General features: G+C 42.3%; 1 protein-coding gene and 1 non-coding gene across 2 annotated transcripts; both read right to left on the bottom strand.

Annotated features, from left to right (window-relative positions):
* Positions 1-44,178: 44,178 nt before the first annotated feature.
* Positions 44,179-277,208, bottom strand: LOC124722881 (protein zyg-11 homolog B-like). Its single transcript, XM_047248018.1, has 14 exons — positions 277,020-277,208; positions 190,208-190,519; positions 181,143-181,337; positions 163,952-164,162; positions 156,138-156,312; positions 123,627-123,772; positions 122,187-122,327; positions 111,660-111,836; positions 86,068-86,224; positions 77,836-77,985; positions 70,654-70,840; positions 56,584-56,713; positions 48,157-48,307; positions 44,179-44,366 (listed from the first exon to the last, which is right to left on the bottom strand). Exons 2-14 carry the CDS (start codon positions 190,471-190,473, stop codon positions 44,212-44,214), a joined length of 2,241 nt encoding a protein of 746 aa, XP_047103974.1. The 5' UTR covers positions 190,474-190,519; positions 277,020-277,208; the 3' UTR covers positions 44,179-44,211.
* Positions 49,068-49,142, bottom strand: Trnat-ugu. The gene has a single exon. It is a non-coding gene; the product is annotated as a tRNA-Thr (tRNA).
* Positions 277,209-282,284: the final 5,076 nt, after the last annotated feature.

The raw sequence follows: 282,284 nt of genomic DNA, 5'->3' as shown, positions 1-282,284 counted from the left end.
TTAGACTTCTGTTCACAGTGGTTTTTACATATATTTTCAGTTTTGAATTAGATATCGTGAGATATTGTTCATATTTCACCTTAATTACTCTTCATATACCTCATTTTCATCAATACAGTGAGTTAACACCATTACAATGCATGTTTATAGCTTTACATAACTTCGTGTAAAGTTCATAATGCAGCATCAGATATTTAGAGAGAGTCGAAATCGCAGTTTTCGTTAAGTGTCTTCCCATTCTGCAACCTTAATTCGAAAGTACACACCAGCACAGAATTGTCATCGTTCGCGGTAGTGTATGGTAAAAACATGTCGTCACTATTCACCATTTTTAAGCATAAAGGGAGAATTAATGGAGAATCAGTCCAAAAATTTGCTAGATCTGTGAAAGAAGTTTGGCAGAGGGTCCAAAAAGCAAAAACAGAACATTGGAGAGGCAAGAGGAGGCAGTGACGTATCAGGGAACTGTTCCTCAATACACGTTGGGCCAGTGCGTGATGTCCAGGCCATATACTCCGAAAGGGAAAACAAAATTTGTGACATGATACCAGGGCCCATATTAAGTGACTGAAAGCACGTCACCTGTAAATGTGAAACTACAATTCCCAACAAGGTCAATGATCATACGTGTCAATTGCTTACAGCCGTTCAGAATAGATCCCATGGCGAATATGAGTAGAATCGAAAAAGGGACCAAAAAATAAAGAACATAAGAGTGAGAAACAGGAGGAAGAGCACCTTGCATACCGTATACCTTACATACCGTATTCTTTAAGGCCAAAGAGGTAATGAATGTGTTGTATGTTTTGTTATTCTCGTGATTTTTTGGGCACATTGTTAAAGTAGTTTTTGATAGGCTCATATATATATATATATATGTTAAAGTAAGGATTATATCTAATTAATGTGTAAAGAGATGCTGATCAGAGACAGAATGCCTCTAGAGGGAGGGAGATGAAAAGGGTCCCTGTCCTCAGGTTGCTATTCGGAGAGTGCAAGGAAGGAAGGGTGCTAGTTTTGGTGGTGCTGTACCTCTTTGGTGGGATGGTGTAGGACGCTGCAACATCGTCACCTGGACAGAGGAGTTTTGTTTTCCAGGCAGCAGGATGTGATATTGTCTAGTCAAAGGTGGATGTTAAGTTTGATGTTTAATGTATAGGAACTATGGAATGAAATAAAGAGACTGGAAGACGTATTCTCAGGAATGCAACAGTTAGTTCAAAATGTTCAAATGTGTGTGAAATCTTATGGGACTTAACTGCTAAGGTCATCAGTCCCTAAGCTTACACACTACTTAACCTAAATTATCCTAAGGACAAACACACAGACCCATGCCCGAGGGAGGACTCGAACCTCCGCCGGGACCAGCCGCACTGCAACAGTTAGTGAGCATTAATGGAGTACTCATAGAGGTGCCACAGGAGAACACAAAGTTCCTTGTGGCACATATGCAACTAAAGGAGCAAATGCAGAAAGTAGTATGAATGGTACCACATGAATTGCGGAGGGGAAGGGATGGATAGATGCGGGAGGAAGGATACGCAAGACAATATTTGGGACAGCAGATGCAAACGACGGAAGTGAGCTAGACAGAACAGTGTAAGACACAGAGTGTTGGCAGACGGAAATAGGACAACTGTAGAGTGTCATTCCAAGTGGATTGTGTGTTTAGAGAGCGGCGTGCTGAACAACACATTCATGCTTCGACAACTAACTAGAAAGGTAATGGATTATGCTAGACCGAGCGGTTCTAGGCGCTACAGTCTGGAACCGTGCGACCGCTACGGTCGCAGGTTCGAATCCTGCCTCGGGCATGGATGTGTGTGATGTCGTTAGGTTTAAGTAGTTCTAAGTTCTAGGGGACTGATGACCTCAGACGTTAAGTCCCATAGTGCTCAGAGCCATTTGAACCATTTGATTATGCAAGAGCATCAGCTATCACTCCAAACCCAGATTTAGAGACAGTTCAAGCACGAATTAAAATACTGCATGTGAGAATAACGCTAACAAGATTTTTGCAATCATTAGGAGATAGTATCTGGGATGCAAGAGTGGAGTTAATGAACTTACACGAAGCCGTTCATCAAGCTCTATGTGGGCAACTGAGTCTGGAACTACTGTCAGCTACGCACCTACCCCGTAATGGGAGTGGTCGCCGTATAAGTCCTGCTAGCGAGAATCAGACGGGAGGGAACGCATGTCCCATGCTGTTGTTCAGGGGCAAGGCACAGGGTCAGCCATGCCGAAAAGAAGTGATGGAATTGAGGAAGGTACAGAGAGAAATGCCATCAGAACTACAATTAACAGCAGAGCCCAACAGTCAAAACCTGCCTTTCCACTGTCATGAAGCAACAATGAAGTAAGAATGGGTAGAACACGGTTTTTAAGTGTCAGTGAAGGTACCAGTGGACAAGTTTAGGTGTTTGACAGTACACACCTATCCAGCAATGGGAGTGGTCGCCGTATAAGTCCTGCTAGCGGGAATCAGACGGGAGGGAACGCATGTCCCATGCTGTTGTTCAGGGCCAAGGCACAGGGTCAGCCATGCCAAAAAGAAGTGATGGAACCGAAGCCATACTTCCGGCGAGCGGGTCTGCATTCGGTATACTCAATGTATGGCGATGTAATGGTACTAGCAAGTTGTTATCAACAAGGAAAACTCATGGGAGTGAGACGCTTAGAGCTAAGAGGCAATGGGTTCTTAACGGGACCATGTGTTACATTACGGGAGCAACTTTTCATTCACCAGTTACAATGAAGGGCGTTTTTTTTTTTTTTAAGCATAACACAACGACAGTTTTATTTTGACCTGATGAACCGTTGGAGATGTTTCCTAAACAGATCCTCACCTTCCTAAATGATGCCTGGGAACCTAGTCCAGTTCATTTGCTGCGTCAGAAGATAGCCGCAGAGGAGGGGCAGATCATTGCAAAGCAACTAATGCCACATGTTGAGCAGTATCGGGATGATAGATGATGGGTAACCTTGAGTGTCGCACTTCGTAAAGAGATAGAGAGTATTTTTATATATAAAAAAAGAATTTGTTATAGCTTAAGAAAGATGGGAAACATGGGGAAAGCCATGCATGAGCAAAGATGTGCAGTGGACGCAGATACAATAGATGAACAGGCTGTAGGAAATGCAAGGAAGCCACCATACGGTTTAGTGTAATGTAAGAGGTGTATAGTTAATCTAGTATAACCTTTGGAGTATGTCACTTACTTTGTAAATCTATCGTGGAAGTAATCACGCTGGGGGTCGGGTCCTGCACAGGACCGGAGGAGCCCGATCTTCCCTGTGGAAGAAGGAGGCAAGCAATATAGCGTTGCTTCCTTGTTTTAAGTGAAACCTGTGGGAATTTGTAATGAAACTGTCATGGACCATTGTGTTAGCTACCACTGGCCGGTAAGCAAGGTGTGGCGACATGTAGATTATAGAAATATGTACACTAATAATATGTGAGATGGGCTAGCCGTGCTCTCCAAAACCTGCACTAATAGCTGGAGTCGGCAGGACCGTGTTATCACACCAGGGCAAGAATTATGTTATGCTCTAGGTGAACAGGTGCCAGATAATAGTGCAACAAATGCACCCCAGAACGGTATAAGTAACTGTGAATTTTGAGACAGATGTTCACGGAGCCCAGAAGCACTACCATGACGCCAAGGCTAAGCTAGACTAGCCATCCTGAAATAGTGGTGGGTGCCTGGAGGGGAGGGGGCCAGAGAGTGATAGTACAGGGGGGGGGGGGGGGGTGTCGAGGAATGACAGACTGGGGCGCTGGCTTTAATTGAAATATTTGCATTTCATGTTATGTAAGAAAAAGACTTCCAGTGAACAAATACTGCCAGCGCCAGATTCTCATTTCCATGGACCAAGTTCGGAAGCGCCCCAATCGTTAATTTGCTGTCTGATATCACAAGAATTGACCAGTAGATCCTGTCAGCAGGAAATACGAGAAACTGTCACTGATCACCCTCAGGTGTAGCTACTTACTAAGCATTTAACAACCGATAATGACAATAAGCAGCTTGTCAATGTGACCGCCACTTCCTTGTAACGCTGACTACAATAACAGACTGTTAACGACAGCCATTGTGACTGTCCACTCGATTTCAGCCAGGCTTCTGAAGTCAGTTAAAAGTTAGTAAGTTAGCTAGAAGTTGAATTCTAGTGTGTGTTCACTGGAAGTAGTTAATCAGATTTAAAAGAAAGTGATACTGTTCCGCCATTAACTCGGATACGTGACAGATTTAGTCTGGTACAACAGATCCCATGGCAGTGATTCATCGAGTGTCTCTTATCCTTCGAAAGTAAGCAGTTCAAATGAGGAAAAAGATTGGAATTTCATTGAAGCAAATTCTTCTTGCGTGTCTTCCTCTGCTCTTACACGAACGTTAGTTCCAACTGCAAAATCAAACGGCATAAATATCAAGTTCAATACCTGACATTAGGCTTTAGCAGCATTCTTTCAACTTAAGCCAACGGTAGCTTGAAGAGTATAAAGCTAAAGAGACACTTGCAGTCAAAACATCCAGACCATGTAAATAAACCCATCGACTCTTTTCTAGTGTCAGGAGCAACAACTAAAAGGAAACGTCAGATTCCTCAAGAAACAGGTATTTGATCATAAAAAAGCTCTATGAGCATTCACGATGTATTCTACTTAATAGTAAAATCCAAATCAGCGTGCATTTATTGGCGAGAAATTAATTCTTCCTTATGCTGTGAAAATGCATCGAGAAAGGTACGACGAGAGTCTGAAGTCGATACCACTGTGGTAGTCGTATTGATGCAATAGCCGCAGACATAAAAAAATCAGCTGTTATCACGTCTTCATGATAGCCCAAAATTCACCCCCGAACTTAATAAGAGTACTGATATGGGATATCTTTCCTAGCTTCCTGTTTTTATACCCTACTGTTATGATAATGAAAGGCAAGAGGACTTTTTATACTGAAAAGCTCTGGCTGGGAGGACAACACGCGAAGATATTTTCTTACTTGTGAATTCCTTTTTTGCCGGCCGGAGTGGCCGAGCGGTTAAAGGCGCGCCGGCCGAAGTGGCCGTGCGGTTAAAGGCGCTGCAGTCTGGAACCGCAAGACCGCTACGGTCGCAGGTTCGAATCCTGCCTCGGGCATGGATGTTTGTGATGTCCTTAGGTTAGTTAGGTTTAACTAGTTCTAAGTTCTAGGGGACTAATAACCTCAGCAGTTGAGTCCCATAGTGCTCAGAGCCATTTTGGTTAAAGGCGCTACAGTCTGGAACCGCACGACCGCTACGGTCGCAGGTTCGAATCCTGCCTCGGGCATGGATGTGTGTGATATCCGTAGGTTAGTTAGGTTTAAGTAGTTCTAAGTTCTAGGGGACTTTGAATTCCTTTTTTGTTGACAACACTTTGTCATGGACGAACTGTGCTGGTGTATGTACCAATGTGGCGGTAAAATTTTTTGGAACTAAAAAGGAGTTCAAGGGTGTGTTTCTTGTTTCTCCTTCTGAAAAGCTCCGACATTGCGTGATGCACAGTGAGGCGTTGGCTTATAAAGCAGTCTAATCGGAATTCAATAAAGTGCTGAATGATGCAGTCAGTCTATATTTTTTGCGAAAACACGAACTTTAAACAGTACGCTATTTTACGTTCTCCCTGAGGAGATAGGTTCTACTCATGATTCGCTTCTATTACATACGAAGGTACGTTGGTTGTCTCGAAGTTAAGTTCTTCGTTACGTTGTGGATCTAAAGAATGAACTCCATCTTTTCCTTTTGAACGCCAGTCCTACACTCGCTGCTCTGTTTCTGGGTGAAAAAGGGTTTCTAATATTGTGCTCCTTGGCCGACGTTTTTGAGAATCTGAATAATCTCAACGTATCACTTCAACGCCTAAAGTGTAATACCATCTTTCTAAGCGAGAAAGTGCTTGCGTTTAAGAGAAGACCTGCACTTTGAAATATACAGATGGAGAGATGTAATTGGGTGATGTTATTTTGTCCGAGAGATTTCTTGAAGGAAAATGAGTTGGATGTAGGCAAATTTTGTAGAATTGGCTACAGAGCATAGTTATGTTTCTCCAGCGATAATGAATATGAGGATTTTGGAGAGGCTCGAAAGAAGAAAAAGGATAGTACCTGAGTGGGTGTAGAATGTAGTAACGTTGTAGAAATTAAGGGGAGTAACATAAAGTTATCAGCTCCAATACCTCGTGAAAATGTGGAATTTGAATGGCTCAAATGGCTCTGAGCACTATGGGACTTAACATCTATGGTCATCAGTCCCCTAGAACTACTTAAACCTAACTAACCTAAGGACATCACACAACACCCAGCCATCACGAGGCAGAGAAAATCCCTGACCTCGCCGGGAATCGAACCCGGGAACCCGGGCATGGGAAGCGAGAACGCTACCGCACGACCACGAGACGCGGGCAATTTGAATGGTCTTTAGATCTAGATGATGTGAGTGTGTGCTGTACTGATGTAAATAAACATATTGATAGTAACATGGGTGACTTAAGTATAGTATTATCTATCCCATATAGTGATACTGACGTATTTACTTCAGATTTTGTACACCTTTAGGATGCCATTAAAACAACATAATGTGGAAGTATAAGGTGCTCTATTCTGTCAGATCATAGAAAATAGCAAGAGAAGTTTTATACGTCCGTTATTTAACTGACATATCTGTGCGTAGGTGCGTGCCGTAAGGAGTAATTGTGGAGAAGTGGTTAGTGTTCGTGCTCTGCCAGAGGGTCATGGACGAGGTGACGGTTCGAATCTCGTTAACTTATTTTTTAATCTATATATTTTTAATCGCTGGTCACATTAATTTATACGACATTTGAGAGGTAATGTAAAGAAAAAAACGCGTTTTCATCAAGTTGTGGTGAATTTCGTATGTTATTTGACTATTTACTATTTATAGTAAAATTTCAAGGACGAGGAACAGGCTTGGAAAGTCCAAGTCAAACCTCGATAAATAATGATGCGAATGACGTTATTCACAATCAGTAGCCAGACCACAAGAGTAATGTACAATTACTCATCGGATGTGCTCTCAACATCACACGTTGCAGGATGTTATTTTTCATAGACATGGAAAACATAATTTGAAACTTCGTGCAAATAGAAGTGGTTTTTTTCATTATATTACTTCTCAAATACATAAATTCGATAATATGAGCAGTGTTAAATTTAAAGGTTATTAATGAAGTTTGAGCAGGAGTCGAACCGTTGCTTCATACACGTTCATCTGACGAATCACGAACGCTAACCAGTTGAGCCGGCGGGGTGGCCGAGCGGTTCTAGGCGCTTCAGTCTGGAACCGCGCGACCGCTACGGTCGCAGGTTCGAATCCTGCCTCGGGCATGGATGTGTGTGATGTCCTTAGGTTAGTTAGGTTTAATTAGTTCTAAGTTCTAGGGGACTGATGACCTTAGAAGTTAAGTCCCATAGTGCTCAAAGCCATTTGAACCATTAACCTGTTGACCACTATGAACTCTAACTTCTGGTGCCTACTCACAGATACATAATCCACATAGACACGTAAAACCTCTTGCGATTTTCTCGGGATTGGCAGGCTAGTGCACCCTACTACTAGCAGATTATGTTGTTTCAATGACAAATTAAAGGTGTACGTACAGGGAAGTACATGAGCTGATTATTTTCATGACGTGTAGAGTGGAAATTCAAACAGTAAATTTGCTGTACATACTGCGGGGGACGCACAGTGACCTGTCGATAATGTGGACAGTGTTCCAGAAGTTGTAGGTAATGAAGTGGCACAGACGCTTTTACACTACTGACCATTAAAATTGATACACCACGAAGATTACGTGCTACAGACGCGAAATTTAACCGACAGGAAGTAGATGCTGTGATATGCAAATGATTAGCTTTGCAGAGCATTCACACAAGGTTGGCGCCGGTGGCGACACCTACAACGTGCTGACATGAGGAAAGTTTCCAACAGATTTCTCATACACAGACAGTAGTTGACCGGCGTTGCCTGGTGAAACGTTATTGTGATGCCTCGTGTAAGGAGGAGAAATGCGTACCATCACGTTTCCGACTTTGATAAAGGTCGGATTGTAGCCTATCGCGATTGCGGTTTATCGTATCGCGACATTGCTGCTCGCGTTGGTCAAGATCCAATGACTGTTAACAGAATATGGAATCGGTGGTTTCAGGAGGGTAATACGGAACGCCGTGCTCGATCCCAACGGCCTCGTATCACTAGCAGTCGAGATGACAGGCATCTTATCTGCATGGCTGTAACGGATCGTGCAGCCACGTCTCGATCCCTGAGTCAACAGATGGGAGCCGGCCTAAGTGGCCGTGCGGTTAAAGGCGCTGCAGTCTGGAACCGCAAGACCGCTACGGTCGCAGGTTCGAATCCTGCCTCGGGCATGGATGTTTGTGATGTCCTTAGGTTAGTTAGGTTTAACTAGTTCTAAGTTCTAGGGGACTAATGACCACAGCAGTTGAGTCCCATAGTGCTCAGAGCCATTTTTGAACCAACAGATGGGGACGTTTGCCAGACAACAACCATCTGCACGAACAGTTCGACGACGTTTGCAGCAGCATGGACTATCAGCTCGGAGACCTTTGCTGCGGTTACCCTTGACGCTGCATCACAGACAGGAGCACCTGCGATGGTGTACTCAACGACGAACCTGGGTGCACGAGTGGCAAAACGTCATTTTGGCGGATGAATCCAGGTTCTGTTTACAGCATAATGATGGTTTCATCTGTGTTTGTCGACATCGCGGTGAACGCACATTGGAAGCTTGTATTCGTCATCGCCATGCTGGTGTATCACCCCGCGTGATGGTATGGGGTGCCATTGGTTACACGTCTCGGTCACCTCTTGTTCGCATTGACGGCACTTTGAACTGTGGACGTTACATTTCAGATGTGTTACGACCCGTGGCTCTACCCTTCATTCGATCCCTGCAAAACCCTACATTTCATCAGGATAATGCACGACCGCATGTTGCAGGTCCTGTACGGGCCTTTCTGGATACAGAAAATGTTCGACTGCTGCCCTGGCCAGTACATTCTCCAGATCTCTCACCAACTGAAAACGTCTGGTGAATGGTGGCCGAGTAACTGGCTCGTCACAATACGCCAGTCACTACTCTTGATGAACTGTGGTATCGTGTTGAAGCTGCTGATAGTCCAAGCTCTGTGTGACTCAATGCCCAGGCGTATCAAAGCCGTTATTACGGCCAGAGGTGGTTGTTCTGGGTACTGATTTCTCAGGATCTATGCACCCAAATTGCGTGAAAATGTAATCTCTGGTCAGTTTTAGTATAATAATGGTTCAAATGGCTCTGAGCACTATGGGACTTAACATCTGTGGTCATCAGTCCCCTAGAACTTAGAACTGCTTAAACCTAACTAACCTAAGGACATCACACACATCCATGCCCGAGGCAGGATTCGAACCTGCGACCGTTGCGGTCACGCGGTTCCAGACTGAAGCGCCTAAACCGCACGGCCACACCGGCCGGCTCTAGTATAATACATTTGTCCAAAGAATACCCGTTTATCATCTGCTTTCTTCTTGGTGTAGCAATTTTAATGGCCAGAAGTGTATTTCGAAACACGCAGATTAATCGCCGCTGGTGATGTTGACGCCACTTCAGAACTGGAGACGGGATTGGACACAAAAGACGAAACGTGTTTTTATCGTTAATGATCTGGTCGAGAGGACTGAATCCCTTCAGGAGTGGATACTTGTGGATCGGAAGGTTCACGAAAGTGATAACATTTGCAGTGTAGTATATTCTGGAAGTAAGAGGGAGTGTAATGCAAAAATTGATGTTTGGCAATGCACAGTGGAACTTGGGGCAACATTGTTCCAGCTAGGGAAAACTGTGGCCAGTGATAAACAGCGGCAATGTTCGTCTGTCATGAAGGACACACCAATTCAACTTCATGCAAAATTGCTAAGGTTCAGTGCCTATGATGCAGTATCGCAAGGAAACATAACATTGCAAAAAGAATTCAATCTGCAATTAACGTTATGGGGAGGGAAATAACGGAACCTACCCACCAAGATATTATGTATGGATTTTGACGAAACATAGTTTCAGGGTGTGTTTTCTAACGAACCGAAAGTGTAACGTGTTACTGTAGTGTCTTGTACCAAAAGGGTCTGAAAAGAGAAATTTGATTAGTTCTATGGTTCCCCTCCTGGAAGACATGCAAGAACACTAGAAAAAAATTAGTAATTAGAAACACTTGAAAATGATCACTCCTGCAAACTATAACACAAGAGAAGAAAGGAAAATCTTTGGCCAAGTTGATTATCTTCGATCGCCACTGAATTACCCTCATCGCCACTGTAGTATCCTCGTTGCCACTGTAGAGACCTCGTTGCCACTTTACGGTCTTGAAACGCAAGGAAGCAGAGTAGAGTATGTCGTTATGGGTGGCCGGTATCCTCTTTCTACAACGCAAATGCATATGTGGATTAATACGGTTCTTTATTTACATGAACAGGATACTTAACTTGAATAGAGTCCATGTGTCATGGTACAGGCTCATCAGTAACAGTCCTCTTGCAGACAACATCGGCAATTTTGCTATTACAAACTTTAGCCTCACTGCTAGTCCTGCTGCAGGCACTAATCCGGTCGCTATGTACTGTCATAGCCTGTGACGTGGGCTATATCCGCTCTGCGAGTGGACTGACAGACGCCAAACTGGAAGAGTGAGTCAGTGAGCCCTTCCGGTCAGCAGCGGCGGTCTAAATACATACTGTCGAGAGGGGGTTGGCGTGTTGCTTGCGGGTGCGTCTCTTGCCTGTCTCGTGATAGGCGTGCTTGATCCTGCTCCTACTATCGATCTTAACGCTACATCTTTGCCGACCAGTGGGCTGGCGACAGCTTACGCCAGCACAGTTACAGCACAAAATTCCAGATGACATACCAAAACAGTGGATTAAGAAACCACAGGATAGATGAAGAGAGTTGCCAGGCATTAGAGATCAACAGAGTCTGATTATATACAGTCAATTTAAGATTCGTTAACGTTAATTTGTTAGGAAAGAAAGAGTCTTCAAGTGCTATTTTTAACTTGTTCTATATTTGGTGGCGATGGTTTAAGAGGGTTCCTTATTTGTTGTGAATGTTTGTTGTGATTAATGGTAGAAATATCTTTGTAGGGATACCGCCACAAATGGTGAAATAGTGGAATGTCTGCAACAGTTCGCTGGAGAACATGTTACGAGGTGTATGCATTGTATTGTATTGTATGCAGATAAAAGCTTTAGATCCATATATCGTGTCCACTGTATTACTGGTGCATTTCCTTATCATATACGAGAAAAAATATCCACATTGTTGACCCTAACTATCGTGAACGCCGCAATAACCGCGGAATTTCGACCTGAGTCGTCTTATTGGGCATTAACAATGCACCCACTGGACGTGAAACCTGTTTCATCAGCCATCCCATGCGGCTCTACTGCTCTGATTTCATCAGGACCTGCCGCCGGTTAATGTTCTCACTGTGTTCAACAGCAGACAGTGATGAAAACCGACCAAGAAGCTAGTGCAAATGTTGCTTTCCAAGACACAGTGAGTGTGACACAACAATGAGTGTCAACAGAGCCATTATTAATGAACTTGCAATCTGAACCTACTCCAGCAAGTTTCAGTGATACCTTCCATTTGGTGTCCATTAGAATGGATATTTCGCCAACTGTGTCTTCCATGGCTACCACTCCATGATCACTGCCATTCAACACAACTGCTTTGCACGCACAACTGAGTACAATGTCGATGCCAAGTTTGGTGTTACAATCACATCACTGATTCACGTTGGTAGCCCCAGTTGTACCTTATTATTTGGCTTCCGTGGTACATCCAACTCTACACTGTGGATAACATCGATCGTTAAAATTGAACCTCAGCTACAGTTAGTCATGATTGGGCAAGAGGTGGAACTCTTGGAGAAGAAATGTGTCCTAGTGCACAGATTTTTTACGATTATGCAGCACAGGCAGCACATCAATGTGGGTGGCCTGACCACTTCTGCCCTGTCATCTGGCACACACTCCAAACTAACCTGAAGCAACCCAACTTCGCATGAAGCTGATTTCATGCCTCCTCTCCTGAATGTCAGATGTCGGAATGCATACGACACCACACCCCTAGCAGACAAAGTGGCATCAGCTGATTTTGCCGCCTTGTGGTCACCATGCTGTTGGTACCACTTGTACTTAGGTGCCACTGCCCTTTACCAAATGACAAATACAGGCTGCAGTATGTGCACCAGATCACAGCACAACATCAAATCACCTCTCTTCTGCATCGTCAACATACGCTGAAAGATGTCTGTATATTCATGATCAGTCTACAAACATGCACTTCGTTATTGACAAGGGATCAGACGTAGGCATGGTGCTATGTCACATGTTCGAATCACACTCTGTAGCCCTTGGGTTGCAGCTCCACACAGCAATGATGCTAGCATCTGTGTGCACAACACTGAAGATCACATCATACAACTCACTGATGAGCTACAGTGCCCTTGGACTTTCTACATCGCTGATGCTGAACCTGTGTTGGGGATCGATTTTCTCACCAATTTCGCTTATCCGCTGATCTCGAGCATGCTACCTTTTTCCATCATATGACACATGAGTTTGTCCTGTGACTTTTTTCCCCAGCTCCAGCATGAGCCACAAACCAATGCCCACTACTTATACTTCTGCCCATATCTACTGTTTTTCAAATCTTCACGAGTGCATTGCAACATTGGAAGCTGTCACCACAATCCAAGAATGTTTCCTCACAACCCACAATGACCCATGACTGATAAGCTCCACCAACAGCGACCTGCATCAACAGATTCAAGAAAAGTCTCCTGCATTCATGGATACAATTGGGCAAGCTAGACATCTATGAAATGCTGCAGTTACCTCGGACAACGTGACTATATCCCCAACATCCAGACACGCCCCCTCGCCTTGGTCTGATGAAACTGCCCTGCAGGACCCACCACAATGTCACCTACCACCGGTCAGTACATTGCTTTCTGCATCGTCCCTCCTGGTTCAGCAAACACGTTCCAATCTCCCACACAACACACTGTGTGCTATCAGGAATGGTATGACACACTGCACCAATGTGACGCCAGGTTGCCCATTTGTCACAAAACACAAGCGTCTTCCACCTGCTCTTCCTGAAGCAGTTAAGACGGTGGTGGATGACCTGTTACACTCGGGTGTCGTTCTTCCTTTGGACAGTGCTTAGGCCTCTCCCATAAAGTCAGGTCCCAACAAAAACTGTTCTGTCCAGCTATGTTGCATCTGCAGAAGTCTTAACTAATGCATGATTCACTAACCATGTTGAAAATCCAAGACTTCCCACATTTTCTCATGGGAGCTACTATTTTTGGTGTTAGAGCTTGCTGCAAGGCCTAAAATCAAATCTCCGTGCATCTAGTCGAAGTCCCCAAAACGGCTATTATTATGTCCTGTGGGCTCCTCAAGTTCCTTGTCATACCCTATGGAGTGAAGAATGCAGCTCAAACACGGCAACAATTTATTGATAGGGTGCTTTTCAAGTTTGATTGCCATTATGTGGTCCTAGATGATATCTTAATTTTCTCTGCCAACTCCCAAAGACATGAATGCCACACCCAAATGATTCTCACTGTCCACCATGATGCAGGAGTGGTCATCAATGAGGAAGAACACTACTATACAAGCCGGTGGTAGCATTTCTCGAACACATCCTGAATACTAATGGGATAAAAGCAACACTATACTGTGCCAAATTGTGTGCCAGCTGCCATCGTTTAGAACTTATCATGAATTTTGCTGGTTCTTGGGCATCCTCAGTTTCTAACCACAGACCCTTGCCACATGCTGCTGAGGTTCAAGAACCCTAACCGACACCCTTGCAGGCCCACACACAAAGGGGAAATGGAAACTTATCTGACTACAGAGATACAAACACCATTCGATCATTCCAAAAAAGTCTTACGATGGCTATTTCCCTAACATACTTTATACTGGATGCCCAGCTTACCATCATCAGAGACGTAAGTAATTTGGCCATCAGGGCAGTCCTCCAGCGAGAGTTGGCAAGTGACACACAACTCCCTCTGTTACTTCTCCAAGAAAGTCACGGCTTCTCAAATGAAATGATGTGCATTCAACTACGAGTTGCTCGCCATATATGAGGCTGTGTGCACCTTTCTGAAATACACTGAAGGTCGTCACGTCGTCATCTCCACTGACCACAAACCACTCATGGACGTCATACATCAGTAGAAGGACAAAGTCAGCCTCACACTACCCTACTCTGTTGCCAAATTTATTCAAGATGGCAGAACCCAGATGGCAGCAATAAATATAGCAACATCACACTGATGTCATGGTGGGAAGTTCAAAGTTTTCAGGAAAATAAGTCAGTTGGGCTGCCTCCACTGACCTAACTCCACTCAGCCCGCCTCCCCTGGAAATGGCGGTAAATTAAAAAAAAAAGCTTGAAATTCAAATTTATTGGTGAGAATATCAAATTTTGTGTTTTCATTTTGAGATCTGGAGGCCAACTGAGCTAGTTCAAAACACCACTACCAGATGGCGCTGCTGGCCCTCCTCCCCCTCCTCGCTCCCCTCCCCAGCACTCCCCTACACTCCCCTCCCCAGCACTCCCCTCTCCTCCCCCATCCGGATATTGGCAGGAAATTCGTTCAGTCTGCGTCGAGTTGCTGGACTAGGGGAGACCTCACAACGGTAGGCTAATGTAGCATACATAATACATTGTTTAAACCATTTATTTGAGAATATTGTTTATTTCTGAAATGACAGAACCCCTCGAAATTGATGCTGGTGTTTAAACAATTTAGATGATGTTAACTAGTTGTGGTAGTTATTTTTATTCCGATAGCGAAAGGAATCCCATAATTACACTGTTACAGATAGTGTTAAACATGTCTGAAAAACTTTCTCACGCGCGAACCATGCTCCAGAGACGCGACTGCTGGGTGAAAACATGTGCCGGGTGCTCAACACGCAACCACAGGGCGGCCGTACTAAGCACTTCCTGTCATGTTGGAAATATGCACAGCCTCGCTCCTCCACTTCCTTTGTGGCACACGGATACCCCTTGTCGTTGAACACGAACTACTTCAGGAGTTATTAAATCAGTTTTTTAAGCAATGTGCGGAACTTTTACACATACATATCCTGAAGGTGACACAGGAACTAAATGTACTACGACACAAAGATTGAGAGAGAGAGAGAGGGACCTTTCCAGATGATGCAAGGATATTTAATCAAATAGTGATGTAATTACATGTTTTATTACGAGGGCTGTCGCCACACTTGAACACAGACTCTAAAAACATCGCGGCGGGTTCTGGCATACTTGTGAAACCTGCCAGTCTTCATCCAGTCTTCCTCTCTGAGGCACTTCGCGCATTTTTGTGGGAAATAGATCCCAAAACCGATATCAGCTGATATCCGATTTTACACGCCAAAACGGCGATATCTGGAAGTCGAAAGAAATATATCTGTAACTCTAAACAGGACCCTAACCACTTTTCGAGTTTTGGCTACTTGTTTGAAGCCACTACCAGAGAGAGAAAAATTTCTGAGTCCTTCAGCTGCTGCGGTGTTCATCACTTTCCTGAAACGCTGAGTCGGCTTAGTTTATATTTGCTGCTCGAGTCAGTGATGTTAAAGCTCTTATTTTTTATTTTTCCTCACTTTTCGAAGCACACTAGTGTCTGAGCTCAGATGGGAAAATCATAACAATTACATATCTAAAAGTTCATGACATATTTCGAATCCCACAACAAATCATGAAAAAAAGACAAACAGAATTCGGAGCACTGCAGTACAGACGAGAAAAATGACTGGAATATTCGGTAAATTTTCGACGTCCTACAACTATTGGTCTGGAGATGCTCTAAAGCCACAACAGCAGGTGGGGGGAAAATATCCCACCTGTCTGAACCAGAGGAGGCTGGTCTGCTTGGACTTGTCTGTGAACACTCGAACAAAGAAGACATCACGTGACTCTCAGACGTAACAGAACTTCCCGTAGATACCTTTCCCCTGTCTTGTTCGAACCAGCCAATGTCTGGAACGAATTGACATTTCCGGCTTACGTCAGGAGCGGCCTTTGAGGCGCGAACTGGAGATGCGGGGTACAAGAATACAGCTGACCTAACATTGTTGCCCTCTATGTGGGTATATAGCGAACTAATACTCAGTACAGGTTCTGCAGCTTTCGTAGTTGCTTGTGTTGCGAGTGTTCGCCGCGGAAATTTGAGAAAATTGAATATGGGCGAGTGTTAGCGTTGGAAAATTATTCTCTCCCATGTAAATTGACCGTTCGACTGCTTATACTGCCATTCTACACATTTCTCGTCTTTATTTGGTTGGGAGAACATAGATTGTGATTTGTGTTGTGTGCATCTAGGTGTGAAAAACAGTTGGAAGAGACGTTTGTTGGGTCTCTAGACATAAGAAACGCACGCAATTATAGGTATTAAAACCCTACTTGCCTTTGTAAACTGCAAGAATGATCTGGAATCTGTTATATCATTGGCATGAAATACGAGAGGAACTCCAACTTTCCTGTATTTTCGAGTTTTCACCTAATGATCTTCGCAGACAAGCCAAGTTTCTAGTTACTCAGTGGTCTGCAGCACATCTCACATAATGATCTCTTTAAAGTTTCGGGTTTCTACAGATATAATTTCCACTCTTTACCTTGGAATTATACAGTGCAAGCGATCGGTAGCGTACTGCAATGTGCTTGATATCGAGAACTATCGCCTAAACGGTATAATATTCTGGCAAACCATGTGAAAATATATATGTTTTTGTAATCCCTGAGTCTGGAGATTATCACAACTCGCTGCAGAAACCACGGCAGCAAGCAGGTTAGATTGTAAACAGTATCATCAGTTGACGCCTTTGTGCCAGAGGAACCAGCCCAGCCTTTGTACACCAATCTGGAGAGTGACCACTGTCTGGAGGGGGCGCTCTGATTGCACATCAGGCCACTGTGTGTGGGGACGGTTGCCTCGTGTCCACTGACCGCAGAAGCAGAGCAGTGTAATTAAGGAAGTGTCTTTGGGGATATTTTCCGTATTTCATGATCTTTAGACCAATTTTTCAGGGTTTAACTGTCAGTTCAAAATGACTGCTGTACGTTTTTCGATCTGTACAAAATAGTTTGCCACTGAAAGTCTCGTAATCTGTCCACCTGCAGAAAGTGGTGGTCAATGCTTCCACACTGGCAGCAGCAATTTGGCAGGTACATTCAGTGAGAACCAATCAGAATGCTTCATTCACAGGAAGTTCCATGACTTCAGAGAGTCACAAGACATCTTCTGTGTGGGGTGTAGGAGTCTTTACAGACTGATTCAAACAAGACAGGGGAAAGGTATCTACGGGAAGTTCTGTCACGTCTGAGAGTCACGTGATGTCTTCTTTGTTCGAGTGTTCACAGACAAGTCCAAGCAGACCAGCCTCCTCTGGTTCAGACAGGTGGGATATTTTCCTCCCACCTGCTGTTGTGGCTTTAGAGCATCTCCAGACCAATAGTTGTAGGACGTCGAAAATTTACCGAATATTCCAGTCATTTTTCTCGTCTGTACTGCAGTGCTCTGAATTCTGTTTGTCTTTTTTTCATGATTTGTTGTGGGATTCGAAATATGTCATGAACTTTTAGATATGCAATTGTTATGATTTTTCCATCTGAGCTTAGACACTAGTGTGCTTCGAAAAGTGAGGGAAAATAAAAAATAAGAGCTTTACATCACTGAATCGAGCAGCAAATATAAACTAAGCCCACTCAGCGTTTCAGAAAAGTGATGAACACCGCAGCAGCTGAAGGACCCAGAAATTTTTCTCTCTCTTCAAGCAAGTAGCTAAAACTCGAAAAGTGGTTAGGGTCCTGTTTAGAGTTACAGAGATATTTCTTTCGACTTCCAGATATCGTCGTTTTGGCGTGTAAAATCGGATATCAGCTGATATGGGTTTTGGGATCTATTTCCCACAAAAATGCGCGAAGTGCCTCTGAGAGGAGGGCTGGATGAAGACTGGCAGGTTTCACAAGTATGACAGAACCCACCGTGACATTTTTAGAGTCTGTGTTCAAGTGTGGCGGCAGTCCTCGTAATAAAATGTGTAAATTACATCACTATTTGACTAAATATCCTTGCGTCACCTGCAAAGGTCCCTCTCTCTCTCTTTCTGCAGTAGTACATTTAGTTCCTGTGTCATCTTCGGGATATGTATGTGACAATATTCCGCACATTGCTTAAAAAACTGATTTAATAATCCCTGAAGCAGTTCGTGTTCAACGAGAAGGGGTATCCGTGTGCCACAAAGGAAGTGGAGGAGCGAGGCTGCGCATATTTCCAGCATGACAGGAAGTGGTTAGCGGGGCTGCCCTGTGATTGCGTGTTGAGCGACCCGGCACATGGCTTCACCCAGTGGTCGAGCCTCTGGTGCGTGGATCGCGCGGGGGAAATTTCTCAAACATGTTTAGCACGATCTGTGACAGTGTAATTACGTGATTCCTTTCACTTTCGGAATAAAAAAAAAACTACCACAATTGATTAACATCATCTAAATTGTTTAATTACCAGCATCAATTTCGAGGTGTACTGCGATTTCAGAAATAAACCATATTCTCAAATAAATTGTTTAAACAATGCCTTACGTACGCCGGCCGAAGTGGCCATGCGGTTAAAGGCGCTGCAGTCTGGAACCGCAAGACCGCTATGGTCGCAGGTTCAAATCCTGCCTCGGGCATGGATGTTTGTGATGTCCTTAGGTTAGTTAGGTTTAACTAGTTCTAAGTTCTAGGGGACTAATGACCTCAGCAGTTGAGTCCCATAGTGCTCAGAGCCATTTGAACCTTATGTGTGCTACATTAGCCTACCGTTGTGAGGTCCTCCCAGTCCAAAAGCTCGATACAGACTGAAAAAATTTCCTGCCAATTTCCAGATGGGGGAGAAGAGGGGAGGAGAGCGGAGTGTAGTGGAGGGGAGGGTGGGGTGGGGTAGGGAGGGGATGGGAGGAGAGGGGAGTTGTGGAGGAGGGCAGCCCACTCTCTGGTAGTGGTGTTGTGAACTAGGTCAGTTGGTCTCCACATTTCAAGGTGAACACACAAAATTTTATATTCCCACCAATAAATTTGAATTTCAAGCCTTTTTTTTTTTCATTTTCCGCCGTTTGCAGAGGTGGAGTTACGTTAGTGGAGGTAGCCCAATTGATCTATTTTTCCAACAAAATTTGAACTCCCCCCCTATGAGGTCAGTGTGACATTGCCATATCTATGGCCGCTATCGTGGTTCCGCTATCTTGAGTAAATTTGGCAACTGTACAGGGTGGCGTGACACTTGCTTTGCCTACTACTTATGTCACCCATAGATGCCGCTTGACCTTTGACTATTTCACCATCTCATCTCATTGCTCAGTATTCCACCAAAGTCTGTCGTCTAAACTGAGTGGACAACATTGACACTGATTACCTTTCACGTGTGCACAGGATCTTACTCACTCTCTGTTGCAGTTGAATGGCTGGGGAACAAGAGCAGGACCTAACAATTTCTGCCTTACTCGATGATAATTCCTCCAGTCTCAAAATTGAATGCTGATCAATTCCCAGTTTGGATGCCAGTGTCCTCTTAGACGTGTCGCAGCTCTGGCTTCCCAATTGCTCTGCCCCACATTGATGCAACGGCCAATCTTGAGTCCCCTCTATAATCTTGCTCATCTGGTAGTTCAATCGATGATCCATCTTGTCACCAAGCACTTCATTTGCCCAGCATCAGGCACAACTATCGTGCATGGATGCGGGGATGCCTCAAGTGCCAATGCAGTAAAGTGGGCCACCACATGTATACAGCCATTGGCAGCTTATACATACAACGTGGGCCATTCTGTCATGTACAGTTGGACCTTGTTGGAACCCTTCTGGAGTCGGATTGGTATACACACCTGTTCTCCATGATTGATCATGATTTGAACTGCGTGGAAGCTGTGCCAGTCACAAATATCACAGCAGAATCCACAGCCAGAGCCTTTGTGGAAGCTTGGATATTTGGATTTCCCGATTCAGTTGCCTCGATACCATGACCCTCAATCAGTGTCAGCAGTTTGAATCATCGCTCTTCAGCACACAATATAAATTCTGCAGCATATTCTGCCATCGTACCATAGTATACCATCCCCAGAGCAATTTTCTTGTGGAACGATGGAATGAGACGATGAAGGCGGCACTCATGTGCCACTGGGGAGCATGGGATGAGTTCCTTCTGTGAGTGCTCCTCGGCTTCAGTACAGTGTTCAGTGATGACTTACATGCCTTGTTTGTGGAAGTACTATATGGGGAGACCCTCATGCTGATGGCAGTGTTTGCTGTTCTGTTCTTACATATGACTAATCGGAACTCCTCGCATTGGTACAGTGTTCAAATGGCTCTGAGCACTATGGGACTTAACATCTGAGGCCATCAGTCCCCTAGAACTTAGAACTACTTAAACCTAACTAAGCTAAGGACATCACACACATCCATGCCCGAGGCAGGATTCGAACCTGCGACTGTGTAGCAGTCGCGCGGTTCCGGACTGAAGCGCCTAGAACCGCTCGGCCACCGCGGCCGGCTTGGTACAGTGAAATCTCATACATAGCTCACTGGTGCCTCTCCCATCTGTGCACACATCCCCGACACCATTCATCCACAAGAAGCTCACAGACCATGCATACGTCATGCTCCATGACGCACCATCTGCCAGCCTTGAAACCACCCTATACCAGGCCATTCTGGGTGTTGAAACAGGGTAGTCACATCTTCAGCACTGACATAAAACGTACTTCTACGATGGTCTCCATCAGCAGATGAAAACCTGTGTGGATCCTCTCCACCTTGGACGATCCAACTACTCCTCATGATGACATTGCTTGTGGATGACTTACCTCCACCAAGCTCACAACTCACCAAACCAGCAGCTATTACAGTCTACGTCCGCGACTTTCGATTGGACAAAGTCGGGGTCACACTGGCTGACATGGAACTTTTGTTTTAAGTTAGTCACGTGGCTCTGAGCTCTCTGTCTACGACAATCACTACCCAACTAACCTTTACCTTCCACCTACCGCCAACTGTGGATTTTCCTTGTGTCTCCTCCTGTCTTTCTCCGCCAGGCGAGCTCACTATCACCATGCTGGCTAACTCTCCAGGCCCCTCGCCATGCGCGGCTATGCCACCACTACTGCTGCCACCCACATGCGATCAACCACTGTCGACAGCACGTACAGAATCGCCTCCAGCCCCCAGTATCACACGCTACGGTTGACCCTATTGCCTTCCGCCATGATTCACATAGTAACATCCTTACATGATATTCAGATGGTAGCCATCGACGAGTACCTAGCACTTGATGACACCGACCTCACAGCACATCCTCAAGACCTCCATACACTGGGAAGGGCGCTCTGTGGTGACATTGCCACAAATAAAATCACAGACCAGTGTTCTCACGTGGATGAATGGAATGTCCGTGACCGTGAGAGGAAGTTCGCTGTAGAACACATTACGAGATGTACGTGTTCAACTGGGTCATGTGCAAAAGAAAGCTTTCTATCCACATATCATCTCCAATTTGTTACTGGTACATTCTCTTATCCTACACTCCTAGAAATTGAAATAAGAACACCGTGAATTCATTGTCCCAGGAAGGGGAAACTTTATTGACACATTCCTGGGGTCAGATACATCACATGATCACACTGACAGAACCACAGGCACATAGACACAGGCAACAGAGCATGCACAATGTCGGCACTAGTACAGTGTATATCCACCTTTCGCAGCAATGCAGGCTGCTATTCTCCCATGGAGACGATCGTAGAGATGCTGGATGTAGTCCTGTGGAATGGCTTGCCATGCCATTTCCACCTGGCGCCTCAGTTGGACCAGCGTTCGTGCTGGACGTGCAGACCGCGTGAGACGTCGCTTCATCCAGTCCCAAACATGCTCAATGGGGGACAGATCCGGAGATCTTGCTGGCCAGGGTAGTTGACTTACACCTTCTAGAGCACGTTGGGTGGCACGGGATACATGCGGACGTGCATTGTCCTGTTGGAACAGCAAGTTCCCTTGCCGGTCTAGGAATGGTAGAACGATGGGTTCGATGACGGTTTGGATGTACCGTGCACTATTCAGTGTCCCCTCGACGATCACCAGTGGTGTACGGCCAGTGTAGGAGATCGCTCCCCACACCATGATGCTGGGTGTTGGCCCTGTGTGCCTCGGTCGTATGCAGTCCTGATTGTGGCGCTCACCTGCACGGCGCCAAACACGCATACGACCATCATTGGCACCAAGGCAGAAGCGACTCTCATAGCTGAAGACGACACGTCTCCATTCGTCCCTCCATTCACGCCTGTCGCGACACCACTGGAGGCGGGCTGCACGATGTTGGGGCGTGAGCGGAAGACGGCCTAACGGTGTGCGGGACCGTAGCCCAGCTTCATAGAGACGGTTGCGAATGGTCCTCGCCGATACCCCAGGAGCAACAGTGTCCCTAATTTGCTGGGAAGTGGCGGTGCGGTCCCCTACGGCACTGCGTAGGATCCTACAGTCTTGGCGTGCATCCGTGCGTCGCTGCGGTCCGGTCCCAGGTCGACGGGCACGTGCACCTTCCACCGACCACTGGCGACAACATCGATGTACTGTGGAGACCTCACGCCCCACGTGTTGAGCAATTCGGCGGTACGTCCACCCGGCCTCCCGCATGCCCACTATACGCCCTCCCTCAAAGTCCGTCAACTGCACATACGGTTCACGTCCACGCTGTCGCGTCATGCTACCAGTGTTAAAGACTGCGATGGAGCTCCGTATGCCACGGCAAACTGGCTGACACTGACGGCGGCGGTGCACAAATGCTGCACAGCTAGCGCCATTCGACGGCCAACACCGCGGTTCCTGGTGTGACCGCTGTGCCGTGCGTGTGATCATTGCTTGTACAGCCTTCTCGCAGTGTCCCGAGCAAGTATGGTGGGTCTGACACACCGGTGTCAATGTGTTCTTTTTTCCATTTCCAGGAGTGTATATGACGGAAACTGCCTATATGTTTCTCATTGATTACGATATTCAATTGATGATGATGCAGCTTCTGTGGGTGTCCCGAGTGATTCGATCTTGTGCAGTAATGCAACAATGGGGATGTATGAGATTAATGACATAGTGCCCTTAACCAATTTGTGTGTGATGGTTAATAACGGATTTAAACGATTTATGGTAAGTTTTTGATTTGCCAGTAATTATATGGATTAATAGGAAATAGTGTTAGCAGTTGTATCTGTTTTATGTAATTATACGTGGACTATTGTTTATTTTGTTTCGTCAATGTACTTGAAATGAAGTTTTTTGTTATAAGCAATCGAGAGGAGGGACATATCGTGACATGGAACTAAAAGAGAGAGAGTTTTGGACAATTTGTCGAAGGTAAGATACAACTATGTGGAACTGTTTGCTGTGAAGTGATGTGTTAAAGGAGTGTGCTGAGAAAGAAGAGTTTTGATAATTTTAGCTCATAGTTTATTACATGACGATGCAATAAGGTGACACTTTTGTTTAATAAACGAAATACAGTGTGACAGTTATTGAACCATATGAAAAAAACGTAAATTAGTTACAAATTATGTCATTTACACACTTTATTCAACATGTAAACGTCACTACAGATATTTAGAGTTTGGTTATGAGATGTTTGATATGCCTAACATCATTGGTGGTGATGTGGCGTAGATGAATAGTGAAATTCGGCATGACCCACTGAAGTGTCAGAACATCAATGCTGTCGATGAGCTGTTTTCAGCTCAGCAATTGTTACAAGGTTATTGCTGTTCACCTCGTCTTTAATATAGCACTACAAAACGGAGTTGTATGTGTCCAGATGTGGAGAATGTGGCGGCCAATCGAGGCACATGCCGGTGGACTCTGGGTACCGTACCCCAGAGCCAGAATACTGTCCCCAATTGCTCCTCCAGGACGTCAAACACTCTCCTGATTCGGGAGGTAGAGCCCCGTCTTGCATGAACCACATCTTTCCGAAATCAGGGTCACTTTGGATAATGTGGATTAAATCATCTTCCAAAATCTTCGCGTACCATTTGGTACTCACACTGCCATCAAGGAATATTGCACTGATTATTCCGTGACTGGAAACTGTGAACCTCACAGTCATCCTTTGAGGGTGAAGAGACTTCTTGATAGCGAAATGCGGATTCTCAGTCCCCCAAATGTGCCAATTTTGCTTATTGGCAAACTCATCCATATGAAAGTGGGCTTTGTCAGTAAACCAAACCATGTGCATACTAATTCCCATCATGTCCCATGACCAACAGTGCAGTTTAAACGTCTTAATGCAAACTGTTCAGAAGTTATGACGATTTTATTTCACATAGTTCAATAACTGTCACCCTGTAAGAGGAAATAAAGAGAAGAACAGAGCCAGACTGGGTACTGAGGAATTTATAAAGATCAGAGACTTTAATAATGTATTTTACTAATCTGTAGCAAATGATTCAGTGGGCTAAACACAGAAAATGATGTGAAAAATTAAGAGTACAACCAATGGACCTTATAGTCTAAGTGGAGCAAGTGAAAATGGGAATAATGTATTGTATATAACTGTCAACTTGTCAAGAATTTGCAGGAATTAAAACCTGGAGGCTAGGTTTACTGAAGGAGGGGGACATTTTGTGTCATAAATAAATTACTTGGTGTGGTTGGGTAAAATTAAGACACCTTTCTTGGCCAACCCAAGAACCCAGAGAATCAGGTCAAAACATACAGCTAGGCAGAAGCTACTCCAGGGCTACCTGGTGATGTAGCATGCATGGCACCTGAAGCATCATGGTGGTTACCTCACGTCATTGCCAAGAGGAGGGCCAGGATTGTAAAAAATATGAATGCAGCAAAATGACAAAGACACAATGGCCTAGACAGCCCAGTTACTTCACACCAGACACACAGACTTATTGTGGCATATCTGATTAGATCCAGTGCAGTGGAAAAATGAGTACACCTGAAAATCTATACTGGTCCATGAGGTGACACAGTTCTACAAGCAACGACTATGAGACTTGGCCTCTGCTAATCACAGGCTTTCTCCTGGCTCTAAATCTGATGCTGTGCCATTTTTAGCAGGTGGGTCGCCTGCAGGCTTCGTACCAGATGCTGCCGGCTTTTTCCACTGGAGTGCAGTTTTTCAAGGTCAAGGCAATGCAGCTGTTCAACCAACTCTGTCTGAGCAGACATAATGTCACTGTATGCCTCTGCTAGGAACAGTGGGCATTCCTGCTGAGAGTCTTGTTCTATATGAACAATCGTGGGGTTCTGAGTCTTTCGATGCAACTTGCCCTGAGATGCACAGTTGATCCCAGATGGCATACACACTGCCACACATGCTGCATGTCAGCATTTCTGCTATGCCGCTGGCATCACAGCAGGCTGCGGGCCACCTGCTGTATCAGTGCCTTCCCACTCACTGTCTTCAGCACATGTCTTGGAAGATGTTGCCGTTGCAGAACATTGCTACGAAATATTGTAGGTTGTTCTGTAATAGAACGTGAGACTACTAATGATGTTTCTCTGAGCAACAATTGGTGATCAACCTGACGACAAGACGCTGTCTCAACTCAACCCCAATTTCCTCTTTACGGGAGAGGAATGTTATAGTGTAGGCTGGCACCTATGGCCTAGCTACCAGCCACACATTGGTGTACCATGGTTGCCACTATTTCAAGGCGCCTGCACATAACCATGGGACTTCACATCTGAAGCACGGTGGTGCTACATTCGCTACGTACAGTGCTGCTGTCAATGGAACAAGCTCACTTCCATGAGTCATGTGCTACCGTCATAGCTTCCAGGTATTTCTCCACCATACAGCTTTACTGGATGCTTCCCAGCCTCACTCCAACAAGTTGACAGCAGGAGCTCACAGTTATGGTTCTCTGGTCTCAACATCGAGAGTGCAGCACACTACAGTTAGGGGTTCAGGGCTCCACATAATGTTCAAACCACAGACTCATCACGAGTGCATCAACATGGAATTCATATACATCAGTGATATCCTATGAGGACATACAGTGTCCTTACTCACAAGGGAATCTCATCACATCTCTGTCACATTTAGTGGTAGAAAGACCCAGTGGATAGACCGTCAGAAACTGAACACAGATCAAGCATAAAAATAGGAAGAAGGTGTCATGAACTGTGAAAAAAAAGCAGCTCAAGATGTGGAACAATGAGTGAATTTTAATGGCCACAGCATTATGGTTATGTGGCCATGGTGTTGGTCTGTGAAGGTGGAGCTCTGCATTCAAATCTCACTTGTGCCCCATTTTTGTTTCACAAAATTACGGACTTTCCATCTGGTCATTGACATGTTTGTTCACTATACTTAAATTTATGTCTGTGTCATGATGTAACTTCCACTTGCAACAGTGAGGTGTAAGGAAGGGACCTCCAGATGTACGTGCCTTCTTTTTGTTCTACACAGGTACCACATGTTATGACTCTTGCATTCTGTTCTGGACGTTTTGACTCTGGAATTCCGATAGTAACAATTTGCACCCATTTACTTGTTTTCATTTCTGTGAGAGGTCTATATGGCATCTTGCCTGCTCTCACTATTCATCACATTTACTTGTGAAGGTAATGTATTCTTACCACATGACTCATATTCTATAACCAATGTGTAGTATGACAATTGCCAAGACTACAGAGGGAAGACACACATGTCTATGACTAGACAGAAAGTTCATACCTTTGTGAAAAAAGAAATAGTGCATGAGTGAGATTTGAACACAGATCTCCCCCTACACAGTCCACTTAACCATGACGTTACACATTTTGAGCTTGAACCATACACTGCTTCTATTTTGCTTATTTTTTTCACAGTTAAGTGCACCTCCTTCCAGTTTTCATGCTTGCTCTGTGTTCAGTTATTGACAGGCTGTCCACTGGGCCTTTGTACCACTAAATCTGAGGGTAGTGCAACAGGGACTTTCCCTCGTCAGTACTGCATTAGTATAACAGTGTGACTTGCACATTCAAGAAACTGACATTGTGTTTAGTATCAAGCTCTTATCAGATCAGGATGATCTTTTAGTTGCATTAATTTGAAAGCTGCTTTCTGTTGTACTTGCTTAAAGTGCTGTGTTAATAAATCTCTATTGTTCTTTGGCTACCTGTGTACAGATGTTCATTGGATTCGTGGATCATCCACAATATGGACTTAACATTTATAGGACCACATCAGTCAGTCACCCAGATTACTGCCCCCACAACTACTGGAAACGCTGCTGCCCCTCTTCAGGAACCACATGTTTGTCTGGCCTCCCCACATATACCCCTCCAGTGAGGTCCCATCTACAGTACAGCTACATGTATTGTTGAGGTGCTCGGACAATCCCACCTCATAGTATTATCCTTAAATTTTTAAACTAGGTGACACGCTCCACATGTTCACCACCAATCTTGTAATGTGATACTCTGAAGTTGTTTCTGTTTGTTGTGGGCATTATCTTGCATTAATCCAAATTTAAAATCAGCTGCCATTCACTACACTAAGCAAAATTTTTTCTGCATTTCTGAATACTGTTGGCACTATCAGATAAATCGATTATGTAATTGTATTTTTGTTGAACATTTGCTGTCCAGCATAACATAGTCCAAAATTATTCATCATGTCAATCACATCTGTGAACATACTCCTTACGATCTTATCTCGGTTATTAATGACTGTGTGGTACAGTGTCGAATGCTTTTCAAAAATCTAGGAAGAGGGAGTCTACCTGCTACCTACACCCACTGGTCACAAGAATAATGTGTGAATACAAGAAGTTGTGATTTTTCCATAGCTTATGCAGATTCTTTTACAGTAGTGTGCTTTCCTGTAAGAACAAAATAATGTTTGAGCTTACAATATGCTCTACTCTTCGGCAATAGACAGACTGACTTTAGTAATGTTTTTGTTGCTGTGGTCTTCTGTCCATAGACTAGTTTTATCCACCTATCCGTACTAGTCTTGTGCAAGGCTGATCCTTTCTGTGAAACTACTGTAACTTACATCCACTTGAAGAGTTTTACCCCTACACAGCTTTCTACACTAGCAAATTGCCAAATTGATGCATCAATATGTGTCCTATCACCTGAGTTCTTCATTTAATCAAGTTGTGCCACAATTCTCTTTTCTCCCTATTTCAATTCAGCACCTCCCCATTACTAATCTAATCTACCCATCTAATCTTTGATATTATTCTGTAGCAGCATATTTCAAAAGCTTGTATGTTATTCTTGTCTAAAACGATTATCATCCACATTTCATTTCCATACAAGACTGTACTTCAGGTCAACACCATCAGTAAGGACTTTTTAACACTCAAATTTCAATCTGATGCTAACTGATTTCTTTTTCAGAAACATGTTTCTTACTGTTGCCAGTCTCCATTTTATATTCTCTCTACCGTGGTCATTGTCAGTTATCTAGATGCCCAAATAGCAAAACGCATCAACTACTTTAATGTGTCATTTCCTAACCAAATTCTAACAGCATCACCTGATTTAACGAGACTACATTTTATTACTTTTTTCTGTTGATGTCCATTTTATAACTTCTTTCCAAAATAGTATCCATTCCATTTAGCTGCCCTTCCAAGTCCTTTCCCCCCACTCAGAGAATTACAGTGCCACCAGTACAACTCAGATGCATGATTTCTTCTCCTTGATCTTTTATTCAGTTTCAAATTTCTCCTTGGTTTACTTTATTGCTTGCTCAATATGGGGTGAAGAAAAAATGCTGCACTTGGTGGTCGGCACGCAATTCCACATCCCAGTTTCAGACAAAATGTGTCTAGCAGAACCTAGTCCCGCCAACAGGTTTAATAGAAATGTGATTTAAAAAATGAGGTAGTATGAACCCTTACATGTGCCAGATCTGTCCCATTAGCTCAGTGAGATGAGACAAAGCTGCAGGTAATGAATGTGCATACTTTCCAATGTTTGAGTCATGTTCATGACAAAGTTACTAGTTTTTTGACAAGTTCATTTTTGGGCATGAGACATTGAAGCAATAATAAAACTCTCATGAAAATTCACTAAAAGTGATGCAGTTCTTTCTATCCAACTGTAAGCTTTTTATAATACTGTGGAGATCTTTAAGAATATCATCATGGGCGGTTCTTTCTGTCACGTTTCTTTTTGGTACGGACATGAAGATTTTCAGCTTTTCTTGGTACCTGTACAGCATGGTGGTCAGAAATGGCAAGCTTAAGATTTCATGCATTATAGTAAAGTTAGAGCTGTTAGATATAATGTTGTTAATACACGATTTGATGCCATTGACCTCTAGTGGGCTCATTTATAAGAAAAGTTGGAGTTAAATTGACCTAGTATTAGCGTTAGTTTTTTCGAGCTAGAGTCAGTAGACAGCCAGTCAATGATTATATCTCCAGTTAGTATGATGTTAAGCCATCCATTTGTATTGCAGGGTTTACTGCCTTTGGCAACAAGGTCATTAACAATGTTGAAGAAAATATCTATGCTTCCACATGGAGACCTATAATAATTAAGTTCCCTTTGCCCATTTGCTGCTAGTTTCATTATACCCTCTATGTTGAAAGTACTTGCATCTGTTATATTACAATTACTACCTCTTGCAGCAACGATTGCTACCCCCCCCCCCCCCCCCCCCCCCCCATGTTCCACTTTTCTGCTGAAGGCAGAGCAGAAGATCATGGAGAGTGGCTGATGTACAATAATTACCTCTAATTCGTATACCAGTTTTCACCTAAAGCTAAAACATCAGGGTTATCAGTTCCTGCAGTGGTATCCAAGTCACTGCACTTACTGTTAAGTTTTTGAAAGTTTTGCTCAATTAATTTGAATCTAAGTTTGGAATGCTCAACATTGATTGGTTGGAGGTGTTACTCTCATAGATTGTCTAGCATGCCTTTCAAGTTTCCCTGATTCTCATTTTAATGATTATTACAAGCATGTTGGATCTGAGAATGGTTTGTGGTGTTAGTAGCTACAAGATTATTATTATTATTATTTCTTTCTTTTCTCAGATGTTATGTCTGGTCAAAAATGGAAAGTGACGCGGACCTTAATCAAGCGTGACTTCCTTTTAACTGTATGGTACATGTTATATTGCATTTAGGAACTTTCGGGTAATTGAACATGTATTAATAATTACGGATTTCTGTAGTTGTATATACAACTTTGGATGTAGCTGTATTGCGTTGATGTACTCGTGGATATTGTGTGGTATGACTCCTGTAGTTGATAGTATAATTGGTATAATGTCAACTTTATCCTGATGCCAAATGTCCTTGACTTCCTCAGCCAGTTGGATGTATTTTTCAATTTTTTCTCCTTTATTATTATTATTATTACTATTATTATTGTTATCATCTATATTAAATGTGCTGCACTCAGTTGCGTTGTCCATATGATTTACACTGTTTTGGTATGTGGATGTCAAGTTTTCTTTAGTTAGAGACTGAAATTTTCGGATGTAAATTGGGAACCACATTTAGAACCTTCAACAGAGTCGCCTATTCTACTAATAATAGTTTACATAGGAATTTAATTCACTCCTTGCAGAGTAAGAGCGATAAACTTTCTCAATCATATAAAATGACATGCGGGGATTGTCCAAAATTTTACATCGGGCAAATGGGGCGAGCTCTGGGTCTCAGGTATAAAGAGCATATTCCTACTAGAAGTGGTGACGGTACTAAGGGCTGTACTTATGCGGAACACCTTGTGTAAACGGCTCATGCGCCGAGTCCTCCAGTTAATATCGAGTTACTTCATGCTGAGGTTAAGTGCTTAAAACTGGATGTTTTGGAAGAAATGCAGATCTTTAAGCATCTGCAACATGTTAAAGACAATGTCCTCAATAACCAACTCCTACTAAGAAATAGAAATTTTTTTGAAGATTTTGCACCTTTACTTTGTTCTTCTTACTTGTAAATCTGATGATCTGGGGATTATCACATGCGCGCGCTGATTGGCGAGTGCGGTTGGTCAAGCTGTTCATCATCTTTCTTTCTATCCCCATTTTCCTTTTATGATGAAGGTGATTTTAGCCTGTTGAACACCTCACGTTTTATACCTATATCTTTATTACCACGACGTCTTTAGATTACGTCCCCTCAGCCTCCCCTGCCCAGGCTAACTACTGGCTTTAGGTATAGTTTTTATGAGTTCCTCCTGTTGTCATAGGTAGCTTCATATATAAGTTTCTTTACTAGCATAAGCAACCGTGTGTGATTATTTTTAGGTTTCATCTCCGATTTAGCTCATCTCTTGTTCTATCCATTTTATTTTTTGATATATGTTGATCCACGGTTGGGAATATATGGGCCATTTAGCCCTGACCCACGTATAAACTTTCTCGTATTCGTATGCACATGCACATTCAAGTAACTTTCCTTGTCTTGCGCATGTGCATAGATAGCGGGTCAGGCTTGTAAGTGAGCGACCGTTTGTAGCTGCAGTTTATGACGGGTCATGGCCCATCGAACATAGGCCGGTGTGAGGTGGAATGTACACCATTAAGTTAAGTAGTGGTTTTAACTTTGTACATATGTACTGTTTGTGTTTTCCTTTTCTTTTTCTTTATAAATGTATAGCTATGGTGTTCTTTTAATCATTAACAAAGGTATTCTAAGGCACTTGTGGGTTTAATTGTTGTTCTGAAGAAGGTGTAGTTATCTACACCGAAACCTGGGTTAACACTCAACACTAGGTGCTTTTATCGCAATCGAGGTGGGTTTTTAGTTTTTTAATATAAACCACATTTAGTTCTCTATAACAGAGTGGTATTGTGGGGCAAGTTGTACTTTTTCTTTCTTCACAGTTTGTAGCATGAAATTTGTGATTCCATTTCTGCTGAGGTCGTATCAGTGAAACCCATTTCATGTCTTGTGTTCTCTGCAAAATTTGCTTGCTTTAGTTACTACACACATCAAAAGAAGTTTTGCATCACCTCGGTTCCGAGAGTTCTGGAACCTGTACAGAAAATTGCAATAGAGATCAACACAAACATCATTTCCATGATGGGGGTGCAAATTGTTGTCCATGAAGACAAATGTCCCGCCAATATGCTACTGATATGGTTTCACTATCGGTTGGAGGATGGCATTCACGTATCATACAGTTGTTATGGCACCTCCCAAGACCAACAGCAGTACACGTCGGCCCCACATAATGCCACCCCAAAACAGCAGGAAACCTCCACCTTGCTGCACTCGCTGGACAGTGTGTCTAAGGCATTCAGACTGACTGGGCTGCCTCCAAACACGTCTCCGAAGATTGTTTGGTTGAGGGCATACGCGACACTCATTGCTGAAGAGAATGTGTTGCCAATCCTGAGCGGTTCATTTGGCATGTTGTTGGGTCCATCTGTACTATGCTGCATGGTGCGTGGTTGCAAAGATGGACCTCGCCATGGACACAGTTGGAGTCATAACATGACGTCCTGTGGGTGCACGAAAAGCTTTATTCAACATGGTGGCGATGCTGTCAGGGTTCCTGTGCGGCATAATCCATAGGTAGCGGTCATCCACTGCAGTAGTAGCCCTTGGGCAGCCTGAGCGAGGCATGTCATCGACAGTTCCTGTCTCTCTCTCTCTCTCTCTCTCTCTCTCTCTCTCTCTCTATCTCGGCCATGTCTGAACAACATCGCTTTGGTCCACTCCGAGGTGCCTGGACACTTCCCTTGTTGAGAGCCCTTCCTGGCACAAAGTAACAATGCGGACACGATCGAACCGCAGTATTCACCGTCTAGGCATGGTCGAATTGCAGACAACATGAGCCGTATACCTCCTTCCTGGTGGAATGACTGGAACTGATCAGCTGTTGGACCCCCTCTGTCTGATAGGCGCTGCTCATGCATGGTTGTTTACATCTTTGGGCAAGTTTAGTGACATCTCTGAACAGTCAAGAGGACTGGGTCTGTGATACAATATCCACAGTCAACATTCATCTTCAGGAGTTCTGGGAACCGGGGCGATGCAAAACTTTTTTTTGATTTGTGTATAACATTTGCAAATTTTGAAGACAGTTTATTTATCTGCAAATTTATACTACTTACTACTTCTTTCACAAATGATCAGTTTGGTAGGTCATATAAATGGCAAATCAACTAAATACATTTTCTTTGATACAATGCAAGGTAGTTTGTTTCTTAAAGTATTTATTAGTTGCTGTCTGTTGTTGCAGGCAATATCATTTGTTACTGTTACTGTTATCAGACATGCATGTTTTGAGAGTGTTGTGGTTAGTTCTTTAGGACGAAACTTGAATTGGCCTTGTGGTAAACACAACCTAAACATTCAATGTTTGCATCTTCTGTTAGAAACTTAGATACATTGCAGTCTCACACGTCACTCAAGATGACAGCCTTGAACTTTTTGACACACAAATTTTATTTCCCATTAAATTTTGTACTTACTTCCACTTTGTTTTGGGAATTAGTGATCAATAATTTGGAGTTTGTGGGCTTTGCTTGCATTGTTTTCACGTGAATATTGGTTTTACCTGACAGTAGACTTAGTTAGACTTCACCTTTTGTACTGCTGGTGATATACAAGTAACTGTAGGAATTCTTGTTTGAAGCACTAGAATCATGATCCTTGTTCAAAATTATGAACTTGCTTTTATCGACATTCCTAACTACTTGCAATTTACATGACCATGATCACATATTTTATTTTGATTGTTTTCTGTTGTAGGCGATTTTTCTCCACTTTTCCATATTTCTTCATGCTGTCTTCATATTCAGAATGTGTTGCAACTGAATCTCCTTTCAGTGCATTAATTTCCTCTTCCTGTGGCATCAAAATAACTTTGAGGTTAATTGCGTAGGCTTCCGTGGCCAGAGTCAGTCGACATAAAAGTTTTCTGGGTTTGGTACCGTGTCATAATGTAAAACTACTGCTGCTATAGAAAAGCCAATGTTTCGGCCACGATTACAGCGGCCTTCTTCTGGGTCTAATAGACCGGTGTAATCGTGGACGAAACGTTGGCTTTTCTATAGCAGCAGTAGTTTTACATTATGACGCGGTACCAAACCCAGTAAACTTTTATGTCAACTTTGAGGTTGCTTACTAACAAGCACTCATTACAATGTTTTTCATCACTATTTCACCTTTCTTCAAGAGCTCTTCATGTTCAGGATGTATTGCAGCTACATCTTCTTTTAACATATTAATTTCTTGTTCCTGCAATGTTAGGGATTTCTTTAAATTGTTTTCAGCTAATTGCCTGACCCAAGTATGCCATTGCTACCGATCTCCATCCTTTATGAGTTTCAGATTGATTTTCACACACTTATTGTGATGCTAGCACTTGCATTCCATGCATAAAATACCTCTTGCTACCTTGTTAGAGCTTATACACTCCTGGAAATGGAAAAAAGAACACATTGACACCGGTGTGTCAGACCCACCATACTTGCTCCGGGCACTGCGAGAGGGCTGTACAAGCAATGATCACACGCACGGCACAGCGGACACACCAGGAACCGCGGTGTTGGCCGTCGAATGGCGCTAGCTGCGCAGCATTTGTGCACCGCCGCCGTCAGTGTCAGCCAGTTTGCCGTGGCATACGGAGCTCCATCGCAGTCTTTAACACTGGTAGCATGCCGCGACAGCGTGGACGTGAACCGTATGTGCAGTTGACGGACTTTGAGCGAGGGCGTATAGTGGGCATGCGGGAGGCCGTTTGGACGTACCGCCGAATTGCTCAACACGTGGGCCTGAGGTCTCCACAGTACATCGATGTTGTCGCCAGTGGTCGGCGGAGGGGCACGTGCCCGTCGACCAGGGACCGGACCGCAGCGACGCACGGATGCACACCAAGACCGTAGGATCCTACGCAGTGCCGCAGGGGACCGCACCGCCACTTCCCAGCAAATTAGGGACACTGTTGCTCCTGGGGTATCGGCGAGGACCATTCGCAACCGTCTCCATGAAGCTGGGCTACGGTCCCGCACACCGTTAGGCCGTCTTCCGCTCACGCCCCAACATCGTGCAGCCCGCCTCCAGTGGTGTCGCGACAGGCGTGAATGGAGGGACGAATGGAGACGTGTCGTCTTCAGCGATGAGAGTCGCTTCTGCCTTGGTGCCAATGATGGTCGTATGCGTGTTTGGCGCCGTGCAGGTGAGCGCCACAATCAGGACTGCATACGACCGAGGCACACAGGGCCAACACCCAGCATCATGGTGTGGGGAGCGATCTCCTACACTGGCCGTACACCACTGGTGATCGTCGAGGGGACACTGAATAGTGCACGGTACATCCAAACCGTCATCGAACCCATCGTTCTACCATTCCTAGACCGGCAAGGGAACCTGCTGTTCCAACAGGACAATGCACGTCCGCATGTATCCTGTGCCACCCAACGTGCTCTAGAAGGTGCAAGTCAACTACCCTGGCCAGCAAGATCTCTGGATCTGTCCCCCATTGAGCATGTTTGGGACTGGATGAAGCGTCGTCTCACGCGGTCTGCACGTCCAGCACGAACGCTGGTCCAACTGAGGCGCCAGGTGGAAATGGCATGGCAAGCCGTTCCACAGGACTACATCCAGCATCTCTACGATCGTCTCCATGGGAGAATAGCAGCCTGCATTGCTGCGAAAGGTGGATATACACTGTACTAGTGCCGACATTGTGCATGCTCTGTTGCCTGTGTCTATGTGCCTGTGGCTCTGTCAGTGTGATCATGTGATGTATCTGACCCCAGGAATGTGTCAATAAAGTTCCCCCTTCCTGGGACAATGAATTCACGGTGTTCTTATTTCAATTTCCAGGAGTGTATTACATGTGGAATGATCACATAATAATAAAATTTAGAGATTTTTTTTCCACCAGCCTTACTTGGAGTCATCTTGTGTTATTCATTTTACTTATTTTCAGAAGTATACAAAAAGTGAAAGAAAGAGAGAACTTTCATACAGCAGGAACTTGTTTCATCACTCCCTTAATCATCGCTTTACCTCCACCAGTCGCACTGTAGCCTGTGAGTTCTTCTCCTGCTTGAAACACATCTACAAGGCTTAGTTTAAAATGGTTTGTTTTTAATTGGTTATGAGCTGCATTTTGTTTTCTGTTCATTCGGAACAAACATTTTTCAGTGGTATGTACTTTGTGAGTCTACCACTATGTGCAGTATAGTCAAGAAACAGAAAAAAAATATGAACAACCAGAACATACAATTCGAATGTGTCAAATATGTCATGGTCCTTTGTAACATATGCACTCATTATTTTCAGATGGCTCAGTTATCTGATCTTCACTACATTTTGTGTGTGTCATATCGGCAATACCCATGGGAGGGATTTGTTCATTTGGTATATATTCATGAAGCATAAAGATGTAGTAATCATAAAATGCAGACAGCAACATAGAAATTTATTGTACTGAATTGTATTTTGGTGATGTTAAATACCTGCATTATAACAACTGCTCTTTGCTCTATTAGTTTTGAACACCACACTTCATCTTCAATTCTAAGTAGCCCAGAATTTATGTTAGTGACCACAAGCTTGGCTGCCCTGATGTTAGCTCATTTTATTTTCTCACAAAAAAGCTTGACATTGAGAATACGCTTCCCTTCACTGAAACATGCTTATATTTGAATAGGTTAGATAGCTGTTTTATTTACATGAATTCATGGAATCATCACAGAAAGCCAGCTGACTGTTCACTGTGTGATCTGTCTGTTTCACTGATTAAGTCCAGCATGTGTGTGTGTGTTTTTTTTAAAATATTACCACCACCACCACCACCACCACCACCAACAACAACAACAACAACAATCCTCAGTGATCCTTAACCCCGCTTTACTTTACTCGCATGATAATTCCTAACACAGTTACTCACGTGAATGACAGGTGTGATTCACAACACAAACAATGCATTTGGACACTTTGAATGGTGTATATGAATGATATTAGGAGTGTTTTATTTGAATCTAAATATAATACACAAATATAGTTAAGGTATACACTAGGTGATAAATATTTTTGCCAACGGTACGTGAAAGTTCCAGTACCTCTCTGACAGCATCCAACTAGTCATTCTCTCTGTGAACTCTTCTATTAAGACACTATCAAACTTCAGACATGTCAAGTGCAACCTGAATCAGTTTTCACTCATGCGTAATTAGCATGATTCAAGTCTGTTGGCCTTTTGAGTTATCCCATAAATTTGATAACTTCTTTCTAGAATGTCTCAGTGATCCACACGGATATTACAAACGAAAGCTCTGATATCCGTATAGCATTTGGTTCCTTAGCATTCATTTTCCTAGAAAAGTTACCATGAACTTCACTGCTGTAAATATTAGTACATGTTGCAATTATGGGTATTATATTTTCATCCAAAAATAACTTCATAATATCTATTTCTTTGTTGAGCTTCATTTTTTGTTCCAGGTAAATGCATAATAATATTACAAGATCTTGTTCTAAAAATGATAGGGTATTTACCTTTCCACCATTTAGCTATTTGACCTTTTCCGAAAAGAAATACATCCTCTTGCATTACTTCTTCCCATGATTAATACTCATCATCTTCTGACAGATGATGTTCTGAATACTGAATAAATTCTCAACTGCCAAGATCACTAAAATAATTTATTCATAGAGATGACCAGTTTCGGCAATTCTCTATTGCCATCTTTGGATCTGTGTTTACATCGTTACATAATCTCCTCCATCAGTACAGTAAGTCGTGCTGTACAATGCACACAGAGGAGCCAAAAAAATGGTGAACATGCTTAATATCACACAGCGTCCTCGCAAGCACACAGAAGTGTCACAACACGACTTGGCATGAACTCAACTAATGTCTGAAATAGTGCTGGAGGGAACTGACACCATGAATCCTGCAGGGCTGTCCATAAATCCATAAGAGTACGAGGAGCTGGAGACCTCTTCTGAACAGAACACTGCAAGGCATCGCAGATATGTTCAATAATTTTGATGTCTGGGGATTTTGGTGGCCAGCACAAGCATTTAATCTCAGAAGAGTGTTCCTGGAGCCACTCTGTAGCAATTCCAGATGTGTGGGGTGTCACATTTTCCTGCTGGAATTGCCCAAGTCCATCAGAATGCACAATGGACAGGAATGGATGCAGGCGATCAGACAGCATGTTTACATACATGTCACCTGTCAGAGTCGTATCTAGACATGTTAGGGGTACCTTATCACTCCAAATTCACATGCCCCACACCATTAAAGAGCCTCCGCCAGCTTGAACAGCTCCCTGCTGACATGCAGCGTCCATGGATTCATGAGGTTGTCTCCATTCCCACAGATGTCCGTTCACTCGATAAAATTTGAAACGAGACTCGTCCTGTTCCGGCGCAACATTAAGCGCTGGCACGTCGGTGTGAATGATACAGCAGAGAAGTCTGTGAGATGACATCAGCCAATAGAATGCTAACTAGGACTACACCACAACAGGAGACACACCTATACGAAGAGAATATACGTGTCGCTCCAGCTAGCCTAGGCTGCACTAGACGTCAAGCACTAGAAGAACCACTCTAGAAGACAAGCTGTGACTTGTGATCTATATTAAGTGCTTGCATGGAAATTGTATATACCGAAGGACACTGATTATTTGCATGTCACCATTTGCTTGCGACCCATCATTGTAAGAAGGCAAAGTTAAGTATTGTCAATTCAGTTTACTGTAATAAACTCCATTAATAAGATTTGTTTGAATGTTGTCTAGCTATCCGAGAAAACAGCTTCCTAGGCACCCTATATTAGATGCTATACCGCCTTTTCGCCAGTTTCGTGAACAAGAAGAAGAATGGCTTGAGTGATTGCAACAGTTTGAAGCCCACGTAACTGCTCACAATGTACCAGGTACTGTGAAAAGCCATTACTTTCTCCCAACAGTAGGAAGTGCAGTGTTTAGGCTCACAAACAAACTATTTCCTAATGCCACTCCGAGTGAACTTTCATATGACAAACAAGTAAATGTGGTAGCAGCTAGTTATCAATTCTTTAATTGCAAAAAATGGTCAGAACAAACTTATCGTGGGTGGGTAATAGATCTGCAAGGTATGATGAGGAAATACAAATTCAAATGTGCTTGTGGTGCTTTATATTCAGATGTTATGTTGCGTGATGTGAACTCAGAGAATAGATTTTGAAACAGTCTGATCTATCACTTCATAAGGTCATGCAAATAATAGATCAATAAGATTCAAGTGCCCTGTCAGATGGTAAATTTGAACAGCCAGCAATTTTGTCGGGTTGAGTCCCTTGTTTGGGACCAGCCCATTCAGCAACAGCTTGTGCTCGCCACGCCACGTAAACACCTCTCCACGCTGCATAAACAGTTCGCTAAACATGCGGCTACATCGAGAAATGGAATTAAGTCATGCCCTTGGTATTATTCATGGCACAAATGCCAAGACTGTCCGTCCTGACAAGCTCAGCGTTATGCTTGAGGCAGGAAAGGACATGAACAAACTGTACATTTGCAATGGAACAAACATAAGAAATCGGCCCATTCACAAAAATCTAGTCACACTACCCATGTCATTAAGGCAGTATATTCAAAGTCTGCAACAGGCATTCGCAACACTGGCATACAAGCAGTTTCTTCAGTGCTATGCCAGTCCAGGAAACTTTTTGTTCATTTGCTTCTTTACGGGATACATGTGAAATTTCAGTTGGACACGGCTGCCTCTGTTACATTGCTCAATCGTCACACATATGAACTGTTAGGCTCCCCATGCCTGTCTAAAACTAGCACGCAACTAACGGCTTATAATGGACAAGGCGTTCCTGTTCTCGAAACATGTACTTTGTCTGCCATGTATCATTCACTTACGCAAACAATGACTTTTACGGTGCTACAATCAGGCGATTGTGAGAACATATTTGGTCTTGATTCATTTGATTTGTTTGGTATTAATATTGAGGACAATCTGTTGTCAGTGTCCGGATTCCATCCATCAGTTGGTGTAGCTAGTTTGCTAAAAGAATTTCTGGAACTCTTTTCTTAAGGTTTATGCAATGCTAACAATTTTGTTGCACTTATTACCATGAAAGACAATGCTCAGGCAAAATTTTGCCAGGCCAGAACTGTTGCCATTGCGTTACAGGACAAAGCCACTGCTGAACTTAAAGAATTGCAAGATAGCGGAGCTATTGGGCCCATACAAGCTAGTCAATGGGCAAGTTAATTGGTTTTGCTAAACCTTCAGGTCCCATTCGCCTGTGTTGACTTTCAGTCTACAGTCAACCCACAAACTGTGGTTGATACTTATCCATTGCCACGCCAACAGGATCTCAAGGACAGATTAGGTTCTGGTCGCTACTTTTCAAAAATTGATTTGAGAGACGCATATCTTCAAATTCCATTACATGAAGAATCTCAAACCATGTGTGTTGTGAACACTCATTTGGGCTTGTTTAAATATTTGTGTTTGCTTTTTGGCAGTTCTTTTGCACCTGCCATTTTCCAACGGTATTCGGAACAGCTGACAGCACAAGTACCAAACTATTCAAACTATTTCGACGACATTGTTGTAACAGGTTGTGCACCTGAAGAACATATTGAAAATTTGGGTGCTTTGTTTCTTGTGTTATCTGATGCAGGAATAAAGTGTAGACTGGACAAGTGTGATTTTTTTAAAACCTGAGTTGCAGTGTCTTGGTCATGTCATAAACAGTCAAGGTTTACATGCTCTTCAGTTGCATTTGTTAGCCGCACGAGATTTGCCAGTTCTTCGCAATTTCACGGAATTTCAGTCAGTCTTAGGGAAAATGAACTATTATATTTGGTTCACACCAAATGCTGCACAAATCGCAGCTCCATTGCATCGCAAGAATGTCTCCTTTGTTTGAACAGATGAGTGCTACGTAGCTTTTCAAAAACTTAAAGACGCATTGCTCAGTGATCGATGCTTAATTCACTTTGATCTTGACAAACCAGTTGTATTGGGAGTTGAGGCTCCCTCTTATGGAGTCGGTGCAGTGCTTTCACACAGTATTGGTGATAAAGGCAGGCCTACTGCTTTCACATAAAAAGTGTTGTTCAAAGCTCAGTGTAACTATTAACAAATACAGAAAGAGGCATTGGCTATTGCGTATTGTGACACCAAATTCCATCACTATTTGTATGGCAGACAATTCTACTTAGTCATGGATCACAAGCCATTGCTGTTCTTGTTTCATCCAACGAAACTGGTTCCTGTACGAACCGCCAAAAAATTGCAAAGATGAGCTTTGTTGTTGTCTCGTCTCAATACCAGCATGAGATTGTGAATTTGTGTACCGTACGACAGTTCAACATGGTATTGCGGATGCACTTTCATGTCTTCCGACTGGCCCTGATATAGACTTTGATGCTTCTGCTGTCTCTTGTCACACTGATGCTCAGGATTCTGAATTGCTTCAGTCTTTTCTGTGAACTATAGGAAAATTGCACAGGCCACGGAAGTGGATTCAGATCTGAACATTTTCACATCTTGGCCACAGTCCTTGCATAGCATAAAGAATTCTGTAGTGCGCCGATACTTTGCACTTCAACATAGCCTCACTATACAGCACAGTGTGATTCTTATTCAGATGTGTTGATCCCCAAAGCTTTGCAAAAAGAAGTGTTGCAGTTACTTCACCAAGGACACTGGGGGATAGTTCGTACGAAACAGTTAGTGCGTCGACACTGTACTTGGCAGGGTATGGACACCCAAATAGAACAGATGACGTCACAGTGTCACAAATGTGCAGAAAATCAGTCTGCTCCGCCACAAAAATTATCTGCTTGGCCTAAGTCACAATCATTATGGCAACATGTGCACATAGACTTTGTGGGACCTTTTTGGAACACTCATTGGCTGATTGTGGTTGACTCGTATAGCAAGTTTCCTTTTGCTGTGTAAATGAACTCGACAACGTCACGTAGCACAGTTCAGGTGTTGTCCTCTATTTGTTGCCTTGAAGGTCTACCTGAAGTCATACTGTCAGACAACAGCCCTCAGTTCATGTCAAATTAATCTGAAAAATTCTGTGAATGCAATGGCATACAGCTTCTAACTAGTGCACTGTTACACCCACAGTGAAACAGTGAAGTGGAAGGATTTGTCAGAACCTTCAAGCTGCAGATGGCCAAACTTCGCTCCGCACACAACAGGGATCAAGCAATGCTACTATTTCTTGCCTCCTATCATTCACGCCCAGGACATGGACCATCGCTGGAGTAATTGCTTCACGGCCGCTGCGATCGGACACTGCTCCACCATCCTCAGCATCGGTGCTGAAGGAAGGCCACAAGTGTTGCTTTGCGCTGCATGATATTGTCTTTTACAGGGTTTTTAGCAGCAGCAGACAGTGGGTGTGAGGCGAGATCATCCATCGACTTGGCACTTGCAAGTATCTCCTTTCAGGTCCAGACAGCATGCAACACTGACATCAAAATCAACTTCGCCACTGTCATGTGAATAATGACATTTCTGTGTCTCTTCCCCCAGATTCACAGCTCCAGAGGACAGTGCGGCCACAGTAGCAATGGGGCAGAGCCTCTGTCTCCTCTCGTCCTACCAATGGAGCTGGACCACCACAGCTGCAATGCCTTCTACATCTGGTTATTGGCCTCTGGAGGTGGACGTGTATCCTTCGGGTCATTTTTCGGGGGACGTTTCCACCAGAGCGAAGGTTGAATGCCGGGGTACGATTGAAAGCTTGACATACCCTGCAGCCACAGCTTCGGGTCCAGTGTAGCATCCACCCTCTGGCCTCCCCTGCCATTGTTGCATTGTTGCACTCCCAACACGACGGAGGTCTGTTGCTTTGGGGGAGGGGGGGGTGGGGGGGGGGGGGTGGGGGGAGAGGAATGTTCCAATGTAACATTTAGTGCCAGCATGTCAGCCAATAGAATGCTGAATAGGACGATATCATGACAGGAGCGGCACCTATACAAAGAGAATATAAGCGCCACTCCAGCTAGCCTCGGCCGCACTAGATGTTGAGTACTAGAAGAGCCGCACTAGAAGATGAGCCATGACTTGTGATCTATATTAATTGATTGCATGGAAATTGTATATATCAAAGAACATTGATTATTTGCATGTCGCCATTTGCTTGTGACGCATCATTAGTAAGGAGGCAAAGTTAAGTATTGTCCATTGAATTTACTGTAATAAACTCCATTAATAAGATTTGTCTAGCTATCTGAGAAAACAACTTCCGAGGCATCGTATATTAGACAAGTGGGTACAATCCCACATGCCCAACCAGGCAACCTGTTTCCAGTCATCAACAATCCAACATTGGTGTTGACAGGTAAGGCGAGGCGTAGAGCTTCATGTGCTGTAGTCAGAAATGGCACATGAGTGGGCCTTCCGCTCTGAAAGCCCATGTCGATAATAGTTCGTTGAATGCTTCACATGCTGATACTTTTTGATGGTCAAGCATTGAAATCTGCAGCAATTTGTGGAAGGGTTGCACTTTTGACATATGGAACAATTCTCTTCAGTCATCATTGGTTCCATTCTTGCAGGATCTTTTTTGGCCACAGCGATGTATGGAGGAGATTTGATGTTTTACCGGATTCCTCATATTCACAGTACACTCGTGAAATGGTCGTATGGGAAAACTTCCACTTCACCGCTACCTCGGAGATGCTGTGTTCCATTGCTCATGAGCCGACTATAACACCATGTTCAAACTCACTTAAATCTTAATAAGTTGCCACTGTGCAGCAGTAATGATCTAACAACTGCGCCAGACACTTGTTGTCTTATACAGGTGTTGCTGACCGCAGTGCCGTATTCCTCCTGTTTACAGCTCTCTGTATTTGAATATGTGTGCTGATACCAGCTTCTTTGGTGCTTCTGTGTATGTCCATGTTGGTATTGTGAGCTACTCTAGAAGTCAACAAGTCAACTTTAAAACAACAGTTATGCACACACATATTATGCACAAGTTGCATACAAGTTCATTTCATGAACAAATGGTGCGGGTCTCCTTCCTGTAGTTGAGAGTCATATATATAAACATGAACTGTTGTTTTTGTGGAGTAATACAAGTTAAGAGCCGAAACGTTGAAAATGACATATTAATGAAGAAGGAAATTAATATTGTAAGTAATTTATTTGTGATTTGTTTTACATATAGACATTCTTTGGCTTCTCCAGAGACAGAACATACAGAATGTTCTCACAAATAAACTTCACTTTGAAGTTTACTGACGGGTTTTCCAGCAAGCTCTGTATGATCTGTTTTCCTCCCTCTTCAATGAACATTGGACAGTACCTTTTTGCTGAAAAAGAATGAAAGAAATAATGAAAAATATTACAAAATACACTCTTTCACTTTTTGATGGTGAGCTCATAAAACGCATGAGAGAGAGAGAGAGAGAGAGAGAGAGAGAGAGAAAGAGAGAGAGAGAGAGAGAGAGAGAGAGGGAGGAGGGGTGGGGGGATGAGCGCATCTCGTATAGTGAATACGGAAGAAGTGCGGTGAGGAAGCGGTGAAACTTAGAGAGATACAGGAAACAAGGGTAGAAGTCAAGTGCAGAGAGAACATGTCCGGTGATGCAAATGAGGTGGGAGGAGGGCAAGACAGTTGCAGACCACAACAATATTAGAGCATATCAGAGGACAGCTTATACAGGGTGTTACAAAAAGGTATGGCCAAACTTTCAGGAAACATTCCTCACACACAAATAAAGAAAAGATGTTATGTGGACATGTGTCCGGAAACGCTTAATTTCCATGTTAGAGCTCATTTTAGTTTCATCAGTATGTACTGTACTTCCTCGATCCACCGCCAGTTGGCCCAACTGAAGGAAGGTAATGTTGACTTCGGTGCTTGGGTTGGCATGCAACTCATTGCTCTACAGTACTAGCATCAAGCACATCAGTATGTAGCATCAACAGGTTAGTGTTCATCATCAAGGTGGTTTTGCAGTCAGTGCAATGTTTACAAATGCGGAGTTGGCAGATGCCCATTTGATGTATGGATTAGCACGCGGCAATGACCGTGGCACGGTACGTTTGTATCGAGACAGATTTCCAGAACGAAGGTGTCCCGACAGGAAGACGTTCGAAGCAATTGATCGGCGTCTTAGGGAGCACGGAACATTCCAGCCTATGACTCGCGACTGGGGAAGACCTAGAACGTCGAGGACACCTGCAATGGACGAGGCAATTCTTCGTGCAGTTGACGATAACCCTAATGTCAGCGTCAGAGAAGTTGCTGCTGTACAAGGTAACGTTGATCACGTCACTGTATGCAGAGTGCTACGGGAGAACCAGTTGTTTCCGTACCATGTACAGCGTGTGCAGGTACTATCAGCAGCTGATTGGCCTCCACGGGTACACTTCTGTGAATGGTCCATCCAACAACGTGTCAATCCTCATTTCAGTGCAAATGTTCTCTTTACGGATGAGGCTTCATTCCAACGTGATCAAATTGTAAATTTTCACAATCAACATGTGTGGGCTGACGAGAATCCGCACGCAATTGTGCAATCATGTCATCAACACAGATTTTCTGTGAACGTTTGAGCAGGCATTGTTGGTGATGTCTCGATTGGGCCCCACGTTCTTCCACCTACGCTCAATGGAGCACGTTATCATGATTGCATACGGGATACTCTACCTGTGCTGCTAGAACATGTGCCTTTACAAGTACGACACAACATGTGGTTCATGCACGATGGAGCTCCTGCACATTTCAGTCGAAGTGTTCGTACGCTTCTCAACAACAGATTCGGTGACCGATGGATTGGTAAAGGCGGACCAATTCCATGGCCTCCACGCTCTTCTGACCTCAGCCCTCTTGACTTTCATTTATGGGGGCATTTGAAAGCTCTTGTCTACGCAACCCCGGTACCAAATGTAGAGACTCTTCGTGCTCATATTGTGGACAGCTGTGATACAATACGCCATTCTCCAGGGCTGCATTAGTGCATCAGGGATTCCATGCGACGGAGGGTGGATGCATGTATCCTCGCTAACGGAGGACATTTTTAACATTTCCTGTAACCAAGTGTTTGAGGTCACGCTGGTACGTTCTGTTGCTGTGTGTTTCCATTCCATGATTAATGTGATTTGAAGAGAAGTAATAAAATGAGCTCTAACATGGAAAGTAAGCGTTTCCGGACACATGTCCACATAACATATTTTCTTTCTTTGTGTGTGAGGAATGTTTCCTGAAAGTATGGCCATACCTTTTTGTAACACCCTGTATACTGTGAGGAGTTAAAGAAATACATCAAAATGCACACAGAAACTTAATAATATAACTGAAGTGACTTAACATTTTTTATGTGTGTGTGTGTGGGGGGGGGGGGTGGTGGGGGGGGATCGAGAAATAAGAGTACACTGTTATGAAGGAGGCAAGGTTTGATGGTGGGCAGAGTGCAGGAGATTGAGGCTGGGAGGATTGCAGAACTGAAAGATGTGATAGAGGAGCAGTTCCCACTTGTGCAATACAGAAAAACTAATTTTAAGGGGCACAGTGAGGGAGGGAGGGAGGCAGTGCTATTTGAAACAGTTGCATAGTGACATGGGTGGACAGCTGGCTCAGCTCTACCTCCTCCCATCCCCAACACATACTCTGGTCCCCTGTATCTTTGTGTGCGACATATAACTGCCACTGCCTGCACCTATGTGAGCTATATTTTTCTGGTACTCTTATCTCCATATCTTGCAACCGTTATTGCTTGCCTCTTCCACAGCCACACTACCCACATCATTTGATATAACCACTCATCCTAGTGAGGCCATAGCTATCAGAGAGTATAGAGACCCCGGTCGGTTAGAGAGAGAGAGAGAGAGAGAGAGAGAGAGAGAGAGAGAGAGAGAGAGAGAGTGTGTGTGTGTGTGTGTGTGTGTGTGTGTGTGTGTGTGGGAGGGGGGAGGGGGTGTGCGCGGGTTGTTGTTGTTGTTTTTTTTTTTTTTTTTTTTCCCCCCCAGAGTAAGATCATGAAAGATGATGGATGATGCAGGCATCAACTATATTCAGCTGCACAGCACAGACTACAATATGTTTTACCATGATTCACTGATTTGGACAAAATTTTTGTTTGTCTTATCACTGTAGAAGGTTGTTATAAAATTGGAATATAATGTAGGCTGCTTTCTCTTTCATGACGAAAGTCTTACCAGTAAAGAAAGCAAGGGCTGGTATAGTAGGAGGATGCAAAGGATAAATTTTGTATCATGATAATAAAAGAAATACGAACATTGAAGTGGACTGGAGTTGTTAGATGACATCTCACAAAGCTGATGCAGAGATTATGTGATCATCAAACTGGTATTTTAGATTGTCTGGCAACAGGCTACAGTAATGTGCACTTTACTTCAGAACTTAAATTTATGGATTAATTGTGATGAAAATGGTTGTGTATTTACACTGTGCATATCATTGTGTTACAAGAGGACTGGTTCTTGGGTGTTTCATATTGGGACTAAGCAAATTTGTTGGTAACTAGTAAGGTACAGAAAATGTACTAATAGCTCCAACTGGTTGGGACTGACAAGAAGTACAGCAATGGTGATGTTTTTCATGAATTTGCAGGGTGAATTTATACCAAAACACACATATCTGGCACAGGCATAAAAATGTGGACAATAATGGGTTCATGATGTGGATCAAGTATAAAGTGTTAATATGCAGATATTACTTATAGTAACATTAATAGCCAAAGTTTTCAGAACTGACATATAATATCTCACAAATCAGTTTGATTTAGTTGAGTGGGTAACTTCCATAGACTATCACTGCTGATATGCCAAACAAAATCTAACTGCAGACACCAAATTATCAGGTACCACTGTAAGCTCATTGGATAAGCCACATAAAATTTCCATCAACAACAAACAGTATCAATCAAATTGTGGACAATAGTCACAACCAACATAGAAATAAAGTGTCTGAACACATACATAGGGAGGAGGGAATCATTCCATCGACCCAATCAACGGAGTTAAGGCCTTGATTGCATGATTTATCAAGTTGTCAGAAAACATGCATTCAATAAATGCAGTATTTCCAAGAAAAAGGAAAAGAAAAAAGATTGTCTTCTATCTTCATAAACTTACCATTCTTTGTACAAACATGATGTATGGCCCACACTGCCCACAGCTGAACTTGATGTGTCTCAAAACATTTCAATAATGGGAAAAATGGTTGAAATGATCGATAAGCTACCATTTCCCCATCTGGCGTTTCCCAGTCTATTACAACTTCTTCCTAAAATTGAAAGAACAATTTCTATTGTGTCACTAATTTTTGCACAATAGACAAGCAATATAAGAAACTGTTTCACAAACATTAGCACATATTTGGCACTATGCAAAGTGAAGTAACCTAATCAGTATTCTAAGAAAAACTTCTGAGGGAAAATATTATAAATATTTAAAGCTGACAAACTTTTAATGAAAAGCCATTTCGGCTGCTAGTGGATACTTTATTAAGATCATGACTTATTTCAGAATTTACAGTCAGGCATCTTTTTCCTGGATGTTGCTTCTCAACAGCACAATCTTCAAACCCATTCAAAAATGGCCTGATTGTAAGGGCCAAAACCAGTCGCAGAATTAATAATGAATAATGAAGCCAATTTCATTAACTGAGTACAGTTGTAGAATTACAGCACCCTCTGAAGATGGAAAAAACTAATAATAACAGTTTTACTTTGATACATTAAATCTCAATGTCACTACTGCTTGTTTAAAAAGTTTGCACCTTAACCCGAGTGGATAGTGCTCCTGACCATGTGAAATAAGAAAACAATGAGTCTGTCTTCAGTGTAGTAGTGAACAACATAAGTAAACTATCATGTGTACTGAGAAGCATACAAATAGAAAATATATGACGGTAGTATCTGTTCCCGAAAGAACAGTTACCATTGATGACCATGCAGCTTTGCTAGAATGAAATGATAATTAAACGGACACCCTAGCTGCACACAGGCATTGATATACTTCATTGGGGACATGTCGAAAATGTGTGCCCTGACCGGGACTCGAACCCGGGATCTCCTGTTTACATGGCAGACGCTCTATCCATCTGAGCCACCGAGGGCACAGAGGATAGTGTGCCTGCAGGGACTTATCCCTTGCACGCTCCCCGTGAGACCCACATTCCCAACATGTCCACACCACTACATTCATAGCATGCCTAATAGATGTTTCCACATCATACTCATTACTCGTGGCAGATTAATCTACCAAGTCCCGAATGAGTTCGGGCATAGCGTGTGCGTTCGCACAAGAAGGTCAATGGCTGAGAAGCCATTCTTTCGGGAACAGATACTACTGTCATATATAATTAAAATATGGCCGGTCAGGGCACACATTTTCAACATGTCCCCAATGAAGTATATCAACACCTGTTTGCAGCTAGGGTGTCAATTTAATTGTAATTTCAAATAGAAAATGTTTTGTTGTTTGAAGATTACAAGCCGTAGAATGTATGGCAGATATAAAATTACCAGCACAAAATAATTGATAACATCATGTGAGGTATGTCAGCAACCTTACAACAACTTTATTTTCCGAATTAGTATTGTAGTAACACGGTTCACGTTTTCCGTCGCACTTCACATAGCGTAGACCGGGAACTGTCTCCTAGGCATGCCCGATGTGAACTGACTGGGCACGGCCCTCCACGGGCAGAGGTCGCGGTTGAATTCTCGCGTGCCCTCTGGTGGACGGGACTCTACTTGCGGCTACTACCGTCCGTGACGCGCCTTGCCGATGTGCGCCTCCCGCGATCTTTCTGGTGGCTACTGCACTCCTCCTCCTTCAGGGGGTGAAGCCACTGTGATCCACTGCGTCGGAAGGTGGAGCGTCGTGCAGGAGCGATGACCTCCACGTCCATCGGAAGGCTGGAGTCGAGGGGATCTGCCAACCCTCGAGCCGGAACCTTCGAATACGGCTGGAAGTGACCCATATGAAGAGGCCCCCATCGTCCCACCACCGGAGCCCAGGACAGAAAGGGAGACAAGCTGTCGAACTCCAGATCATGGTCCACCTCGGGAGGGGCAAGACCCAGTGGAGGGGATGACGGGGAAGGGACAACCATAGGTGAACCAGGCTCCTGAGAAACCGGGCCTGCGAGGGGGGGCCAGCTCTCGCTGGGGCATCTCTAACGATGGTGATGCCGGTGCTGGAGCTACTGGAGGCTGCCAAGGCTGAGAACCATCGCAGTGCAGCGGAGTCACAGGGGGGGAGGGGCGATAGCGTCCCCTGAGAAACCAACACGGGTGCCGGCAATGGGGAAGCCGGTGCCCGAGGGGTTGGCGAGTGGGTGCCCAAATGTGGACGTAGCTGATTTTTGTGACGATGTACCTCCCGGTCCCCCGCCTGCAACCTGCAACGTATAGAGCCGGCGGCCATTTCAGCGCAGGACCACCGCTGGTATCCAACGTGGATTGCGACCAAACCCACGTGCCCAGACCGGCATACCCAGTGGAAAGCCGGGTACTCCGTTTTGCGAAGACTGGCAAGGACCAGGCCAGAGGAGATGCAGCAGAGTCCTAGGTTGGCGCCCAAGGAGGTGGTCTTCAGGGCTGTGTTCTCCCATTTGTATGGTCCAGTATGCCATCAGGAAAAACGTCAACGCCTCCTCCGCAGGAAATTCATGCACATACTTTTTCATCTGCGTCTTAAATGTGCGTACCATGCGCTCAGCTTCCCCATTCGATTGTGGATGAAAGGGGGGAGAGCAAATGTGCCGAATACCAAAGCGCCTACAAAAATCCTGGAAGGTTTGCGAAATAAACTGAGGTTCATTGTCCGAGGCCAGGGTGACTGGCAGACCTTCCACAGAAAAGATTTTTGCTAGATTGCAACTTCTGAAGTGGTTGAGGAGCAGCGAACCACATATGGGAATTGGGAATAAGCAACAAAGACAATGAGCCAAAAGCCATTGAGAAACGGGCCCGCAAAATCAATGTGAACACATTCCCATGCCTGGGTTGCAGGCGGCCATGAAGAGAACGCTGACCTGGGAGATGCCTGTTGGCTCACACACTGGGAACAGGCGGCCACCAAGTGCTCAATTTCTCTGTCAATACCGGGTCAGTACAATTGTCTGCGAGCCAAGGTTTTAGTACAGGAAACACCGCAGTGCCCCTCATGTTATAACGTGAGGACTTCCCTTCGCAAACTTGCAGGAACAACCACATGAGGAGCTGTATCATCGGTAGCCAGAAGGAGAACTCCTTCCAAGACTGAGAGGCGGTCTCGTAGAACAAAATAATTACGAAGAGGGTCCGAGGCCCGGCCTGGAGGTCGGGATGACCACCCCTGCTGAATGAGGCGAACTACTTGCCGGAGAACCAGGTCAACTGCCGTTTCCCTGGCGACTCTAGAACTAGTGATCGGGAAGCCATCAACCGCTTGGCGGGACGCCACATCCAAATGAAAACACATAATCTCCTCTCGATCGAACTTAGGATCCGGGCCCACCGGAAGACGGGAAAAAGCATCTGCGTTGGCCGGTCTAGCTCTTCTTTTACGTGAGGGTGGAGAGCCAAGGGGATCTGCCTCGTGCATAGAAAACGCGGGCGAGCCAACGCCTTCAACGTTAATTGAGCCTCAAAGTCTGAAAGATGCCCCAGGCCCTCCTCAAAGATATCCGGAAAGTCAGAGATCAAAGATTCCAATGATTGTTAGGGAACGTCTTCGGAGACCAACTGTATGGTGTCAGCGATAGAAAAACCAAAAGCTTGAAAGGCATCCAAGCTAAAAAGGTTAGCGGAGCTCGCATCACTGACAACAATAAAAGTAATAGGCCGAGTGACTGATTTGTAAGTCATGTCGGTAGTGAATTGACCCAGTAGAGGAATGAACTGTTTACCATAACCGCGTAGACGCCGGTAAGCTGACGCCAACGGGGGCGACCCAAGGTCGGAGTAAGTTTGTGCATTCAACAAAGAAACTGCTGCGCCCGTATCTACTTGCAGTTGTAATCGGAGCGACTGAACCGACACCTCGATAAAGAGTTTGTGTGCCGATGCGTCGGGAGCCTGGCCCGATGAAACTTCCTGAATGTCAATGTCCATGTCCTCTGTACCTGCTTCCTTCGATTCTTTTGAGGCTGAGCGGCAAACTTTAGCAATATGTCCTTTTTTATTACATTTGCGACAAATGGCCCAAAGCTGGGGGCACTCTGACTGAACATGATGTATATAGCATGACGCACAGGACGGTAACGGGGGCCGGCGGCTGGAACTCTGTTTACGCGCCGTGCGGGAGCGGCCGTAACGGCCGGATTGTACTGCTCGCACGTCGTCCACCCTGGACACAGTGGACGTGGCCGCGCCGCCCTGAACTGCCGCGACGTCACACCACGCTTCCAACTGTTGACCTGTGGTGCGATAGACTTCATATGATTGAGCAATGGACAGGACTTCCTCAAGGGAAGGGTCTTCTAACTGCAGGGCCCGTTGCCGGACCTCCCTATCAGGGGCTGAACGAACAATGACGTCGCGCAGCATAATGTGGGCGTACGACTCTCGCGACTGCTCCGTGACAAAATGACACTTGCGACTAAGACTGTGCAGGGAAGTGGCCCACGCCTGGTAAGACTGATGGGGCTGCTTCTTGCATTGATAGAACTCGAGCCTAGCCGCCACAAGATGCGTGCGGCGGTGATAATATGAAGACAGCAATGAACACAATGCGTCAAAAGACAAGGACGAGGGTTCCTGCAACAGCGCTAGCTGCCGCAAAACTTGATACAGTGAGGGAGATATCCAAGACAAGAAAAGAGCATGACATACCTCTGCATCAGCAACATGAAATGCCTGGAAATGCTGCCGAAGGCGATATTCATATGCGTCCCAATCCTCCGCCGTCTTGTCATATGGGGGAAAGGGATGAGGGAACGGCGCTGGAGCAGACTGTGTGGAGAGCAATGCCGGAAGCACTTCTTTCATGGTGGCCATGAACTCCGTCTGCTGCTCAACCAAAACCCACACTAAATCCTCCATGCCGTGGATAAGCTGCGAAACTGGAACTATGACGCAACACGCGAAAGAATGACCCTACTCGTCGCCAATTGTGTAGTAACACGGTTCACGTTTTCAGTCGCACTTCACATAGCGTAGACCGGGAACTGTCTCCTAGGCATGCCCGATGTGAACTGACTGGGCACGGCCCGTGTTGCCTGAGTTGTTGTTGTTGTTCCGCCGGCAGAGGTCGTGGCTGAATTCTTGCGTGCCCTCTGGTGGACGGGACTCTACTTGCGGCAACTACCGTCCGTGACACACTGTGCCGATGTGCGCCTCCCGCGATCTTTCTGGTGGCTACTGCAAGTATTCTAGGCCTAATTTTCAGTGTTGCATAAATGAATAGCATATAATATGATACACTTTGTAGTTAATGGTACAAATGATAAAGCCATGACCTAATCCTAATGGAAGTGAAGAACAGAAAAGGCAGAGTTCAACAAGAAACTAAACAGTAAAAATAAGAACAAAACAGTAGTTAGATAATATCGGGTAATCCAAACACATACTAGAAGCTCGCCTTACATCATTTCACTAAAGAAAGGGAAGAAAAATAGGCTTCAATGTCCTGTTGACGATGAAGTGATTATGGACAGAGTAGAAGTTTGGATTGGACAAGAATGGGGAAGAAAACTAGGCACACTCTTTTCAAGAGAACCATTCTGGCATTTGTGTTAAGCATTTGGGCAAGATGTAAAAAACGAAACCTGTATGGCCAGAAGGGTATTTCAACACCCCTCCTCTTGAACGCAAATCTATTTCCATCTAAAGCATTAGAGTCCCATGACCCTCATGAACTTTCCATTATATGCTCAACGCATCACAGATGAAGCATCATGGGATACATCCTAGTGTATTTACAACTTTATGAGAGATCAATGGCCTGCCTCACAACCAGTGAGACAACTCTCCACATTGCTACCACTCAGAAACATTTACATAAAAAAAAAACCTCAGTGGAAAATAGCACAATTGAAACATTATTGTCTAATGATAATAATGGAGCCTGCAGAATGCATTCTGCAATAAAAGGTACCCATAATGAGATCAAGTATGACCTTAAGCTGACTAGGAGTGAAGAGGCTATGACTTTTTAAACAACACAGCATTTCCTGCCATGGTTAAGCTACCCCAACAGAGGATACCACTACATTTCCACCAATGGAGTTAACATACTGCATGGTTCGTGAGCCAACAAGTTGACGAGCTAAGTTCATGAAGTACGTAATGTATTGCAACAATCATGTACAGAGGAAAGATGAACTGGACCTATAAGAAATATATGGAGATCTTTTAAAGGATCACAGCAGAATACACTTTAACTACTTTCAACCATCACTTAAGTTTTATGGATGCACCAGGAATCCTTAGAGTACCAAAGTCGTACTGTTTAATGTGATTAGAAGTACATCACTGGCTGTTGGCCTTCCCAAGGCGAATGACATATACACTGTCCACCTACAGAAACATTAATACAAGATCCACAGTAACATTTACCATCAGAGATAAAGGCTGTAACTATTCATGAAAAAACAGTGACAGAGTCCATTGTGATAAGCAATGATATTCACACAAGCTAGACTGCACAGCTGTGTGGGCAAAAAATTGTGACAATCGAGAACAGTGGTACTGTTGGAACATGGATAACACAATGTGTGGTCATAAAGTTTTTATCACAATAAAGTGAAATTTCTAGTTTTTTTTCTTTTTTGCAGGTACATGTCTGCAGTTATGGCACAACAGAAATCCCTGTGCCAAAGTACCATAGCACACCATTACCAGAGCCGAAAGGAAATGGTGCAGCCCACTGATAAAGTGGTGTCTCACGTGGCAATTAATTTTCAGGATTTGATGGAAAACAATGTTGCTACAATCCATGAAAAATTTGTGGCAGTCACACCTATGAAGCCAAGCACCACCTGTAGATACTCAGAAGTGAAACTGGATGAAAAAAGAAATGTTATTAAATACATTAACACAATGACACTTACATCCAACAAAGTAATAAACAAACTGATCACAGGTGGCTCTGTTACATACAGAATACTCTTATGAGAAGTAAAAATACAACACAGTGCTATCTTTACTGCAATCAGTAGCTTTGCTACCAGTGTATGGGAACAGGAGAAAAAGGGTGTGGGCTAAGTGTGCAAGGTTGGGTTACACTGGGCTCAGAGGAGAGTATTCATAAGGCTCACAGGTGTCTTTGAAACCTCGCCAGCAGACTCGCTGCTTGTCACTAATCTGTGAATATAACCAATTAATGTAACTATTATGTACCAGGACCATATGGTGCTGGTTATGTAATCAAGACCCAGAACAAGTAGAGAAAATAACAGCTATCACAATAAATGGCACTTGCAAGACTAGACTGTGGTGTATGGCCGTGGGAATGAGATGCCAGTGATGCAGGTCAAAGGATGTACATGTTCTTCCCAGATGTCAGACAGGTAAAGAATGAATCATGTCAATACCAGTCTGGACATGATTCTGTTCTGGATGTAACGCACTCTTCATCCAATTCATCTCCACATAGAAATACATTAATGTGGAGAACAGGGCACTCTTTAACACATCAGCATTCACTGCACACAATTAGAATCACACAGGACACAAAGACATACTCAGCACACAAATGTAATGAGAAAGTTCACAAGTCTGAATTGTACAGTGGATTGAACAATCTAGTGCAGAAAATATCAAACCAGCTACACCCAGAATATGTTCACATGCAAAGCGATGACACCAACAATCTGCTTCTAAATGATGCAGAGTAACATAAAATTTCAGTAGGCCAAAAGATTTTTACATACTTACTAGAAAAACTTAACACCAGACTAACAGTGTTTTTCGAACTCTAATTTGATAGAAAGATTTTAGAAATTTGAAACAAGACTGCTCACACTACTTAGAAACTATTTGTCATAGTGTATTAGTAAATATTTTTTGACCTGGCATTGCATCACTATACTTTAACAAATTTATCAAACTCGGTTAACTCAGTGAGAGGGAACAAGCAGTTTACTATGTAGGTATTATTGTGCTTTGTTGTAATGTAAAAGTAGATGTTCCTGAACAGCCTCATGGAAAACAACATGGAGAAATAAATTCAGCAGTGTTAAGTATGAGCACAACATGTGCCGATTTAAATGGGGACTACTCTGAAGACCACCACTAATGAACAAATGTAATGTGAGCAGCAGTCTTTTTTATGAAATGAAAACAATAATATGTAGCTGTGGAACCAATATGGACCAACAAATAAAATTCTCCTTCAAAAGCAATGAAAAAGATCACAAAATTTTTTAGACTGAAGTAAGTTTTCTTCTTAACTTGATTTCTTGTGTTCTACAGTAGTTCTTTCCCTCTACAAACACTATTCCACAAACATATTTAAATATTACAATATAACTGCTAGATTTGTGTTCTAGCACTGTGGTTACAAAACAGTAACATTCTAGCTTATTTAAATGTCTCTCTTGTTCAGCATAAGTATAGCAATACTTACAAGTTCTTCTAAAAGCTCCTGCCTTGTTACTGTTTCAACAGTCCACAACTCACCCCCATCACTTGCTAAGTGAGCTACTATTCCAGCAGCAAAGTAGCTTACATCAATGTGAGAAGAATGTAGAAGCTTTCTGTAACAAATATTTCAAGATAATATTTTTCTCAAACTCCCAGTATTGCCAATAAATGGATTCAGTATTTGAAAGGTGTTAGACAAAACGATTTTTATTAGATGCAAATAAATGTATATTATATTCCTTATCTCAGTAACTACATATAGCAATTATGGTATTTTAAATATTTAAGTGGACTCTTGAAGTACACTTTAATAGAATCTGTACTACATACACTCTGATCAGTTGTAGTGGCAGCTGACTTGCATCCCGTTATTTGCAGGCCAATTCCCTTTCTGAAAAACACTAGATTAGATCAAGTACGGGGTCCCACAGGGTTCGGTCTTAGGTCCTTTACTGATCTTGATATGCATTAATGACTTACCATTCCACATTGATGAAGATGCAAAGTTAGTTCTTTTTGCTGATGATACAAGTGCAGTAATAACATCCAAAAACCAAGAACTAAGTGATGTAATTGTAAATGATGTTTTTCACAAAATTATTAAGTGGTTCTCAGCTAACGGACTCTCTTTAAATTTTGATAAAACACAGTATATACAGTTCCGTACAGTAAATGGCACAACTCCAGTAATAAATATAGACTTTGAACAGAAGTCTGTAGCTAAGGTAGAATTTTCAAAATTTTTAGGTGTATCCATTGATGAGAGGTTAAACTGGAAGCAACACATTGATGGTCTGCTGAAACGTCTGAGTTCAGCTATGTATGCTATTAGAGTTATTGCAAATTTTGGTGATAAGACTCTCAGTAAATTAGCTTACTATGCCTACTTTCATTCACTGCTTTCGTATGGCATCATTTTCTGGGGTAATTCATCGCTGAGTAGAAAAGTATTTATTGCTCAAAAACGTGTAATCAGAATAATTGCTGGAGCCCACCCACGGTCATCCTGCAGACAACTATTTAAGGATCTAGGGATCCTCACAGTATATATATTCACTTATGAAATTTGTTGTTAATAATCCAACCCAGTTCAAAAGTAATAGCAGTGTGCATAGCTATAACACCAGGAGAAAGAACGATCTTCACTATGCAGGGTTAAATCTGACTTTGGCACAGAAAGGGGTAAATTATGCTGCCACAAAAGTCTTTGGTCACCTACCAAACAGCATCAAAAGCCTGACAGATAGCCAACCAACATTTAAAAATAAATTAAAAGAATCTCTAGATGATAACTCCTTCTACTCATTGGCTGAATTTTTAGATTTTTTAAAAAAAAAAAAAACACCAACTTAAACATTTATTTTGTGTAATTTAATATCTTGTACAGACATCTCTTATTAACCTGACACGTTCCACATCATTACGAAGTGTCGTATTCATGATCCATGGAACACGTATTAATCTAATCTAATCACTCTCTTTGCTTTCTATATCTCAGTGCTTCTAGAACACCACAGATATTTCCAAATAGCTGATGTCTTTCGCAGTATGAAGGTAGCTTAAATATACACAACTGGCTGCGATATACTCTTAATATGTTGAATGTCAACTGCAACTGGATCTCATAATCTTTGTGAATTAGAACCTACTCATTCCACGAGAAGATGGTCTGGGTTTTTTCACAGGCTACAGTGGACGATTAGCAAAATTATACTTAGGTCCCACTTAACAGATTAATTTCTGCACACTCTTGTGTGGAGGTGTTGTCAGATGGAACTTAAGTGCCTCATATATGGACAAAAATCATGGTATACCTATCCAGTATGATACAGAAATGAATACCATGAACATTACTACATGCAAAGCTTCAGAAGATACATTTTGTCATGCCACTGCATAGTTGCTACCTATGAAGGACTTTGAGCAGAACTGTGTCTCCAATAATGCAACAAAAATGTTATTTTGGGATTATGTCTTGCAGTCTGGGTAACAATATTATTCATAGCAATTGCTCAAAATATGACTCATACATTTCTCTCTTGAGAATATAAGTTTTAGAAATGGTGACTTTACCTCATCTAAGTTAACCTCAGCGTTCTTTGAAATAGCAATGTTGAAAGTTAATCTGGAAGACATCAGTATCAGAAACAATAGAAGAGGGCTCAACAACTAGAAATTTGGGAACTAAATATAGTCCTATTGCTTAACAACATTGCAGAGCTTCTGTTTTTGGTTAGCAAACTTACCTCCCAATGCTAGTCTAAAAAAAGACATTGGGTGCATGGGACACTGCTGGTCATTCCCTTTCCCATTCCACTCACACATGGGGTGGAGGAAAAATCATTTGCCTGTATGCCTCTGTATCTCTGTATGAAGCTTAATTTCTCTTATTTTGTCTTCGTGGTCCTCATGCAAGATGTATACTGGTGACAGCAGAATTGTTTTGCAGTCAGTCGCAAATGCCAGTTCTCTAAACTTGTTCAATAATGTTACACAAAAAAATGCAGTCTGTCCTCCAAGGATTCTGATGTGAGTTCACGGAGCATTTCCATAAAACCTGAGTGATGATTAAACCAACTGATAATTAATCTAGCAGCATACTTCTGAATTACTTCAACGTCTTCCTTAAATCCTACCTGGTGGCGATCAAAACATTCAAGCAGTACTCAACAATGGGTTGCACAAGTGTTTTATGTGTGTTTTCACTTATAGATGAGCTAAACTTTCCAAGAACTCTCCTGACAAACAGAAACTGACCATTAGCCTTCCCTACAAATGACCTTATCTGCTCATCCCATTTCATATTGCTTTGCAATGTTACACCTACATATTTAATTGATGTGACTGTGTCAAGCAGCACACCATTAGTACTGCATTCAAACATTACAAATTTGTTTTACCTACTGATCTGAATCACATTAGTTTTTCTGCACTTAGAGCAAGATATCATTGAACACACCAAATAGAAATACTGTTCAAGTCACCCTGTCTCCTCCTACAGTCACTCAATGGTGACACTTTACCGTGCACTATTGCGTCATCAGCAAACAGTCACAGATTGCTGTTCACCCTATCCATCAGATCTATATCTCCATAGAGGACAAGTGAGGTTCTATCACTCTTCACCAAGGAATTACTGATGATACTCTTGTTTCTGATTAACACTCATGATGCTGGACAATGTACTGTGTTCCGTTACTTAAAAAGTCTTTAAGCCACTCATATATCAGAGAACCTAGTCTGTCTTCGGCAGAATGTCTGTGCCACATACAAATGGGTAAGCCACAAACAAAGCTGAATTCAGTGTGAGTGGAGCACTGAATAAACACCAAGAACAATAACCAGAAAGTCAAGGTCCAGAGTAAGGCAAGTATCAATATAGGAGCTAGGTGTGACTGGAAACAACACATACAGAATACTATACAAGACTGAGCAATGGCAGTTTGCTTTGCCAGTGGCTATCACTGGTTCAGCCCATGTGACCCGCATTTAACACCTCTGGCAGCGTTCCTTGCTCATGATCTGCAAAGCCTCTGATGCTCTACTGATATTCTCCACTAACGGAGATATTAAATCATGGCCTGGAACCAAGATGATGTAAACTGAGGCCCAATGTCCAACACCAGTGCACAAAGTGCCCACACCATACCGAAAATTTTCTCGAGATGGTAGTATGGGTTCTGGCAGATGGCAAGCACACCACAAATGGGAAGCTTCATAGGGCATCCACTGCCAGCAACCATGTAGCTCCTGGAAACAGCCAGGTAAAATTGATGTGGACCCTCTCCCAAGGGTGACTGGGATGGGGCCATCACAGAAAACGCTGTGCTAGGGACTCTGGTTGAGGGAGAAAGCACAGTACCAGTGGCACATGTATTCAATATCGGTATCAATACCTTCATTTGTATCATCTCTCAATGTGACGCATGAAGGAGCTGCGGAATGTCGAACCATAGTGGGGGTTCTATGACAACCCAGTAGTCAGAGTCCTCCATTGCTAACATTAAGATGCCCTGCATGACACTGAGCCAGCAGTGTAGCACGAAATAATTTAAAAAAACCAGGTTAGCCTGGCAGGAAATATGCTCCGGCCACCCTTCCTAGACCACTAACAAAATCTAGGAAGTCGAGGCTATATCATGCCATCACTGGAATCTCACCCTTGGTCATTTGTAGGCGTTGATCCAGGTAAAAACAATTTTCCGGTGACTGAATTCCATGTCAAAGTCAAGAGAGCTGCAGGACAGGGCATCTACCCTGGTGTATTGGGCAGTGGAGCAAAACTGGATTTCATAGTGGTACCCACTCAAGAACAATTCCCAGCACTGCAGGTGCTAAGCTGTCCCATCCGGGAGCTTAGAACAATGCCTGAACAAGGATATCAATCGTTCATGGTCAGTCAACAGGATGAACTTCTTGCCATACAAATTTCTTGAGCCCATAAATGATCGCTTAAGCCTTTCCTTGATTTGGGAGTAGTTGAGCTGTGCAGAATTTAATGTTTTGAAGACGAAGGAAATTCGGCACTCAGAACAAACTGACAATTTGTGGGACAAAATTGCTGTGGTGCTGTATTGGTTCATGTCTGTCATCACCAGTGTCATTGGTATACCTGGCATTTATGACATCAGACACAGTGCTGTCTAGAGACTATTCTTAAGGCACTGAAAAGCCTGTTGACAGGTGGCTAACCACACAAATTTGGCACCTGTCTTGCTCAGCTGACAGAGAGGGTGCATGGTCTGCACTACTTGGGGAGTAAAAGTAGTATAATAAGTGATTTTATTTGGACTGCTACTGTTTAAGGTTAGTAGAGGCTGGCATGCTTATGACTGTGTCGACATTACCACACGCACACATAAATCACTCAGAATGTGTCCCAGGTATTAGATGCTTGGGGCAAAGAAACTGCACTTTCCCAACCGATAACATAAACCATTTTCCTGAAGCCATTTAAAAGGGATTCAGGATTCTTGTAACATTCAGCATGTATTGACTCTTTAAGACTAATGTCAATCTAATAATTAACACAGTAGTTCTACATATTTTTGAAAAATGTGGGTGCACTTGCAACCCTAAACAGCAAGTGATTGCACCAAGATAAGCTAAATGGCTTATTTAAAACTGATATGAAGCATCAAAGCATTAGCTGGAGATAAGCATCCTTTAAATCTGTTTTCGAATAATAGTGGCCCCAGACTGTTTAGTCAACAACTACTCTGGGTGAGGCAGTGGATAAAGATCAATGTCAGAATGGGAATTAACAGTGGACTTCAAATCATCACAAATACATAACGAACCATCTGGCTTTTAATGACATCCCCACCATAGACGTTATCTACTGAATTGAGGAAACCAGGGAAATAAAGCCTTGCTCTTGAGATCTGGCAAGTTCTGCCTAAACAGCCTCACGAACTGCAAATGGAAGTGGGTAAGCTCTGCCAAATTTAAGACCACAGAAGGCTTCACAGAAATGTGAGCCAAAGTTTTGATTAAAAAATCCTCTTATACGAAGCACTCAGGATGTCAAGTTAAGAAAAAGCCACTGTGACTGACACTTGGTCCTCCATTGTGGACCCAAAACTTTTAAAAGCATCTACACTGAAAATGTTAGTAGCAGTTGGGGAGCACACAAATAAGAAAAGTAGTATTGCATTCAATGTTTTTGTACATAGCAGCCAGTGACATTTCTCTGAGGAGAAGAATGGCCCTGTAGCAATAAGAGAAGACCCAGTGCCTGGTGGAATGCAGCAGAGGTGAAGTGAGTCAGGTAAATGTGTTCTTGTTGTTAAAGACACAACACTGCCATTGTTCAGCTGGAATTCCTGTGAACTGGCCAAGCAGCATCAAGTCCAAAGTGAGATTACATAGTGCTGTTGGCTCCACAGCTATAACGGACTGGATGGTAGTGTTGTCCTCATGCCACAGCTGAGCATGCAGTAGGTGAGCCAGTTGTTGACTGACAACAGCAAGGTGGCAGCTTCTGCCACGATCCAGCAAGCCATTGCACAATGTGGGCATTGAACTCTGGCATGCTTGCTATTGCAGTCAGAATGGGACTGAAACTTCTTCGACATGCGTGACTGATGTCTCAATACCAAGGAGGGTGAGTGTTTCTGACCTGGCCAACTAACATAAAAAAAAAGATCATCCAATGCTGAAGAGGGAGCAGAATAATCAACACACTTAAGTCTCTCATGTGACACCAGCAATCCTGAAGCCTGAGAATCAGGGCGAAACTTAGAGGCAGAATTACACAATGAGGATTTGGAATCATTATGTGACCACTGCTTGCAATGGTGACTAACAAATTGGGAAACTTGAATTTCATTTGTAAAAGCATGCTGAGCAGCTGAAGCCCCGATCAGGGGCAAGGTGCACAATCGTATCTCCAATCAATGACTCCGCATTTGAAATTGCACTTCCAGACAGTAGAGCAAGCTGTGTACGAATCTCCTTGTTGTCTATAACACTGATTAAATTGGAATCTAGCAGCAAACAAGGTGTGTCTGCTGACCATAGAATTCAGTCAGAGCACAGAGATCACTGAAAGATAATGCACTAGGGCCTGAGAGTGGTTGCAATTTTTGCACTACTTCAAATAAACAACTACTAAAAGACAAAATCATAGCACTTTGCAGCCACCAGAAATGCCATAAGCAAAACAGAACAGCTCAAAATGATGGAGGTAAACTCCCCAAATCTCTACAGACTCACTGAAGGTAGCAAAAGCAAGCGGCAGAGTAATCATTGTCACAGCCAATGACTGATGTGGTTGTCACTGCAGAAAAATGAGCTGCAGGAAAACAGCTTCCTGTTCCTGCTGCAGGATTTCTTGATGCTGGTGCCATTCCTCTTGAACCACAAACTGTTAACTGCTGCTGCAATGACAGCTATTGCTGCCAAAGTTCCATGAACTTGGAGTTCATGACACAGAAACCAGAGGCGAACATGTCGCCATAAACATGATAGGGTAAGAACTTGTTGCCACTTAAGACTATGTGCCAGATATGAACATGTAAGCCATAAATAAAGCCAAGTTCATCATTAGCGGAGCACTGAATAAACACCAACAACAATAGCCAGCAAGTCAAGGTTCAGAGCAGGCTCAGTATCAGTATAGAAGCAAGACATGATTCGAAACAACACATACAGCACACTGTAAGAGTCTCAGCTGCAGAGGCTTGCTTAGCCAGTGGCTCAGCCCACATGACCTGCATTCCAAACCTCTGATGTACTCCTTGTTCATGAGCTGCAATACCTTCTGATCTGCTATCAACATCCTCTGCTGATGGGAATATTAAAACTTAGAGCTTCATTAACAGTCTAAAATGTTGCAATATGTCACACACTTTCCAGAAATCTAAAAGTATGAAATCTGCCTGATGCTCTTCATCCATGCTTCATAGAATATCATGAGAGAAAATGGCAAGCTGAGTTTCACAAGAGTGATGCTTTCTAAATCCGTGCTGATTTGTGAACAGAAGCTCCTCGATCCCAAGGGAATTTCCAGTCACTTGGGACTTTGTGTTGGGTAAGAGATTTGCAATAAATGTAAGCTATGTAAGGGGTCAATGCTGAAGAGCACTCTCTGTAAAACCAAACTGGAATTCCATCCACACCTGGCAACTTACTTGTTTTCAACCTGAAAAGAGCACAGAATAAACATCCAAAATGACAGACAGCAAGTCACTGTCCAGAGCAGGGTCAGTACTAGTAAGAAGCTAGGTGTAGGTTCAGTTCCATCTCAATGTCAGGGATGTCTATATGTTTGTCCTCCATACAAAAGTCTGTGAGACATTCAAAAGTGTTCTTCTACATGAATGATTTTTTGAATGCAGACTGTAAAACTTCAGCTTTCCTTTTGCATTCTTCTATTACCACACCAGATTGGTTGACAAGTGACTGAATAGAAAAAAAGAAGGCTTCATCCCCCTTAGCTGTTTTATGTAAGATCAGATTTTTTTTTAGGTTCTGTGTAAGTTATTACACTAACATATGACAGTGGAAGTTGTTGCATGCTTCAGGCATTGATCTTTTTATTGAGACACAGATTTGTGCTAACTTTTGCCTGTCGAAATTTCTACAGTCTTTTTTGAACCAGAAGTGCAACAATCTCTGTTTTCTAACATCTGCCAAATTTTGTTATTAAATCATAGTGGGTCCTTTATTTCCTTAATCCACTTACTCGGCACTTACTCCTCTACAGCGTAATTTACAGTTAGTTTCAACTTTGTCCATAATTCCTCTATGTCCATCACATCGGAACTAAATTACATCCATTCAGTGCCTAAGTAGGTGCTAAAATTGCTTATGTGGTCTTTCCAGCATAACAACTCATCTTGACTTCTTGATGGATTTATTAACTTTAGTAACCAATGTCACTATGACATCATGATAAATAATGCCTGCCTCTATACTGACACTGCTGGTTTGGTGAGGCCTGTTTGTAGCTAAAAGGTCTAAAATATTTCCAGTGTGTGTGGGTTGCCGAACTAGCTGCTCAAAACAGTTTCTGGAGACCACGTTCACAACCACTTGAAAACACCCAACATTTTATCTCCTATCCCACGCAACTGTAAGATGGCGCCGATAGAAGAGTGTTGTGACACATCTCAGTCCTCAAAAAAGGTTAAATTAAATAGTTCATCGTGTAGGGAATGTTCGAAACGCGTCATGAAAGGCATCTTTTGTGTGAAGTGTAACTACTGGTTTCATGAAAAATGCGCGAAAGTGAATTTAAAACTCATAAAAGACGAGTTTCCATGGTCGTGTCCACATTGTTTGCGTATGGAGACGGCCGAACTCGTAAGTACCGTGAACTCAAAAGAAGAAATTATTAAATTGCTTCAAAGTGACATTGAAGCGCTGAAGGCGGAAATTTTAGCATTGAAACAAGAAAACTCTGAACTGGTTATTGAAAGAAAATCCTGCGTGTGTAGAAATCAACCCATTACTGAACAAAGTGGCAAACATCCGCATTTGTGTAATACGGCAAATAATACAACAGAGAACTCTGTCAGTGAAACAAGTGATAAGTATAAATGGAAAACAGTTTCCTATAATAAGAAGGGCAAACGTAAAAGTGCAACGAACAAAGAAGATGACAAAAACGATTTTCTGTTAATAGGTGATTCTATATTAAAAAATGTTATTGTGCCGGACTGCAAGGTCGATGTTCGACCTGGAATCCGATCGCATCAGCTCAACAAACACTTTAAGAATGTATTGTCCACGAAAAGAAACACGGGCGAAACTGGTAACAAAACTTTAAGTACCAACGATTACAGAGGTGTCTTAATCCACGTGGGCACAAACTCCATCCGCAGTAACAGTGAGGAAGAAATCGTGAATGAAACGCGGAATCTGATTAGATCGGCGAAAACTGTATACCCAACAGCCAGGCTGGTAATTAGTGGAATCATTCATCGAAGATCGGTAAGTGATACTTACATCAACAGAATAAATACCGGCATTAGGGAACAGTGCAACAGACTCGGTGCAGTATTCATTGACCCAAACAAATTCTTAAACTGCAAGTGTCTGGGAAAAGACGGCCTGCACTTGAATAGATTAGGCTCTGTGAACCTTAGTAAAATGTTCATAGACGTGTGTAAAGTCCTAAGGAGCAAGGGAAACTAATTCATTGTGATAGGGGTGACAAAGAAAAAATTCAAACTGAAAATAAAAAGTTTAGGTACCAAACAAAGGATGCACGCGAAATAACTAAAAGAAAAAATGATCTATTGATGCACTTGAATATAAATGGCTTAGGGGCAGAACTACCAAATCGTAAATTCTCAAAAATCGACGAACTAAAAATTCTGCTTTCAGAATCCGTAAATATTAAAATAATCTGCCTAAATGAACACTGGTTAACAGAAGATAGTATAAAAGTACTAAATAGTATTAATAATTTTAAGGTAGCTGCTAGCTTTTGTAGAATAAGCAAATCTCGTGGAGGCTCCTGCATTCTTGTCAATTCTTCCATAAGTTATACAGTAAGAGATAGTTTTAATTATTTAAATGAAGAGAGCGTGTTTGAAAGTTGCTCTGTAGAGCTGAGTGATCTGAATACATTGGTTATAGCAATCTACAGAATTCCTGGATGTGCGGTAACAAAAGTGTTTTTAACCAAATTCGAATGCCTCCTGGAAAAACTCCAGAAAGAAAGTAAGAAAAATGTTGTTATAGCAGCAGACTTCAACTTAAATGTCTTAGTTGAAAGCAATGATTCCACAAAATTTCGTGACTTCATTCAGAAATCTGGTTTCAAGCTAAATTTTTCTGAAGGCACTAGGGAAAACAGCAGATCAGTGACCTGCATTGATAATATTATTACTAACTACATATTTGACAGTGGAAATAAGCACAAATACTGCTTAGACTTGGGTATTTCAGATCACTCAGCTCTGTTTATTGAGCTCCCAAAAGCAAATAACCTAAAGTCTCCAGAAGTGTGTATAAAAAGGGATCTCAGTAAAAGTAAAATGGATTTATTCCGCAGTAAATTAAGTATAATAAGCTGGCCTGTAGACTACAATAGTTCAAGCTCGGTTAACTATGGCAAATTCTTAAATTGTTTCTTAGAGGTATTTAATGAATCATTTCCTCGTAGATATAAGCAAAAGAAGGTTAATGGTAAACTCAAATGGATTACAACAGGAATAAAGATCTCTAGTGCCAGAAAGAGAGAGCTCCACAATGAGTTAAAATCAAACAGAAATCCAGATTTTGTCATTTATGTCAAACAGTATAAAGCTGTATTTAGGAAAGTTGTAGCGGCAGCTAAAAAAATGGCAAATAATAAATTCATATGAGAACACAGAAATAAGACAAAAGCAGTGTGGTCAGTTGTTCAGTCTGAACTAGGAGCCAAAGTAAAAATTCATGAGATTTTGAAAATTAGACATGAAAATGAAATTATAGTAAACCCTGATCAGATGTCAAGTTGTTTCAATGAATTCTTCCTAAACGTAGTAAGATCGGATGTGGATATGACATTCTATCAGGGCATCACAAATTTGGAAAACAGCCAGAACACATCTTTTAAACAATTTGAAAAAATAACCCAAAGGGATGTGGAAAAGGAAATATTGTCTCTAAAAAACAAAACCTCACATGGGTGGGATGAAATAACAACATCTGTAATCAAGTATGTGTATGATATTATTTCCCAACCACTGTCAACTATTATAAATCAATCTTATGAACAGGGATGCTTTCCAGAGGTATTGAAATATGGTGAGATCAAACCTCTATTCAAGAAAGGATCGACAGAAGATATGGGGAATTACCGCCCTATCTCTCTCTTGCCGGTCTTCTCTAAAGTGTTTGAAAAGATTGCAGCAAAACAAATTAATAACTTTCTTACTGTAAATGATATAATTTTTAAAAACCAGTTCGGATTCCAACAGGGTAAAAGCACTGCGAACGCTATAAATGAGTTTATCCAAAAAATATGCTCCACGTTAGATAAAGGTAGAAAGGTCACAGGTATATTCTGTGATCTGACTAAAGCTTTTGATTCAGTGAACCATGCATTACTCCTCCACAAATTACAGATGTATGGAATCAGAGACACTGCTTTAAAATGGTTTAGCTTTTACCTGTCAGGTAGGAAACAAAGAGTAATTTTAACTTCAAATGGAACCAATTATTCATCAGACTGGAAAACAGTTCCCCAAGGAGTCCCACAAGGTTCGATATTGGGTCCCTATCTGTTTCTTTTTTACGTAAATGACCTACCACTTGCTATTGATGTTCATTCAGTCTTATTTGCTGATGATACATCAGTTCTAATTGAAAGTGAGGTATCTGAAAATATTCCAGAAAAAGCCAAAAACACTTTAGAAAAACTTGAATCTTGGTTCTATCAAAATGGACTAAAACTAAATGTAACTAAAACCAAAATGATGCAATTTGAAGCTAAATCAGTAGAAAGGAGTGAAATAAAGATAACTTGCAATGATCAGGATATCACAGAAGCAAACCACGTGAAGTTCTTAGGCCTAAATCTTGACAAAAATTTAAATTGGAAGGTACACATAGATTACTTAGCAAATCAACTGAACAACTTAGCATTTGCAATGTGTATTTTGTCAGGTGCCACAAACATAGATACCAGAAAGATAGTTTATCACTGCTACTTTGAGTCAGTTATTCGTTATGGCATAATCTTCTGGGGAAATTCAGCAAATGTCACTAGGCTCCTAGTATTACAAAAGAAAGTAATTAGAAACATGTGTGTTGCAAAAAAACGGGAATCCTGTCGACCACTGTTAAAAAATTTAAAAGTACTATCTATCCCCTCACTTTACATATATGAGATGGTGGTGTTCCTATATAGAAATCAACATACACTAGACAATTTCCGTTTTGACCACAACTACAGCACTCGCCACAGAGATAACTTCAAACTTCCAACACATCGTTTAAAACTTTATGCCCAAACGCCAGAGTATATGGGGTTAAAAATTTTCAATAAAATAAAAGGCAGTAATATATTTAAAATGGAGATTGGTTCACTGAAAAGATTGCTCTTTACTCTCCTGGTGGAAAAGTGTTATTATTCTGTCGATGAATTCATTGAGGACAGCTTCACAATCTGAACACAGGGATTGTAATACATTTATTATTTTATGTACATGTGTAGCTGTAACTTAGAAATGTAAAATATAATGTAAACTTTTGTAATTCTCTTAAAAAAGTGAAAAAAAGTTTCTTTTGTAAACCTTGACATGTCTCCTGTACATCAAATCAAATGATTTGAAAATTGTATGTAATGAGATGAATAAACCACATAACATAACACATAACACTGTTTGTCCGTAACACCTGCAATGAATGCATTGACACAACATTCTATACTTGGTAGTTTAAAGTTGTCTCCAACTAATATTGTATGGTAGGGGTATTTCTGCACTACTGTGCACAGACTTTCTTTGAATTATTCTACAATTGTTACAGTGGAAATGGGTGGCCAGTGAAAACATCCAATGATTAACTGAGATTCACCTAGGCTGTTTATTTTCATCCAGATAACTTCGCAGTCAGCCACAATATTGACTTACATAGAAAAATGTTCTTGTCGACTGAAATGAAAACTCCCTCTTCTATGAAATCTAAGTTTTCACTTTTTTTTTATATATATATATATATATATATATATATATATATATATATATATATATATATATATATATATATATATATATATATATATATATATATATATATATATATATATATCATTAAATATTTTGGAGCTTTCTACTTTTGAGTTTCATACAACTCTCAGTTGTGAAAATAATTTGAGTGTGACAGCTTTCCTGGAGGGCAGTGAATTGAAGGAATTTGTTGCAAATGCTTTGGCAATTTACTGTTAAAAACTTCAAATTCACAGTGTCTTTATTTTGCACACAATCTGATTTTGCTCACTGTGCATTGAGGGCAAGCATTTATCAGAGAACCCCATCCAAGATGATCACAGAATCGATAGAGCCTCCGGTTGAGACACACTACCGTTTAGAGGTTTTTGAGAAGTAACTTTCATTAAAAATAACTGTGATTCTATTTGTGCATATGGAGGGAAACCAAAAGAATATAAAATGCTATGGCTGAAACATTAGAATGAAAATGAAGTAAATGATTTGGCTTGAATGATGGACAGAAACGATGTCAAAAAACAAGGTTCCATTTAATAGAAAGGTGTTTGAAGAAAACAAATGAATCAAGTTCACACAGTTGTGACAAAGCAGGATTGACATAATAAGCTAAGAGGGTAGGGATCAATCTGAAGTAACTTCTGTTTTTTCAGATCCACAATTTGGTGATGATGGTTTGGTTTTATTGCAGGTAGCTGTAATAATCTCCTAAGGCGTGATGGTGTGAAATAGTGCCAATAACATTGATGATGAATCTGTTAAAAAGTGTGTAAGGGCTTTGGACTTATTATAGTCTATTCCTGAAAAGCTACTGATTCTATGGCTGTACTCTGAAATTATTTTATACTACAATTAATAGAGCCAATAGGCACTTGTACATATCTCACCTCAGCATGCTCATGAACTCAGGTACCATTAGGCTACTTCTGAGTTCAGTAACTTCAGCAATATTATTAATTAATCCAAGAACTTTTGTTTCTACTGCACTTTCATCTTCAAATGTTTCCAAAACCTTCAAAAATAATTCCATGCCTCCTTCTTCAAGAAAAACAGTACACGTTTTCGGAGACTCATCTGGAAGCAAAAGCAATAAATCTAACCAGAAAATATGTAAGAAAAGTTTAATTAAAGCAAAGTCTAAAAAAAATTGCAGTGAAATCTCATATTCATAATCACATGTCGGGGAGAATATGGGAGTCCTTCCGAGGTCATAAGGGTTATTGCATGCAGTTGTTTTCATCTGATTCATACAGTTTGAAACTGTAGAATGCATATGATTGCAAAGAACACAAATTAAGTCCAACATTCTGCATTCTGTGTAGGTTCCTATGGATCTATATGCAATGATGTGTACTGATACTATCTTACAGCCTAATTCTATATCTTTTTAATGTGGAAAGCTGGTGAATCACCATGAAATTTTATGACAAATTTTTCTCCAACTGTATTGATATTTCACCTCTTGAACCATTTTTCCTAGTGTTCACATGGTTATCTTCTAACTTTGGTCTAAATACCTTCCAAGATGTCTTTCTTTTTTCTATAACATTTCTCCTTGCATCCTGATTATGAGTTCAAGAAATTTGTGGTTTATATGCTAAAATATTGTGGACAGCCTCATTTATACCCATAATAATTCTTTCACAATTGAGATATTAATTTTTCTTTCTGTCCACAATATTTGTAAAGATCTCTTAAATGCTAAAATATCAAATGCATCCTTTTATTAAAAAATATGATTTGGTTCTTAGATGATCCACATTTCCACGTTATATAAAGACATTGAAAATATTAGTATTCTTAACAGTGTTAACTTTGTATGTCTCCTTATGATGTGGTGTTTCTATATCACTCCTATGATGTTGGTTCTCTTACAAGTGTTATTCTTCTTTTTATTTCCTTACTGCAGCTACAATTCCTACAGAGGATGACATGCTCTATTATTTTATATCCAGCTCAAGTGTCCATTTGTGGCAGAGATTCATCACGATATATTATTGTTATTATCTTTGCATAATGGTAGAAAAAAATTCTTGCTTCTATGCTTCACATGTTTAAACAGTTAATGCATTTCTATTTCAGAAGTTGCACAAAGTGTGCTGTCAGCAAATCTGAGGTTGTCAATTCAGAATCCTCCAATTCTTACATCTCCATTCAAGCTATCAAAGACTTCTACTGATAATGTACTGTCCTTGCCTGTTGAATAAAGGTGGTGACAGAATACATCATTGTATAGCTCCTTTAGAAGTAACAAGTGTTCAGATTATATATTTTCCTGTCTAGCTACTGCATTAGGGTCTGCATAAATAGTCCATGCTGCTCACAATATTCCACATTAGCATCCCCTTAACACAGTCAAATGTCTTCTTATAATATAAAATGGATAACACTAATAGAGAGTTGAATTTTCTACATTTGTATATTAATTACTTAATGTTAATGATCTATTCATGAGTACCTTTATTCTTTACAAACTCTGCTTTTCCTTTTGGCAATTTGTTATCTATATAGTATCTTAGGCACTTATGTAGAATATTTAAAAAGATGTTGCTGAGATGTGAAATAAGTGAGAAAGTTCTATAATTTTAACGTAGTGTTAAATTTGCATTTTTTTTTTTTAAACCAAAGGTGATGATTGTTGACCTGATACAATCTTTAATCCACATACTTTGGTTTATAGGATATTACAGATTCCATGGATGATTCCAACACCTAACAGTCCTGTTTCTTTGAGCACTGCAGCAGTGGGTTATTGTATCATGTATTTCATGATTTCTTACATGGCATAATCTGTATCACTTCAGGCAAGGGGGTTACCTTCATAGTCTCAGATGTTATTGAATTTAGCATATGTTAAAATTAAGGAGTAAGTAAGAAACATGTGTTTTTTTGTTTTCTCCAAAAAAATTCTTGCCCCGAGATACAGACCTCCAAAGATAACACTGCGAACACCACTTTGAAGATGTGAATTTTGAAAAAAAAATTTAAAATGCTTTATCTCTGTAACAGGTCTATATATTTTGTTAGAGTTTTTTTTTTTTTTTTTTTTTTTTTTCATTTGAACGATAATTGCTTTATGATTACAATGGTATCCTCCATTTGGGCATATCTGTCAAAGTTATTTTACTATTGCCTTTTGATTTTTTTTTTAAATGTCAATTCAGAAAAGTCAGATTTTTTCCCGTTGATTAGTACCATGTAGCACTATATTCTCTGTAAAGAAGAGTTTCCACTTTTAAGTTGGGCAGGTTTTATTTTTAAAAATCATTTTTCTTTAACTTTCAAGGGTAATGTATGTCTTCACTGAAGTTGTTTCTTACTTACAATGTTTATTTCTATTGTCTTTGTTTTCACTCTCATTGTTGCAGATATTTCTTATACTTTGTTTTCTTACACTTTGTTGTAGTTTCATGCCAATTTCTTTGTCATGGTTTTTCATTGCAGATTTCTGTATTGTAGTTGTTCATTGCTAATTTGTTTACTGCAGAGGCTTCTAAGAAACCTGAGACCATACAGTGAGTTCTGTGTTTTCGTGAGGAATTTGCCAGTTGACAAAGTTGCAGTGTGTTTTGTGAAAAGGACTGTTTGAAATGTCTTCTAACTGGGGCACTGCTTATCCACAAAAGAGTGATATATAAGACTGTTCAGGTTGGGGGAATAAGCGTTCTCATTTTAAGGCTCTGTTTCAAAGTGAAGATGTTTCCAGTGACGACTTTATGTGTTCTAAATGTTTTGACAGAATAACAACAATGATAGTATCTGAACAAGGTGAAGTCTCCCATGGTGCAGATGATGCAGATTTTGCATCAATAGAGGAAGAATTAAATACCCTGAATCAAACAACTACAGAGGTAGGTGTCAGTCCTGTTAAGAAACCGTGGTCAGTGAAGTCGAGTCATAAGCTCTATGCGACAAGAAAGCACAGGGAAATTACTAAATCTATGGATGAATACACTACAGCAAAGCTGACCACACTCTTCAAAGTAGAAATTCCATCTTCAGATGAAAATGAACCAAAGCACTCTTGTAGCTCTTGCCAGGAATTTTTCATAAATATCAATTCAGCTGTTGAATAGTCTGCATCCTTCAGTGAAAATGTGCAAGTTTTAACTATTATTCCAGAGACATTTCCAAAGAAAACAATTTTGAAACACATTCCATCATTATCAAAGTACATGGTAGACAAATCAAGAAATGTGAGGTCTGTAAAAGGAGGCTTTGGAATATCATCCTGTAGAAGCAGCTCAAGTCCAAGTAGTGCAGTCATTTTATTTGGAAGATAAATGGGGCTGCTCATGCCAGAGGGCCTACAAAAAAAAAAAAAAAACACACACTATAACAGCTGAAGGTCAAAAAGCTGTGAAAGTGGAGAGGTACATAACTCGCAGTATTAAAGAAATTTTGCAACTTATATGAGCAATTATACAACTTCACATATTGGAAGATCAAAATTTTATGCACTACAACCTAAGTGGGTAGTTCCACACCCACTTAAAGATGTCTGTTTACGTGCGTACTGTGCGAATTTTGAAATTTGTGTGTTAACTTTGAAGAACTTACTGGAGCATGTGACATATGACACCTTGGTTGGGCATGTGAAGTCATTAGTAGTCTGTGACGTAAAGCGAGAGACCTGTTTGTTTCAAGAATGTGGTAACTGTCCTGGAATGGGAGGACCGTCTTTACAAACACTTGGCCTGGAAGGTGTAGCAAAGAACTGCAGAAAATACATGTACGATATGGGAGGAAAATACACTAATTAAGAAAACTGTTGCCTTTGACAGTTTCATTGATGAACTTGGTAAACAGTCAATGAAAGCAGTAACACATCAGCATATGTAGAAATTGCAACAACAACAACAACAACAACACATTGCAGAAGTGAAAGGGTGTGTACAGGCTGAAGAACTATGTTTAGTGCTTCACTGTGATTTTGCTGAGAACCGGTCTGTAATTCTCCCACAACAAGTATAAGGGTATCATTAGAGTAATGACCATGTTTCAAGTTTTACAGGAGTGACATATTTTCAAAACAAAGACCACAAGTGTTGCAATTATAAATGATGACACAGGACATGACTCAACACATGCTTTGCTAGCAATACACAAAATTCTTCAACTGCAAACAGGGGCAGAGAAGATCATCATTATTTCTTATGGTGCTCCTAGTCATTTTAAAAATTGTTACCAGCTGTTTGAATTGAGTAAGTCGCTTGTGCCAACTGACTGGGTATACAGTGCTACTGGTCATGGTAAGGGGCCTTGTGATGGTGTAGGAGGCCTGCTGAAGTACCATGCTACAAAACAATCTTTCCAGACCAAATACAGTTGGGATTCATAATGCTGAGGATTTTAGAAGAGTCGTGAAATCTTACACATCCACAGCCCTCATTCTTTTGTCCAAAGAGGAAATCGAAGAATTCTGCTAGCAGAAAAAAGAAGAATAGTCCAAACAAACTACTCCAGTGAAAGAAATTCAGAATACAATTTTTTGGACTCAAAGTGATGGGCGATCTCATATTGTATGCACTTTAAATGGCAAGAAAGAAGAAATTTCATTTTTTTGGCCAACACCTCAGAAACAGCAGGATAATGTTCAGATTCGCAACCTGAGAAGGGGATGTTTGTGGTGTGTGTGTATATATGACTGTGACTGGTGGATTGCAGAGATTATAGACACCAGTTATGAGTTAAACAAAATTGTAGTGAACTTCATGCTACCACATGGACCAGCTGCTGGATATAGGTTTCCAGCTGAAGGACAGCAACAACGCCATCAGTGCTCACCTACTGTTCACAATGGTTTGAAGACTGTAAGTGCTCCACTTCCTATTGGTTCAACAGGAAGGCATCACTCTATATCAAAGGAAGATACATACTGAAGCAGTGGAACACATTTTTAGTTCATTGACTGGCTAATATCAGTATAAAATAGAGTGCACAGAAGTTGTATAATTTGAAACCTTTAAGTCCTTGGAACTATTTAAAATGCTTGAAAAATGAGTCTCTTACTCATCTTTCAAAACAAAAATTATATTAAATAAGGCTAGGTTTTGATTTTTATGAGCCTATAATTTGGTAATAAACACGTTTTATGTATGGCAAAAATTTCAATTGTTTATAAGACCTGTTCAACCAAAAAGTGGAAGCTCTCCTTTTCAGGGAATGTAGAAGTTTATGGAACTAATCAACAGATAAAAAAATCAAAATTTTATGAATTGGCATTTTTTAAAAAAAAAAATTCCATAAATTACAAAAAAAGTTCAGAACACTATAGTTAAAGAACTTCGACAGATAAGTCCAAATGGAGGATTTCTTTGTAATCACAAGCAATTATCTTTCAAATAAAAAAAACCCAACAAAATATCTAGAATTGCTCCAGAGATACAGCATTTTAAAATTTTTTCCAAAATTCACATCTTCAAAATGGTACGTGCAGTGTCAGTCGTCTTTGGTGGGCTGTATCTCAGAGCAGAAATTTTTTTTGGAAAAAAAAAGGTTCCTTGCTTAGTCCTTCATTTTAACATATGCTAAATTCAATAACATCCAAGACTATGAAGGTAAGATTTTTTCCTAGCCTGCCTCAATTGATAAGGACTACACCACATGCATTATAACTCTCTGAATTTCTTCTTCCATTATGTCAAGTTCTTCCTCATCTAGATTTTTACTTCTTCCACTTTCCTCAGCATCACCTACATTAAAGTTACAGTAACCATCATTTCCAACTGCCAGCAGCCTGATATAAATTGAAGTGTCACATTATTCTTTCCCGTCTTCTACCACCCATCCATATGTTTTGAAGGTTTTAGTTAATTTACATAATTCACTGAATTTTTTTTTTACATATTTTGTTAATGAAAATTGTTTTCTTCCTTTTTTTCTATTTATGGAAAGAATGCACGATGTTCTTTGGTATCCTGTCAAATCTCTCCTTCATGCTTATTTCTTTCATTAATGATCTCAATGGTTTCAAAAGTCTATATAAAGTGTCAGGTTGTTTTTTTCCCATCAGACTGATGGTCAGAAGCTATATAATGCCACCTCTCCTTTCCTTTCTGATGCTATAATGGTGATGAAATTACTCTGACCAGATATATAAAGGTAGAGCAAAATTATGTCCCAGTAATTTAGTGAGCTGTGAAGAGCGTATAAAAATGTAAATTATCATTTAAATGAAATGCCATTTCAAATGAGCCACGTGAAATATCATGTTTTAACAATGATTTAATGATGCTCATACTTCATCCATAATTTAAACACTCAATTCCACATCAATGTTTGAGACTTGAGTTCTTTTTCTTTCACGTATGGAATAGTATGACAGACAGCAGCAATTTATCTTCAGTTAGCTTTTCCCAGCAAGAATTAGAGCACCTCACATTAAATGTTTAGATTTTGATGGTGTCCTGAATTATCCAGACCTCTTTTTATTTCTGTGTTTGTTTTCCAGAGAGTTTGCAGCGTTGGTACAATCAGAGCAAATACAGAAATTCCCACTAGAGTAAATTATTTTTTTCCCTTGTTACTGCAACATCAGGAGTAGTCCAATGCTTTACAATTTATTCCTATTTGTGGATTGCATTCTGATACAGAGATCACAATAAACAGACATCCTGATGAGTATGTGAAGAAGGGTTTATGAAAATTACCACTCTCACCAACTTTCACTCTCAAACGGATTGTTGATTGGTCAACTGATGCAAAACAATGTGCAGTACATAGCAGAAGAATCAGTCTTTATTGCTCCTCTGCCTGTAGAAAAATCATTCTAGTTATTGGTACTTTTTAGTCTCTCCTCTCACCTCCTCATACTTTACATGCAAAATACTGAAATGTGTCACCTGATTTATATTCACAATGTTCCAGAAAAACATAGAAATATCTTAGAATTATTTCAAACAATGGAAAAGAAATCAACATTATATTTACATAATTTGGAAAAAACTTCAGTTAAGCAATCCCAATATTTCTTGATTATACAGGATCCTGTATGTAGAGTTAGTCCATAACACTGAAATTTTAATCAGACTACCAAAAATATAAATAATAGGATTTATTATTGTTACCTGTGAGATTCCAAAGTGCACTTAAAGTGAACTTTATTGTAATATCTGCACTTCTTGTTGCCACCTTGGAACGTACTATATCTAGAAGTTTCTGCATGTACTTTGGATGAGCTCCTAGCAGAGATGTTTCATCTGTAGATATTTTAGCAGCTGTAAAAAAGGGGCTGGTAAGAGAGGGAGGATTTATCATTGATGTGGAAAACAATTTAATAAAATTATCACCTAGGTATTTAGTTACACACTTTAACTGTTACCACATTACATAACAATAGATCAATCACATTCCAGGAATCAAACGGAGAGAAATATCTGGGATGTGGAAAGACATCACACATGCACACTTTCTTTACACGTAATACAGTAACATGGCATATTTATAAAATATTTTAATACAGCACCACTATGTCCGAAACAACAGAAACCACATATACACTGCTCAAGAAAAGTTTGGAATACTGTCGTAAAATGTAGTCTACGATACTAGAAGTCTCATTGACCTAGGCACTTCATGCATTATCCAGTTAGAGCCCATATAATGGACAGTGTTTACTACTGGCAGGCTTTGCAGCTGTTTCCCAGTCATGTAAAATTACCACTGCCACAGCTGCACACTGCGAGCAGTCCATTTTGGGCTGAGCACTTTAGTAACATTCCAAACAGAGGCATACAACATTTTGATAGAGTCAAGGTAGTGCCTTTACTTTCAGCAGGTCATACACAGCAAGTTGTTGCCGATTGGTTACATGTCACTCAGAGTGGAGGAAAGTATAGTGAGATGGGAAATGTAAATGGTAGACCTCACAGTGGTCGTCCTCATATGACAACAACAATGCAAGATCGTTTCCTCCAACTGTTAGCTTGAAGGTGCCCAACATCAACTGTCAAAAATGTTGGAAATGACTTCTCCTGGCAACAGGGATTTGTATCTCAGACTAAACAGTGCACAGAATATTGCATCAGGATGGCTTTCATTTCAGAGGACCAATGAGAAGTTTTACACTGAACCAACAGAATCAAAGCAATAAAGGACTGGTCTCTTGCTCATCAACATTGGTCCACTGCAGAATGGAGTAATGTCCTGGGCTTTTGCACATCAACATTGGACCACTGGAGAATAGAGCAATGTCATGTTTGCCGACAAGATAAGGACTGGTTTGTGACAGGACATTGGATATGTTAGGATTTGGAGAAGTGCTCAAAAGCACCAGGAATGTCAATATGTTCAGGAAGTCCACCTGTTTGCACATGGAAGTGTAATGTTCTGGGTCGCAGACCCCTCTAATTTCCATCTACGGCAATATGACTGGTCCCCAATACCTCTAAGAGGACCTACAAACGATTGTAAGGCCCTACAGACATGAAGTTGGTGACAACTTCATCCAAGTCAATGACTATGCAAGACCGCACTGTACCCTAGCAGTGTCTCAGTATATTCAAAGATGAAACATTAACTGAATGCATTGGTCAGCACAGTCCACAGACAGGAATGCAACTGGGCATGCAATGGACCTGTTGAACATGGTTATTGCACGGCATGCGAATCCACATGACAATCTTCAGAACCTCACTGAAGCTGCTATTGAGAAGTGTGACTTCATACTAAACATAAACTTGATGGTCTCATCCAGTGCAAGATGTGCAGAGTGGAAGAACTCATCCATGTGCGAGGAGGACGTACTCACTACCGAAGACTGATAATTATAATCATGAGATAAAGGTTTTAATTGTTTTTGTTTTCAAGGCCTACAGTTAGGAGAGAGCCTGCTTTGTTTTGTAACAGTTTTTTTGTAACTAACCGAAACTGTTCTTGTTTGCAGAAGGAATTGCATTTATTTTGTTAATAAGGTATTGTACAAACTTCAATGGGCATACTATAAGGAAGCCATTGTAGTAAACTCTGTAATATTCCAAACTTTTGTTGAGGTGTGTATAACTATGGCAATGATGGCCAGTGATCCCTTCAGTACAGATGCACACCAAGCTCATTGAGCGAGGTGATGTAGTGGTTAGCACACTGGACCCCCATTCGGGAGGATTTCTGTTGAAACCTGCGTCCGGCCATCGTGATTTAGGTTTTCCGTGATTTCCCTAAATCACTTCAGTCAAATGCTGCGATGGTTCCCTTGCAAGGGTATGGCTGATTTCCTTCACCATCCATCCCTAATCCGAAGGTTTGGGACTGATGACCTCAGTGTTTGGTCCCCTCCCCCAAATCAGCCAACCAACCACACCGAGCTCGAACTCTTATGGGAATCGGTGAGCAGCTATGAGTAATGAGGCTAATCAGCAGGGGCACTACATCAGTAGTGTGTTGTTTAAGTTGAGAATTTGGGTCTGTCAGAAGGCAAGCTAAGGCAGTCCGTGCAGTTGACATGACCACTGTGTCCAGATGGCATGGCAGTCAGTGTATCTGGGTAGCAAGCAGGAGACCTGGGTTTAAATCCTGGTCTGGCACAGATTTTCAACATGCCCCACTAATATAAATCAATGCCCACTGGCAGCTAATGTCTTTACTTCCTTTGCACCAATTATTGACAATTATTGAACTATACGAAAAAATAAATCTTAATTAGTTACAAACAATGGAATGCACACAGCTTATTCAACATGTAAATGTCACTACAGATATCCGGATTCAGGTTATGACGTGTCTGATATGCTCACCAACATTGGTGGTGATGTAGCGCAAATGAATAGCAAAATTCTGCATGACCCGCTGAAGTGTCAGAACATTGATGCTGTCGATGACCCCCTGAATGGCTGTTTTCAGCTCAGAAATGGTTTTGGAGTTATTGCCATACACCTTAACATTAATATAGACCCACAAAAAGGAGTCACTTGTGTTCAGATCCAGAGAATATGGCAGCCAATCGAGGCCAATGTCAGTGTCTTCTGGGTACCCTAGAGCCAGCATGCGGTCCTGAAAGTGGTCCTCCAGAATAACAAACACTCTCCTGCTTCGATGGGGTCGAGCTCCGTCTTGCGTGAACCACATCATGTCGAAATCAGGGTCACTTTGGATAATGAGGGTAAAATAATCTTCCAAAACCTTAACGTACTGTTCGGTAGTCACCATGCCATCAAGGAATATCACACCGATTATTTCGTGACTGGACACTGCACACCACATAGTCGCCCTTTGAGGGTGAAGAGACTTTTCGATCGCAAAATGCAGATTCTCAGTCCCCCAAATGTGCCAATTTTGTTTACTGATGAACCCATCCAAATGAAAGTACGCTTTGTTGCTAAACCAAACCATATGTGTGCATACTAATTCCCATCATGCCCCGAGGCCAACCATGCAGTTTGAACATCCTAATTCAAACCATTCAGAAGTTATGACAATTTTATTTCATATAGTTCAATAACTGTCACCCTGAATCTAACACCCTTCTGCACCAATGTTAAAGCTTTGAAGACTCTGCAGAGATTGTTTTGTTCCTAGTATTATAAACACTGTTTCAAAATACAAGGGCAATGTCATGAAAAAAGGCAGTAATGATTATATGTATTGTGAAATATTGGTCAAAAGATAAGGCAGTTTTTTTGTGAAGTCCTGCTGAATGTTCCAAGGCTTCCACTAGACATAATTCTTATATACACCTTTCCACATTCTGAAAATGTTTTATTTTATTTTACTGATAACATTGCACCCTTTTGATATTCTTTTACATATAATCAGTTAGTCTAAGAGATTTTGTTTACTGTAAACATTGCAATGAGAACAGTAGAACCAGGAGTACACTCACTAGTTAAAATAAACACAAAATGTAGTTGAACAAAACACTTTGTTGTAAATTGAGGTCAGGCCCTCAACTAAGCTTTCATCATAATATCCAACTGTGTTGAAAAACCTGTCACAATGAAAGTAAGGTAGATTAGGGATTAGTGTCCCCTCAACAACAAGTTCATTGAAGACAAGCACAAACTTTGGTTACTGACGGATAAGGAAGGAAATCAGGCATGCCCTTTTTGAAAGAACCATCTCAGCATTGGCATCAAGTGATTCAGGAAACCACCAATGACTTAAATCTGAATCCACATTGGGGATTAGAATCACGATCCTCCAGAATGCAAACCCTGTGTCTTATCATTGTACCATATCACTCAACTGTCACAACAAACACATTGTGATATCTGTTGTAATGATAGATGGAAATAAAGAAGTGATGAGATTGGTGTTTCATGGGTGGTAGAAGGGTTGGGTGGATATATAAGGAAACATTTTGCAGTTGAAGTTGCAATGAGTTGTTACATTGTGGCTACCATATCATTGTGCATGAAAACATAATTATATCTCAATATGCTACGTTGGTTGCACTGTACTGCACAAGACAATAAAGAATCACACTGAGAAGTGAGGATTGGTCTGGCTTGAATGTCCCACAATGATGCCTAGCACCTCTACTCGATGGACTATCATTTTGTTTCTCAAGTTGAATGCAACATCCATTTCTCATGCCCAGTTTTGGTGCAAATCTCTAAGTAGTCCTCCTCACTGTACAATCTGAAAATGGAATTCCCATTTATTCTTCTGATTGGTTTCCAAATAGCAGTTGGTATAGAATTTGGAAATTTCAGTTTGTCTGACATAGTTCCAAGTGGCAGCAAGAGGGAAATTTATGTAAAAACAAAATATCCAGTATAGAAGGTTGTACATATATTTTTCTCTGTATATGAAGTACTCAGAATTTCGTAATTTAATTAGTGCAGTGAAACTGTTAAAAAATATCATATTTGTTGTGTGTACTATTTGAGCAAAATGGATTTATAAATCTGCCCTTTCTAATTTTTCTTCTTTACTGAACTAAGAGAAAGTGTAAATATCAGTCATTCTGTTATCTGATGCCTGTGAGTTATTGCTCCACAAGAAATTTGCCATATGTGGCACTCCGTTTTATAAACTTAAATTACTGGTAAAATAACAGAAGTTTATAAACTTTGATTATTTATTGGTAAAATGATTTGTCTTTATTAAGGACAAATGCTGTGACATTTTCCCCTCACTTGACAATTTGTTTCACCCTTCAACTACAACAGTAGCTACTTTCTGTGTGTATTGTATGCCTGACACATTCAGTAGAGTTCAACACTTATTCACCTGATTGTGCAAATCAAAGAATCTAAATCTCAGATTGTAGCATTATGGCCCACGTCTCTGGTTTAAGCTCTCATCCAAACAAGAGGGCCACAGTCAGTTCCGGGAACAATGCCACAAATTATAGGCTGTGCTTCCATCCCATGTGTCAGAGGTTATCATTACTGTTAAAATCATATAGATTATTTGATATAACTCAAGATGGTGAGGAAGATCTTGATGTGCCATGAAATTAATTTGTTGTCTTCAGTCTGGAGACTGGTTTGATTGAGCTCTCTATGTTAGTCTATCCTGTGGAAGTTTCTTCATCTCTACATAGTTACTGCAACATACATGCATTTGAACCTAATTACTGTATTCAAGCCTCAGTCTGCCTCTACATATTTTACCCTCCACACTTCCTTCCACTACCAGACTGACAACTGCATGATGCCTTTCAATGTGTCCAATTAATCATTCTCTTCCTTTAGTCAAGTTGTGTCACAAATTTATTTTTCCCGCACTTCAATTCAATACCTCTTCATTAGTTATTCAATGTTCCCTGTCTAATTTTCAACATCTTTTTGTAGCACCACATTTCGAAAACTTCTATTCTCTTCTTATCTCATCAACATTTCACTTCTGCACAAGGCTACACTCCATACAAACACATTCAGAAAATACTTTCTAACTCTTAAATTTACATTGGACATTAACAAATTTCCCTTTTTCAGAAAAACTTTTCTTGTTACTGTCAGTCTTGCATTTTATATCCTCTGTAACACTGTCACTAAATTTTGGTCAGTACTGAGAATTAAAAGCAGTTCCATTGCAATGGTGTGTGAAGCAAGCAGGCAGGCACACAGGTGTTGATATGTAATTTCACAAACAAGCCTGTTTTTATGCTACAAGGTGGTCAGACCAAGCCATGCAGTTGTGGTGTCATTGCAGAAAGGCACTGAAACTAAGAGCCCGCCTGTGGAATATTTACACACCATGAAAACCCAGGGGTGTTGAGTTGAATATGCCTGGAAGCAACATATTGGTGCTGTTAATTACTAAAAATACCCTCTGATTCTAGCACAGTTATGTGAAGTCTGGTAGCACCCTCCACAAGATTGGGTCCATGCAAGTCTTTATCATGCTACGAGCCAATCAGCAGCTGACTGGTCTGGGCAGCCAACTCCACCAGACCAGCTCACGATTCCAAGTCAGCACCCGTGGACACAGAATGACACAGAGGATGAAACGTCCCCTGGGCTTCACAGCAGCACCAAACTTCTGCCTTGGAGGGCAGTGATTCACAGCCAGTACGGTACTGCTGCCATCCTTCGACACCAGGGCGAGCTCCTGAACTGGTAGCAGTGGAAGCCTATGAGAATTCAGCAGACATACATGTTGCTGGCATTGTTCGTGCATGGCCACGTAGTGCTAACTCAGGCATGCACTGCTGAAGGGGGTAGAAAGTGTCAGAAATGCAGGATGCCACTGTCAAACAGCCATCCTGTTGCCACAGACCTTCCGGCATCATCGGCACTGCTGGTGGGAGATCACAGTACTCCAACATTGTAATTCAAAACAGAATAAAATATGTTGTATCTTGCAGTAGAGTTTTCCTAGCCACCCCTGGCCAGCACCATCTCTACACCATAGTGGTCCCACTCACCCTGGGCCATTTTACATCTCTACTTTGGCAAACATCAGTTATTTTGTTGCCTAAATTGCAAAGATCATTCACTACATTTAGTGTCTAATTTCTCGATCTTATTCCCTCAACGTCGCCTGATTTAATCTGACTACATTCCATTACTCTTGTTTTAATTTTGTTGATATCCATCTTATAACCTCTTTTAAAGATATTATCCATTCCACTCAACTGCTCTTGCAAGTTGACTGCTGTCTCGACAGAATTACAATGTCACCAGCAAACCTCAAAGATTTAATTTCTTCTCCCTGACTTTCAATTCTCTTTCCAAATATCTTGCCGGTTTCCTTCACAGCTTTCTCAGTGCACAGACTGAACAACATTGGTAGTAGACAACGTTTCCCTTTCATGTCCTTTGATTCTTATAACTGCAGTCTGTTTTCTGTACAAGTTATAGATAACCTTATGCTACCTGTTTTTACCCCAATTAACTTCAGAATTTCAGTATGTATTCAAGCCAACATTATCAATAGCTTTCTCTATGTATACAAATGCCATAAACATAGGTTTGCATTTCCTTAATCTATATTCTAAGATACATTGTACAGTCTGTATGGCTTCTCATGTTCATACATTTCTATTATTATTATGCCTTGTTTTACAATTTATTTTCATTTTCCCATAAACAAATATTGTACGCTAAATTTCACTTTCATTTACTTTTTGTTCCTACCTGTCCATAAATTTTCTTATACGTGGTAGAACATCTTTTGTACTTGTGCATCATAAGACATTACAATACATATGACTATCTGAGTGGTGGAGCAAAGTGAGTATGCAAATACCAGTCATTGTTGAGCTTTGTCTGGAAGCTCTAACTTGTTTGAGTTGACAAAATTAAACAAGCTGATTGTTTTCATGTATTGAGAACAATTGTTATTTACTCAGAAATTTTTGTTAAATAGTGGATTTAAACAGCACCCTAGATGTTTTTGTTGTTAATAATCAGCCACTGTCCACTAATAAACTGAAGACTGTAAGAGGGGTACCACTAGAATAGCAGCAGCACATGTGTGTAACCTGGCACAAGTGGAATGCTGACGAGCACAGGTGAGAGAGTGATGAATGTTCGTCCCACTAGCATATGCCCTAACTGTGAACTGAGGACAGCCTCCTTCAACATCAAAAGTACTGTGAAAGTAAATCACATCTACAGTGAGGATGTATCAATGTGTACAATGAGAAAATTACCATGATTACCAACAAAAAAAAAAATTGCAAGGTCCAACTATATATAGGCATAAAATTATGGCTTCAGATTTTACCATAATATATGAACAATAATGGGACATGTAAGTAAAAAATGAAATTACTGCAGAGAAACAAAATTAATTTCAGGGTTCTTTAGTGTCATAGTATTATACTCTATATGTACTAGTGTGATATCTTCATATGAAATAAATTATCTTTATCTACTCTGAGATATTTAGAATTCTGTTATTTTGCTTACCTAAAATGCTGCATATTGCAACACTCATTCTGTTCATGGATGCATCGTAAAAAGTACAGAGAGAGTTCATAACAAGGCGTGCACAGCGGTACTTGTCAAATGACACATCTTGTAGAATTCTGTCACTACAAAGTGTCAATAAAGTATTCTTCTGAAGCTGAAACAAAGAATTTGATCATCATCGATCTAAATTTGATCCCTGGTAAGTATTTTAACAATTACAAATCAAGATGTCCTATGGAACTACACATTCTGTTTCTATGACAGCCCCATACAGCCTCAAAAATGTTTGATAAGCATTTGACAAATACTCTACCCAAATTTGAAAGAGCAGTCAGCCTTTAAGATGAAAGACATTAAAGTACATTAATAGGCCAGGCATTTTTATCTGTCTGACTTTTTAGTTCTGAAATGCTTGAATTAAGGACGTGTGAAACTTTACATTATAAATTACTACAAAATGTCCTACACTAATTTATGAATCCCACAGTTGAATACTGGAAAACATATGAAATTTTTACTCCATTTGTCTCCAAGTTACGCAAATTGTTATCAACAGGAAACTGTAGTTTGTGCATCATCTTTTAAAGATTGTATTCCCCCTTGTAACAACTGAAAAGTTATTCACAATGATGCACTACTGCGACATCCAGAGGTCATCATCATCATAAATGAAATGTAGAGCAATCAAGAGAACTTTCTAACTGTGGAAGTACCCCACAGCAACTGACATCTTACATGTTTGCCAATAATATATCTTTGATCACAACAATCAATAAACTTTAACTTACACAAGGAGCACCAACATATCAGCGTAAATATGAGCTACTTTCACAAAGGTAACAGCAGTAGTAAATGACCTCCTTATGGTACTAAATGGATACGTTTAAGATCCCACCACTCCAGTGATAGTGAGATGGAGCCAGAGAATGGTATCATTATTATCTGTACAACTCATACATAGTTCTGCTTTTGGCAGCCATAAGCATATGGGTCGCAGCAAAGACATCCTGTATGGATGGTCATTACCTCTCTTTTAAGGCAATTCTTGCTTTCATCCAATGGTAATAATTTTGACTAACATTACTTGTAGTCACAAAATCCACTCTCTACTGTGTTTTTATCTGCTGACTTTCCATCAATCTTGGTTTCCACATGCTGTGTGGTTTGTGACAGTAACCTGCCTAGTTTAGTGTCAGGCTATGGCACTTACGTGGCAATGTCGACAGGACCACAATCCATCACTCTATCTCTTCTGCGGTCAGCAGAAGGATCCCCAAATTGAAGTTATGTTTGTGGTGCATCAAGAAACAGGTCCGTACTGCTAGTTCTGTAGTTTTGGCTGAGATGCATGTAACACATTTTTTTATTAAGGCATAAATACAGTGCAGGCACAGTGAAGCTTTCCTTCAAGTGGTCAGCACTCAACGAGAGTGAGAAAACAGACATGTAGCCTATTATGTGGCTCATGAAATGTGGTGGCTAGCTATGTCACAATGTGGTGCCAGATCTAGTGGTGAGTGAAAGGCATGTGCTCATACACACTCAGCATGCAGCTGTGTCCTTAGACCAGGCAGTGTAGCGGGTATGAGGTGTGATGACAACTACTGGTTGGTGGGAACCATCTCAGTGTTTATCAGAGTGTGTTCATCTCCCACGTGGAGAGTCCTGAGTTCGCATGATGGTGAGGGAGATGGAAGGATGTTGTGTGTGTCTGCAGGGAGAGAATCAGTATAGAGACAACAGTTCTGTATTATTCCATCAACTTGGACAATAATGTGGGTGCGCCCACATATCTCTCTCAGCTTGGCATTGTCTCATAATATTTCCACTTGCGGTAGCAAATGCAGTGTGCAGTCTGTGACACATACGAGGCAACGTATCTCAATGTATCTCATAATGGTAGATGCCCACAAACAGCAGCCACTACTGTAATCATCATGCCATCTTACCTGCATGATTCTCTTGGGTACTAAAGGGCAAAATTAATACACACATCAAAAAATGTTTTGCATCACCCTGGTTCCCAGAACTCCTGATGATGGATGTTGACTGAGGATACTGTAACCCAGACACAGTCCCTTTGACTGTTCAGAGATGCCACTAAACCTGCCCAAAGATGTGAACAACTATGCACGAGCAGCGCCTATTAGACAGAGGGGGTCCGACAGCTGATCAGTTCCAGTCACTCCACCAGGATGGAGGCACATGGCTCGGGTTGTCTGTAGTTCAACCATGCCCCGCCTCGACGGTCAATATCATGGTTCGATCGCATCCACATTGTTATTTTGTGCCAGGAAGGGCTCTCAACAAGGGAAGTGTCCAGGCATCTCGGAGTGGACCAAAGCAATGTTGTTCGGACATGGACGAGATACAGAGAGAGACAGCAACAGTCGATGACATGCTTCGCTCAGGCCGTCCAAGGGCTACTACTGCAGTGGACGACCGTTACCTATGGAATACGGCTCAGAGGAACCCTGACAGCAACGCCACCATGTTGAATAATGCTTTTCAAAATTGAAGTGCGCAATAGGTTGCATGATGAGCAACATCACTCCCGATGTCCATGGTGAGGTCCATCTTTGCAACCACGACACTGTGCAGCATGGTGCAGATGGGCCTAATAACATGCCGAATGGACCACTCAGGATTGGCATCACATTCTATTCACTGATGAGTGTCGCATATGCCTTCAACCAGACAATCATCGGAAACGGGTTTGGAGGCAACCTGATCAGGCTGAACGCCTTAGACACACTGTCCAGCAAGTGCAGCAAGGTGGAGGTTCCCTGCTGTTTTGGGGTGGCATCATGTGGGGCTGATGTATGCTGCTGGTGATCATGGAAGGCACTGTAACGGCTGTACGATACGTGAATGCCATCCTCTGACTGATAGTGCAAACAATATCGGCAGCATACTGGTGAGGCATTCGTCTTCACTGACGACACTTCGCGGCCCCAAACAACATCGTTCGACTAGAGTGGCCAGCATGTTCTCCAGACATGAACCCTATCGAACATGCCTGGGATAGATTGAAAAGGGCTGTTTATGGACGATGTTACCCACTAACCACTCTGAGAGATCTACGTCGAATCGCCACTGAGGAGTGGGACAATCTGGACCAACAGTGCCTTGATGAACCTGTGGATAGTATGCCACGACGAATACAGACATACATCAATGCAAGAGGACATGCTACTGGGTATTAGAGGTACTGGCATGTACAGTAATCTGGACCACCACCTCTGAAGGTCTCGCTGTACGATGGTACAACATGCAATGTATGGTTTTCGTGAGCAAAAAAAAGGATGGACATGATGTTCATGTTGATCTCTCTTCCAATTTTCTTAACAGGTTCCGGAACTCTTTGAACTGAGGTGACGCAAAATTTTTTTTGATGTGTGTACCATGTGATCCATATACGAGAACTTGGAATTTGTTGGGACTAAGTAATAGCCAGTACTTCTGCTTCTATTTGGTTATAATTCATCCATGCCACTGTTAGTGTTTTAGATGTGTATCTAATTGGTTGTTTCATGCCACTGAGGACCTATTCTATTTTACAAAGCACCTTTTGCCAGGGCTACACAACTCCCTGGCATAAATGTGGCCACGTGTGGAGCAGGTATCAAACAAAAGCATTGCCTGACAAGTGGCATACACTGAAATTTGACTTACTTTTACCGCAGCTAATTAAGGGGTTAAGATATCCACACAACATCTGGTATAAATTTTTCATAATAAATTATCTTGCCTAAGAATGACTGCAGATTCTTCAAACCTTTGGGCCCAGGGAGTCTGTCAGTTGCTTTATTGTCAGCCTGTTACCATCTTTGCTCAGTATGTGGTCAAGGTGTGGAACACTTGTTGGAAAAAACTACTTTTACTTAATTTACATTCTTGAATAGACACTCTTTGACTGTCACAATTTTACTAGTAAACTGTTGAAGTATTCATGGTAAAGTTCTCAAATTTACTGCCCTCCAGAAAAGTTCTTACACTCAAATTATTCTTGGGACTGAGAGCTGGCTGAAACCCAAAGTGGAAAGCTCTGAGATATTTAGCGAGTTGTGGAACATATATTGGAAAGACAGATTATAGACCATAGGAGGGAGAATGTTCATTGCAGTTGACAAAAATAGTGTCTCTAGTGAGGTTGAAGTTGAGTGTGGCAGTGAAGTCATCTGCTCGCGTATCACAGGTGTAGGTGAAATTAAGTAATTGTTAGAAGTTTTTACTGGCCAACTGATTCTGCTGTGACAGTTCTAGAATTATTTAAGAAAAGTCTATGATCAATAGCACATAAATACACAGATCATGCAATACTAGTTGGAGACGTCTTTAACTTGCCGAGTATAGACTGGTATGGTTCAAATGGCTCTAAGCACTATGGGACTTAACATCTGAGGTCATCAGTCCTCTAGACTTAGAACTACTTAAACCTAACTAACCTATGTACAACACACACAACCATGACTGAGGCAGGATTCGAACCTGTGACCGTAGCAGCACTGCGGTTCTGGATTGAAGCACCTAGAAATGCTCAGCCACAGCGGCCGGCATAGACTGATATGTCTAGGGATTCATAGCAGGGGGTACAGATAGACAGTCATGCGAAATCCTTTTGAACACATTTTCTGAAAATTGTCTTGAGCAGCTAGCTCGGCAGCCCACACACAATGGAAATATCTTAGACATTGTAGCTACAAATAGGCTGGACATTATCAACAATGTCAGTACAGAAACAGGGATTAGTGATCATGATGTCATAATAGCAATTATCATTACAAAAGTTGATAAGTCAGTCAAGAAGGCTAGGAGAGTGTTTCTGATAGACAGAACAGATAAGCAGTTATTAACATCTCACTTAGACAGTGAATTGACAACATTTAGTTTCAGTAAAATGGATGTAGAGAAATTGTGGGCAAAGTTTAAGCAGGTTGTAAATCGTGGTGTGGAAAGTTACATGCCTAGTAATTGGATAAAGGATGGTAAAGACCCACCATGGTTTAGTAACAAAGTTTGGCAAATGCTGAGGAAGCAGAGGCTGTTGCATTCTAGGTTCAAAAGGGGACATACAAATTACGACAAGCAAAGGTTAGTAGAGATTCGTGTGTCTATGAAAAGATTTATGCTTGAAGCATATGAAACTACCACTATTACACCTTAGCAAAAGATTTGGCAGAGAACTCAAGAAAATTCTGGTCATACGTAAAATCGTTAAGCGGGTCTAAGTCTTCCATTCAGTCCCTTTTCGACCAGTCTGGTGTGGCAGTTGAAGATAGCAATATGAAAGCAGAAGTTTTAAATTTCACGTTTAAGAAATTGTTCACATAGAAGAACCATACAAACATACTGTCATTTGACCATCGGACAGACTCCCATAGGGATGATACAGAAATAAGACTAACTGGCATAGAGAAACAACTGAAAGGTTTGAAAACAAATAAATCACCAGGTCCAGCTGGAATCCCAATTTGATTCTACAAAGAGTACTCTACGGCACTGCTCTCTTACATAGATTGCATTTATCGTGAATCTCTCACCCAGCAGAAACTCCCAAGTGTCTGGAAAAAAGTGCAGGTGACTCCAGTATATAAGAAAGGTAAAATAACAGACCCACAAAATTACAGACCAAGATCCCTCAATTCTGTTTGCTGCAGAATCCTTGAATATATTCTCAGTTCGAATATAATAAACTTTCTTGAGGCTAAGAAGATTATGTCCATGAATCAGCTTGGTTTTAGAAAGCATTGCTTGTGCGAAACTCAGCTCACCATATTCTCACAGGATATACTGAGTCCTATGGATGAACGGCAACAGACAGATTCCATATTTCTAGATTTCCGGAAAGCATTTGACACCGTGCTCCACTGCAGGCTGTTAACGAAGATATGAGCATATGAAATAAGTTCATAGATATGTGAGTAACTCAAAGACTTCTTAAATAATAGAACCCAGTATGTCATCTTTGATGGCAAGTGTTCATCAGAGAGACATGAGTATCATTAGTAGTAACCCAGGGAAGGGTGATAGGACCGCTGTTGTTCCGTAATACATACATGATATGGCTAACAGGGTGACCACCAATCTGCAGTTTTTTGCTGATGATGCCATGGTGTACGGAAAAGTATCCAAGTTGTAGGAAGATACAAGACAAATTAGACAAAGTTTTTAGTTGGTGTGATGAATGGCAGCGAGCCCTAAATGTGGAAAAATGTAATGCGGATGAGTAGGAAGAACAAACCTGTAATGTTCAGATACAGTATTACTAGTGTCCTGCTTGACACAGTCCAGTCATTCAAATATCATGGGGTAATGTTGCAAAGTGATACGAAATGGGACGAGCACATGAGAACTGCAGTACAGAAGATGAATGGTCGACTCTGGTTTATTGGGAGAATTTTAGGAAAGGGTTGTTCACCCGTAAAGGAGATCACGTGTAGGACATTGGTGTGACCTATTCTTGAGTACAGCTAGAATGTTCTGGATCTGTATCGGATCAGATTGAAGGAAGACATTGAAGCAATTCAGAAGTGGGCTGCTATATTTGTTACAGGTAGGTTCAAAAAACATGTAAGTGTTACAGAGATGCTTTGGAAACTCAAATGGGAATCCCTGGAGGGAAGGTGGCGTTCTTTTCGAGAAACACTATTGAGAAAATTTAGAAGCTGGCTGCAGAATGATTCTACTGCTGCCAAAATACATTGCACGTAAGGACCATGAAGATAAGATACAAGAAATTAGGGCTCATACAGAGGCGTACAGAAGTTGTTTTTCCCTCACTCTATTTGTGCGTGGAACAGGAGGGGAAGTGACAAGTAGTGGTACAGGGTACCCTTCACCACGCACCATATGTTGGCTTGTGGAATATCAGTGTAGATGCAGACCATAAACTGTAAGTCTTTTAAAGTGCAGAGGTGTTGCTCCCACACAGACGCAGCAACTATTATGTCACTTACATGGTTTGCAGCTTGGGGTACCCTTGCTTTAAATGCTTTAGGTATATTTTGAAACATTGTGGGTGCACTCACAGCACCAAAAGGCAATCTATTATGTTGGTACCAGCAACCCACCAGACCATCACAGGGGTAGCACTACGTATCTATGGTTGGACAATTTGCACGGCAAAGCATAATAAATTACATGCAGAAACCTCCAGCGTGATCAGTCTATTGATGGAAACCATATCAAAATCTAAATCTACATCTATGTCTACATACATACTCTACAAGCTACGGTATGGTGCGTGGTGGAGCGTACCTTGTATCACTACTATACATTTCCTCTCCTGTTCCACTCGCAAATAGAACAAGGGAATAATAAATGCCTATAAGCCTCCCTACAAGCCCTGATTTCTCTTCTCTTGAGGGACAATGAGTGTTTGCATCAGCGACATACCCTAAGTCGCACATGTCCTCTTGATGGTGCGAAAGAACAGTCACTTCAAAGGAAATATCTAAAGCGAAGAAGCAGAGGCAGCCAGATAATCTCTGAGATCTCCTGTCTAAAATGAATTTGTTACAAGACATGGACTCACATGGTTCTTCTCAGGACCCTCCAGCTATAAACCTTGGACTTGTTATTAAGATATGTCACATCAACAATGAACACATAATTAAATCAAAATGCCAAGTCTTACAGAAGATTTTATCAGAATATAACATTAATGTTGTTGCTGTTCAGGAAACACATACTGAACATGAAGAGCAAATGAATCAGATAGGAATAATTCCTTGCTTTGAATTACTAGGAGCAACATACCACCTTGCTTATTGAGTGGGAACATTCATACAATCGTCAATCAAGAATGCAGATCTATGCTGTGTATCTGATTTCAATGACATCCATGAAGTTACAGTAAAAATAGGATAACCAACCAATGGCCTCCACAATCCCGGTATCACAATACCCTGCCATATACCTCGTAGATGTTAACAATCACCATACCCGATGGAAGCATAAGAAAAGTGATGAAAATGGTGAAGCTGTTGCAAATTCAGCAGAAGACAATAGCTTATATTTGGTGTTTGATGCAAAGTATACAGGAACATCTGTATTGACAGCTTGGAGACTGGAGTTTAAAATCCCAATCTATGCTTTGAAACTACTAATGAAAATAAATTACCTCTCCAAAATTTGTGGTGACTTCCCACACAGCCAACACCGTCGAATCTTAATAGAAATAGGGACAAATATTCTACTTGTCTCATCCTTTCCACAAAGTAGATGGAACTTCAGAAAAGCAAAGTGGGATGTATTTGCTAAAAATCTGGGCAGATGTCTCAGTCACCCCCCCCCCCCCCAAAAAAAAAAAAAACACCTGTGAAGCCTGTTGGAGCTACGAAACGTGCAGCAAAGAAGGCAATCCCTAGTGGCTACTGGAAGCAATATATTCCAGGTTGGAATGAAACAACTGAGAAACCATATGATGAACTTCTAAAAAGTGAGGACCTAGAAATAGCAGATAACCTACTTCATAACTTCAATACAGCCAGATGTATCAGGCGGACAGAGACTGTTAAGTCACTCAGTTTCCAAACATCAAGTACAAAAGTATGGCCATTACTAAGGAAGTTAGATGGAAACAAAATTAAAGTACGAAACAGCACTCACATATCAGCTACTAGGATTGCATCACATCTACTGTACACATCAAGAGCATCAAGGAATAAAACTCATACAAGATACATCAGATACAAACTTACAATGCTCAAAAAGAACACTAATGAACAACCTGATTTCTCACAAACTTTCTCTATATTTTAAATTTCTGCTGCTCTTAAAACTCAAAAGCCTGAAAAAGCACAACGAAATGATAGAATCGCCCCAGAATTTCTTCCACATAGTGGGAAACGTGCAAAAAATATGGCTGGCAGATTTCTTCTCTAACATTATGATATCTGATTCAGTTCCACAAAAAATGAAGCATTCAAAAATCATAACAATACTCAAGCCCAGCAAAGCATCAGACCAGCTGGAGAACTATCAACCAATAGCACTATTGAGCACTACTTATAAGTTCCTTGAAATAATCCTATATAATTGGATTAGTCTAATAACCTTTCTGAACCTTCCTAATGAGTAAGCTGGATTCTGACCAGGATGGAACTGCGCTGATTAAGTCTTATCCTTAACAACATTTATTGAAGCAGGATACCAAATGAAGCAGAAAACATCAGTTGCTTTCATTGATCTAAGTGCAGTGTGTGACATGGTTTGAACGCATGGACTGCTTTATAAATTATTACAACTTGTCCCATGCAAACAGACAACAAAACTAATAGACAACATCTTAGCTGAAAGAATATTTACAGTAACTACAGAAAAAGACACTAGCTGCCCAAAAGCATTGAATAATGGCTTACCACAAGGATCCGTCCTTGCTCCTCTCATGTTCAACTTTTACATATCTGATATTCCTCCTACACAGTACAGAGAGTTTGGCTATGCAGATGACTGGCAAATAGCTACCCAACACAAAACCTCTGAAACAAATCCTAATTCTGATCATGACATCTTAAGCCACTATTTCTGTAAATGGAGGTTACAGCCAAATTCAAATAAAACAGGAGTTTCAGGTTTTCATCTGTCCAATAGATTGGCACACAGAGCCCTCAATGTCTGTTTTGAGGGTGACAAACTTCATCGTAATAAGCATCCAAAATACCTTGGGATCGTGTTAAATAGGGCACTTCCTTTCGGGGAGCACTTGACATGCACACCTGCTAAGCTCAAAACCAAAAACAATGTTCTCCATAAACTATGTGGCTCTTGTTGGGGATTGTCAGCACATTCTCTCTGGGTATCAACATTTGGATTGGTATACTCAGCAGCAGAGTAGTGTGCACTGTCTGGCTTAATAGTTCACACATAAAAAAGATATAAGTAGGTTTTTGGACAACATGGTTGTGGAGAGAAGCAGCGATTAGTATGATTAATCAATAATCCATAAACAGTCTTAATTGGATTTATTATTATTATTATTATTATACCGCCAACCGGTTTCAATCCAACGTAGGGGTCATCTTCTGGGCGTTTACACCATTGGTCGACTGCTGGTGGTGTCACTCCTGTCTACATAACGGCAGGGTATCACAGGAGGAATGATCAATATTCGGGAATATGACAGAAATGATCATTCGAGGCAAAAACATGATACTAGAAGCAAAAGATCCTTAGTAAATATGAGCACTAAAATGCAAACCTTAAGAGCTATGAGGACTACTACATCTTCAATACTGTGAAACAAATTTATATTAGTGCAAGCTCTTTCCTTTGGGAGGAGGTAGTATGCACTAAAATAAGAAAAAAAATTGTATAGTAAACATAGGATCTAAAATGCATTCCTTAAGAGCTATAAGCACTTGTTCAGTAGAACAGTTGTATCACAGTAGCAAAGATGAATAAGTGTATATAGCTCTTAAGGGGATGCATTTTAGAGCCCATGTTTACTAGACCTTTTTGCTTTGAATGATCATCCCTTTCATATCCCTGAATACTGACCATTCCTCCTGGGACACCCTGTATGGAGAATAAGAGCGGACCTATCACACTTTCCTAGGGAACTGCTGACAATACCCTTGTCTCTAATGAACACTCACCATTGAGCACAACATTCTGGGTTCTATTACTTATGAAGCCTTCAAGTCACACACATATCTTGGAAACTGTTGTTTGGACCTTCCTTAGCAGTCTACAGTGTGGTGCCATGTCCGGAAATCTATGAATATAGCATGGTTTGCTCGATATCAAACAATAAAAAGGTAAGCTGATTTTTGCATGAGTGATACTTTCTATACCTGTGTTGGTTTGTAAATGGAAGTTTTTCTGTCTCAAGGAAATTAATTATTTTTGAACTGAGAATTTGTTAAAGAATTCTGCAGCAAATCGATATTAAGGAGAGTTTTGCAATTTTGTGTGTCCATTCTTTCAACCTTCTAATATACATGAGTTACCTGCACTTTTTTCCATTCACTTGGGACTTTGCATGACCGAGAGACTTGCGATAAATGAAAGTTAAGTAAGGGCCAATGTTGTAGAGCACTCTCTGTATAACCAAGCTGCGATTCCATCTGGACCTGGTGAATTATTTGTTTTCAAATCTTTCAGTTGTTTCTCTTTGTCAGGGATGCTTATTACTACGTGCTCCGTACGTGAGTCACTGTGATAGTAAGACAACTATATGTTTGTACAGTCCTCTTGCGTGAATGATTTCTTAAAAGCAAAATTTAAAACTTCAGCTTTCCTTTTATTGTCTTGTGCTGCCACCAGAGACTGGTCAACGAGTTACTGGATAGAAGCCTTCAACCTGCATAGCAATTTCAAATAGGACCAGAATTTTCTCAGGTTTTTTGGCAATATCTTTTGCTAAGGTATGATGGTCGTAGTTGTCATATGCTTTATGCTTCCACTTTCGCCTATCATTTGTGCATTCTTCTTTGAACTGATAGTGCAACTGTCTGTTTCCTAATCTTTCCAGAATTTTATTACTAAATCTCAGTCGGTCTTTTCCATCATTAATCCACTTACTTGGCACAGACTTATCCAGAGTATGATTTACAACTACACTCCTGGAAATGGAAAAAAGAACACATTGACACCGGTGTGTCAGACCCACCATACTTGCTCCGGACATTGCGAGAGGGCTGTACAAGCAATGATCACAAGCACGGCACAGCGGACACACCAGGAACCGCGGTGTTGGCCGTCGAATGGCGCTAGCTGCACAGCATTTGTGCACCGCCGCCGTCAGTGTCAGCCAGTTTGCCGTGGCATACGGAGCTCCATCGCAGTCTTTAACACTGGTAGCATGCCGCGACAGCGTGGACGTGAACCGTATGTGCAGTTGACGGACTTTGAGCGAGGGCGTATAGTGGGCATGCGGGAGGCCGGGTGGACGTACCGCCGAATTGCTCAACACGTGGAGCGTGAGGTCTCCACAGTACATCGATGTTGTCACCAGTGGTCGGTGGAAGGTGCACGTGCCCGTCGACCTGGGACCGGACCACAGCGACGCACGGATGCACGCCGAGACCGTACGATCCTACGCAGTGCCGTAGGGGACCGCACCACCACTTCCCAGCAAATTAGGGACACTGTTGCTCCTGGGGTATCGGCGAGGACCATTCGCAACCGTCTCCATGAAGCTGGGCTACGGTCCCGCACACCGTTAGGCCGTCTTCCGCTCATGCCCCAACATCGTGCAGCCCGCCTCCAGTGGTGTCGCGACAGGCGTGAATGGAGGGACGAATGGAGACGTGTCGTCTTCAGCGATGAGAGTCGCTTCTGCCTTGGTGCCAATGATGGTCGTATGCGTGTTTGGCGCCGTGCAGGTGAGCGCCACAATCAGGACTGCATACGACCGAGGCACACAGGGCCAACACCCGGCATCATGGTGTGGGGAGCGATCTCCTACACTGGCCGTACACCACTGGTGATCGTCGAGGGGACACTGAATAGTGCACGGTACATCCAAACCGTCATCGAACCCATCGTTCTACCATTCCTAGACCGGCAAGGGAACTTGCTGTTCCAACAGGACAATGCACGTCCGCATGTATCCCGTGCCACCCAACGTGCTCTAGAAGGTGTAAGTCAACTACCCTGGCCAGCAAGATCTCCGGATCTGTCCCCCATTGAGCATGTTTGGGACTGGATGAAGCGTCGTCTCACGCGGTCTGCACGTCCAGCACGAACGCTGGTCCAACTGAGGCGCCAGGTGGAAATGGCATGGCAAGCCGTTCCACAGGACTACATCCAGCATCTCTACGATCGTCTCCATGGGAGAATAGCAGCCTGAATTGCTGCGAAAGGTGGATATACACTGTACTAGTGCCGACATTGTGCATGCTCTGTTGCCTGTGTCTATGTGCCTGTGGTTCTGTCAGTGTGATCATGTGATGTATCTGACCCCAGGAATGTGTCAATAAAGTTTCCCCTTCCTGGGGCAATGAATTCACGGTGTTCTTATTTCAATTTCCAGGAGTGTACTTTAAATTTTGCCCAAAATTCCTCTTTGTCCATCATATCGAGGCTACATGATGTCCATTCACTGTATAACAAATAATTGGGATGCTAACAACTGTTTATCTGCTCTTTCAAGCAAAAATACTCTCCTAGCCTTCTTTGTGGATTTATGAAGTTTATTACCCATTGCTGCTATGATGACACCATGATCACTAGTCCCTGTCTCTATAACAGACCATGTAGATATGGTGAGGCCTGTTTGTAACTATAAGGTCTAAAATATTTCCAAACAGTAGCCTGAAGATGGCTGAGTTTGGCCAAAAGTTCCTTCTGCTGTTCGTGAACTGTGACCAGCCTCTCTTGCTCTGCAGTAGTTCCTGAGATTAGCCTTCATGTACAAAAAGAAAAATGCAATGGGGAAAACCAGTTAATAATACGTTTAGAATAAGAATGTTGTTACATTCCAGCATGGATTTTCCATTTTTTTGACAGTGTTAAATTTCCAAGTTTGTGAAAGCAGTTTGGTCAATATTAGAAATATGGTGCAGGAATCCCAAATATGACAAGTTTATGAACTATGTTTTTATTACTGTACATGGAAATTCAAGTCAGGTACCTCTGTGTCAAACATCCTGCCTCTAATGTATGTTAACAACTTTGGCCACAATGTTATATATGAATGTGCTGAAGGAAGAGTACCACTTCCCATTCTACAGTTTCCTTGGTGTAGTCATTGTTGATGGGAGCAGCCAGGTTCACCTATGATACCCAGTGTCACTGTAGAATACTATTCCATGAATGGAGGTGGATAAACATTCTTTGTGGTAATGTTTGCCTTTACAGTGTCTGAAGTGTGCAGTCATCATTTTTGTCCAAAATGAATTAGACTTCATGAATCAAATGATTTGTTGTCAACTGAATTGCCACTGTCTTTACTGTTGAGCTCTGAAGTCAAACAATTATATATGAACATTCCATGATATAGTAAATTATGGCAACTTGTTAGGTTAAACGATGGCAAACTTGTAGCAGTGCTCCAGAATGTTTCCAACTTCTTCTCTGCTCTACATTTTCTTACTGCCACACGAATGAGATGAGATGTTTATGTCAAAATGGTATCACACTTCATTTCCACTAATTTTTATAGTAATCTTATGCCTTGTAGAGGTTGCAATTCCACAATATGAAAAATGATATTAGCAAAGGCTGACCATTTATGGACTTTCAGATTCCATATCCTGGTCCTATAACATCCTCCAACAGACTTTCATGTTGGGTTACCCACTGGCATACAATGATGCACAATGTTCAATGCTCCTCCACAATCTTATTCTTCAAGGGTTGCAACTCAGCCCACACCTGTGCTATTGCTCTTTAGTTCTAATAATTCACATGTCAAACTATGCTTGGCTGTCCTGTGTGTTTTGTACATTTACTGCAGTTAAAAAAAATCTGTATAAAGTTTGGACTCATGCAAGAAAAGCATAATAAAACACTGAAGGCCATCAAATAAAATTTTTAATACCCGGGATTTTACTGCGGGAGAGGAAATAGCTGATTAATTAAAAAACACCAATCCTACACAATTAAGAAAGCACCAACCATAACCAATTAAGTTGAATAATACAACACTTTGAGCTCATTCTTCACTATCAGACTATGCATAACTTGGCCATTACAGGCAGGCTTTCCGTGCCTTTGATCCCTTTCTTTATCTCTCTGCTCTCCATAGGATATAAGATTCTTTTCAAATAATAAGATCATCAGATTTTGTGTTTACCGTTAATAATTATGATAACCAATGGACTGAGTGACTGCAACAATCTACAATGCCTGACAAGAAAGTGGAGCAGCCCAAAGGCATGGTCAGGCGACTATGTACCTTTTTACACGTTAACAACATCAGCCGGTAAGTAAATGATTAAGAGATGTAATTCTCTTTGAGAGATAGAACAGTCACTGGAGAGCATTAATGTTGTTCAGATGCAGTGTTGTTACCAGGCCTAATAGGATATATAAGAGAGTGACACAGCATCAGATGATGAGTGAAAGATACAGAGATGCAAAGTAATTGAGTGATACAGCATTATTAGTACCTGCCAGGGTTTGAAGGGGACTCTCATTGCTGATCTCCATTTGGCCGGCTGGTTGATTTGTGCAATATCCAGATTTGTGAAGCATTTGGATGTGACTGTGGTCTGATGTTTGGCTGCATAAGAATGTGAGAGAAGGCATACTCATCATCAAAGTCCTGGTCAACCATGTCTGACCTCCACGTGGGAGGATCGCTGTACTGTGTCCCGAGCACATTGTAACACCTTCACATCTGCACCTAGCATCTGAGAAAAAGTAATGGACTTCCTGCAATATTCTCTGTCATAGCACAACACTTGTCAGAGCCTAGCAGCAGCCAGACTAGAGAATTACCGTACCGTGTGTAGGTTGTCATTAACTTCAAAACACAAACAGCTGTTTTTAGAGTGTGCAAGCCCAGGAAGCATGAACCACTGATAAAAGGAGTCACATTGTGTTCAGTGATGAATACTAGTTCTGCAGCACTCTGGATCACCACTACTGGTGAGTATGACGGCAGCATGGGGACAGGTCCCACTCTTCTGTTGTTTTGGGGAGGCACAGTGGTGTTACTTCTGGCATAACTGTGTTGGGAGCCATCAGGTATGACATCAGTAGCAGTTGTACAAAATTAATTGAAAAAAGTCCTTTTCGACATATAAAATTACAATTATTAATTTATCACTGGCTACGGAGAATTGGGGAACCATTTCCATTCAGAACAACGTTGATAGCACGTGCATAAGTTTTCAGTATATGTTTCTTTGCTATTTTAGGTAGCATTTCCTACTGGAGTAAAAACATTAACTCTTAAGAACAATAAGCAATGGACAACTATAGGCATAAAAATTTAGAGTGAGAAAACAGATTTTTGGCAGCACTGTTGTAAAAAATATACATTTACCTAAGAATCTGCAGATTATTCTACAGCCTGCAAAAGATTCTATGGTAGAGAGGTCAGACAGGCATAATATTATGTGGAATGACAACTTGATACGAAACTCATCTAACAAAATGATATCCATGTGGAGAGCTATAAAGGAAAAAACTTGTAGCTCAGACAAGAAGAAAGAATGTATCATTAACACTAGAAGGCTCAAAAGTCACAGACCCAAAATCAGCAGTGAAAACATTCAATGAACACTTTACTTCACTAGCTGAAGATCTCACTCAAATAAACTGTAATGGACCACCCCCATGTTTCTCCAGTAAGTTGGTGATCTTGGATGCTTCTATATACGTTTACCAAACAAATCCTGATGAAAATATAAGTAAAATTAAATCATTAAGCAATAAAATGTTAAGTGATGTTCATGAAATACCTGACTTCATAACAAAACCATGTGCTCACCACATAGAAAAATTGGCGTCTTTCCAGATGTTCTGAAAATAACAAACGTTTCACTACTGCTAAAAAAGGTTCTTCTGATAAAATATCAAATTACCCTTAAATACCTTCTCAAAACTTTTACAAAATTTTTTTTATGAGACTTATAAGTTTCATAAATAAATATTTCCTCTCACCATCCAACAACATGGCTTCACGACATTTAAAGTTTTCACAAACAGCAAAATTTGAATTCTTAGACTATACTTTAAAATCCCTCTAGCAACATAAATTAGCTGCTGGTATTTTCCTGCACCTTTCAAAGGATTTTGATGTCCTGGACCACAAAATTCTGTTCAAAAAATTAGAGAGATGAGGAATAAGAGGTGTAGCTGGCTATGTTCAGACCTAAAAAAACTGCAGGCAGAAGGCACCACTTCAGTATGACTTCAAAACTATGAACAAAACGAGAAAAACTCTTTCTTTTCCAGCTAACGACCAATAAAATATCATGTACCTTACAGCTCAATCCTAGTACCATTACTCTTATTGATTTATGTGGATGACTTTGCTGTATATATATGAGTACCCAAAAAACTACACTATTTGCTGTTTATGCTAGCATATTCCTAACTGGATTTGGCCCAGAAACATTGTAGTCAACAACAGAAAGTTCTATGAAAAGACTTACACAGAGTGGTTAATCAAAAACACACTCATTGTAAATATTAAAATATCTGAATGTGTCACCTTTCACTTATTTCCAACATTTAACCAAATGTCTATTCAAGCAAGATTAAGAAAATGATCAACTAGGAAATGTAAGTGTGACAAAATTTTTGGACCCATGGGTTCAGAAAGACTTAAAAAAAGGACACTCATATAAGTAACTTGCCTAAAAACCTCTCATCTGTGTGCTACGGTCTAAGAGTATTTAAGTCTATGACAAGCAGAACAACAGTACTGCAGACACTCTCTGCACAGATCAACTCCCTACTCTGATATGGGATCTTTTTCTGAGCACACTCAATTTATAACAAATACTTCTAGAATGAGAAAAAGGAGCTCTAAGACTAATTTGTGTCCTTAGAAAAATGGAATTCTGTAAATTCCATAATACTCTGCTTGATGTACTGAATGCACCACCCTTATTAATTTACGAGGGTTGTTCAATAAGTAATGCAACACCACATTTTTTAAAATTTTTTTTTTAAGCAGACTGGTTTTATTCAGGATTTCAATACACCATAATATTCCCGACTCTGGGCTACTAAACCCTATTTTCCAACATAATCTCTGTCCAATTTGATAGCCCTACAATGCCTTACTTGGAGGGCCTGTATGCCCACACAGCACCATTCTACCGGTTGACATTGGAGCTAATGTCTTGCTGCATCAATAACCTCCTTGATCATCCCTGTGCTGCTTCCCACGGAGTGCATCCTTCACTGGGATGGAAGTCGGAAGGTGCAAGGTCCGGGCTGTAGGATGGATGATGAAGAACAGTCCAATCAAGTTCTGTGAACTCCTCTTGGGTGCGCAGACTTGTGAGGGGCCTTGCATTGTCATGGAGAAGGAGAAGCCAATTTACACTTTTGTGTTGTTGAACACACTGAAGTCGTTTCTTCAGTTTCCTGAGGGAAGCACAATACACTTCAGAGTTTATCACTGCACCATGAGGGAGGACACCAAACAGAATAACCCCTTCAGAGCCCCACAAGACCATTGTCATTACTTTACCAGCTGAAGGTGTGGTTTTGAACATTTTCTTCAGAGGAGATGCGGTGTGGTGCCACTCCACATACTGCCAGTTTGAAGTGGTGTACCAATGTTTCATTGCCTATGATGTCCGCCCCTGGTAGCTGAGTGGTCAGTGCGACGGAATGTCATACCGAATGGCCCGGGTTCATTTCCCGGCTCGGTCGGAGATTTTCTCCACTCAGGGACTGGGTGTTGTGTTGTCCTTATCATCATCATCTCATCCCCATCAACATGCAAGTCACCGAAGTGGCATCAACTCGAAAGACCCGCATCAGGTAAACAGTCTACTTGATGGGAGGCCCTAGCCACATGGCATTTCTATTGCCTATGATGATTTTCAACAAAAAAATTCCATGATCGGCCTTGTAACTTGCAGGTAGCTCTGTGGTCTTCTGTCAGGCGGTGAAGAACCTGGTGGGTACACACCTTCGAGTACAGAACTGGTGGATAAGAGTGTCGGAACTACTAACAGAAATGTCACTTGAGCAATGAGGTGTTCGACTGCGATCCATCAACCACCTCAAATAAGAGAATCTGCACTTTTCAACATTGCAGGAGTCACAGCTGTGTGCGGCCAGCCTGCAAGCGGGAGGTCGAACATGTTTGCGCGACCTTGATGCTATGACGAGCAACATTTCGCCCAATGACTCACCCTGCTATTGTTCACTGCCACATCACTGTAGACATTCTACAAATGCCTATGAATATCTGGGATATTCTGGTTTTCTACCAAATGAAGTTCAATGACAGCTCTCTGCTTGGAACACATCTCTGTTAGAGATGTCATTTTGAAGGCTACATATAGCACAGCCACCAATCAGAACTTCGTGGAACTACATGGGCTGAAGCGGGAGTATTCCACATGTCCCGCAACAAATTCTACATTTTTTTAAACTCAAATTGGCCGAGAAAGAAAGTTGCATTCCTTATTCAATGACCCTCATACACAACTATCTTCTTCACTATGGATTACCTCTTGAGAACATGCAAACTACTACAGAACAAAAATATGCATGATTATATACCAAAAGGAAATCAAACACACACCAAACATATTTTAGAACAACAGTCTATAGAGGGAGACAATTAACACTGGTGTCACACTACAAAATAATATACCAGAGGAAGTAAAAAATACTATGTATCAGGTATCCAATATTCAAAATGAAACTAAATTCTGTGCAAGAATTTCTAAATATGTAAAATAAATGTTACTTAGAAACTGAATTGTATGAGGAGGTACACAATTTTAATTTGCCTACTATTTTGCTGACAATCTTAGATTATATGAATATCTACCTACTTACTTTCACTTCCTTTGGTAATACTAAAATATTAACTGTAATCTCATTTTGACCATTCCAATATGAATTGTACAATTTGTGCTGTATGATAAAACTGGACCAATAAAAAATAAATAAATCAAACAGGTCACAGTTGGTAGGGAATGAGGGAAATCTGACAGGGCACTGGTCATTACAGTTATTCCATGCCATGTATTACCTCTCATGCGACAGGATTGTGGTACCATATTTCAACAGGACAATGGTTGTCCAAATACAGTATGCGTGTCTATGAACTGACTGCATCATATGATCTTAGGTTTTCCCAGTGCACAGAAATCTTGAAAATTTCACAGGTACTCATCCGAGTGGCAGGGTCCAACCGGCGCGACATTTTGGCAAGCCGACTTCTTGCCATCTTCAGGAGTTCCCGGAGTCTGATTGACCTCTGATGGATGTCAAATTTATATAATCTTTACCTCCCCTCTCACAACCTCCATCTTTGCACTTCCATGGAGTCCGAGGCCAGTGAAGGGGAAGCGCAGCACCGGGTGGTGGAAGTAGTGCGGCACCCTGGGGCAGGTCATGGACCGCACACATTTCACGGCCACAGCCATGTGCGAAACTCTGCCGCCATGGTAACAACATTTCTTCTTCAGGTGTTCTGACATGATTGCCATGTAGACTGTCGTAGTGTTTTAATCATACTCCAGGCTAGATCCCAGGCCTTGCTTAACTGGAAACTGCTGTCTTTATTTATTAGCTCGTCATGCAGCTGGATCTCCACTGCCTTTTTGAGGACACAGTCCCAAAAGGTGTTCGATTGCTGTAACACCTCTGTGCCATCATAGTTCATGTCATGTTCATGTGAGATGCAGTGCTCTTGGTCGGCTGTCTGTTTGGTGTTTATGTTGACTGCATCACTCCTGTACAGTCCAGATGACCTGGCCTACATACATTTTCCCGCACTGGCAAGTAATGTGGTACACTCTTGGTTTCCAGAGTCCTAAGTCATCCTTGAATGATCCTAATAATGTCTTCGTTTTGAGTAGAGGGCAAAACACACACTTGAAATTGTATTTTCGGAGTATTCTGCCGATGTGGTCCTGACGTATGATGTAATCGCCATCACAGCCAGTTTGTCTTCTACCTTGGAAGGCTGTGGTCTCAGCTTTTTCAGTCATAAGGTGTGTTTTATCTGGCTGTTGTTGTAACTGTTCGTGCAGAACACAGTGAGTAGGTGCTGCAATTCAGCTGTTAGGCTGTCATGGTCCAAGATTTCGCGTGCTCTGTGCACCAGTGTGCTCAGGACACACTCTTGCTGTGAAGGAGCATGACACCTGGAGGTATGCAGATACAAATACGTATGTGTTGGCTTATTTCATCAAAATATACAAGGTACTAGAGATAAAGTTAGTGAATTGCTTATAGATGTTGACTCTGAAATTATTGGTGTATCTGAACACTTCTTAAATAAGGAGATAATTCAGAGGCTTCCTTTACCAGGATACAGGTTGGCTGGCAGCTTTTTGAGGAGCTCTTTGCAGTGTGGGGGAGTAGCCATGTATGTGAAAAATGGCATCCCATTTGAGTCAATTGATGTTTCAAAGTACTGCACTGAAAAGGTGTTTGAATGTTGTGCAGGTGTGGTTAAATTTAACGGAGCTAAACTTCTGTTGTTATTTATAGATCCCCAGACTCCGATTTCACAACATTTTTGCTAAAGCTAGAGGAGGTTCTTGGTTCACTTTATAGGAAATACAAAAAGTTAGTTATATGTGGTGACTTCAACATTAATTGTGTAAGTGATTGTGCAAGGAAAAGAATGCTGGTAGACCTCCATAAGTCATATAATCTTATGCAAACCGTATTCTTTCCAACGAGAGTGCAAGGGAACAGTAGAACAACCATAGACAACATTTTTGTTCATTCCTCATTACTAGAAGGGCATTCTGTTAGCAAAAAGGTGAATGACCTTTCAGATCATGATCCACAAATTTTAACTTTAAAAGATTTTTGTGCTGCAACACGTGTTAAATATAGTCATCAGCTGTTCAGGAAAGCTGATCCAGTTGCTGTAGAGACCTTTGTAAACCTTATAAAGGAACAAGAGTGGCAAGATGTTTATAGCACGGATACAGTAGACGATAAATATAATGCTTTTCTCAAGACTTTTCTCATGATCTTTGAAAGTTGCTTTCCATTAGAACATTTAAAACAGGGTTCTTGCACAAACAGGCAGCCTGGGTGGCTGACTAGAGGGATAAGAATATCTTGTAGAACAACGTGGCAATTATATCAAAACGTTAGAAACAGTCAAAATCTAAATGCAGCAGCCCATTACAAACAGTATTGTAAGGTGCTTAAAAATGTTATTAGGAAGGCAAAAAGTATGTGGTATGCAGATAGAATAGCTAAGTCTCAGGATAAAATTAAAACCATATGGTCGGTCGTAAAAGAAGTTGCTGGTCTGCAGAGACAGATCGAGGATATAGAATCAGTGCATAGTGGGAATGTCCGTGTTAGTGATAAGTCGCATATATGTACAGTATTTAATAATCACTTTCTGAACATAGCAGGTGAACTAAATAGAAACCTAGTCCCAACAGGGAATCATATAGCGCTCTTAGAAAAAAGTGTTCTGAGACTGTTACCTGAAATGCTCCTCCATGATACTGACAAGAGGGAGGTTGAGTTAATAATTAAATCACTAAAGACCAAGAACTCTCATAGATATGATGGGGTATCTAGCAGAATATTGAAGTATTGTTCTATGTATGTTAGCCCAGATCTCAGCCATATCTGTAACTTTTCCTTTAGGAGTGGTCGGTTTCCTGACTGATTAAAGTACTCGGTAGTGAAGCCACTTTATAAAAAGGGAGACATTGATAATGTTGACAATTTTAGACCCATTTCTATGCCATTGGTGTTTGCTAAAGTTATCGAGAAGGTTGTATATACAAGGTTACGGGAGCATTTAAATTCACATAATTTGCTGTCAAATGTTCAGTTTGGTTTTAGAAATGGTTTAACAACTGAAAATGCTATATTCTCTTTTCTCTGTGAGGTTTTGGACGGATTAAATAAAAGGTTGCGAACGCTAAGTGTTTTCTTTGATTTAACGAAGGCTTTTGACTGTGTTGACCACAAAATATTACTGCAGAAGTTGGACCATTATGGAGTAAGGGGAGTAGCTTACAATTGGTTCGCCTCTTACTTTAAGAACAGAAAGCAGAGAGTAATTCTCCGCAATATTGAGAGTGGTAGCGATGTTCAGTCCCAAAGGCGCACTGTTAAGTGGGGCGTCCCCAAGGGTCGGTGCTGGGGCCACTGCTGTTTCTTATTTATATAAATGATATGCCTTCTAGTATTACAGGTGATTCAAAAATATTTCTGTTTGCTGATGACACCAGCTTGATAGTGAAGGATCTTGTGTGTAATATTGAAACAGTAACAAATAATGTAGTTCATGAAATAAGTTCGTGGCTTGTGGAAAATAATTTGATGCTACATCACAGTAAGACTCAGTTTTTACAGTTTCTAACACACAATTCAACAAGAACTGATATTTTGATCAGACAGAATGGGCATATTATAAGTGAGATGGAACAGTTCAAGTTCCTAGGCGTTCGGATAGATAGTAATCTGTTGTGGAAAGCCCATGTCCAGGATCTTGTTCAGAAGCTAAATGCTGCTTTATTTACCATTAGAACAGTATCTGAAATAAGTGACACTTCAACACGAAAAGTAGTCTACTTCGCATATTTTCATACGCTTATGTCGTATGGTATTATTTTTTGGGGTAATTCTTCTGATTCAAAAAGGGTATTTTTGGCTCAAAAACGGGCTGTTCGAGCTATGTGTGGTGTAAGTTCGAGAACCTCTCGTCGACCCCTATTCAAAAATCTGGGAATTCTGACATTGCCCTCACAGCATATATTTTCTTTAATGTCGTTTGTTGTTAGCAATATTAGCCTATTCCCAAGAGTTAGCAGCTTTCACTCAGTTAATACTAGGCTTCAATAAGCTACCACAAGAACTCAAAAATCTTAGCAGTAGCCCAAACTCTTTTAAGTCTAAACTGAAGAGTTTCCTCATGGCTCACTCCTTCTATTCTGACGAGGAGCTCCTGGAAGAGCTAAAAAATTAAGCAAATTCCAGTGTTACATTGTTGATTTTCTTCATTTAAACTTACGACTTGTCACCTGAATATGTTTTTTTTTTATATTTCATTTTATCTGTTTCTAATATCGTGTTATAATTTCATGTATTGACTTGTTCCATGACCATGGAGACTTCTCCTTAATTTGGTCCCACGGAACAATAAATAAATAAATAAATAGTAGACACTGTGTCCTAGCGTGCCATCTGGTCTTCGCTTGTCAGGTATATCTAGAAATGGCAGCTGGTAGTTTTCTTCTACCTCCATTGTGAACTTGATATTCTGGTGCAGTGAGCTCATATGCTGTAGAAAGTCTTGCAGACGATGTCGCCCGTGCAGCCAGATTACAAATGTATTGTCTACATATCGACAAAAGTAAGAGGGCTTGTAGACTGCCAACTCGAGAACTACTCCTTCAGAAGCCTCCATAAACATATTGACCACTACTGGTGATAGTGGACAGTCCATCACTACTCCATCTGTTTGTTCATAGTAGTTCCTGTCAAACAGAAAGTATGTTGACATACACAAGAATTCAAAAACTTTTGTTACTCCTGGTCTGATTTTTTTCTCCTATGAGTCTTACGGAGTCTCTTGCAGATACCCTAGTAAAGAGGAATACCACATCAAAACTCACCATGAAGTCTTCTTGGTCCAGTCGGAAGTTCTGGAGCTGCCGGACAAAGTGCGCTGCGTTTCTAATGTGGTGTTGGCATTTGTCCAGAAAGGGACTGAGCTTTGACATCAGGTGTTTTGTTAATTCATATGTCGGTGCTCCAATGTTGTTTACAATCAGGCAGAGAGGCATTCCTTCCTTATGAATTTTACGCAGTCTGTAAAGTCTAGGAGGTGCAGCTGCTCATGGACGAAGTTTCTTCACTGTCTTATTATCTGCAAAGGTGTGCTCGAGAAGAGAAATGGTCTTCCTTTTCACCCTGTTGGTAGGATCGTCTCCAATTCTCCTGTAGGTCATACAGCTTTTGCTTGTATACATTTCGTGGCAGCAGGACTGTGCAATTCCTTTTATCTGCTGCAAGGACAACAGTCTCTGCATTTTCTCAGAGCCGTTTCAGTGCTTTCCCTTCTAACAAATAAAGACAGCAGTTTCCAGTTAAGCAAGGCCTGGGATCCAGCCTTGAGTATGGTTAAAACACTACGACAGTCTAGACGGCAATCCACCTCTGTCAGGACACCTGAAGAAGAAGATGCACTGTCACCACGGCGGCAGAGTTCTGCACACGGACATGGCCACGGAAGGTCTGCGGTCCATGATCTGCTGCGAGGTGCCAAGACAGAAGCTGCATGAGGGGGTAATGATTATATAAAGTCAGCATCCATCAGAGGTCAATCAGACTCCAGGAACTCCTGAAGATGGCAAGAAGTCGGCTTGCCGAAATATCACGCCTGTTGGACGACGCCACCCGGCTGAGTATTTGAGACACTTTCATGAGTGCATGATGTTGAGATACTCCCCTTGCCAGCAAGATCCCCAGATCTGACCCCCACAGAACACATGTAAGACCAACTCCGCCCATTATTTCTGTACCACTGTCAGTATCCAGGATCAATTACAACAGTTGTATGCCAGCTTGCTTCACGAGAGGATACAATGGCTTTATGACACCTCTCCCAATCACATCAGTGCATGCACCCATGACAGAGTGGATGCCAACATCACAAAGATAAGTGGGCTCATACTGCTAAGGCCTTTGTAAATTTGACTGGATTTTGTAATCACTGAAATAACATCACATATACCATCTCAACTGATGGAGTTTCATTATGTTTCCTCCTCCCCTTCTTCACTTTTTTGTTAGGCAGTGTATTTCTAGTTTCCAATTCCTTAGTTGGAACCTTAATGCACAATTAGAGAAAAAAATCAATACTGATAATTTTAAAGTAATACTGTGTATTATAAACTTATTTTTTAACTAAAACTTCGATTTAGATACTAATATTTCATGGTATAAACCGAAAAAATGTCATCTGAGAATCACACAGAAAGCATTTATAGTACCTGATAATGGCTTGGAAAAGTTTCCATAGCCTGCAGTGTAAGTTCAACAACTTGTTTCAATACTGTTGGGTGAATTTTTAGTGCGAAGTCACCTTTTGTCAAATTGTACAGACATGCTGTTGCAGCCATTTGTACTCCAAACTGGTCAGCATGCACTATCATCCCTGGAAGCACCAGCTGAAAATTTTAAAGATCAATTCAGAATTGAGTATTAAATTTCTTATTTACCTTATTTTCCACTTCACGTGACCACTATAGGACATGTCACCAAATTAGATGAAAAGCAATTGAATAAAATAACAATTATAACATGGTTGTAAAAGATATCATTGAAATTATTCATAAATGACACTGGATGGGCAAACTGCACTATTGTCAAAAACAATCTTGGAATGACTTTGGAGTTGTGTAGTGCATTTAGTGACTTGGAAAACAAATTGTCCAGAAACAGACCCTGAGAAATATTTCAAATGAAAGGGCCCTAGTCAAATGCAAATTCACTTACTGTTATGCATTATGCATATGCATTTATGCATTTTCTGCCCCTGTGCCCATTTTACACATATGAAAATATGAAAAAAAGACCTAGTGCTAGCATTTACATATTTAGAGATAGCTTTTTACAATGTAAACACGACTACACTCTTTGAAATTGTAAAGTGAACAAGGGTAGAATACCATTAACAAAAGGTTATCTATAACTTGTACAAAAACCAGACTGCATGCTGAGTCGATGGATGCAAGAGGGAAGTAGTAGTTAAGAAGGGAGTGAGACATGGTTGTAACCTATCACCAATGTTATTCACTCCATACATAGAGAAAGATGTGAAGAAAGGCAAGGAGAAATTTGGAAAGGGAATTAAAGTTCAGCGAGAAAAAAATAAAAGCTTTGAGGTTTGCTGGTGACACTGTATTTCTGTCAGAGACAGCAGTGGACTTGCGAGGGCAGTTGAACTGATGGATAATGTCTGTAAAAGAGGAATATCAGCAAAAGTAAAACAAGGATAATGGGATTTAATGCAATTAAATCAGGCATTGCTGGAGAAATTATCTTAAGAAATAAAACACTAAAAGTAGTTAATGAGTTTTGCTATTTAGGCAGCAAAATAACTGACGGTGGCTGAAGCAGAGATGATGTAATACGCACACTACGAATAACAAAAAAAGTATTTTTGAAAAGCAGAAATTTGTTAATATTAAATGTAAATCTAGGTGTTAGGAAGTTTTTTGAAGGAGTTTGTATGGAATGCAGTCTTGTATGGAAGTGAAACGTGGATGATACACAGTTGAAACAAGGAGAGAATAGAAGCTCTTGAAATGTAGTGCTTCACGAAAATATTGAAAATTAGGTGAGTACATACAACTAAGGAAGAGGTACTGAATCTAATTGGGGGAAAATAAATTTTTGACACAACTTGGCTAAAAGAAAGGATCAGTTTGATAGGACAAATACTGCAGCTTAAATGAATTGTAAGTTTGGTAATGGAAGGAAGTGTGGGGGGTAAAAATTATAGAGAGAGAACAAGGCTTCAATACAGTCAGCAGGTTCAAAAGGAATGCAGGTTGCAGTAATTACACAGAGATGAAGCACACGATAGACCAGTGTGGAGAGCTGCATCAAACTAATCTTCAGAATGAAGGCTACAACAACATTTCTCATACTGAAAGAGCTATCAATAAAATATTTGAACTCAACAGACGGTTCACAAAAAATATAACTATAATTAGGAATGAACACAACAATCTCATTGTTATTTACATTCTACCACAATTTTTCATTACCAAATACACCACCAAGAGTTTCTCTTAGAATACCAGAAACTGCAGCTGTAGATAAGGTAACCATTTAGAGTAGAGTTGAAGCACTGAACGGTCACCAGGCACACAACAGCACTCACAGTGTTATTCAGCTTTTGGACAATATCTGTCTTTAGAACTTTTTGAAAACAGAAAAAGAAAAAAAAAATTAAAAAAGATATGCTGGCATTGCAGCTTGACTGGGGTGAGGTGTTGTGCTGGGTTGAGTGGTGAGAGGGCCGAGGAGATGCATAAGGGAAGGGAAACTGATAGCTGTGAGGGAGAGGCACCAAGGGATCAAGACAGGGATGTGGCAATGACAAGCCTGCTCTGGCACAAGAAGGGGGATATTGCATTTGGCACACAATAAAGTGGAGTGGTATGGGAGGTGGAGAGTGGAACATAGAAGACGAGGTCAACTACACAGAGAAAAGTGTGAGTGGGAGGCATAGTGGCAGGGGCAGGGTGTGGAGGTACGTGTGGGACAGGAGCTAGCCGAGATTGAGGCCAAGATGATATCAAGATTGCAGGCTGTGTTCTAAGGACAGTTGCCATCTATATAATTCAAAAAAGCTGATTATTAGAGGAGGGGAGACTTAACTGCACAGACGTGAAGCAATGGCTAAGGTTGAGCATGTTGTGCTCAGCAGCATATTCTGCCCGAGTGACCTCCTTAGCTCTTGGCTACAGTCTGATGGTCGTCTTTCATTCTAGCTCCATAACGGATTAAGGAACACCATGACTGTGATGAATGTAGCTATGGAAGAATTTTTAATGGCCAGTCACTATTTAGGATATCAAATACATTTTTTTATACTTTCAGACATTTTCACACTCGTGAGGTTGTATCCTCATACCTCACTGTGCACATTCCTCAAATTGTTTAAATAAAAGTTTGAATATCTTCCTCACTAGGTGAAAGAGAAACGTGTGCCCTGGTGTACAGTTCACACTTTGCATTTCAGTGGCAGTTTGTGTCACACATTTACATAGATAGAAAAAAAAACTTTAAACACTGAAGAAGGCACTGCTTTTCAAGACCCTTTGAAAATGTATGCATACACAACAGCACTAGTTTTCACAGATTTTAGTCTTTTCGCCACCAGTTAGTTCATGAAAGGGTGTTATCAGGATAAGCTGATACCAAATATATAGCATAATCTATATAATTTTTCTCACAAGACTAAGCAATTAAAGTACTGATAGCAAGCTAGTTCTCCAACCAGATATTTTAGATGTTAAGTATGTGTTAAGATTTGCTGTAGGCAAAAGCAAGGGCATAACCAGCAAGTGGCAGGCAGTGCTGTTCAAATACAGCATTAGTATTGTGGTGCTTGACATAGCCACATCGATTAAACATCTAGGCGTAATGTTGGAAAGTCATATGAAATGGAATGCGCGTGTCAGGTTGGTAGTAGGGAAGGTGAATGCTCGAATCCATTTTACTGGGGGGAATTTTGGGAAAGTGTAGCTAATCTATAAAAGAGACAGTGTATAAAATGCTAGTGTGACCCAGTATTGAATACTGCTCAAGTGTTTGGGATTCCCACCACATTGGATTGAAGGAAGACATCATACCAAATCAGAGTCATGCTGCTAGTTTTGTTACTGGTAGGTTTCATTTGCATGCAAGTATTATGGAGATACTTTGTAAACTCAAGTGCGCTTATGGACAGTTGTTTTTCCCTTTATCTATCTGCAAATAGAACAGGAGAGGAATTGATAAGCATCGGTGTGTGGTAGCTTCTGTCATGCACTGTACGATAGCTTGAGGAATATGTACACAGATATAGATTTAGAAACAGGTAAACATATTAACTCAGTATCCATTTGAAATAAACCAGAACATGTCATGAATACTGCTCAGCAGCAAGTGTCCCCAGAGCCATCTGTTATTAAATTCCAAAACTATTTTGTTTTTTGCTGTGAAATTAATACAAGTCCAACCTTCTCCCCCCTAGTACAGAACCTACATACACTCATGGGCAAAGATATCAAAGGCACAGAAATGCGTCAGATGGAATGTTAATTACAGTGAATGCTATCTTCCAGGATGAATTAATCACAAGAATGTGTCACGTTGCCAGTCATCTAAAAAAGTGTTACAGGATGCCATCTTTCAAGAAGTTTCTTACTCTCTTCTCTTCTGCCAAAAAGTGACTCGTAAGTTTCAGCAGCATCAATCCTGTAACAGCTGCATGGAGACACACAAGTCATCAGCTAGGGAAAGTTATCTCAGTGCGAATGAATGGAGGAAATACTCTACCATGGCCATATTGAACAAACCATCGCAGTATTGCTCCCTGATTTGAGAACAGAAATGTGAAACAGTTTTTCAATTGACTATATCATTCCTCTGTTTGTCCCGTGCTGCAGGCATCTATATATTTAGAAAACATAATATGCATGCTCTACCTAATTTCCATAAAGTTGAAGGAGATGGCTGAGTGGTCATAGACTGGCATGGCTCGAATTCCTCTTGGTGGTACATTCAGTTCTTGCCATGATGTGTCGTCATGGTAATAAGGGCTAAGAGGGTGCTGCACACCCCAATGAGCACCTAATCCAGTTGCTCATGAGTGTAAGAGCTGTAACTATTTATGGAGCATAACAACTTTTTTGTTAAAAGGTATGAGTGAGTGTGTGCACATGCACACTCACATGCGCGTGCACGCACCAACTCCTCCACCCCCCCCCCCCCCACCCCACCCCCACACTACTAGATTTCTAATTCGCCATGGTAATTGGAATTAAGGCTAACAATTTTTGTTTGGAGAAATTGAAAACACTCCATTTAGGAAAACATACTTTGCCTGAGTGTTTTGTGGTTAGTTATTCAACCACAATCTCTAGACTTGTGTATATCAAAATTGTGATCTGTTGAGGAAAGAGTAACAATTTTATGATTACAAATAACAACAAAAGAGATATTTAGAACAAAATGGTTTCAACATTTGGTTCATATGATTTACTGAAAGTACAGTACAATGAATTGTTTTATTCCTCTTCTACATTTAATGAAATGATACTGCCCATTTATTGCTGCTGTGCTCTCAAATTGTGAGTCACGAAAAATAAGCAGAATATTACGCAGAATCTGCAGTCTAATTATCAACCGCAGAATTTCATGTTACAATCAGAAATTCATTGGATTCGAATGATTGATTGTAACTACCACCCTGCATACACTGAGGTGACAAGTCATGGAATACTGATATGCTCATATACAGATGGCGGTAGAATTGCATACATAAGGTATAAAAAGGACGGGCTATTTGTAGAGCTGTCACTGCATTCCAAGCTGAGATGCCAAGCAAAAAGGAGCATGCCTCTGCTGCTGCTGCTGCTGCGAAGGGTGCGGTGGATAGCTGTGCGGCAAAACAGGCTCAGGCGACTGCGCACGCCCCATTGATGGCCACATCCAGCCCCCCATTTACGACAACCGAGCACAGAAGCACGGATGACACTCTGGTTCAGTATTCAGATTTTCGTGTGCTCTCGGTGCCAGAGCTATATGCTATCATGCAACACCCAGCCAGAGGTGGCGCCTACCCTGCACGAGAGGCAGACAAAAAAGCATTATGTGGCTTTCAATGATACCAGGTGGCCATTGCACTGTGAGGCACAGCCAGTAAAGAGGCCAGTGTACTGCTGGGAGCCCCAACAGGCCTGTTGAAGCAAGAGAATGCTGTCCTGCCGCAGGTGGCCCCAAAGGGTGAATGCGCGACCACGCTCGGCTTTTCGAGCAGCCAATGTCCTGTTGGTTGCTCCAGCAGTCATGGACAGTCGAGAGACTATGGCCCTGCTAGTATACGTCCCACCAGGCTTGACAAATCAACCCATCAATGCCATGCTGTGAGCACCCAATGAACAAGGAGTTCAAGAGGCCACTGAAATTGTGGAGTCAAGCCTCGGCGACGTCATACACGATGAAGACGAAATGGAAATTTCACTGCCATTACAAAAGCAGCCTTGGAAGATAATGAGTCCACCACATTCTGCAATTCTGCTGACAGGTGACAGCAGAAGAAGGACCCACCCATGCCTGAGGGTGCAACCACTGCCACCACGGCTCATCAAAGTGAAGAAGACAGGTTTGTTGTTTTGAAATGGAGGCACACGGCTCAAGCAAAGAAGCTAGAACCAGTGCAGCTGCTGCAGACAAATACTACTTTTTCAGGTATTCCAGCAGAGCAAGGCACCATGGATGGGGCACAACCACAGGCTAGGAGGTCACCCACCCCTCCATCAGTCACAGTACTCTGGGTAGTCATTTACAAGTCCTTCCTTGAGAAGTTCAACTTATTTTTTCTCTCAGAACAATTGTTGTAATTCATCATGTACTTCATTATTTAATGTGTCACATATTGTATCAAACCCAAATTGTTTTACATTACAGTTTTACTGAACTAATACCTTTCATTTTAGTCCTAAATCAAATATTAACAACTGTCATCTTTGAAAATTGAAATACGCTGTAGTTGCACAATTTTTAAATTTTTGGTCCCACAAAAATTTCACAGCCACACATATTTATCTTTGTACCTGACAATGGCATAAGCCAAATATCAGTTTGTAAAATAATAAATATTGTAGAATATTACTCCAATGTCAAGTGGATTTACATTCCTGAGGTATCATTTGGTAAAACACTAAACATCTGCTTGAAATACTGTGGGGGGGGGGGGGGATTTTTTTTGAACAGCTCATGACGAAGAGCCCGATAATGTGATCACTTTGGGTCTTCATACTAAACTACTCCAGTGTGGATACACCAAAACTGAAGTATCATGTCAACATGCTGCCTTTGTCAAGTGTGCATATTGTTCCATTCAGCTAACTTTTAATCACTTCATTATTTAATGACTTCAATGATGGATAGGGAAGAATGTAAGGCAACACAGTGGCTACAACACATATCAGACACATTAATGTGACACTGCCTATGTTAAATGTCAACATACAATAACCACTCATAAGTGGCAGTTGGAAGCACTAACAGTGGAGGCATACAAAACATGTCAGGTGGGTGCAAAAAACAGTGCAGTCATTGCCTTAGTGCAGAAATTGATCAATTTATCAATTTATCTGATATCCAACAGCATGATCGTTGGCTCTCGGGCCAGGTATGGAAGAGTTTCCAAAATGGTTAATTCTGTAAACTGTTTGGATGCTGCCGTGATTAAAGTATACCACGCATCACAAAATGACGTTATCCAAAACATGTGCCATGCAAATGTGCCACCCATGGACCAACTGTGATGCCTATGGACCATAGAGGGCAGGGTTGAACATCTGTGGAGATATGCAAGGGCAAATAAATGTGCAAATGTTATGCAACTGACCACCCAGATGAACCGAGGGGCTACCAGGCTACCAACTGTCTCCCCTCAATGACTGTTCCGTGAACATTGTTGCATATGGGCTTCTGCAGAAGGCACCTGGTTCATGTATCCATGCTAAGTGCTGTTCACTGACAATGAAGGCTGGAAATTGTGTGTCAGTACAGCACCTGGATACCCACAGAGTGACAAGAAATGACCTTTGCAGATGAATCACATTTTATTCTCCATCAGTAAAATGACCACCAGAAAGTAAACACCCTGCAACAATCATTGGAAGAGTACAGGCCACAGGAGGGAATGTTTTTATGACATCCTCTGGGTGACCTCATCATTCTGAGAGGCACAATGGATGAACACAAGTATGCATCTATCCTTGGGGACCATGTCCACCCCTACACACAGTTCGTTTTCCTCAGCATGATGGCATCTACCAGCAGGGCAATGCACAGTGTCGCACAGTTCACAATTTATGTGCATGGTTCGAAGAGCACCAGGATGATTTTACTGTCTTCCCCTGGCCACCAAACTCCCTGGATTTAAACCCAATTGAGAATCTGTGGGATCACCTGGATTGGACTCTTTGTGCCACAGATTCTCAACCAAAAAAGCCTAGTGCAGGTGGACATGGCACTGGATTTGGCATGGTTCCACATCCCTGTCAATGCTTTCCAGAAATTCATGGACTCTCTTCCTGCATGTCTGAGAGGAGGTGACATAAATGTGACTGGACAGTGTATTATGGGGAATATGACTCTGTAACTACTGAATGTCTTGTTTCAAGAAAATGTTTAGCTTTTAGTTTTTTCCCACTTAACACTCTTGTTAACCTGCTTGTCTCAGTTGTCTGTTAAACAGTATTGTTTCATCAGTGACTTGTGTGTCTATAGTCTTTACATAGAACTACGAACATTGGTTATATACAAATGCAGGTTTACATATAACTGATGTTCATGGATGGTCAAACAGACACATTTCTACATTTTAAAATCATTTTATTTAGTTTTAGCTGCAACCTTTGGTCCTTCCCTGGTACGAATCCTTCATTCATGCTCATTATCCTCTATTGTTCCTTATGTATTGCTCCTGCCCCTACCCAACTACTGCCTTCCTACATGCAATCTGCAACTACTTATTCCATTTTTGTAGCCCTTCCTCAACCCTTGTGTTTTCTTTTGCATGTACATTGGAATCTCTCTCTTTCTCTCTACGTGTGCGCGCGCCCCTGTGTGTGTGTGTGTGTGGGGGGGGGGGGGGGGGAGGCACACACGCATTTGCGTATGTGCTCACTCTGCAACCCCTCCTCAACATTACTCCTATTAAGGAAGAAGCTTGTAAGCTTATTAATAATTTGGCACACAAGATTGTTTCCCAGTCTTTGTAATAAATGGGGGCTTTTTGTCTTCCACAAAGTTAGCTCTCATTTTAACATTTCCTATCTTCATTGACATGTTATTACAAGTGAAATGCAGGACAGTTGCTGCTTCCACAATTTAGAAGTAGTAGTCCTTATGTTGGCAAAATGTTTACTTCGAAGACTCTTAGCCAATCTCCTGTGATCTTTCAACACACACAAAATTTACTGTTCAGCATCAATTTCTATGTGATGTCGCAGATCTCTTAACCACCCAGTTTTCATGAGCTTTATTAATTTCTAAGTTTGCCTTCTGAAACAGCAGAAACAAAACAGCACATCTGGTAAACCTCACAAACAGTATAATGTGAACAAAGGCTATGTAAGATATAGACATAATTCAGTACACCTGATAATTAAAATTGCTATAATTCTTTACTGTACAGTCACAGTATATTATTGTCCTGTAATTCTGAATGCACTAATACTTCCTTGGAGGCACTGCTCTTATTTTCACAACAGTCAATGTATTATTTCCTTTCTTTTTTCCTTATTGGCAATGATATTTAAAAATTATTTTGTTTCTGATCTTATCCTAATCAACTGCACTGTGTTTCCTCACTATGTATGAAAGCACTGTAGTCATGTAATGGACATATTCAACTGTAACATAAACTTGGCCAGTATGGGGATATGATACAAAATTCTGGCTCAGAACAAGATGGCATTGACAGATAGCTTTTATTTTTCTGATGTTGATACACATTGCACAATAATGTACATCAAGTGGTACCTATCTCTTTTTTTAAAGGTTTTTATACCTTCTCAACAGTTAAGATATGCACAGCTCAATGCATATTGCCCGGACTTATATATATATAAGGAGCACTGAAATACTGCAGTCACATATGAAACCATCAAGGAAACATTCAGTATGGTAATGAACAATCAGCAGTTAGAGGTGTATAAAATTCCTGATGTCATAGGCATATTAAAAGAAATAGTATGTTACATTTTTCATGATGGGTCCAACACTTCATGCCACAAACAAAACAACAATCAAAGCTATGAGTGGAAGCTAGTAGCCCTCAATGAAAAAATGCAACATCAATTTTATAAAAGGTTTGCTAGGTTTGCCAGTGTTTTCTGGAATATAAAAGGGATTTTTCTTACTGATTATTTTGCAAGTCTTCTGTAACAACTAGATGAACTATATGAGAAGATGCTTGAGTGGGAAAAAAAAAGGTCTTTCATCAGCACAATATACCACACTAGGTGCTTTGGCAATGAGAATACTGAAGAGTCTGAAATATGAAATTTTGGAACATTCACAGTTTTCGCCAAATTTGGCATCTAATGACTTCCACCTAATCCCACATCTAAAGAAATTGTTGACTGATAAATGTTTTGGTTGCAATGAAGGGGTTAATGGTCACTGGAGACAGAACTTCCAGAATCACGCCTCAGGCATGGAATCTGCTAACAGAGTACACTGACCTAAAATACTACTACAGTAAGAAGTATATTTCTTATGAAAGAAATATTCTTTCCCTTGCAAGCTAAGAACTTGTCATTTTATCCTCACAAAACACTTATCTGCATTTACCATGCTAGTCTGATAGATTAACATCTAACCAATCACTTTATGTAAGACAAACTCAACAAAGCTCATAGCCACTGAAATATGATAAATCTGCTTGATTTTGCTACTATAAATAGGAACTGTGGAAAAATGGACATGTAAAAAAGCCATCTGCTGCCCTTCATAAAAATAGATACAGATGCACCACGAAATTAAACTTTTACAACTCAGTGAATCTTTAATGGATGTGGTAACTATGTTAATGATATGAAGGGGATGTGTATCTCAAAAAATGTAGGAACTATAGCACGTCACAAGTATGAACTGGATATCAGAAAGTGGAAGTAAATGCAAGAATGACATTACACCAATCTGCAAATTAAAATAAAAGCAAACATATTTCACTTGAACAGTTTTCACATAATCTCTTCTACACAGTAAGGATAATGTACCTTTATAATATCAACACGAGCATCAGTGAAGCTTGGTGTTAATCTAAACAAGTGGTATAAACATTTCTGCACATAGAAAGGCCTTGCTGTGTATCGTTTGAGGCCCTCCATTATCTGAGCTTCCGTACCAGTTCCAGCCACCTGAAAACAAGTTACAAAATTCACAGCAGCTGAGAAGCACGATTACAGTAGGAAAATACTAGTTGCAAAAACTTGATAGGAGCAAATTTGATTAAGAAATAAATTATGAGAAACTGAATTAATACTTGTAGATTTTAAAATTTCTAACATTCAACCAGGTACACCCAATGGACAGTACATAACAGCAAGAGTCCTGTAACACGTGGGTTTTATGATGTGACTGTGAGTGGAAAGCAGTTGAGCGGCAGTTAGTTTTAAGGTGCATGGGGTAATAGCTTTCTTGTGTCACGGTAAGCTGCCTATGTTAGTTGCAGAGAGAAATGCAGTGCATAAACAATTATTGATTTAAAATTAAAGTCGTGTTTCCAGCAAACTGTGACTGACCTGATAAACCTACCTGCCTGCCTGCCTGGATGTGTTTTTTCATGCCCTCTTAAGCAAATGGCATGCTAGATTCCATTTCTGTCACACATACACACAACTAAGAGATGGAACCATGCAGAACAGGTCTATGAGGCTCCCACATTTAATGTGGTTACAGGAAAAGCATACGACTGTAAAAAGATTTCAAATCTGGGAAGTATGTGAGGTCAGTGCATGAGGATTACACAATAAGATAGTGCTAGAGGAGCAAGTGATACATATGCAAATCAAGACACAAAGTGGTAGTCACAGGGGTGCACAAGGGAAGCTTCAATTTAAGTCATGGTAATTGTATAACAAATTTGAAAGAGTGCACAGAAATTTTCAGCTTGGATGGAGTTCTGAATAGTACTTTAGATGCAAACATATTTCTAATGTATGGGTAGGATCTAAGGAAATTGTAATACTTATGTAGAAATGACTAGGCTCTTCGAGGTTGGGGATTTAAAAAGTCTATCATTGGTGATAGTGGAGGCAGTACTGAAAAGTAAACAAAGGGAGGAATGTTAACTGCTCAAACAGGGAAGGCATGATATGTCATCCTGAGGTCAGTGTCAATGATGTAACTGTTCCACTGTCTACTAATGAAGTTTAAGCATATAAAATTAAGGTAAAGATTTGTTTTCATATAAAAATTGTCTATCAGCTTACACAATTTGTACAGTATAACTACAGATGTCAAAAGAAAGAAAGGATCATGAATTTAAAAACCTAAAAGTGATTGCTTACAAACGATAAGAAGTGTCACTCTATTTCAAGACAGTACTTTCATATAAATAAATAGTATGTGTGAAAATGAATGAACCGATACAAACAGATTACTGAAATAATCTTTAAAAATGCAGCTGAATGAAACATACTTGTGAACCAACTCACCACCAAGTTTTTATAATAGCCACTACAATGAGGATTCACAAAATATTCTTCAAAACATACGTCACAGTGTATGAGACCTAAGAACTGTAGTTCTTTGTGATGGTCTATAAAATTTCTAAGATCATCAGGATTAATTTCTTCCCTTCCTGAAAAAAGATACAAATAATCAAAAACATTATAAACAGATTACTTTTATGGGTCTGTTAAGTAAATTATGAATTTATTAATTCTGGTTTGCAAGTATATCTTTCATCTGAGAGTTTACCTAAATCTTTGGCGCATCTTTATACTCACTAAAATTACTGCAGTATAACAACAAGATTTAAACATTCCATATCAATAGTATTAATATGCTTGGAATTTCATTTCAAGTTAGGCATCATTCTACAAGAAGTGATCACTTCTGTGGCTGTTTTTTGTGTATGATTAACAGCACATCAGATTTTTGAAGGGAAAGGCTGTAGCTGAAACTACTGATGTTGTCCAGTAAGGTTGTACGAGTGTTGTTTTCAATAAATTACAATTATACATATATTTCTTCAACAATGGTGGCCTGCCAACAGAACTGTGATGTCCTGACCATATTTCAAAAAAGATAAATGAGTAAAATGGAAAAGATGTTTGTCTTCTTTGAACATGTGCGGTTGGAATTATAACAGTGACATTGCACAAAAGCTAATTACAGAGAATCAAAATCTTTGGAAATAAGAGAGAACATATGTAAACCTTGTAAATTCTACATAGTAACTTCCATTGTAACACATCCATTTATTATGGTGATAACAGTGGTGACAATGGTTTTAGAATGATCAACTGCATGGTCATCATCAGTGCTCTTGCTTTATGACTGTACGCATTTGGGAAATTAGATTTTATAAGAGACGTTTATGGGTCATCAGTGGCGAAATTTAATTGGCTAAACAGTCCTGATAGAGCCAGTTAGAAATTATGTTGGACGAGTGAGTTGGAAATGAGCAAAAAGTTACTTTTCCATTAATTAAAATTATCTGTTATTTAAAATAATTCAAAAGTATATTAAAAAAGATTAAAAGTATGTACAATTGTGTGCATACTGTTGTGACAGTGCCACGACATTCAAAAGTGCCGCTACGTTAGTACACGAACACGGCGATAGAGGCGCTCCACAGCTCGGCCGAGCGCGGGAGCGCCACCTGGTTATGAACGGCGCCGGCCGCATGTCACGGCCCGGCAGTCGAGTGACAGATACGGAGTTAGTAACATGTAAACCGCGAGTGTTTCTACTTTTGTATCTCCACGCACTTTATTAGTGATTAAAGGTTATAACACTATTTTGGCGACGAGGTCGGATATTTTTTTTTCCCCTGCGTTGTGGACTTGTGTGTTCGTGTCGGGGCAGACATGGAACAGCTTATGCAAGCGCTTATTGAACAACAAACAGAGCTGACGGCTGCTATTCAGGCGTTGTCGACGTCGCTTACTCATCGTCTGTCTTCCTCTTCTCCGCCTCCGTTCCCTGCTTATGACGAGGCCGCTGAAGACTGGGAGGATTATGAGAAGCGTTTGCGGCAACACTCCTTGGCTTTCGGCGTTGTCGACGCTCCTATGTGTAAGTCGTTATTTCTATCTTGGATTTCCCCATGTATCTATCAGCTGCTATCTCAGTTAGCCCCTCTGCGGGAACCTGCCTCTCTGTCCTTCCAAGACATGTGTGACTTATTGTCTAACTATTACCGAAAACACACCCATGTCGTTGCCGCCCGCGTGGCTTTTTACCGGTGTCGTAAACAGCCCCATCAATCTTACCGGGCTTGGGCGGCGGAACTACACGGTCTGAGTCGGAAATGTCAGTTTGTCACGGACACTCACCATGAGTCTTACGCTGATTCAATGGTTCGGGACGCTATTTTACGGCTTGCTCCTGATAAAGAAGTTCGGCAACGTGCCTTACAATTGCCAAACCCGTCGTTGTCGGAAGTTCTCGGTATCGCTCAATCGTTTGAAGTGTCTCACGCTGCTGGTGTGCAAATAGACGCGTGGTGTGATGTAGGCGCTGTCCAGACCACTTTCGACGCGGACAATTTGCCTGTTTCACAGGGAAACGACGATGTGGCGGCGGTTCACTCGCGTCAACAACGTCGCGTTGGGCCGCCACGCTCGCAGCGAAAACAGCAACCACAGAAGCAGGTTCGTTCCGCCCTTCCTTCTTGTCCACGTTGTTTCGTGCAGCATGACAGAGACGCGTGTCCAAAACGTTGGGCCACGTGTAATTCCTGTAGGAAAAAAGGCCACATTGCTTCTGTGTGTCGGTCCCCTAAAGTTCCTGTCGACGAGGACGAAGCATCGGACATGGATGTTAACTGTGTGCTTTCTCAAACGAATAAGTTGTTTGTTACTGTTCGTGTTCTGGATAAAGACATTCGCATGCAAGTGGACACTGGCTCTGCAGTAACTCTCATTAATTCTCGCACGTATTTGGAGTTGGGCTCCCCTCCCTTGTCTCCTGTTACGCGTAATCTACGAACTTATAATAAGCAGAAAATTCCTATTGTTGGCCAGTTTGATGCTTCCACTGCCTACAAGTCTGTTGTTCGGCCCCTCATGTTTTATGTGGTGGATCATGCGGGCACTGAAAACCTGTTCGGTTATGATGCTTTCCAGTTGTTCGGGTTTTCCATTGATGATGATGTGCACCTCATATCTGAGGACATTCCGTATCCCCAGCTGGATGGCTTGTGTTCTGAATTCTCGTCCGTGTTCTCTGCTGGTCTGGGTCGTGCCAAGGATTTTGAAGCCCACATTACTCTTAAACCTACAGCTCGCCCTAAGTTTTTCCGGGCACGCCCTATTCCGATGGCGTTGCGTGCGCCTGTCAAAGCTGAGATAGACAGGTTAACGGCTTCGGGGATTCTCCTTCCTGTTACCTCCAGCGAATGGGCATCGCCTATCGTGGTGGTTTCTAAACCAAACGGGAGTCTGCGATTGTGTGGTGATTTTAAAGCCACTGTCAACGCTCAGAGCCTCATTGACACTTATCCTCTTCCCCGTCCTGAGGAGTTATTTACCAAGCTCGCTGGGGGCCAATTCTTTTCCAAACTTGACTTATCGGAGGCGTACCATCAGTTGCCGTTGGATGCATCTTCCAAGGAATTTCTCGTCATCAACACTCCTTGTGGGTTGTATCAGTACCAGCGGTTACCATTTGGCGTCGCTAGCGCGCCGGCCATTTTTCAGCGGTTTTTGGAACAGCTCATGGCTTCCGTTCCCGGCTGCATCAACTACCTGGATGACATTGTTGTCACAGGGGCCTCCACTGAGGAGCACCTTCGCAATTTGCGTTCACTGTTTCGGGTTCTGCATTCAGCAGGGTTGAAGTGCAATCTGGACAAGTCTCAGTTCTTCCAACCCTCCATTGTGTATCTTGGTTTCCACTTGTCCCGTGAGGGTATACGCCCTCTACGACAGCACGTTGCGGCCATTACCGCTCTACCCCGGCCGTCTACGGTCAAAGGACTTCAGGCGTTTCTAGGCAAGGTTGCTTATTATCACAAATTCATTCCCTCCGCGGCGGCGGTGGCTCATCCTCTACATCAGCTGTTACGCAAAAACGTTCCTTTCTGTTGGTCCACCGAGTGTGAGCAGGCTTTTGTCCGCCTGAAGGCTCATTTGCAGTCGGCGCCTTGTCTTGCCACATTCCGTCCGGGTCAGCACTTGGTTCTGGCGACTGACGCGTCACAGTATGGCCTAGGGGCTGTTCTCGCCCATCGGTATGAGGATGGGTCGGAACGACCCATCGCCTACGCTTCCAAGACCCTCAACGATGCCCAACGGCGTTACTCTCAAATAGAAAAGGAGGCGCTCGCTATCATTTATGCTCTGAAAAAGTTCAGCGTTTTTTTGTATGGTTCTAAGTTTCACCTCATCACCGACCACAAGCCGCTGGTCTCTCTGTTCAGCCCCTTGGCGTTGCTTCCGGATAAGGCAGCTCACCGCCTGCAACGTTGGGCCTTATACTTGTCTCGTTTTCACTATGAGATTCACTATCGCCCCACGGCCCAGCACGCCAACGCTGACGCGTTGTCGCGTTTGCCGATGGGCCCCGACCCGGTTTTCGATCGCGATGAACTCCTCTGTTTCCACATTGATGAGGAAGAACGTCGTGCGGTCGAGGGTTTTCCACTTACAGGTTCGCAGGTTGCGTCGGCTACTGCGCGGGATCCGGTCCTGCGTCAGGTGATTGGTTTTGTTCAGCGGGGTTGGCCGGACAGGACCAAGGGCCGGGCGTCGGATCCCCTTCGCAACTACCATGCCTTGCGCCTTCGTCTGTCTGTTCGTGAGGGTGTTGTTCTTCTGGCCACGGGTGGCGCATCTCCACGGGTTGTGGTGCCCGCCTCTCTTCGCAAAGCTGTTCTCAAACTATTGCATGAGGGCCATTGGGGAATTTCTCGGACTAAGTCCTTGGCCCGCAGGCACGTTTATTGGCCCGGTATCGATTCGGACATCGCCCACATGGTCGCTGCGTGTGATCAGTGTGTTCAACAACTGGCTGCGCCTCGTACTCTGCCCTCTCCGTGGCCTGATCCGGCGCAGCCGTGGGAACGGGTGCACGCTGACTTTGCCGGCCCCTTCCTCGGCACTTATTGGCTACTGTTGATTGACGCCTTCTCGAAGTTTCCGTTTGTTGTTCGCTGTCCGTCGCCCACCACTGCGGCGACGACGCTGGCTTTGTCAAAAATCTTTGCGCTAGAAGGTCTTCCATCTACGATTGTCACAGACAATGGCCCTCAGTTCTCTTCGCAGGCCTTCCGTGATTTTTGTACTGGACAAGGGATTCATCATGTTACAGCACCGCCCTTCCATCCGCAATCGAATGGGGAGGTCGAGCGCCTTGTCCGCACTTTCAAAAGCCAAATGAAAAAATTCCTTAGTGATTTTTCCACAGATGACGCTCTGTTGCAATTTCTGAGTTCTTATCGCTTCACGCCTCTGGGTGATCGCAGCCCTGCTGAACTCTTGCATGGCCGCCAACCGCGCACCCTACTGCATCTGCTTCACCCTGTCAGGCCTTGTACTGTGTCCCCTAGTGCGGGAAAATACCCGGTGGGCGCCGACGTGTGGGCACGGGGGTATGGATCTCGCCCTAAATGGATTGCAGGGGTGGTCCAGGCTCTTCGCGGCCGCCGGCTTTGTGAAATACGTACGGACGACGGCATGGTTGTTCGCCATTACAACCAGATGCGCCCACGAGTGGTGGCCACGCCGGTACCACCGCCCCCTCTTTCGTCTCCACCAGCCCGAGAAGCCAGTCCTGTCGCTGCTGCCGATCTTCCGGGCGTGTTGCTGCCGCCGCCGTCGCTACCGCTTCCGAGTACGCCAGAACCGGCCCCAGTCGCGACGCCGCCTTCTCCGGGACCCATCTCGCTGGAGCACACCCCCAGGTCCACGACACCTATGGATGCTGCTCCGGAGTTTTCACCCATCATCTCGTCCAGGAGGCACGTTCCACGCGCCAGCTTCCGTCCTGGACATTTTCGACCATACTCTCGTGTTTCTCCGCGGGATCTTCTCGGGACCTCCCAAGAGGCCATGGATGTCTCCGCACTGTCCGTGTCTCCACGAAAGTGAGCGTTTTTTTTTTCAAGGGGGGAAAAGTGTTGTGACAGTGCCACGACATTCAAAAGTGCCGCTACGTTAGTACGCGAACACGGCGATAGAGGCGCTCCGCAGCTCGGCCGAGCGCGGGAGCGCCACCTGGTTATGAACGGCGCCGGCCGCATGTCACGGCCCGGCAGTCGAGTGACAGATACGGAGTTAGTAACATGTAAACCGCGAGTGTTTCTACTTTTGTATCTCCACGCACTTCATTAGTGATTAAAGGTTATAACACATACCACCACATATTCCCATGCAATGACTGCCTATTTAAATAAAGTTATCTGTCTCAACATAAAATACTGCTTCATGAAATTAATATTAGCTGGATACAAACACTAAACTTTTTCCTTGTGTACATATTGCTAGCTGTCTACTAATACAATAAAGCAGGAATACTCATAAACCCCTTTCCAGATGATGGCATCATGATTCATTTACAGTTGATGGGTCGACTGGTTTGTGAACAGCTGGCCACACCCCTTCAGCATAGGCAGCAGGTTTACCGTCACGTTCCAATTGCTTCACAGCACACATGTCTGTGGACTGTCTGGATCTCTGGGTGCACCACACCCACTGTGGGAAAGATGGGCATCTCTGAACTGCGTCCTAAACCATCAGGACAGTTGGCCCCCTTTCCCCACATGCATCTACGGATGGAGCATGAACTTCAAACAAGTGTTCCTCGAAGCAATCCTTTCACTTCCAAGTAGTTCATCAACCACACAATTGTGAATCAAGACATCCGTTTCCAGATGGACACAATAGCTACCTTGTCCCTGGCAAATCTCCAAACATATGCTTGTTTGGGTTCTCCTAAACTGGCCCAACCTCCAGTACATTGGTCGCGTATGGTGAGAGTTTGATTCCTCTCCTAGGTCAAATCACAGTCACCTCCACCTACAAAGAGGTCACAAGGCTGATAATGTTGGTTGTTGTCAATATTCACTCGGTCTGGATGCCTTCACATTGTTTGGATTCTCCATTACTGGAGAGGTTCAGGTTGTCTCTGACCTAGGCAACCTTTGGAATGCATTTGCACCTATAGTCAAACCTTGCCTAGGGTGCAACACAGATCTCCAGGCTCATATCTCCTTGCGTCCAGAGGCAGTGCCTCGTTTCTTCCGGGCACAACCCATTCCAGTCTACTTATGGACAGCTGTCAAGTAGGAACTTGATCGTATTCACAAGATTGGGGTGATCAAACCTGTCAAGATCAGCACTTGGGCTGCACTCCTTGTGGTGGTCAAGAAAGATAATGGCTCCCTCTGGCTGTGCAGAAGCTTTAAATCGACAACCAATACCCAGACAGAAGTGTAAATCTAACCCATACCACACCCAGAGGAACTTCTTGACTTGGAGGTGAATGTTTTTCTAAGATAGACCTTGATAACACATATTTGCAGACCCACTGTATGAAGAGTCACAAAGTATCATTGTTATCAACACATGCTTTGGCACTTGCTTATTGGGATCTCTTCTGTTCCAGCAACCTTCCAGACTTACCTGGAACAGTTAACCATGTCCATCCCCGCTTGCACTATCTCGCTGACTTAATTGTCATGGGCACAATGCATTAGGACTAACTGTGCAACCTGTTTACTACAATGTGTGACACAAGGCTCAAGTGCTGGTTACACAAATGCCAGTTTTTTTTTTCAGAAGTAAGTGGTATACCTTGAACACTTGTTCAACAATGAGCACTGCCGACTGACCGCAACATTGCAGCTATTACGTCTCTATTCCACCCCAAAAACTTACAGGAGTTACGAGCTTTTTTGGGGAAGGTAAATTATTATTCTAAGTTCCTCCCACAAGTGGCCCATGTCATGCATCTGCTAAATTAGTTGCGGAAGAAAGGTGTTAAGTACAGATGGATAGCTGACTGTCAGCTCACTTTTATGCAGTTGAAGTGTATGCTGCATTCAGCTCCCTGCCTTATGCCCCTTGCTCCCATCATGTCCACAGACTTTGGCCACAGATGTCTCTCCATATGGCACTGTACCAGAGTTGATTTATAGGACTGATGATAGTACTGAGCAACTGATTGCCTATGCATCAAAGATGCTGATACCAGCTCCTCACTGATAGAAAAATAAGTTTCAGCAATTATCTTTGCAATTAAGAAGTTCCATGTTTACCTTTTCTGGCATAAGTTTACATTCATTACAGACCACAAACCACAGGCAGCCCTCCTCATATCACATTTCCATCTTCCAGATAGGACAGGATAACAGATCCAGTGTCATGTACTTTTCCTCAGCTCCTACAATTATGCCATTAAATACAAGCCAACAACACAACATGCAAATGCAGATGTTCTATCTTGCCAACCCATGGGACCAGACCTGGCCTTTGACCAACAGGAAATCTCCTGTTTCTACATAGATGTGGAATGGTGACACAAACTGGGTTTCTTATTATGGCTGCTTGAATTGCTGCAGACCCATGCCGTGACCCTATCTTATGGCATGTCATGCTCTAAGCACTCCATGGGTCGCCCACAAACTTTTCAAAGGATGTCAATGTGGGGCTCTAGCCCTGGTCTTGCCTCTCTCAGCATCAGTCCATCATCACCAACATTCTCCTGCTTGACGCTGAGGCAGATGCTCACCATATCGACATCCCAGCTGTCATGTGGCCTCTAGTTTTACAACTCCTCCATTGTAGGCATTAGGTTATACCACAGATGAAAGCCCTAATGCATCGTTAGACCTATTGGCCAGGGCTGAACAAGGACATAGAAGCCATGGTGTACAGCTGTTCTACTTGCACCCAACATCATGCCACTCCACCTCAACCTTTCGATCCGTGGTCCAACCCCCCCCCCCCCCTCCCCCCTCCCAAATCACCCCTGGGACCACATTTATTTGAATTTCACAGGCCTCTTTCTGGGTTCTATGTGAATCAATGTTGTGGACACTAACTCTTGTTGTGGACACTAACTCTAACTACCTCTATGTGGTCAGCAGAGTGTCCACCATCACAGACACCACAATTAGAGTGTTCATTCAGGTTCTCAGTGTCAAAGGGCTTTCCCAAACCATCACATCAGACAATGGGCTCCAATTAACAGCAATGGCTGTCGAACAATTAGGTGCCTCAGATGGCATTGAACACCTATTTAGTTTGACATTTCCCCCATCCTCCAGTGGTGAAGCAGATTGTACAGTGGAGTAGTTTAAACAGAAAAAGTTACAAACAGTGGGAACCACCACCACCTTAGTTGTGCCCATGATGGTCTTGAGCAGACTGGTCCGTGAATACCATGGGAAACCTTGAAAAAATTGTCAGTTCTCTAAATCATGTAACTCAAAGAATATGATTTGTAGGCCCATACAAAGCTTACTATCTTTTAAGGCATCTTTTGGGAACATTTTTATGTATGAACCACAGTTTTAGCTTTCACACTTTTTTTTAATTGTATTTTTTGTTGCAAGTGAAATAAACCATACTAATTATTTATGTACATCACAGGTACACACTACTCAAAATACAAACAAAGTAGAAGGTTTATTTTTTTCCTGTAAGTTCTTTACACTATTATCTTTAAAGCAGACTGTTGAAAAGATGGCGCTGTCATAAATTGTGACACAAAAATTTTTAAGTATGATTATCAAAAATTTTGGAAATGAATTCAAGGTTTTTTTTGTCAAAAAAAGCATTTAATTTTCAAAATTAAGTCACAAGAGCAGTCTACTTTTTAGTTAGGCATGTTTTAAGACAGTATACAAAATTTCAGCTATCTGTCTTTAATAGTTTTTAGGCAAAGTGTACCAGAACATGAAATGATTTAACTTTCGGAAAATTCAAGTTAAAGTTAGAAGTTGCTTTTTCTATTAAACTTGCATGACACTAATGCATCCCAGATCCATATTCATCTTGTTTCCTGTGTTGTTCTTCCTCCCTTCTCTTTTTCACATTTCTTCTTCTTCTTCTTCTTCTACTTGCTTCTTTGGTGCTTCCAACACTGATTTTTCTGCTTCGAAGAGACTCCTTTTGTCGATGGCTATTAGAGCTTTATGTATATTTAATCCACCAAGCACTCCCACCACTTCTGTCGCATTAAGCCTTGACACTGCACCATCACTGAAATGTAGAACAGCATCTAGCACATCTATTTTCAAAGTATTTAGTCCTACTAGAACAGTTTTTGGTATCCTTTCCCATATACAATTGTCGAAACTTTCATTTGGACTTTGAGTCCTACCATGTAAACATTTATGTAACAATCTTGTGCTACCAAGATCATAACTTCCGTTGTAACAAATGGCAAAGAATGCTCCGCAACCTTAGCCATTGTTGCCTGAATTGCCTCACCCCAGCATGTTGCTGGATGCCTATGGTTCCTCCCACTAGCTGCTGGGCATAAGTGCTGGGACACCAAATGTTTTGTGTAGTGCATCAGGATCAGGCCTTCCTTGCTCGCCAATTAATGCTCACGGTCGCAATATAAAGGTAGTGCACCATGATTAAACCTTTAGTTGTGTATCTGCTGCACACACACACACACACACACACACACACACACACACACACACACAACCATTCTCGTTACATACCACTGTTTTGGTCTTATATTTTGATATGTTTCAGGTTTTCACTCTCAGATTACTTGTTTGGACCTTGTTATGCTGCCATGACAGCTCCGTTGTCAATTTCCCTCTTGTTGTTGTTCTGTCCGCACTCAGCAAACTGCTGTTGACAGTCCCCTGGCCTCAGTGGGTTCTTTGAGTTGCTCCCAATCTTTTTCAGGTTCCAGTCACAATAGTGAGAATGAGAAGTTAAAATGAAGAATGAATCTTAAAATTTTAATTATGTACATAATGTTGTGTAATCAGGTACGGGATCACACACACTGTACATTGTATGAAAGGCATTTTGTAAAACAGTTAGTATTTATATCAAGGAAGTAATATCTTTAGTTTAATCTTTTAGACACATAAAGACATTGTTATTTAACAACTGCCTGGCTTTCCTTGGGCCCACAATTTGCAGAATACAAATATTGATTGACTGCTTGTGTTTGACTGAGCAGGGAAGTACCTAATTATGGTAGCAGTAAAAATGTTCACTGGTCATAATATGTCTCAGTTAATCAGAAAAGAGCACCGTCCTGTGTTCTGGAGATGGTAGATTTGCTGTGCAGACTAATTATCAGAGTCGGGATCCAGTTTTCACAGAGGTAGGACGTGACAGTTATTACTCTGAAAAGTTTGGCAAAGTGTTCAGTCATTTATTTATGTGAGGTACAGTATAACAGAGGACAGTATAAAGTGGACATAATCATCAATATTCAATCTGGATGATTTACTGAGAGTTTCTGTATGACAAATTGAAAAGTGGCTGTCTCACTAAGACATAAGACTGTGTGGCATATAGCCTTTGCTTAGATACTTACTCACTGAAAAGTGAAGAAGTGCGTAATACAAAAGGTGCTCAAGAAGTTTTGGACAGTCGTCTCTAATTTTTTTATTTTTTGAAGGAGGAGAATGAATTTTTCTGTGAACATACTGGGAATATTTAGCTATAAGTTGGTATATAAAAGTATTTTCTTTTATTTACAGGTGAGCCATAATGGACCATGAAGTAGATGTCAGGTTGCGACAACGGTTGGTGATGGAGTTCCTCTTCAAGACTGGCCATGACTCCGCCACATTAACTCACAGGAAGTTGCTCCCTGTTTAAGGGGAGGATGCAGTGGATAACAGCAGTGGTTGCAGAGGTTTAAAGATGGTGATTTCTCTCTACTGGACAATCCATGATGCGGTAGACCATCGACGGCAGTGAGTGATGTGAATAAGGAGACCATTGATCAAATCACCCAAAATGACAGATGTGTGATGACAAGACAGCTTGCTGAAATCACTCGTTTGTCATTGGGTAGTGTGGTATAACTGCTACAGTCACTAGGTTACAGAAAAATCTGTGTGTGTTGGGTACCTAGATTATTGACAAGAGAAATGAAAACAATGAGGAAGAATGTGTGCGAGGGTCTCATGAAGACCTTTACTGAAGAGTGGAAACAGTGTTTTGACAGCATCATTAGCCAGAATGAAAGATGGTTGTTTTTGTCTGAACCTGAGAGCAAAACCCAATCCATGGAGTGGTGTTCCTCTCGGAAGAAGAAACCAAGACTTTCACAAACAGCAGGCCGAAAGGTGATGGTCTCCTTCTTCTGGAATCAGTGTTGTGTCATTTTCATTTACTTTTTAGAACCAGGCTCCACAATTAACTGAGACCATCACTGTTTGTCATTGGACAACCTGCGACGTGCCATCAAGACCCACAGATCACAGCTTGTGGGTCAGATCATCAGGCTACACCATGACAATGCCAAACCCCATACAGCCCTTTTGATGCAGGAGAAAATCAGGAAAATGGGTTGGAAAACTGTTCCTGATCCTCCCTATAGTCCGGACTTGGCTCCATCTGACTTTTACCTCTTTGGTCGTTTGAAGGCCCACCTGCGCGGTAAATCATTTGATAGTGAGAAAGACCTTATTTCCTGTGTCAAGTGATGGTGTAAAAGTCAGTCCCCAGAATTTTACCAAAGTGCATTTACATCATGGAAAGAATGTTGGGCCAGATGTGTCACAGCTGATGGAGGTTACATTGAGTAGGCTCAATGTATAGCTAAATGTTCCAAGTATGTTCACAAAAAATTTCATTCTCCTCCTGCCAAAAATAATAATTAAAAAAATAGAGACGATTGTGCAAAACTTTTTGAATACCCTTTGCATGTTGAAAAGGAAATTTAATTACTTGATATCACATGAACACTTTGAGTGTAAACAGATTGATTTTAGTTGCAGTTTCTAACCAGGTCATTGGTTCAATAATGGATGGCGGCTGTTAGCGAGAGTGTGCAGTCTGAGCGAACTGAATAGTAAAAATAAATTAATAAACAGTAACATTGGTACCAAATGCTGTGCACTCTTATTTTTAGAATGGATTTAGTGGCAATATTTGTGACTTTTTGGAATGAAAACGCAGTGTAGTTATTTTTCAAGGGGCTTATTCATTTAGTTAGTGAATACACATCTAATGTGTAGACCAAACCTACAGCTGATTAACAGTCAAATGAATCCATCTAGGGACACATCCAATGTAGTAAATTTTTATACTTTTTCTTGATTGAGTTACATTGTTTCTTGCCTTAGACCTGGGAGTAGATTTGTGAAGTTTATTGAGGTGAATGTGCTCAAGTCAAGTTTTCAATGTGCCAAAAAGCATGCTGCCACATGTATAATTACAATACTCATTTAAAATACAAAGGAATGTATGCTGATAGATGAAATATTTTTGTATTCATCTTACTGTATGGAAGTGTTTATAATATATTCAGAGCAGATGTTTGCTCCAACACTGTGGAAGAATCCTGATATCTATGTTGTTCTCTACTATCAGCTATATCACCCAGATACCTTATGATCTAGTGGCGCATGGGCAGTTCAGAAATTACCTTCTGCTGGTGGGTGACCAATGACAATGGGTGCTGAAGAACTTTTGGTCAGCTTGGCTTTAAAGGTATGTAGCACAGTCAGAAACTGCTATCGGACAGTAAGTAGAGGCTCACTTGATTTGGGGAAGCAATACAACTTACTCTGTAAACCTCTGTCTTCAGCCCAATGCATGGTGTATTGTATGGAAAATCTTTAAGGACCACCTCTTGTCTGGATGGGATCACACATGTACTTTATAGAATTCTTGTAGACATGACCTATCTGCACCTCATACTTTTCCACTGAGAAACTTTAAAATATCTAAGTCTTGAAGTGATCTCACTTTAAGGTTCCACAAGAGCAGTACCCATGTGGACCTTTGATTAAGTATGAGACTTAAGAAACTGACTCACTTATTAAAATGGACAACAGTGCCATTAAAATACAGTTCTGGTTCATTACAATTCTTGCTGTGCACTTCTGTGGTCCATGGGTACTCACAGTGAGGTTTATCACCACCCTTGCAAAAATTAGTGGAAACAAATGTGGTTAAAACGTCTAAAATGTTATAAAACAAGAAAGAGTAAGTCTTACATAATTACACTCATTCTCTCCCAATCTCACTGCACAATCACACTAACTCACATTCTTTAAGATAGTGTAAATAAGGTCACATGTTCTAAAACTGTCAATTAAAACACATGTAATACACGAGGAGAGCTAAAATAATTATGCAGGAGAATGTGGGTAGCTTATTATTTACACGGATTAGCCAGTCACACTGACAACACATTAAAAACTTCTCTCTAAAATTTTAAGGAATAAGTCGGATAATGCACAACACTTAAAGTCGTATTTCATTCATGTCATTGTCTCTTAATGTGCCAATTTGTAAATAAATTAGCTGCTAACCTCTTGTCTGAATATAAAACACAGTCTACTAAAATGTGTTGAATTGTGATCTGCATGCCATAAGCATCACACATTGGAGGGTTCACGTGTCAAAGCAAGAGGCCATGCATCATATGGCTGTGTCCTATGCAAAAACGAGTGAGAAAGACCTCATCTCGTCTACATGGCTTGAAGGAGGTATGCCTTGGCCAGTAGTTGACATTACTACACACAGCTTTGAGCCATGATTCTTCCCACCTACACTTGACAGCGAGTGTGATAGCACATGGGAGGATTGTACACTGAACAATCTGATTATCATGATACACACCCTTATTATCATGATACACACCCTTATTATCACGATACACACCCTTGGCTGCTACATCTGCTAGTTCATTTCTCTTATTATCCATGCGCCCTGGTGCCCAGCAGAAAGGTACCTCCTTCCCACCCATTATAGGTGGAGAAGGAACTGAGCAATTGAAGGACATCTCATATGATTCTGTGTCTTCAGGAGCACATATAATTCAGCATCGCATGCAGTGATGTCTTCATACAACAGGATCTTGAGGATGTGATCAGGGAAAACAACAGAGCAGCCAATGGAGTCCCCCTGTTTAGACCCATCTGTGAATACAGCCACACAGTTGTGCCACTCATTTAAAATGTCATAAAATACTGTGTTAAAAACAGAGGCAGGAGTGCATCCTCTCCAGTACTGCACTAAATCTAAAATTACTCTGGACCTCTGTAGTAGCCAGGGTGGCAATTAGTTCCAACCTTGGATGTGGGTTTGCACTTGCCCCACAACAAGTGACCCCAGGTCATGCTTCATGTGGATCCCAAATGGCCCTATTGTTCACGGGTGATTGGAGAAAAAGTGCTTGGATGAGCAACAATATGGTACACTGATGTGTTGTGTACAGTGACGATCTTATATGCCTAGTGTAACACAAGGAGTTGCTGCCAGGCAGTGAGTGGCGGTTCTCCAGCTTCAGCACAGAGGTAGGTATGGGTCTAGTCCTGCAAGCATCTGTGGCCAGCATGACCCCACAACGGTGAATCACATCAATGATCTTCAGGTACGAAGGTCTCGCTGATCCTTACACTGCACATCCACAACCAAGCTACGATATGATGAAAGCTCTGTAAAACTGGAGAAGACATGCTCTCTCCGCTCCCAGAAAATTTAAAACCTGTGTTGTTTGCATCCCACTTCTCTAACCTTTTCACTATAAGTTGTAAATGACGATAACTGTTGCAGTGCCAGAGGAGGAGCAAACACTGCAAAATCGTCCACAAATAAGGAGCACCATTCAAGACTCCTTACCGTAGACTTTATACAGTTTATGGCTATGGCAAACAGGATAACACTCGTTCTCCTTCTCCAAATTATATGACAGCATGTCCCATCTACAGCATTTAGATAAGAAGTACCAAATGAATAGGGGGAAATAGGCATAAATGGCCCATTTGTGGAGCCATCCTAGAATACTGTGCTTTAAAATATCCCTATAAAATATCCCTAACCTGAGGACTTTGGGTTCGATAAGTCAGTGGCATGGTGGATCGCGCGTGTAATGTAGTCCACACATTCCTGGATGCTGCCAAGGCGTTCAAACACAGCCACTTGGCTGAACAGCATCCTGCTTGTACTGCTGGTCATCCACCTTGGCAGCTTCCTTTCAAGAATTTCCCCATCTGGTAGGTGGATCCTGAGTGAGAAGGGCTCATGGAATGAATGTCATCAGTAACTTCCCTTTGAGCAGAACCTGGGATGGCTGGAGAGCACAAAGAAATGTCTATGGTTGAGGATGACACAGTATCATAGTTGAAATGAATGGGACTGTCTGCATTGAGGATACACAGCTCTCAAGACATAATGAGGTTTTCTAAAACTAGACACCTGGGGCAAGTAAAGTTTCGGCCTCATAATATGTTATGAGCATCGAAGTCTCCCATTTGGCAAAATTGACAGAGGAGTTGTTCTAGGTCTGTGACAGCCTCAGAACCTATTACTTCTTTTGGTGATACGTACAGACAGCACATACTGATCCTTTGTCCAACAGGAATTTCAGGTGCAACTGCTTGAAGGTCAGTAACCAGGGACAAAGCAGAGGAGTGGTGTGTGTTATTTACAAACACAGTCACCCCTCCCTTGGCCTTCTCCCCAGTCAAGTCTTCTTTATGGTAGAGGTTATATCCTTATAGCACAGGGCATCCATCAGAACAGGCTTTGGAAGGCCCAACATTACTGCTGTATCATCCTTGGCTGTTAGGCATCACTGGATGCAGATATAGAGGGGCATGTGGTTAGCACACTGCTCTCCCAGCTGTCGTTTTAGCGACTGTAGCCACTACTTCAGTCAAGCAGCTCCCCAATTGGCCTCACAAGGGCTTAGTGCACCCTGCTTGCTGACAGCACTTAGAAAACCTGGACAGTCATCCATCCAAGTTCTAGCCAAGCCCAACAGCACTTAACTTTGGTGACCTGATGGAAACCAGGGTTACCACTGTGACACAGCCATTGGCCACAGGGGCATCAGTAGATTTAAAATGTATTTCTTGTAAACACAAGCACAGGGGATGGTCTTAATACTACGAGTTTCAGTTCCTACATGTGTCCTTAACCCATTGGTGTTCCACTGTAGCATGGAGAGTCAAGTTATTGGTGAAATTGTGCTTTCACCCTGTCTTTTCACCACGGTGTGGAACCAGTGGTGGTTGGAGGCTTAGTTGGGGGGGGGGGGGGGGGGTAGACGGTTGGCCCCAGGCTGATTTTATATTCCACTGTCTCCAACACTGAATCACTGGAACATAGTATGACAGTTTACGACCTGCCTTCTTATGTGGTTGACACTTCCTAGTTGGTTTGTTTGCCAGAGGAGAGTTCAGAGAAACATTCACAGCAATGTCTGGCTTTTGAGGTGCTGTTACCTCTACAATGATGGTAACAGTGGCCTTTTCTGACATTCTGGGAACAGCTGTAGGCTCTGTAATAACAGCACTGTTGCAACTGCACTTACAAACACAGGTAATAGTGCTAGCACTATTAACCTCCATTTGTGTGGAGGCACCAGCTTTCTTAGTAGGCTTTTTGAGGGCTGAAGCAAACGAATTAGTGAAAATGGGAGGTTTTCACCTCAGAATATACACTTTGTTGTTCTTAGCTCTGCATCTTCCTTTCTTCAGGGCAGACACTGCAGTCTTTATTCTAGACAATTAGCAATTAATATGCTTGGGAGGATATGAACAAGCAATCCTTTGCGTGTGGCCTTGCTACATTTGTTGCAAGTGGCTTCTCCCTTATACACTAGAGAGATGTGCCCAAAGAACTGGCATTTAAAACAGCACACTGGGTTGCTTTATAAAGGCCTCACATTTGAGTGAATGAAACCTACCTCGATATGTTCTGGAACTGTTGCGCAACTGAATGTAATATGAAAGGAATTTGATTTCACCAGTTTGTCATCTACCCTTTTCATTATATTTTGCACATCAATCACAACTTCTTGAGCCCAATAATCTTTCAGTTGTTCTTTGAAAATATCTATAATACCACTGCATGACAACATCTTTGCTGTAGTTCAAGGTTTTGTGTCGCTCTTGTTTTGATGGGATAGTCCACAAGGCACTAAGTTGCCTGAAGGTTTGTTGATTGTTGAGAACTAGATGTTTCAGCTGAAAGTGTACCATTCCTCAATTGCTTTATAGATTTTAAGGAAGTAGCAATGCCCTCAAAATCTTTCTGTATGTAGAAATATGAAACTTTCTCAAATATGTAATCTTTTCTTTCAACTATTAAAAACACATTCCATATAACAGCATTTGTTATGTTACTTTAAACTGAAGTATTTTGAATAACGCATGTATCAGGAAGACTGGCTGCACAAGGTCTTTTTCCATGAACAGATAGTTCTGCATGTCTCTACATCAGAGATGGCCTACCATAAAAAACCCATGGGAAAAAACTCCAAGGTCTACTAAAGCTCAACAAAGGTGAGATCAGGTACAAAAAGAAGAAAGGCAGGTAAGATGCCCCATCTAGGGAGCAAACAGGAATAGCATGTCAGGGAGATTGAGAGTGCACCACAGGGTGGCAATGTTGGGGCAGTCCAGCAAAATGTGGGCCACTGTCAAATGGGAACCACAACAACAGTGGGTTGGGTCCTCACGATGGAGGGGATGACGGTGAGTCAGCCAAGTATGGCCGATGAGAAGCCGGCAAAGGACAGCAGAGTCCTTGCAAGAGGCCTCCATGAAGGACCTCCGTGGATTCATAGCCTCCTTTACCACCCACAGTTTCCTTGGTGAAATAGGAATGAGCCATTCCATATTACATATCCCTAAGACTTGATGGGGTAATACTGATTGGAGGTCCGTTTCTAAAATATCAATCTCAAGAGTCGGTTAACTGGTAGCTAGTTTGGCCAGGCTATCAGCAAGTTCATTCCCCGGGATCTCGACATGTCCTGGGTCCAGACGAAGGTTACAGAGCATTCACATTGTTCAAGGGAACGCAGAGAATCCTGGGTAGCAATAACCAAGGCATGGCGAGACTAACATTGAATGAGAGCTTTCAAGCTGCTCAAGGAGTCCCTGCAGATGAGAAAGGACTCACTGGTGCAGGAACGGATATGCTCAAGAGCACAAGAGATGGCTACCAACTGTACACTGAAAACACTACAGCCATCTGGCAAGGAGTGCAGTTCAGAATGGCCCATGTGAGTCTAAGCAAAGCCTAAGTGACCAGTAACCATTGATCCAGACATATAGACTACTTATGAACCACAGGATGCGCCAGGGATGGAGAAAAATTGGTGGTGGAGGGCCTCGAGCTGAACCGAGTCTTTCGGGTCTTGTGATAGGTCAAGACAAAGCTGTGGTTGAGGGATGTACCTTGGAAGTGTATGTGAGTGAGCCCAGAGGAGAGCTCTTACAGGGAACAACTGAAGTTCAGAGAGGAGGGACTGGATGGAGATGCAGTCATGATTCCTGATCTGGGATACCGTTGTGGGAGATGGATTTCCGTGTTTGGAAAGAGGACACAGTAGTCTGGATGCTTAAAGGAGCTGCAAACATCTGTAGCATAATTGACAAGCTGTTGTTGGTGCCTGATCCACAATGGAGGGACCCCATCCTTTTGGATATTGGGGGGGGGGGGGGGGGGGAGGGTACTATGGGAAGCACCAACTTGAACCCAGGAAGTACAGTGCGACAAAAAGTTCTGGATAAAAATCAGGAGCAGACCCCGGAGACCCCACTTGTGTAAGGTACCGAGGATGTGGTGTCATGAGCCTTTTGCAGGTCAAAGAAGATGGCTGTAAGGTGTTGATGTTGGGGCGAAAGCTGTTTGGATGGCAGACTCCAGGTGAACCACATTATCAGTAGTGGAACACCCTTGGCGAAAAGCACCCTGGGACGGAGCCAGAAGATGCTGAGACTCAAGGACCCAAAATAGCTACTGACTCGCCATGTGTTCAAGCAACTTACAGAGAACATTGATTTTATTAGGTGGCGGACTCAGGCACAGAGTCACTTACAGGCAATGAGGTGCTCCATCGATGGGTGCCACTTATGGTGCTGGAGAGCCAATCTACAATCTCTAATGGCCTCTAACAACATTATGAAAAGGATACTTGCTACTCACCATATAGTGGAGATCCTGAGTCGCAGATAGGCACAACAAAAAGACTGTGACAAAATTTCTTGTGCCTATCTGCGCCTCTGCATCTCCACTATATGGTGAGTAGCAACTTTTATAATACTCGAATGGCCTCTGCAGTTTCTGATGACCACCAAGGTACTGTCTTCTGTTGGAATGAGCCCAAGGAACAGGGGATCGCTAAATCAGTTGCCGAAAGAATGGCTGCAGTTGTATTCTGGACGGCCTCATCGATATCTCCATGTGGTGGGGAGCCAAGGGCGACAGCAGAGGCAAACACAGCCCAGTCAACACTGTTGAGAGCCCGTCTGGGCAGGTGTCCAGGAGAGTGACACTGAGAGAGAGACAGGAATATTGGGAAGGGGTCACTACCACAAAGGTCACTGTGGAATCTCCAGTTGGTGGGTGGGACAAGACAAGGGCGGCAGATGGAAAGTTCAATGGCTGAGAAGTTCCATGCACCTCACTGAAATGTTTGAGGGCACCACTATTCAAGATGCCACACCACAAAAGATTATGGGCATTGAAATCACCTAAGAATAGGAAAGGTGGGGGAAGATGATAAACAAAAGCAAACAATATGTTCTGAGACACTTCACCATTAGGAGGAAGGTAAATAACGCAGATGGCAATATCCTGAAATGCCATTACCCGAATAGCTGCAACCTCCAAAGGTGTACGAGGTGTGTTAAAAAAGTAAGGTGACTTTATATTTTTATGAAAAAATATTTATTTATTCATCAATATTCATGTTGTCCTCTCTGAAGTAATCCCACTCTAAGTACTTCTCATAAGCACTTTTTGGTACTGCCTTGAGTACTTCCAATGATGCAGTTTTTATTTCCTCAATCGTTGAAAATCTTTTTCCTTTCATTGGTCTCTTCAGTTTTGGGAACATGATTGTCGAGCTGTTTTTGGCCAAAAAGTCTCTCACAAGCAATGATGAATGAGCAGGTTCATTGAAGTGATGCAAAAGCAATGAATTGCTTTTCCACAATTACAGACTTTTTTGCGTATTGCTTCTTGCAAACAATGCATAACATCAAGGTAATACTCCTTATTGACCGTACGACTTTGAGGCAAAAATTCATGATGAACTATGCCACAGTAAATGGGGAAAAAAAATAAACAGTGAGCAGAACTTTGACATTTGTCAAACTTGGCATGCTTTTTTCGGTCTTGGCTCTCCGGGATGCTTCCATTGGGATGATTGGGCTTTGGTTTCGACGTCATAACTGTAAACACGTTTCATCACCAGACCCTTTTGAGCAAATTAGGATCATCATTGACATCATTCAAGAGCTCCTGAGTGATGCTCATGTGACGGTTCTTCTGATCAAAACTGAGAAAATTTGAAACAAACTTCACTGACACACGTCTCGTGCTCAACATCTGAAAAAATTGCATGACATGAGCCGACAGATATACCAACATTCCCAGCAACTTCTCTTATAGTAATTTGATGATTTTCCAAAACAATTTTCTTCACAGCTTCGGCATTATCATCTGTTGTTGTTGTGCTGGGGCATCCAGTGTTAGGTTTACTTTACTTAGAGCAGACTCACCGTATGCTGCTGTCAAGATTTCAAGTGTTTTAGAGCACTTGATTCCATTTTTCACACAAAATTTGATGCAAATTCTTTGCTCAATTTTTTATAATAATTAAAAATCACTATGCACACTAAAACACGTCTAACCTTTATATCTGCCACAAACAAATGAAGTATGCTGTATACTTGAAACTGTGAACCTACATTCGGGACATGTGTACCAACATAACAAAAAAGAAAAAAAGAAAAAAAAAGATCAATAATAGAATATACATTGCCCGTGCAATTTGAAAAGTCACATTACTTTTTGAACAGCTCTAATATTCAGAAGAAGGTGAAGTGCCTAAAAAATATCGTAGCTCAGCCAGGTGGTGGAAAAACCTGCTACAATTCCACTGGACAATAATGTTGTCACTGTATAGTGAGGCCACAAAGGAACCAAGGAGGCAGGTTATGCCCTGGGGTCACCTGCTGCCATTGGTTGAGGGGTTAATGCATCAATACACACAGATTCTAGATTCCACTGTGAGGTGCAACCTGGGGCCTCAGGGGCCACTGGAATCTCTGCCTCGGCCAAAGGAGTGAAACAGGTGGGATCTGGGGGCATAGGGGCCACCAGAACCTCCTTCTTCTTGGAGGACTTGTTATCTTTCCTCTCCTTAGAGGATTTGGATGATTGCGAGGGCTTCTCTGAATCGGTTTCAGGTAATGCTGATAACCGCGAAGTCTTGAGACCACCAGCCTGTGGCTCCTTCAGCCAATGGCTGGTGTCTGGTTGTAGAACAGCAGAAGCCTTGGAAAGAAGTGTCGCGAAGGACCCCTTCCTGGTGAGAGAAGCCGGAGGAAGGTTATTTGACGGCAGCTGGGAGGTGGGAAGCAGCAACAGAAGAGCCCCCAACCATCAGGGAAGCAGGCTTGGTCGAGCGGCCCTGAGGACCCACTGTAGAGGTGTAATGGGCGGGTGTACTGTCGCCAAAGAGGGCAGAGTCATCATAGCTGCGGCACATGACACTGTTATACATGCTGGGTGCAACCACTCATACTTCTTCTTGGCCTCTTGATAATTTAGCTTGTCTAGAGTCTTATATTCTTGTATTTTGTTCTCTTTCTGGAAAACTGTGCAATCTGGTGAGAAGGGAGACTGGTGCTTTCCACAGTTAACACTGATGGTAGGAGGGGCACAAGGAGAGTTCGTATGCAGCAGTCATCCACAATTTCTACATATGGGGCTGGGCTAGTGTTGCAACGTGAAGAAGTGTGCTTGAGTTTCAAGCACTTGAAGCACTGCCTTGGGGGGAGAGGGGTGTGAATATATAGATTCATATCACATTTCCAGGCAATGAATTGCCCTCACAGGCCAAGATGAACACACCAGTAGTGACGCTAATGTCCTTTGGCCCCCTATGTACATGACGGACCAAGTGTACACCCTATCGCTCCAAGCTGGCATGTAGCTCATTATCAGATTGCCAGAGTGCGTCTCAGTGGAAAATGGTGCCCTGAACCATATTTAGACTATTATGAAGGGTGACAGTCACTGGTATGTCACCCAACTTCTTGCAAGCGAGTGGCACCCGTGACTGGGCAGGGGATGTTTTTTAATCAATATTGATCCACTTTTTATTTCAGAGATGGCTGCCACTTCCCCAAACTTGTCTTCTATGTTCTCCACAAAGAATAAGGGCTTTTTGGCAAAGAAGGAACCCCCATCAGTCCTCGGGCAAATGCAGTATTTCTCTGTTTGCTGCTTACCCTTACATTCCTCCCATACCGTAGCCAGGAAAGGGAACATTTTAGGGTGGTATCTCTCTGCATTAAACAAGGACTTTCCTGCCATAGAGACCAGTGTGCAGTAATTTCATCCGCTTCATTTGTGGCTCATCTGCACTGGTGCCACCCTCTTCAAACATGGGTTCTCCTCATAGGTGTCACTTAGCCTCAGCAATGGCTACCTGGCCAGTAAGCCATTGCTCAGAGCCCCTATGCCCCAGTCACTATGGGCACATACTCCTTGGCATACATGGGGAGTTTTCAGCATGGGCACCAGCAGTGTGATCCCTGCATGGACAGGGGGCTACCAATGTGCAGGTTCTTGATGACACTCTTCCCACCCCCCCCCCCCCCCGCCCCCCCCCCCCCCCCAACCCCCAAATGGATGGTTACTGTGCTGGGTTTTGGGTGTACTACCTTATCAAAGGGAAGGGTGCAAAGATGGAAAGGTAGAAAAGTGGAGCACACACTTCATTGGGCAACCTTCCCTTTATGATCTGCACTTCTAGAGAATTTTGAAAATCGATGGCAGGTCAAACCCAACAATGGAGACTGTGTTTCTTTAATGAAAAGTTGTAAAAAAAATGCTGGAAGTGGAAACTCAAGCCCCAAATCATAAAGCAGGTCCAAGCAGAGTCTGCACCAAGAAAACCATCAGATGGAGAGAGAGATGGGGAAGGGATAGCAGAAGTATAAGCTTGAAGCATGGAAAGGAAGTAAAACCGCAAAGGCTGGGGACCTGTGGTAGCCAAGCAAATATTCACAAAAGAGCTGTGAGCCTGCTGGGGGAAACCCTAGTTGTGAATCAAGCAGAGTACATTGTACATTCACACAGTGTCATAAGCTCTGTCAACATCAAAAAAAAAAAAAATATCACTACAGAGTGCTACTTGTGTACGAAAAGTTCCTGCACAACCATCTCCAGCAGTACATGGTATCTAGGATAGAACAACTCTTCCTGAACCCACACAGGATGCACTAGGTGAAAGTATAACAACTACTCAAGAATTTTTTCTACACTGCTTGTGGGAGCAACACTAATTTATTTGCCTGGTGAAGTACTATCATTCTCTGGTTTGAGAAAGGATATCATAATGGATTCCGTCCATGAATCTGGTTATAATCCAAGGTCAACGAAGATTTCATTTGATTCTTTACACAAGTGAATCATCATTCTACACATAATTGTATTTGATCCTACAGCTGTATCCTTAGTAACAGACAAGACATTTACCAATTCTCATACAGAGAAGGGACAGTTATATTCCACTTGGTTGTCTGAACATAATTCCCACTGTATCCTATCATGTAATCTTTGTTGGGATCAGATGTAAGTACGTAGTCATTAATGTGTTAGGTCAGGTGGGAAAGTTAAAATGGCATCTCTGGTATGAAAGCCCTCTGGAGGAAATAGACCTAGATGCTTGTCAGAGGGTGCTGCAGCACTGCACTTGCATAGTGAGCACATCACTTGTCTCACTAAGTGAATACGCTGGCGAATAGTCTTCCTCATGACTGGTATAAATAAAGCCAGTGAACCGTGAGTCAGTTCTGTAGTTGCATCTGATATTGTTGGTTACTATCATTGCTGTACTATGGACTATTTGACAACCACCTGGAGAAGGTTGGTAGCCCTGCACAAAGCCGAGCGTACAGAGACAGAGCTCTTGTGAAAGATAAGTAATTTAGGTTGTAATTAATTGAAGTTGAACACTTTTAACTAATTAAATACGTTCTTTAGTGTACTCTTAAAGCTCATCATTAAAAGTTTTTCTTTTATTTGCGTAGTGTTAAAGTAATCGTGAAAAGTTTGTTTGTTTACTTACTGCTGCTTAGGCCTAATTTTTTGAGTGTGCACATTTAGCGTTATACCGTAATTGTAAGTGCATTTGCTGTAGTTAAACTGATTAAATACGTTCATTAGGGTGCTTTACAAGCTCACCATTAAAGGTTTTTCTTTTATTTGCGTATTGTTACAGTAATCGCGAAAAGTTCATTTTGTTTATATTTTGCAGCTTTGCCTTACTTTCCAAGTGTGCACACTTAGCGTTATACCGCAATATTAAGTGCATTTGGTATAGATTAACTAATTAAATATGTTCATTGGTGTGTTCTTCAAGCTTGCCATTAAAGGTTTTTCTTTTATTTACGTATTCTTCCAGTAATCGCAAAAATTTCATTTTGGTTTCATTCGGCTGTTTAGGTCTAATTTTTGATTGTGCATATTTAGCGTTATATCACAAATTTAAACGCATTTGGTAATAGTTTACTTACGTATTAGTTTCCAAAATATATTTAGTGTCCTTTTGCATCTGTATTTAATTTATTATCATTATCACTTAGTAAATCTCTTAACTAATTTCCAAACTACCATGGATACTAAGAGTGTGAGCTGCAATAGGAAAGTTAGTTCAGGGGTTTTGTGCAGCTGTTGTGACAGGCAGTTTCATTGGGGAAATTGTAGCGGCGTGGGAATCGGGGAAGCAAATGAGACTCTTCCATTCTTTTGCAGGGTTTGCTCAAGAGATAGGATTATAGCTTAACAGGAGGAGAAAATTAGAGCCCTTCAGGCTGATTTGGACAGAGCGAGGGAGGAACTGAAGAGGTTAAGGTGGGAGGAGGGTAAACAGCGGTGGGAAGTGGTATCTGGGAACAGGGGCCACTGAAAGAGGACAGTGTCTGACAGTTTCCCAATTGGCACAACCAATAGATTTGCATTGCTACCACAGTTAAGTAAGGAAGAGGCTCCAGTAGAAGTAGATGTAGTTAAGGTACAACAAAATCTCACTAGGAAACCAACTGTTTCAAAAAAAAGTAGATAGTAAGAGGAGAGTTCTGTTGCTAGGTAGCAGCCATGGAAGAGGTGTGGGCCAGATTTTGCAGGAAAAATTAGATTACAGGTACCAGGTCACAAACTTTTTCAAGCCAAGTGCATGTCTTAGCCAGGTGGTAGAGGATATAGGTTCCTTGTGCAAGGGTTTCACAAAGCAGGATCATGTGATGATAGTGGGTGGAGTGGGAAACAGTATTGATAGGGATCAGGGCTACAGTATTGAGTGTGACCTGGTGAAAATAGCCTCTGCCATGACCCATACCAATGTTGGACTGGTGCCTGCTTTCGTGATCAGCCCCAGTTGAAACGCTCTGTCAGGAGGGTAAATATGGAGTTGGATCAGGTACATAGGGTGGCCACTCTGTCAGACATTGGATTGGTTCCTGTCGAGGCTATTGATAGGGAGGATTTCACAAGGCATGGCCTACACCTCAATAGGAAAGGGAAGGGTGAACTGGCAGGGTTGTTAGCGAAATCCATAAGGGGGGACACTAGTACTCATGGATGTACCTCTTTTTTAGACTAATATCAGTGTCCAATGAGAAGTTCAGGCAGGCAGGTGCTAAAGAGGTCCAAAACTCACAAAATTCTCACAACAGGAAAGTAAATAATAATGTTACCATATTCAACCAAAATATTGGTGGATTAAAGAAAAAAGTAGATTCTCACAAAAGTAAAGTAAAAAATAATGTTACCATTTTTCACCAAAATATTTCGGGATTGAAGAATAAAGTAGATGAGCTCCTGGTCTGTTTAGATGACACTGAATCTGATAACGTAATAAACATACTATGCCTGTCTGAGCATCACATTGTGTCTGATATGGAAAAGGTAAATATCAGTGGTTATAAACTAGCTGTCCATACGAGTAGAGAGAATAAGGTGAGAGGAGGATTTGCCATACATGTCAAAAGTTATCACTGTGTAAAAAGCTTAGATACAAAAAAGTTTTGTCTAGAGCAACATATAGAAGCATGTGCCTGTCAACGTACACTGAAGGAGGGCTCTTTTATAATTGTAACAGTATATAGGTCCCCCTCAGGAAACTTTCATTTATTCCTGGAAAACTTGGATGCCTTGTTGTGCTATCTGTCAGATAGGGGAACGCAAATTATTATTTGTGGGGACTTCAATGTTGATTCACTGAAAGAGTGTAATAGGAAGAATGACCTGGAAGACTTGCTTGGTTCTTTCAATTTGACATCTGCCATTAATTTTCCTACTCGGGTAGTAAATGACAGCATCACATTGATAGATAACACGTTTATGGACCAAGATAAGTTTAAAAACATAAATTCTTGTCCTGTTGAGAATGGCCTTTGTGATCATGGTGCTCAGCTAGTTAGAGTATATGATGTAGCTCCATTCAGTAACTCAAAACTACCCTCCAAAGTTGAGCATTCAATTAATGACTCAACAATTACAAATTGCAGAGAAAATGCTAATTTAAAATATAACTTATTTCATGATACACTTGTAAGAGAATTTGAAAAGTGTTTCCCCAAGAAAGTAGTTAAATCTAATTATAAGAAACCATGCAAGAAACCTTGGCTTACTAAAGCAATAAAAATATCTTGTAACCACAAAAGGGAACTGTATATAACAACAAGAAAGAGTAATGACCCAGAAACAGCCAAATATTATAAAAACTACTGTGCTACATTAAGAAAGTTTATTAAAAAGTCCAGAAGCCTGTGCATCATGTCTGAGATTAATACCTCTGATAACAAAATCAAAACAAATCGGAATGTTATTACAAGGGAGACAGGGCAACCAAGTGTACAGGATGATGGCATTACCGTCAAAGCGAATGGAAACTTGAAAAACAACAAGCCGGAAGTCGAAAACATTTTTTAAATGTTGTAGAGAAAATAGGATCTAAATGTTCATTAGAAGAAGCAAGGCAGTTAATGGAAGAGGCCTTACCCACACCATTTGATACAAATGAAATTCCACCCACCTCTCCTTCTGAAATTAGAAAGATAATAAACTCTCTCAAGAATAAAAGCTCACATGGAGTTGATGGCATTTCCAGCAGGATAATAAAAGCTTGTTCCCAAGAAATAAGTGGGATTCTTAGCCACATATGTAATAGCTCTCTGAAGCAGGGTATTTTCCCAGATAGACTGAAGTATGCCATTGTTAAACCACTGCATAAAAAAGGGGATACGTTTGATGTCAACAACTACCGCCCAATCTCTCTTCTGACTGCCTTATCCAAAATTCTTGAAAAAGTAATGTATTGTAGAGTAGCTTCGCACCTTTCTAAAAATAAAGTTTTAACAAAATGTCAGTTACTATGACCAACAAGGAAAAGGCATAACTTTTTTTTAATACATTTCTAATAAATTCTGCACTCACTGCATTGTAACTCCTCTTAGTTTCACTTTCTGTTGGCTCTGGACTTTCTTCGTAGAAAGATTTTCATCCTGAAGTTACGTGCAATGCTTTCATACATTTTAATATGCTTTGATTAAGCTTAGCGTCTGAGATTGCTTGTAGGTTTAATGAAAACCATCAGTGGTAATGCCTAAATATCTCTGCACTTTTGCCATCAGGAGCTACAACTGGGATAAGGGTACATTCCACAGAGCCTAAAATACTAGGAAAACGTGATATTTGATAAAAAGCACGCTACATTTTCGTCATGTTATTTTCTTCTATAGGTGCTTTGATGAATTGTTTCTTCAGTCACACAATACAGACCAATACCTTGAGGACAACTCTATGAAGTGTTGCTACATCTGTTGGAACAAATCACCAACCATCACCTGAAAGCTTCCTGTAGCACAAAATCTTAATGTTAAATGTAGCATGCAGATTGTAGTCAGTGGCTGGTTTCTTTTTGTGGTTTCAGCAGATTCATACTCCCTCAACCTTAGTTATAACAGCTGCGCAGTCATGTTTAAATGATTTATCACTTAATTTCGAGACTGAGTTTGCCCCTTGTCGTCCTCAGCAAACACATAGGAATACTCAGATGTCTGCAAAGTAAATGAAAGGAAACAATGTACCATAATTCACATCATGTAAGTTTCTTGCACATAGAATGCTGCCCACCACAGTGCCCCAGAATGTTCGGAAAATGGAAAGAGTTATGTGGTTTCAGAATTATCATTATGGCCAGTACAGCAGAGAAAGTAGTATCAAATGGAAAAAAAAAATTCTACTATTGACCTGCATTTGAACCTGAGTTCCTTAATACAAGAAACCAAAACGCTAGCCCTGAGCTACCAAAACAGCTATATGGATGATGCCTGATATACAACAACTTGCTAAACAACTTATGTAATTTGCTTATTTCTTCTTGATTCATCAATGCTCATGCAGTTGTCACAGCAGTTTAGTCATGTGTTCAATAGTTCAAAAATTAATATGTGTTGTATAGTTACTGCTAACAGAGCCAAGAGGTCACATTTATTTAGACATTCTGTCAATATTGGCTGTTGTCATTACTAACATACGTAATAGTTCACGGCAAATCTTTTGAATTTTCCTTTCTTATACTGCTCTTGGGTGTCTATAAAATGACTTGAAATTAATCACATAAATTGCGAGATGTCTCCATGAATTGTTATATGTTAAATTATTATCTGCACTCGTTATATACATAGCTGGTAAGTCACTAAACCTAACCTTATATGAAAGGGGAAAAAAAAAACAAATAAAAATAAAAATATTCGAGCTTCAGCAGTTTGGGTGTGGTGTAGTTACATATTTGCGTGTTAATAACAATTTCTTTGTTATTTCAATTTGTATTTGCACAAAACAGAAGTGCTGTTTAGTAAAGTCACTCCATTGTAAACTGATGATTACACTTGAACCCGACATTGATCTGTGAATTTTCGCCAGTTAAAGTTGATCCTACTTCACCACGATATAATCTGGGATTAATGTTTATACAATGCAGATTTCTGAGTTAAGCTTGACCTGAGGTCATTTGCAGTGTTAATCTATAGTCAAATGCTTTATACAATTGGTCCTATGAGCAGCATAAGTGGCAACTGAAAGTCAAGACATCAGTGGTGGAACATGTCTGCCAGTGAGGGCTGTAGTGTGACATGCAAATGACACTGGTGAGGATGTGTGCATGAAAGAAGTAGTTAATGAATCAACAACAGGTAGTTACAATGCAGTTGTGAGCTTAGACAGCTCAGCATCACATGAAAGGTGATCAGTAGAAGTATAACAAGTAACACACAAACAATGTATGATAAACAAAGTGTATTGCACGAACTATCTTGACATTAGTAGGATATGTGAAAGTAATTTAGTTGAACTTATGTAATATGACAGTATGTGTAGCCAGTAATGGAGTTGTACCGATTCATGCTTTTGCCAAGTCAACAATAAGTGGAAGGTTATTTGTAACACAATTAAAAATCAACATTGATCAGTAGTATGCAAAGAGCTCACACAGCATTATAAAAGCTTTAAATATGCCAAGGTATCCACTAAATGAATGTCTCTTCACATTAGAATAATATATGCAGCACAGCTGTAGACAATATAGATTTAGGGGATGCTTCCACTTGAAACAGGCAACACTCTAGACACAAGATATCCACGCAGTAAAGGGCATCTATGGAACTACATATCAGATTTCTGTTAACTTATATTGAACAAAAATGTTATCTTTAGTGTTACATTATTAGAGTTAAGAATAATAAATATATTGTATACAGGATATTCAGTGTAATGAATGTATTCATTGACCTTCTTTATTAGACACAAAAGAGGGCTGGTTTTCATACAGCAAAGTGTAAATAAATAAATCATGTGCATGTGTATTTCTACAGTGTGTAGTAACAGCATGGGGACACTAGTTCCAACCAGGAGTCGATATGAGTTGGAATGCACTGACAAAAAATCATTTTGTGCAAGCTAACTGATATTCAAGTTCACTTAAGACTAGAAAGATGATTGTAGATTTGGTATACTGTATTCTTTCATCGGCACACACATAATCCTAATTTACTCAAAAAATGTGCTTTCCGCTCTGTTTTTATACCTGTCCTTGCACTTGGTGACAATTAAGTTTGTCACCAAAAATGGGCTTCTTACAAGAATTAAAGTACACACACGAGGCTACGAGAAGTAGCTCACAAAAACTAATTATTTCCCCTGTGTAATCCTAATACCTCTAACAAGAAAAATGGCAAGCAAACACTTTAAATGTGGGAGGATTATACCAGAAACTGACTACATCCTTTCAATCAATCACATTTGCACTTAGCATAACCACAAAACCTTTACAGTTGTATTTTAAATGCTTTACATTGAGTTTTTCATCAGATCAAAAGTTAATGTATAAAACTTTAAGACTACTGTGTCTGCCTCAACACAACATATGCTTTTGAGAAAACAGAAGACAATTCCAAAACTGACATGAAAAATTATAACATATATAGCATGCCGTTCAGCTGAGTTACAATGAAATAGATAAAATCTAGAAATGGCTACCTCTTAATACACAATACACTCAGAGATTTCTCTAAATATTTTCTCCTACACATTCCTTTATCTTTCAAAGGTTCTTTTGAAGTGCCTCTAAAATGGTCTTCTAACGTTTTCTTTTGAAATTGAGCATAAGGTGTTGGTTATGGTATATTTAAGTTTTGAAACATTATGCCTTTAACAGCAGCTATGGACTTTGGAAGAAAAGAAATAACTATGTTGGTGCTATATTTGCCAGTCTGGAGGTAGATGTCTGTGATTACCATGTGTTATGCAGTAATTTCTCCATCACCATTAGCTCATGACGGAAAGAAATTCATTTTGTACTTTCAAACATATCTAGTGAAATCAACATATTTCTTTTAAGCAGTGGACTAGTTTGCTGTGAATTTCTTATTGCCCCTTCAGCCATTGGTTATCAATTAATAATGCCTTCACAATCAAATGACACAACTACCATAGTTTCTGTCTTTGATTTTTTTAGCTAACAAATTTACCAGACTTGATTTCACCAGCCTAGTTTGCTATTTGTGGACTAATTGAATTCATTCTAAGTACACCACTCTATCTCCATAAATGGCTGTCAGAAGTAAATTTGCACTGCAGAAATCTGGCTACAGCAGCCACAGGCAGTGACCATGCCTGCATGAGAGGTGCCTGCATGTGTGGATGTGTGTGTGTGTGTGTTTTCCCTCCTTTCTTGAAGAAGGCTTTGGCTGAAAGCTTAGTGTGTAATAGTCTTCTTTTTGTTGTTCCTGTCTGCAACTCAATGTGTCATCTTTACTGTGAGTTACACTCTACCCTTTTCATAATTGTTGATATTCCAGCCTGGACTTTCCTGTGTTTGAATTCACAGGTAAGTCACTTTTCAGTAATTACTGTCAGCTGCAAAATAGTTCATGCTACTCACTCACGAGCATCTTACAAAAACGCAAATCACTTTAAGCTTGTTGGAATTTCAGAATAATCCCTGATGCTGTTTATCATATTTGGGACAGAAAGGAAAACCTTCATGTATGCCACCGAGATCTAATTTCATAAAATTTTGAATATGTGACACTACAAACAGATAAAACAAAAAATACTGATTTCTCTGCAGTTGTAGCGAAAATTAACTTCTGGGAAACAATAATCCTAATACATACTGATGTTGGTAAGAAGTGAACTAATAATCCTAGCAACATTCTAGGTATGTGAAGAGGCAGTAATCTGAAATTAGTTTAATTGAATTTAATACCCAACCAGAAATATTTTCTTAGAACTTACCAGATATATCAAGGTAAGTTAAATGAGGCATTTTATCAACACCTTTAAGTAGGACAGTGGCTTTCTCTTGCAGTGCTGGAAAAAGTTCAAATCCATGATTTTCCTTTTCCTCTGAGAAATCCAAAACCCTTAATTCTTGTAACTCGAATAAAACAGGTACATCATTTGTCATCAACTGAAAAAAAAACATTAATGAAATAATTTTCTAATAGCTGTCTTGTACTCTGCTTATTCTAGAGGAACAAATGACTGGTTCTTTTGGAAGAGGCCTACAGGCACAACAATGCCGAGAGAATCAAAGAACTTGCCAGAGGGGATGAAATACGCCAGAAACTTAAATCGAGGTGTCAAACATAAATTCAAATTTAATTTCTCTTCAACACTAGTCCCAAATCATGATAACCACAATATTTGACACCGCAACAAAAAGGCACATAGCATTGGAAGAAATTGTTAAAAAAATTAGTTCATGGCACAATCACACTTACCTTCTTACATGACCCGTAGGAAATTGCTCATCTACGCATGTCAACCAGATTACTTCATGAACCAAATATTTATTAACAACTATACCCATTAGGATGGTGCTCGCTTTTGTGTCCATGTTTGCTCGAAAACAAACTTGTTATTAGATAGGTTCTGCCTTGAGAAAACCCAACTTTTTCTTCTTTTTTACTCAGACAAGATTTACTGAAGTTACTGCATCATGAGTGGAAGTGGCAGAAAGCAAATAAAAAACCAACTGAAGATGCTGTAATTTCAGTGACACAAGTCTGAGTACAGAAGAAGGAAACAATAGTGTTTGCTTAAGGCGGAACCTATCAAAAACAAAAGTAAGTATAGCCATCACAGCTGTCCCACGTGATTACAACGTCATACCTCATAATATGGAAGTACCCCTACACCATATTAGTACATAGTATGGTTAAAAGACTCCCGATGTTAAACTTCTCTTCATAACATTTGTTTATAAAATGCATGCAACAGTCCGGAATTAATCAAGCAATCTGATAAAATTCTTGAAGAAATGTACTTCTTTATAATCACTTTTAAAATAAAGTACGGTTGGTCCTCATGCTAAAGAATGAACTTAAAAACATTGCACTTTACTACATAAGCTTCTCTTTGCAAAACAAGTGTCAGAGTTCCTGGCGGTCAGGGACGATCCACAGTGTTTAGCAAGGAATCAGAAACCTGAAGTGATAAGGCATTTTTAATATAAATATGTGAAACTGTGTATGCCACGTATTTCACTCTCCATCTTGCCTACATATTCGTGCCCAGGTACTGCGGGTGACAGATCAACATCAAGGAGGAGAGGCATATAATTAAAAACTAGTAGAATGTATAGTGTTGCTGCCAAATGTGTTCACATCAGCTGTTACATTTGTTTCACTAATAACATGACTATAGTGCCACAGTACAGCATATTAAATTTTGCTATCAAATTTAATGTGATTATGGTATTTAGTGACTGGTAAACAGCTAGCATGTAGCAACACATACAAATACATCATCTACACAGTGTGTAAACTGACTTTTTCCACATAATTATGATATAAATTGTGCAAATTTTCTAAGGAAAATGGAATTAATTTTTTAAGAAGTTCATGATTGAAACAGCTGCACTTTAAGGAGAATAAAAGTCAATCACTCCGTAATCAGGTGCAGAGGATCATGCAGTGCTAACCAGTCAATGCGTCATCCTTTGCCATATGGCATAATATGGATGCAGTATGTACGAGCATGGGGTCAACACACTGATCACCTAGCTGTGGTAAGATTTCTTGACCTTGGAGCCCCTGTTTCTCTTTCAAACAGCTGCTTAATTAGCCTCCCAAGGCAGGGTACATGCTGTTCCTGTCCTCCTGCCAAAGAATATCCCTTGCAGTATCGAGGAAAGCGTAAATAAATAATCCAAATGAGGGAGCTGAGAAAGGACTGAATCCCGGTGCTGAAAGAAACTACACAATCTTGAAAATTTTCATATTTAGCTACATGTGTTTTCAATGTAAGGTTATATATGCTGTATGTAGACAAAGATATGTCTACAGATATCAATAGTGTTTGATGATTACGTACCTCCTAAATACTGCCTCCCCCCCACCCTTTTTTTTTTACCTGAGCTACTATGGGGGTACATCATAAGATCGAGTAAAAATTATCTGGGTATTGTTTATTTCTCAATTCGGTTTGGTCATTTAAAAGGTTCTCAGGATCAGGATCAGGACAACAATGTGCAGTACTTGTACGATTAATTTAGTTATGCAACGACAATTGCCTATAATACTACATCTTATATGTACCTGAATTTATGCCTATATGTCGATGATCAATCTGTGAGCTTAAAATATGTGTAAAGTTGGCAGAGTGTCACACCAAATGTGTTTTAATTAAACGGTGTAAAACCTTCATTTATTTTAACTACGAAGTTTTTAAAAAACCTATGACAAAATAAATTATGTCCTGTTCCTACACCCATCTAACATTAAGAGTAGATTTTGTAAGAAATTGTAGTATGTCCCATAATTGTAAAATGAGTGCATAACTCCATGCTTGCTAGTACAGTCACTGGACTGCAATGGCGCTGTACTCAGAACAGAAACAATATCTGTAATCTGTTTATGTGCCAAAACGGCTACCAGTAGCCTGTAAACAGTAGTTCGCTGCTGTGGTTTAGTGCAAAAGTTACTAGTGATGGTGGAACAAACACATGTATGTACATACTGTGCTGTTTTATGATATATAGACATGTGTGCTCACACTACTTAGCAGCATTACGAATGTATATAACAGCAAATGACAACGACAATAAATGAGTCAGCTTGTATAAAGTAGACATGGCTTAAAGCCAAAACATGTAAGGAAACATGTTACACAGCTGCATTTTTCATTTTGTGTAATCAGCCAAATGTCAAATTACACAACAATTTTTGTAAAATATTTTATAAACATTTTGTATTCTAGCTGCACCTGTTAATGGCCTAAAAGATTTTTCTGAGCAGCTTATCTGAAAATTACTGTGGATACTGGCTACAGTCTTTATAAGGTTACAGTACCCTTACATATAATGGTTATTGTACAGGGTACAAATGCAACACATCCCATAATTTAAACTTTATGATGGGTGACAACAATGCCTTTCAGAAAGCACACAGAGTAAGAGGCCAAACACACCACTTCTGTGTGAGTCGCAACCTTCCCTCTTATATCAGAGTCTAATTATGACACACAGTTATACTAAGAATGTATTTTTACTTATTTGATAACTGTAACTGCATTCTTCATTAATAAATAAGGTTTGAGTTACAACTATGGTTCACCAACTTGACCTAGTCATTCTTTGGTCACAAAGTGGATCACCAAACAGAAGAATCCAGCAAAACAATTCTAGGGAGGTGACAATAGTCATAGTATACCTCATATCATCGTATCAGACCTCCTTTTGCCTGGCATAGTTCAGCAACTCGACGTGGCATGGACTCAACAAGTCATTAGAAGTCTCCTGCAGAAATATTGAGCCATGATGCCTCTATAGCAGTCCATAACTGCAAAAGTGTTGCCGGTGCACGATTTTATGCACAAACTGATCTCTCAATTATGTCTCATAAATGTTCAATGGGATTCAGGTCAGGCAATCTGGGTAGCCAAATCATTCACTCCAATTGTCCAGAATGTTCAAACCAATCAAGAACAACTGTGGCCCAGTGACATGGCACGTAGTCATCCATAACAATTCCATCATTTTTTGTGAACATGAAATCTATGAAGGGCTGCAACTAGTCTCCAAGTAGCCAAAAATTATCATTTCCAGTCAACAATTGGTTTAATTTGACCAGAGCACACAGTACATTCCACAAAAACACAGCCCACACCATTATGAAGCCACCACCAACTTGCACAGTGCCTTGTTGACAACTTGGGTCCATGACTTCACGGGGTCTGTGCCACACTTTAACCTTACCAACAGCTCTTAACAACTGAAATTGAGACTCATCTGACCAAGGAATGATTTTCCAGTTTTCTAGGGTCTAACCGATATGGTCACGATCCCAGGAGAGGTGCTATAGGTGATGATATGTTGTTAGCAACTGCACTCGCATTAGTCCTCTGCTACCATTGCCCATTACCACAAAATTTCACTGTCCTAATGGATATGTTTGTTGTACATCCCACATTGACTTCTGTGGTCATTTCATACAGTGTTGCTTGTCTGTTGGCACTAAAAACTCTATGTAAATGCTGCTGCTCTCAGTTGTTAAGTGAAGGCCATTGGCCACTATGTTATCCTCGGTGAGAGGTAAAGCCTGAAATGTGGTATTCTCAGCACACTGTTGACGCTGTGAATCTTGGAATATTGAATCCCCTAATTATTTCCAAAATGGAATGTTCCATACATCTAGCTCCAACAACCATTCCATGTTCAAAGTCTGTTAATTCCTGTAGTGTGGCCATCATCACTTCAGAAACCTTTTCACATGACTCACCAGAGTACAAGGGAAAGCTCCACCAATGCGTGCCCATTTTTACCTTGTGCACATGATACTAGCACCATCTGTATACGTGCATGTCACTAGCCCATAACTTTTGTCACCTCAGTGTATAGCCACTACAGGAAGTGTAAAAGTAAAGGGAGGAGGTATGCTTCAACTTTCTCGAAAGAACCATTTTAGTCAAGACTGTTTTAGGAAATACTTAAATATGGCTGGCTCAGCCACAGTTCAGGGTACCACACTTGTAATTATGTGTCTGACTATGGCACATGTATCAAAAGTCATTCCATCATCTTCCACTGGTTCGAAGTTTCCATTTCACTTTGTGGTGTGTTAGAGAAACAACACACGGTAAGCTGCCAGAGTTTCCATTTCACTTTGTGGTGTGTTAGAGAAACAACACACAGTAAGCTGCCAGAGTTAAGCTCAAACTGACATACTCTTAAAACCATCAATTTGTAGCTCGTAGGACCAAAATCTATTTGCCTCACACTAAAACTCACTACTAACTCACTATTTGACAGAAAAATATGAAGAAAAAGTTTGGTTCTAAAATCCCTATTTCGAAATCATTATTTTCAAAATTGCTACATATTATGGCAGAGTGCTACTTCTAATGTGGTCATGGCTGATTCCTTCTGTTAATTTCATTGCTGAACCAGCATTTTAACGGCTAAGTAACAATGTATATTATGCACAATATTTTTTTTTTTTTGAAATCCATTCAGTTATGGGTACAGGAATTTTGCATTCCATCTGCAATGGGAAACCCCAATTATCTACTGTTTCAATTTTTATGACATTGTTTCTCCACTAGAGAAGTTGTACTATATCTAATTATTATCAACTGTACAATTTATGAACACTGAGACAGAACCAATTAAGCAGCTTTTCCCCCTCTTCCCACAACACTTAAGAGGGTGGTGGTGTTGGGGGGGGGGGGGGGGGGGGGGAAGGAGACAAACAAAGAAAGGGAGAAAATGATGCACCACAAAGGAATTATCTGAATGGGATGGTTGGAGGCCCCTGCCCACAGTGCCCCAAACGTTCTCTATTGGAGAGAGATCTGTAGACATTGCTGGCCAAGGTAGGACTTGGCAACCATGAAGACAAGCAGTAAAAACTGTCACCGTATGCGGGCAGGCATTATCTTGCTGAAATCTAAGCCCAGGATAGCTTGCCATAATGGGTAACAAACCAGGGCGTAGAATACTGTTGATGTGCTGCTAAGTTGTAAGGGTGCCCCGGATAACAAGCAAAGGGATCCTCCTATGAAAAGAAATGGCACCCCAGAACATTACTCCTGGTTGTCGGGCTGCATGGTGGGTGATAGCTACATTGGGATCCCACCACTGTCTGGGGCATCTTAGGACATGTATTCACTGGTCACTGGTGCTCAATTGGAAGATGTGTATGGAGAATGGAGACACACCAGACAGAAGTGGGATACCAATGTGACTGTCATCCACCATACAGCCTGACAACCAGGAGAGATGGTCTGGGGTGCCATTTCTTTTCATAGCAAGACTCCTTTGATTCTCATCTGCAGCACCCTTACAGCACAGTGGCACATCAATAACACTCTACACCCTGTTTTGTTGCCCTTCATAGCAAGCCATCCTGAGCTTATATTTCAACAATATAATGCCCGTCCCCACATGGTGAAAGTTACTACAGCTTGTCTTCATGCTTGCCAAACCCTATCTTGGCAAGCAAAGTTGCCAGATCTCTCCCCAACTGAGAACGTTTGGAGAATTATGAGCAGGGGCCTTGAAGCATCTTGGGATTTTGACAATCTAATGTCCCAATTGGACAGGATGGGGCACAATATCCATCATGAGGATGTCCAATAAGTCTGTCAATCAATGCCAAGCTGAATAACTGCTTCCATAAGGGCCAGAGGTGAACCAATGTGTTATTGACTTGCTGAATTTATAAGTACTTTCTCCTAAATAAATCATTCAATTTTTTCTGAAGTTGTAATCATTTGTTTATCTGTTCATGTACATTAGATCTGCTGATTTCTACACCATTTGGATGATTTCTTCATGGTGCACTGTCTTCTTTGTCGCAAAGCACATAAAGAGTGATATATCAGCAGTTATCACAGATACTATTTTCTGGTCAACAGTTTCCTTTGTTAACTTTCATTATGGCCACTAAGTTGATACAATGAAATACAACAGAGGCTGTGGTGACAAAATTCATTACTCTGTTGTAGAGCATGCTATGACTGCCACTAAACACATTACTTTTATTTTTTTCTTCCAAGACCTGTTCCTTAAAACTTTGTAGCTCGAAAGTTCTTGTCCCCATCTGTCAACAATTTACTTTAATTAGAATTTATTTACATTTCTTTTACCTCTCTCTTTTATATTTGTGGCTTACCTTGTTCTTTCTTTCACTAATTACATCTTACTTCATTTTCCTATATTGATGTCTGTTTTTGTGTTGCCCAACTGCTTCTTTTCTACTATTTTTCAGTTCTCTCTGTTAATATCATTATTGTGTCACCTATGCATCTATTTTCAATCTACTCCCCTATATTTACTTTTTAAAATGATGTTTTTCATCTTTTTCAAATTTTATCTTCTGCAAGCTATCTTGTTCTTTTTCTTTTTATTCCTACTTGTCCTGAAAGTTAGCATTCATGTGATCTTTTTTCTTGCATTTCATTTTATATCTTTCCTAATGGACATAATCTAAGATTCGTAGGCTTCAACACAGTTATATATCATTTAAGGAGTTCATATACCCTTTCAACAGTTTCTCAACTGATAAGGCTGATTAATATTAACATTTAGCTGCCCAACATAAATTTAAACATGAAATTTATTCTTCAAGTCCACAAGTGATTACATGAGCTGGCAACTGTCAACAACCACTCATTATAAAACCAGAAAAGTGAATTATTCTATCTACATTCTTCACAACCAACACACAATCATATTTAGTGTTATTCTGATGTATATTTCATGGACTGAAGTTCTGGCATTAGTAATCACTGTACAGTTCCCATCACTTTACAGAGGAATACTACACACATGATTTGGGGCTATTAGCCACAAATGTTCACATCAGTAATACTCAGATTCCACTCCTTTCCAAACAGATGCTTAAGAAGATATTTTGGGATATAAAAAATAAATGCTTGACTTAGTGTTTCCTTCATGCTTCAGACATCTGATATTATTTTGATTTCACTTACAAGATTATACTACTTCTGACTCATTGAATTTATTAATTAATGCTGTTATCAGAACATAAATTTCCATTTTTCACATCCTACTTCATTATTAACAAACTTTTATAAACACATACCTTCAAATTATACATATATAGGCTCTTTAGTCTGTCTTTGCATTTCTTTAATGGAGCAATATCATCCACTCTCGTGCAAGAAATATCTAAGCTCTCTAGGAATGGCAAGTCTTCGGTAACTATTTCCAACCCATGTCGGTTAAACTCTGTCCAGCTAACATTTAAGCAGCGTAGGTTGCGAAGTTTCGAAAGAGCAACTACTACACAATATCTGAAAAGAAAGTGAGTCATACTTACAATGTGAGTATTCACTGAATATATATACAAAACAACAAAAATCATTTTGGAGCTGTGAAACATAGCGGTAGAAAGCCAATATACATTAACAAAAGTATGGATGGAATTTAGGTGTTAATGACAAACAAGATACAGAATTTCAAAACTCAATACTTCAGCATGAAACTATAAATACAGTAAACAACAGGCAGAGATGCAACACATTCTATAGAAAACAAAAATGAAACTCAAAGCTTTAAATATCACAAACGTAACAAAAGAAGGCATTATTAACTATGGCAGAAGAAGAAACCACGTTTACTGAAGAAATTATAATAATAATGCAGACAGCAACATATCTTCTCCCAGTATAACAAACCTAGGAAAATTTATAATGGCCGAGCGGTCTAGGGTGCTGCAGTCATGGACTGTGCGGTTGGTCCCGGTGGAGGTTCGAGTCCTCCCTCGGGCATGGGTCTGTGCGTTTGTCCTTAGGATAATTTAGGTTAGGTAGTGTGTAAGCTTAGGGACTGATGACCTTAGCAGTTAAGTTACATAAGATTTCACACACATTTGAACATTTGAAATTTATAATGAAACAAAACAATCATATGGCATTAGTGGCCAGAAGACCCCATCTGTTGTTGTTTGGCTACCTGGTGCAAGTCTTTCTATTTGATGCCACTCCAGAGAACTACACGTCGATGAAGGTGAGATGAAATAATTAGGACAATACAAACAGTAGCTGCCTGAGTGAAGAAAATCTCCAACCTGGTTGGGAATCAAACCCAAGACCTCATGATCTAGAGGCAGTGATGTTAACCAGTAGACCAAGATCTGTGTATGGGAAATGTATAGGTAGATGAACTGTGTTATTACCTACTGGTACCCAGTGACGAACAGCACTTGGTAATAACACAGTGGCTCAGTGGACTGGCTCCTCATATGGACCTGAAATTGGTCTGATGATCGTTGTTACACAACCAAAATCAGTAACACAGGTAAAATTAAGATTAATGTGATTTACATGCAAGACTCATCATATCAACATAACTACTGCTGTCTATACCCATTTTAACCTGCCTATTGTAGTCAAACCTCTACAATTTTTCACCCACACTTCGCTCCATTGCCAAACTGATGACTCCTTGATGCCTCAAGGTGTATCTTAGGAACCAATCCCTTCTTTTAGTCAAGTTGTGCCACAAATTTCTTTTCTCCCCAACTCGATTCAGTATTTCTTTATTAGCTACCCAAACTATCCACCAAATTGTCAACATTCTTATGCAGATCAGCTTTTCAAAAGCATCTATCCTCTTATCATTTGTAAAGTTTATTTTTCACATTTCTCTTCCTATAAGGCTGCACTCCACACCTCCAAGACTCCAGAACAGACTTCCTAAAACTTGAAGTTTAATGTTAGCAAATTTCTCTGTTTCAAAAACGCTTTTCTTGCTGTTGCCAGTCTGCATTTTTTGGCCATCATAGTTATTTTGTTGCACAAATAACAAAATTCATCTAGTAACTTTAGTGTCTCATTTTCATATCTAATTTCCTTGGCATCAAAGATTTTATCCACTGTATTCAACTGACCTTCAAGGCCTTTGGCATTCCTGATACAATTACGATGGCATCAGCAAACCACATAGTTTTTATTTCTTCTTTGTGAACTTTAATTCCCTTTAAAAATTTCTCCTTCATTACCTTTACTGCTTGCTCAATGTACAGACTGAACTACACTGCAGATAGGCTACAAATCTGCCACCCTCCCTCCGTAACTACTGCTCCCCCTTTTATGTTCTTTGATTCTCATAACTTGTCTATTTTGTGTACGAGTTGTAGATTACTTTTTATCACTATATTTTATCCCTGTTACCTCCAGAATTTCAGAGTGTGTATTCTAGTCAAAGTCAGTCTATTTCCTAAGATAAGTCATAAGATTAGTGCTGTATAATGTGTTTCTACATTTCTCCAGAACCTAAACTGAACTCACCTGAACTTTGCCTCTACCACTCTTCTGTTAATAATTATTGTCAGTATATTGCAAACATGACTTATTAAATGAATGGTTCCATAAAATTTACATGATCTCATTTTTTAGATGTCTGTATTTGGTTGCTTAACTTACTAGGTTTTTGTATTTTCTCCTGTGTTACCCAAGGATTTCCACTGGACCTTGTCTTTCTGACTGTTTGATCCTCTGTTGTTATCATTATTTCATCTCTCAAAGGTACTCATCTGTCTTATACTGTATTACTTTCCTCTGTTACAGTCAATCATTACCTAATGCTCCCAATGAAACTCTCAACAACATACAGTTTTTCCAGTTTATCCAGGTCCCATCTTCTTAATTCCTTCCCAACTTTCTGCAGTTTCTTCAGATTTATTCTGCAGTTCATAAGCATTAAACTATGGTTGGAGTCCACTTCTGCAGCTGGAAATGTTCTGTAGCTTAAAATCTGGTTTGAAATCGCTGTCTTACTGTTATATAATTTATCTGAAACCTTGCAGAGTCCCCAGATACAAACTCCTTTAATGATTCTTAAACCAACTGTTTGAAATGATTAAAGTGTGCTCTTTCCAAAGTTCTATCCCCCAGTCCACATTTTCCAACTACACTGATGCTCATAAATTAAGGATAATGATGATACATGGTGAAACAACGCTCTGGTGGGCGGTTTGTGGGTTTAAATCACCTCCGGGTATGACCAGCGCATTTGACCTTCGGTTGTTGCATGGTGGCGCTGGCAGCAGTCCACATACGCAGAGGTGTGTTGGTGCATGTCAGAGTACGGTGCAGTGAGTAAGAGTGCAAACATTTTCAGATGTGCTAATGGTGACTGTGTGTTGAAAATGGCTCAAAGAACACATATTGATGACGTTATGAGGGGTAGAGTACTGGGGCGACTGGAGGCTGGTCAAACAAAGCAGGTCGTAGCATGGGCCCTCCATGAGCCACAAAGTGTGATCTCAAGATTGTGGCAACGATTCCAACAGACAGTATATGTGTCCAGGTGCTACAGTACGGGACATCCACAGTGTACAACACCACAAGAAGGCCGATGTCTCACCATCAGTGCCTGCAGACAGCCATGGAGTACTGCAGGTAGCCTTTCTTGGGACCTTACCGCAGCCACTGGAACAGTTGTCTCCAGACACACAGTCTACAGATGACTGAACAGACATGGTTTATTCACCCGGAGACCTGCAAGGTGCATTCCACTGACTCCTGGTCAAAGGAGAGCCCGTAAAGCCAGGTGTCAAGAACACAGTACATGGTCATTGGACCAGTGGTCCCAGGTTATGTTCACGGACGAGTCCAGGTCTAGTCTGAACAATGATTCTCACTGGGTTTTCATCTGGCGTGAACCAGGAACCAGATACCAACCCCTTAATGTCCTTGAAAGGGACCTATATGGAGGTTGTGGTTTGATGGTGTGGAGTGGGATTATGATTGGTGCACGTACACCCCTGCATGTCTTTGACAGAGGAACTGTAACAGGTCAGGTGAATCAGGACGTCATTTTGCATCAGCATGTATGCCTTTTCAGGGGTGCAGTGGGTCCCATCTTCCTCCTGATGGATAACAACGCATGGCCCCACCGAGCTGCCATCGTGGAGGAGTACCTTGAAACAGAAGATATCAGGCGAATGGAGTGGCCTGCCTGTTCTCCAGACCTTAACCCCATCAAGCATGTCTGGGATGCTCTCTGTTGATGTATCGCTGCACGTCTTCAAACCCCTAGGACACCTCAGGAGCTCCAACAGGCACTGGTGCAAGAATGGGAGGCTATACCCCAGCAGCTGCTCGACCATCTGATCCAGAGTATGCCAACCGGTTGTGCGGCCTGTGTACGTGTGCATGGTGATCATATCCCACATTGATGTTGGGGTAAATGGGCAGGAAACAGTGGCGTTTTGTAGCACATGTGTTTCGGTACGATTTTCTCAACTTATCACCAACACCGTGGACTTACAAATCTGCGTCGTGTGTGTTCCCTATGTGCCTATGCTATTAGCGCCAGTATTGTGTAGTGCCACGTTGTGTGGCATCACATTCTGCAAGTATCCTTAATTTATGAGCGCGAGTGTACATTTTTCCTTCTCTTCCTTTTCCTACCATCAAATTCCAGTCCTGAATCACAATTAAATTTTCATCCCAATAACAATCACTTTTATCTCATTACATATTCTTTCAATTTCTTCATCACCTGCAGGGCTAGTAAACATACAAAATTGTACTAATGTGGGGGGTATTGGAGGTATTGTAGGGATGGAACAACAGACCAGTTTAACATCCAATTGGCCAGGTAATTTTTTTTCATTCGATCAGCTTTTTTCAGTCAAATGAAACAGCTGAATGAAACTAGTCATTGTGGGCATGTCATCTATATAAATGTTTTCATGCACTCTCCGAGTTTGAGTGATTTCACTCAATATGAGGCAACCAAGTGCACAAGTCTCTGACTGTTACGTCACTTATATGAATGTTTTCACTCAGTTTGATTGATTTCACTTACATGCTTTATCAGCCCCTTCGTTTATACATGTACCACAACCTTTCTAAGAGACAAATAACATATCTTATTTCCAGGAGATGTGAATAGAGAGTATATTTCTAAACATTGACATGTTTTCAAAATTAATTTATTTCTTTATTAATTTCAATACAACTTTTTTGTAATTATGGCAGTGGTTGGTTTAAAGGTTAACAACTGGTGCTACATTATAAGTTTATGTTTAAATGAATGAATAATTAATTTTTTTGTTTAAATTTACCAAAGCTCCATCTCTCTCTTCCTGCTACTTTGCACCATCACTCATAATGCTCTTTTGGTAAATGCTGAGGTGACATGAACAGAATTCATATAAGACAAATTTTTTGGCACTGTTGTGTAAAATAAGAGTCCAGGGGAGCAGACACACCTGAAGCGGACCAAAATATCCTTACATTAGTGGCAGTAACACCACCAGTTAACGTTCCACATGGGCACTTGAACTCAGTACCAGTGACTCAATAACGTTGATAAAGCAGAAAGACAGGGGATCAGCAGGCCAGTTATTACACCTCCGAGATACAGGCTTGTTGTGATGTATATGGTTGGAAATGGTGCTTCACCAAAACAAGCAGATGCCGACCCTGTATAAAAACCCATCATTTCTATGCAAAGGGATCACAGTCTGGTAACACCACCTACACAGGGAGGACTATGCCAGGCACCGGAGTGACATGGTTCTGCAGGCACCCACCACAAGACTTGGCCTCCACCAATGGCATACCCGTAAGTGGTCTTAAGTCCACCACAGTGGACTTAGCCGTTTCTAGCTGGTGGCCTACCTCCAGGCTCACCCAGCTGCAGCCAATCTTCTGACTTGGGGGACAGCAGTTAGAGTCCAGGGCAGTGCAGTAGCTTCAGCACCTATACTTAGCTGGGCATACTGCTGCTGCACACCTCTGCTACCAAGAGCAGGCCCCAATGTAGAGCACTGTCTTCTGCTACAAGAATCATGGGAAGTCTCTGTGCCTACCAGCGTGTGCTGCCCTGCAGAGAGGGCATGTGCACTTCAGACTCTGAGTATCAGCATTCCTGCCTCACTGCTGTCATCAAGCGAGTCACTGGCCACCTGTTACATCAGCGGTGCTGTGCTCCACTGCGGAGCATTGCTATGAGAATTGTAGTTTTTCACTAATAAAATACACTCCTGGAAATTGAAATAAGAACACCGTGAATTCATTGTCCCAGGAAGGGGAAACTTTATTGACACATTCCTGGGGTCAGATACATCACATGATCACACTGACAGAACCACAGGCACATAGACACAGGCAACAGAGCATGCACAATGTCGGCACTAGTACAGTGTATATCCACCTTTCGCAGCAATGCAGGCTGCTATTCTCCCATGGAGACGATCGTAGAGATGCTGGATGTAGTCCTGTGGAACGGCTTGCCATGCCATTTCCACCTGGCGCCTCAGTTGGACCAGCGTTCGTGCTGGACGTGCAGACCGCGTGAGACGACGCTTCATCCAGTCCCAAACATGCTCAATGGGGGACAGATCCGGAGATCTTGCTGGCCAGGGTAGTTGACTTACACCTTCTAGAGCACGTTGGGTGGCACGGGATACATGCGGACGTGCATTGTCCTGCTGGAACATCAAGTTCCCTTGCCGGTCTAGGAATGGTAGAACGATGGGTTCGATGACGGTTTGGATGTACCGTGCACTATTCAGTGTCCCCTCGACGATCACCAGTGGTGTACGGCCAGTGTAGGAGATCGCTCCCCACACCATGATGCCGGGTGTTGGCCCTGTGTGCCTCGGTCGTATGCAGTCCTGATTGTGGCGCTCACCTGCACGGCGCCAAACACGCATACGACCATCATTGGCACCAAGGCAGAAGCGACTCTCATCGCTGAAGACGACACGTCTCCATTCGTCCCTCCATTCACGCCTGTCGCGACACCACTGGAGGCGGGCTGCACGATGTTGGGGCGTGAGCGGAAGACGGCCTAACGGTGTGCGGGACCGTAGCCCAGCTTCATGGAGACGGTTGCGAATGGTCCTCGCCGATACCCCAGGAGCAACAGTGTCCCTAATTTGCTGGGAAGTGGCGGTGCGGTCCCCTACGGCACTGCGTAGGATCCTACGGTCTTGGCGTGCATCCGTGCGTCGCTGCGGTCCGGTCCCAGGTCGACGGGCACGTGCACCTTCCGCCGACCACTGGCGACAACATCGATGTACTGTGGAGACCTCACGCCCCACGTGTTGAGCAATTAGGCGGTACGTCCACCCGGCCTCCCGCATGCCCACTATACGCCCTCGCTCAAAGTCCGTCAACTGCACATACGGTTCACGTCCACGCTGTTGCGGCATGCTACCAGTGTTAAAGACTGCGATGGAGCTCCGTATGCCACGGCAAACTGGCTGACACTGACGGCGGCGGTGCACAAATGCTGCGCAGCTAGCGCCATTCGACGTCCAACACCGCGGTTCCTGGTGTGTCCGCTGTGCCGTGCATGTGATCATTGCTTGTACAGGCCTCTCGCAGTGTCCGGAGCAAGTATGGTGGGTCTGACACACCGGTGTCAATGTGTTCTTTTTTCCATTTCCAGGAGTGTATATGACTATTAATGATGTTTCCTTTAGCATCATCTGAATGTCAACCCACTGCCTCAACCTAACCCTGCCACCATATGGTCAGCCAAGCCCGGGGTCTCCACAGTGCAGGCAGCAATGATAATTTAACAAATGCTGGAACGAGTGAAAACTCCCACTCAGAACCAAATGCACTGAGGATCAGATTGTCTCTCACAGAGGTCCAGAGAGGGGGGAGGGGGGGGGGGGGGTGAGAACATGACTGCAGACTGTTTAGAGCGAGGGCTTGAGAGAGTCTGAACTATGAAATTTGAAGTATTAATGTGTGAATGTGACTAGTATTCCTTCATGCCCGTGAAATGTAACATGATTTGTGTGTGCGAGTATGATTTATTCACAGCTGGTAATGCAATTTTCTGCACAATATATCTACTTTACGCATAAACAAATGGCTGATTTTTAATTGCTGGCCATCATATCACATCTTCTCAATAAAATGGAATGCAATCAGTCGCTAAAATTTGGCAATGTCCCTTTTTTTGTCACGTGCTCGTAAGCGACTTTTATGCTCAACTTCATACCATCAGAGACACATCAGCTTAAGTAGTTACATGTTAACTGCATCTGGAAGAACTTGATCCAAAGCAATATTTTAATCAGTTTTAAATGATGAAAAGACTGGTTCCACCCTGGACAGCTCTCTAACACATGGTCCAATCGACAGAAAAATAACATACAAGTTTTACTTCAAAAGAAAGACTTCGTAATTCAACCAATATGCAAAACTACAACAAACTGAATCGACTGTTTTCATTTGGTTGCTCCCGTAATCTGTTTTCATTCAAAAGAAATGAATGAATAATAATCCAAACTATATGTAAAGCTACAACTGACTGAATTGGTTGTTTTCAGAGACGTTTCACACACAAAAAAAGATTTATTCAACCCATACGTATAAGTACAACTGCTTGAGTCAATTGTTTTCCGACAATCAATTGCTTTCATTAGACTGTTCCCATCACTAGGGTATTGACTCAGAGTCTATCGTGGCTAAGATAATGCACTCCCTACACTATTCTCTAACGTAGCAGTTTGAGGTGTGGTGGCTGCTACTTGGAGGTGAGAGCCATCTTCATGTTTTTCAGGAGGCACTCAGCTCCCACCTGGAGTGCCCTGGGTTCGTACGGCTGGAGCAGGTAGACAGGAGTGTGTAGTGGATGGCTGCAGTCCAACAAATGGTGAGCATAACAATTATTTATTATTTCATTAGACTTGAGAAATATCATGGGCATGTCCTTATCCCAAATGTGGCCTGGCATCAGCCCATTTTCTCCCCACGGTGACACAGCAGAAATGGGGGACAGCCCTGCAGCGTACATACACAAATTGAAGGTGGCGTGCTTACTCAGAGAATGCCACCATGCCAGATGCAGAATAGGCAGCAGCAGTCACATCTCTCAGCTCCCCTTGCATTCAGACAACAACTTTTAACATGATGACCGAGTGCCCCTATGATGCAGCAAATGGCAGTGAGGTCCAGAGTCAAACCCTGCCGGCACGGAGCTGGGAGGATCCTTGTTCTTGCTTCAGAGTGTGAGGTAGTGGCAGGATCCCAGAAACACAGTCCGCTGGAGATGCAGAGCTGCCAAGTGGCTAGGCAGTCATGTGGCAGTCTGCAGCTCACAGTCTGGTGAGGGGTGGCAATTGCATCATCGGTATAGTGTTGACTTCATGGCAGTACTGTCACAGTCTGGGCACCCTAACACAATCCAGCTGTTTCAATGATGACTGGTTGATCTAGGGGGGTATAAATATGGCTGTCTAGTGGCCAACCATGTGGAAGGGATACCACTGCTGCAGAGCAGCAGTGACTGGCAGCCTTTCTTCTCGATCATTAGTAGCATTCCGACACTGCTGCAGCATATCTGCAATGTAACACGACTCCAATGCCGGTATATGGGTAACAACGTGTAGGCGAGGGATACTGTGGCATTCATGTCTTTCCAACATGCATGCAGTAAATGTAGATATGTGAATTATGATGACGTAAATACCAAATCTGCCCGAACAGGACCAAGATGCTGTTACTTTTTTTTTGGCTGCTGGAGGACAAACACCAGTAGACATCCATCGGAGCATGAAGAATGTTCATGGGGCAGCATGTCTGCCTAAAATCATTGTTGTGAAATGGTGCACCACATTCCATGCTGATCGCAATTTGACACAAAACAACAGTAAATGTGGGAGGCCAGCCTCATCGACTACAAACAAAATGTGGGCAGTTGATGATGCAATTAGAGTGAACCAGCACATAACCATTTGCGTGCTAGCAAAGGATTTCAACATCAGCTTCAGCAGTGTGCAACACATTATCCAGCAGGAGTTACACTGCTGTAAGGTCTGCAGCCAACTGATACCCCAGGCATTCAATGCTGGACAAAAATGAACTGGATGGCTGTTTGCCTGAAGGACCTGGTGCATTTCAGTGGTGAACACAACATGATCCTTGAGTGCACTGTTGCAGGTGATAAAAGGCTGAGCATTGACGATGCACTAGAGTCATCCATCATCGCACAAAGTTCAAGAGCCAGCCATCTGCTGGAAAGGCAATGCTCACCCTGTTCTTTGATTGCCGAGGACCATTACTTATTGACTTCAAGGAACCCAGCATCTCCATCACTGGGGAACAATACAGCACAATGCTGGATAAATTATGGTGTGCAGTTACAGTGAAATATCCAGGGAAACTGCAACAGGAATGCTGCTGCTTCACACGCACATCCCCACATTACAAATGTCGTAGCACAGAAGGTTCACTAACTCAAGTGTGAGACACTCGAGTACCCATCGAATAGTCCTGATCTCTCCCCATGTGATTATCACACCTCTGGTCCCATAAAAAAAGGTCTTATTTGGGGCCAGAAAGTAAACATTAAATTGTACTTAACGTTAGGAGAAAATTCAGCTCAAACACTGGAAAACTGGCATGACAAGTGCATACAACTAACATTCATACAGAATATACAAACAAACACCATCCATACAGGCCCTGAAGGCCCAGCGGTACTGACTGGCCACTGTGTCATCTTCAGCTCTTAAGCGTCACCAGATGCTGTTACAGAGGGGCATGTGGTCAGCACACCACTCTCCCAACCGTCGTCAGTTTTCATGACCGGTGCCGCTACTCCTCAACCAAGTAGCTCCTCAACTGGCCTCACAAGGGCTGAGTGCACCCCACTTGGCATATCCCGATGGTGACCCGTTCAAGTGGTACACTTGCTTAACTTAAGTGACCTGACGAGAGCCAGTGTTACCACTGTGGCAAGGCTGTTGGCTTCATATGGAATATGCAACCATAAAATTGTGAGGAAACCACTCTAGATGGCTGATGTTGGCATTCAGTTTGCAAAAAAGAAAAGATTGGCAGTGCATTAACATCATGACAATATTGATGCATCAAATCTTAAACAAGTGCTCTTTCTAATGCATTATTTTAAAAAGTCAAACCATGACAAACCTGATGACACATTTTAATAACATACTTGTTCATTGAATTATAGATTACTTAAGATAATTACAATCCCAGCATTATTTATTAGTCATTATGCTTTCCGGTTGATATCTGAACATAAAAAACAGTCCACCAGGAAATGCAGAATTAGGTACATACTTCACAAAGAAGAAACCAGGTGCCATAGGACTGCATCTGGTAGACAGAAAATAAGTGTTTAATGTAAGTCACAATGAACTGTTTCTCTGCAAGAAATAAGGTCACATAATCCAGACATAAATTGTGATGCAAGTTCTATTCACATGTAGAGTACAAGGTAGTGATCAAAACAGTGTAGTGCTGCAGGTAAACTTTTGGGGGATAAGGGCATGGTCGACAAAACACTTCTGTTCCTAACGTTTCATCCATAACTGCCCTGGATATCTTCAGAGACATCGTTCCTCCATTGCGTCTTGCCGACAAGACTCAACGGAGGAGCAATGCCTATGAAGATGTCCAGCACAGTTCTGGATGAAACGTTAGAAACAGAAGAGTTTCATGGACCATGACCTTATACCCCAAAAGGTTTACCAGCACCCATGTCATCTGGTCATGAAAACCTTCCTTCTATTAAAACAGCGTATATAAATTACATAACCAACTAAACAGGCAATTCAGTGAAAATGGGAAAAAATACATAGCTTAATGTCACATTCTCAAGCTTGACAATCTTTGTGACAACCCACACTTTGCAACATTAGAATAGTATTTGTGTTTGTTGTATCAACATATATAGTTACCACGACATCAGCCTTATCCTTCTCAAAGAAACAATGCCTACATACCTTAACTGATCTAGTGAAACTATGGAAAATGTACATCTGCATGGGCATTAAACTCTTTTCCTCAAGAGCACAAGCCCAGTGTCTTTAACCATTGTACCAAATTGCTAGTTGGCTTTTCTTTTTCCATGAGAAATCCACAGTGATTGTGAGCTCATGTACACAAGAGACTATTGCTCATTGGTACCAGAAATATATTTCATAAAAATGTTCTGATGATTCTATGGCTCCCATAGCCACATTTAAATGGCTTCAAAGATAGTACTGTAGGTCCTATTCCCAATGTTCTTTACCAATGGAAGCTATGGATAATCATAGTGATTATTTATTTGAATAACCCTTCGGTTTTGTTCTTTGTGTTTAATTCCCAGACTTCCCTCACCCTGCGAGAGTTTTGTTTCCTTGTGGGTACACTTACTTCCTTTTGCAGGCCTCCTCCTTTCCTGAAATTCTGCCTTTTGTGTTGTTTCTCTAAATAGTATTCTGTTATCTGTTATGGATATTCTAATTTCAGTATTTTTCATGTCTTTGTCAATTTCAGTGAACCATGCGGGTTTAGAGTTGTAGCTGTTTAATAAGTTGAAGGTCTGCTTGATTAGTCAGTTAGTATCCATTCAGTACGTATTTTCATAAAACTGTAGTCTTCTTTTCCTCATTACATCAGTTAGCTTTCCCATTTTTAAATACAGCTTTCTGTTTGATCTTAATTTGTATTCAATACTACCATTACTTCTAGTTCCTGTAGTTTCCTTACAGTTCTTCTTTCAACTTTTCAGGATCCCCAATCTTGTTAGTTTAAGTGGTGTTTTTGCTGCACACAGTGTTCCATGCCTCAGTACTGCTTGATAGTGTCTCATTTCTGTGTCCCAGGACAATGACTTTTCTGTTATACAGGGTGAAAATTAATAAAACCTACATACTGCAGGGATAGATTCCTGAGTGGAAATGGAGGAAGAAGATCATACACACATTTGTGCAGAAATGCACGGTGTGTGTGCAATGACAACAAATCATCCAAGAACAGAGTACATAGCTGCATGGCATCCATGTCACAATAGATATTCACGTGGCCTCCATGGGATGCAGTGCACACATTCTCGCATCACATTGTGGACTGACACACTCTTTTGCATGTTCTGACCTCTCTCTAAATAGTGTCACAGGCGTCATAAACACGCTGTTGAAAGGTCTGCACATCAGGAACTGGTTCAGCATACACAATGCTTTTTGATGCCCCCAGAGGTAAAAATCCAGGGGTTTAAGTCTGGTGATCTAGTGGCCATGTTACAGGACCTCTGCATCCTATCCAACACCCAGAGAAGATGTTGAGGAGTCGGCGAACTGTAATGCAGAACTGGTGTGGTGCTCCAGCATGCAAAAACCACATAACCTGTCGTATTGCCAAAGGCACTTTTTCAAGCAGTCCAGGCAGCGTATTCCACCGGAAGCCTGGTACGTTCCTCCATCAAGGTGTTGTGGAATAATAACTGGTCTAATTATGTGGCCACCAAGAGTCCCTGCCCGTACACTGATGCTGAACCTATGCTGATGGGATGCCTCACCCATTCCCTGAGGATTGTCTGTCATCCACAGATGATGATTATGCAGATTGATGATACCAGTTCTGGTAAAGGTTGTGTCATCTGTAAAGAGGACTAGGAATAATGACAGAAATCCCACAATTGTGATGCTCTGGTGGAAAAACCATCGACAAAATCTTTGCCATAGAAGAAAATCCTTGCACTTGGTGAAGGTGATAGGAACAGAAATGGCCATCATGGACGATACACATATCCGTGCTTTGGCTTACACCATGTTGGTGGGCCACTCGGCTGGAGCTCACACTAGGGTTTGTCCCAATATCCTGTAGAACCAGTCCTCCAGATATGGTGTATGCACAGTCCGCCACCTCCTTGCACATTCATCTGTCTGAATGGACCCATGATCAAACAAATGCCCAAAAAGGGCTTGAAATGTGTGATGTGGTTGGTGCCTGTGAGGGTACTTGTTTTGGTACAGCCGTGCTTCGTCTCAACCGTTTCCATCTTCTTGGCCGTACACAAACACCATGCTGGCTTGTTCCCGACATGAATACTGGACCATTCTGCTGCTTACAGTACACTGTGTCAATCACACAGTCTGCAACATACAAACACAAGGAACACGCAGTACATGGTCAGAGGAATGTTCATTCGTCAGTGCCATCTACCGTAACAACGATGCATTTCCGGACACATGTTTATACGACCTTTTTCCCTCCATTTCCAGTTAGGAATCCGTCCCTACACCTTGTGTGTGTTTTGTCGTATGTAATGCCCTTCACATTCCATATACACTATTTTCTATAGCTATCTTTTCTTTTGTATTGCTTGTTACTTGTTATCCATTCTCCTACATACTTAAAACAGTTTGTTTTAGATATTGTGTTGTTACACTCCTGGAAATGGAAAAAAGAACACATTGACACCGGTGTGTCAGACCCACCATACTTGCTCCGGACACTGCGAGAGTGCTGTACAAGCAATGATCACACGCACGGCACAGCGGACACACCAGGAACCGCGGTGTTGGCCGTCGAATGGCGCTAGCTGCGCAGCATTTGTGCACCGCCGCCGTCAGTGTCAGCCAGTTTGCCGTGGCATACGGAGCTCCATCGCAGTCTTTAACACTGGTAGCATGCCGCGACAGCGTGGACGTGAACCGTATGTGCAGTTGACGGACTTTGAGCGAGGGCGTATAGTGGGCATGCGGGAGGCCGGGTGGACGTACCGCCGAATTGCTCAACACGTGGGGCGTGAGGTCTCCACAGTACATCGATGTTGTCGCCAGTGGTCGGCGGAAGGTGCACGTGCCCGTTGACCTGGGACCGGACCGCAGCGACGCACGGATGCACGCCAAGACCGTAGGATCCTACGCAGTGCTGTAGGGGACCGCACCACCACTTCCCAGCAAATTAGGGACACTGTTGCTCCTGGGGTATCGGCGAGGACCATTCGCAACCGTCTCCATGAAGCTGGGCTACGGTCCCGCACACCGTTAGGCCGTCTTCCGCTCACGCCCCAACATCGTGCAGCCCGCCTCCAGTGGTGTCGCGACAGGCATGAATGAAGGGACGAATGGAGACGTATCGTCTTCAGCGATGAGAGTCACTTCTGCCTTGGTGCCAATGATGGTCGTATGCGTGTTTGGCGCCGTGCATGTGAGCACCACAATCAGGACTGCATACGACCGAGGCACACAGGGCCAACACCCGGCATCATGGTGTGGGGAGCGATCTCCTACACTGGCCATACACCACTGGTGATCGTCGAGGGGACACTGAATAGTGCACGGTACATCCAAACCGTCATCGAACCCATCGTTCTACCATTCCTAGACCAGCAAGGGAACTTGCTGTTCCAACAGGACAATGCACGTCCGCATGTATCCCGTGCCACCCAACGTGCTCTAGAAGGTGTAAGTCAACTACCCTGGCCAGCAAGATCTCCAGATCTGTCCCCCATTGAGCATGTTTGGGACTGGATGAAGCGTCGTCTCACGCGGTCTGCACGTCCAGCATGAACGCTGGTCCAACTGAGGCACCAGGTGGAAATGGCATGGCAAGCCGCTCCACAGGACTACATCCAGCATCTCTAGGATCGTCTCCATGGGAGAATAGCATTCTGCGTTGCTGCGAAAGGTGGATATACACTGTACTAGTGCAGACATTGTGCATGCTCTGTTGCCTGTGTCTATGTGCCTGTGGTTCTGTCAGTGTGATCATGTGATGTATCTGACCCCAGGAATGTGTCAATAAAGTTTCCCCTTCCTGGGACAATGAATTCACGGTGTTCTTATTTCAATTTCCAGGAGTGTATGAATTTTAAGGCATCACTGATACTTGTCAAGAAGTGTGTTTTTTTTCCAAATGATATTTTTAGTGCTATTTTGTCTGCTTGTTTCTGTGGTTCTGTGATTTGTTCTTTGGCATTATTCAGTAAGTCAGTAATTAATGCCATGTCATCTGCAAAAGCTAGACAGTCTATGGTGATTTTAGTCAGGTTTTTTTCCTACTAGAATACTCTCAGAGATGGATTTTCTCCATTCCCTCACTACCTTCTCTAATGCGCAGTTGAAAAGCAGAGGTGATAAACCATCTTCCTGTATTACTCCTGATTTTATTTCAAAAGGTTTTGACAGTACCCTCACAAATTTTACTTTTGATGTGTTTCTTCAAGAGGGACATTCCTCTGTAATTATTAGGATCAGTTTTCTTTCCATTTTTATGTAGTGGATATATTAATGCTGACATCCATTCTGATAGTAAGATGTTTGTTGTCCAAATTTCATTAATGATTTCTGTTAGACACAGCATAATGTTCTACAACTCAGCAACTACTGTACACTGTATTCTCCTGATGCTTTGTTATTTTTAAGTTGTTTTATGATTGCTCTGATTTCCTCTATTGCTGTTGGCTCTATATCTTCTTATATTTAGATTACATTATCAAAATGAAATTCTTCTTCTGGTGGACGGCTGCATAGTTCTTTTAAGTAGCCTAATAGTATTCTGCAGTTCTTTGTGTTATTATTTACAGTCCTTTGTGTTTTTGGATCTATAACCTACAAACTTGTTGGTGTGTACTTCTTTAATCTATTTTTGAATGTTTTAGAAAAGTCCATTGTGCTGTTCTGCTTAAAATATGACCCAACTGACATTAGTTGATCTTTTATTTGTACTCCGAGCTTCCTGAGTCCTTTCGATGCACATTTCTTCATTTCTATAAAATTTTCCCTGTTCTTATCATTTTTATTTGTGTTTGAGATATTTCAAACTCATTGTCTCTTTATAAGTAACACATTACAATCATTCCACCGGGCATTGTTATTAGATGTTAAAAAATGTTAAAGGGAAATTTTTACTAGTAGCCTTTGATCATTCTATATATGTTACTTTTCTTACCTATTTTGATAAATGATTCTCACAGTTAAGTGCAATTTTTAATGACGGCTTTGTGTCCATTTGATTTATTGTAGGTTTTGAGCGTTCAGGAACATTAAGCACATAAAACTGAAGAAATGTTTACAGTATCTTCTTGCTAATGCACTAATGAAAATACTACAAATTCCTATAAAAAATTATACAGAAAAGAATTTTGATACACACACCATTTCCTCATTGTATCAATCACATTGTTACTGCAATATATTGGGTCCTTAGTCAGTCAACTGTTTAAAAATTCAGAAATATTTCACAATATGTTGTGCAAACAATATACAAAAAATTAGTGTTTGGCTGCAGAACAACGGTTTATTGTTGTGCCTGTAAGAACAACTGCTACCCATTGAACATTTCCTGCAAATTTGCATCTAATAAAATTTATTTCACTAAATATTCAGGGTAATCATAACAGACATCAAATAAAATTAGCTGTTCCTCACAAGTTGTTTCTAGGCAACGTCAATCTTGCTCAAGGCTCCAAGATGTAATGTAACAAATAGACATTTAACAATGGCTATTTTCTGGAAATAAACAAGTATCAGAATATCATTGCAAAGTACTCACTTTGAGCCATTTATGAAGCTACTTCTTGCAACATTTAGAGATCTCAAATTCTGCAACGTCCATTCTCCCAGGCAGCCAATAAGTTCATTCACTGTTACTTTCAAACTTACAGCTTCCAAACAAGATATTTTATGTGTTTTTAAAACACGTAAGCCTTTTGTTGATAAAGAACTTGCATTTTTAATTCTCACATGCCTGGAAGAAAAGATAATTAGTTTACAAACACTGGCCCAATAATGAAACATTTTGTCCACATAACGCAAACAGCATTTAGTGCACAGGTGGAGATGACAAGAGCAGAGCGATCTCTTAAAAAGCCTCCATAACTGGGTTTGCTGTTAATGGTGACAGTGAGTAGCTTATAACCAAACCGTCTTCTTATGTAAAATGGAACCACAAATTTCACAGTCAAATAATGTTGCAATAGGCCAACTGTTCAGCACAACGCATTCCTCTAAAATATTTACAATTTTTGCACTGGCACATTGGTGAGTGATGATTTTACATCAAAGCTACCACTGCACCTGTGAGTGAGATGGATCAGCTCTTCAAGATCTTCACAAAGTGCACCAAGTTTCAAATATGCGACTGAGTGTCACTCTTTTCAACGCCATCAGTTTTATGGCCAGTAACAAGTTCACAAATTCATCCTGTCGCCATCACTGACTTTGCTGCAGAGATGTTGTATTCAGTAACATACAAAATCACAGTTTTCCCACAGACAGAAGTTCTATATCAAAAGGAAAGTTCACTTGAGAAAACTTAAGTACAAAGCAACAAATTGCCTGACCATCATTTACTTTCAGGGGCTGAAATTCTTAGTAAAGCTGATACACACACAAAAGAAAATATACAAAAAAAACTTTCCTAACTTTCAGAACTACGAGTTCTTTCCTAAGAGATAAGAGATGGATAGGTCGGGGTGGTTACAAAAGGTTAGGCAGACCACTCAGAACCCAGGATGAGAGGGACCCAGCTGTGGGGACAAGTGGAAACAAAGATCCTTTGTTAGATTTGATACTCATGATTATCAATGCAAATACTGATATTATATCACTACTCTCATTCCTATTCAGAAATTCAAGGTCATTCAACATTTATCTTTTTTTCCTCCTTACTGCTTCTAGCTACTGCATGCTGTAATACACTACCTCACCATACAGATTCATAACATATGAATGAACCACATGCTATGTCACTACAAGCAAAAGTTACGTGCTCTATCAGCACTTAGGAACAGCCTGCACCTAGTTCATTTACAATTTACCAGTAATTCCATATAATTAGGACTCAGGTGGTATTCTATGGCTAAGATAATCAGACAAATGCAGGTTCTAATTAAGGAACTCAGAACAGAGTGAGAAGAGTCATTTCCAAAATACTGATGGCAATAATGACATATGGAGTTCCAAGCTATACAAGAAAGGCTACCCATTAAGTCTCAGAGTTAACAGGATAAATTTGCCTAAATACCTAATAGCAAAATATCTAATGAATAAACTAAGACACCTAGTACCCCACACAGTGACATATTTTTAAGATCTGTGCATGCCTTTGTGCTCATAAAGAGTCCATCAACTTAATGGTAACATTTCATGTGAAAATATTGTTTACCAATGTGACAGTGAAGGGCATGACTGAATCATGCTGCTCAAGTTCCTGTTTGGAATTTACAAGAATTAACAGATTATTCATCAATGGCTTTCTTACAGGATCTATTCCTAGAATGGAAATGAGCGTTTGGCGTCATTAGCCGGGAGGCCCCTCGCGGGGCAGGTCCGGCCGCCATATCGCAGGTCTTATTACATTCGGCGCCACATTGGGCGACCTGCACGCCGGATGGGGATGAAATGATGATGAACACAACACAACACCCAGTCCCTGAGCGGAGAAAATCTCCGACCCACCCGGGAATCGAACCCGGGCCCAGAGGACGGCAATCCGTCACGCTGACCACTCTGCTACTGGGGCGGACCTATTCCTAGAATGACCCAGTTAGTAGTATTGAATTATTTATGAATAGACGATTCACCGAAAGGCAAAAGTGTTGCATTGTTGACAGATACACAAACAAACGGTACAGAGCTTTGCTTTACTAGCTTTCAGAATGAAATTCCTTTTTCAAGCTGTAGGACAAACACACACACACACACACACACACACACACACACACACACACACCTCTCTCCCTATGTTGTGCTAATTCGACTGCCAGCTCTTTCCTGGCCCACGGTGAGCGTACTGGGGTGAGAAGGGGATGCAGGGCAGGGTGCGTGAGGGATTGAGAGTGGCAGGAGGCAGGGAGGGGGTTGGGGGGAAGCGTCTAGCGGCTCGTGGGAGAGTGAGGAGCTGTCTGTGGGCTAGCTAGGGGTGCAGGTAGAGGGGACAGGTGGCAGACAGCTGAGCATGTGATTTCACAGACTAGGGAATGAGATGGCTGCACACAACAAGCTGACTTGTATTAAGTGGGGGTACACACACACACACACACACACACACACACACACACACACACACACACACACACACACACACACTAGTGTGGGGGGTGGAGGTACAGTGAATTACCTTAGGTTTATGCCAGGGAGGTTACGGGAGCAAAGGATGTGTAATAAGGGTAACTCCAATCTGTGCGGTTCAGAAAAGCTGGTGGTTGATGGTGTTAGGACAGCAACCAGCCACAAATTTACTTTCAGTTCCTTTATTCAAAGGAAACCGTTACCGGTTTTGAATCGTTGTGATTCATCCTCAGATGGTTTACACGCTTTCTTTATGACATTTGGTGTTTTTTTACATATTACTTGTCGTGAAACATCTGAAGATGAATCACAACGATTCGAAACCGGTAATGGTTTCCTTTGAATAAAGAAACTGAAAGTAAATTTGTGGCTGGTTGCTGTCCTAACACCATCAACATTTGTCTTCAAACAACAGCCACGGTCTCCATCATGACATCAAATGACAAAATTGCATAAAGCTGGTGGTGGTGGGGAGGATCCAGATGGCATGGGCTGTGAAGCAGCAACTGAAATCTTGCACGTAATGCTCTGCTGCATGTTGTGTCACTGGGTGGTCTATCTTGTTTTCGGCAACAGCTTGACAGTGGCCATTCCCTCTGGTTGACAGCTGGTTGGTTGTCATACCAATGCAAAATGCTGTGCAGTGGTTACAGCTGAGCTGGTATATAACATGGCTGCTTTCACAGGTGGCATAGCCTCTGATGGGGTAGGATAAGGCTGTGACGGGTCTGGAGTAGGAGGTGCTGGATGGGTGGGTAGGGCAGGTCTTGCATCTGGGTTTTACAGAAAGGGTATGACCTCTGTGGCAGGGGATTGGGGGTGGGAGTGGAATAAGGATGAACTAGGATGTTGTGGGAGTTGGGCGAGTGGCAGAACACCACTTTGGGAGGGAATGGAAGTATCTTGGGTAGGTGTCCCTCATTTCAGGGCATGGCCCTGGCAAAGCCCTGATGAATGACGTTATTTAGTTGTTCCAGCCCTGGGTGCTATTGGGTGACAAGGAGGGTGCTTCTTTGTGGTTGGTTCTTGGGATGAATGTGAGAATTAGGTGTGTGTGGGGATATGACATGGGAGATCCGTTTGTGTATTAGGTCTGGGGAGGGGGGGGGGGGGGGGGTATTGCCTGACTGTGAAGGACTTTGTGAGGCCTCCAGCATACTGGCGAAGGAGTTATCATCACTGCAGATACATCTGTCATGGGTGGCCAGGCTGCCAGTCAATTGAGCACAATGTAGGGAGACAGGGTGTGCATGCGTGCGTTTCTCCTACAGCCTGAGAAAGGACTTTCATTCTGAAAGCTAGCAAAGCAAAGCTCTGTACCTTTCACTTGTGTATCTGCCGATGATGCAGTGCTCCTGCCTTTTGGTGAGTCATCTGTCTATTCTTAAATAGTTTGTACTTCTCAATTAGAATTTTCCGTACATTACTAGTTAGTAGTATTTTAAACATAAATAATCATAGCCTGTATTGTTTATGTGTATGTCTCTCTAGCCCTCATGGTGATAAGTCCTGTTTTTTAACACTGCAGCATCTTTTATAAGTATCAAAAGATTTCTTAGTTCTAAAAGAGACAGTTGTTTAATGGAGATCATGACTCTGATTAGTACAAATTTTAGACAGCAAAATGTATTTTACTTTTAGGTGTCAATAAACTACTTAACACTACAAGCAATATGTGTAGGCTGAACAACTTGTTGACTGACAACCTGTCTAGTAGTGTGGATGTTCCCTCACAGGAAATGCTTATCTTCCTACCTAAGGCAGGAAATGGTGATAAGGATGAAAGACTGTAGAAAATTTTCGTTACCTCCTCCTACTTTTCAGCAGACAAAACTTCATGGTATATTATAGACAGTATAACACGTTCATTCAAAGGGCAGGAACTGTCAAGTTTTGATTTGATGGGATTTCTAGAGAAATTCAAATACATATTTGTCTGACTTGTTCGTCCAAAATTCTCAAACAAATACACCAGAATGCAGTGAATACTACAAAAATACTGTGAGTCAACTCTTTTCCTATCCACTTTTTGTGTCAATGCAATATTGAGCTATTACATATCATTAGATCACAAGGAATCCTACACAATACCAGGCACTTACTCCATTACTTCAGTCCTATTTAATATACAATATATACCACTGGGTGCACACAAAGACAGAAATGATAAAAAATAAATATATGAGGTAAGCTGTCAAATATATATAATTACTCACTCATAAACCCATGACTTACATATGAAGCATTTTTATATTGAAATTTTCTGACATTAACCCTAGCAACACCAACGCATTTTCCACATCACGCATTACCATGGTATGGGGGAGGAGGAATACTTAACGTCCACCCTAAAAAAATTAAGAAATTCATTAAATGTTGTTGACTTACTCTAACAACATACTTTTTAAAGTTGGGTCCAGAACCTGAAAATATCTTTCAGTACACACTTAGCAATATCAATGCACTTTTAATAATGGGTACCAACAATGGTTGGGTACTTTATGCCCACAACAAAATGGAATAAATTCAAATTCCAGTAATTTTTGTTGGCTTTCACTCACAACATACTTCTTAAAGAAATATTGATGTGTAAGTGAGGTCCTGAACCTGAAAATACTGAATCTGATGTTCACTGGAGAAAGGGGCATCTACTCCTAAGACTTAAATTTTTGTGTTAAATTAAACTGAAAATTTTAAAACATTTCTGGACTCTGGTAGAAGAATTCATTTCAACAATAAACACTTTTCTTCAAAATTTTAAAGTGTAAAGTAACTGATTAGATTAAAATTATTTTCAAGAGGGGGAGTGGGGCACAAAGGGAGAAAACTTTTTGTTAGATCAGGACTCTAACACTGATCTTTGCTTTTGTGAACAACACTCTCATCAACAGTTATCCTGACACATCTCACTGCCTATGTTCTGGTTTCAATCAATTTCATGCAAGAGTACCATAGAGACATATCATCATTTGACTGCTGCACAACTCCCTGTTAATGAAGATCCAAGCATACAAAATAGGCATCGAGATATGAGACTTCAAGTGATACAACCCGTTACATTGCCTGGACGACGAGTGTTCATCTGAGACAAAGATATTGTCACGAGTGCTCCAGGGAGTGTGAGGGGACAGCTCTTGTTCTGTAAATACATTAGTGATCTGATGGATAGTGTGAGCAGCAATATGTGGCTGTCTACTGATTATGATGTAGTGTTAGGGACAGTGTCATTGTTGAGCGATTTGGAGGATACAGGATGATGGAAATGTGATTTATTTGTAGTGTCATCATGAGTGGCAGCTTGCTTTAAATGTAGAAAAACCTAAGGCAATGCCGATGAGCAGGGAAAATACATTTGCAATGTTTAAATACAGTATTAGTGGTGGGTTACTTGACACAGCGATGTCGATCAAACATTGAGGGATAATATTGCAAAATGATATGAGATGGAAAAAGCACATAAGACCAGTAGTAGGCAAGGTGATTGGCCAGTTTCAGTTTATTGGGAGAATCCTAGGAAAGTGTAGCTCATCTATAAAGGAGACAGTGTGTAGAACATTAGTGCGACCCATTCTCAAGTACTGCTTGAGTGTTTAGGTTCCACATCAGGTCGGATTAAAGGAAGATGTCAAAGCAATTCAGAAGTGTGCTGCTAGATTTGTTAATGGTAGGTTTTACTGACACACGACTATTACAGAGATGCTTCTTGAACTCAAATAGGAATCCCTACAGGGAGACAACATTCTTATCACAAAATATAATTGAGAAAATTTAAAGAACCAGCATTTGCAGTTGACTGCAGATTGGTTCTACTGTCACTAATGTTCATTTTGTGTAAGATGAAAGAAATAAGGGTTCATTCAGAAGTGTATAAACAGCCATTATTTCCACACTCCATTTGCGAGTGGAACAGGAATGGCAACAGCTGGTACTGATACAATGTACCCTAAGGCAGGCACCATACGGTGGTTTGCAGATTATGTATGTAGCTGTAAATCTGTTCATTTAGATTACCACAACTGAAATCAAGAGTGAGGAGTTCCATTCATGTTTGTAGGAGGGATTACACGTTTACAATGAGATCATTAGAGATGGAAGCCACGTTAAGAGAGAATGAGATCTGCTCCATCCATTTTGAAGAAATCATCCCAACATTCACCTTAAATTATTTAAGGAAGCCACTGACGATATAATCTGGAGATCTGAACAGGCATCTGAACTGCACTCTTTCAAAATGATCTCCAGAATGAGTGTCCAGTGGCTTAACTGATGTGTCACCTAACTTGTTAACTTTGTAGGAAGAGACTACAAAGTTACATGGCTACTTTCAGTGAAAAAATTGAATAGGTGGTGTGATGATGTGATATTTTATACACTATAAATCTGCGTGACTCTCATTAAAGGTTAAGATTGTGAAACATGTTGCATACAAAAGATAAATCTACTATTTCTTGCAACAAAGGAGTTGAAAAAAGAATGTAGGTTCAATGTGTTGTCAGCAATGAGTTCATTTTAGACAGAAAACAAGCTGATTTGGAAAAGGATGGGCAAAGATGTCATCCATAGCCTTATGAAAGGAACCGTATCAGCATTCACGTTATGATTTAAGAGAACCTGTACTTCTACAGAATATGAGTCCACTGACTCACTACACAGCTTCATTTAGTGAAGGAGTTTGAAGATCAGTTATCAACTTTCTTGTTCAGTGTTATGTACGACAATGCTGGTATGCAAAATCTTTAATGATTTACATAAGGAACAGTTTTTAGTAAGCAAACATATTTTGAGCGAACAATTTGGTGCAGGGGTAAAACTCAAGATTCAAATTCCCAAAGCAGTTTAGTTACTGTGATACATGGTTTAGTAAAGGAGTTTAAACTGTGAATTTATGAAATAAGCTGCTTTGTCCCTGGCGGCGGAAGGCACTACAAAACAAGCCCAGGCTTACATATCTTTCAAATGTAGCAAGATCTGAGACTCTCGACAATGAAAGGCATTGTTAGAGAAGAGAATGCATTATGAGATAAATCAACATCCCAGTAGTCATACGAATGTAATACATGAATTTCTTATCATCATCCACACATTCTAAACATTTTTACTCCCAATGCATTACATGCTACTTAAGACTAAATCAGAGTTTTCTTTAACGTGATCACTATATGATTGTTCTTACCATCACAATTATTCAACATATACTGCTGGAAAAAGAAAATGCAACACCCTCAAGGACAGTGTTCAGTGATATCAAGGTTTATAGTATTGCATACTGATGAGTTGCAGTGTTAGTGATTAACTTTTCATGGTCGTCGGCTATCAGATGGCACTCAGGAGGCCTCTCCGTGTGCCCTCTGTTTTGACTTTGCAGGCAGTAACTGTGCTGAGTTTAGAGGTGAACAGTGTTTGCAGCATTCATTCTAAGGTACAACCATGTCCAATTGCCGAGTATGTACTCTTGTTGAACAGCTTCAGCCATTCGAACACGGTCTGTGGGAAGCTGGATGGATGTACCGACAGAATGCTGAACTTTTTGGGCACAATATACCAGTAGTTCATCACTGCTTTCAACAGTGGCCTGTGGTACATTCCCACAGCTGTAAACGCAGTTCTGGATGTCCAAGTAGTACAGATGCATATCATGATCTATGCATTGTGGGAACAGCAGTGGCCAACTGAACATCATCCAAGGATGAAATCCAGGCACACATTGCACCTGCTGTGTCAGCCTGGACCATTGGGAACCATCTGCTTGCAGCAAGTATAAGATCACATGTGCCTCTGGACAGGCTACCACTGACACCACAGCACTGCCGAGCATGGCTACTGTCACATCATGAATGAACTGACTGGAGAGTGGAATGGCACTCTGCTGTCTTCAGTGATGAGAGCAGGTTCTGTTTGTTTGTGAGTGATGGATGTACACGTGTATGATGTAGATCTGGTGAGCTGCCTATTCCAGACTGTATTCACTCACAACACCCATTTCCCAGAGGGGAGCCATCATTTACTACTAGCAATCACATTTGGTGTTTCTGTAAGGTAAAGTAACCAGTGCTCACTACATTTCACAGTCTGTTATCTACGTGCTACTGCAGTTTCTTCAACAGGAAGGTAATACACATTTTCAGCAAGTCAATGCATATCCACAGACAGCTGCTAAAATACAATGTGCTCATCATAGTGTACAACAACTGCAAGACCACCAGATCCTTAGCAACTGAACACGTATGGGACATGATGAAGTGGAATCTTACTCATTCCCCAGTGCCTACAAGAACTATTTCCTAATTGCAACAAAGGATGCAAGATGCTCGGTACAATCTATTGCTGTGTGCCATTTGACACCTTTCTTATCATTTGCATGCAAGAATACATGTCTGCAATGTTGTCAGAGGGGGATAGACTGTATATTGATGCAAATGTTTGAGTACCCATTACACTGTCTATTTATTATGTCAACTTGTAGGATTCAATTAAAAAGTTATCATTTTTGTGCCTCTAGGGCTTGCAATAACATTGTAAATATAAACAGCCAAAATAAACCATTACCTTAATCTTGCTGTCTTTGAATCAAAGAGCGATATAGTACTGTCAGAGAGTTTCCCTCTCTCACTTAATGTACACAGCAATTGCTCAGACAGTTCCGAATGAAAGTAGACATCATTATCTGCAAAAGTCAAGCATTCGCTCCCACTTGTCGCTTCAGTTCCTGATGATGGAGGCTTAGTGGTGCTTGGGCTGGCACACAAATCTTCCAAATTTTCACAAATGAAATCAATGCACACATCTTGCAGGGAGCTCGGTGAATCATACATACTGTTTGTATGGATGAAGTCAACAGCCTGCCACTCTTCGTGCAGTCTGAAAAAGAAGTAGTTATTAGTAATGTTTATAAACCCAACTGCATGTGATATTTATAAAGTATGCTTAACTTAGTTGCTACCTCGATTCTAAATTACCCTCCACAAAAACAGAAAATTTAGGAACTAAATGAGTCAACATATAGTAGCATAAATTCAGTCACCGTAACGTGCAACACGTTATCAGAGAAGCTCCATAAAATTCTGAAAATAAAGAGTAACATGGCGACTGAATAAACGTTTTTCCCTTGTCTTCTCAAATGGAGATCTTATGCACTTTCAGTTTCACAGACTTTAGATATTGTATTTAATTCCCTAAAATATTTTTATCAATACACACTCCCAATTTTTTTTAACATCCAATAATATGTTCTCAGCCTCCAAGCCAAGTCAAGTGGTTAAAATTCCACGAGCTTTCGACCAAACACTCCTTGGGCATTGTCAAGTAGTACGACTGCCAATGGGCCACAGGTACACCATACCACCGGCACTGCCACAAAACTCTACATTCTTGCATTTCTTTTAACTTTCATTTAAGAACTTAATGATCTCACTGAAAATAGCCTACCCAATTCATTTGTTTGCACAAGTGGAAATGGAAACCTCCAGTTCCTATTTTTCTCAGAAACTCAAAACTAAACTGATATTAAATGCTGATCATGAAGACTTTGATTTAGAGAAGGAGAGCAAGTGGTGCTGACCTCTTAAATGAACTTTTTGCCCATTTTTGCCTCTTTGTGCAGAGTGCTCCACATTTACTACAAGGAGCAATCAAAAAGTTTCAGTCTGAGGGCTTGTTGCAGCATATATGCAACGTAGTGTGACTCCAATCTGGGTATATAAGCACTGACATGTGGGCAAGGGTGCGTTCGGTAAATGTAGAAACATGACCTATGGTGACATTGTTAGCAAATGCATCCAAACAGGACCAACATGCTGTTATTCTTTTCTTGGCTGCTGAAGCGCACACACCAGCAGACATCCATCGGAGAATGAAGAATGTATATGGGGCAGCATGTTTGTCAAAAACCACTGTTGTGGTATGGTACGCCACGTTCCATGCTGGTCATGATTCTACACGAGATGCCAGTCACTCTGGGAGATCAGCCTCTTCTATGGCCACTTGCCCGAAGCACCTGATGTGTTTCAACATTGAAGGCAACACATTCCTTGAGTGCATTGTTGCAGGTGACAAAAGCTACTGTGACAAGGGACGCTGCTGCTTCATGAAAATGCATGTTCCCATACTGCACATGTCATAACGCAGAAGTTACACCAACTCAAGTGAGAGTACACTGACATAACATAGAAGTTATGCAATCTCAAGTGGGAGACACTCAAGCACCCACCTTCTAGTCTTGAGTATGGCGTGGTCCCTTAAAAATGGCCTTGAAAGGTCGACAACTGATGGAGATTTTGCCTGACTGGAATACTGATTCTGGACTGTACTGCCTTCAACTTTTTGACTGTCCTTTATACACTGCAGTCCAGCTGTAAGCCAATGACTCAACTAACAATCATCCACGTGTATTCTTAGATTCTGTAACATTCATTCTACAGAAAACTCTCATATAACAATAGTATGGCCTACTTACAATCTTGAAGTACTGCTGATATTTTCCTATATATAAATCTGGAAGTTGTGAGAAGCAAGCAACCTCACTGCATGCCCTGTGGGTATGTTCTGATTGGGATCTGCCTTTCCTGAATCATACCAAGTGTTCACCAATTAGATTCTCTGTTTGCGCTTCAGGTCTCTTCAGTAATACTTTTGATGAAATTTTGTATCTGGTAGCAGGGAAATCTCACTGTAGTTACTGATATTGGTTTTATCTCCTTACTTACAAAAAGGATAGATTCGAGCACACTACCAATCATTGCAGATTTTTTGTCCTTTGCCAAGTATCTGTGATAACTGCAGGAAGTGAGGTTTTTGCCACCTATACATCACATTTCGGTGATTATGCTATCTACCCCCAGACAATCCAGATGATTGATGAGCTTTGTCAATTGCTTATGCAGTATTTTGGACATCAAACTCATGTGGTGATGTCGAAGTGGCAGTTTAACCAACACAACAAGTGTCCTGTGGAGTTGTTTGTGGACTGGATTGCCAATTTGCAGGGCCTCTTGCGCAACTGTAATTTTTAGTGTTCCAAATGTGCTACCTTTTCGTAGACTCGCTAATTCAAGACATGATTGTCACGTTAGCTCCTGATCATGAGGTTCAGACTAGGGCACAGACGGTGTTCGAACTTCTTTAGCTGACGTTGCCCAAATTGCAGAATCACATGAGCTTACTGCGACGGCAAGGGACATCCGTTCTGATAAATGGCGGGTGGCACAACTGGTTGTGCATGTTAATCAGACCGTTGTGCCCCACGGGATACCCCAGGTGGCCTCATTTCCCCCCAAGTTGCTGTGTGTTGCCACTGTTGATGATGCCGGTGCAGCAGCATTGCCTGCAGCAATCGTAATTCCCACCAGCAGGGTTTTTCATGTTCTTGGCATCATTCTTCTCCAACTTGTTGGGCGGGCCAGCGATCCTGCCCCGATTGTCATTTGTTGCATGTTTGTCATGACTGTCCACACGCAGGGGCCATATGTGGGGTATGTCAGTTGATGGGTCATTTGGCAATTGTTTGTGACAGTTGATGAGTCATCAGTCAGTCATCAGATGCCCCAGTGTTTAAACAACTGTTGTGCTGGCACATTTTGCGGACATTGGTAGTGGATGGGAAGCTGGTCTAATTTCAGGTAGATATGGGAATGAAGGTCAGCCTAATTAACTCACAAATGTACAAGCTCTTGGTATGCCTTAAGTTGTAACAGCCACACCATCGGGTTGTGTCCTATAGTAACCAGCGCATTCATTTGTGGAGGCAATTCTCTGTCTGCGTGCAATATAAGAATGGGTTTGAGAATACTTTGGGCAAACAGAAAAAAGAGGCATGTGTTTCTCTTAAGCTGTCAGCAGTATCCAAATTTTGTCATCCCCAACCCATTCCGTTTGCCATGCACATCAAGGTGAAGGCTGAGTTGCAGAACTGGCGGGATCAGGACTTTGTTTCCCATGAAACTTCCTGGCAGATTAAAACTGTGTGCCAGACCGAGACTCCAACTCGGGATCTTTGCCTTTAACGAGCAAGTGGTCTCTCAGTTGGTAGAGCACTTGCCTGCGAGCATCTGATTCTGCACACTCCCTGTTGCACCAATGACCCTGATAACATAAGGGTCACAGGCTCTTGACAAGAGGAACATTTATGGAACCTTCAATCTGTTTCCCAATTCCTGCTGCAGAATGGCCTTCAATGCAATACACTCAGATCATTCCTCAAGAAATGCACATCTGCCAGCCTCTTAACTGGCTTCGCCAGAAGGGCAATAAATTTCTCTTGTCTGCGGATTGTCATAGGGCTTTTCAGTCTCTCAAGCAGTGTTTGTAATCTGCTCCTGTCTGGCTTCCTTTATGCCAAGCAAACAATTAACCCTGAGCTGTGATGTGTCCCAGTACGGCACTGGTGCCGTTGTGTCCCATCGCAACAAAGATGTCACAGAACAGCCCATTGCTTACGCATCAGAGACGCTTTCCACTGTGCAGCATAATTATTGACAAATAGAAAAGGAGGTGATAACTATTATTTTCGGGATTAAAAAGTTCCACGTCTTCCTGTACGGGGGCGAGGTTCCTCCTCATCACTGACGACAAACCATTGGTTTCCTTATTTAGCACTTGTTCCAAGCTGCCATATGGGATCACCCACAGGTTGCAGCAGTGTGTTCTCTTTCTCAGTAACTAATGTTATGACATTTGTTACCACTCTACTATTCAGCATGTCATTGGTAATCTGTTATCATGGTTACTGGTGGGATCAAATCCACAGTTTGATTGGCAGGAGGCTCTTGTGTTCACACTGGATGTGCCTTACGGCAAATCCTGTTAGACTTTCTGCTAGTGGGACGTGAAGTTGTGACCACCATGGCTGCTGACCCTTTTTCTGGAAAATCGTTTCAGTCTTCCAACTGGGTTGGCCAGAGGGCATCACTTTGGGTGCAGATCAGGCATGGCAATCCTTTTTCTTCTTATGTAATCAGCTCAATGTTGTCCAGGAGGTGTCTCATGCTTGCCACAGGGGAGCAATGCTGTCCTGTAGTCATTTCCCCACATTACATCCTTGTGTACCCAAGTTGTTGCGCAAGTCGCACTGTGGTATGATTTAATGAAGGCATTGGAATGACATCACATCTACTGACTGGCAGTTGATTGCAACACTGAACATCTGGGGTTTTCTAGTGGGCTTATGCACAGAACCATGCTGCACTGCTGCAGCAGTTCTCTCATTGACTGATCCTGGAGTATCCTTGAGACAAAGTGCTCGTTGATTTCACCAGCCCCTTTTTGGGCAGCACATGGTTGTCGGTGGTCAATGCAGTGTCCAATTTTCCACACATAGTCAAGCTGTCCACCACATCATCAACTGCCATAGTTGTTCAAACATTGTTGATTATTTTTGGCACTGAGGGTCTCCCAGGACACTAGTACTTGACAACGGTCACCAATTTGTCACTGGAGTTTGAGGACTTTTGCATTTGCAATGGTATCCAGTACCTGACTACTGCTTTGTTTCACTGGCTTCTAACTCGGAGGGGGAGCACTTTGTGTGTACATTTAAGACCCAAGCAAAGAAGTCTGTGTCTGCTGCTTTCCATGATAATGCGTTGTCAAGCTGTTTGGTTACATACCAGGTGACACGAGTCAGTGGGTGCAGTCTGGCAGAACATTTGCATGGATGCCATCCATGGGGCTTCCTGAATTTGCTACACCCTGTATTGTGTCCCACAGAGCACCGTGGATTGCTGCATTCTACTCCTAGGGCTGCCGTTTGAGCTCAGTCCTTCAGCCAGTGGGAAGGGTGGTTGCCAGTTGTTGTGGTGAGCCACAAAGATTGGCAGTTGTGTGTGGTGGAAGTCGGTAGGAAAAAGCTGACCTGCCATGGAAATTAGCTATGTCCTTGCCCTGTTTGGACATCATGGCTGCAGTCTACTGTGTGGCAGGTTGGATCATGAAACTGTTCTGGATGAGGGCTTCCACTTGCAAGAGGCTGCTTCCCCCTACCTCCTCCCTATGCTCCAATGTCCTTCCACAGCCTGCAGCAGTGGCCCCTGGTGAAGCCTGCATCTGCATCTGCTGATGTGGAGCCCATGGATTTTGATCCACCCTCTTCCTCCACTTCTCCCTCTCCCCCCCCCCCCCCCCCCAAACCTCCCACTCACTGACAGAGGTGGCATCACCTCGACTGCCAGCCAAGGACCCCCCCCCCCCCCCCCCCCCATTGCCTCCTTTGGTGGTTGGTCCACTGTCAGGTTCTCCAAAGCTTCTCCAGTTCTGCGCCAGAGGTCAAGGCCCAAGCTTGGTCATTTTTGGCTTTATGTGATCTCTTCAGGGCACGAGATATTTAGTATCCCTGCCAGCAGACATCACAACGGAGGGAGACAGGCTGCCATAGGTAGTGCAGTGGGATAGTACAGAAACCTGCCATGGGTCAACCCACTGGCAGAGGTGTTTAACTATTGGCAGCAGAAGGCCGGGCGGCCCAGTGCTTATTTGCAGTTCAAGCACGCCGGGCGTCGCCTAGGGTATCGTGTCATGTGATGTGCTGAGCGTTTAGCTGTTATAAGTTTTCTATGTTGGCAAGTGGAGCTTTATCTATCATACGCATAGTTAACAAACATTTAGTTTAATTTTTTTTTTTGGTAAATCTCCTAAAAACCTGTAGAATCCACTTGCAGCAGCTAATCCTTGTTTATTGTGGAATCAAGGCACAACCAGTTCTGCAGTAACGAATCGAATCTTCAGGTTACATTTACAATAAAGTACATACGAATTTGAGGTTGTTGCGTGAAAAAACTAGTAGTGCCTACTATGAAGGAGATAGAAAATAACTCACTTGGATGAATTACATTCAGCCTAATGAAACCAATACAGTTTCCCAGCATTCTATAAGGTACATTTCCTAGCATCATCAAATCCAATGGATGTTGAAAGATCCATCAATAATCTTACATAATTACAGGTCATCAGCGAGGGACATTCTTATTTGGATCTGAAAAATAGGGCAGATAAGTGGAAGAACACGAAACTATGGCATTAGAACCCCATAAATATAGTGCGGTAGAAACTTACCAGTGTTGAATTCCTGACAGTACTTAGAAAAGCAGCTATCTTGGCTGCGATGAAGAAATGATAACATCATGTGCAGACAGAGCTGCCAGTAAGTCGCAGCGGAAGCTGACACTGGCGAGGGGGCCATACCTAACGCAAGAGTGCTAGTAGATGTGGCAGAGGGCATGAGGATTGTATTAGACCACAATACATTATATTTCGAAGGTTGGGAGTCGTTTTTCAAATGAAATTGACAACTGAAGATAAACTATACAATAACAACAGGTTTCGTTTGTCGCTGGTAATATTACTAACACTTTAAACACAATGGGAAAATTGTGGATAGTGTGCTTACTTTTCATTTTTTCTATAAATCCCACTAATTAAAAATTAAAACTGATTAAAATATGAGTTATTAAAATTGGATTTCAGTCCCAGGAACAATTACGTTAAATGAAATTAATGAATACGATTGCTAGGTAAATTGGGATAACAGCTAGTTTCCTAATACCTGCCAATCATAATCATTAATCTAATTTAAACTAATTGCTCCTGGGACCGAAAGCCAAATTTAGTAACTCATATTTTAATCAGTTCTAATTTTTAATTACTGAGAGTTGTACAAAAACTGAAAAAGTAAGTACACTATCCAGTATTTTTCCATTGTGTTTTTCTACATACTATCAGGAATTCAACAATGGTAAGTTGCTACTGCACTATATTTACGAGATTTTAATGCCACAGTTTTGTGTTCTCCCACTTATCTGCCCTATTTTTCACATTCAAATAAGAATGTCCCTCAGTATTGACTCATATTTACCTATGATTATTGATGGGACTTTCAACATCCATTGCATTTGATGATGCCAGGATGTGTATCTTATAGAATGTTGGGAGGTCATATTTAACAGCTTAGTATAATCCAGCCAAGTGAGTACTTTTCTCTCCTTCATAGTAGGCACTATCAGTTTCTTCACTTAATGGTTTCCAATTCGTATGTATAGTGTTGTAGATGTAACCTTAAAATATGATTCTTTATCCTGAAACTGGTTGTATCTTGATTCCACAATAAACAAAGATTAGCAGCTACAAGTGGTCTTTATAATTTTTAGAAGCTTTTGCCACAAATATTTTTAACGATGCTTAGCTGTTAGCTGTCAGCACCAGCACTGTGTTCTTCCCATGCTCGTCCCTATGTGGGTTCGGACACTCTACTTCCCGTACATCGACTGTTATTATCGAGCCATTGTCGGCCCGTTGGGTATCTGCACCAACCATGTACAGAAGCGGCGTTGTCTCGCCTGTGCAGATATGGGTGTGGCAGACTGCTAACCGAAGGGAGCCAGTTTCAATTCTCAGTCAGTTCAAAGATTTTCTCCACTCAAGGATTGGGTGTTGTGTTGTCCCTACATTTGTATTGTCATTAACTGACAATACAATATCATATCATCTATCCATTATTGAGATGGCTGAATGGGCATGATCCAAATGCCAATACATTGAAATAAAAATCTTATATGTTTTATGGACTCCACAATGCTGCACAGATTTTCCAATGATTTATTGACAACATGCTAAGAGAGATCTCAATTTCTGATGATGTTTTGGAGGCATCATGGTTCAAATGGCTCTGAGCACTATGGGACTCAACATCTTAGGTCATAAGTCCCCTAGACCTTAGAACTACTTAAACGTAACTAACCTAAGGACATCACACACACCCATGCCCGAGGCAGGATTCGAACCTGCGACCGTAGCAGCCTCGCGGTTCCGGACTGCAGCGCCAGAACCGCACGGCCACCGCGGCCGGCAGGAGGCATCATCTGTCAGGTGAACATCATCACAATCTTCAAGAACTCTTCCACCAATTTACTGACTGTGGAATCCCAATGAAAACAGACAAATGCATTAGCATGCTATGGACTTGACCTTTATTGTGGTCAAGACATAAACCAATGACATACACTAACCAAGCATGTGTTAATTACCCTGAAGGATGCTCAGTCCCAGCAAGGCCTGTACCTGTACCCAGGTATGTAAACTTTTATCTTTACTTCATCCCTTGCACTAAGTAAGTCCAGACGCCATCCCATGGGGTCCTACGCAGTCTCAAATCTACTGCATGGCATAAAGGGCCGCAGGTGAGACCTTCACACACATCAACATAGGCCCCTTTGGCGGACTTTTCATATGAATCAGCCCCAGCGCACTCTGTGGACCTGGTGACCCTTAGGGTTTTCGTTTCTCGTGAACACTTGCATGCTCCATCCTCACGAAACATGTTACAGGGAAAGCAGCTTTTCTGAACACACTGCACAGTAGAAACTATGTTGATTGAGTTATTGGCACAGGGGAAGTTGCAGTTAAGAATGATCCACTCAGATCATTCCTAGTAGTTTCCCCCAGAGGCACATATGTGGGGGACAACGGCAAATGGAATCCAACACCACTTCCCCATGCTGCCCCCCTCCCCCCCCTATCGAGCGATATGGCGCAATGGTTAGCAAACTAAATTCACATTCAGGAAGACAGTGGTTCAAACCTGCATCTGGCTATCTTGATTTAGGTTTTCTGTGATTTCCCTAAATCACTTCAGGCAAATGCTGAATGGTTCCTTTGAAAGGGCATGGCCGACTTCCTTCCCCAGTCTTCCCTAATCCGATGAGACCGATGATCTCACTGTTTGGTCCTCTACCCCAAATCAATCAATCAATCAACCAACCAATCAATCCCCCCCCCCCCTCTTCCCGAGCCATGAAGGTTCATTTTCTTTTAATTTGGTTTAAAGTATCAAGTTGAAATGTGGCAGTTATTAGTTGTAACGAATCTGAGATTAAATTTTGATTGTTGCACACTTACAATGGCTGTTAGATTGTACAGTTTGTTTGCAGCGAGAAGAGGCATGATGTTTGAAAGTTGTCGATGGCAAGTTGAGCTTTAGCTCCCTACTTGTTATCGGTACATGTTGCTGCTCTTCGTGTTGACGTCTTATGTTTGTGACTGATGCCAACTTAAGTGATGTAATAGCTGTAGCACCATAGTAGAGTGGTGAAATGATGTGTGTGTCAACTAAAAAACAAATAGAGTAACGAGCGTGCTTGAATGTAAACAACTCTATGAAAATAAGAGCAATGCCCCAGAAGACAGACCTGTTAGGGAAAAACACTTTAAGAGAGGAAATATGACTTCAAAAAAGCAACATTGTGTTTGAGAGCAGCCATAAAAGTAAGGTAGATGAAGACATTGCAGAAGAACTGGAAATTATGAGATCTCATGGTAAAAGTACTTTGGGGTGTGTTTTAGAGAGAACAAATGAAATTTGTAACAGCTAGACATTTGAATCTTGGTTCCCTGGGTGATTAAGATCCAAAAGAAAAGAGCAATTTACTTGATGTGTGATCCCGAAAAGTACTACCAACAGATGGTATTTATTACATTTGTAGATTTATGACAGAGTTAAAGTTTACAGAACACAAGAAAGTGCTGTCTTGGTTTTCTTAATTGTTCACAATTTCAAGAAGTGAAGCACTCTTAAACAGTGAAGAACGAGGAGAGTTCAAGGCCTTAATTGAATTCTACTTTGAAGATAAGGAATGTTAAGTTGAAGACAGTCTTGCTGAATTACATCTGTGACAGATGATTCCAGACCTTCATCTGCAATGGACGCACTACAATTATGCAGCGAAGCCATGTATTCAATTATCAACAACCTTCTGAAGATATTGGTCACACATCCTGTAACTACAGCCACAGCAGACATGTCATTCCCCACTTTAAAGGGAATCAATAAATACCTTCGAAATTCGAAAGGACAGACAAGTTTTGAAGTTTATAGTCTGACATTAAGTCATATTACACTTGTTAGATTATCATCTATTAATATTTACAGGTTCTAAAAATAAACAATGTATGCTGCTCTATCAGTTCAATTAAGTTGATAATTATGTTTTGTCCTTTCAGAGAAGACTAAATGGATTAGCCCTCTTGTCAATTCATCGTTCTTCATCTATTACGCCACTAGAGGTGACAGACAACCTCGCCAAGAGAAAGAAGAAATGTGATATGTCATTACAGCAAAGATGCTTATTATTTGCTGTTCGCTTTGTTTAACTTATGTTTATTTTAAACCATACCTGTATAGCTATATATTTAGTATGGATATTGTCAATACTTCACACAATGCTTCTTATATTTAGTCCTAAAACACTTCTCAGAAACACTAATCCTCAAGCTAACTGAAGATTTGCCCCTTCATTCAGATGTGTGCCATGTCTTGTAAAGCGCTTTCTTTCCATAACAACAATGCTGAGAAAGAAAGTGTCAGAATTTTTTTACTGAAGTGCTTTCGCCTCTATTCATTTGCATGTGTGACAGTTCTATTCCGTCATGTCATGTCATCGAGCTGTTTTGAACACTTGTTGAACGGCCCACGGGTATCCTGCACATGCTGCATTGGTGGCCTGTGGTTCGAGTGTGCCATGGTGGTTGCTCCTTTTCAGTTTTGGCAGCAAAAAACTTTGCATTTTTTCTGGGGGTTCAATTTCCTGCCATCTAAAGTAAAACTCAAAATGAAAGTAATATTGTACAGTGGAAAAATACTCCTATTGGGGGTATCCAGTGCTTTAAGTTGCTCATATCGATCCATTCTTACTCACTTATTCAGCCCAACTTATTCTCAGTATCTCTCTAACTGTCGCTATCTCCTGTTTCACAGCCATAGTCTCTCCTTTGTTCTGTCCTAGTGCTACTGCTACTCTCTCTCTCTCTCTCTCTCTCTCTCTCTCTCTCTCTCTCTCTACCTATCTATTTTTCTCTCTCTTTTGTTCTCTCTTCACCACTGCTGCTGCCTTTTCTGTCAGTCTCTCTCTTTCTCAGTTCCTTTTGTTTTTTTCTAAAGAACTGCACATGAACTAATGGTGTCTCCATACGAATCTTAAGGCCCACCGTAGACCATAGCAAATGCAAAATGAACCTACTGATTTTCTTCATTTGCCTAAGCAGGAGGAAGTGTGAAATACTCATACTTTGAACCTGTACTGTAGGATAGTGACAATAAGACTGCACTTCTGTTGGGTTTACAAATGGTCGCTAGTCCAAGGGCTATTCAAAACACTCGATCCTACCTATCACCGACAAAACCCGAGGTAGAGCCCTGGAAGTGCCCCGTTTTTATGTGCAGCATTTTGGAACTTATTAGGAAGCGCGCTCTGTCTCAGGTATACCAATAGTTTGAGGTGATATTTATGTGGTATTTTAGAACTTAAACTTAACATAATTTTCATCAAGCTTCATATTTTTCTGAAAGAAATTATACCTTATTGTTTAGCATTTGATTTAAGAACTATGTGTATAGTAGCTATAGTGGAGATCTGTAGAAACAGCAGCAAAACCTGCTATGCCATATTACGCAACACAACGCTGCGAGGCCTCTTCTGTTGACGGGAGCCCATTAAGTACAGCACGAGTGTAAATATTTATTATTTAATTAGTAACTTTATGAAAGTTTTCTTTTACAGTAATTGACATGTACAGAAATTATTAATGATTTTAATTCGGGAATGTTACCTGGGGTACACTTGCACCCCAGAGGGGAAATAAGATTCGACCATTTCCCACTAGGTAGTGCCAAAGGTTTGTCCATCACAGTAGTGTCATATGACTGGTTGCTAGTCTTGATTCTGTCTTGGTTGCTTGGATTCACGTGTACACTATCTGAGGTGCAGATCTCTTGGTTATTTTCACTATTTTCTGTCACTTGGTAATTATGTTCTAAATGAAATAGGGCTGTTAATTTCTCATATATTTACAACATTAATTTTTCGATAACTTTGCCTTTTCCTTAACGTTAACTTTTTTTATTTCCGTGTTTATTTTTATTCTCGTTTCAGACAGAAATACGAGTTCCAAACAGATTTTCGATTTGACGAAGGAAGCGGATATAACAGAAATTCATACGATACTTTTTGTTCTGGCGTAACCAAAAGCACCGGAACGAAGTGGAAGAACGAAAGAACAGAGGAGGTGGTGTCGCGACGTCAGCCAATAACCCTCTGACAAGGACCATGCCACGGCAGGAGCGCCCTCTGCAAGGAGTGAAAATAAGCGCGCTCCTGCCAGCCTCAGCTGCCCAGTATACAGACATTAGTACTCAGTATCGGCTCAGTACAGCCATTAGTTATCAGTGACGTGTGTAAAACTTGCAGGAACATTGCATTGCCAACAATATTACTGTTTGCATGTCGCCCATTGTTTGCGACTACTACTTGTAAATCTCCTAGTTAAGTATTGTTAAATCGGCTTTATAGAAATAAAACTACTAATGTTATTTGCTTGAAGTGTTGAATAGCATTTCGAGACGCAGCATCCCTTAGGCACCCTATACAAGACAAGTGGGCAAGACCCAACACATTTCAGTTCAGATTTTGAAGAAGTGGATGTTGAGTCTGATGAAGAAGATGCAATTACTGCCGTTTTTAGAGAGAACACTGAGAACAAACACGAACTACCCAACACTTCGTCAAATTCATTTTACCTTCATACTATGTCATCTCGCACTTCCAATTCTAGCGAGGCAGAGAGCACCGTTTAGACGACGACGATCCACGCATTTCAAATGAGGATGCGCCACACATTTCAAACGAAGATAAACTACAATCAAGCGCCAAAGAAACTGATATAGGTATGCGTCTTCACATACAGAGATATGTAAACAGGCAGAATACAGCGCTGCGGTCGGCAACGCGTATGTAAGACCAAGTATCTGACGCAGTTGTTCGATTGGTTACTGCTGCTACAATGACAGGTTATCAAGATTTAAGTGAGTTTGAACATGGTGGTATAGTCGGCGCTCGAGCAATGGGACACAGCATCGCCGAGATAGCGATGAAGTGGGGATTTTCCCGTACGACCATTTCGTGAGTGTACCATGAATATCAGGAATCCAACAAAACATCAAATCTCCGACATCGGTGCTACCGGAAAAAGACCCTGCAAGAACGAAATCAACCACGACTGAAGGGAATCGTTCAAAGTGATAGAAGTGCAACCCTTCCACAAACCGCTGCAGATTTCAATGCCGGGCCATCAACAAGTGTCAACAGGCGAACCATTCAACGGCCGGCCGAAGTGGCCGTGCGGTTAAAGGCGCTGCAGTCTGGAACCGCAAGACCGCTACGGTCGCAGGTTCGAATCCTGCCTCGGGCATGGATGTTTGTGATGTCCTTAGGTTAGTTAGGTTTAACTAGTTCTAAGTTCTAGGGGACTAATGACCTCAGCAGTTGAGTCCCATAGTGCTCAGAGCCATTTGACCCATTTGAACCATTCAACGAATCATCATCGATATGGGCTTTCGGAGACGAATGCCCACTCGTGTAACCTTGATGACTGCACGACACAAAGCTTTACGCCTCGCCTGGGCCATCAATACCGACGCTGGACTTTTCATAACTGAAAACATGTTGCCTGGTCGCACGAGTCTCATTTCAAATTGTATCGAGCAGATGGACGTGTGCAGGTATGGGGACAGTCTAATGAATCCATGGACTTTTCGAGCTGATGGAGGCTGTGTAATGGTGTGGGGCGTGTGCAGTTGGAGTGATATGGCAACCCTAATACGTCTAGATATGGCTCTGACATGTGACACGTACGTAAACATCCTGTCTAAATCCCCTGCATCCATTCATGTCCATTATTTTCCGAAATTCCTTCACCAGGGAAGACGAATGGAATATTCCAGAATTTGAAACACGAACAGCTGCTAGCATGAGTTTCTTAGAAGAAGATATCTTAGGGGTTGCGAAGCAACTCAAATCGCTTGATACGGGCAAGTCTTCAGGTCCAGATTGTATACCGATTAGGTTCCTTTCAGATTACGCTGATACAATAGCTCCCTACTTAGTAATCATATACAACCGCTCGCTCACCGATAGATCTGTACCTACAGATTGGAAAATTGCGCAGGTCGCACCAGTGTTAAAGAAGGGTAGTAGGAGCAATCCATCGAACTACAGACCTATATCACTGACGTCGGTTTGCAGTAGGGTTTTGGAGCATATACTGCATTCAAACATTATGAATCACCTCGAAGGGAACGATCTATTGATACGTAATCAGCATGGTTTCAGAAAACATCGTTCTTGTGCAACGCAGCTAGCTCTTTATTCGCACGAAGTAATGGCCGCTATCGATAGGGGATCTCAAGTTGATTCCGCATTTCTAGATTTCCGGAAAGCTTTTGACACCGTTCCTCACAAGCGACTTCTAATCAAGCTGCGGGCCTATGGGGTATCATCTCAGTTGTGCGACTGGATTCGTGATTTCCTGTCAGGAAGGTCGCAGCTCGTAGTAATAGACGGCAAATCATCGAGTAAAACTGAAGTAATATCAGGTGTTCCCCAGGGAAGCGTCCTGGCACCTCTGCTGTTCCTGATCTACATAAATGACCTGGGTGACAATCTGAGCAGTTCTCTTAGGTTGTTCCCAGATGATGCTGTAATTTACCGTCTAGTAAGGTCATCCGAAGACCAGTATAAGTTGCAAAGCGATTTAGAAAAGATTGCTGTATGGTGTGGCAGGTGGCAGTTGACGCTAAATAACGAAAAGTGTGAGTGATCCACATGAGTTCCAAAAGAAATCCGTTGGAATTCGATTACTCGATAAATAGTACAATTCTGAAGGCTGTCAATTCAACTAAGCACCTGGGTGTAAAAATTACGAACAACTTCAGTTGGAAAGACCACATAGATAATATTGTGGGGAAGGCGAGCCAAAGGTTGCGTTTCATTGGCAGGACACTTAGCAGATGCAACAAGTCCACTAAAGAGACAGCTTACACTACACTCGTTCGTCCTCTGTTAGAATATTGCTGCGCGGTGTGGGATCCTTACCAGGTGGGATTGACGGACGACATCGAAAGGGTGCAAAACAGGGCAGCTCGTTTTGTATTATCACGTAATAGGGGAGAGAGTGTTGCAGATATGATACGCGAGTTGGGATGGAAGTCATTAAAGCAAAGACGTTTTTCGTCGCGGCGAGATCTACACTCCTGGAAATGGAAAAAAGAACACATTGACACCGGTGTGTCAGAACCACCATACTTGCTCCGGACACTGCGAGAGGGCTGTACAAGCAATGATCACACGCACGGCACAGCGGACACACCAGGAACCGCGGTGTTGGCCGTCGAATGGCGCTAGCTGCGCAGCATTTGTGCACCGCCGCCGTCAGTGTCAGCCAGTTTGCCGTGGCATACGGAGCTCCATCGCAGTCTTTAACACTGGTAGCATGCCGCGACAGCGTGGACGTGAACCGTATGTGCAGTTGACGGACTTTGAGCGAGGGCGTATAGTGGGCATTGCTCAACACGTGGGGCGTGAGGTCTCCACAGTACATCGATGTTGTCGCCAGTGGTCGGCGGAAGGTGCACGTGCCCGTCGACCTGGGACCGGACCGCAGCGACGCACGGATGCACGCCAAGACCGTAGGATCCTACGCAGTGCCGTAGGGGACCGCACCGCCACTTCCCAGCAAATTAGGGACACTGTTGCTCCTGGGGTATCGGCGAGGACCACTAGCAACCGTCTCCATGAAGCTGGGCTACGGTCCCGCACACCGTTAGGCCGTCTTCCGCTCACGCCCCAACATCGTGCAGCCCGCCTCCAGTGGTGTCGCGACAGGCGTGAATGGAGGGACGAATGGAGACGTGTCGTCTTCAGCGATGAGAGTCGCTTCTGCCTTGGTGCCAATGATGGTCGTATGCGTGTTTGGCGCCGTGCAGGTGAGCGCCACAATCAGGACTGCATACGACCGAGGCATACAGGGCCAACACCCGGCATCATGGTGTGGGGAGCGATCTCCTACACTGGCCGTACACCACTGGTGATCGTCGAGGGGACACTGAATAGTGCACGGTACATCCAAACCGTCATCGAACCCATCGTTCTACCATTCCCAGACCGGCAAGGGAACTTGCTGTTCCAACAGGACAATGCACGTCCGCATGTATCCCGTGCCACCCAACGTGCTCTAGAAGGTGTAAGTCAACTACCCTGGCCAGCAAGATCTCCGGATCTGTCCCCCATTGAGCATGTTTGGGACTGGATGAAGCGTCGTCTCACGCGGTCTGCACGTCCAGCACGAACGCTGGTCCAACTGAGGCGCCAGGTGGAAATGGCATGGCAAGCCGTTCCACAGGACTACATCCAGCATCTCTACGATCGTCTCCATGGGAGAATAGCAGCCTGCATTGCTGCGAAAGGTGGATATACACTGTACTAGTGCCGACATTGTGCATGCTCTGTTGCCTGTGTCTATGTGCCTGTGGTTCTGTCAGTGTGATCATGTGATGTATCTGACGCCAGGAATGTGTCAATAAAGTTTCCCCTTCCTGGGACAATGAATTCACGGTGTTCTTATTTCAATTTCCAGGAGTGTATTTACGAAATTTCAGTCACCAACTTTCTCTTCCGAATGCGAAAATATTTTGTTGAGCCCAACCTACATACGGCGGAATGATCATCAAAACAAAAGAGAAATCAGAGCTCGAACAGAAAGGTTTAGGTGTTCGTTTTTCCCGCGCGCTGTTCGGGAATGGAATGGTAGGGAGACAGTATGATTGTGGTTCGATGAACCCTCTGCCAAGCACTTAAATGTGAATTGCAGAGTAATCATGTAGATGTAGATTGTGCATTCCGACAGACTTGGGCAAATCCAGCAGGACAATGCGACACCCAACACATCCAGAATTGCTACAGACTGGCTCTAGGAACACTCTTCTGAGTTTAAACACTTCCACTGGATACCAAACTCCCTAGACATGAACATTATTGGGCACATCTGGGATGCCTTGCAACGGGCTGTTCAGAAGAGATCTCCACACCCTCGTACTCTTACGGGTTTATGGACAGCCCTGCAGGATTCATGGTGTCAGTTCCTTCCAGCACTACTTCAGACATTAGTCGAGTCCATGCCACGTAGTGTTGCGGCACTTCTGCGTGCTCGCGGAGACCCTACACGATATCTGGCACGTGTGCCAGTTTCTTTGGCTCTTCAGTGTAGTAGTTGTGAATGCACCTCCGAAATTTTTTGGCAAGGATCGCTTCAAATGGAGTGGCCAGAAAGGAAAACTTTATAGAACACCAAATGAAAATTTGTTCGTTCGTTTGCCACGCAACGGGAACGAGACAAAGGATGTAAAATCACCTATAGAAGCATGGAAATTATGTTTTACTGAAGAAAATTTAAACTTAATTACACAATTTACACAGAGATAGATAGCTGTACAGTGGCTGGAATTTAAAAATGACCGACACATGTTGAAAATGCAACCTTGAGGCCATCGTTTGCGATAAGGACTCAGGGATATCCATATCCGGTCAACGATGTCAGAGACTCGCTTTCGATTTTTACAAAACTGTCTCAGATTTGATATTAGAGACAGTAGAAATTAGAGAAAACAAAACAGTAACTTGGCGGCCTCCCCAGAAGTGTTTGGGAGGTCATTTTTTAAAATGAACGAATTAGAAGTTCCATCAGAATACACCACAATCGACGAGTTGCTGTTCGGATTAAAGGACCACTGCTCATTTAAAATGTATATGCACCAAAGCCGGACAAGTATGGTATCAAGATCTTGATGTGCTGTGATTTCAAAAGATATTATTCTGTAGATGCCGAAATACAGGGTGTTTCAAAAAGGTACGGCCAAACTTTCAGGAAACATTCCTCACACACAAATAAAAAAAAGATGTTATGTGGACATGTGTCCGGAAACGCTTAATTTCCATGTTAGAGCTCATTTTAGTTTCGTCAGTATGTACTGTACTTCCTCGATTCACTGCCAGTTGGCTCAATTGAAGGAAGGTAATGTTGACTTCGGTGCTTGTGTTGACATGCGACTCATTGCTCTATAGTACTAGCATCAAGCACATTAGTACGTAGCATCAACAGGATAGTGTTCATCACGAACGTGGTTTTGCAGTCAGTGCAATGTTTACAAATGCGGAGTTGGCAGATGCCCATTTGATGTATGGATTAGCACGGGGCAATAGCCGTGGCGCGGTACGTTTGTATCGAGACAGATTTCCAGAACGAAGGTGTCCCGACAGGAAGACGTTCGAAGCAATTGATCGGCGTCTTAGGGAGCACGGAACATTCCAGCCTATGACTCGCGACTGGGGAAGACCTAGAACGTCGAGGACACCTGCAATGGACGAGGCAATTCTTCGTGCAATTGACGATAACCCTAATGTCAGCGTCAGAGAAGTTTCTGCTGTACAAGGTAACGTTGACCACGTCACTGTATGGAGAGTGCTACGGGAGAACCAGTGGTTTCCGTACCATGTACAGCGTGTGCAGGCACTATCAGCAGCTGATTGGCCTCCACGGGTAAACTTCTGCGAATGGTTCATCCAACAATGTGTCAATCCTCATTTCAGTGCAAATGTTCTCTTTACGGATGAGGCTTCATTCCAACGTGATCAAATTGTAAATTTTCACAGTCAACATGTGTGGGCTGACGAGAATCCGCACGCAACTGTGCAATCACGTCATCAACACAGATTTTCTGTGAACGTTTGGGCAGGCATTGTTGCTGATGTCTTGATTGGGCCCCACGTTCTTCCACCTACGCTCAATGGAGCACGTTATCATGATTTCATACGGGATACTCTACCTGTGCTGCTAGAACATGTGCCTTTACAACAACGACACAACATGTGGTTCATGCACGATGGAGCTCCTGCACATTTCAGTCCAAGTGTTCGTACGCTTCTCAACAACAGATTCGGTGACCGATGGATTGGTAGAGGCGGACCAATTCCATGGCCTCCACGCTCTCCTGACCTCAACCCTCTCGACTTTCATTTATGGGGGCATTTGAAAGCTCTTGTCTACGAAACCCCGGTACCAAATGTAGAGACTCTTCGTGCTCGTATTGTGGACGGCTGTGATACAATACGCCGTTCTCCAGGGCCGCATCAGCGCATCAGGGATTCCATGCGACGGAGGGTGGATGCATGTATCCTCGCTAACGGATGACATTTTGAACATTTCCTGTAACAAAGTGTTTGAAGTCACGCTGGTACGTTCTGTTGCTGTGTGTTTCCATTCCATGATTAATGTGATTTGAAGAGAAGTAATAAAATGAGCTCTAACATGGAAAGTAAGCGTTTCCGGACACATGTCCACATAACATATTTTCTTTCTTGGTGTGTGAGGAATGTCTCCTGAAAGTTTGGCTGTACCTTTTTGTAACACCCTGTATATACAGGTAAAGGATCAACAACAGAAAACCTCCCAGTCACTCAACATTACTGTGAAAAAGTGACCATGTCTTTCCATGGAATGATTAAAAAGTAACAACAGATAACTGGTTTGCATCAGAGGAGACAACACATCTGCTATAAAAAAATAACGCTTATTAGAACCTTGCGGAAAAATAAAAAGGAGATTCCGCCAACGTTTCTGGAAGTACAAACTAGACAGAAGAATTTTGCTATGTTTGCATATAGTGATCAACTCATTCTTCTGTCTTACTGTCCGCCACAGAAAAGAAAAAAGATAGTGCTCATGCTTTCCACTATGCACTAGAAAGGAGATGACCCAAACGAAAATAAGACATTGCCAGATATTGTACAATTTTACAACCAGAAGAAAGGGGGCGTTGATGCTTTGGACCAGTTTTGTCATACATACTCTACATCCAGAACGACAATACATTGGTCATTATGTTTGTTCTACAACTTGTAACACCATAATCGATAGTGAGTAGTTTATTATGTGAAGTACAGAGTGTTTACTCTTTTCTGCTTAATGTATTTGCATTACCGTAAGGAAGTAGAGTTTAGCGAAATATGTTTTGTGGAATTATAACTGTGTGTTTAAATAATGAAACTTTCTTAACATGTTTGTTTTTGTATGAGAAACTGCAATTTAAAAACTACTTCATACTTAGGGATTCTGTATTGTGTAATATAAAAGACATAGCGATTCCCCTCCGCTAAAAGTGGTTTTGGCGCGCAAAGAAAAGGTGGTAGTGGCGGTTAGGCTGAGCGGGAAGCGAGAGAGCACAATAGGCAGTAGAGATGGGCAAACTGAAACACGTAACTGTTTCGAAACAAATGAAACAGTACAATGTAATGTTTCGATACGCTGTTTCGAAACAGTGAAACAGTTTGTGTTTTGTAATCTAATAAACCTACACATTTTATCATCTTGAATGTCTACTGTATAAGTATGTCCACATAAACACAAATGAGTTGCGAGAGCGCTAATCATATCCCAGAAAGTATGAAATTATCACTTAGGCGTCTTGGCAGTTCCGTATTTCTGCAGAAAATGCGCTGCTTTCGTGTCGTGTGGCTTTCATACTTTTCAATTGCATGAGGACAGCCATAGCTGAAGACAGAAAGGCCACCACGAACGGAACTGGAGATGGGAGCAAACTGCAGAAACAACGGATATGCTACTGGAATTCCCACATTCCTTTAGTATGGGTAATATACCCATCCTGCTAATTGCCATGCACACAAAGGGAATCATTGAGGATAATAGGCACAGTGACTATAGACTCACAAATAACGCCAAATAATTCGAATAAATAACAAAACATAACAGAAAAAAATTTTGTCTTTCAAGGTGTTTCGAACCGTTACTATAAATTCACCATGCTTCCTAGTCCTTCCCGTTCACCATTACACTATCAGTGATATGTCAAACAGATTGCTTGCAATTATACCTACATCAGATTTATGTATATGTCTAATAACTGTCACTCTACGCCTTTTTTTATTCAAAATGTTGTAGGCTTACTTACGTTTCTTAATATGATTACTGTACATGAACAGAGAAGCGTATGTTATCAAAAAGTGTAATTTAACTGAATGATTTTCGCATATTCATTATTTTGAATGTGAATAGTATGCGTTGTTTTATTGCTCGGTTAGTGTTTATAAAGCAGATATTACGCCATTTCGGAATATGACAGTCAGCTAGAAAGGAAGCTTTATTTTCGGATATCTTAAGCTTCATGCTATTGTTTGTCACAAAGATTTTGACACTCTTGAAAGTGTTTCATGAAGTGGTATGTTAAATGTGTTTCAGTACCTGTGCAGAGCCCGAATCTCGTCCGACACAGAGGGGGATGAAACATCACTGTTTCGATACAATTAGTCCGTTCCAAGCACTGGTGGACTGAAACAGCCTTATTCTGAAACAACGATACAGTTTCTGTGTCTGGCTCGAGACCGAATGTGGCCCAGTTATCCGAGACAGGGGTGGAATGAAACACCACTGTTTCGAAACAGTGAACCGTAGCCGTTCCGAAACACTGAAACAGTTCCACGTATCGATACACTGTATCGAAACATAGAAACAGTGGCCAAGTCTAATAGGCAGTCAGTGATGGAACGGCCTCGGATGTGGTTACTGCTATAAAAGGGTGCTATCGCATTGGGAACAGCTCTAAAATTAATATTTACGTCGCCAAGAAGAAACGAAATAGAGCAATAATCCGCCAGATGGGAGACCAGGTAGCCGCCATGTGCTCGCCACCGCCATTGCTCCACTGCTCCATCAACTTCAGGAGGTTAGCACTGTGTATCAGTATGAACCAGTGTGTTTGTGTCTGTTTAATTTTTCAATAATAATCCAAGTGTTGGAAAAACTGGTATTCGAACCACGAAATTTTCCCCTTCAATCAACCAAGCAGGGTTCTTCCCTCAAAGTATTTAAGTCCGAGTATCCTGTTTGTGAAAGACTGATATTAATCTATTTTATTTTACGTTGAATTTATGAAAAGCTCCAATTTACTTTGAACAGCTTCTAATTTACAAGTGTCATTGTTCAATGTATAGGAACATCAAGATTGTTAGTGAAAACAACTCGCTTCACGAGTAATATAAGGGACACATAATATTTATCAGATGAAAAGTTTTTAATTCACTAGGAAATATTTCAATAGGAAAGTGCCAAGTGGTTAGTACTCATGAATCTAAATGTGAGTGGTTAAAATCCCTTGCTTCACAAGTGATGAAAGAGACAGAAAAATTTGAAACCTTTTGAATATTTGCTTTAATTTGAACTTACTTAAAAATCCAGATGAAAATATTGCTAGTGTATGTTGTTTTCAAGCTTTGAGGGCTAAATGATGTTAAGTAGGGTTGTAGTTCAGCATTTATTGTAATGCGAGGATTTTCTGTAAATCGTGTTTATTTGTGGATAAAGGAGTGGTCAGTTTGTAGCATTTCACTATAATATTTAATAACAGAATAAGTCAAACTGTGAGTAGGTTTCTGCGAATGAACCTGAAACATTGACAAAGTGAAATGCATATGAAATGTGAGTATTGTGAATTTTATTGCATTTGGGACATGTATAAGTGTAACTAAATTGAACTCTGGTCAGATGCTAGTTAGTCTCGTTTTAGTCTTTGTCAACATTTTTTGTGCTGAATTATTTGAAGACTGAAGTAGTGATTGTAGTCAGCAGGGATAAAGTCTCTATTGTTTCTCTGAATGCAAGTCTTTACAATTGAGTGCTATTGCTACTCACTGTGTAGTTTCGTCTGGTTGTTGCAGGTGTTCATTGCACTTTTCTGAGAAAAAATCTATGAAAGTCACTTTTGAAAAAGTATATGCAGATCCGTTGAAAATGTTTTCACATTATTATGCCTAATTAGGCTGGCGACCGTTTTATTATTTCATTTATATTAAATCTGTTACTGTAATTTCTTACCAAATTTTAGTCTTTCTGTTGTCTACAAACTGCCACCCTTACAAATTCCATGTTCAATACCCTGTTTCTGTTAGGTAACACACGGCCAAATTAAAAAATCCTCCCAGAGGGTAACACTATACTCTGCAGGTTTAAACAATTTTTGGTAATTATTAATCTGCACTAGTGTTATAAACTTGCTAGATATTATTGGAGTCAACAGTATGATCCTTTTGAGAGATTCAACTGTACCAGAGAAAGAAATGATGAAGAACAGGCCTTAATATTTGAAAAATCTTACCACAACATTAGTAAGACTGCAAGTGATAAGCTCAGTACGTAGTCAAATTTGTCGCATCAGCTCTGTGAGACCATATGTAATGCGTCGAAAATAAACAATGGAATTCAAACACCTGACAGACCACAACCATCAACGGGAATATGTGCCTTTTGTGTTCAGTCCCAAGACAGAAAATCCAGGCTTAAGTGCACCATATGTACGAAGTTCATCTGTTTGACGCACCAAAGGAAAATATGTCCTACCTATGGGTGAATCAATTTCTTTTTTGTATCGACTGTCGCTCTTCATATAAATAGCAATGCACTTTAAGTTTTGTGTGTTAATTTAAAATGTATACTTATTAAAACAATTAAGTCTCTTTATTTTGGGAGGAGGATGTCGCCAGGAGAAACAAAATTGGGCAGGTACGTTAGAAAATTTAAAGAGGGAAATGGGTAAGTTATAATTAGATACTGAGGGAATTAGTGAAGTTCGGTGGCAGGTGGAACAGGACTTCCGGTCAAGTGAATACAGGGTTATAAATACAGAAATAAATAGAGGTAATGCAGGAGTAGGTTTAATAATGAATAAGAAAATAGGAATTTAGGTAAGCTACTATGAACAGAATAATGAATGCATTATTGTAGCTGAGATAGACACAAAGCCCACACCCACCACAGTAATACAAGTTTGTATGTCAACTAGCTATGCAGTTCATGAAGAGATTAAAGACATGTACGATGAGACAAAAGAAATTATTCAGACAGTTCCAAGAGACTAAAATTTAGTAGTGATAGCTGACTGGAATACCATAAGGGAGAGAAGGAAAAAAGTAAGTGAAAACTGATTGGGAGAAAGGAATGACAGAGAAAACCGACTAGTAAAATTTTGCACAGAGCACAAGTTAATTATCGCTAACATCTGGTTTGAGAATCATGAAAGGAGGCTGTACACGTGGAAGAGACCTGGAGCCACTAGAAGGATTCAGATTGATTATATAACGGGAAGACAGAGATATAGGAATCACATTTTAAAATGAAATTTTCACTCTGCAGTGGAGTGTGCGCTGATATGAAACTTTCTGCCAGATTAAAACTGTGTGCTGGGCCAAGACTTGGGACCTAACCTTTGCCTTTTGTAGGCAAGTGCTCTAATCACTCAGCTACTCAAGCATGACTCACGACCCGTTCTCTCAGCTTTAATTCTGCCAGTACCTCGTCTCCAACCTTCCAAACTTCACAGAAGCTCTCCTGTGAGCCTTGCAGAACTAGCACTCCTGGAAGAAAGGATACTGCAGAGATAGATTAAAACTTTCTTCCAGGAGTGCTAGTTCTGCAAAGTTCACAGGAGAGCTTCTGTGAAGTTTGGAATGTTGGGGACAAGGTGCTGGCAGAATTAAAGTTGTGAGGACGGGTCGTGAGTCGTGCTTGGGTGGCTCAGTTGGTAGAGCCCTTGCCTGCGAAAGGCAAACGTCCTGAGTAGAAGTTTCGGTCCAGCTCACAGTTGAAGTTTCATATCAGCACACACTTCGCTGCAGAATGAACATTTCATTCTGGAAACATCCCCCAGGCTGTGGCTAAGCCATGTCTCTGCAATATCCTATCTTCCAGGAGTGCTAGTTCTGCAAGGTTCACAGGAGAGCTTCTGTGAAGTTTGGAAGGTAGGGGACGAGGTACTGGCAGAATTAAAGCTGTGAGGACGGGTCGTGAGTCGTGTTTGGGCAGCTCAGTCGGTAGAGCACTTGCCCGCAAAAGGCAAAGGTCCTGAGTTGAGTCTCAGTTCGGCAGAAGGTTTTAATCTGCCAGGAAGTTTCAAACCAGATTTTAAATTGTAAGACATTTCCAGGGGCAGATGTGGACTCTGACCACAATTTATTGGTATGAACTGTACATTAAAACTGAAGAAATTGCAAAAAGGTGGGAGATTAAGGACATGGGACCTGAATAAGTTGAAAGAACCAAAGTTTGCTGAGTGTTTCAGATGGAGCCTTAGGCAACGATTGACAAGAACAGGGGAAAAAATACAGTAGAAAGTGAATGGGTAGCTTTAAGAGATGAAACAGTGAAGGCCAAGTAGAAATCCTTGGAGAACAAAAAATATATTGAATTTACTGACGAAACATGAAAATATAAAAATGCAGTAAATGAACCAGGCGAAACAGAACACAAACGTCTAAAAATGGTTAAGCAGGAATGGCTAGAAAACAAATTTTAGGATTTAGAAGCATATATCACTAGGGGAAAGATATCACCTACAGGAAAATTAAAGAAGCCTTTGGAGAAGAGAGAAGCAGCTGTATGAATAAGAGCTCAGATGGAAAACCAGTCTTAAGCAAAGAAGGGTAATCTGAAAGGCGGAAGGAATATATAGAGTGGCTGTATAAGGGAGATGAGCTTGCAGGCAATATTATAAAAACAGAAGAGAATGTAGATGAAGACATGATACTGCGAGAAGAATTTGACAGAGAACTAAGACCTCCGTCAAAACAAGGCCTCAGGAGTAGACGACATTCTGTCAGAAGTACTGATAGTCTTGGAAGAACCAGCCATGATAAAACTCTTCCATCTGGTGTACAAGATGTACGCGATAGGCTCAATACTCTCAAACTTCAAGAGGAACACCATAATTACAATTCTAAAGAAAGCAGGTGCTGACGTGTGTAAATATTACAGAACTATCAGTCGAATAAGTCATGGTTGCAAAATACTAATACGAGTTCTTTACAGAAGAATGGAAAAAAAGTAGAAACCGACCTCGGGGAAGATTAGTTTGGATTACAGAGAAATGTAGGAACACACGAGGCAATATTGACCCTATGGCTTCTCTTAAAAGATAGGTTAAGGAAAGGCTAATCTACATGTACAGTGTTAGTAGACTTTAACAGAGAAAGCTTCTATGTTAACTAAAATAATCTCTTTGAAATTCAGAAGGTAGCAGGGGAAAAATACAGGGAGCGAGAGCCTAGTCACAACTTGCACAGAAACCAGATGGCAGTTATAAGAGTCAACGGGGCATAAAAGGGAGGCAGTGGTTGAGAAGGGAGTGACACAGGGTTGTAACTTATCCCAGACGTTATGCAACCTCAAGATTGAAAAAACAAGGAAACCAAACAACATCTGGGGCAGGAGTTAAAGTCCAGGGAGAAGAAATAAAAACTGAAATTGCGTCAGAGACAGAAATGACTTGGAAGAGCCTTTGAACGGAATGTACAGTATCTTGAAAGGAAGCTAATGGAATGTAGTCGAATTAAATCAGGTGATTCCGAGGGAGTTAGATAAGGGAACTAGACAATTTAGTAGATGAGTTTTGCTATTTGGGCAGCAAAATAACTACTGAATTTCGAAGCAGAGAGAATATACAATGCAGACTGGCAATGGCAAGAAAAGCGTTTCTGCAGATGAGAAATTTGTTAACACCGAATACAGATTTAAGGGTCAGGAAGTCTTTTCTGAAAGTATTTGTATGGAAGTGAAACATGTATGATAAACAGTTTAGACAAGAAGAGAACAGGTGCTTTTGAAATGTGGTGCTGCAGAAGAATGCTGATTATAAGATGGGTAGATCACATAACTAATGAGGAGGTACTGAATAGAATTGGGAGAAAAGAAATTTGTGGCACAACCTGACTAGAAGAAGGGATATGTTGATAGGACACATTCTGAGACATCAAGAGATCACTTTAGTACTGGAGAGAAAGCTGGGTGGTAAAAATCGTAGAGGGAGACCACAAGATGAATTCAGTACGCAGATTCAGAAGGATGTAGGTTTCGGTAGTTATTTGGGGATGAGGAGGCTCGCAGAGGATAGAGTAGCACGGAGAGCTTCATCAAACCAGTCTTCGGACTGAAGATGACAACAACAACAACCCTATTTGTGTGACAACGACAACATTGAACAGAGCCATGTCGTCACTTGCATTGTGCAGCATCGCATCGCGTCATGTTACATCACGCCACGTCATATCTAATCGCCGCCGTCTATCGCATCGTCATTATGCTCTCAGCGTTGTCTTGATTTGTGTGCATTGCTAAGCCACCATTCCATTTCTAGTGTATATGAGTAATGTCACAGTGAATTCTATAGACACTACCGATTTCTAACCAAAGAAATACCGTACCACAGTAGATAAACACTACATTATTAGAGTGTGTGAGGTCATAGAAAAATTCTGATGCTTCCAACCAAAGATATGGCATTTGGTAGCACAGCGCTACAAAATACGCCTCTTAGAGTGTCATCCAGTGCCTGCAACAGCCCCAGTGAGAAGCATTCCGCCAGCAGGACAGCCCTCTCCTCAGACTCCGACATGTTGGGGGAGCATGAAGATACCACTGGTAATCTTGTAGGTCTCGAAGAATGGCAGTAGCGTCCACAACAAGATGGCTGCTCTACTGCCAACATGCACCATGAGCAGTGATCTGTGATGCGTTTTTGTGTAGTGAAGGTTTCAAACCAATGGAAATTCGTCGCAGAATGACAGCATAAACGGTGATTCTTGTTAGTCATTGCAGCAAGTGTATGAGTGGTGTAGGAAGTTTAAAAAAAGTGTAACTTCTGTGGAGGACGCTCCAAGGCAATGGCAGGCTCACCGCATAGTGACAGGCGAGAACGTTGCGTTAGTGGAGGAATTTGTAGAGGAGAACCAATGAGTAATTCATAACGAAACAGCCACAAGTTTTCATCTGTTCGGCGCACTCACAGAAGCAATGGGTGGCAGGTGTTCCAGAAACGACGAAGTAGTGAAAACTGGGATGCACGACTGGCTACACACTACCAAAAGTATTATTTCGTCGTGGTAACTGTGCACATCTGAAGTGGTGGAATACGTGCATTCAATGTCAAGGAGACTGTTGAAAAATGACATGTAAGTGTTTTTGTTCATTGTTAGAATTAAGGCTATTATAGCACTTTTAAGGTTTTTATTTGAATCACCTTCAACTTGTGAGGAATAGCCAGCAAACCAATATGACCACCAACAGCAAATGCTTTCTACTAACGACAATTACACTAGTAGCAAAAAATTATCAGGTATAGATCATGGCAGCGACACTCCCAGTGACATGATCTTCTATATGTGATTGAAATTGCGCCATCCTGAGTGTGCAATGATGTGGATGTCCTAGGCCATGGAGTAAACGGGGGAAATGTGAGATGCAATTCCCAAGCCTAACGGCTATATGGAATCATGTGATAATGCAACTTTGGCGTGCAGGTTCGTCATAATATATAAGTGGCTTTGATATCGTTTTAAGTAGAACTCACACGTGTATTTTGATAATATTATAGTGTAATCTACACATAGGTCCTCCGTCCAGCGCTTATGTAGCAGTAGTAGTGAATGACTCAGAATACTTTTTAATACAAGAACACAGCAACAGCACGAGTCTGCGTAATCGATTTCCATGTTAAATAATTAAAAATTATAGACAGATGGATAATATTCTGCATCACACACAGTTAGACGATTACCTCTACTGATACCAAAGACATACGAATAAGGACTCCAGATGACAGTACTTTCAATCAAAACTTCCAAGTTTTGTTGTAATTACTTTCTTTTATGTGAATACTCCAAGGCCAAGGATAGGGTGGATATGACTATTTTCTGTGCGCATGACGGCATAGTAATTGAAGACATTCACGTTATAGTCACTTGGCCACTGTGGTGCAAGAGAGTAATTGCTTATATTTTTTAAGCAACAGTACCATATGACAGTAAAGCGTATGGCAGTGGACGGCTGCAGAAGCTCGCAGGTTGGCGAATATAGATTCTGCAAGATATTCATGACCTGTCATACAGCGTCGTAGCGAGGAGGAGGCAGAAGCACGAGACACGTATCAGGAGTTTTCTCTCTCTCTCTCTCTCTCTCTCTCTCTCTCTCTCTCTCTCTCACACACACACACACACACACACACACAAACGACCATCAAATGACCGTCAGACTTTAGCACAGATGTGAGTGAATTTGGATGGATATGGTACTTTGATTCTAATAGATCACTCATCCTCATAGCTTTCTAGGAAAGGATCTAAGACACAAAACACTCTGATCTGGTGCTTATGCCACACTTCGACTTTTAAGTGTAAACGTAGGTATCCTTTATGACCACACTGTATGCAGAGTTTTTTACCGAATTTTTGACATTTTTCGATATTCTTGCATTTTTTGCATAATGTACTGGTACAAATATTCTATTGCAGCTTACATAACGAGGTGTGGCTTGCTTTTTTTTATACCATAAAACTTTGGTACAGAGTCCCAACTCAGGCAGGGCGTCCACTTATTGTAAACACTAAGTGTCAAAACCGATGCTAAAAAACAAACATATAATGGACTGCTGTTTTTTGGAGGTAGTGCGTTGATGTTATTCTGTTGTAAACTCTCACACGGAGCACAGTTAGGCCATTTGGCGTGTTTACTTCCAGCAGAGGTCCCCATTCCCTCTGGGGTCCCCACTCCCTCGCTCCACCAACGCCAGAGCCAGCGGCGGCAGCAGCACTAACGGCCAACAGGGATGGGTTCGAAGTTGCATCCAAAAGGTGGATCAGCCTGCAATAGGTGCTGTATATTACTAATGATAGATCTACAACACAATACATCTGGGAATATTATTAGGTGAGGATCCAGCATGTGCCACATCCAGGGGTATTGTTTGGGACGAGTCCACCATCACGGAGTTTGGGGTAATGCTTGCGGTGGATCTATCTATGCAGTAATTACTGAGTGTTGTTTGGTATGGATCCACCAACGTATGATCCTACGTTAGGTCTGACGCCGCTGCCGCTGCTGGTGGTGGTGGAGGAGGGAGGAAGTGGTGTCCCCTGCTTTAGGCCAACACACGAAGTTGCATAACAGTGCTATGTATGATTACAGCAGAATAACGTCAGCACACTGCTTCCAACAGCATTCCATGTACGTGCGCACAGTGTGTGTGTGTGTGTGTGTGTGTGTGTGTCTGTGTGTTTTAGCGTTGGCTTTGGTACTTCGTGTTGCCATTTGGAGGAATAATTAGATACCATGGCTGGGTTTGGAGACTGTATCAAAGTTGGATGGTATTAAAAAAATAGCAAGCAACACCTGTTTTTGTAAGCAATAGGAGGATATTTATACTTTTACATTAATGGGGTGTGAAAAAGAACTTCCTAGTTTTAAGTATAAATTTAATGTGGAAATTAATGAAAAATTACATCAATGAGTACATATCTTGAAAGAGAATTCCTTCAAGTTTTGTTTAATGTTAGTAGACGTCAACGTGGGACCCATTTGTTGCCCTGCACACGTCGAGACGATATTCCACTTCTCGCCACGTATTCTCCAATATTTCAGGTGTAACTGTCCCAACTGCTGCGATGATTCTTTCCCATAAATGATTGCTGTCTCTGATCTTTTCACTGTACACAAAAGTTATTATGTGGCCCCAGAAGAAAAAGTCCAGTAGGGTTGAGTCTGGGCTTCGTGGTGGCCAAGGTATTGGGACAACTCTGCCTATCCACCTTCCTGGAAAGCGTGTGTCAAGAGCAGCACGAACATGGTTAATGTAATGAGGTGGAGTGCCATCTTGTTGGAAAAACACAAGCACCTTTTAAGCCTCAATATCGTCTATTTGGGGAAAGATGTCTCTGTCGACATGTCACAGTAAACGTCCCCGTTTATTGTTTCTTTGTATAGAAATGAAAGTACCAACCACACAATCTTCCATCAAACCACAGCAGAGGAATATCTTCATGTGGATCCTCTGTCCCCCAAATTCTGCAGTTATGACGATTAATTGTTCCATTGACATGAAATGTAGCCTCATCAGAAAAGAGTTGCTCTGCGCTGCACTGCACTCACCGCTGGACTGAAATGAGGGAACAGAGGAAAAAAACAGCACTGGAGCCGTCTCAAGGTCAAGCAGACCTGCCAAATACAGGGGAGCCACAATTGGGGAGTTGATGAATCAAACATCACAAACTAGAACAGTGTATGTCACTTTGTACAGATTCTAGGACACACGCAACACCGAGGACGCCGCCGAACCATAGATCAGACTCCCATAGTCAAGGCGGGAATGAAGAAGGGTTCTGTAGAGCTGCTGCAGCAAAGAGCAATCTGCACCCCAGTTGGTGTTGCTCAGGCAGCGGATAGCATTGAGGTGCTGCCAGCACTTCCACTTAAGCTGACGAAACTGAGGAAGCCAAGTCAATCGGGTGTCGAAAACCAGTCCTAAAATTCTGTGTGTCTCTAATACAGTGACGTGATCGTCAGTAAGGTAAAGTTCTGGTTCCGGTTAAACGGTATGGCGCCGAGAGACGTGCACAACACACGACTTTGCAACTGGAAGCTGTGGCCTAGAACCCATGACTGCACCTTGTCGATGGCTCCCTGTAGGCGCCGCTCAGCAACACCAGTACTGGTGGAGCAGTACAAAATGCAGAAGTCGTCTGCATACAGAGAAGGTGAGATGGACGGCCCTACAGCTGCTGCTGGACCATTAATGGCCACTAAAAATAGAGATACACTCAATACAGAGCCCTGCGGGACCCCATTCTCCTGGATATGGGGGGAACTATGAGAGGCACCAACTTGGAGACGGAAATTAAAAAGTGACAGGAAATTCTGGATAAAAATCGGGAGCGGGCCTTAGAGACCCCACTCGTATAATGTGGCAAGGATATGATGTCACCAGGTCATGTCATACACTTATCGTAAATAAAAAAAGATGGCAACAAAGTGTTGGTGTCTGGAAAAGGCTGTTCGGATGGCAGACTCGAAGGACACAAGATTATCAGTGGTAGAGCGACCCAGGTGGAAACCACCCAGACACGAAGGCAGTAGGCCACATGACTCCAGGGCCCAACCCAACCGCCGACACACGGTACATTCGAGCAGATTACAAAGATCGTTGGTGAGGCTGATGGGCCGATAGCTATCCAGACAAGCGCGTTTTTATCGGGTTTGAGCACTGGTTTGATGGTGCTCTCCCGCCCGTGTGATGGAAAGACGCCATCGCACCAGATCCGGCTGAAGATGACTAGGAGATGCTGCTTGTAGTCAGACTAGAGATGTTTAATCATCTGACTGTGGATCCGATCTGGCCCAGGAGCTGTGTCAGGGCAATGTGCAAGGGCACTGAGGAGCTCATACTCTGTAAATGTGGCGTTATAGGGTTCACTGTGGCGTATAGTGAATGAGAGGTCTTTCCTTTCCATTCGTCTTTTGAGAGTTCAGAAGGCTTGGGGGTAATTCTCCAATGCAGAAGCGCGAGCATAGTGCTCAGCAAAGTGCTCTGTAATCGCGTTTGCGTCGGTAGATAAGACGTCATTTATGTTAACAGCAGGAACACGTTTGGGTCCGATACCCAAAAACTCGTCTGATCTTTGCCCAGACTTGGGAAGATGATGTATGGCACCCGATGGTCGAGACATATCTCTCCCAACACTCCTGTTTCTCCCTTTTGATAAGCTGGCGAACATAGGCACAGAGTCGTTTAAAGGCTATGAGGTGCTCCAGGGAAGGGTGCCACTTATGCCGCTGTAGAGCTCGTCGACGATCCTTAGTTGCCTAAGCGACATCCGGCGACCATCAAGGGACTGTCTTTCGCTGGGGCACCCTAAAGAACGAGGGATCGCGTTTTCCGCCGCAGAAACGATGGTGTATTTAAGAGGCAGAGGTCGAGTTGTGACAGTAAATTTTTGTCATCTCTGCCTCAGCCAGTAAGCACAGTGCCACCCTACAAGGGGTAATGAGTGTTAAAATCTCCCAAAAGTAGGAAAGGTTTAGGGAGTTGATCAATCACTGCAGGCAATGCGTTCAGGTGTACTGCACCATCTGGAGAAAGATATACATTGCAGACAGTTATTTCCTGCATAGTCCTTATTCTGACAGTCACAGCTTCAAGAGGGGTATGAAGGGGGCAGAGGTTCACTGCATACTGAATTCAGGTCATAGACACAAACTCCACCTGACACTCTATTATAGTCACTATGGTTCTGGTAATATCCCCTACAGCCATGGAAGGCAGGGGTCCGCATTTCCGGGAATCAGGTTTCCTGAAGGGCCATGCAAAAAGCAGGGGTAAAGCTTAAGAGTTGCTGTAGCTCACCCAAGTGGTGGAAAAAACCGGCGCAATTCCAGTGGAGGATGACATTATTGTGAGGCTGGGAAGGCATGAAGCATGCAAGGAGGCAAGGTATTCCTCAGGGTCACCTGCTGCCACCGATTGAGTATTTGTAGCCATTTCTATGGTGGATGAGGCATCAGTGAGATCCAGGACCGCAGGGGACGCTAAGATCTCCACTGCATCCTCAGATGCAGAACTGATAGGGAGTGATGGTGTTTGGGACCACCAGAGGGTCCTGTTTCTTGGGGTTGTTTTGGGGGAAGATACCAAACAGCGTGGTCATCGGTCTCATTGGATTAGGGAAGGAACCATCCCAGAATTTGCCTAGAGCGATTTAGGAAAATCATGGAAAACCTAAATCAGGATGGCCGGACGCGGGATTGAACCGTCGTCCTCCCGAATCCATCCTGTTTCTTAGCAGACTACTTTTTTGTTTCCTTGCTCTCTCGCTTCTCTCTAGGGGATTGCTGGGAAGATTTCTCTGAAGCAGCTTCAGGCACAGAGGAAGACTGTGAAGCTCTTCATCCAGCAGTTTTTGGCTCCTTGAGTCACTGGCGACTGTCTGCCGTGCCATTAGTGGAGACCTTGGGAGAGAGGGCTTCAAGGGACCCCTTCTGCATGAGACGAGCTGGATGAGGCTGTTGCTTCTCTGGCAGGGGGGAGGGCACCGATGTCCCCTGCCTTTGGGGCAGCCTTGCTCCCGAAGTAGGTGCTTTGGGAGCAACAGAGAAACATTTGCCCCCTACCACCAAGGGGGAAGATGTATGCTGGTGGTTCGGAGGGTACACTGCTCATGGCATAGTGTGAGGAACCACTGGCACTTGGGAAGGCAATGGCGACATAGCTGCAGCATATGTCGATGTCAACCGAATGGGGTGTACTCTTTCAGATTTACATTTGGCCTCTGTGTAAGTCAACTGCTCCAGGGTCTTGTACTCCATGATCTTCCGCTCCTTTTCGAGTACTGAGCAGTCTGGCGAGCAGGGGGAGTGGTGTCCTTCACAGTTGATGCAAGTGGGAGGTGTGTACATGTAGTACCTTGGTGCAGTGGACATCCGCAGTCTCGACATGTGGCACTGGAAGTGCAGAGGGAAGACATGTGCCCAAACATCCAGCACTTAAAGCATTGCATAGGGGCAGGGATGTATGGTTTAACGTCACAGTGGTCAACCATTAGCTTGACCTTTTCAGGCAATGAATCACCCTCAAAGGCCAAGACGAAGGCACTGGAAGCAAGCAACCCTGTTGTCCTTGGGTCCCCTGTAAACGCGCCAGATGAAATGAACAGCCCGCCGTTCTAAATTGGCGCGGAGCTCATCGTCAGACTGCAAGAGGAGATCGCGCCGTTTTTATTTCATGTGAGACAATTGCCTGGATGATCCCCCTGGGTGACCCTGCTCATTTCCCAGTGGTTTACCAGGAGTGGGAGTGGGAAACCAAGGAGTCCAAATGAGTAACCTGAGACTGGATGTGTAACATGGCACCAGATGCGATATGATCGTTACTTCAACCCGTACCGGTCCAGTTATCCTACTCATGATTGTTGGTCAATATTACCACCATCAAACAGTTGTAGAATCATGGAACACTGTTTAAGGTCACACATTATGAGGCATTTGAAGAAAAAAATCACGTTTATAAAAACCAACGTGGATTCCACAGACAGAGATCTTACAAAATTTTGCTTGGTCGGTAGCCAGATCGATGTTCTGTTCCTTGACGTCTGGAAGCCATTTGATGCAGCTCTGCACTGTCATTTATTGAACAAGATAAGAGCTTACCGAGTATACGACCAGATTTGCGACTGGATTCGGGATTTTCTTGCAGACAGAACTCAACACGTCGTTCTTAACAGGGCAAAATCGATAAAATTTAAAGGTAATTTAGGGAGTACTCAAAGCGAGTGTTACAGGGATATTACTGTTTACAAGATAGATTAACGACCTGAAGGATCATGCTGGACTCTCTGTGGGCCTATTCACAGATGATGCTGTTATATATGCTTTTGGTTCCTTAGTCACACAGTTCTCAGATTAAAACCATACCCCAAAAGAATCCTATCACCTGGAATCTGCAGAAAGAACAAAATGCGTAAAACTAAGTGTGTAACTACACTGAAGGAGAAAACGAAAGAAGAAAGCCAAATGGGAAAACATTATCTAAAAAGAAAAAAGTGGTAGAAGGTGTTAAAATATAGGAGATGGCCTGGGTTGGCTGATGATGAGTCAGCCACTCTACAACACACTAAAATCTCCAGCCTAAAAACACAAGGCAAGAAAAACATAGATGGTGAAAAGACGATCTCGAAGCCGAACAGACAGCACCAGGGGGAGTGAGGAGGAGTTAAAACGGAGGTAGGTTGAAGGCCTAGGAGAGCATGTCCACTCTTACATTGAGTGATAAAAAAAAACTCCTCCTCGAATAAAATTTAAAACCAGATCAGACACTGAGGCATTGTCACCTAACACTGTAGGTAGTGCATCAAGAAGTTTAAAAGTCCGTATCAGGGCAACTAAATTTGGGCAGTCCAACAAGATGTGGACCACAGTCAAACATTAACCACAGCGACACAAGGTGGGTCCTCACAACTTGGGAGGTGACCATGAGTCAGCCAAGTATGACGGATGCGGAGTCGGCAGAGGACAATCTCCTCGCAGGAGGCTCGCATGGAGGACCGCAACACAATTGTCGTCTCCTTTACCATACATAACTTATTCAGAAAAGTCACGAAGCGCCGTTCCACATACCAGAGCGCAAAAAATTTTCAGCATAATACCGATTAAAGATCAAATTCCAGTATGCCGATCTCCAGACTCGGTTTACAAGTAGCCTCTTCGGCAAGCCTGTCAGCAAGTTCATTTCCTAGGATTCCGACGTGTCCTGGGGTTCATATGAAAACCACTGACCGTGCATGTTGTTCAACTACGTAAACGGACTCTTACATGGCCATTATCAAAGGATGAGGACAATAGCAGTGGTCGACAGCTTGTAAGGCGTTCAAGGAGTCGCTACAAATGAGGAAGGACTCTCCAGCGCAGGAATTGATATGCTCAACAGCATGAGAAATGGCTAACACCCTTACAGTGAAAACACAGCAGCCATCTGGCAAAGAGTGTTGTGCAGTACGTCCTGCATAAGCCTACATGAACCCAATGTGACCATCAACCACTGAGCCATCAGTGTAAACTACCTCTGAGTCTTGGGACGCATCAATAATAGAGAGAAACAGGTGGCGGAGGGTCACAGGGTGAACTGAGTCTTTTGGGACCTGTGAGAGGTCTAGACAAAGCTGTGGTCGAGGTATACGCGATGGAGGTGTACGTGAGTGGACACTGACGAGAGGTACTAAAGGGTAAGACTCGAGTTCAGTGAGAAGGGACCAGACACGGACTGCAATTGTAATCCCCAATCTCAGCTGCTGTTGTGGGAGTTGGAACGCCATGTTAGGAAAAAGGAGACGGTAATTTGACGAGCTGCGAATGTGCATGGTATAATTGGCCAGCAATTGCTGTCACCTAATCCGAAATGAGCGAACCCCAGCTTCCACGAGTAGGCTGTTCACTGGGCTCGTTCGGGACACTACCGTCGCAAGTCCAACTCCACAGCGCTGTATAGGGTCCAGCATCCGCAATGCTGATGGTGATGCTAAATCATATGTCAGGCATCTATAGTCAAGATGGGACTGTACAAGGGCTTGTACATATGCAACAGTGTACGGCGATCTGCATCCCAGTCAGTGTGACTCAGGCACTGAAGAATGTTAAGTGTGCTGCCAGCACTTTCGCATAAGCTAATGACAATGGGGAAGACGCCCATAAGGCCCCCCCCCCCCCCACACACACCGACAATGGGGAAGCAAAGTTCAGCGGGCGTCGAAAACCAGTCCTAAAAAGTGATAAGAGTCCATGACATAAAGGAGTGGTTCATCAAGACAAAGTTCTGGGTGCGGATGAACTATATGACGGCAATAGAAGTGCATAACGCACGTCTTGGCAGCTGAAAACTGATGCTGTAAGACCATTGACGGCCTCTAAAAAGAATAGCACGCTCAGTGCAGAGCCCAGTGGGACTCCATTCTCTTGGATATGGCGGGGAACTGAGTAAAGCACCGACTCAAACTCTGAAGGTGCAGAGGGACAAAAATTGTGTATAAAAATCGGGAGCGGGCACCAGAGAACCCATTCACGCAACGTAGTGAGGATGTGGTGTGACCAGTTGCTGTCATACACTTTCGTCAGGTCAAAATAGACGACAATAAGGTGATGGCTAGAAAAGGTCAGTCAGATGGCAGTCTCCAGGTATACCAAGTTGTCAGTGGTGGAGCGATCTTGGCAAAAAACACTCTGGGACGGAGTCAGAAGGCTCAAGGAGCCAACACAACTGCCAGCCCACCTTACATTCACGCAGGTTGCACAGAATGTTGGTGAGGTTAATAGGACGACAGTTATCCACACCTAGTGGGTTATTACCAGGTTTTAGTACTGGAACGATGGTACTTTTTCACCACTGTGATGGGAATTCGCCATCGCTCTATATGTGGCTGAAGAAGGCAAGGAGGTAGCGCTGGTAATCTGCTGGCAGATGTTTAATCATTTGGTTATGGATGCGGTCTGGGCCAGGGGTTTTGACAGATCACTCTGCGAGGACACACAAATTGTCACTCACTGAATGGAGCGTTATATGGCTTAGGGTAGTGTGTAGTAAAAGATAGGTGTTGTCATTCCACCCGCTGTTTTAGGGGACAATAGGAGGGGCGGTAATTCTCAGACACAAATGTTCAAGCATGATGCTCATCAAAACACACTGCGATTGCATATTGGTCAGTATATACAACTCCATATGCGGAAATCCCAGGTATACCTGCAGGATCTGATATCCATAAAGGCATCTGAGCTTATTCTAAACCTGGGAAGCAGATGTTCGTGGTCGAATGGTGGAAACATACAGTTCTCAGCACTCCTGCTTCCATCTTTTGATTACCTGATGGACCCAGGCACGGAGCCGTTTGAAGGCAATGAGGTGCTCCATTGACAGATGCCACCTATGACACTGTAGGGCCCACTTACAATCCCTAACGGCCGCAGCGATTTCCAGCGACCACCAACCACTGTCTTCCACTGGAGGCAGCCTGAGGAACAGGGGATTGCCGATTCAGCTACAGAAACATGGTTGTAGTAACATCTTGGATCACCACAGCAATGTTACCAAAACACGGAGATCCAATGCTGGTAGCTGAGGTGAAAGCATCCCAGTCAGCCATGGTAAGAGCCCATCTGGGCAAGCGCCCATGTGACAGATGCCAGGGGAGGGACAGGAAGAGCAGAAAGTGGTCACTACAACACACGTCGTCCTGAGCTCTCCAGTGGATAAACGGTAGAAGGCAAGGACTGCAAACTGAGAGATCAATGACCGAGTACGTCCCATGTGCCACACTGAAATGAGTAGGGGCACCTGTGTTGAGGAGGCAAAGGTCGAGTTTCCAAACCCTACTCTTTCCACTTCCGGATTTTTTTTCCCTTGCCTCCTAATGGTGGTTACTGGCAGAGTTAGCTCATTTGGTAAGAAGTCCATTACACTGGATGTAGCTGAAAATTTCAAATTTCAGTTCAGTTGCACTTTATGTCCTAAGACAATTTGCGGGAGTGGCTGGACACGTGCATGCTCACAATATCACTATCGGAAACAATAAATCGATCAATCAGGAATTTAACATTGTGATTAGGCTTTTAAGGCTCTATAGATTTCCTAAATTGGTTCTCTCCGCTACATTCAGTAGTGGGAGGAAAGACCTACTACATGATAGAACACAGAGAACAACAAATACTAGTGCTAGACAGAGTCCACTGCGAAGTATTGAGAAGCACTAACCACGACACACTTAAACCACGATCCAATCTGTCGTAGTAGTTGTCATGGCTAGATGTCAGACATTGCTGAAACACTCACACATGCCATGCGCTAATCTCGCAGATTTCCACACGTGGCACGCCGGTCCCTTCGTACACCACCAGCGCCAACACTCGAGACGCCAGAAAGAAATGCCACTGTGACCACAGCCTCAGTCGTGGACAACTGTTTCAGCATTCATGCCCGGTCTGCATCCAGAGTCGGCCCGCCAGAGTGCAGTCGGCCATGGAGAGCATCTGGGGATGGGTGGAGTGGTAGGAATCCGGATATTATCAATACGTCCAGTGCCAGCACTTGGCAGTGATCAATATTCAATTGCTCATTTTTCGACATAGGATACATGCAACACACACGATGCAGACAAATCCCAACACATGTTGTTGTTGTTGTTGTGGTCTTCAGTCCTGAGACTGGTTTGATGCAGCTCTCCATGCTACTCTATCCTGTGCAAGCTTCTTCATCTCCCAGTACCTACTGCAACCTACATCCTTCTGAATCTGCTTAGTGTATTGATCTCTTGGTCTCCCTCTACGGTTTTTACCCTCCACGCTGCCCTCCAATGCTAAATTTGTGATCCCTTGATGCCTCAAAACATGTCCTACCAACCGATCCCTTCTTCTAGTCAAGTTGTGCCACAAACTTCTCTTCTCCCCAATCCTATTCAGTACCTCCTAATTAGTTACGTGATCTACCCACCTTATCTTCAGCATTCTTCTGTAGCACCACATTTCGAAAGCTTCTATTCTCTTCTTGTCCAAACTGGTTATCGTCCATGTTTCACTTCCATACATGGCTACACTCCATACAAATACTTTCAGAAACAACTTCCTGACACTTAAATCTATACTCGATGTTAACAAATATCTCTTCTTCAGAAACGATTTCCCTGCCATTGCCAGTCTACATTTTATATCCTCTCTACTTGGACCATCATCAGTTATTTTACTCCCTAAATAGCAAAACTCCTTTACTACTTTAAGTGTCTCATTTCCTAATCTAATCCCCTCAGCATCACCCGACTTAATTTGACTACATTCCATTATCCTCGTTTTGTTTTTGTTGATGTTCATCTTATTCCCTCCTTTCAAGACACTGTCCATTCCGTTCAACTGCTCTTCCAAGTCCTTTGCTGTCTCTGACAGAATTACAATGTCATCGGTGAACCTCAAAGTTTTTATTTCTTCTCCATGGATTTTAATACCTACTCCGAATTTTTCTTTTGTTTCCTTTACTGCTTGCTCAATATACAGATTGAATAACATCGGGGAGAGGCTACAACCCTGTCTCACTCCTTTCCCAACCACTGCTTCCCTTTCATGCCCCTCGACTCTTATAACTGCCATCTGGTTTCTGTACAAATTGTAAATAGCCTTTCGCTCCCTGTATTTTACCCCTGCCACCTTCAGAATTTGAAAGAGAGTATTCCAGTTAACGTTGTCAAAAGCTTTCTCTAAGTCTACAAATGCTAGAAACGTAGGTTTGCCTTTTCTTAATCTTTCTTCTAAGATAAGTCGTAAGGTTAGTATTGCCTCACGTGTTCCAACAATTCTACGGAATCCAAACTGATCTTCCCCGAGGTCCGCTTCTACCAGTTTTTCCATTCGTCTGTAAAGAATTCGCGTTAGTATTTTGCAGCTGTGACTTATTAAACTGATAGTTCGGTAATTTTCACATCTGTCAACACCTGCTTTCTTTGGGACTGGAATTATTATATTCTTCTTGAAGTCTGTGGGTATTACGCCTGTCTCATACATCTTGCTCACCAGATGGTCGGGTTTTGTCATGACTGGCTCTCCCAAGGCCATCAGTAGTTCTAATGGAATGTTGTCTACTCCCGGGGCCTTGTTCGACTCAGGTCTTTCAGTGCTCTGTCAAACTCTTCACGCAGTATCTTATCTCCCATTTCATCTTCATCTACATCCTCTTCCATTTACATAATATTGTCCTCAAGTACATCGCCCTTGTATAAACCCTCTATATACTCCTTTCACCTTTCTGCCTTCCCTTCTTTGCTTAGAACTGGGTTGCCATCTGAGCTCTTGATAATCATACAAGTGGTTCTCTTCTCTCCAAAGGTCTCTTTAATTTTCCTGTAGGCAGTATCTATCTTACCCCTAGTGAGACAAGCCTCTACATCCTTACATTTGTCCTCTAGCCATCCCTGCTTAGCCATTTTGCACTTCCTGTCGATCTCATTTTTGAGACGTTTGTATTCCTTTTTGCCTGCTTCATTTACTGCATTTTTATATTTTCTCCTTTCATCAATTAAATTCAATATTTCTTCTGTTACCCACGGATTTCTACTAGCCCTCGTCTTTTTACCTACTTGATCCTCTGCTGCCTTCACTACTTCATCCCACAGAGCTACCCATTCTTCTTCTACTGTATTTCTTTCCCCCATTCCTGTCAATTGTTCCCTTATGCTCTCCCTGAAACTCTGTACAACCTCTGGTTCTTTCAGTTTATCCAGGTCCTATCTCCTTAAATTCCCGCCTTTTTGCAGTTTCTTCAGTTTCAATCTGCAGTTCATAACCAATAGATTGTGGTCAGAATCCACATCTGCCCCTGGAAATGTCTTACAATTTAAAACCTGGTTCCTAAATCTCTGTCTTACCATTATGTAATCTATCTGATACCTTTCAGTATCTCCAGCATTCTTCCAGGTATACAACCTTCTTTTATGATTCTTGAACCAAGTGTTAGCTATGATTAAGTTATGCTCTGTGCAAAATTCTACAAGGCGGCTTCCTCTTTCATTTCTTCCCCCCAATCCATATTCACCTACTATGTTTCCTTCTCTCCCTTTTCCTACTGAGGAATTCCAGTCACCCATGACTATTAAATTTTCGTCTCCCTTCACTACCTGAATAATTTCTTTTATCTCGTCATACATTTCATCAATTTCTTCATCATCTGCAGAGCTAGTTGGCATATAAACTTGTACTACTGTAGTAGGCATGGGCTTTGTGTCTATCTTGGCCACAATAATGCGTTCACTATGCTGTTTGTAGTAGCTAACCCGCACTCCTATTTTTTTATTCATTATTAAACCTACTCCTGCATTACCCCTATTTGATTTTGTATTTATAACCTGTAATCACCTAACCAAAAGTCTTGTTCCTCCTGCCACCGAACTTCACTAATTCCCACTATATCTAACTTTAACCTATCCATTTCCCTTTTTAAATTTTCTAACCTACCTGCCCGATTAAGGGATCTGACATTCCACGCTCCGATCCGTAGAATGCCAGTTTTCTTTCTCCTGATAACGACGTCCTCTTGAGTAGTCCCCGCCCGGAGATCCGAATGGGGGACTATTTTACCTCCGGAATATTTTACCCAAGAGGACGCAATCATCATTTAATCATACAGTAAAGCTGCATGTCCTTGGGAAAAATTACGGCTGTAGTTTCCCCTTGCTTTCAGCCGTTCGCAGTACCAGCACAGCAAGGCCGTTTTGGTTAATGTTACAAGGCCAGATCAATCACTCATCCAGACTGTTGCCCCTGCAACTACTGAAAAGGCTGCTGCCCCTCTTCAGGAACCACATGTTTGTCTGGCCTCTCAACAGATACCCCTCCGTTGTGGTTGCACCTACGGTACGACCATCTGTATCGCTGAGGCACGCAAGCCTCTCCACCAACGGCAAGGTCCATGGTTCATGGGGGGCCCAACACATACCGAGTATTAATTCACTATTTAGCTACTCAGAGGACGCAACCTCTGTGACTTGTCCCTGCAGCAGCAGGCAAGAACCGGCTAGACAGTCAGCCGGCTTTGTACCCTCCATTTGCAACACCCTTAACAATAGAGTGCATGTGCCGGCCGCGGTGGTCTAGCGGTTCTAGGCGCTCAGTCCGGAGCCGCGCGACTGCTACGGTCGCAGGTTCGAATCCTGCCTCGGGCATGGATGTGTGTGATGTCCTTAGGTTAGTTAGGTTTAAGTAGTTCTAAGTTCTAGGGGACTGATGACCATAGTGCTCAGAGCCATTTGAAGAGTGCATGTGTCCATAAACACTCCTTGAGCGCACGCGTGGGCTACATACATAGCCCAGCAAGAAATTATGTTTTTAGAAATTAGGACATAATTTAAAGAAAATACCTTCCTTACATACCAAACATCTTTATTTTTATCACCTTTACACATAAAATTAATAAAATTTAACTTTTTAACTATCGTAAACACGGAAATAAAAAACTCTCTAATACACCAATCTTCAAGAACCAGTTTTGATGATGTTCACATAATTTTAATCTCAAAAATAATACTTATTAGTTTCCTGATTTCTGATCTTCTAATTGAACCAATAAACAATTTTTCACGATCATCTTCATTGAGCTGGCATACATTCAGGGCACAAGACAGCCTGATGATCACTACAAATGCGTCTTGTACAACTGCTGCATTGTTTACACATTCTGCAATCGCGAGCCCTGCTACAGGAAGAATAACGGCCAACTCCTCCATAAGTGAAACAGGGTGCATGGGTTGTTCTGTAGGTCCAAGAAGTAGTCTTCCTTTCAGTTTGATAGCCCTGTGTATGTTTTGCGGTGATATTTGACGTTCAACAGGTCTTGGTAGCGCGAATCCAACTTCTTGTACGTAGTGATGGCAGACGACTTTCGTTTCAGAGTTGTTCATCTGATATATCACAAGTCCATTTATGCCCGCCATATTGACAAAACTGTAAAACAGTGTGAGAGGCCATCAGCGACTGTTTCGAGTAACGTCATATTGTCTACACATTTTATCAAAAATATCGACGCCACACTTTGTTTGGTTATAAAATGCGACGATTTCTGGTTTTCTAGCATCACCAGTAGCAGCATCGATTTTGTCATCATTGTGAAGTGAAGATAACAAAAAACTACTTTATTTCGCTTTGGTACATAACTGACTAGCGTGCAATGAGGTTGAAACTCGGAAATGGATTCGTTTATTTATCGGTTTTGTGTTGTTTTGAACAATTCGGGTATATCTGGTTTATTCTTTCTTACTGTTCCTCTGGCCATAATCATGTGAGTCAACAGTTCTTTGCATGTAGGCACACTAGTAAACCAATTGTCCATTGCGATTTTGTAGCCCAGGCCACATAATGGACTCAGAATTCGATGGACGATATCAGGCGCTTTATTTGATTCTCTAAATGGTCCCTCTGGTTGTATGCCTGCATAAATCTCAAAATTATAGCCATATGGATACTTGACGTACTCCACCATAATGATCTTTGTTCTTAACTTTGCTGGTTTGTTTGACATGTACATCATAAAACTGCAAACGTCCCTTGAAAGCAACTAACTGCTCATCAGCCGTAAGATTTTCGCTTGGAGTGTAATATTTCTTGCAGTTCTGAAGCATTATGTTAGTATTTTGGCACATTGTAGCCAATTGGTAGTCTGATTGACAAGCCTGCCTGTCTCTAACATCATCAAAGTAGAAAGCTCGCAGAAGGATCAGAATCTACTCTCTGACATAGTTGTATACACTAATTCAATGCCAGTACCTTCCGCATTATCCCGAAAGTCCTTTAAATTTCTTATAACTGTGTGGCAAGTTCCAGTTACTAATAAAATACCTATAAGCTCCTTGATTTCTATCAGGTCAATATAAAATTCTTCTCTGTCTCTTTGATATTTGCTTTTTATGACGTCAATGTAAATGTTTGTGGAATCAATGAGAACGTTCGAAACATCACCATCGAAAAATAGCAGAAATGATAGACGAGCTGTTTCAGCGTCTTTAGCTAACTTATTGGACCTGGTGGACGAACCAAAATGTTGAGATCTGGTTCTTGAAGTGGGTGGTGGGAAGTTGCTCCATTTCGTGCCATTACAAGATTGAAAAGTAGTCAAACCCGACAGGTGCGTATCTTCATCAGCATCGTCTTCCTCGCCCTCCTGTTCCGTATCAGACTTTTGAGGAGACACAGACGGGACATTTTGTTCCAAGAGTCCACACTTTCGCACAAAACAAAACGTCACATCTTCGCCATCCTCCAGTAGCCATCTCTGAATGTGTTCATCCATCTTATTTATATAACCTGCCATCTAAAAATACAATATAAGGAATAAGAAATGACTAGCTGCAAAAATGCGTACAAACGACAATACTATAAAAGGCGCAATGCTTTTGTAGTATATATTACAGTAACTGTATCATATTTATCTCAGTTTCACAACTTGTGCAATCAGAAATTTAACTTCCACGAACGGTTGCAGGGACTACAGACGTAGCATACGTATTTCAACGACAATTTAATTACATGTCTTTGCGCTGCAGGAGTCAGTATGTTACTAGCGAGAACTGGGACTCACACCTGAGGAATGTAGCGCGCCAATTGTTGGAAATAAACAACTATTTCACTCACTGGGTTATTCATGTAGCCCGCACGTGTGCTCTTGTGGTAAGCCGGAAATGTCAATTGTTCCAGCAACCAGCACACCAAACAGTGTCATCCTAAGAAACGATCACATATTTATCACTGTAATTACAATTAAATATTACCTTTGCAGTCCCAATCTGATGACATTCGACAATGAGCGAAGTATCAGGAATACCTCCTCCTGATGGCTGTGGCTCTGGACGTAATTTTCCAGATAATATCCTTCATCCCCCTTACGGCTATCGGTGCGCTGAAATGGAAATTTCCCACAACAAATCCATAACTCCCATACAACAGGCCATAGTTTTTTTATTGCACATGTCGAACCACTGACCAAGGTAACATTACACCCCAACACATTCTTTATAAGCCTGCCAATCACAGCGAATCTATAACACATCCCCTACTAAGTATAATAATTCGCCAGTAACTGAATGCTGGTGCCACCAAACAATACTGCGCGAAATCCGTGATTGATAGTCATGTTTCATTTGTTTTGCTTGCGAGTGGTACCCGTGTGTCTTACGAAGAGAGGCATAATCATTTTATAAGCGACCAGCTATTAAAAACACGATCACAATGACCATGTTACTGTCACCTTACATAAAAAGCGGTCTTGGTTCTACAGGCACACATAAGTATCGCTAACGATATCTATGTTAAAAACTATACATACATTATAAATTGAGGCATGGTATTGCTTCCGAATGAAATGGTCCTCCATACAAATACTGATACTTTAGATATAGACAGTGATCATGGGGGTATGTATTAGCGGATCGAAGGTGTGAGTGCACATCGCCAGTGGTGTAAGCTCGTAATAAAGTCACCCTTCTCCACATCCATGGGGCTGTTGGCAATGGAAGATGATGGTTTACTGAGAATGATTGATGGTGTGCTATGTGAGAAATCACTTAAAAATGCAGCGCTAGATTGAAGTCTTAAGAAATGTACAAAATACTATGACCAATACACCAGCTTTTCAGATCTACAGTGTTACGCTTTCTGGTAGAAATTCTGTCTGCAATTTGCTATAGTCTCTACATTCAACCACACACTTGCGTTGGATCCTGTGGAGATGTGTTTTAATGATTACAGCAACTGGTGTTTTTGCACCACGACTTTGAGGTCTGCGTCAGGTGTTAAACCAAAATTAACATGTTTCGATACACTGGCTCTCAACGAAATCTGGACATCACATGGTGTAAACTATGCTGCTCCCACAACAAACAAGATGGTTGAAATAAAAGACAAAAGCAGTGTTTCTTTCTGACAAATATTCGGAGGGCATTACGATATATGGAAACTGGAAGAGTCTGTGGCATCGTGGAGCATTTCCAAACAGCTGCCCGAAGATGGTGATTTCTACATTTAACCTCATCTTCCACAGTGTCCCGGTGTTTTGTTTTCGAAGAGACCCTGAGCATTGATTCCTCAAATTGGTGGTGCATATTGCACCCAGGTATATGATCGATGTTTTGGTGAGCTAGGTGGCAATCATTCTGACCTCAAAATCTTAGCACACTGTGTCATTCAGTTTTACGACTTGCAGTGCATAACCACATGTAGAATAAGGGGGTATTCTGCAGGACTTAAACCCATAGAGCACGGATAGTATGCAGTCAACCCACAGGAGGAGGAATGGAATGATTTTCAAACACCCAAGCGAGCACGTAAGTAACCTCATCCCTCCACACTTTTTGTCATGTTTTCATTAATTTTACGTATTTTCTATCAATTTTCGTAATTTTACCAGGTTTTCCGTAATTTCAACACATTTTACTCAATTACTCTAGGTCCAAACCACCACTCTCGAAGAGTTGTCATGTCAACTAAATGTCTGCTAAATCATCCCCTCCATTACTTTGTGAGGATGATATACATATCAACATATCATGAACCCTGTTACACATCCTACATCACAGGACGCAAATACTGTTTTTTTAGTATAGAAAATAGCCGTCAACAAAGAGGAGGTGCAAAAACTACATTCCTTAGCTGCCATACTTTATAAATTCAATAAGATTTTATTGTGATTTGCCATCTTCCCTTATGTGGACAGAGTCATAATGTAATGTTGCATCATGGGATGAAGCCGGAGAATCAAAGTTCTAGCACTCGCCCTTATATTTCAGTGATTCCTCACATTGCACACCATCTATCATTCTCAATCAATCATCATCCTCCATTGTCTATAACCCTGTGGATATATCACAGAACCTCTGTTACACTTTCTACATAGTATCGAGACAGAATGTGTTGCATATACTGTTTGTTAGCGTTAGAAATATCGAGCGGCAGCATGAGGGAGTTGCAAATATCGGCTTAATAAAACGTTTCTTAGCCGATTCACTCTGTAATTTCGGTGAGAAGGGTGATTTTATTATGAGTTTACACTGCTGGCGACGTGCACCTGCACCTTTAGTCTGTTAATACACACCCCCATGATCACTGTCTATATTCAGTGTCACAGTATTTGTGTGGAAGACCACTTCATTCGGAAGCAATACCATGCCTCAAGTCATAATGCGTGTATAGTTTTTAACATGGATGTTGTTAGTGATTCTTGTGTCTCCCTATAGAACCAAGACCGCTTTCAATGCTGGTTGACAGTAACATGGTCATTGTGATCGTGTTTTTCATAGCTGGTCGCTTATAAAATAATTATGCCTCTCTTCCTAAAACAGATTGGTAACACTCACAAGAACAACAAATGAGGCATGACCACCAGTCATGGATTTTGGCTACATATTGTCTGGTGGCACCAGCATTCAGTTATTGGCGAAGTATTATACTTATTAGGAGATGTGTGATACATTCGCTGTAATCGGCAGGTTTACTAACTATGTATTGGGGTGTAATGTTACTGTGGTCAGTGGTTCAACATGTGCAAAGAAGATGAGTATGTCCTGTTATATGGGAGTTATGGATTTGACGTGAGAATTTCGATTTCAATGCACAGATAGCTGTAAGGAGAATGAAAAATTTAAGTGGAAAATTATATCCGGTCATGAGGAGGATATAAATATTGGTACTTCCAGAGCCACAGCCATCAGGAGGAGGTATTCCTGATACTTCGCCCATTGTTGAAAGTCATCAAATTGGGACTGCAATCGTAATATATAATTGTAATTTCATCTACATCTACATGATTACTCTGCAATTCACATTTAAGTGCTTGGCAGAGGGTTCATCGAACCACAATCATACTATCTCTCTACCATTTCACTCCCGAACAGCGCGCGGGAAAAACGAACACCTAAACCTTTCTGTTCGAACTCTGATTTCTCTTATTTTATTTTGATGATCATTCCTACCTATGTGGGTTGGGCACAACAAAATATTTTCGCATTCGGAAGAGAAAGTTGGTGACTGAAATTTCGTAAATAGATCTCGCCGCGACGAAAAACGTCTTTGCTTTAATGACTTCCATCCCAACTCGCGTATCATATCTGCCACACTCTCTCCCCTATTACGTGATGATACAAAACGAGCTGCCCTTTTTTGCACCCTTTCGATGTCCTCCATCAATCCCACCTGGTAAGGATGCCACACCGCGAAGCAATATTCTCACAGAGGACGAACGAGTGTAGTGTAAGCTGTCTCTTTAGTGGACTTGTTGCATCTTCTAAGTGTCCAGCCAATGAAACGCAACCTTTGGCTCGCCTTCCCCACAATATAATTCAGTGATAAATATGTGGTGGTTTCTTAGGACGACACTGTTTGGTGTACTGAGCACATGGAAGAGGTAGCTGGTGGCTGGAACAACTGAAATTTCCAGCTTAAGGGTGTCGCAAACGGCAGGTAAAAAGAAAAGTTCCAGCTCCCCAGCTAGTCGGTTCTTGCCCACAGCGATGGGGAGAAGTCACAGAAGCTGCGTCCTCTGGATAACTGAGCAGGGAACTAATACTCAGTATGCATTGGGACATCTCTGTGATCACATGTGTTGCACCTATTGTCCATGCAAAATTGAGCAATAATTCAATATCGATCATTGACGAGTCTTGACACTGGACATACTGATAACATCCAGACTCCCCAGATGCCCTCTACAGCCGGCATGGTGCACTCTGGCAGGCTAAATCCGGGTGTAGAACGGGCGTAGTCACTGGGATGCACATCCGCGACTGCGGATGTGACATGGCAGTAGTTTTCTCCAGTCTCTAGACTTCGGCACTGGAGATGTATGATGGGACAGTCATGTCACGTGTGGACATCTGCCAGGTGAGTGTGGACATCTGTAAGGTGAGCACATGGCATCTGCGAGTGTTTCAGCAATTTCCGACATCTAGCAATGACAACTACTGCTACAGATTGGATCATGGTTTAAGTGTGTCGTGGTTAGTGCTTCTCAATACATCGCAGTAGGCCCTTTCTCCTCCTTCCGAATATAGCAGAGAGAACCAATTTAGGAATTCTATGGTGCTTTAAAATGGTTCAAATGGCTCTGAGCATTATGGGACTTAACTGCTGAGGTCTTTAGTCCCCTAGAACTTAGAACTACTTAAACCTAACCAACCTAAGGATATCACACACATCCATGCCCGAGGCAGGACTCGACCCTGCGACCGTAGCGGTCGCGCGGTTCCAGAATGTAGCGCCTAGAACCGCTCGGCCACACGGGCCGGCGTACTTTAAAAGCCCAATCGCAATGTTACATTCCCGATTGGTCAATTTATTGTTTTCGATACTGGTTCTGCGAGCACGCATCTGTCCGGCAACTCCCGCAAATTGTTTAAGGACATAACATGCAGCTCAACTGAAATTTAAAATTTTCAGCTATCAGAATTCGTGCCAGAGACAGGGATTCGTGTGACATTATTCTGAATGTCTTTCCCTAAAATTACTTCGAGCAGATAATTAAGAGCATCAATTCGTGAAGGTAACGTCTTAGACCTCTTACCAACAAATACACTTAAACTTCCCAAATTAGTTAATGCAGAGGAAGGTACCAGTAATCTTTAAGGCTGTGATAGCAACTGTGACGGCCAGGATACAAATTGTAGAGTAGAAATGTTAAAAAAATTATATACATTTGCTTAGCAAGACTGACAGGATTCAAATGGTAAAGTATTTGAGATGTAAGCTTAAATATTCAGTGCTGAGGACGACAATGTGGAGTATAAATGGAAAAAAATTCAAAAGCATCGTTCAATATGACTTGCACAAGTATGTTCCAACCAAGGTCTTATGGGCTGAAAAAGACCCACCGTGGTTTAACAGCCGAGTTAGGAAACTGCTACGTAGACAAAGACAGCACCACAGATTCAACATAAGTCAAAACCTAGCTGACAAACAAAGGCTGAACGAAGCGAAAATGAGCGTAAGGAGAGCAATGACAGAAGCGTTCAATGCCTTCAAAAGTAAAATTTTATCAATCGATCTGAGTAAACGCACTAAGAGGTTTTGGTCATGTAAAATCAGTAAGCGGTTCGAAATCCTCTATTCCTTTGCTTAGTGACCATACTGGCACTTAAGCGGAAAATAAAAGGGAGAAGGAAGAAATACTGAATCCTGGTCTTCTCATGGTCGGTTTACAAATGGTGGGGGGGGGGGGGGGGGGAGGCCAAACTACGAGGTCATCGGTCCCTTGTTCCCGTAAAATAATTACAAAAGGGAAGAAGAAAAGAAAGGAGACGTACAGCACAATAACATGAGAAAGGAAGAACCAGAAGAACGACAGAAGTACAAACAACACTACTATGGACAAAACAGGAAAAGAAAATCACAGAGAGAACCAAGAAACAGGTAGAAGGGGTAAAAACAAGAGAGCAGATGACCGTAGCTGGCCGACCACGGGAATAAAAATGAAAAGCAAGCCACTTTGCGACACATTAAGAAAAAAATTGTTCAAATGGCTCTGAGCACTATGGGACTTAACTGCTGAGGTCATCAGTCCCCTAGAACGTAGAACTACTTAAACGTAACTAACCTAAGGACGTGGTACAAATCCATGCCCGAGGCAGGATTCGAACCAGCGACCGTAGCAGTCGCGCGGTTCCAGACTGTAGCGCCTAGAACCGCTCGGCCACCCCGGCCGGCACACATTAAGACACCCACCCTAAAAGCATTAGAGTGGAGAACACAAAGGGGCAAAGGACATGTGCTAAGACTTATATAGAATGATAAAACCCACCGTCGCGTATAAAACGTAGAACTAAATTAGCTGATGAGGCGTTGTCAGCTAAAATTAATGGCAACAAGTCTCGTAACTGAAGAGTCCGTCGCAGGGCAGCCAACGAAGGACAGCTCGCCAAAATATGGGCCACTGCCAGCTGGGTGCCGCACCGACACTGAGGTGGCTCATCACGGCGCAGGAGGTACCGTGTGTCACCCAAGTGTGGCCAATGCAGAACCGGCAGAGAACCACAGAGTCCCTACGAGAGGCTCACATGGAGGACTGCCACACATTCGTAGTCTCCTTAATGGCAAGCAGTTTGTAGTGCGTGCTGAGGTTATGCCATTTCGTCTCCGCAAGCCAAAAAACCTTGACGCGTAGTACTGAACAAAGGTCACTTGCAGAGAAGCCCATCTCCAGAAGCGGTTTCTGCGTAGCCTGTTTCGCCAGCATGTCGGCAAGTTCGTTGCCTGGGATTCTGACGTGATCTGTGGGCCGGACAAACACCACTGAACGACTGGACCGTTCCAGGGCATAGATGGACTCCTGGATGGGCGCTACCGAAGGATGACAAGCGTATCACTGGTCGATAGCTTGAAGGCTGCTCAAGGAGTCAATACACAGAAGACACGACTCACCAGGATATGAACAGACGTTCCCAAGAGCACGAGATATAGCCACCAGCTCGGCAGTGAAAACACTGCAGCCATCAGGCAAGGAATTCTGTTCAATATGTCTTCCATGGACATACACAAAGCCGACGTGACCATCAGCCATCGAGCCATTGGCGTAAACCACTTTGTGGCCTCGGTACATGTCAAGAATCGAGAGGAAGTGGCAGCAGAGGGCCACGGGGTTAACTAAGTCCTCTGGGCCATGTGAAAGGTCCAGGCAAGGCTGCGGCCTAGGTGCACACCATGGAGGTGTATGTGAATGGACCACAAGTATAGGTGGTAAAGGCAAGGAATCCAGTTAGGAAAGAAGGGATCGGATCCAAACTGTATTTGGAAGCCCTGACCTGGACCACCGATGCAGCAGATGAACCGCCGTAGGTGGGAAAAGGAGACGGTGATTCATATGCGCGGCGGAACTACGAATGTGTGCAACGTAACTGGCCAGCAGTTGTGCATGCCTAACCTGCAATGGAGGGACTCCAGCTTCCACAAGGACGCTGGTCACTGGACTCGTCCTAAAAGCTACTGTCGCTAGGCGAACGTCACAGTGGTGCACTGGGTCGAGTAAACGCAACACTGAGGGCGCCGCCGAACCATAAACCAGACTCCCATAGTCAAGGCAGGATTGAACAAAGGGTCTGTAGAGCTGCAGCAGCGTAGAGAGATCTGCATCCCAGTTGGTGTTGCTCAGGCAGTGGAGGGCATTGAGATGCTGCAAGCACTTCCGCTTAAGCTGACGATGGTGAGGAAGCAAACTCAATCGGGCGTCGAAATCCAGTCCTAAGAATCGATATGTCTCCACTACAGTGAGTGGGTAAAGTTCTGGTTCTGGATGAACAGTACGACACCGACAGAAGTGCATAACACAAAAACTGGAAACTGTGGGCTAGAGCCCATGACTGCGCCTTGTGGATGGCTCCCTGTAGGCGCCACTAAGCAACATCAGTACTGGTGGAGCAGTACGAAATGCAGAAGTCGTCTGCATACAGAGAAGGTGAAACGGCCGGCCCTACAGCTGCTGCTAGACCATTAATGGCCACTAAAAATAGAGAGACAGTCAATACAGAGCCCTTGCGGCACCGCATTCTCCTGGGAATGGAGGGAACTATGGGAGGCACCAACTTGGACACGGAAACTATGAAGCGACAGGAAATTTTGGATAAAAATCGGGAGCGGGCCTCGGAGACCCAACTCGTATAATGTGGCAAGGATATGATGTCGCCAAGTTGTGTCATACACTTTTCGTAACTCAAAAAAGATGGCAACATGGTTTGGCGTCTGGAAAAGGCTGTTCAGATGGCAGACTCTTGGGACACAAAATCATCAGTGGTAGAGCGCCCCTGGTGGAAGCAGCCCTGACATTGAGGCAGTAGGCCACGTGACTCCAGGACCCGACCCAACCCAACCGCCGACACACCATACGTTCCAGCAGCTTACAAAGAACGTTGGTGAGGCTGATGGGCCGATAACTATCCACATCAAGCGAGTTTTCACCGAGTTTGGGCACCGGAAGGATGGTGCTCTCCCGTCATTGCAATGGAAAGACGCCATCGCAACAGATCCAGTTGAAGATGACGAGAAGATTCGCTTGTAGTCAAATGAGAGATGTTTAATCATCTGACTGTGGATCCGGTCTGGCCCAGGAGCTGTGTCGGGGCAATGTGCAAGGGCACTGAGGAGCTCCCACTCTGTAAATGGGGCGCTATAGGATTCACTGTGGCGTGTAGTGAACGAGAGGGCTTTCCCTTCCAGCCGCCGTTTGAGAGTGCGAAAGGCTGGGGAGTAATTCTCCGACGCAGAGGCTCGAGCATACTGCTCAGCAATCACGTTAGCGTCGGTAGATAACACACAATTTATTTTAACACCAGGAACACCTGTTGTGGTCTGGTACCCGAAAACACGTTTATTTTTTGCATATACTTGGGAAGATGACGTATGGCACCGAAAGGTCGAGACGTATCTCTCCCAACACTCCTGCTTCCGTCTTTTGATAGTTTGATAAGTTGACGAACAGGGGCATGGAGCCGTTTAAATGCTATGAGATGCTCCATGGAAGGGTGCCGCTTATGCTGCTGTAGAGCTCGCCGACGCTTCTTAATTGCTTCAGCGACTTCCAGCGACCACCAAGGGACTGCCTTTCGCCGGGGTCACCCAAAAGAGTGACGGACGCGTTTTCTGCCACAGAAACTATTCTTGTAGTCACCTGCTCAACCATCAAATCGATGTCCCCATGTGGGGAGACTCAATAGTGACAGCAGAGGTGAAGGTTTCCCAGTCCGTCTTGTTTAAGGCTCATCTAGGCAGGCATCCATGGGCCTGACGCCGGGGCAGCAACAGGAAGATGGGGAAGTGGTCACTACCACACAGGTCGTCATGTGCTCTCCAGTGGAAGATAGGAGAAGTCCTGGGCTGCAAATTGATAAATCAGTGGCCGAGTAACTACCTTGTGCCACACTGAAATGTGTAGCGGCCCCAGTATTTAGGAGGCATAGTTCGAACTCACACAGTACAGTTTCAACATCTCTGCCTCGGCCAGTAAATACGGTGCTACCCCACAAGGGGTTATGGGCTTTAAAATCTCCCAAAAGTAGGAATGGTTTAGGCAGTTGATCAATCAGTGCAGTTAATACATTCAGGGATACTGCACCATCTGGAGCAAGATATACATTGCAGACAGTTATTTCCTATGTCATCCTTATTCTGACTGCCACAGCTTCAAGAGGGACTTGAAGGGGCACAGGTTCACTACAGACTGAGTTCAGGACATAAACGCAAACTCTACCTGACACTCGATTATGGTCGCAACGGTTCCTATAGTATCCCTTATAGCCGTGAAGGGCAGGGGTCCGCAATGCCTGGAACCAGGCTTCCTAGAGGGCAACGCAGAAAGCAGGTGTAAAGCTAAACAGTTGCCGTAGTTCAGCCAGGCGGTGGAAAAAACTGCCGCAATTCCACTGGAGGTTGACGTCATCGTGAGACTGGGAAGGCATGGAATATTCAATGATGCAGTTTACGCCCCAGGGTCACTTGCTGACACCGACTTTTTGCCTGAGCAGTCTATGTCCATTGTGTCTGAGGGTCCGGCGAGATCTAGGTCCTCAGCAGACGCCAGAATCTCCACCTCATACGCAGAAGCAGAGCTTGTAGGTAGCGGTGGTGTGGGCGCCACTGCAATTCCCTTGGTCTTGGGTATTTTCTTTTCGGATTTCTCTCGCTGCTCCTTGGGTTTCCCTGGCTGGGAGGACTTCACTGATTCAGTCTCCAGGACTGAGGATGAGTGTATAGCCCTACGACCAGCTATTTTTGGGCTCTTCAGTCACTGGCGGGTGCCATCTTTCCCACTAGCAGAAACCTGGGACGGTTCCTATAGCAGTCAGGCAAGCAAGGTGAATGGTACTCTCCGCAGTTAACACAGATGGGAGGCGGGGCACATGGAGTATTAGGATGTGATGGGCGTCCGCAATCTCGACATGTGATGCTGGAAGTACAGTGGGAAGATACGAGGGCGGTTCAGAAAGTAACCTCCGATTGGTCACAGTGCGGGTTGTGGGGGGAGTAGCGACGCCATCTGTGCGTTCACGCACTCAACAGGTTAGTCGGCATCAAGCCGTGGTCGAGTGAACGTCGTACCTGCGCTAGTTTAGTTTTTGTGGTAGTTTGAAATGTGTGCTGCAATAGAAAACCCCGCCAAATGTGAAGTGCGTGCTGTCATAAGGTTTTTTACAGCCAAAGGATATTCTGCAGCAGCTATTCATCGTGAGCTTTGTGCCGTGTACGGACCAAGAGTTATGAGTGAAGGAGTTGTCCGTGAATGGGTACGTTTATTTAAAAGTGGACGAGAAAACGTTCATGATGAAGAGAGGATTGGTAAGACCATCATTGGTGGCTGACGAACTCGTTCAGACAGTTGATGCAAAAGTTCGTGAAAATCGACGTTTCTCAATGTCGGAGTTGTCTACTGGTTTTCTACAGATTTCTAAGACTCTCTTGTACGAGATAGTGACAGCAAGATTGGGTTACCGTAAGTTCTGTGCACGATGGGTGCCCAAAATTCTTACCGACCACCACAAAACTCAAAGAATGGCCTCTGCATTAGACTTTCTGTCACGTTATGAGGACGAAGGAGAACCATTGTTAAACAGAATCGTGACCGGTGACGAAACCTGGATTAAGTACGTGAACCCTGAGACAAAAGAACAATCAAAGATGTGGGCACATTCAAATTCGCCTACCAAACCAAGAAAAGCCTCGCAAGATTTTTCTGCCAGAAAACTTATGGCAACGGTGTTTTGGGATGCCAAAGGGGTGTTGTTGGTTGAATTCATGGAACGTGGTACGACCATTAATCAAGACGTGTACTGTGAAACAATAAAAAAGTTACGACGGGCTATACAGAACAAACGCCGTGGTATGCTGACTTCCGGTATCGTTTTTATGCACGATAACGCCCGTCCTCACTCTGCTCGCAGAACAACGGCCCTTCTTGAGTCCTTCAAGTGGGACGTTATCAACCATCCACCTTACAGCCCAGACCTGGCGCCAAGTGATTATCACCTCTTCATGCATTTGAAGAAATGGCTCGGGTCACAGCAGTTTGATGACGACGAAGAGCTCAAAGATGCGGTCACAGGCTGGCTCCAGGCACAAGCGGGTGATTTTTATGCAGAAGGAATTGCAAAGCTTGTGAAGAGATACGATAAATGCCTCAATCGCTATGGAGACTATGTAGAAAAATAGTGCAAACATGTAGTTGTAAGATGTATAGATTAAAATATTTTTATTTGACTTGGTGTATTTTTTTAAATCAACCGGAGGTTACTTTCTGAACGGCCCTCGTATATGGCCGAACTGCCAGCATTTAAAGCACCGTATTGGGGGAGGGATATAGGGCTTTACATCACACTGGCAGACTGTCACCTTGACCTTCTCAGGTAATGTATCACCCTCGAAGGCCAAGACGAAGCCACCGGTGGCAACCTGATTATCCCTCAGATCCCGGTGGACACGCCAAACGAAATGTACACCTCGCCACTCTAAATTGGTGCGCAGCTCATCATCAGACTGCAAAAGAAAGTCCCTGTGAAATATGATACGTTGGACCATATTTAAGCTCTTATGGGGTGTGATGGTTACAGAAACAGTCCCAGCTTGTCACAAGTGAGTAAAACCTGTGACTGGGCAGAGGATGCTGTTTTGATCAAATCAGACCCAGATATCATTTTGGACAAGCCCTTCACCTCCCCAAAATTGTCCTCTAAAAAAAAAAAAAACTGAGGCTTCATCATCATGAAAGATTCCCCATCAGCTCTCGAAGATACAAGGTACCAGGGGGAATAAGAGCCACTGCCATCCTTAGCCTGACATTCCTCCCATGGTGTGGCCAGGGATGGGAATGAATTGGGGTCACATTTCTGAGCGTTGAATTTAGCCCGTGAACGCTTTGAGACTGCTGGTGTTTGACCACCAGCAAGAGATGATGTACTACACTTCATCGCGTGTCATCTGCCCTGATGCCACCCACACTGAGCAGGGACATCCCCACAGGCACCACCCAGCCACAGCAAAGGCCAACTGGCAGGATGGCCATTGCCGGGAGTCCTGATGCCCCAGGATGACGGGCATCTACTCCTCGGCGTACATGGGGAGTTAATGGGGCAGGCATCAGCAGAGCAATCCGTGTGTGGTCAGGGGCTACAACAAACAGGGTATATGGTGGCCCCACCACAACGGACTGACTACTGTGCTGGGTATCAGGTGCAAACAAGCAAACAAGTCCATCATCATCATCATCATCATCAGCGTAGAAAACAATACTGCACAGTTGATGGAAAAATACGCACCCAGGAGGGTGACCTCGCCCAACAGTTGGAGAATGAGCAAATGTGCAGATCCATGTCGACGAAGGTAGCGATAGGTCTGAGCGCATTATGGACATGATGCACCATGTATGGCCCCTTCCCCAATTGGCTCGTTCTTTGGGAAAATTTTGAAAAATGGAGGTCAAGCCCTACAGGGTACCATCACGTAAAGGCCGAAAGGTGTGAGACTCCTTTTAGTCGCCTCTTACGACAGGCAGGAATACCTCGGGCCTATTCTAAACCCCGGACCCGCAGGTGGCCTTGGTCTTCTGGAATTGCTTCACCGTGGAAGATCATATCACAGTCCCTCCTTTCAATCATGTGCCGAAATGACCGATCGCAGAATAGAAAAGCAACTACAATCACTTAGTAGCAGAAAGGCATAATAACCAGATGAGATACCTATAAGATTCTACAAAGATTATGCGAAAGAATTTGCTCCCCTTCCAGCAGAAGTTTATCGTAGATTGCTGGAGTAAAGGGGGGTACCTAGCGACTGGGAAAAAGCTCGAGTTATTCCCGTTTTCAAGAAGGGTCATAGGACTGAGGCACATAACTAAAGGCCTAACAACCCGTTGTAAAATTATGGAACATGTTTTATTCTCAATAATTGTGAAGGTTTTGGACAACGAAAATCACCTATATAAAAATCAACATGGATCCCACAAACAGATATCTTAAAAAACTTAGCTCGCACTGTTCCCCCATGAGATCCAGAGCGCTGTAGAGAATGGCGTTCAAGTTGATGCAGTATTCCTCGACTTCAGGAGGGCATCTGACACCATCCCGCATTGTCATTTAGTGAAAAATATACCAGCTTACCGAGCATCGGACCAATTTTGAGACTGGATTCAAGACTTCATTGCAGGCAGAACGCGAACAGGTCGCTCTTAACGCAACAAACTCGACAGATGTAAAGGTACTTTCAGGAGTACCCCAACAAAGTTGACAGGATCGTTAATGTTTACAATGTATATAAATCATCTAACAGAAAACGTCAGAAGCTCTTTAAGGCTGTTCGCAGAAATTAGAAATGCTAGAAGAATTGGAGAATGACCAGCAGAGGATGGATGAATGGCGCAAGATCTGGCAGTTGACCCTGAATGTAAATAAATGTAACATATTGTACATACACAGGAAAAGAAATCCACTGCTGTACAACTACACTATTGATGACAAGTTTCAGGAAACAGCATGTACCACAAAATATCTAGAAGTAACTACCCAAAGCAACTTTAAGTCCGATGACCAAATAAAACAATTAACACGAAAAGCAGCAGATGCCAGACTGAGATTCATAGGAAGAATCTTAAGGATATGTAACTCATCCATGAAGGAAGTGGCTTACAAGGCGCTTCTTCGACCGATTCTTGAGGACTGTTCATCAGTCTGTGACCCCTAAAAGGTAGGACTGATAGGAGAGAGAAGATCCAACGAAGAGCAGAGCGTTTCGTCACAGGATCATCTAGTCGGCGCTAGAGTTACAGATATGCTTAACGAACTCCAATGGCAGACGCTAAAAGAGAGGTTTATTAGTGAAATTTCGCGAGATACTTTCCGGGAAGAGTCGGACAACATATTACTTCCACCCATATAAATCTCGCGAAATCATGCGACGAGAAACTTCGAGAAATTAGAGCTAATACAGAGGCTTACCGACAATCATTTTTTCCACACACCATTCGCGAGTGGGACACGGAAGGGAGGAATCCGTTGGTAGTACCAGAAGTGCCCTCTGCAACAACCGTTACGTGGCTTCTGGAGTGTGATGTAGATGTAGAAGACTTCTGCATGTTGCCGCTTTAATGTGTCTTGCGTTGCCAGTTGCACACGACGCACGCGCCAATAGAAGCAGCGCCATAGTATAGCATAGTTCGCAAGCTTACGTGTAGGGGGGAGCGCGCAGTTCATGAAGTAAAGCCACCACGGCCGCATTAACCCTTTCGCTGCTACTAAGACGTGCTCCCTGCATTCCGCGCTGTGGGCGATTTTGTCACTGCACTGCCTCTGCAGACACATTGTGTTCCGACTGCTTTGACACTCTTTATCATTCGATTTCACAAAAAGTATTTGGCTCAAAAATTAGATTTTTACCTATCTTCTTGACTGATACCTTGCCCCCATAAATGACTTAATTTTGTTTCGATGTTCAACGCAGTTATTATGCAGCATTAAATATAGTAAACCTTTGCACGAAATTTTGAAGAGTTTGCAGAGGTAAAAGTCCATAGAGTATACTTTCCGTATGGTCGATTTTAGTTGCCACAATGTTGAGAATGGAATGTGGACAAGATACCTATATATTTCATTTAAGTACCACATAAGTGTCGTATGTAATATTGAGAAATATTCCACCTTTCGCGACTGTAACAACAGTTTTACTTACACTGGGCACGTTTGGCTTTATTTTAAAGCACTTCAATCGATCAAAAGGAAGTAGACAAAATACATTAAACAAAACTGTGGACTTACAAAAACATTAGGACTTGAATATACCGTCTGTCAGTGAAGTGCTCAGAGCTATGTCAAATATAATTTTGTGTGTGGCACACACAAACAGCATTTATTTGCTAAAACACTGATGAGCCAACACAAACGTTGAATATTGTGCTACCGCAGCACAAAACTACGAAAGGTGACTCGGCAATGGAGGACACAAAATACAGTCCTCTTATGATGCTTCAAAAGAGAGAAACGCGTCTGGTCTAAATAAGTCGCTTATTACAGTTGCAGAAGAGGGATATATTTCAATACCATTGGTAAAACTGCGACTGTGGAACAAAAACAAGAAATAGAACATGAATACCATTGTGTATGTGCCATACCTTTCACCGATGGAAGTGCTTTAAAATAAAGCCAAACGCGCCGTGTGTATATAAAACTTTTATTACAGTCGCGAAAAACGGAATATTTCTCAATATTACATACGACACCTATGTGGTACTTAAATTAAATGAGATATTGTTATACAGTAAATATTATATGAAATTTAGGTATCTTGTCCACATTTCATTCTCAACATTGTGGCAACTAAAATCGACCATACGGAAAGTATACGCTATGGACTTTTACCTCTGCAAACTCTTCAAAATTTCGTGCAATGGTTTACTACATTTAATGCTGCACATCAAAACAAAATTAAGTCATTTATGGGGGGAAGGTATCAGGCAAGAAGACGTGTAAAAATCAAATTTTTTGGCCAAATAGTTTTTGTGAAATCGAATGATAAGTGTGTCAAAGCAGTGGGAACACCATGTGTCTGCACAGGCGAGAAGTGCAGTGATGACAAAATCGCGCGGAATGCGGGGAGCACGTGTCTGCAGCAGCGAAAAAGTTAATGAAGAGGCAAAGCACTAGAAATTTCATTCAAACGAATAAAATTCGTGAAGTAAGGCACTCCAATATTGTTTTCCCAAGCACCGCAGAAGGTTTGAACTCATAACCTTTCACTTGGCAGCCCAACACCTTCACCGTTCCGCTACCTCAGCTCATTGAACAGTGTAACTCCATAAGGACTCTAACACCTCACGCAACTACTTATAAACACTGTTGGTATGACTATGAATTACTCACGCTTCGTCGAAGTACAATAGGAAATAAACAATTACCGCTGTTCTTTATGGCGAAAAAGCAGTTCGTGAGATTGAAACAAACACCTTTCCTTGCTATCGCCTGAATTAGGAGTCTTATTGGTTGTTTGGTTTAATTAATTAATAGAATATGAAGCAATTGGTATAAAGAATGCTTTTTCCAAACTTTCTGTAAAAGAAAATCCGCTATCAAGACATTGCTTTTGTTCTATTACTTTATTTATGACTGAACGTTTCTAAAACTGAAGACACTCGTCCGTGCTCTGCACTGCTATCGAGATCTGGCAACGTCGTTCTCTGTTCATTGGCTGACTGTGTTTTGTGACGTCAGATGCGCAGAACGAACCTAAACTCGGCCGCCAAGATATATGACGCGCACTTTAGCACATTGAGATGAAGCTCAAGCTCTGATTAGTGAAGGATGAAGAAAGAAATCAGCCCTGCCCATTTTAAAGGAAATATCCTGGTATTCATTTACATTAAGTGATTTATGAAATCCACACAAAACCCAAATCTAGATGGCTGAATGAGGATTTGAACTACCATAATCCCTAATAAAAGTGTAGAGGTTTACCACTCCACCACCTTGCGCACTTCATAGCACACTCCACCACCTTGCGCACTTCATAGCATGAGATGGCAAGAGGCTGACCCTCAAGGTAAAAATAAGTTGTGTGCCTTGATTGCTGCTTTTTACCATATCTGAGTGCCAATACCATATGGCCCAAGTGGATCTCCCATCCTAAGCAAACCAGCCAGCGGTAGTTTCAACATATGATACAGGCATTGCACCACGCCAGTTGCCAAGAGAAGGTCAACCAACTGTGATAAGGTAATAAAAATGGTGAGTGTGGTTTCGCTTGGATCCAGATGATTTCATAAACTGACAATTAACACTGTTTCTCCCTGGGGGACAGATATGCAGGTTTCAGGGCCCACTACTTCCACACAGTGGAACCATCAAGTCCTTTGCAAGAATTTAATGACAGCACCAAGACAGACTACCTAGGGAGTATTATTAGTGTGCACCTTGTCTTTGACCTAATCAGGGGTTAGTGTAAGCGTGCTTCACCACGAGTTGCTCTGTTAATAATCTAGGTAAACAGGGTGGAGAAAAACTGTCACGAAATTTTAACCCTGGACAGCCGATGCCAGTAGGAACAAAAATTACTAATGTTGTGTAGGTCCACAGCACAAAATTTCTAAACTACGGAAACTTGGCACCATGCGCTCTGATTGGCCTCGGGATTGCCCTATTGCTGAATGCTCTAAACAACACATGACCGCGAATGCTTTGCCTGCCAGAGATCGCGATATATCCAAGGTGGCCCGCATGCTCAGTGGTAGCGCGCCAGCCTTCCACTCTGGGGGTGAATCTGCAAGGGTTCCGACACATCCATTGTAGTTTCACGATAAGACGTACCAGGAAAAAACCCGTCAACAGCTGTTAGTTAGCATACATAAAGTCTTTTGCAAATTGTGTTGGTCCTGGAAAGGGCCATTTTGTAGCTACGACATTGTTTACTTAAAGCGGGTGCTCGAACTGGCGACCCTCTGACGTGACACAAGCTTGGTAACGCCGAATGGTGTTTTGCCGAACTCTTTTAAAGATTCCTGGCATTGCTCTAATGTGATTAGCGGTATGTTGAATGCGATGATTGACTCCCTTTCGTTTCTAGGTGGTTCGCATCCGGGTGGGTGAACTAGAACCTTGAAGAATCCCCACAGGAAAAAGTCCGGTGGCGTGAGATCTGGGGATTGTGGGGGCCATGTATTACAAGCACCTCTGCCAATTATCCAGCCATCGAAGAGTTCATTTAAGTATCCACGCACAGCACGACTGTTAAGTGTGGCCACCCTATCAAGCTACAACCACACACGTAGCGGTATGTCCAGGGGAACATCTTCCAGCAGGCCGGGTGGAGTTTCTCGCAAAAAGTGAAGGTAATTTGCCCCAGTAAGTTGAGGAGGTAGACGGACCGGCCCAGTCAGATGGTCACCCACAATTCCTGCCCAAACGATGAGCGAAAATCGTTCCTGGTGTCTGTGGACGCACATGACGTGAGGATTTCCCCTTGCCCAGTAATGAACATTTCAAGTGCTGTAAAGGCCATCCCAATGGAAGTTGCACTCATCGATAAGCAACACAATGGTAGGGAAGTCGGGCTCTCGTGCAACATGTCGCAGAAACCACCAGCAAAACCCTAGGCTGTGTTCATAGTCTGCCACAGGATTTAGGTCTTGGACAGGGTGGAAACTAAATGGATGCCAGGCATAATCCCTCAAAACGTCCCAGACTAACCGATGCGTGACTCCCATGTCACGTCCAACCACTTGAGTACTTGTCGTAGGTGCTTCCTCCAAGTGCTCGAGTACAGTCTCTTCAAACGCAGCATCCCGCCGAGTTCGAGGTCTTCCAGCATCACCCTGATATCCTGCTAACGAGCCTGTTTCGCCAAGTCGCCGGTGAATTACTGTAAATGTCTGTGGGTGTGGGTAGCGTCTTGCTGGGTACTGTTCCCCATACAACTGTCGAGCTTCCTGTGCATTACCGTCAGCTAGTCCATAAGCGAAAACCATATCTCGTTCTTCAAACGAATACTGTGCTGCCATGCTTACTGTAAGAGTAAATTGCAGGTGACGTGTGTGTGCTCCAAAGCGAAGCTTATGTGTGAATGTCACTGATGTGAGGTAGAGAGAAACAGCAAGATCTATTAGACACATCTGCGTATCACGTTGGGGCAGTGAAGGAGCGTGGGACGTTTGTATGTGTGTACCGACAACCATAGCGCTGCCCGTCAACTCACGAACGGCGACAGGGGAATCCCACGGCCAATTGGGGTGACACCAAGTTTCCGTAGTTTAAAAATCGTGCTTTGTCGACCTACACAAAATAGGATGTACGTTGCAGGAAAAAAAAAGTACGCCCTTTCAGAGGTTTCCAATTCACTCAAGATTTATTGTTGCAACAGTGCATATGGATTACATGAAATGACTACATTTACAGATCAATAGCACAAGCACTTCTGAGGTACTGGGCATTGACCCATGCTGAAACAGCCATATTATTACATGGTGCAGCCTTCATGGGTAGCAATGCTGGCACTGACTCTGGCCAGTCCATCACACAGATGGCAAATACTGTCCTGGGATACATTGTCCCACACCTGCTCTACTTGATGTAGTTCTGTAAAGAGTTGTTGGTTGATGAGTCACGTATCATTGCATCATATCCCTCTCATGCTTGTTTGGAGAAAAGTCCACAGATTGTAAACGACTTGCAGAGCACAATGAGTTTCACGGGCAGAGTGTGTGTGTGTGTGTGTGTGTGTGTGTGTGTGTGTGTGTGTAAGCATTATCCTGTTGGAACAACACATCACCTTCCTGTTGCAAAAATAGCAAAAGAACGGGTATCACATCATTCTGCACATTCTGAGCATTGGTTAGTGTCCCCTCCAGAAATACCAAAGGTGGATGAGAGTTTTAGTTTATTGCACCACAGATCATAAGGCCTGGGGTTAGGCCATTGTATTTTGGATGAATGCCCTCTATGAGACAGCACTCACCAGGTCTATGGTGTACGAGCAAACAACCATCACTTGTGTGCAGGCAGAATCTGCTTTCACTGCCGAAGCCCATGGCGTGTCATTCCACCTTCCAAGTGATCCTCTGACCGCACCAGTTGAGCTGTGCATTTTGATCCTGTGTGTGAGTGGAAGATGGGCTACAGGTGTGAGTGCCCACAGTCCCACTGCTTATGACTGGTTCACAACAATTCATACTGACATGTCTGGACTCACAAGTCCTCTTATCTGTGGTAGCTGTACAATCTGCCACTGCTGCCCTTACAATATGACAATCCTGATGGGTGTTTGTACTGCATAGATGTCCACAACCTCACCCATGGGTGTGAGAATGTTCACATGACCACTGATACCAGCATCGCTGCACAACTGACGCAGCACGTCCAACTTATGTGGCAATTCTCTGAACGGATTGTCCCACCACTCCAAGAGCCACAATGCCTCCTTTCAAACTCACTCAGGTACAGACAAAAAAGGGTTTTCTACTCCGGCATGTAAGCAGCCCTGCACAGCACACATGTTGTGTGGGTAGTATCAGCATGCCTTGCAGGGCCTACATATGTGGATGGGCTCGGCTGAACACAGAGAGAGCAAGAGGAGATGGAGAGTCAGAAAGTGTGCAGGATGAGGTGAACAGAGAGGGTGGAGAATGAGGTGGAGAGAAAATGGGGTAGGAGAGATGTACAGACAGAGAGGGGCGATGGACAGAGAGAATGGGAAGGAGGGTACTGTGCGGGTATATCAGGATGCCTTGCAGGATTCACAGGTGTGGATGGGCACAGCTAAGCAGAGGGCGGTGAGGAAGATGGATAATGAGAGATCGGGGGATAATGAGGTAGACAGAGAAATGGGGCAGGAGGAGAAAGACAGGAAGAGAGGGGGGGGGGGATGTGATGGTCAGAGACAGAGGGGATGAAGAGATGGACAAAGAGAGTGGGGAGGAGAAGATGGACAGATAGAGAGGGGAAGAGGAGATGGGCAGAGAGAGATGGGAGGTGGGGGAAATACAGGAGGCAGATAGAAGGTGTTGGGGAGTAGTGGCCAGGTGGAAAAGGAAGAGGTGGAGGAGTAGATGGACAAAGACAGGGGGGGAGGATGTAGACAGAGGGAGGTGGGAGGAAGATATGGTCAGGGAGAGAGTCAGAGAAGATGGGCAAATAGTGATGGGAGGATGACATGACAGAGAGGTAGGGGGGGGGGGGTGAGGAGATATATACAATATACAGGGCATTTGTTTTAACTTGAGATAACTAAATTTGTTGACTTGGAAACAGCATTCGACAATGTAATGTTGCGGCCACATGTAGTAAGCGTTGCTTCACACAGTGGAGAATGGCAAAACAGAGGCACGCCGGCGACCGAGGCGTTGCGAAGTAGGCAGGCACAGATAGCCTTGCTGACAGCAGCAGTCTACCAACAGACTGACGCAAGGACGCACACAGACCAAGTGCCGAGCGAAGCCTGGAGAGTGCTGAGTAAGGGGAAGTGAGGCCAGCACGCTAAGTTACACTGCAATATACTGCGGGAGTAATAACAAAAAGCTACCACCGAGGGTAAAAAAGTCCTCCTGCCGGATATAAATAGTGGAGCGCAGGCAGCAACAGACAGAAGCCATTAAGAAGCAGTTTGGATCTGAGGACGGACGTGGTCCATGTCCGAATGTTCAATCTTCGTAGGTGACGATTCCGGAAGTCTGTTCCAGCTTACAGGAGTCATCCGTTCACCACCAGGTGTCAACGTCAGCTCTGGAGGTCGGCCCGAGTTCGGTCGGCACCATGGCTGACTAACTACAGCGACACCACCAGGTGTCAACGTCAGCTCTGGAGGTCAGCCCGAGTTCGGTCGGCACCATGGCTGACTAACTACAGCAACAACTTCCAGCAGGACCGGCCGCAGCGCGGTCTTTGTCACAGGCGCCGCCGGGGACTGACGCCTGGACTTCACGGCAACCCGGCCCCACGGCGCGTGGTCCGTCCATGATGGGACCTCGCGGGCATCGCGACTGACAGCTTCCCAGCCGCTGGTGCAGCAGGCATCGGCAGCTGACCTCACGGCGACGCGGCTCCAAGGGCGTGCCTGTACTGGGATGCTGAGTTCATCTCAACCACAGGGCATCCTGGCTTCAGCAGAGCACTGGTGGCCTGAGGCTCCCAACTGCGATCAGCGGCGCGTTTTGTGCATTGTTGGAGAATCTACACAGCAGCAGCCAGGCGGAGGGATCCGCAGGGCTGGGCAGCGACGACCAGGGAGAAATTGTAAAGAAAGTCCAATAAATAATTGTAAAAATCCACGCCGTCTCAGCCTTTGGTGCAGCCACTGTGTCTGATGCTAACAAGTGGTGCAGAAGCCGTAACAAGTGGTGTCAGGCGCACCCATGCCACAACTTTGACTAGCACCATGCGGAGCAACCGAGAAACACCGAATAGGGTGAGCCCAGCAACTGCCTTCTCTCTATGTTTTCTGTGTAGCTAGACATGTCGAGGGTAATGTTAAGGGATGTGAGAATGTCATTTGAAAGGCCAAGCAGTTTTGTGGGAATGATAGTCACGTTAACTTAGTACCATCTAAATTTGTAGTGTGTGGATTAACAGGTCATGTCACTCCTTGCGATAAATTTGTACCAAGCACTTGTGATGTGTGTGGCTTCTATGGTCATGTAACGGGGCAATGTGGTAAGTCTAGATGGCTTGCCATTAGACGTGCTAGGAATTAACTTGCTTCTGGATAATACAACTTTATTTTTGTGAGGTGAGGTATACCACACGGAAAATGCCAGACACACGTGCAACCGGGACAAGTGACGCCGTAGTCGCATTGACAGAGCAAGTTAAGAAACTGATTGAAGAAAATAAGTTCCAAAAGCAGCACATGCAGAGGATGGTGCAACACTTGTTGCAAAATACTCAATCAGGCTTGGGAAGTAATAGTGTGGAATGCAAGGGTACTGTCTTTGTCGGTGAGGCAGATTGTTCAGAGGCTAATTTGATACCTTCCTTCTCGGGTAAAACATCAGAGGATGTGAATGTTGTCATTGGTGACGTACGTAGTATGGCTAGACTGTGTGGCTGGTCGGATGAAATGTGTTTGCAAAAAGAGAGGTTATGGTTAGTAGGTGGCGCAAAGACTTATGTGGCATACCACAAAGGGTTAGAGGATGCTACTGCATTCACAGAGTTGGTTGAGGGATTATTGCAAAGGTTTAGGAAACAAAACAGTGCCAGATTTTTTGAGAAAAATTGGGGAGGGTGATGCAAAAAACAGGTGAAACGGTTGAAGAATTTTCAGACAGAATTAGGAGAACGAATGCGCACACATATGAGTTAACACAAGATGTGAGTGCAAATGAAGTTCTATTGAAAGAAGCAGAGAATAGAGCTTTAGACGCATTTTTGTGAGGGGTCTCGCAGGATTTTTCACGTCGGATACGGATGGAAAATCCAAGTGACTTAGCAGCAGCATTGCGCGTAGCTACACATTTGCAGGAAGTGGATAGCGCCACTAGAAGCCGCAATGATAAGAAAATTTTTTCGTCTTCCAAAGAGTGTCACCGTTGTGGGAAGCAAGGTCATTTTAAGGGACAATGTCGGGAACCACAGTGTTTCAATTGCCAGAAAATATGGCATAAGGCACGGCAGTGTAAAGCCAAAAGATGGGTTAATGATACAGCAGGTAAAAAACTGTTAAACGAAAAAGGGAGTGTTCCTGCCACGGGGAGGCATTCGTACTCAGAGTGTGCACGAAGTGGCGGATTGTAGTTTGATGGTTTGGATAAAAGATAAGTGGCGTGGCGAAGAGTTTTAGTGGATACTGGAGCGCATGTATCAGTTGTCAGTGTGGACCTCGTGGGCAAGAAAGGATTGGAAGCTCCGAGATACAGATTGCGTGCAGTAGGTGATGGAAAATTAGATGCACTAGGGACAGCACAGCTCAAGTTTAAGATAGGGAACGTGTGGTTCCAGGAGCAAATGGATGTGTTGGCAACTGTGGGACAGGGATTTTCAGTGATACTTGGGTTGGACTTTCTGATTAAGCATCACACCAAAATTGATCTTTCGAAACATACGCTGGAACTCGATGGGAACTTGTTCTCAATGGGTACAGCCGTTGCAAATGTTTGAGAGTCGTAAGGTGCACCGATAACTGAGGTGATACCAACTAAACTGCGTACAAGTGCATGAAAGGTGATTTCGTGTGACAAAGTACGAACAGGTACAGGGAAGTTGATCTGGGTACCGGTGGATGTCGATGTGCCATAGCAGGGGTTATTCTTGGTAGAGCTACTACTGAGTAATGAGGTTTTAGATGAAAAGCATTGCTTTATTCGTAGGAGTGTATCACGGGTAACGGATATAAACGGGCAGTTTATGGTTCCGGTGAGTTTAGATAACTTCGGGCAGGATGATGTCGATCTGCTGAAGGGATTAGTAATAGCCACAGTAGAGTTATGGATGAAGAGGACATCGATAGTTCGAGGCTAGACTATGATGTAAAGCAAACCATCAGCACATCTGCACCTCATGACAAGGTAAATCATTTGAGAGGAAATGATCGTTTGGGTATGGAAGCATTATTACTAAAGTATAAAGCATTGTTTGAAGCACAGGGTGTGTTACCTGCTACACCGATAACACAGCATCCTATTCCGACAGGGAATCACGCTCCAGTGTATCGTAAGCCATACAGACTACTGAAACAATTACAACCAGTAGTAGCGCAATTAATAGAGCAACAACTGGAAGATGGGATAATCGAGCACAGTAATAGTTCTTGGTCTAGTAGCGTGGTCCTAGTTCCGAAGAAGACACCGGACGGGTCGAAAAAATTTCGCTTTTGTAATGATTACAGACATTTGAATGAACGGACAGTGGCAGACATGTATCCAATTCCGAATATCACAGAAACGTTAGACAACCTAGAGCAGTGTAAATTTTCCTCCACTATGGATTTGCGAAGTGGTTATCACCAGATTGAAGTATGTCCGGAGGACAGGCCAAAAACAGCATTTACGACACATTGTGGTCACTTCGAGTATAAAAGAATGCCGTTTGGACTAAAAAATTCTCCAGCAACATTTCAGAGGTTGTTGCATGGAGTCCTTCACGGGTTGCAACCGAAAAACTGCATGGTGTATCTGGATGACATTATAGTTTTTTTCAAGAGATACAGAGCAGCATGTGGAACAGTTAGAGGAGGTGTTTAAAAGATTAGAGGCAGCACGGCTAACATTAAGTTTGGACAAACGCCATTTTGGCACAAGTAAATTATCTCGGGCATGTTATCAGTCAGGACGGAGTACGGACAGATCCTCGTCTCACCTCCACAGTACGAGATTTTCTGGTTCCGCAAACGGCTAAACAACTGCAATCGTGTGTTGGTGTTGCGAGCTATTATCAAAAATTTGTACAGGGGTTTGCAGATATAGCGAGGCCACTTATTAAGTTGCTAAGAAAAGGTGTTACCTTCCAATGGACGTCAGAGTGCGAGAAAGCATTTCAAGAGTTGAAATGGATACTGACATCAGATCCAGTTTTGAAGTTTCCAGACTTTTCGAAGGAGTTTATACTACAATGTGATGCATCTAATCACGCTCTTGGGGTTGTACTTGGGCAAGAAATTGATGGCAAAGAACATCCGATGGTGTTCGCGTCTCGACAACTTAACAAGGCGGAACAAAATTACTCCACGACGGAGATGGAATTGTTAGCGGTAATATGTGGGATTTCCTACTTTCGATGTTATCTGTGTGGTAGAAGGTTTAAGGTTGTGACAGATCATTCAGCTCTGAAATGGTTATTAGGTCTGAAAGACTCAGCGAGTAGGCTAGTGAGATGGGCGATGAAATTCAGTGAGTTCGATTATGAGGTGATACACAAGCAAGGTGTGAAACATGCCAATGGTGACGCATTGAGCAGGAAAGTGGCAGTATTACAAGTAACAGAGGTGACTGAAGATGAGTGGAAAAGGACACAAGCCGTGGATAGTGATTGCCAATTGTTCAAAAGCAACCGCAGTTCCTAGTAAAGGACGGGATACTTTTCAGGTCAACGAAATGTGGCCCGCGCATCGTCGTACCAGCAGCGTTAAGATCTGAAGTTTTGCAACAGGCGCATGACCATTTTCTTTCAGGACATGGCGGGAGAAGAGCTACGGATAGGCGGATAGCAGAGAAGTTTTGGAGGAGGACACGACGTCAAGATGTGGACGAGTATGTCAGGAATTGTGTGCCATGCGCACAGCGTGCGGACTTGAGCCATCAAAAGATTCAGCTTGAAAGATTGCCAGAGGCAGACAGACCTTTCCAACAAATCGGAATTGATGTATTAGGCCCATTTAATAGGAGTGCAGCAGGGAATAAGTATGTGTTAACAGTGATTGGCCACTTTTCTAGGTATTTAGTCATGGTTGCATTACCAGATCAGAAAGCAAGTACGGTGGAACAAGCTTTAGTTAATAATAGGTTACTCAGGTATGGGATACCTCAATCCTTAATCTCGAATCAAGGTACTAATTTCACGTCTGATCCGATGAAGCAACTGTGTAAGTTACTGAATGTAAAGAAACTACGGACTAGTCCATTCCATCCACCAGCAAACAGACGAACGGAGAGAGTGCATCGCACGATCGCTAAGATGTTGAGTCACTATGTACATAGTCAACACACCGACTGGGATGTGTACATGCAATTCATAATCAGTGTATATAATAATAAGGTACATACGTCGAAAGGACAGTCACCGTACGAAGTGGTGTATGGGCGGAAGATGCCACCACCTTTTGACATGCTTCGTCCAAGGCTGGCAGCGGAGGGCGAGTATGTAAGGCAATTTGCGAAAACCATTAAGGAAGTATGGCAGAGAGTTAGACGAGCTAACACGAAAGCGTTGGAATGACAAGAACGGATGGGAGGTACAACGAGGAAGTTGCCACATTACGGAGTAGGCCAATGGGTGTTACTAGCTAATCCGTATGTTCCAAAAGGGAGAACCAAGAAGTTCACAAACAAGTTCCAGGGACCATACCAGGTAGTGGAAATGACATCACCTGTCAATGTAAAATTACAATTGCCTACCAAGACAACGGTGGTTCACGTTAGTAGAGTTAAGCAATTCCAGGGGGTAATAGATCCGTGTATATGTACTTCTCCTTCTGGCAAAAAGCGAAAAGAAGTGCCAGAAGCAGGCAGTAAACCAGGTAAAGTATAAGTTGTGTTCGAGGGATGTGTAGTTAGCAGTAATTGTAATGTGTGTGTGCGTGGACTAGGGTTATTTTATTGGTATCAAGGGGTAGTGATGGGAGTTTTTTCCTTCTCTCTCCATTCTGTAGGTGATGCAGGATGGGGAACAAGTCGATAGTATGGGGCGTAGTCCTCTGGCAGCTGACACAAGCTGGCCAGGTACAGGATATGCCGTTGCAAAGTGGGGTGTTGTTCAGGAAACAACCGGATGTGGTCCTCACGAGTCACGAGTGGACGCTTCGGCTGGCACTCAACATCCTGCAGGTAAGGAATGAGATGCGGCAGCTACAGGAGTTGGTATCGAGCGTGGAAATGGTTGCATCTAAGAACTGAATATTACGGGACGTGCAAGAAGAGTACGAGGCTTTGGATAGGTCATGTAAGGAAATAAGGGAACAACTGTGCCAAGTCGTCAGCATGATTCCAGGGAGGACAAAGAGAGTAAAGAGGGGTTGGTTGAATGCAGGTGGGAAGTTGCTGAAAACAATTTTTGGAACAGCGGATAGAGATGATATTGATGGTTTGAACAATTCTTTAACAGTTATTCACGACAGGGAGGAAAGCATAGGGAAGTTAGTGGATATACACACAACAGAGATTCGGGGATTAGGTACAGAGCTGTTGAATGTGACACGTGTGGTGCGTGGGATGGCTACAGGGTTACGAGCATATATAGAACAAACACAGAAATTATTGAATATGGATCTGGAACAGGTACAAGCGCGATTGCATGTAGTGGAAAGGAAGCTGGAAATGGCTAAATTGCTGCGGGTTCTGGTTAACAGCATTGGTGATGCACGAGTGAGGATGGATGAACTGCAAGAGGCAGTACATCACACATCGCACGGGCAGGTGGGTGTGACGATGATGTCACCAGAAAAATTCAGACAGAGTCTCAAGCACGCAGAGGGAGAGTTTCCAGAGGGGGTAGAGCACGTAGGGCCGATAATTGAAGCGAGTGTGTCACTTTTTTATCATATGTCTCGGATTAAGGTAACAACGGATCTAGTTAAGATGTATATAGAGATTAGATTTCCAGTAACTAGTGTGTGGAGACAGTATCACTGTTACACAGTGCATCCTTATCCGGTCAGATGGGAGTGCATGGGAAAGGGCGTACAGTTCAGGACACAGGCGGTTTATTAATTTCTGAAGAGGGATGTCTAACGGAGTCAGTTTCCATTTGTCCATCACGGGTTGTTTTCACGGGCAAGGGGTCACGTGAGATCCAGTTATTTAGGGCAGAAGCAGAAGCTTCGGAGTGTTGGAGAATAATAGTGAAGCCCATGCCACATATTCAGCAAGTCGGGAGGCATTGGTTGTATTCAATATTCGCTATGGAGAGGATATCAGCCAAGTGTTATGACAATGGGAATTGGACAGCAACCATGGAGATGGAATTACGGGACAGTGGTTTGCTAATCAACGGGACAAACTGTGAAATAGTAGGGGATTGTTTCAGCTTACCAGCAACAGTCACGGGAGTCATCAAGGTTACAGATATTCATGTGACATTGTACTGGCCAGATGCATCATTCAGCATTGCTCCAGGAGAAAATTTGACGTATATTAACGACACTTTAGATGCTACACTATTTCAAACAATAGATAAACAAGTAGATTCGGAGAAAGGTCAAATTTCAATGCAGTAATTATTAAGGCATGTGGAGGAGTACGATACCAGGTGGAAACGTATCATAGTGACCATTGGTATTTCAACCAGTACTATTACCGTGTTGATTGTATTTATCGTTGTGGTATATGTCTTATTAAAACGGAGGATTCAGCATGTTAATCCAAGACTGCTACATGAGATTCCTGTAGAATGGATTACCAGTAGGGCATGAGTCAGGGCAACCTGGATGTATATAGGGAAGAAGTAGAATATAGGATAGAACTAGAGTTAACGTATAGGGCAAATTCGGGGACAAATTTAATTTTTAGGGGGAGGCAGTGTTGCAGCCACATGTAGTAAGCGTTGCTTCACGCAGTGGAGAATGGCAAAACAGAGGCATGCCAGCGACCGAGGCATTGCGAAGTAGGCAGGCACAAATAGCCTTGCTGACAGCAGCAGTCTACCAACAGACTGACGCAAGGGTGCACACAGACCGAGCGAAGCCAGGAGAATGCTGAGTAAGGGGAAGTGAGACCAGCACACTAAGTTATGCTGCAATATACTGTGGGAGTAGTAACAAAAAGCTACCACCGAGGGTAAAAAATGTCCTCCTGGCAGATGTAAATAGTGGAGTGCATGCAGCAACAGGCAGAAGCCATTAGGAAGCAGTTTGGATCTGAGGACGGACGTGGTCCATGTCCAAATGTTCAATCTTTGTAGGTGATAATTCCGGAAGTCTGTTCCAGCTTGCAGGAGTCATCCATTCGCCGCCAGATGTCCACGTCAGCCTTGGAGGTTGGCCCGAGTTCGGTCGGCACCATGGCTGACTAACTACAGCGAGAACTTCCAGTAGCACTGGCCACAGAGCGGTCTTGGTCACAGGTGCCGCCGGGGACTGACGCCCGGACTTCACGGCAACCCGGCCCCACGGCGTGTGGTCCGTCCATGAGAGGACCTCGCGACTGACGGCTTCCCAGCTGCCGGTGCAGCAGGCGTCGGCAGCTGACCTCACGGTGACGCGGCTCCGAGGGCGTGCCCGTACTGGAGCGACGACGAGTTCATCTCAACCACAGGGCATCCTGGCTTCAGCGGAGCACTGGTGGCCTCAGGCTCCCAAGTGCAATCAGTGGCGCGTGTTGCGCACATTGTCGGAGAATCTACACAGCAACAGCCAGGCCAAGGGATCCGTAGCGCTGGGCAATGACGACGAGGGAGAAATTGTAAAGAAAGTTCAATAAATAATTGTAAAACTCCACACCATCTCAGTCTATGGTGCAGACACTGTGTCTGCTGCTAACAAGTAGTGCAGAAGTCATAGCAGTAAAGTGGTGCAAGATGTTCAATATTCTGAGAAAAATTGGGATAATGCATAAGGAGACCAGGTAATATACAATATGTACAAGAGCCAAGAGGGAATAATAAGAATGGATGATCAAGTATGAAACACTCGGATTAAAAAGGGTGTAAGACAGGGATGTAGTCTTGCACCACTACTGTTCCATCTCACATCGGAGATGCACTGAGGGAAATAAAAGAAAGGTTGAAGAGTACAATTAAAATTCAGGGTGAAAGGATATGAATGATATGATTCGCTAATGACATTGCTATCCTGAGTGAAAGTGAAGAATTATATCATCTACTAAATGGAATGAACAGTCTAATGAGTGCAGTATATGGACTGAGAGTAAATCAAAGAAAGATGAAACTAATGAGAAGTAGCAGAAATGAGAGCAACAAGAAATGTAACATCAGGCTTGATGGTCACAAATTAAATGAAGTTAAGGAATTCTATTACCTAGGTAGCAAAATAACTGATGATGGATGGAACTAGGAGGACATGAAAAGCAGACTAGCAATGGCAAAAAGGGCATTCCTGGCCCAGAGAAATCTACTTGTATCAAACATAGGTCTTAATCTGTGGAAGAAATTTCTCGAAATGTATGTATAGAGCACAGCATCCTGTGGTAATGAAACATGGACTGTGGGAAGACCGGAACAGAAGAGAATCGAAGTATTTGAGACATGGTGCTACAGACGAATGTTGAAAATTAGATGGACTGATAAGGTAAGGAATGAGGGGCTCTGTGCAGAACTAGAGAGGAAAGGAATATGTGGAAAACACTGACAAGAAGAAGGGACAGGATGATAGGACACATGTTACGACATCAGGGAATGACTTCCATGATAGTAAAGGGAGCTGTAGAGGGCAAAAGCTGTAGAGGGCAAAAACTGTACAGGAAGACAGAGATTGGAATACATCCAGCAAATAATTGAGGATGTAGGTTGCAAGCACTACTCTCAGATGAATAGGATGGCACAGGAGAGGAATTCATGGCGGGTTGCATCAAATCAGTCAGAAGATTGATGGCTCAAGGACTGGAGGGGGGGACTAAATATTTCGAAAACAATGTGTTGTGTGGAAAAAAAATGTTCTACATAAAAGTTAATATTAGTAAAGGGGACATCTGTCTGTGTTACACCTGGCCACCTCCTAACCACACTTTTTCCATAAGTGGGATCAACTTCATATTTTCATGTGGGAACTGCTTCTTGTATATTTGGATTCTATGCCAAAAAATAAGTATGGTTCACTCAAACCATTGTTTTCCATTCCTTGTAGATGGCACTGTAATTGACAAATATCAAGTGTGCCTGTTTTTGCAATTAGTAACTGACGCCTTTAATTATACACATCGTTCATGATGTAGATGTAAACCTTTGTGTTCTAACAGTTGATATTTATGCTCAAAATTTCCTTCAGCATTGCAAATTTGACTGTACAGTACAATAGGTTTAGCTATTCCAATGTCTGGTTCAAAACTACATTTAGCACAATCAAGGGATGATGACATGGATGTAATAGTTTTCTGTATCCATCGGGATACTTGATTTTGGTGAGCCCCTAGTCTCTCCCAATCAGGCTGCTTGATACTGGTGAGTCCCCTCGCCTCTCACCATTAGGATGTTTGATTTTGGAGAGTATCCATGGGCAATGTCTGTCACTATAACTTGATGGGCATTTTACCTTATTACAATGGATGTGGTTTGTATTCCACATAACAGCCAGCACGTGAGTTAAGGCAGCTGGATGAAAATACACACTGAAACCAGTCACCCTGATGATGAGTTCGAGGGTGACTCACCACAACCTACCCCGAATGGAACAGAGAACTATATTACCGTACAGGTAGTTTATTTGCCATAAATGTCAATGTCTAGTCATATTATTTGTACTGAGCAATCACATTTACAACACTCAAGTAACATTTGAACAACAGTATTAATCATAAGAACAGTTGTTTACTGTTACATTGTAAATGAAATGTACAATTAAATGTGTCCGTTCCTAATTGCAAAAATAGGCACACTTGATACTTGTCAATTACAGCACCATCAGCATGAATGGGAAACAATAGTTCGAATAATATGTATGTATCTTTTGGCACAGAATCCAAGCAGTCAATAAAATTGGAGGGTGGTGGGCGGGGGGGGGGGGGGGGGGGGTGTCCCACTTGAAAATACTAAGTCTGTGCAGCAGGGGTGATTAACTGGTGACCAGTTGTAGCACAGGCAGGTCCCACTTTACTAATATTAACTTTTCACCTTGAACTTTTTCTTTTTCGTACAATGCATCATTTTTTAAATATTTAGTGGTCTCAAATTAAAACAAACACACTGTGTGTGTGTGTGTGTGTGTTGTATATGTTAGTGAGTGAAGCTGTGGGAAAAAGGCTCTTTATATAAATAAATCAGTGTACTTATCAAGAACTAGGATGTCTGTTCCTTCCAGAAAGTAGTCACAGCAAGCTCAGTTATGCACAGATCATACAACAGTTCCTCTTACTTTCAAATTTAATTCAGTACTCCTATGTTTTGTCTGCACACAATTACTAATGGAAATGGCGTAATTGACAAAGGTAATACTGATGGAATGTTCTAAAAAACAGCTAGCTGCATTCAAGACAATTCTAGAATGTGATGATTAGAATGACATTTTCCTTCAGCCTTCGTAGACAGTAAATGAATATATATATAAATTTCTATACACGAAGAAACTTCATTCTGAATTTTTTTAAATTATGAAGAGACAAGCAGCATGGCCAGTTCTTTAATGTTTATGAGGGACAACTCTCAGTACAGTGGATAGAAACACAGATAAATAAACAAAACAGTACTTCTAGCTTTCAAAACCACACATTCATTCTTCAGCTAAGAAAACAGAAAACAAGCGAGAAGATGGGAGAGGGGAGGCAGGTCACTCCATATCTCTTAAGTGACATCATCAGCAGTTGTTCAGGGATCCTACATGTTATTCTGATCAGCTGCAATTTTTTTCTTAATTTTACTAGTAGTTTCCATTTTATATTATTGTTTTGAAGATTGTAGTTGCCAGTTTCCATTAATTTCATGTTTTATGCAAGTTGAAACCTGCTTTAAGCAACTATCCGGGCAGTGTTTACTTCCACCTGTCAACAAGTATCAATTACACTACACTGTTCAGCTCGTTGGAAGGTAAGTACTGTCTTTATTAAGTGCATGTTGTTTTCTTCCATATCACAGTTGGTTATTGTACAACTAACACCATGTATAATGAACATGTTACATGTTATTCAGTCTGGAATAACACATGTGTCTTGTAGGTTGATATTTCACAGGAATGACTGTATTAGGGATCCCTACAAAGTATATGATGTGTTTCTCCCATGGAACCATTAGTGCCCTTACGCAAATTAGAAAGTATATATTTTGAATTGCACAGATTATATAAGTCCAGAGTCTACCACTCCACCACCTTGCTCAGTTCATAGTATCGGGTGACAGGAGACGGTTGCGTCTGAGAAATAGTGACACATAAAAATGAAAAGAAAAGAAATGAAGAAACCACATTTGAAACTGTAGTTAACAACCAGTTTACCTTGGTATCTGAAGTAAAAGGGAAAGCGTCTCTGTCAGGCCTGCAATGAACCGGCATGCAGCCAACTCACAAAAATAACATAGAGGCTGTGTCAGAGCAAAATCAAGCAGAGAGAAAATAGATTTGCTACTACAAAGTAGTAATGGGAGAAGTGTAGACTAGATGCTATAGGAAACACTGAATGAAAGATATGAGGTCGCAAGTATCACGAATCGAAGTGATCATCACAGCCACGCTACAGAAGACATAGGGACTTTGTGTGCAAAGATTTTGGTAGCAGAAAAGAAAAGGATCAGCTGCTCATAGCAGGAAATAGTCTAACAAACTTGACTGTAAAACTAAAGGAGGTGACCTGGATGGAATCGTCAAAGCAACAGAATACATAACATACACCTCGGTAGCTGCGCAGTACGTGCAGCAGATTGCTAACCAAAGGGGCCCAAGTTAGATTCCCAACTGCGTCAGAGATTTTCTCCACTTGATGACTGGATGTTGTACTGTCTTCACATTGGTATCATCATAACTGACATTCCACTTCTGTAATGTATGCATGGGCACACTCCAAAAGCCAGCAAAAAGAAACAGAACACAGGAGTGTGGAAATCTGTGGAGATTTTGCAGTGTCAGGACTGACCATATGTTCACACATTGTCAGCCATATTAACAAAGTTTTGAGTGGGTTGGTGTTGGCTGAAGAAACGTTTCATATTTTGCTGCAATTGGGAGGTAAAGAACTCCTGAAAGAAATGGAAGGGCAAACATAAACAATAAGAACTGACTGGATTACAAAATATTTAACAGCTTTCAGACAAATACAGTTAGATCATTTTATGAGAACACTGTGAGATTGAAATACATAGTATGTTGTATGTTTAGACAATTTGTGAAAGGGAAGAACATTCTATGCCTGCCTGAATATCATGTAAACACAGGGACAGAGGAGTAAATGGTTATAGGGTGGCATCATCATCATATACAATCAATATGGAAAAAGAAAGGGGGAGCCACATGCGTAGAACTTGAAACTGAAGTAAAAATTATTGGAACAGGCAGTTCTTATGTAGATCAGGATCTAAGAGAATGTGCTTGTGAGTTTTTACAGAAGAAGACATCTCTTTCTAACTATTCCCTATTGGGAAACTTTCAATTATTTATGGGAAACCTACATTTCATTGTGCAGATAACTGTCAGGCAAGACATAAAAAATGAACTAGAAAAATTATTTCACTGCTAGAGCAGCAATCTGCTTGGTAATATTTTGCACAAAGTGTTCAGGCTGAAAATATTTAATGTTTACCTACTGTTAATGCTATATCTGATTTTAATGGACTATACTGAAAGAGAACAGTGTAGTATAATACAGTTCTAAGTCTTGCTAAAATGACAGGGCAAAACATATAGATTTAATAATGATATCAGGATACAGTGTTTTAAGGATTAGCTAAAAAAGTGAGGCTGAGATGGGGTATACAATGACAGAGATGCTAATGTAAAATTCTATGTCCTTAAAAATTTCATGTCAATATTTGAGGGTGGGGTTCCTTTAAAAAAAAAAAAAGATTAGAAATTATAATAAAGAAATAGTAAAAACTCTATGCCATATCCCTTCACCTCATGAGTCTCCTGGATGTGCTTCACTTTAATGACTGCGTTGTTACAGCCTGTGCCATATGGATTCTTCCCACCAAAACCGGCTTTTCTGAACTGAGGTTGTGGGACCCTACCAACAACATATTCATCATTCCTGTGACCCTCTTGGCCCCAACCTTCATTAGTCCTTGTCCTCCACCTACTTATTTCCTTCGGTATTCCCACTCCAGTACTATATGTGCTTTCTATCCTGCCGGTCCACCCACACAGTCTTTAAGCCTTCTCTACTTCTTCCGCCTCCCTGTACCCGTCACTCTCCCCAATTACAGCCTCCCAACACCTCACCTAGCAGCCCCAGTCCATTCCCACAACATCCCTTCAGTCTCCCACAGGCAAGCACTAGCTTCTTCCCCCAACCCTACCCCACTACCCCTCCAAACACCTCTTCCTTACCCCCACACCCCAAACCACCTAGATTGCTGTTCATATCAGACACTGTTGGTTCTTAGTGCCTGAAGACAATGGCCATTTGTGTGTGAGTTGTGCTTCTGTGGTCGTGTGTGTATTTCCTACTCTGGGAGGAAGACTCTGTCTGAAAGCTTAAATTGTCAGCACTCTTTTTCACAGAGTCTGTTACTAAATGCCTGCTCTATGTGGTAAGTACCAACCTATCCTTTCCATATTGTTGTTATTCTATCCCGGACTTTCAACTGTTTGACAGATTTATCTGTGTTCTGGACAAGGAGTTAAACCTGGCAACTTAGCTTTTGCACTTTTAAACATGAAATTAACCACGCACAGTTCATAAGTCGACCTGCACTTCAATTCCTTGCTTCTGATGGTGCTATGCAACATATCCAGCAGAGTTTCTGTGAAGTTACAGAGAGAATTTAAGCTTAGCCACAAGGTCAGTCTGGAGAGCTCAGGGGATGAACAGCACTGCCCACGGTGGTAACCTGCCACAAAGTTTCACTGATTGCATAAGAGTGAGAAGCGAGGATAATACATGGAGTTCACTAACAGCCATCTTGTATGCATGTAATGGAGGCATTAAACAATCTAATCGAAGCTTAATATATATATGAAGAAATGACCTTAATTACTCACCACTAAAGCTGTCATTGGTTGAAAAACATACTTAACAGCAGCCACAAAAATCTTCGATCAACTGTTGAGTATCACAAATCCAAACAAAAATATTTTTTATGGCTACTCCTGCTGTTCTATAGATGAATTTTTCACTAAATGCTAGTATCATGTGTTATAATCATTTTTATTAAATTTAAGCCATTTTGCTAGTCAGTAGTTTGTAAAGGAACAGCATGTAGCTGTATAAACACATCACGTGCACACAGCTTGTAAAGTGACTCATTCCATGGCATTCCAATAGAAATTATGCAAATTTACTATGGAACACAAAATTACTTAACTGAACCCTTGTTGACAGACACCACTGAGGTGTATGGTGGAAAGAATACAAATATGACGGAATGGCACCAGAGAGACTGAAGGTCACTGTGCATCAGAAAACATTGACAGTTTCAATTTGAATTTTTTTTTTTAAAGGAACCCCACCCTCAAATATTGACATGAAATTTTTAAGGACATAGAATTTTACATTAGCATCTCTGTCATTGTATACCCCATCTCAGTCTCACCTTTGTCTCTGTTGTCAAATTTAAATGTTTGATTAGTAACGTGAATAGTGACTGACATAAATAGTGTCAAAGTCTACATAATCTCAATTTGAGAAAGTAAAATGACAAATGAAAAGAATAAAAGAAATAGAATGTAGTAAATAAATATAATAAAGTGGAAATGGAGAAAACTAAGGATGAAAATAAAAGATAATCATAAAAGAAAAGTGGGGAGGGGGGGGGGGGGCATTGGAAGGTTAAAAAGGGGAAAGAGTACACCCAGGAGAATCATGAGATTAAAGTATATGTTACAGAGCAAGCTCCCACCTGTAACGCTCAGAGAAACCGGTGTTCGATGGGGAAAAATGACCTATTGGTAGTCACATCTCTTTAATTACACTATCAATAAAGTGCCTAGCATCTCAGTACTGAATATCAAACATTTTTATTTGTATCTATATGTGTGTTCTGTCCATTTGCTAGAAGCCATCCTTATGTAGAATTATATACAGTGAACACAAAGCAGTTGGTAAATGACTCGTGTAGCTTCGAATATGACCCCACCTCTTACACTGTATATCACATGCATGATGGGACTGGAGGAGGTGTGCAGGACAGGTTTTTTCAGTGGGTTCAGTCACATGATTAGAAAGCAAGAGATGAGTGGAAAATTACATGGTTTCATAAAGATTTACATATTTCTTTCTTCTGAGGATCATCTCACAATGATACTGGATTTGACATCATAACACAATGAAAAAAATAGCCCAAAATATACATACACACAGAATATGTAAGTATGCTTTTATAATGATAGGACAAATGGGCAGATCTGGCATTGATAAAGGAAACATACTGGCACATGCCAGAAAAATAATTAAAAAAAAAAAAAAACCTTAATTAGACAGAGTAAACTTCATCATCTTGAATGTGAGGACAGTGTCGTAATCACTGCACTATATCATTTTTCATTAATTTAATTATTCATTCACAAATCAGTCAGATATGGACTGAACAGTGGAATGAAGCAGCAACATAATTCATGCTGAAATAGGTGCATGTGATAGAGGATTCTGAATGTCAGATCTCTTTATTAGATAAGTAGGTCAGAGAATTTACAAAGAAAAGTAGATAGGTTGAAATTAGATATAGTGGGAATTAGTGAAGTGCAGTGGTAGAAAGAAAAGGTTTTCTGGTCAAGTGAGTACATGGTTATCAACAAAAAAATTGAAATGGGGTATTAAAGGAGTAGATCCAATAATGAATGTGAAAAGAAGAATGTGAATGAGCTGCTACGAATAGCACAGTGAACACATTATTGTAGCCAATACACACACTTCTGTCTCTATGCTGTCCATTTTTGGAACACAACTAACAACCAGCTTAGAGACAAATGATGACACTTTCTGCAGGACCTGACCATCATTTTGCAGGACAGTGCTCAAGCACGTACGATGCAAGCAGTTACTGATTTGTTTGACTGACGGAGTTGCTAAGTGCTACACCACCTACTGCACTCCCCCAACTTAAGCCCTTGTGAGTTCAACTCGATTTCTAAACTGAAGGAAACACTTCACGGCATTCGCTTCAGGACTGCTACAAATTCTTCGGGCAACAAACCGCGCCACTCAAACTGTCAACACAACTGGCACAGGTAAGAGTATACTATGAGGTAAGAGTATCCTATGACTTCAATATTGCTGTCAACGGGTTATACACAATGGTAGTGACTACTCTGAAGGTCATTAAAACTTTTAAACACATATCTATTTTGTACAAGCTGTAAATAAATAGTTGCAACTGTTAAAGTTCAAACACTCGTAACTGCTACCTCCACATACGGAGAGGAGACAAATAATGTGTGATGAAATAAAAGAAATTATTCAGACTGTTACGGAGACAAAGCTTTAATTCTGATTAGGGACTAGAATTTGAGGGCAAGAAAAGGAACAGAAGAAAACATTTTTGAGAAGATAGACTGGGAGAAAGGAACTGAAGGGGAAGCTGCCTGGCAGAATTTTCCACAGAGCACAGTTTAACCATTGTTAATACTTGGTATAAGAATAATGACAGTATGTTCTACGCACAAGAACCTGACCTGGAGCCACCACATAGATGATATAATATTAAGACATGGATTTGAAAACAGGATTTTGAGCTGCATTTCCTGGTGCTGATGTGGAATCTGGCCATCAATTATTGGTTATGAACTGTAACTCAAAAGTGAAGAAACTGTAGACAAGTAACGAAAATTAAGCATATGGGACCTGTACAAGTTAAAAGAACCAAATTAAATATCATGAGACTTCAAGAAGTATGTAATAAATTCCAAAGAAGACAGGTGTTGACCGGTGTGAATATTCCACAACCATCAATTTAATACTGGCATGAATTATTTACAAAATAAAAAAAGACTGATAGAAACCAACCTCAAGGAAGATGAGTTTCTATTACGGAGAAAAGCATGAACACATCAGGTAACACCAATCCTACAGCTAATCTTAGCAGATGGAGTAAAGAAAGGCAAACCTACCAACACATTTGTAGCATATGTCCATTTACAAAAGGCTTCTGACAACATTCACTGGTATACACTTTGAATTTCTGAGGGTAGTAGAGATAACATACGTTCATAGAAACCAGGCTGCATTTATAGGAGTACAAGGAAATGAAAATGAAGCAGCAATTCAGAAGGGTAGACAGAGTGGATAACTAATCTAGAGATTCTGAACTGAATTGGGACGAAAAGAAATTCATGGCACAACACATGTTAATAGGACACATGCTGATGCATCAATGAACAACAAATTTAGTAATGGAATGAATATGTATGTATGTGCCTGTGTGTGGGGTGTGTGGAGCTAGGATTAAAAGTGTAGAGGAACAGCAAAGCCCTACTGCAGTTACCAGGTTTAAATGTGTGTAGGTTGCAGTAGCTATGCAAAAAGGAAAGGGCTTGTACACGAGCTTGAAGATCTGCATCTAGCTATTCTTCAGACTGAAAACCACAACAACAGTTGTAGTCAATGGACACGACAATAACATATGTCCCATGGCTAATAGCCAAAATACATTTCTGGAATGTCATATTGTAAACTTAAACAGCTTAGCTGTAATATTTATTATCTGTGAACATGTTGCAATATTAGCCCGTTTTCTACCTAACATATTATACAAACACAACAACAACATTAAGTGTGTCATAATATGTAACACAAAGAATTTATGAACGTTTGAAATAAAGTAACTCGCGCAATCTGGTATGACAGTATTTACAGTACGAAAAAAAAGAGATTAAGAATAACACAGAACAGTAAGCTCTTGGAAGATTAAATTAGGCCTAAATAGAGTTTTCTTCAAACATTATAACGAATCCGTGTATTAGATAGAGGGAAATAATCTAACCTTGAAGTTGGTGTCAATCTGTCTCACACACACACACACACACACACACACACAGAGAGAGAGAGAGAGAGAGAGAGAGAGAGAGAGAGAGAGAGAGAGAGAGAGAGATTTTAATTGATTTTCTCTCTGATTCATCTGTTGGCTGTATTATAGATTAAAACAATAAATAGAAATTAAATGTTTAGTACGCAAACACAACGCTAATTTCTTAGCGTCTGAATGGAGAAACGACTATTTCTAGTATTGACATATGTGACATCTTCTACTCTGTAAATACCGAATTGAAAGCTGCATAATGGTTGCATCATCAACTTATTTTACGATAATCAATCAACTACGAAAGCATTATGTTGGTCGTTCTTAAGGGAAACTGTAACCTGCTATCAATTTCATTACTTTGTGCTTTCTTTCCAGACAGTTCTGCATCATACCCACTGTAGTCATGCCGCTAGTCATAGTCTATATTCAACGTAGTATTTACTGTCATTTAAAGCAAGTGCCGCGGAAAACACTTTAGAATGCTTATTCAAACTGTCATACTTTGACCAACATACCGACGGGAAGGTAATAAAAATTGAGATTTCAGTCCACAAATATTCAATGACAGGCTTTCGGGCAAAAAGAAACATGTCATTCTTCATGATTAACACTGAAGCAGTAATGTATTAGCGCTAACTGTCTCGCTTTTGTGCTCGGTATGTTAGGAGCTGTCACAATACACAATCATATCTTACCTCTTCGAATGTAGCTGCCAAAAAGATGAATTCTTTGTCACTATAGGACATTTTTGATGTGCCTACTAAATGCACTGACGTAGAAAATAAACAACGAATAACGTCTTATATTGACAACAATCATTACCACTCGATAAACACAACATCATACAGAATACAACTATATCCAAACATGTTCAATGTTTCAGAGCTATCACGTCAAACGACGCTCTTGATGTATGTAGGTTAATCTCTGGTTACTGGTATGTTCGGTTCATCGGTGCATATTCAATATATCTCGCGTCGACATGAAAACGCTGTTTTTGTAGCAGTAATATATGAGCTTCTTTTCATTCCGTCATTACGGGTGGAAAAACGTTTTATCTAATTCCGTTTTATCTAATTCCATAAAGTACAGAATTCTTTATTCGTTTATTTGTTTATTGACTCAAAAGATAATCACGCACATATAAGATACAAGTATGTTTTATGAGGGTACGAAAGGCGGTCGTCCGTGGTCTTGATGAAGGAACCATAATGGCATAGGTCTAAAATTATTTAGGAAAACCACAGAAAATCTAAATCAGAAAATCTAAATCAGGAAAACCGTACAGAATAGGCTCCATCCTCCCGACCACAAGGTCAGCCTCTTAACAACTGCACTGCCTCATTCTTTTGGTCCTTGCATATATGAAGGACACCTGCTGGTGGCCCGGAACCATGAACTTGCTGCTGTACGTCTTGCACTAACTTCAGTCCGTTGAAAAAACTGACTCCAGGCCGGGGAACATGCCATTATTTTCCATGCCCATGAACATGACCTTCCCTGTGTCCACTTGAAAAACTGCGTCAGCATCCTGCCACGTTAAGTGAAATGTTGAACTTAGGAAAATGATAAAATATTAGATCTTGGCACAAGCTTTTCTCACAAAACCAGTACGAAATTGTAATCTGACAAATTAATGTAGTTATCGCCTTTTATTATTAACCGCTACTCCGAATCGTGTAAGTACCGGTAATCTTTGATTGTGTAGTATGCATTACTTATGAAGAACGTTTCATCTGCATTTTTAAACAAATGTATCTTAGTAATTTTTTTCATTTTCTTGGAACTTTCGTTATACAATTTCATTCCCTAATAGGACGTTGCGTTGAGTTTTTTATTTGTTTTTCGTTGGTAAATACAAGTTCAAACTAGCTCTCGTCCCTGACTATGTATAGAACTATAAGTGAAATACTTAGTAATGTTTTCCCTGATATACCCGAAAGACCGGTAAAGGAACTCACTTGAAGCAATAACGAAACCCAGTGTTTTAAACAGTTCTTTACAATGAACATGGCTGCTATCCTAGCTATTATTCTTATGGCGTTTTCCTGCATTTTCAATATTGTATCCATGTTTTGGCCTTCGATCCCCAGAAAAGAATCCGAAAGCTACGAATTGTATGTCACCACAAAACATTGACTGTTAAAAACTAATGGTAGAACCCTGAGGGCAAAACACGGTGGTGACATTCATTTTGCCAGTATCTTCGTGTGTTCGTGCCATGTTAACTGAGAATCAGTATTCATACCTAAAAACTTTATGCTTGTTACACAATCTCTAAATTTATCATCTATGTTTAATTTAACAGAATTCTGTTTCTTCCTGATGCTGAAGTGCATACTGTTTGTTTACTTTATGTTTAACGTTAATTTATTACATACTGCCCAATCGTAAATATCCTTGAGAGTTTCGTTTGCTTTCCCTAATAAGAGTTCTGGTATTTTATCAATGACTCCAATGTTGCTGTCATCAGCAAAGAGAACCTTTTCTCCATATCTGGCAATGTCTGGGAAATCATTGATATACAGGCTGTCTCTGCCGTGGGTCGTCAAACACGTTTCTCTGGTGTTTTGGCAGATATCTGAAATTTCATTTTTGCAATGAGTAGCTGGAGACAGCCTAAACAAATATAGTTCATCATGGCTTCCATTCGACGCCCAGTGCCTACAGAAAGCGTCGGTTTGTTTCCCATTACGAGCAAAATGATTTTTAAAGCGGAATTTTACGTGCTTCTTAGACAGGGGGCATCCAGATTAGTTTAGTCCGATATTCATTTTCTATTCTATTCTATTCTATTCAATATGTGTTAACAGAGACAGTAAAACAGGAAGAATAAAGAACAATCCAGCAGTGACTGAGTAGCGCTGCATGTTCAGCGGTAACAGTCAGTGTGGGCCAAGGCAGTGCTGTCACTGCTAGGGTACTGGTTACTCTTCGAATTTTTCTGTCCCTGTTAACCGATAAAACGAATATTTCACTAGACTAATCTGGAACTGCTCGATCGAATGGGATTGTAAAATTCCGCTTTAAAAATTATTTTGCTCACAACAGGAAACAAACCGACGCTTTCCATCGACACTGGTGGTCGCATGGATGACGTGATGAGCACTATTTTTTTGGGCTGACTCCAGCTACACATTGTAAAAAAGAAATTGCAAATATCTGACTAAACACCAGAGAAAATGTGTAGGGCGTAGTGGTGGCAGAGATCTGTCGTGCCGCATGGAACATCTCAGATGTCACTTGTTTTGCCCACAAGCTCTGCTACTGAGGCATCTAGTGCACTCGATGTGGTGTATCCGCCCTCACAGCCGGGTCAGTGGCTGCTAATAATGCGTTCGCGTCGCTCGAGGTGGAGGGCCAATCTGGAAGGAATAGGAAGACACTTCGACTGTCATAATTTTATCAGGAAACTGTCAAAGTATTCATAATAAAGTTCCAGAATTTACTGCCCTTCAGGAAAGTTCTTGCACTCAAATTATTTTTGGGACCGAGAGCTGATTGAAACCTGAAGTGGGAAGCTCAGAGATATTTAGCGAGCCACGGAATATATATCAGATAGAGTTGGGAGAATGACTGCCTGGCCTCACCCATTCAGTCAGGCGGGCGCTCCTTCAGCAGGCCTGAGCAGGCACAAGGGGGTAGGAGTTTACTGGCTATTGGAAACTCCAATGTTAGGCGCGTTGTGGAGCGCCGTAGGCAGATAGCGTTCAGGGCTGGGGAAAAAACCAATTTAGACTGAGTATGTCTGCCAGAGGGCCTCATCCAATATGTGGAGACGGCCCCACCGGTGGCTATCAAGCGCACAGGGTGCAGTCATCTGCAAGTTGTGGCTCACGTCGGTTCCAACAACGCCTGTCGCACGGGTTCTGAGACAATCCTCAGTTAGTGCAGGTGGCTGACAGAGGTGGTGAAGACTGCTGGCCTCACCCGTAGGGTGCAAGCAGAGCTCGCAGTTTGCAGCATCATTCCTAGAGTTGATTGGGGTATTTTGGTTCGGAGCCAAGTGGAGGGTCTCAACCAGAGGCTTCGTAGACTTTGTGACGGGCTTGGTTGCAGATGTCTGGACCTGCGTTACCGTGTGGGGATTTGTAGGACTCCCCCTGATAAGTTAAGGATGCACTACACAAAGGAACCAGCTAATCGGGTAGCAGAGTACTTGTGGAGTACACGAGAGGGTTTTTTAGGCTAGGCGATGGTGCCGTGATGAACACTCGCCAGTCGATTCACAGCAAGGGAAGTCAAATGGCGTTCAGAATAGGAAGACACTTCGACTGTCATAATTTTATCAGTAAACTGTCGAAGTATTCATAATAAAGTTCCAAAATTTACTGCCCTGCAGGAAAGTTCTTGCACTCAAATTATTCTTGAGACCGAGAGCTGACTGAAACCTGAAGTGGGAAGCTCAGAGATATTTAGCGAGCCACGGAATATATATCAGATAGAGTGGAGAGTTTTCATTGCAGTTGACAAAAATATTCGGTCTAAGGCGCTGCAGTCATGGACTGTGCGGCTGGTCCTGGCGGAGGTTCGAGTCCTCCCTCGGGCATGGGTGTGTGTGTTCGTCCATAGGATAATTTGGGTTAAGTAGTGTGTAAGCTTAAGGGCTGATGACCTTAGCAGTTAAGTCTCATAAGATTTCACACACATTTGAACACTTTTTTTGACAAAAATATTCTCTCTGTTGAGGTCAAAGTTGAGTGTGACAGTGGAGTCATCTGGTCACATATAACACGTATAGGTGAAACTAAGCTAATTGTTGGATGTTTTTACCAGTCACCTGATTCCTTCAAAGAAAGTTTTCGGTCAATAGCGCATGAATATTCACATCATGTAATACTAGTTGGAGGCGACTTTAACCTGCCGAGTGTAGACTGGAGTGTCTGTGGATTCATTGTGGGGGCTATAGACAGTCATGTGAAATACTGTTGAATAGGTTTTATGAAAATTTTCTTGAACAGCTTGCACGGCGGGCCACATGTAGTGGAAATACACTCCTGGAAATGGAAAAAAGAACACATTGACACCGGTGTGTCAGACCCACCATACTTGCTCCGGACACTGCGAGAGGGCTGTACAAGCAATGATCACACACACGGCACAGCGGACACACCAGGAACCGCGGTGTTGGCCGTCGAATGGCGCTAGCTGCGCAGCATTTGTGCACTGCCGCCGTCAGTGTCAGTCAGTTTGCCGTGGCATACGGAGCTCCATCGCAGTCTTTAACACTGGTAGCATGCCGCGACAGCGTGGACGTGAACCGTATGTGCAGTTGACGGACTTTGAGCGAGGGCGTATAGTGGGCATGCGGGAGGCCGGGTGGACGTACCGCCGAATTGCTCAACACGTGGGGCGTGAGGTCTCCACAGTACATCGATGTTGTCGCCAGTGGTCGGCGGAAGGTGCACGTGCCCGTCGACCTGGGACCGGACCGCAGCGACGCACGGATGCACGCCAAGACCGTAGGATCCTATGCAGTGCCGTAGGGGACCGCACCGCCACTTCCCAGCAAATTAGGGACACTGTTGCTCCTGGGGTATCGGCGAGGACCATTCGTAACCGTCTCCATGAAGCTGGGCTACGGTCCCGCACACCGTTAGGCCGTCTTCCGCTCACGCCCCAACATCGTGCAGCCCGCCTCCAGTGGTGTCGCGACAGGCGTGAATGGAGGGACGAATGGAGACGTGTCGTCTTCAGCGATGAGAGTCGCTTCTGCCTTGGTGCCAATGATGGTCGTATGCGTGTTTGGCGCCGTGCAGGTGAGCACCACAATCAGGACTGCATACGACCGAGGCACACAGGGCCAACACCCAGCATCATGGTGTGGGGAGCGATCTCCTACACTGGCCGTACACCACTGGTGATCGTCGAGGGGACACTGAATAGTGCACGGTACATCCAAACCGTCATCGAACCCATCGTTCTACCATTCCTAGACCGGCAAGGGAACTTGCTGTTCC

This window comes from Schistocerca piceifrons, chromosome X, assembly GCF_021461385.2.
Source record: "Schistocerca piceifrons isolate TAMUIC-IGC-003096 chromosome X, iqSchPice1.1, whole genome shotgun sequence".
Lineage (NCBI taxonomy): Eukaryota > Metazoa > Arthropoda > Insecta > Orthoptera > Acrididae > Schistocerca > Schistocerca piceifrons.
Note: the sequence above shows the minus strand (reverse complement) of the source record. Positions and strands in the feature narration are given on the sequence as shown.

What these genes read in the sequence shown, in the direction of transcription:
- LOC124722881 (XM_047248018.1), bottom strand. Translation starts at nt 190,473, where the DNA reads ATGTATGATTCACCGAGCTCCCTGCAAGATGTGTGCATTGATTTCATT. An exon ending in GCTATTATAAAAACTTGGTG is followed by an intron (nt 122,328 to 123,626) that starts GTGAGTTGGTTC and finishes ACTTGTTTTCAG; the next exon opens with GTGGCTGGAACTGGTACGGA. An exon ending in AGGAGCTTTTAGAAGAACTT is followed by an intron (nt 48,308 to 56,583) that starts GTAAGTATTGCT and finishes TTTCAATTTTAG; the next exon opens with GAAGAAGTTGTAATAGACTG.